The 246920-nt window shown below is 44.2% G+C and overlaps 7 protein-coding genes across 8 annotated transcripts; 5 read left to right on the top strand and 2 right to left on the bottom strand.

The window, feature by feature from the left end:
* The first annotated feature begins 25044 nt into the window (after positions 1-25044).
* Positions 25045-34758, top strand: LOC104309108 (transthyretin). The gene is made up of 4 exons (XM_009910373.2): positions 25045-25173; positions 25966-26105; positions 31896-32031; positions 34450-34758. Exons 1-4 carry the CDS (start codon positions 25105-25107, stop codon positions 34555-34557), a joined length of 453 nt encoding a protein of 150 aa, XP_009908675.1. The 5' UTR covers positions 25045-25104; the 3' UTR covers positions 34558-34758.
* A 2146-nt stretch (positions 34759-36904) lies between these two features.
* On the top strand, positions 36905-42221 carry LOC104309109 (transthyretin). The gene is made up of 4 exons (XM_009910374.2): positions 36905-37025; positions 39314-39444; positions 41507-41642; positions 42092-42221. Exons 1-4 carry the CDS (start codon positions 36957-36959, stop codon positions 42197-42199), a joined length of 444 nt encoding a protein of 147 aa, XP_009908676.1. The 5' UTR covers positions 36905-36956; the 3' UTR covers positions 42200-42221.
* Positions 42222-47089: 4868 nt separating this feature from the next.
* B4GALT6 (beta-1,4-galactosyltransferase 6) lies at positions 47090-78949 on the bottom strand. Its single transcript, XM_054179649.1, has 9 exons — positions 78246-78949; positions 65055-65171; positions 63919-64032; positions 58191-58315; positions 56595-56711; positions 55229-55416; positions 51031-51153; positions 50078-50179; positions 47090-48208 (listed from the first exon to the last, which is right to left on the bottom strand). Exons 1-9 carry the CDS (start codon positions 78358-78360, stop codon positions 48061-48063), a joined length of 1149 nt encoding a protein of 382 aa, XP_054035624.1. The 5' UTR covers positions 78361-78949; the 3' UTR covers positions 47090-48060.
* A 43519-nt stretch (positions 78950-122468) lies between these two features.
* TRAPPC8 (trafficking protein particle complex subunit 8) lies at positions 122469-180805 on the bottom strand. Its single transcript, XM_054179648.1, has 29 exons — positions 180551-180805; positions 173537-173731; positions 167785-167874; positions 166364-166538; positions 165391-165544; positions 164245-164332; positions 159700-159947; positions 157949-158064; positions 156497-156647; positions 154766-154866; positions 153531-153636; positions 151259-151390; positions 149727-149951; positions 147305-147413; positions 146409-146603; positions 145862-145992; positions 144720-144794; positions 143907-144033; positions 142698-142855; positions 141181-141623; positions 139473-139620; positions 138138-138234; positions 136889-136957; positions 136750-136790; positions 134154-134339; positions 133504-133605; positions 125809-125954; positions 124290-124379; positions 122469-123538 (listed from the first exon to the last, which is right to left on the bottom strand). The coding sequence occupies exons 1-29, from the start codon at positions 180705-180707 to the stop codon at positions 123304-123306; spliced, it is 4290 nt and encodes a 1429-aa protein (XP_054035623.1). The 5' UTR covers positions 180708-180805; the 3' UTR covers positions 122469-123303.
* A 934-nt stretch (positions 180806-181739) lies between these two features.
* RNF125 (ring finger protein 125) lies at positions 181740-196809 on the top strand. Its single transcript, XM_054180138.1, has 7 exons — positions 181740-181817; positions 185892-186202; positions 189923-190076; positions 192266-192360; positions 193127-193217; positions 195117-195224; positions 196625-196809. Exons 1-7 carry the CDS (start codon positions 181740-181742, stop codon positions 196715-196717), a joined length of 930 nt encoding a protein of 309 aa, XP_054036113.1. The 3' UTR covers positions 196718-196809.
* A 3540-nt stretch (positions 196810-200349) lies between these two features.
* Positions 200350-208693, top strand: RNF138 (ring finger protein 138). 2 transcript variants are annotated; one of them, XM_054179647.1, is made up of 7 exons: positions 200350-200717; positions 201674-201839; positions 203274-203389; positions 205513-205578; positions 206074-206179; positions 206724-206831; positions 208210-208693. In XM_054179647.1, exons 1-7 carry the CDS (start codon positions 200611-200613, stop codon positions 208276-208278), a joined length of 738 nt encoding a protein of 245 aa, XP_054035622.1. In that variant the 5' UTR covers positions 200350-200610; the 3' UTR covers positions 208279-208693. The 2 variants fall into 2 exon arrangements, with proteins under 2 accessions (XP_054035622.1, XP_054035621.1); XM_054179646.1 differs by having other exon boundaries at positions 205510-205578.
* A 9729-nt stretch (positions 208694-218422) lies between these two features.
* On the top strand, positions 218423-245236 carry MEP1B (meprin A subunit beta). The gene is made up of 15 exons (XM_054180199.1): positions 218423-218485; positions 224218-224236; positions 224424-224474; positions 225312-225355; positions 226421-226493; positions 227043-227160; positions 230669-230847; positions 232632-232850; positions 234761-234913; positions 235662-235877; positions 237430-237894; positions 240174-240356; positions 240842-241166; positions 243133-243334; positions 245124-245236. Exons 1-15 carry the CDS (start codon positions 218423-218425, stop codon positions 245142-245144), a joined length of 2331 nt encoding a protein of 776 aa, XP_054036174.1. The 3' UTR covers positions 245145-245236.
* Positions 245237-246920: the final 1684 nt, after the last annotated feature.

The raw sequence follows: 246920 nt of genomic DNA, 5'->3' as shown, positions 1-246920 counted from the left end.
ATTAAGTTTAAAGGTAGAAAGAGATGCAATAAAAGCTGATGTCCTGCTAACTTAGAGAGTCTGAAAAACATGTGAGTTCTGACTTGCTGATCTTTTGAGGTCTTTTCCAACCTTATTGAGTCTATGATTCTGCCTCCTGTGAATGTGATCCAAGACAGCAGCAGCTCCTTCAGAGGTTTATTGGGCTTGGAGTCAAAATTTTTCTAATCAGTTTATGCTTTCCAGCAACATGAACATTAAATAGTTCTCTAGTTATTAAAACAGGGTTGTTAACATCCAGAAAATTATGTAAGAGCCAAGACTGCCTCACAGCAATCCTGTGTACTGTTTATAGGTAAACTTTTATCTCATGAGCTTGTGCTGTAAAGAGTCTGGTTGAGGAGAGGCACAGAGAGTGAATCTCCCTTCTTTTGGCTTAGCTTCTGAAGCCTTGGTACAAGACTATCAGCATGTGACAGTGCTGGCAGAACATCCATCAGATTGTCACTTCTAATGGAGCTGTGTGTTTTAAGTGGGGGTGGCTGTGGGAGGAATGTACAGACCCAAACTAATGGAAATGCCTGGTTAGCATCTGACCACCAGATAACCCCCAGAGCAGGACCAGCCCTGGATGCTTATCTTGGGGAGTGATGCCTCACTCTGACTTCAGAAGGGAAAACAGTCTGTAATTGTCTTATCTAAAAATAACAGAGCACATTTATGCTGAAATACCAGAGGGACAGGGACTGTCTCCATGCTGCTGTGCTGTGATTTGTGTTTCCTGTGCATCCTCACCAACAACAGACTCCAGGAGCATGAACCAGCCTGACACAGCAAGGACATGGCTGTCCTCAGCAGGAGGGCAAGGGGAGTACCCTCAGTGCCCAAGAGAAGGTATTTCCTTTGTCATGCCTCAGCATATACTTGAAGCTGGGCTGTGCTTTGCAGGACAGGGTGAGCTCTTCAGACTCCATTCTTTCCTGGGAAAGCTTGAAGCTTGTGGGAGGCAGCAGCAGTAACTCAGATTTTAAAGAGTTCAATCAGCTGCTTTCTGCAGGAGACTGATGGTGTTTATGACCCTGAGGCATCCTAAAAATGCATCACTCCTTGTGCTTCTGGCTGTCACCTCTCCCTCCTGGGAGCTGAAATATAACAGCCATCTGCTGCTTCTACCTTGTGAGCAGGAAGGTTACCTCTGTCTGGTCCCAGTGCAGGCTGTCAGCTGCATTCCTCTAGCTGCACTAACTGGGGTGAAAATCTGAAGCGGGGGGCAAAACACACACCACCACCAATACTTCAGCAGATGAGAGCATGAGGCTGAGCTGAACAGGATCTTCAGGGTTAGGTGTAGGCTTTGAGCCCATCTTGCATAGCACACAAGCGAGGAGGCTCAGCTGCTGCAAATGATAGAGTGTGCATGGACTCCAGGTACCAGTGCATTAAGAGCAGCCTCTGGAGTTACTGTGTACACAAAAGGAGCTTCCAGCTCTGGGGAAAAGCTGATAGCTGAGCCTTGCTGTGAAAATCCAACTCCATAGCCATCCCCTTGGGGTGAGTGCTGCCTATGGTATGCTAGATATGGACTCAGCATGATGCAGGAGAGATTTGAGGGCAAGGGAGACCAGGACTGCAGCCCCCTGAGGCAAAGGGACAAGAGAGCAGGGAAGGACTGTCTGAGGAGAAACAGTGTGGTGTTTCCTTGCACACAGCAATCACTGAAACAAAAAACAACTGGGTTTTAAAATTACCCTGAAACTTGTTACCTGGAAATGCATAACAGAAAGTGTCTTCAGCTGGGCAGTGGCAATAGCTCCAGAAGGGGTTGTGGATGTGCTGGGGGAAAAGCACATGGCAACCAGCTTGTTCTGCAGGGTGCTGGGGGTGGGAGGGTTTGTAGCCCTCCCACATCAGCTCCAGGCTTATTTCTGACCCAAGATTTGGATGTTTCATCAGAGTGTTTCTCTTAGATCTCTTATCTCTAGCAAATAGAGCCCAGAGATGAGATACCACCTTGCACTGACTAAGCAACAGACTGCATCGATTCCTTGGCTAATGATTAGCTAAGCTCTAGAACGCCGGGATAAAGTTTAAACCCTGAGGGAGTGCAGGGGTTGGAGAGGAAAGTGCTGGTACCAACTGCTAGGTCCCCCTCAGGCCTTGAATCCAGCCTCCCAAAGCAGCCAGCTACCTGCTGGAGAGAGGATAGCTGGGAGCAGCTGTGGAACACAGGATGGTGGCACCCACAGAGCTGCTAGGAGTGGCAGTGACATGGCATTGGGCAGCAGGAGGGCAGGGGCTGTGATACCATCCTTGGGCAGGGCTGAGACAGCCTCCCTGGGTGACCCCCAGCATGGCTGTTGGCCTCTGCTGCCTTCCACCACCCATGCTAGACAAACAGGTCCATTCCTTGTTTCTCCTCCTCCTTCCCCTCATGAAAAACTCCCAGCACTGCCTGTCTGTCTAATCTTGGAGCATCACCAATTAGTCCTTTTATGCTTTTGTGAAAAGAAAACTAGAAGCAGAACTTCCAAGCAGAAGGAATTGCACACCTATGGCATGGGCTTTCAGGTGGAGCCAAATCACATCTCCCACTGATGCCTTGCACCTGATGTAACTCCATCTGACCCCTCAGCCAGTGCTGGCAGGGGCTTTGCTCTGTGTCCAACAGCACTCACCATTTTGCCCTTTACCATCCTGTCATCCACCAAATGCTGTCATCCTGCAGCCACCAAGCTTGACTTCTGCAGCAGCAGGTACAACAGAAAGCTGCTCCCACTCCTGTTGAACTGCTAAAGGAAAGGGTCCTGGTCATCCATCCTCCCTTTGTTTAGTTCATGTAAGCAAGAGAGGGGGAGAGCTGAGGTACAGGTCCCTATCAATATTTAGTTTTCCATAGTCCTGGTAACTTGGAGAGGGAATAAATACTTCTTCCCTAACACAATCCAACCAAACCATGTGGAGGTCTGGGTGAAGTATTTCAGGCATGTCTTAAAACAGACAGAGAATTATACTTAGTGTCAGAGGGCTAAGAGTGTGGCTGCCCTCTAAATGCCCCAAATACCTTTCTCCAGCTTGAATACCACCCTAAGGGATGGTGCTGGTGGAATTCCTAGCTGAGCTTACTGCACCTTGGCTGCCAGATGGGGCTGTTGAAGCCCAGAGCACAGCAGTGCTCACAGGAGTGACTGTCCAGGATGTGTGCTGAACAAGGGGTGGAGGATGATTCTGACACCTCTCTTCTTCAGATTAATGAGCATTTAAATATTTGATACCATGTGAAACAAGTCCAAGCAGAGTGACCTCAAAGCATCCTTGAAGCTTGTTAGGTGGGAATCCAAAGGGAATATAGAATGGGACTGCAGGTGTCTCATGGGAAGATTTCCCTTACAAACGTCATGGAGACAGCCATCCTTATAAACTCTGCTCCTATTACTTCATAAGGTGAGTTCAAAATATTTGTGAGACATTCAGAATCCAACTTATTTTGAAACATGGGGGGCAGGAGGGAGGGGAAAGATGCTTACCTTAAAAATCCTTGCCTTCTATCATGTCCAGTCCTGGGCCCCTCAATTTAAGAAGGACATTGAGACTCTTGAGTGTGTCCAGAGAAGGGCAACGAGGCTGGGGAGGGGTTTGGAACACAGCCCTGTGAGGAGAGGCTGAGGGAGCTGGGGTTGTTTAGCCTGGAGAAGAGGAGGCTCAGAGGAGACCTTATTGCTGTCTACAACTACCTGAAGGGAGGTTGTAGCCAGCTGGGGGTTGGTCTCTTCTCCCAGGCAACCAGCACCAGAACAAGAGGACACAGTCTCAAACTATGCCAGGGGAAATTTAGGCTAGAGGTGAGGAGAAAGTTCTTCACAGAGAGAGTGATTTGCCATTGGGATGTGCTGCCCAGGGATGTGGTGGAGTCCCCATCCCTGGAGGCGTTCAAGAGGGGACTGGATGTGGCACTTGGTGCCATGGTTTAGTAGTCATGAGGTCTTGGGTGACAGGTTGGGCTTGATGGTCTCTGAGGTCCTTTCCAACCTTATTGATTCTATGTTCTCCTCCTTCCAAGGAAAATCCTGCAAACTGGTTTAAAATTAAAAAGACAGAAAGGCTCTTGCACCTGTTGAGCACAACACAGGTGGGAGGAGCTGGGACAGAACCACACTACCACTGGACTCATAAATGAATCCAGTCAGCACAGAAGCATTAGCAAATCTAAAGGAGGCATTTAAGAAAACATTCTGCTAAAGAGCCCTGAGCACTCCAGCCTTCCCCCCACCCCCATCTTTATAAGAGCTATTTTAGTAAATAATACACCCAAGATGTGACACTTTGTTGTGATCCACTTCCTACGAATCCTGCTGGTAGAAGAGATTAGAATCCCAGTTCACAGGATCATAGCTTCCAGTTCACAGGATCACAGGATGTTAGGGGTTGGAAGAGACCTCCAGAGACAGCAAATCCAACCCCAGTGCAGCCTGGCATCCCTCTGTCCCAGCTCTGGCCAGGGCAGAGTTAATTTCCTTCATCGCAGCTCCCATGCTGCTGCATTTGGAGCTTGTGACCAAGCCAGTGCTGACAGCACAGGGATGTGTTAGGTACTGCTGAGCAGTGCTTGCACAGCATCCAGACCTTTTCTGCTCCTCACATTTGCCCTGCCAGCAAGTAGGCTGGGGGTGGGCAAGCAGTTGGGAGGGGACACAACCAGGACACAGTGCAAAAATCCTAAAGGAAGGGCAGGACATGGTGCCCTTCTTTAAGTAATGGCTCTTCTTTGCCTGTTTCTCAGACCTCCTCAGTGAAACACGTGAGCAGGATAAGTCTTCTGCCCTATGACAAAACAAAAAGCAAAACACTTTTGAAGTACCTGACTGGAATTCAGTGTGCAGTCCAGTGTGAATTCATAGAATCACTTCAGTGTGAATCCCAGGAATTCACCTGAATTATTCATGTGATCTGAAGCAAGGAAATCAGTTGAGGTAGAAAGCTCCAGAGCAGTGAGGTTCTTCTGCAAGCACAACTTTAGGCTCCTGAAAGCTGATTAGTTGCAACTTAGGTAAAGTTTGAGATTAGCAGCAAAGGACAATGTGACACAATAGGTGATGGCATGGAAGAAGGAGAGAAGCTGTTGGATAGAGAAGAATGTGTGGAGCATACTGCTCACTCTGAGCTTCAACTTATCTGCTGTATGCTGGAGAGGAATAATCTGTGAGGAATGCTTGCTGCACTGCAAGGAATTCCTACCACAAATAAATCAGCAGTTAGGAGCACCAGGGCTCACTTCAGAGAGAGCTGCTTTTGAAAAGCCCTGCCCCTCAGATAACCTCTCTGTTCTCCTCTCCCACATCCACCTTTTCCTGCTGTGCTCTGTAGCCAGATTAGGGGATCAGGAGGAATCAAAATTCTCCACTGTGCCACCTACTCACTCAGCAGACTCAGTGGGTCTGGTGCAGAAGAGTTGGACAATATCTGACCTGAGCGCATGAAGTTTGTTTGCAGAGCATTAGGAAATGAAAGCCAGGCTTTCAGAGGCAGGGGGAATCTGCCTGCAGCAATCCTGTGCTCTTTATTTACTTTGGTGACAGAATGAATTTTAGGTTTTTATGGCTGGCTCTGCCTGCCATAGCAGATAAGCTGCTGAATCACAGCAGGAGAGGAGTGGCAGTGTCATTGAAGAAAGACTTGTTTATTATCTTTATTGCCAACAGCTGGCCAGCTCCTTCCCTACAGGCACCTTGAAGCAGCACAATTTAATCTCCCCTTCTCTAGTGCACCCCAAACACTGGGTTCAGTTTGGGGCCTCTCACTACAGGAAAGACATTGAGGTGCTGGAAGAAAGCTGGTGAGAAATCTAGAGGGGTTATGAGAAGCAGCTGAGGGAAGTGGGGTTGTTTAGTCTGAAGAAAAGAAGGCTTAGGAGAGACCTTCTTGCACTCTGCAGCTACCTGAATGGAGGCTCTAATGAAATGGGTGTTGGTCTCTTCCACCCAATAACAAGCAATGAGACAAGAGGAACTGGCCTCAAGTTGCATCAGTAGAGGTTTAGGTTGAACATTAGGAGAAATGTCTTCCCCAAAAGGGTTGTCAAGCCCTGGAACAGGCTGCCCTGGGCAGTGGTGGAGTTACCAGCCCTGGAGGGGTTTCAGCGTCATGAAGATGTGGTGCTGAGGGACATGAGGCTGAGAGAGCTGAGCCTGTTCAGCCTTGGAGAACTTTCAGTGCTTAAAGGGGGCCTGGGGAAAGAAAGCTGGGGACAGACTTTTAGCAGGGCCTGTTGTGATATGACAAAGAGTGCTGGGTTTAAACTAAAGGGATATTCAGACAAGATAGAAGGAAGAAGTATTTTATCCTGAGGGTGGTCAGGCAGTGGCCCAGGCTGCCCAGAGAGGTGGAAGATGCCCATCCCTGGGTGGTTGGGGCTCTGAGCAACCTGCTCTAGTTGGGAATGTCCCTATTGACTGCAGAGGTTGGACTGGATGAGCTTTAGAGAACGATCTTAAAGGTCTCTTCCAACCAGAAGGAGCCCACGACTGTGATTCTGTTCCATAGAGAGCAGGATGCTGCTTTCCCTGCTGCCCCCTCCCGCAGCCGCTCCGGGGGCTGCAGGCAGCATCCTGGCAGCTCCCGCCCCGTCTCCTGGGAAAAAAAGGCTGTTTTCCTGGAGCTGGTGGAAAACATCCCGGGATCGGGCTGTGGAGGGCCGCGGGTGGCCGGGGCCAGCAGGTGGCGCTGCGGTCGCGCCGGTCCCCGCATCCCGGGACAGGGGATGCTGGGAGAGGCTCGGCCAGGACCGGGGGTACCCAAACCCTGCCCTCAGACACCTCTGAAGGGACGGGCAGCAGAGAGGCTGGGAAAGCAACACTCGCACCCAGCAGCGCCAGGAGACAGCCAGAGAGCCTTCTCCAGCTCCACTGCATCTGAAAGACCTTTGGTTTGCTTAGAGAGGCATCTTAGAATCACAGAACAGTTTTGGCTGGAAAAGACATCCAAGATCATCAAGTACAGCTGTCAAGCCAACACCACCAATGCCACTAAACCATGTGCCAAAGTGCCATGTCTACACCTTCGGGGCTGGTGACTCCACCACCTCCCTGGGCAGCCTGTTCACTGCCTGACCACTCCTGCAGCAAAGAAATTTTTCCTAATATCCAACCTGAACCTCCCTTGATGCAACCTGAGGCCATTTCCTCTGTCCTATCACCTGTAACCTGGGAGAAGAGACCAACCCCCACCGCACTGCAACTGTCTTCACTGGCATTATAATGTAACTCAGTAAAGCCCATGGGAACAAAGAGCCAGGTCTGCAGTGCAGCCTGCCTTTTCTAGTGGTTCCTTTCCTGGAGGTAACAAAACCCTTTCCAAAGAACAGCTATTCTTCCAGCATTGTCAGATCTCTTAAACAAGAAGGTCCTGGCAGCATACCAATCCTTCCCTCTTAGAACCATAGAATCATTTAGATTGGAAAAGACCTCTGAGATTATCAACTCCAACCATTCAACCTACTCTACCAAGTCCACCATAAAGGGGAGGAAAGTGCACCTTCAACCACTCAAGAATCACATCTACACAGCTTTTAAATTCATCCAGGGATGGTGACCCAGCCCCACCTGCCTGGGCAGCCTGTTCCAATGCCTGACAACCCTTTGAGCTGAAATTTTTTTCCTACTGCTCAGCCTAAACCTCCCCTGGTGCAGCTTGAGTCCATTCCCTCTTGTTGTATCACTACTTACTTGGGAGAAGAGACAGTATCTTCTTCATCCCAGTCCTGTATCAGGAAGGAGCAGAGGAGGGCATTTATTTGTTCCCCTCTCTCTCTTCCTCCTGGTGCTCTACCCCATCCAGGGAAGAATCTTCTGGCCCTGGCCACTGCATCCAGCCTCAGTTCTGAACTTCACTTGTCTCTGCTCAGCTCTCCAGGCCTGCAGAAGGGTTTCTTTCTCAAACTGAAGATCAGAAAACAGAGCTCAGCAAACAATCTGTAAAACTTCTCCCCAGGACATTGCTCCTCTGCAACTGGATGCACTTTTTTATCACCTTCTTTCAAGCTTGTTTTGATATCTGGCTCAGCCCAGAAGATTTCTTGTTCTGTCTTCTTGTGTGGTGTCTGGGCTGTGATGGATGTATTCTCCCACATCTCTCAAATATACAGATCCCTCAGGAAGCATTTAGGGCACTTTTCTTTCAGAAATGTTGACACCTTTTGTAATAAAAAGAAAAACAACTCTCAACCTGATTAACAGAACAAAAGGTGCCCCGGGGGGCGTGGGGGGTACAGGGGAGCAGTAAGTTTTCTTCCTGGTCTCACCATCGAGTAATGATAGAGCAGTCCCCAGCAGCATCTCTCCATCCTCCTCTCTTTCACTCTTCATCTTGTCATCGTGTGGTTTCAGCCTGAGGCAGCTCTGCTGGTGTGCTGGACTTTTACAGGTGAGCAGTCAAGCTACAGAGCAGGTAAAGAAAACATCTCAGCAGCCCAGTTCATTGTGTGGTGGCTTCTGCATGATTGTCAACCTAAGTCACAAGGAAATCTGGCCAGGGGCACCTTTGGAAAGGAGACCTAATAGGGAAGGATTTATTTTTTTAAACAGCAAAATTTAGAATCATAGAGTCAAAAAGGTTGGAAGAGACCTCAAAGATCATCAAGTCCAACCTGTCACCCAACACCTCATGACTACTAAACCACAGCACCAAGTGCCACATCCAATCCCCTTTTGAACACCTCCAGGGATGGTGACTCCACCACCTCCCTGGGCAGCACATTCCAATGGCTAACAACTCTCTCAGTGAAGAACTTTCTCCTCACCTTGAGCCTGAACTCCCCCTGGCACAGCTTGAGACTGTGTCCTCTTGTTCTGGTGCCGACTGCCTGGGAGAAGAGACCAAGCCCCTCTTGGCTACAACCACCCTTCAGGTAGCTGTAGACATCAAGAAGGTCTCCCCTGAGCCTCCTCTTCTCCAGGCTAAACAACCCCAGCTCCCTCAGCCTCTCCTCCTAGGGCTTGTGCTCAAGACCTCTCTCCAGCCTCATTGCCCTTCTCTGTACACATTCAAGAGTCTCAATGTCCTTAAACTGAGGGGCCCAAAACTGGACACAGTACTCAAGAAGAGCTTCACACACACACACAAAATACACAAGCCAGCACAGCCTGTCCCCTCCCTCAGAAAGCTAAAGTCTTGTTACATGCTACACAACATAAGACATCTTTTACCCTGCTCCTCGATCTCCACAGAAAGCAGCTTTCCTTCTGCTGGTGCTTATTTGTGTCCTGCCTCATCCTTTCCATCCCACCATGCTGAAAGAATCATAAAAGGAGACCAGAGTTGACCCAGGCAAGGCTAAGGCAAAGCTATAACAAAAGAATTACACAAGCTCTTCAGGAAAAAAGGACAGTGTATATCCATTCCCTCTAAAGTTTGAAGCTCCCCCCCCAAAAAACCCCAATGCCTCCTTTTCAAGGTGCTCCGTAGAGCAGGATGCCCACCAGACACAGGGCACATGGGGTAGCTCATGTTCAATGTCAGCTACAGCTTAAAACACAGAGACTGCCCCAGAAAACATTTCAGCCTTGGTTGTTTTGGAGGTTTTTTGAGTTCCTGTTTCGCTGGGAGACTCAGGCATAAAAGGCACTGAGAGCCCCAGGCCCTAGGAGAGGAGGCATGCAGAGCTGCCCACAGAGCTGCTTTCCTCTGCATTGCTACTTTGTGCATTATTCACATGACAGTCTGTGGCAATCACCTCCTGAGAGTGCATCCTTTTGCTTACCTCTCTCCCCTCCAGACATCCAGCCCTTCTGTTGGCTTTGCAGCTCTTGTTTCTCACCATCCCTCCATGTCAATCCTACCTTTTGCTTCCATTTTAACCAAGCAGTTCTCCTTCTCCCCTTCCTTGCTCCTGTGAAATATTTGGCTCTCATTTCTTCTTCCCCTTCAGTCCCAGGGATGGGTCCCTGCACAGCTCTGCCCTTTCTGTCTCCTCTTCCTCACATGGTTCTCCTGGGTGCAGCTTTTCTACTTCAACATCATCTCCACTTTTCTGTTTTTTCTTTTTGACTGCTCTCCTACACAAGGAGGCTTTTGCTCCTCAAGCTTCTGTGAATGCATATGCTGTGCATCACCATCCTCTCTCCCCAGATGACGAATTACATCTCCTCCTTTCCAGACTCCCTCTCTGCAGCCAGCTCTGCTCTTTCCTGACTTTCTGTGCCCTTTTCACTGGTTCCCTCTCAAACATCGCTCTAAGCAACTTCTGCCAGAGGTTCACCTTTAACATTTACTTTGACCACTCAGGTTTGTTTCTTCCTCCACTTTCTGAAGCGACTTGACCACTTTTGCTTGAGAGAGTGGAGCTGCATTAGCTGGGAAAAGAGAAGAGGAAAAAAGGGACATTTCTCAATGACAGAAGCAAATCATAAAGTCTAGAATGCATCAGGATGGAAGGGACCCTTCCAAGGTCACCTTGTCCAACCACCCCCACCTGCAGTGAGCAGGAACATCCTTAACTAGATCAGGTCACTCAGGGCCCCATCAAGCTTGACCTTGAATGTCTCCAGGGGTTTGGACTCTACCACCTCCCTGGGCAACCTGTTTGAGTATTTCACTACCCTCATTGTGAGGAACTTCCTCCTAATGTCCAGACAGATAAACTCTGTCAGACCTGAACCCTCAGGACTGCTTTATAGACCCCTTCCTGCTTCCCTCCCTGCCCAAAATCCCCAACATTCAGAAGGAGTAGGGTAGGACTTCAGCTTCTAAACAGGGACACTTGGGGTGCCCTAGGGTGCAGAGTGTGAGTGTGGTAAAGAAGGGGCAGTTGTTGTTCAGGAGCCTGATTGGCCCCTGAGGATAACAAACCCATGGAGGGCTGAGGGTGGAATAGGAACGCAGCAGCTACAAAAGCAGTTCCCAAGCAAGCAACAGAAATGTGTAGCTACACAAAAGCACTGAACAGAGGTTTCTGTTAATCTGTGATCCCACAATCTTCTTTTGTTGCCACTTAGCAACAGAATTGCAAACTGAGGATGGAAAGCCAGGGTGACTTAAAATTCCTCTCTTTGCTGAGCAGGGAGGAGAAATGATCCCTCTGTGGGCAGGCACAGCAGGATTTCCAGGGACTGGCACTGTTGTGCCTTTCAGCACTATTATGCAGACACCTGAACTTCAAATTGCCCAAAGTCCAGCTCAAAAGGGCAAATCAAGTTGTTTATAAGAATTAGCAAACTTTCCTCACAGAAACCCAGGAATATGCCAAACAAAGACATCCACGGACTGCATTAAGGTCATGTGCTGTAGGCAGGAGGAACGTAGAAGGGACTGGTGAGCCAAAACCACTTCTTCACTGGAGATTACCTTTAACTGGGGGATAAAAACAAGACATCAGAACTTTGATGTCATAGAGAAGCTCAGAGACTGGGGCAGAAGGGTGTGACCCTACTGCAGCCACCCCTACCTGAAGCTATTGGTCTTCGTCATCCTATCTTTGAGGGAAACCCAAGGCAGTACCAGCTGACCTCATCTCTCTCCTAGGTTCAGCTGCCTTCATGAACATCACAAAGTGTTGGATTTAACTGCCTACCACCATGCTCTTTACATCCCAGCCTCTTCTTTTTTCCATCTCTTCATCTTTTTTGCCTCCTCCTTACCTTTTTCTTACCCACCCACCCCACCCCTTCTGTCTTTTTAACCCAAGAGCCTGGAGCAGCCAGCCAAGGCATCATCTTCAGCAACGTTCCTGTGGTTCTGGGGGCAGAGGGAGTTAAAAGATGTGCTACAAGCTGCCTGACAGCCAGGCTCAGAGCAGGGGTAAAGCTGCATGAACTGCTTGCCATTCAGCTGATCCTGCCCCACGGTCCAGCTCAGATGCCTTTTTTCTTTGCATGTGCTGTGACCCTCAGAGATAAGACTCCAGCAACCACAGCTTCCTCCCACCTTAAGCACTTTGTTCCCTGTCCTGCGGAGGGGTTGGGCTCCCATCCCAGCAGTGCTGCCCAGCAGCCGAGGGGAGAGGGAGGTATTCCAGCCAAAGGGCAACAGACTCAAGGGTGCTGTTAAAATGGAAGCTGAATTTAATATTTACATTTTCAAAGGATTCATTTGTTTTGCTGCCTTTGTTTATCTTCAGCCCAAGGACATGGCCTTTTTTTTTTCCCTTTATTTTTACAGTGAGGTTTTGCTCTGAAACTCAACAGCCAAGACCTGCCTATGCCAGACCCATGAACCCTGTTTAACAGTCACTTTGTACCAAAACAGGACTCTGCTGCAGGCTGCTGGAGTTGTTTATTCCCCAGCCAGACCAACCACAGTGGGAAGGGCAGAAGGTTTCCACCTCTCTACATTTGTGGGGTGGTAGGGTGTCAGGTAATGATAGGACCAGAGGGAGTGGGGCAAAAATAGAAATGGGTAGATTCAGATTGGATGTTAGGAAGAAGTTCCTCACCATGAGGGTGGTGAGACACTGGCACAGGTAGCCCAGGGAGGTGGTGGAAATCTCATTCCTGGAGGTTTTGAAGGCCAGGCTGGATGTGGCTGTGAGCAACCTGATGTAGTGTGAGGTGTCCCTGCCCATGGCAGGGGAGTTGGAACTGGATGATCCTTGAGGTCCCTTCCAACCCTAACAATTCTATGAGAGGAACAGCTGGAGGAATTCTGTCTTTCCAAAGAGCCCAGGGGGTGTTTCCTCAAAGCAATCACATTGGTCTAACAGTTGTGTACAGGGACATGTTAGGTTATGCTTGGACTAGGTGACCTTGAGATGCTTTCCAACTAGGCAATTCTATGTGATATGTTACCAGAGTATTCATGGACCTCTGCAGGAAATAACTCACCATCCACAAGCCAGTCACTGAGGTGCATGTCACCTCAGGTAGAGGGAGGAAAAGCTCTGATAAGCCACATACACCCCAGCATGAAGGACATGGAAGCTGCTGGAGTGGGTCCAGAGGAGGCCATGAAGATGATCAAAGGGCTGGAGAACCTCCCCTGTAGGGGCAGAGAGAGAGTTGAGGCTGTTCAGCCTGGAGAAGAGAAGGCTCCAGGGAGACCATACAGCTGCTTTCCAGCATCTGAAGAAGCCTACAAGAAAGCCAGGAAGGGACTGTTTGCAAGGGCTTGTAGTGGTAGAATGAGAAGGAATGGATTGAAGCTTGGAGAGGGGAGATTTACACTAGAAATGAGGGAAATAATCTTTCTGGTGAGGGTGGTGAGACACTGGAACAGGTTACCCAGGGATGTCATGGATGCTCCCTCCCTGGTGGTGTTCAAGGCCAGGCTGGACAGGGCCTTGAGCATCCTGGGCTAGTGGAAGGCGCTCCTTGCCGATGGCAGGGGGTTGGAACTGGTTGATCTTCAAGATCCCTTCCAGCCTAAACCTTTCTATGACTCTCAGTGCTTCCATGCAAGCTTTCCCCAGATTCTGCATGCCAACCCTGGGCTAAAAATAGTAATTAAAAAAAAAAAATATATATATATATAAAAAGACAAATTGCTGAACAGAGGAGAGTGTGAGTAGCAATTACACACTTCTCTGCTATTTACAGCCTTCCCTACATAGCAGTACAAAGAAGGAGCAAAATTAGTACGTGTTCCTCTTTTTATGTGACTGTTTGTACTTTGCAGAGGAACTTCAAGAGGCTCATCAAGCTGCTGCTAATAAAAGCTCTACAATTCTGTCTGTAGTCAAATATTCCCCAGATGATAGTCGTGGGCTGGAGTTATTTGCTGGTTTTGCCCATTTTAGGCTATGCTTCTTTCATCATTTTTTAAAGGCTAAAGCACCCACTTGCTGAGCATCATCTTTAAAGGAACAGCTGAAGTTCACTTCTGCCCTGTCACCAGGAGTCTGAAAGCTGATGATGTCCAGCTCATGGGAAACCATCAGTATAAAGCAGTAGCTGGTAGTGTAGAGGAGTCCAATCCTGAGAACAGAAGGAATCTCTTAAATCACTTCAAGGAAAGTAGAACCAAGAAAATCATCTGGAGTGCCTTTTGTCCTCTGTTGGGGGAGAATGCTCGTTAACAAGGGTGGAGAAGGATTTTGAGCTGACGTTTCAGGCATTCTGGGGGATCCAACTATTCCTAAGGTCTTCTCTACACGGCCACATCTGAGTCAGTTAAGGCAGAATGCGAACACAGAGCAGTAACTGTTCTGCTAGGCGTGGACAAGCTGCTGGCCTCGGTGCCTTCTCTGGCCGGCAGGAAAGGGGATTAAAATTCCCTTGAAACACACTCTAAGGGAAAAGCAGAGAGATGAAGGGGATTAAACTCATTTAGTTTACCAGGACATATTTCTCTGAGCTCCAGTGGCTCAAACATTATGAGCTGTGTTGCAGTTCAAGGAGGACATGGGATGCTGTGCACAGCACCGTGCAGTAGCAAAGGGACCATGGTGATGCCCTAGAACAGGAGCCCCCAGATAGCTCTGCATGAACACTGGAGTGATGAGGAGCAGGAGTGCTCCATGAATTCTGGTCTGGGAAGTGCTGTTAGAAGGGACAGTACATCAATCACAGTTCATGTTACAGAGTCACAGAATCACCAAGGTTGGAAGAGACCTCAGAGATCAAGTCCAACCCATCCCCACAGACCACATGACTAAACCATGGCACCAAGTGCCACATCCAATCCCCTCTTGAACACCTCCAGGGATGGTGACTCCACCACCTCCCTGGGCAGCACATTCCAATGGCTAACAACTTTCTCTGGGAAGAACTTTCTCCTCACCTTGAGTCTAAACTTCCCCTGGTGCAGCTTGAGACTGTGTCCTCTTGTTCTGGTGCTGCTTGCCTGGGAGAAGAGACCAACCCCTTCCTGGCTACAACCTCCCTTCAGGTAGTTGTAGAGAGCAATAAGGTCTCCCCTGAGACTCCTCTTTTCCAGGCTAAACAATCCCAGCTCCCTCAGCCTCTCCTCCTAGGGCTTGTGCTCAAGACCTCTCCCCAGCCTCATTGCCCTTCTCTGGACACATTCAAGAGTCTCAATGTCCTCCTTATTATCATATTGTAAGGACTGAAGACCTTCTTGGATTCTTTTAGTCAGGCAACACTGAATTCCTCAGAGATTTGAAAACCCAAAACTCCACCTCTAGAGCAAAAAATGTCCCAGAAGTTAAAACACATCCTAGGCTTGTTTCACTGGTACATTCCACAGCATAACCTGCATTATATATAGGCATCACAGATTTTTAAAGCCAACCAAGGAGAAAGGTTTAGACTAATTGTCTGAATGTTAAAGACCTGTGGGGGCTTACATTGAATTAATTTGCATAATGGCATACAGTGGACTGACATCCAGCATCGAGGGACCCTTTGGACAGCTCTGCTACCGGCTTGAATGATGCAAGCAAGGAAACCCACAGAATATATCTGGTTGGAAGAGACCTCCAAAATCATCCAGACCAACCTTCAACCCAGTACTGCAGGGTCAACATTAAGCCACCTCCTTAAGTGCCAGGTGCACACACTGCTTAAACACCTCCAGAGATGGTGACTCCACCACTGTCCTGAACCTTCACAGAAGGTTGCTTGAGACTTCCACATCCCATGACAGCATGCAGCAGGAATTATTCACCTCACTTGCACACTGAGGTGTTTTGGGGCTTTTTTTACATGGCATTTAAAAAAATAAATGAATCACTGTGTGGGCTCCAGGTTTGTAAAACAAGCTGTTGGAGTCAGGAACTCAAATTTCCTCTCTCTCTGACTGGAGCAGAGAGATACATCTCTTTTCCTAACTGGACTGACTGGAAGCTGTAAGCCAGCTACTGTTTCACCCCCAAACTCTAAATACTGCATGACACATGGATCTCTTGGTTGCTGTCCTGCTTGAAGGACAACTACCTGAAGGGAGGTTGTAGCCAGGAGGGGATTGGTCTCTTCTCCCAGGCAACCAGCACCAGAACAAGAGGACACAGTCTCAAGCTGCACCAGGGGAAGCTTAGGCTTAAGGTGAGGAGAAAGTTCTTCCCAGAGAGAGTTGTTAGCCATTGGAATGTGCTGCCCAGGGAGGTGGTGGAGTCACCATCCCTGGAGGTGTTCAAGAGGGGATTGGATGTAGCTCTTGGTGTCATGGTTTAGTCATGAGGTCTGTGGTGACAGGTTGGACTTGATTATCTTTGAGGTCCCTTCCAACCTTGGTGATTCTGTGAGTTTGTCCTGAACTCACAACAGGTCCCTGCTTCATTATTGTTGTTGACAAAGCACCCTGGCATGCAGAACAAGTCCAGCAATGGTATGTGGTGACCCTATTATATGCAGATCAAGAAAGAGAAGTTGTATACTCCCTAGAAAGAGCAGCCACAGACACAGAGAAGGGGTAAAATCCATACTCCAACTGCAAAAAGCAGGTTTCATAACTGGAGGTGTTTAGGAAGAGACTGGATGGGGTGCTTGCTGCCATGGTTTAGTTGATTAAATGGTGTTGGGTGATAGGTTGGACTCGATGATCTCAAAGGTCTTTTCCAACCTGGTTAATTCTATTCTAGATCTAAAAGAGTGGCACAATGGCCAAACACACAGCTAAGCTGTAGCCTTAGCTGAGGTATATTTTATTTTTGTGCTGCAAGAGATGTTCTGAACCTAGCTCAGAGACAGTGAGCAAAGGAACTGCTATTTTTATCCTCAGCAAGTGTTGCACTGCACTCCTCAGAAGCTTGCACTCTATAAACCTGAGCATGTACCTGCCATGTGATTAGAATTCAGTCTTTCAGCCTGGCTGGCAGCAAGGAAAGGGAGTTCTAACCACAGAGGCTTCACCAGGGAAAAAAAAGATAATATAATTACAGAATCATTAAGGTTGAAGAAGATCTCTGAGATGATCAAGTCCAACCATCAACCCAACACCACCATGGCCACTAACCCATGTCCTGAAGTGCCATGTCCACCTGGTTTTTTAACAGCTTCAGGGATGGCAACCTCACCACCTCTCTGGGCAGCCTGTTCCAATGCCTGACCACTCTGTCAGGAAAGAAATCTTTCCTAATGTCCAACCTGAACCTCCCCTGGCACAAACACACATGTTGCCTGTGTTCATCCACTTCAAGCAGCAATCTGTGCATGCATTTTTGTAAGGCAGATGGCACTTCATGAGGAGTGCACCCTGGAGAGGTCCTGTGTTTATACACAGGAGAACATGCAGGAGCTGGATTTTCCCTGACAACATCCCAAGCCATGACTTCCACTTCATCTCCTCTTGACTCATGTAGCCCACAGCCTTTCAAAATGCACCTAGCACAGACCTAGCTCAATTTACTGGCAATGTGGCGAGAAGCATCAGGACCCTCAGAGCCACTCCTGTTTTTCATAGTATGCCTTCAGCAAATGTTTCCTACCTAGCTTTCACCCAGGTATAACCAGCAATAGCTTAGGCTCAGGTAAGCTTGTCTCAGAGCAGTGGCTGGTCTGCAATGGCTGTTAAGCTCTCTGTTTGCACATCTCAGTGTCTGCTGCTTCCCCAGCATGGAAGTGTCCAGCCCTTCTGCAAGGGTTTTTCTTCTTGCAGAATGACAGAATCATTTCAGTTTGAAGACATCTTTAAGATCATCCAGTCCAACCATTCCATAACTCTACCAAGACTGGTGCTAAACCATGTCCTTCAGCACCACATCTCTGCCCCTTTCAAACACCTCCAAGGATAGGGATTCAACCACTCCCTGGGGAGCCTGTTCCAGTGTTTGAATACCATTTCAGTGAGGAAGTTTCTTCTAATGCCCAACCAAAACCTCCCCTGGTGCAACTTGAGGTAATTTCCTCTTGTCCTATCACTTGTTACTTGGAGAAGAGACCAACAGCACCTTGCTCCAATGTACTTTCAGGAAGATGTAGAGAGCAAGAACATCTCCCCTCAGCCTCATTTTCTGCAGGCTATGTGCAGTCTTGAAATGCTGCAGTGTACTTCATTCTTGTTCTTAAAAGCTGAGGAAGGTAAAAAAGACCAAAAAATAATTCCAGATGTTATTGCTGTACTGCACACAAGGGTCAGAATGTGTCCTCTTCCTATCCCTTTTGAGATACCTCCTTTTTTCTGTCCTTCAAAAGATATCAGGTTGGTTGTTTCAGATCCATTTTCAGACATTCCAGGTACACATTTGGTTTTGCCAGACCAATGACACTGGCAAATATACTTAGGGTCTGATACAAAAGTTCCATGAAGCCTGCAGTAGATACAGGGACAAGGTTTAGGGGACTCAGCATTTCTTCAGAGCTTCTGGCAGGAAGCAGGCACCACTTCTATCCTTTTCTTTTGATTAACTGATGTGTGGCTGTCACTTGGTAGCTTCCCACTCAACAGCACTTTATTCCAGGATGGCAGTTGACATCCAAGCTGCATCCAGATGAATCCAAGTGGTGATGGCCACTAAAGAAAGAGCTGAGAATCTTGAGTGCCACTGTGGGATGATTAGCCCTTAACCAATGGCTGACTGGGCCCTGTGCAAATTTGAAGAAGCCTTTGGAGAGGTACCCAGGTGCCTGCTGGTTAAACAGGCATTTCCACACACCTGTTTGCATTGGGTACCAGAGTGAAGTGCCTTAGACTCAGCATTTTTACAATCTTGAACAGCAAGATGCTGAGCAAAGTGCAAAGCTGCAATACCTTTAGCAAATAGATATCTAACCTAAGAAAAGATTAAGAATTAACTCCACAGGCTCTTTTTAGGGGTTATTTTAAGCTAGAGAAGGGGAGATTTTGGTTGGACATTAGGAAGAAGCTCTTTGCTGAACTGAGGGTGGTGAGACACTGGGACAGGTTGCCCAGAGAAATTGTGGACACCTCGTCTCCGGGTGGACGAGGCTTTGAGCACCTTAGTCTGGTGTGAGGTGTCCCTGCCCTGGCACTTCAAAGGTTTCTTCTAACTCAAAGCATTCTGTGATACTATGATCACAGCTAGGCAAGATTTTCATTGTCATGTCTGATCCAATTATTCATTTAGCATCTACAGACAACTGAGAATAAATTGAGATCTCATGGAGATTCCCTTCAAAAATGCCAGGTCCTCCCCAAAGAGCCTAGCCAGGGCCCTAAGAACATAGTGGCTTCTGTTAGGGCTTTTTGCTATCAGAAACATTTGCATCACAGTGTAGGTTCATTGTGTACCTCTTGCAACATGAAAGGGACAAAAATAAGTTTATAAGCATCTAATGATTTTGCTAACAGAGAAACTGACCTTTAAAAACACTGATGTCAGAGCTAGCTCCAAGCATCTTTCAGCAAGAGGAAAGGTTAAGGTGTCAGGGCTAGCACAAGGTTATTCAATTAGCTTTGTGTTTAAATTGATCTGTTTTTGTCTAGACTGATGGCTTAGTGTGTAGAGGTGAATACAAGCTACAGCTGAAGAGCAGAAGTTTGATTTAGAGGGCTCACAAGGAATATAAGGGAAGCTAATGAAGAAGGACCTCACAGATATCCGTTCCCAGTGCCCTTGGACTTTCAACATTTCAAAGCCAAAGCCAGCTGAGATGAGCAGGTGCCAGGTGAATTCACACACTACAGATGCCCCAAAGCAACAATCACCTATTTAGATGCTTCTGGTTTTGGACTTTATGTCCCAGGGTGCTTATGGGACATAACCTTGAAACAATCAAAACCTGTGATAAATCCCCGAAGATCAGAACAACCAACTTGTCTCCTAGATGATTTGTCAACAGTTTGCACTTCCTTACTGTAAAACGAACTGCATTTGATATAGAATACAAAATAAGGCTGATTTCATTATTTTTCTCTTCAACCCCAGTAGTGTTTCCCTTAAAATAACCATTGTTAATGAACAAAGAAACCCGAGTATGGCCATTGAAGCCCTGAACACAGACATCCTCCTCAGAGAGAAGCAAAATGGGCAGCAGGCTGACAGCCATGCACACACCACACACACCTGAAAGGCCATTTTTCCTTAATGCTTTCCTTTGCAAATAGACTAGACTAGACTTAACCAGGTTGCAAAAGACTTTCGAGATCATGGAGTCCAACCTATCAGCCAACACTATCTAATCAACTAAACCATGGCACCAAGCACCCCATCCAGTCTCTTCCTAAACACCTCCAGTGATGGGGACTCCACCACCTCCCTGGGCAGCACATTCCAATGGCCAATCTCTCTTTCTGTGAGGAACTTCTTCCTAACAGCCAAACTAAACCACCCCTGGTGCAGCTTGAGGCTGTGTCCTCTTGTTCTGGTGCTGCTTGCCTGGGAGAAGAGGCTAACTCCCTCCCGGCTACAACCTCCCTTCAGGTAGTTGTAGACATCAAGAAGGTCTCCTCTTCTCCAGGCTAAGCCACCCCAGCTCCCTCAGCCTCTCCTCACAGGGCTGTGCTCCAGACCCCTCCCCAGCTTTGTTGCCCTTCTCTGGACGCGTTCCAGCAACTCAAGCTCGAACATGAACCTCCCTGAGCACAGCTTTTAATTAGAAAAGCATTATCCCTGGCTTTGCAGGGTGGGGGAAAGTTACTTAATGAGCAAATGGTGAAATCAACAGAAAAAATCTCTGGCTGGCTTCAGCAGGTAGCATACTGAGCACTTGCTGATCTGCCAGAGCTCTGCCCACAGCCACTCAGTGGCACAAAACTGAGGCAAAATTCAAAGAATCCTTGGCTCTAGTTCAGAAAATTCAGGCAAGCTTCTTGCAGAGGCAAATCTCGGGTTTTTTCCTGTAATCCCTTATGGAATGTTACTCCAGCAAAGCGAAAGAAGGTGTCACATTCAGCTCTCTATACCACAGAAAGGATTTTTTTCTTTCAGAGCGCAGGAATTCATTAATTCTTTGGGAAGTGCTAGGGAACTCTATCCAGATTACTGCAAGGCTTACCATCTATCAGTCCCTTTCACCCCAGTGTCACAGGAGCAGCTTACAGGGTTTTATGGCCCAAGTCAGGTATTCCAGCTTGTCTGAGCACTTTGTCTTGTAGAAGCAGGTGGCTCTCTCAGTCAAATGAAGGAGAAGGGAATGGAGCAGAGAGTAAGGAGCTTATCTGTGTAAAACAAGCCTGAGTGTGTGAGCCTGGATGGAAGAGGGAGACAGGCTCTGTAGGACATAAATGAGAGTATTAGCAGGATGTGTTTGTTCTTGACCCAAGCATTGTAATGCCTCCATGCAGGGAACATGCTTTCATTTAAAACAGGCATTCATTCTAATTCTTCAGAGCTGGACTTCAACTGATTTGGAATTCAGATAAGCCTTAGAGCATTTACATGTTAGAGGATTATCTAAATATTTCCATAACCTTGGGGGGTCTCATACTTCTTGGCTTCCATAAGCTGAGGTTGCTGTGCATACCAGGGGCTCTGCTTCTCTCTCCTCTGGCCCCCTAATCACTCTGTGTCTAGGTAATCACCCCTTCTTCTGGGGTGGCCCCTAGTCCCTGGATAGCTTTATGTATAGCTCTGCATTAGCTGTATAACCCTACTGTTTCCTCCACACCAGGAATCCTAAACATCTTGTTCTGAGAGGTTTTCAGTGTCTCCATTTGCTCTTTTCTTACAGAAGGGCTTTTGTGCTTCCCTCTGTGTTGCACCACTTTCCTGGTTGCATGCATCCTGCTGGCAGTCCCTGGGAGCTGCCCTGCTCCCTGTGCTTCACAGTGGCTTCCTCACTCCTTCAGATGGCTTAGAGTTTCGCAGCCACACTTCCTCCTCAGTGCTCAGCCTCTTCGAATTTCACTTCCACATGCATTATTTTTTGCTCTGGGGTAAGTTACTCACAGAATCACATCATTGCCTACAGTGGAAAAGATCTTCAAGATCGTTGAGTCCAATCATTAGCCTAACACTATGTCCTCAACTAAACCACATTCCTAAGCTCTACATCTACACAACTCTTAAATACCTCCAGGACTCCACTACCTCCTTGGGCAGCCTGTTCCAGCTCCTGAACACTCTTTCAATAAAGAATTTTTTTCCTAATACTCAACCTAAACATTCCCTGGTGCAACTTGAGGCCATTTCCTCTTGTTCTATCACTGATTAGACAGACCAATCTCTGCACCTCTACAACCTCCTTTCAGGTAGTTGTAGAGAGTGAGAATGTCTTTCCTGAGCCTTCTCTTCTCCAGACTAAACCACCCCCAGCTCTCTCAGCTGCTCCTCACCAGACCTGTTCTCCAGACCCATCGTTGTCCTTCTCTGTACACACTCCAGCACCTCAACATCCTTCTTGTAGTGAGTGCCCTAGAACTGAATACAGTATTCAAGGTGCAGCCCCTCCAGAGCTGAGCTCAGTTTATAAGCTTCAGACTCCAACTGCACAGAAAAGGTTTAACAACCACAGACAAGCAACAATCAGCACTCGTTGGATGCTCAGCAGTTTCCCATCCAGTTCCTTCCTTTTGCTTTCACAGTGGTGTGTTTGGATTCTCTTCCAAGGCAACAAAATTCAGCTCACCAAGCTTGGTACATTCTGTAAAATTTGAGAATTCAGCTGGGTGCAAACATAGAAAACTGCCAGTACCAAGCAAACACAATCAAGATGATGGTGGCTCTAGAACCACCACATCCTCCTCCATTTATAGATGCATGATTTGGGTTCAAAGGGACCTTAAAGATCATCCAGTTCCAACCCCCTGCCATGGGCAGGGACACCTTTCACTAGCCCAGGTTACTCAAGGCCCCATCCAGCCTGACCTTGAACACCTCCAGGGAGAGGGCATCCATGACCTCTCTGGGCAACCTGTTCCAGTATTTCACCACTCTCATTCTGAGGAGCTTCCTCCTGATGTCCAACCTAGATCTGTCCTGCTCCGGTTTCAAACCCTTGCCTGTAAAGGTCCTGGGAGTAGCAGCACTACAACAGAGCAAAGGTCTGAAGTGATGGCAGAGCAGTAGGAAGCTAAAATCCACAGCTCTGTTGCAGTGTTGGAACAAGGAAAATCCAGGAGCTCTTTTTCAGGGGAGGTGAGTGCTGGCCAAAGCAGGAAGGGTCTCCAGAACACAGAAATAATACAGACTGGTATTTTTTACCTTCTCACTAAATCCACTCAGAACATACAGCAATGATCTTGCAGTTACCTGCAAAATGGGTGAATGGACATTCATGAACACACAAAGGATGATTTCCCTTCAGAATGGTGCTCCTGCTAATAACAAAGGATCCCTGCCTGTCTTTTAGGACACAGTTTCAAGCTGTGCCAGGGGAGATTTAGGCTGAATGTTAGGAAGAAATTCTTCACAGAAAGAGTTATTGGCCATTGGAATGTGCTGCCCAGGGAGGTGGTGGAGTCACCATCCCTGGAGGTGTTTAAGAGAAGACTGGATGAGGCACTTGGTGTCATGGTTTAATTGATCCCTGATCAACTAAACCATGCAATCAAGTCACCATGCTATTAAGTCACCTCCAATGATGGTGACTCCACCACCTCCCTGGGCAGCCCATTCCAATGGGCAATCACTCTCTCTGTGAAGAACTTCTTCCTAGCATCCAGCCTAAACCTCCCCTAGTGCAGCTTGAGACTGTGTCCTCTTGTTCTAGCGCTGGTTGCCTGGGAGAAGAGACCAACCCCCACCTGGCTACAGCCTCCCTTCAGGTAGTTGTAGAAGGCAGTCTGCAGATTTCTGTTCCTGACATACAGAGCTTTACTGTGTCAGAGAAATATTTACAATGGGAGCAAAATAAGGAAGTAAACTGCCAAAGCACCGATCTAGGAGCAGTGTTTATGGCTCCAAGATCTGAACACATCCTACAAGCATGACTGTAGCATGAGTTGCTACTGCTGGGCACCTTGAACTGACTTTCACATGCATGCAAAATGAGCACAGGAGCTACCTGCATATTTGTCTGCCCTGCTGTAAGTACAAAGGGCAGTTTGATCTTGGATCAGGACACTACTGTAGATTTTTGTCAAAACCCAACTTTGCCTGAAGAGCACAACAGCATGAAGCAGCCTGAAGGCATAAAAACCACTGAAGAATACCATCCATGACTCCATCCCAAGATCCTCAGCATAATCCTATTCAAATTAAGAGGTAAAATTGGGTCTTGTTAGAATACTGTGAACTCTGCACCAGCTTCTGTGGGCTCAGAGTTGTTTAGGACATGGGGGAAAGGAAATGCCCCAGAAGGCTGTTTCTTTCTCTCTCAGCTAGCACAAGGTGCAATATGGACAATTTGTATGTGATGGAGCTGGAGAAAGCCATCTATACCACATCTATTCCCCCAGCTGGCATCCTCTCCCTTCCTACTTAGCTTGGGGCTGAGTTCACCCCTGAAAGCCTCTTCCCTAATGTACATTTCAGAGCACAACAGTGACATTTCCAGTACAACAGGAGTCTGGCAATAAGAACATTAGCTAGATGTTAACTTCAGCTGTGCTGGTTGCCTTGGCTCTTTCTGGAGGACACAGAGCGAAAACAAAGACTCATTTCAACTTTCTTAGACCTTTAAACTTCCCAAGGGGACAGACCCTTCTATGTCTCTTCCCAGTGACTAAGAGGAAACCTCAATGTCTATCTGAAGATTAGGCATGATGAATCACAGAATGCCAGGTTGAAAGGGACCCCAAGGATCATCTGGTCCAACTTTTCTAGGTGATAGTGCAGTTGAATCCTTACAAACATCTGATGAGAGGCATCCTGTTGTCAGACCCTATCTAAGTTAGAGTTCAAAAGAAACATTGCTCCTTTCAAACAAGGAAGGAAACTGCTTGGGAACTTGCCTCCCAGCACGAACACCGAGTTAGACAACAAACAAACTCCATCACCCCTAGGAGGCTGCATCTGCCTGGTCTTCAGTAGGCATTGAAGGCTTTGAGAAGAAACAGAGAGCAGGCACAAAAGCATTGAGGCACTATCATGCACAACCCAAGGGCAAGGTAAAGAAGATCTCCTAGAACTGGTTGGATTTCTGGGCAAACAAAGGTCATTTACATTATTGTGTGGAGAGCTTTCTACGAGTCTAATCTCCCCAGGCAAGGGTCATGTTTGTGTCCGTTACTTATTTTCTTTGCCCTAATGATCTTGCAGTCCCTCCATTGACTGCAATGGCAGGGCTTTACATGGGCTGCCTCGAGGATTGGCCAGTTTGCTAAGCAAATAATCAGAATCAGCAGATTTGGAGTCATATGGGCACCCAATAAGCAGCCTGTTTTGTTGTAGGGTCGGGTATAAAATCCCAAATCCTCGCAGCTCCTAGCTGCTGGCACCAAGGCTCTCTCACAGCAAACAGAATGGCCTCTCCCTCTGTGCTCCTCGCTTTCCTAGCTGGACTGGTATTTCTCTCTGAAGCTGCACCACTGGTGAGTCTCTCTATTCAAACTCAGTCCTTACAAGAATGATAATCTAGGTTTTCTAGGTGACTAGCATCCTCTTCAACCATGACATTCTGTAACCATTAAGGCTTTTGCTGGAGTGTTATTTTACAACCATTTCTTAAGCAGCTTCTTCGAGAATTCTGAATGTTAATGTTTTTTTTTTTTCTTGCCATCTATTCATTTATTTTAGGATATTATGAAAGGTTTGGGGATCCAGAAGGTGTGAGCTTCTCTGTCTTGTCAGTTTGTGATTTACATCCCATATCTGACTCTATAGAGAAGCAGTTTTACCCTCTTCAGCAAACAAGTGCTTTTCAAGGCACTAAGAAAAAAAAACCACAACAAACCAGTTTTAAAACATGACTAAGGACTCTGTACAGCACCTTGAAATCTAAGAACCAGATAGTCTTTCAGCCCCATGGGTATCACAGGCACTTTTGTGTTGAATTCCTAGGCTAACACTCTGCCTGCACTTCAAGCAAATTTTCCATCCTCTTATTTGTGAGCTCATTAGAAATGTGAATGTTATAACATTTGCCCACATCCAACCCTGAATATTGAATCAAGCAACCAGTTTTGTGTGGAAGAAAGTGACCACTGTGAAGCTCTAAGATACTCTGCTTTAAGAAGCAGAGCTTTGCAGCCTAGCTTCGAATAACCATTTGGCACAGAAACTGCTTTTAAGCCAAGATTAATTCTGCAGCAGGAATCCGTTCCTTCCTTGAGAGAAGGTTTCTGCTGAACAGCTCCTACCCGACCTCTCCTGCTTTCCCCAAGGTCTCCCATGGCGCTGTTGATTCCAAATGCCCTCTGATGGTGAAAGTGCTGGATGCAGTCAGAGGAAGCCCTGCAGTTAACGTAGCTGTCAAAGTCTTTAAACGGGCTGCAGATGGAAGCTGGGAGAACTTCGCTACTGGGTAAGTGATGTGGGTTTAGGGAGACTTTTGCAAGGTTCTTCGGGCAAACAATTGAGTAATAAAAGGAATGGAGCTCTGATTAAAAAAAAAAAATAATAAAAGGAAGAAAAGAAAAGGCATTGTCATAGAATTGTTAGGGTTGGAAGGGACATCAAGGATCATCTCGTTCCAACCCCCCTGCCATGGGCACAGACACCTCACACTAGAGGTGTTCCTCAGAGCCACATCCAGCCTGGCCTTAAAAACCTCCAGGGATGAGGCTTCTACCACCTTCCTGGGCAACCTGTGCCAGTCTCTCACCACCCTCATGGGGAAGAACTTCTTCCTAACATCCAATCTTAATCTGCCCACTTCTATTTCTTCCCATTCCCCCCAGTCCTATCACTCCCTGACACCCTAAATGGTCCCTCCCCAGCTTTCTTGTAGCCCCCTTAAGATACTGGAAGGCCACAATAAGGTCTCCTCAGAGCCTTCTCTTCTCCAGACTGAACAGCCCCAGCTCCCTCAGTCTGGCCTCACAGGACAATATCTAATAACACTATCATTGTTAACAGCACCTGAATTATGATTAAAAATCCATCACATTCAAATGGAACTCATCCATGACTGAAGCACATGCTAACTGCAAAACATATTGAGATGCTTCTCTTATCTTTGTTAGGACAAAGTTTAATGATTGGTTTTGTTCCTGCTACTTTCAGTGCAATCTTTCCTTTTTATAAAGAACTAAAAAACTAATAATATTTGAAGCTTGTTTACCAGAAGTGGGCAGGTAATCCAGACTAACTTACTATAGATTCATAGAATGCTTAGAAGGGAACTTAAAGATAGAATAGAATAGAATAGAATAGAATAGAATAGAATAGAATAGACCAGGTTGGAAGAGACCTCCAAGATCATCTGCTTCCAAGCCCCTTTCCCTGGGCAGGGACACCACTCCACTAGCCCAGGTTGCTGAAGGCATCATCCAACCTAGCCTTGAATACCTCCAGGGAGGCGGCATCCACAACCTCCCTGGGCATCCTGTTCCAGTGTCTCACCACCCTCACTGGTAGAATTTCTTCCTAATACCCAGTCTAAATCTTCCCTTCTCAAGTTTCAATCCATTCCTTCTCATCCTATCACTGCAAGCCCTTGTAAAATGTCCCTCCCTGGCTTTCTTGTAGGCATCTTCAGGTACTGGAAGGCAGCTGTATGGTCTCCCTGGAGCCTTTTTTTCTCTCCAGGCTCCACATGCAATGGATCTAGAACTTTATTTGCAGCAGGCAGACACAAAATTCTCTCTGTAAGCTTTGTGCACATGCTAACAATAAGTGCACTAGCTGTCTTCTTCTATGTGACAGATATGCTGGTTGGAAGAAAGTCCTGCACCAAAAAGTTTTAGAGCCCCATTGTAACAGCACACAGAAGCACCATGTCAGCATTAGTTTGTGGTCATCTCTACAGAATGAGAGCCTGAAATTCACAAAACATCCTCAGAACATCCCTGAGGAGCAGGCAGCAATAGTTATACCCCGACTGTGGGGAAGGTGTGGATACCCGAGGAGTACAGCTTACTAGAATTATCAGAGGTGAGGCACTTAGGTTTCATTGTAACGACTCATTGAAGCAGTGTTTAAGTCAAGAGAAGGTTCTAGTAACAGCAGGGTGTTCAAGCACAGAACAATAAGCACAAGCATGGGCAGGAGCCACCAGAGCATCCAACTGTCTTTCACTAGGATTTTTATAGCATGATTTACTGAAAAGCTGCAGAGGAGATGGCAAAGAGAGAGACACCTTCCTCTCCTTCTGAAAGGTTTCTTTTTATAAAGCTCAACCCCCCCAAAAGAATACTTCTCCCCACTGAAAAAAGAACAAGAGAGGTTAGGGGATTGAAGGAGAAACAAACACCCCCACTTGCCAAATGCTGAGTGTAGGAACAAAGGCCTCTCAGAATGGATTTCTATACTTCAACCAACAGAGAAACCTCACCCCCAAAAAAATGACATGGTGCTTTCAAAGGAAGGGAAGACAAGAGTAATGTTTTGTCCTTCAGGAGAGCTTCTGACCTGATTGAAACTCAGATTATTTAAAATGTTTCATCAAGTGCTCCTGAACAGGTCATACAAGTTACAGTTTACAGAGGAGTAAGAGCCATGCAAGATCAGTGTTAAGGGCACTCACGTTTGGGGCATGCCAGTGTTTTCCTGTCTAGTTTGCAATGTTACTCTCAACCAGCCCAAGGAGAGAGATCCTGCAGTTCCCCTTAGTCAGCCTTTGTTGACACTTAACATCCAGGGGGATGGGGTGGGGAGGGGAGATAAAATAATTTCTTAAATCTAAGTTGAGAAGATTAATCCAAGGCAAGTGAGAAGCACTTCACTGAGGGAAGGCAGTGGAGGAACACTGAGCCACAATTATTATTGCAGGTACAGCTTTTGACCTTTCCTTTGGGATGCATCTTACCCAAGGCTGCTTTCCAAGATGCCACTGACTTCAGCTGATGGCACTTGTTTGAACTGAGTTTTCACAGGTGCTTGTGTTTCGGGTAAAGCATCTCTGTTAAACCAGATGAAAAGCTGAATGTGATCAAGGAACACAATCTGTACCTGCTCCTGTTAGTCAGCAATATTTTGCTGCTACCTCACCTAGCAGATTGCATATGGAAGAGTTGCATTTTGCACAGCTATCTGTAAAACTGAGTCATTTGCCTTTGCATTTGCTTTGACTTTGCTAACACATTTCAGGGAATTAAGCAAATGCACCCAGCAAGCGCTGCTCTGAGAGTAATGGCACTTAAAGGCAGGATGAAGTTAGCATGGCAACAGCTGCCTTTATCAAGGGAGGTAATTTCTAAACTAGTCTAGCCAGAAGTATGCAAGAAGAGATAACTTGAGCCAAGAGGGACTCTAAGGAAGGCTTTAGGTCACAGTGACCTGGGAAACATTTAGATGTGGGTTCTAGATGAGCTCCTCCAATAACTAGCTTTGACATCCTCACTTCTCACATGTCTAAGTCTTATCATGTTGTTCAAGAGTTACATTCACCAAACAGTTCTCATGTGACCTAGATTAGAAATCATAAAACAAAGCAAACACAGCGCCCCCCCCCCCCGCCCCCAGCATATTTGAAGTGGTTCCACCCATACTCCTTAAAAAACAAAAAGGAAACAACCTCCAGAATAATAACTCCTGTCCCTGAGCTATTTCCTCAGCAGCCTCCATCTGAGGGCAGAGTTTATCCCACAGCAGTATGTGCCCCAAGATATCATAGATGTTATTTCACAGGCAGTGTAGATTTAACCTGGTCACAGTGTACAGCTAAGGCACAGACAGTGAAAAAGAGGATCAGGGTTGCATTCTAGGCTATAGCTGGAGGAACTTAACCAGGGGGTTGCAATTTTTTTGCTGGAAAACTATAGCTTTTTTTAATTTAACATCCCTCTTGGAGCAGATGCTGACAGTCCACTTCCAATTAAGAATAGGCAACCACACTGTACTCATTTCCCCATTCAGCCAGAAATACAAGTGCTGTTCAGAAAGAATCACTGAGAGCGTTTTGCTCATCAGGGCTGAATGTCCTCTGCCTTGTCCTAATCCCAGCCAGGCTCTGAACCACAGGCTGTCCCATGGGCTCTTGATGCTGAAGGCTTTGCTTGTGAGATCACTTGCACTGAATGGCCACCACTTAACAAGTCAAATGTAGAAAGTGCCCTTACCTCCTGGAAATTGGCGAGAGTCTTCAGCTGACCATCAGTTTCCCATCAGTTCTGGACAGTTAACATCTGCAGTCCTGGGTCAGCACCCATGATGGAAAGCACCATCCCAGCTGCATCCAACCTCTTCTCAAAGTAAAAATTAATGATTTGGCTGAACAAAGTTGTTGAGGCAAACACCATTTCTCTTCTTAATTCACTTCTGTCTGGACTATCCAGCTTATATCCAAGGAGGTGCCTGTGAATTGCCAGCTTGCGCTCTGAGCGCTTCTGCAGGACCTCAGCAATGCTATTCCATGGTTTCAAGGACACACACTGCTGCCTTTGTTGTCCTCTTGCCTTTTGTTAAGGCAGTTTAGGGTAAGCCAGGATGTATTAATTAAACCAAAAAGAAACCAGGTGTATACCCTTCACAAATTGCCTGTGAGCCTTGTTTCAGCCAGAGCTTGGCTTCTCTGCAGGTGTGGCCTACCCTGGACACAGCTGATTTCACTTGTGTGGCATCAGTGAGACCTTTGTCAGTCTCCAATGTGCTGAACATGAAATGTAAGAAAACATGAAAATTAGCAGGGGGACTTCAATCTTGTTACTTCTTGATTTAACCAATCAGACTCTTCATTCACCAGCATTAAGCAAAGATGACAAATAAGATAAAGTAGGAGGCAGCAGCTGGGAATGAAAAGCTGCAACAGTACAACTGTCTGTCAAGCAGCATGTCACTGCTTCCTCCTCTCCCCCTCTTCCTCCTCTCCCCCTCTCCCTCCTCTCCCTCCTCTCCCTCCTCTCCCTCCTCTCCCTCCTCTCCCTCCTCTCCCTCCTCTCCCCCTCTCCCTCCTCTCCCTCCTCTCCCTCCTCTCCCTCCTCTCCCTCCTCTCCCTCCTCTCCCTCCTCTCCCTCCTCTCCCTCCTCTCCCTCCTCTCCCTCCTCTCCCTCCTCTCCCCCCTCTCCCTCCTCTCCCCCCTCTCCCTCTCTTCCTCCCTTATTTTCTGCCCAGACAGTTACTCCTTGCCATAGGAAGGGAAAGTTCTAAAGCCAAGGCTTTCTTCAATTTATCTTCAACTACATCATGTGGTTATGAAGTTCTGTATGTACCAAATAAATACTTTCAGAAGGACAACAAACAAACAAAACCCTCTTTAAAAAAAAAAATAATCAGAAATAAAATGAAAGGAGGGAAAAGAGCTAACTGGGGTTTAAGATCCAAGTATGTAAACAGCTGTCATACAATGCTTGCAGCTTCTCAAACAAACAGGGTGCAGTGCCAGCTGTATTTCCTCCTTGCTTCTGAACTTCATTCACCCACAGGTTTTTTTGACAGGAGCTGAATATATCATCTCAGAGCTGGGAATCTCTATTGCTCATTTTGATGGCAGCCAGAGGAAGAGGCCCCTGCTCTTTGAGCAAGCCACTGTGATTCAAATTAATACAATCTTGTGATGCTAAATTGCTTTTCCAAGACAGGATCACTCAGGGTCATGTAAAACTGGACCAGTGTATAGGGGTAAAACCTGTAGCCTCAATGCTGATAACTAGAGAATAAAATCCTTTTCTACTAACATCTCCCCTCTTTCTGTAATTATTATTTGAGATTTGGCATCTTGCCTTTCATTATGGCAGTCCTTGCTCACATCTGGTTCCAGAGGGCACTTGGTACAAGTTAAACATAACATTTAAAGAGGGGCCTTAACTGCAACCTCTGAAGAGAAGTGCCCAAAAAGTCCAGCCAGCTTTCATTCCTGGTGTGTATGGATGAGTTGATATCAAGGACAGGCTCTGCTATTTAGAAACATGCACATGCAGCACCTCTGCTAGTTAATATTCCATCCTGCCTGTTTCTGCTTAACACTAGAAGAAACCTCTTCCCTGAGAGGGTTCTCAAACAGTGGAACAGGCTGCCTGGGGAGGTGGTTGAATCCCCACCCCTGGAGGTGTTTAAAAGAGGCAGAGATGTGGTGCTGAGGGACATGATTTAGCCCCAGCCTTGGCAGAGTTGGAGAATGGTTGGACTGGGTGATCTTAAAGGTCTTTTCCGAACAAAATGATTCTGTGACTCTATGACAGCATAAAATATTTATGTAGATTCTTTACCATTACAGGAAAACCACAGAGTATGGGGAGATCCACGAGCTCACCACAGAAGAGCAGTTTGTAGAAGGAGTGTACAGGGTTGAGTTTGACACCAGCTCTTACTGGAAAGGACTTGGGCTTTCTCCATTCCACGAGTACGCTGATGTAAGTACCTGCTTATACACCTGGCAACCTATATGCTGTGCAGTGGCATCAGCTGGAAAGAACAAATGCAGCCCTTTCATACTGCAGGAGCAGCAGCACTCACTCAGATGGTTCCCTGCCACAGAACATGGGGCAAATAAAGGCAGTAGATAGCTGACTAAGCCAAAGAGTGGTCAACTTCCCTGCAAAGACTGACACAGCTCTTCCAAAGTGGAACTGCTGCACCCATTCAGAAAGAGCTACAGTAGGGAAAACTGGAAAAAAAGAAAAAATAACTTTAAAAAATGGGGGGGAGGGGGAGGAAAGTAGAAAGAAAGAATGAAAGAAAAGCAAGAAAGAGAGAAAGTAAGAGAGAAAGAGAAGAAAGAAAGAGAAGAAAGATTCTGTGAGAAAGAGAAGAAAGAGAGAAAGAGAACAAAGAGAGAAAGAAAGAGAGAGAGAATGAAAGAAAGAAAGAGAATGAGAGAAAGAAAGGGAGAAAGAGAAAGGGAGAGAGAAAGAAAGAAAGGGAAGAAAGGGAGAAAGAAAGAAGGAAACAAAGAAAGCGAAGAAAGGGAGAAAGAAAGAAGGAAAGAAAGAAAGGGAAGAAAGGGAGAAGGAAAGAAAGGGAAGAAAGGGAGAAAGAAAGAAGGAAAGAAAGGGAAGAAAGGGAGAAAGAAGGAAAGAAAGGGAAGAAAGGGAGAAAGAAGGAAAGAAAGGGAAGAAAGGGAGAAAGAAAGAAAGGGAGAAAGAAAGAAGGAAAGAAAGAAAGGGAGGAAAGGGAGAAAGAAGGAAAGAAAGAAAGGGGAGAAAGGGAGAAAGAAAGAAGGAAAGAAAGAAAGGGGAGAAAGGGAGAAAGAAAGAAGGAAAGAAAGGGAAGAAAGGGAAAAAGAAGGAAGGAAAGGGAAGAAAGGGGAAAAGAAGGAAAGAAAGAAGGAAAGAAAGAAAAGGAGGAAAGAAAGAAAGGAAGAAAGAAAGAAAGACAATGAGAGAAGGAAAGAAAATGAGAGAAAGAGAGGGAGAGAGAAAGAAGGAAAGACGGGGGGGGGGGGAAAGAAAGAAAGAAGAAAAATTAAAACCAAGCTGCTTTTATTATTGCTGAAGGAATACAGAGCTTTGAAAGCCTTAATTTTAGAGGAAACAAGGCATACAATATGAAGAAATAACCATAGTGGGAAAAGAAAAGTTGACTGTTTCATCAGTACTCAAACTTCATAAGCAGGGCACTGAAAGAATCTTCTCTTGTGCCTTCCTTGCTTTCAGCCCTGCACTAACTCATTATGTGCTCTGCTCTATTGTATTTATTTAGCAGTTCCAACAACAACAGCAACAAAAATGCAACCAACCCTTGGTCTGAATTCTTCAGGTTTAATCTGCCACTACATTTAAGTTTCCCCAAAATTAAGTGGTCTGGAATGGCTGCAGGTCGTGTGTTGTGGAACATTTTCAGCCACAAGTTTATGAAGCTTTGTGGAAGACTAAAACAAATGACTGAGGTTCAGGTCCATAAAAGTCTGAGGGTATTTAGGTGAAATAAACAGTCCTCAAAAACATTCCCTAACAGTGTGGATGTCCAAAAGTTGCTGAGGCCCATGGAAGGACTTCACCTCTAAAGGTGGTTAAAAAGTGCCTGGTTGAGGCTGTTCCACCCAGGTTCTTGAGGAAGCTTTCCTTTGATGTAATAGCCTGCAGGTCAACAAATGAGCCTGAGAGGTGGGCAAAGTTCAATGGCTGTGCACAAGGTAACTGAAGGTTATGGTCCTCATGTCCCAGCAGCTGAGACTTTGGCAGGACCAGGATATAGAAGGGAACTCTTCAATCCTCTAATAAAATGTGCTTCATAGTTAGATCAAATATGAGGCTAAAGTGAGCCAAAGAAGTGGGAGGTTAACCCAGGTGCTGACACTCTCCTGGGAACTGGGTGTCCCAAGTTGCAGGGACTGATTAGAGAGCAGCATATTTGAATTAGGACAAAGATCTCTCCTTGCTCCAGCAAGTCTAGCCACCCACTTCATGATGCAAGAATTGGCCCATCACCAGCGGTGTTAAAACAGGAGCAAGGCACTGAAGAACACAAAGCAACTTTGGGCTCCAACTGCCTAGCCTTGCTTGGACAACTGACATTTGTGTTCACTAGATGGGGTTTCACCTCTTCCTTACTGGTTATTTGAGATACCTTCCCCCCACATTCCACATCACAAAGTAGTTTGCTTGACTCAGGTGCAGATATCTCTATCTAGCTTCACCCCAGCTGAGGCTCATTGTGGGTATCAGTCAAAATCACAAGGTGACTGGGAGCCTTACGCTTCAGAGGGGAAAATTTTTGCTGGGACAGCCTGGCAAAGCACTGTGCAGAGGAAATGGAGTGTGCTTCCTGACTCAGTAAGGTAGTTTTGAACATGTGTTGTTGATGGTGACCACAAGTCTTCTCTTTTCCAGGTGGTGTTCACTGCTAACGATTCTGGTCACCGCCACTACACCATTGCTGCTCTCCTCAGTCCTTTCTCTTACTCAACCACTGCTGTTGTCACCGATCCCCAGGAATAAGCATGTACTGCCCTTACACAGACACCCTCTTCCACTAGAACTATCTTAGGCTTTTAGGAGGAAGTTTTTTTCCTACTGCTAATGTGTAACTTTTTGCTCCATTAGGGTTTGTTTTTGTTTTGGGGTTTTTTTTTCCCCATTTTGTAACCTGGCAAACTTCAGGCAAGTCAATAAAATGTTACTTCTTTAAAAGAGTTTGGATTGTAGTAGTGAAGTTTTATTGTGGTCTAAGGTGTCGTGATTCTGAGCAACCTAATCTAGTGTGAGGTGTCCTTACCCATGGCAGAGGGATTGGAACTAGGTGCTCTTTGAGGTCTCTTCTAACCCTAACAATTCTATGATTCTATGTTGATTCTGTGTTCAAGTGCAGAGGGCATCTGGAAAGCAAGCATGGCATGGCACTGGATTTGATTCTGTTAGTCTTCCTCCACTGCCCTGAAAAAGTCTGACCAAATGCAGTGGCTTGAAATCTGAAAGTTATAGAAGTTGTGCTACCTTAAAAGTGTTGACCAAAACCATGCATTTAAAATCAGAAGGTCATCCATAGTTTACACACAGAAGAGACAGACCCACTGTCAACTAGGTCGGAGGGTAAAGAGGAAAAATTCATAGAATAGAATCATAGAATCAATAAGGTTGGAAAAGACCTCAAAGATCATCAAGTCCAACCTTTCACCCAAGACCAACTTGGTTGCCACATCCAATCCTCTCTTGAACACCTAGCCCCATCTTGAACACCTAATTCTGAATACCTAGCAGCAGAGCAAATAATGCAGTAAGGCTCTTGAACTATACATCTCCAGAGGGCTGAAAGAGTTCAAACCTCTGTAGTTTTTAACTTAGAACTTCAGGTAAACCTCAAGACTTTGTCACTTCAAGAGGAAACTTTGCTGCCCAGTCAAGCTAAGAAGTTGTGGAGCAATTTCAGTTCGCACCACTTTGACCACCTTTGATCCCCTAACTCAGCTGGCTGCTGTGTTCAGCTGCATTCCAGTTTTCTCTCTAATAAGCCAAGTCTCCAGCCACCATATTATTTTTTTTAAAGTCTTAAAATAGAAGTATTAACCTAATATTCTCTTTGTGTTTTTAGAAAGGAGAAAAGGTTAAGCCGTGGTGTGGCTGTGGTTCATGTCATGTTGTTGATAAACTGACCAAAGACTCTCAGAACTTCAGCAGGGATTTTAGACTGATGGCCTGGTGTATCCTGAAGCACAGAACTGGTTTCTAATGGGACTGCAGAAACTACAGAGGTAGTTACTGAAATCATGCCATTCAGGACCTATCAACCCTCATCTCCCACTGACCTTGGAGATTATCTCCACCCCCCAGGGCCTGCTGGGATGACTGCACACCAAGTGAATTCACAAGTTACAAAAGCTTGCCTTTCACATCTCACTGTCTGGTTACTTTTCCCTCTGATTTCTGGACAGCACCATGGTTACACAACTCTGGTAAAGCAGTGCAAACAGTTTCACAACTGCATCCACCTTAAAGCATGCACATTTCATGGGATCCTGCTACTACTGGGGCTTGAAAAACAGTAGGTTTGATGTGCAGTGGGCTATGCCCGGGGCTCAAAACAAGACATCAATAGGTTCATACAGGTATAGTCATTAAAAAACCGACAACAACAAAACCCAAAACCACTCCTCTGCTAGTAGCAGTCATCCACCCGATGACAGGGCAAACCTACTGAGAGAGTGTACATAAAAGTGTCTAACCAAAGGCTAAACATAGATGAATTTCAAGAAGCATCATTTCCCTGAAATGAAGCAGGTGCTACAGGTGGGAGCTGACTTGATGCTGTACTGAATCTAAGGGACAAGTAAAGCACTAAGACTGTGACTTGAAGCATTGTGCTTCACAAATGGGGGTGGTAAGTATCTGGTGATTGTGCTGGAAAACAAAAGGAAAGTCTTTTTCCTCCAGGGGAGTGCTTCAGATAACTACACAGCCCACACACTTAGCTTATATGGAGGTGGGGAGAAGGCCACCACAAAGAACCGTGGGTCAGGACAGTTATACCAAGCCATAACCACAGAGAAAAATCTCCCTGAAACTGTCGATTTGCCCACAGATATTCATTGCTCTCAACTACAGGAGATCCTCAACACAAAGAGCGAAATAAACCAGGGCAGACACTGTCTGCAATAAAACAGAACATGCAGCTGAGCTGTGAGAGAAGCAAAGCTAGAACCCCCTTATTGTAGCAAGCAAGGTTCATGTTTGTATGAGTTACTTATTTTCTCAGTGTTTACCAAGTAAACAGCATGAATCGGCAAGTTGAAAGTCATATGGCTCCTCTGATAAGTAGCCCCTCTTTAGAGGCTTTGATATAAAAATCACAGACCCCACCAATTCCTACTTGCTGACACTGAGACTTGCCAGTGGCAGGCAAGATGGCTTTTCCCTCAGGGTTCCTTCTCCTCTTAGCTGGCCTGGCACTTCTCTCTGAAGCTGCACCACCGGTAAGTGCCTCAGGATTGAGGGCCTCCATGCTGATGCAGTCCCAGCTTTCTGTTCTTGCACTTTAATTAGTCTTAAGTGAAAAACAGAATGCTCCACTTGGTTGCAATTACTTTGATTTTTCTTTGGCATGTATTGGCTCTAGCCCTCTCCTGCTGCTCTTTTTCTGGTGCTTCTTTCCCCTTCTCTAGTGGTCAGTTTTGAGGGCTTTATGGTTAGGGAAGCAGCACTTGTCTAATTAGACTCAGTGATGGTGTGAAAAACTATGCAAGAAAAGAGGAGGGGAAAAAGATCATATTCACTACACAAAAGCCTTAGGCCTTTTGGAAAGTAACTAACAGCCCTTGTAACACAACAAACAAGCTCCTGATAGGAGGGATTTCCTTTCCTGTTGGAGAAATGCCTTCTGCAGCACTCTCCTTTACTGCTGTACCCACCACAGCTCTATCCCATGCAAGAGGGAATCTCAGCACTCCCTGATGCAAGGAAAGAACAGAATCAAACCCAGATACTCTTTCCAGAAGGCTCACTTATTCCAGCAAAACAATTTGGAGGTGCAGATGCTTCAGCCTGATATTAGAATCATAGAATCAATAAGGTTGGAAAAGACCTCAAGGATCATCAAGTCCAACCTGTCACCCAACACCTCATGACTACTAAACCATGGCACCAAGTGCCACGTCCATTCCCTTTTTGAACACCTCCAGGGATGGTGACTCCACTACCTCCCTGGGCAGCACATTCCAATGGCTAACAACTCTCTCTGGGAAGAACTTTCTTCTCATCTCAAGCCTAATCTTCCCCTGGCACAGCTTGAGACTGTGTCCTCTTGTTCTGGTGCTGGTTGCCTGGGAGAAGAGACCAACCCCCACCTGGCTACAACCTCCCTTCAGGCAGTTGCAGAGAGCAATGAGGTCTCCCCTGAGCCTCCTCTTCTCCAGGCTAAGCAACCCCAGCTCCCTCAGGCTCTCTTCATAGGGCTTGTTCTCAAGGTCTCTCCCCAGCCTCGTTGCCCTTCTCTGGACACATTCAAGAGTCTCAAAGTCCTTCTTAAATTGAGGTGACCCAGAACTGGCCACATATTCTCCTAGAACAGTCCTGTCTTGCTCTCTCTCCTCCTGCTTATTCTTCCTCTCAAGCTCTGATCTTTGAGCAAATGAACACCTGACCAACTTTGGTGAGGAAGCAGACTTTTCCTGAGCTCCAGGAAAATAGGTGGTGGCACTAAAGTTCCTATTGCCAGTGCCTCCAAAGAAACATTAGCAAGGAGCCTGTTTGTTGCTGACAGGAGGGGGACTGAGGGGTCAGGGCACACAGGCAGCACAGATACTTTCTGGTTCACTGCTCTGATACAAGACAGAGCTCCTGCCCTGTGGGATGGTCACTACATCCCAGACTGGAAGAGAGTGTGTAAGAGTTTCTACCATGTTTTACCACAGGTTTACCACACTTAGCTCTTGATTTTTACCATCTACACCATGACTCATTTCGCAATGATTAAATGGAGATTGAATCACTGTTTTGAGATCATCCCTGACTAGCACTTTCCACAAAGCTCTGTTTTCTCACTTTTCATCTACAGAATTAGGCAGAAGAAGGTTAAAGCCCTGACTCAACTCTGCCTTTAAAGAGGTAAAATATCAGGGCATAACCACAGCTTGTGCTGAACGTATTGGGAGTGCAACTACAGCCACCCCATCTCTAAAGGAAGGTTGTCCTGTCCTGCCCCTGCACAGCTGTCAGGGGCTGATAAATCTGACCCAACACAGAGTTAGTTGAGAGTCCATATGCGGTGCTTATCAAGCTTACAGCAGAATTAAGATAACTCTGTGGCTACAAGACATCAGAGGCTCTCAAATCCAGAAAGCCACATCCGAATCACTACTCTGAAATACAGAGGGAGAGCTGCCAGAATTTTAACCTTTCCTCCTGCCTTTGAGGATTTAATCATTTGGTGCTGAGGTCACAATTCAGGTAGCACTTCATGCTGGCAGTGGTGTGTAGCAGGCCATGCAAAGAGAAAACAGAAGTGTGTTCTCACAGAGAGCAGCACAGCCTCCCCACAGCACATGGCTGCACTCCTCCTGACAGCTCCTGACATCTTCCTCCCTGGCTCCACAGTACCCAGCCCCCAGGAAGCCTGAGGCTACAGTTCTGCAGCACACAGTGCTCCTGCTGAGGGAAATATCATGCAGTCTGTAGATCTAAAGATGCAGTACACCTTCCTGCTTCCTGATGGACCACTGCTCACCTGCCTTGCAGCGTAACACTTCTCCCTTCCTGCCTCCAGGTCTCTGCTGACTCCAAGTATCCTCTTTTTATAAAAATTCTGGATTCAGTCCGAGGAAGTCCAGCTCCAAGTGTTCCAGTTAAGTTATATAAAGAAGCTGCAGATGGATCTTGGGAACTGTTAAATTCGAAGTAAGTCATACCAAAATAATGAGTGAAAGCAGGGGAAGGCAATGGGAAGAGGCCAAGGAGTTGCAAACGCAATTTCACATTCTCCAGCGGAAGATGTGATTCTTACTCAGAGGGAAGAGAAGGTCCTATTGGATCCATTTGCTGCAGACAGCCTTTTAACTGTAGCACAGTTCCAACCACCAGGATGGGTTTATAATGCTTTATAATCACCCTGAGCACGAGAAATTGTTTCAAACTCTCCTTTAACTCAATCCCTGGTTCTCTTCAATTTCATTACCGAGGATTATGTTACTTTTTAGTACCCAGCAATGAACTGCCGCGCTGTTACCAGAACAATCAGGCAGACTCTTCTAGGGTTTGGGGGTTTTTATGATGAGGAAGTTGTGATAAATCAACCTCTCCACTCTTGTTGATTTGTAAATAATTGGATGTTAGCAAGAGATGCTGAAACAACTGCTCTCAGATAAAAGATGTTTGGTTTTAGCTGAGAATGATTATTAGAGAAAGGAGGAGTTATCTAACAATTATCAGTCTACCAGAAAGTTGAAATAGAGACATCTGCATCAGTTTTGCTGCCCCACACACAAGATGGGTATCTAACTGCTGAAACAGGTCCAGGGGACGCCCCCAAAGATGATCAGAGGGCTGAAGAACCTCCCCTGTGGGGACAGGCTGCGAGAGTTGGGACTGTTCAGACTGGAGAAGGTTTTGGAAAGACTTGAGAGCAGCCTTCCAGTATCTGAAAAAGATGGGGAGGGGATTTTAACAGAGCCTGTAGCAATAGGATGAGGGGCAATGGATTAAAGGTAGAGGAGGGCAGATTTAGACTCAAGATTAGAAAGAAATTTTCTACAGTGTGGGTGGTGAGACACTGAAACAGGTTGCCCAGGGAGGTTGTGGATCCTCCCTCCCTGGAGGTGCTCAAGGCCAGGTTGAATGAGGCCTTGAGCAACCTGGGCTAGAGTGAGGTGTCCCCACCCATGGCAAGGGGGTTGGAACTAGGTGACCTTTAAGATCCCTTCCAGTCCAAACCATTCTGTGATTCTTTGAATCTGAATGGATTTGCAAACCTCTGGTAACTGACTACAGAGAATCTGGTCTGATATAAGCGGTGTTCTGTGACTTCATATTTCTATGCTTCATTAAAACACAAATCCCAAGTAATGCACTAGAGGATGACATAAAAAACATCCAGTTCTTCATTTGTCTCTGCATGCATTTTGGATAGAACATGTTCAGAGAAAGGTCTGGCAGCTAGACCCCAAACCAGTGGTTTGTGACTACTAAAATCAGCAGCACTATCGCTTGCAGGTAGCCGACCCGATCAAACCCCAATGTTATATAACTTAGTTCACAGAAATAGGCTTCAACCCAGACACATGTTTGAGAGACAGCATTCAATATTGGTTCTGGAGTCCTAAAGGGGCCAGTGTTCAAAGGTGTATGGTTTCATACCAGTGTTATGGCCTTGGATAGCACTGATAGCATCTTCAAACCAAACAAACCCATCCGTTTGTCGAGGATGGAAAACCAACTGATCAATACAGGCATGTTGGCTGACCTACAGCCATTTCAAATAGCAGATCTCAGTTTTCAAATAGCCAACTGCAATAAAAGCTATTTGCACTGATAAAACGACTCAAGATGCTTAAATAAGAAAACCATGGACAAATCAAGGGAGCTGACCCTACTGATTCGCAGAGTGAGGGCAACAGAGCTTCCACATTGCTTACAGCAGTGATGACGTCTTCTCTCTGAGTGAGTTCATTTAATTAGCTCCAAGACTCTGCCAAGAGCCCATGCACAATAACACCAGCTTTTGGCTCACCCCCAAACCATGCAGAGCAGTGATGTGGCAGGCAGCCATCTGCTGTGGCCATCATGGAAGCAGCAAATGCCAAGATAAGCTCTGAAGCGTCCCTAATACAGATGGACACAAGCCATTCCTGATCAATAGGGGCATTCATCGTGTTACTTAAGCTACACAACATCCCTCAAGTTCAGCTGCTAAGATCTACATCTTAACCAAAATATGAGAGTGCATTCTTCTGCCCTCACACAGACAAACCACTGACAACGGAGAGCTCCATGAGCTTGCAAGTAAAGAACAATTTGTAACCGGGCTGTACAAGATTGAGCTGGACACAGCCTCTTACTGGAAGAGATTGGGCTTGAATCCCTTCCATCACCATGCTGATGTGAGTACTCATCCCTTCCTGTACTTTAATTCCATAGAATGAAGGCACTTTATAGGGCTAGGCTTCAATTGCTGATTGCATGTGTTGCAATTTTCTTTTCACTTCACAATGTTTTCACATTAACACTTTAGATCCACAGTCTCAGTGGACAGGACAAAGGGTAGTGGCTTCCAACTGGAAGAAGCTGGGTTTAGACTGGACATTAGGATAAAATTCTTCTCTGTGAGGGTGGTGGGGAACTGGAAGAGGTTGCCCAGAGAAGCTGGGGAGGCTCCAAGCCTGGCAGTGTTCAGCACCAGGTTGGATGGGGCCTTGAGCAACCTGGTCTAGCGGGAGGTCTCCCTGCCTGTGGCATTGGGGTTGGAACTAGATGATCTTTAAGGTCCCTTCTAACATAAACCCTTCTATGCGTCTATGAATTGTCTGGTATTTGTTTTTTCTTTCTCCAGGTGGTGTTCACAGCTAACGACTCTGGCTATCGCCATCACTCCATCACTGTTTTCCTCAGTCCCTTTTCTTACTCAACTACAGCGGTAGTTAGTGAGCCAGTGGAATAGAAGCCGACATTAAGCATGAAAAGTTAGATGTACGAATTGAAATTCCCATAAATAATAAGACTTTTCTTTCTGACTTTAGCAACACTTAACTTCAGGAAGACCGTTTATTGAATTTGTTTTCCAATACTCTTCTGAATAAAAGCATCCTGTATTTCTGTGTTCCTTAATCACTGCTCTTCTGAGTAGAAGTTGAGGGCTTGAAAAAAACCCAAACCCAAACACATTAAGCTTAGACAAAGAAAGTGCATTGAAACTGCATTACTGGGCTTCTGTGAACAAATGGAAGCCTTTCATGAAGTTAATCACCCACATTCCTTCTTGCAAAGGAAGTGAACAAAGCACATCTGAAAGGCATCTCACAGAAAGTAAACACAGAGAAAATGCAATCCACCACCTACCATCATCTCTGCTGTATTCGTGAAGCCCGCTAGAGAGGAAGACACGTGGGACTGCTACCTAGGGCCCCACATACCACCAGCTAAACTCACCTCCCAGTACTGATTTTTAAGATGCAGAAGCCAAAGCAGCTTAAAAGTGAGGGCAAGGCAGAACAGCATTTAAGGATGCTGCCTGTACCTAAAATGCCTTTCCTGTTTTCCAATGTAACTGGTGAGACCTCCAAGGACAGCCCACATCCAGTGCTGCAGAGAAGTACAACCACCAAAGAGAGCTGAAGAAATTTAGTCATGTGTTTTCATAAAAGGCTGCAAATTCATAAAACTGCTTCAAGGCAGTTGAAGTACTCCCCAAAATTACCTCTAACCAACAGACACATGTGTAATAGTTATAAGAAACATGAGAATAGCGATTCCTGAGAAATGCAACTCCCTGTGTAATGCCAGAGGGTGAATCCTTCTATTTCACATACCTGTAAGCCACATGCAAGGAAGATTACCTCCTAAGCAGAAGAACAGAGAAAATCCATTAGGAGATTCCACAAGAACAAGCAACCCTGTCTTGGAAGAGTACACAAAAACATTGAGTCATTTAGCCCAAGACAACCAAAAGCTGAAATAATGTAAAGACCAATACAGGGATTTGTTAGCCTAAGGCTTGACCCCCATCACAGCCTAACCCCGTGTATTTACTGGGCAGGTGTCTCCTTTTGGTCTACAGAATAGAGCACTAGAAACATGAGTACCTGATCTACAAACAAAACACAAAGAGGGTATGTTCTGGTGTCTCCAGCAGAAGAAGGACATGGAGCTGCTGGAGCAGGTCCAGAGGAGGGCCATGAAGGCCAATGGCATCCAGGTCTGCATCAGGAATAGTGTGGCCATCAGAAGCAGGGAAGTCATTGTGCCCCTGTACTCAGCACCTTGAGTCCTATGTCCAGTTCTGGGCCACTCAATTTAGGAAGAACATTGAGACACTTGAACATGTCCAGAGAAGGGCAATGAGGCTGGGGAGAGGCCTTGAGCACAAGCCCTACAAGGAGAGGTTGAGGGAGCTGGGGTTGCTTAACCTGGAGAAGAGGAGGCTCAGGGGAGACCTTATTGCTGTCTACAAGTACCTGAAGGGATGTTGTAGCCAGGTGGGGGTTGGTCTCTTCTCCCAGGCAAGCAGCACCAGAACAAGAGGACACAGTCTCAAACTGCACCAGGGGAAGTTTAGGCTGGAGGCGAGGAGAAAGTTCTTCCCAGAGAGAGTTGTTAGCCATTGGAATGTGCTGCCCAGGGAGGTGGTGGAGTCACCATCCCTGAAAGTGTTCAAGAGGGGACTGGACATGGCACTTGGTGCCATGGTTTAGTAGTCATGAGGTGTTGGGTGACAGGTTGGACTTGATGATCCTTGAGGTGTTTTCCAACCTTATTGATTCTATTCTATTCTATGAAGATGATCCGAGAGCTGGAGCATATCACCTCTGGGGACAGGCTGAGAGTTGGGGCTGATCATCCTGGAGAAGAGAAGGCTGTGGAAAGACCTTATAGTGGCCTTGCAGTACCTGAAGGGGGTGACAAAAAAACTGGGGAAGGACTTTTTACAAGGGCTTGTTATGATAGGGTGAGAGGGAATGGATTGATGCTCGAGGAGGGCAGATTTAGACAGGAAATTGGGAAGAAATTCTTTACAGCGAGGGTGGTGAGACACTGCAACAGGGTGCCCAGGGAGGTCATGGATGCCCCCTCCCTGAAGGTGTTCAAGGCCAGGTTGGATGAGGCCTTGAGCAACCTGGGCTAGTGGAAGGTGTCCCTGTCCATGGCAGGGGTGTTGGAACACGATGACCTTTAAGATGCCTTCCCACCCAAACCATTCTATGAATCCATGTTCTCCACAGAGCCTCAGAATAACCAAGCCAACGCCATCTTTAGAACATTGTATTTCATAAAAGACAATGATAAAAAAGTACAAACATTTTCATGAACAACAAAAAAAAGGAAAAAGAAAGAAAGAAAAAGAAAATTATAACAATAATACTAAAAAAAAAAATAATATGATAGTACACAGGAAATTCCCAGCATTTGTTTCAGTGCAGTGTTCATTAAGCCTACCTTACATACCTCTAAGAAATAAAATCATCTTAAGTACACTTCCTCTTGCTGATAAGCAATGGATCCTTTTAGGTTTGTAAGTACCTGGCTCATTAGTAACCCACTACAACAGAGGCATTAGTAAACATAACAATAGAAAAATAGACTGGCAAGGTCCAAGGGAAAGGACATTTTGCACTGGCTTTTCAACATCCTGTCCATTGCAAAATGGATTCTCTCTTTTGTAGTCCCCTACTTCAATTGGAAATACAGCAAATGGCCTTAAGGGTATCTCGGCATGTCCCTCAGGCTCCGCTGTTAATATTTCTGTCATGTTCCTACTTGTTCATTTGCAAGACATTCAGAATCTTGGAAAACACTCCCTCTTTCTCCTCCCTCCGTGCTCACTCCTTGAAGAGAAGACAGCCTTAGTTTGCCTTGTCAGCAATGCACAGCTCAATGTGATTGCCTTCCCTCTGCGTTTTACCAGAGCCGCGAAAGTATCAAAAGGAATGTGGACAACTCTTAGTTCTGCATCACACTGATTTTGTTTGAAGGCACTGTCTATGTTAAACTCCACTACAGAAGAGTACTGAATTCAGGCGGGTAGCATATGAACACTATTCTGATGTCATTTCAGATGGCAACTTCTCCAAGTTCCCAACAAGGTGATAGAAAGGTACTGAGAGAAGGGCATTGGGTAACAATTCATAACCAAACACCCATCACTTTGGGGCACCAAAATGTAAACTTGAAGAACTCAGCTGTACGTCCAAATCCCTTCACAGACTGCTCTACATCACCTTTTTCTGAGACCCTCCATGATTAAATCACTTAAAGCTGCAAGGCTCTATTAGCCCAGCCACGGTCTATGTGTAATATTGTATGTATATACGCAAACATATGCCTCAAGAGTGTTTTGAATTGCACATCCATTTCACAGAATGCCTACCAAATGGGCACAAAAGCATGCTTCAGGAAACAGTGCAGACCTGGAGTACCAAAGGATGTTTCACAGCCATGGGTGTTGAATTGGAGTTGAACTTGTACTGAAAACCAGCAATCACTTCAAAACACATCAGGGCTTCAAAACAAAAGCCAAAAAATCCTCTATTCAACAAGAATTGTATTAGCCTGGTAGGAAATATATCTTCAAAATGAAAGTAGTCATACTTGCTCATACAGTGTATCAGTTATCCCCCCACTTTGTCCATATGCTTCAAAATATTCTATATACTCAGCTATAGAAAAATAGATCAGGAGGTGAGCAAACCGCTTAAGCATGCTTTTGAAGGAGGGTTTGTTCACTTTATGCTCACTTGCTGCTATTTGCATTGCTTGACATCACTGGATCAACTGCTAGATGTTAAGGTAATCCCAACACAGTTTAAAAACACCCCTTACAGTTGCTCTCAACCTCACTTAAATCACTACATTTCTACTAAATATTTAGGATGCCCACAACTAAGCTCCTAACTTTACTGAAGAATGGCTAGGGGCAAAATTGCTGCTGGGATGTCAAAGAAATTAAAGGTGTTTATGGCAAACTGAAATATACAAAGCACCACACCATCTGTGGCAGCAACTCAGGCAACCGACACACAGTAATGAGTTGAAGTTAGTATTCTCTGGCAACGCTCTTACAGTACACTCTGTGGATAAACAATCCTTATTATCTAGTGTTTTCCATTCTTTGTGGGAGCAGGAGTCAGTCTTTGGTTCCTAAAGAGTAACTGTGACAAACAAAATAAGCTTAGCAGATCTTGGTCAGTATCTTTGCATTAGCATAGAAAATAAACGATCCCGTCCTTTCGCTCAGTATTAACAAGGGGTGTAAAAAAATATTGGGAGAAGATAATGCTTGGCAGGGGGATACTTTTAGGTAGCATAACATTACAAGCCAACAGAAAATAAGTGTTTTTCGTAGTAAGCCAAGGAAAGAGGCTCGTTACTCATACATACAACACCACAAAAATAGAGAGGCAGGCAGGACCGATCCTCAGCGGGACTGTGCAACCTCAACGTCTCATCGAAAGTCATCGACTTGAGGATACTTAGTGCATCATAGAAGCACTCAGCACTCTACCAGAAAGGCCCTTAAAATAGCTTTATTGATTAATACATTAGGAGTGGAATTTTAAAAAGCACTTGGGATTGGCCTGCTTCAGTTCCACTTCCCCCATCAGCAGCGGAACAGCCTGACCGACATCCCCGGCTCTGAAAATCCCACGCTGCAAGCACTACGGCTAGTTAGAACTAGGTTTGCTTATTTGCATTAAAAAAAAATCTAACTTTAATATTCTTCCAATGAAGACACATGTATTTTTATTTTTTTTTTGGCTCTTCTGATTTTGGAGGAATAAAAGTGCTGTTTACTAAGATAGCTATATATATAGATATATAGATTTAACTGAAAAAAAAGACCAATACCAAAATACTGTACGCACCCAGACACATCGTTTTAGGCATTAAAGTCCCTGACACTGACACCAGTGGCACACTTGGAAACAGTGAAGAGCTCCTGTAGGTCACCATAATAGCAACAGCTGCAAGATTTGTTCAGTAATGCACATGCAATATGCATACCTAGAGGGTCTAGATGGCAGGCAGGGTATCATACAGTTTTGCTGGCAATAAATAAACCTCAAAGCTTTCTTTCTAGCAAGCTCTTCTAGGAAATTGATTTTTTTCTATAGGGATATGCAAAAAGGCCTAGAGCTCAAAACTAGTATAACAGTTTACAGTCATAGCTGGCCAACAATTAATATTTCCTTCATTTCACATAAGGTATAACCTTGTTTTAAGCATACTTACAGTTTACACTTGTTCTTTCATGCTAAGAAAAACATTCCTATAGAATTCAAACAAGAACACACTCAAATACATACTGGAGCATAAAATACTGAGCCATTTAAAAGGCATGTACACACAGTAATTTACATCACATATTTACAAAACCACATTTTAAAAAGAAACAGAAGCATTCATTTTAAATATGAGGAGGGTTAGGAGGGTGGGTTAGTACAAAAAGAACCCCACAACATTGCTGGAAGAAGTGGTTCCTTCTGTCCCTACTTCCAGAGAAGCTACAAGTCTCTGTTCTGCAGTTTCTTTAGCTGAGTGGTTAAGAACATGAAGAATGAAGGCTTGGACAGTAGTCTCATGCTGTAAACATCTGAGTGGTGCTGCTGAGTGGTAGCTGCTGGCTTGGCTTTGCTTTTCTTTTTCATGGTACATGCAGTCACCTCTCATCCCAAAATATGCAACAAAATGGTCACAAATCTCTAATTCTAAGCTGCTGTTTGTTGGGTTGGTTTTGGTTTACAGGGTCTTTTAGTAGCTTCCAGGGCTAAGTTTCTTCTGGTAGGGCAGTCTGTCATTCCACTTCCATCAATAGTCTCTAACAGGAGCGAGTTCTGGTATGAGATTAACAGTTATATTTTTATACAACCTACTGACAAGTATTTTGGGAGTATATACTAAATTGTTCAAGCCATCAATGTACTGACGTTCCCTGGAATACCTCAGAAGTTTGTACCTGCAGAGGGAGTTGGAAGAACAAAAGATGAGAAAGAATTGTGAGAAACAAGTCAGTTGATGTCAGACAAGATACCGTAACAGACATTTCCTTTGGAAACATGCTTTAAATCCTGGGACTTGGAAACTACCAAATTCCCTTCCCAAGCTTTAAAAGCAATCTGCTTGCTGGTTTTTAGTACACCTAGGATTTTATCTTCACTTCTGTAAGTGAACATTAAGACTAAATAACAAAGGTGGCGTTTATGAGGTATGCTTTTTATGGCCCCCAAACCAAACTGATTTAAAAAGAACATTCAATTTCTTCACATTCTTTGGCTACAAAACTCAACTATGGAGCTCAGAGAAGATTTGGGAACCTTCACTCCTCATCATCATATATTTAAAGGTCTGAATTGTTCTTCCTTCCATTCTTGAGACTACTCTATTTGCAGACATCTAACTTTGAGGTCATTAATAAACTCTCCACAGAGTACTGATTGATCATGGGAAAGCCCCCCTCCACAGAGTACTGATTGATCATGGGGAAAATCACCCTCCACAGAGTACTCATTGATCATGGGAAAAAAAACCCTCCACAGAGTACTCATTGATCATGGGGAAAAAAAACCCTCCACAGAGTACTCGTTGATCATGGGAAACCCCCCCTCCACAGAGTATACTGATTGATCATGGGAAAAACCCCCTCCACAGAGTACTGATTGATCATGGGGAAAAAAAACTCTCCACAGAGTACTGATTCATACTTTCTAGGCTCATATCATGTATTTACCCAAGTCTGCTCAACTTCTCTACTTAAAAATGATGAAACAGAAAAGAAAGATGTTCCCAGAATGAGACAGATGTTGATAACAGAATTGAGCAGTACTTCTAACTATCTGAAAACACACACCATAAACCCTTAGGTTGTGTTTCATATTCTGATCCTTAGGTGTAGCTCATCTCTGGTTGTTATTCCAGTCCAGGGAATATTCCAGAATCTACTGGCCAGTTAAAGTGTTCGGTATCTTTGCAGCAAACGAAAGGAACCCAGAAAGGAAAAGTTTAGCTCAGTGTAAGGAGGAAATGAGAAAAATCTGTATCTCAGGAAAGAACAAAATATGATGGAAGAAACCAATCACTGAACCACAACATTTTTTGATTGGAAAAGACCTCTAAGATCATCAATCCAACACCACCATGCCCACTAAACTATGTCCCAGAGTGTCATGGCCACAGGTTTCTTGAACACCTCCAGGGTCGGTGACTTCACCACCTCCCTGGGCAGCCTGTTCCAATGCCTGACCACTTTTGCAGAAAAGAAATTTTTCCTGATGTCCAACCTAAACCTACCCTGGCACAATTTCAGGCCACTTCTTCTCATTCTATTGCCTCTCATTCTATCACCCTGATACTAGGGAGAAGAGACCAACCCCCACCTCACTCCAACCTCCTTTCAGGGAGTTGTAGAGAGCAAGGAGGCCTCTTTTCAGCCTCCTCTTTAACCCCAGTTCCCTCAGCCAGTCTGTTTGCAGGCAGAAGTCATTTCCCCTAGCTGTACTGCTGCTTTTTTTTCCAGGACATCCAAATTAACCAACTAATGGAGCCCTGCCAGCACTAATGCCCAAACTATTAAGGAACAATAACATTCTGCATCAAAGATTATGATGATAATACCTCCTGACATGCCAACTCAGTCTCTCTCATGGTTGAATAAGAAATATCTGAACACTAAACATAATGTGTTTAAGAAAATAGGAAGTTTAGCACTAAAGTGGGAATAACACTGAGAAGCACTGACTGCTCATTTGAATATGGAGAAGGTCTGTATGGGTGGAAGAGAAATATATTAATGGCATCTTCAGCTCTAGTATTTGAACAGTGTTCTTACCGTCCTAAAAACTGGACTTCACCTCTGTGATGGTGAGGAATGGATTTGTACTTCCCTAAATCTCCCTCTGGTCTTGTCACATTATATCCAGCATAGTGAACCCTGCAGTACAAAAGCATTTGCATGAGGAATGTTAAAAAAGATGTTTTCACAGCAAAAAGGAAAAATGTGTCTCCCATCTGTTAAGGCTAAGTCTTTGCTTTCACTGATGGTCTCTCTGAAAACCCCAAAGCCCTCCTAACTGAACTGAAAGAGCTGTCAATGTGAAATAACAATTAACTGCAGAGTCCATCATGCTTTGTTCTTAGAGCACAACAGCATAAGAAGATGAAAATAGTAAGGAAAGAGAACCAAAACATATAATCCTTTGGGGGGAAAAAAAAAAGTAGCTCTTTAAATGCAAACTCCTGCAGACACTTTGTTTCAGCTGCTCAGCTGGAACATTTTACACCAGTATATTGTGAGCTGTTAGTAACACAGTGAGCATTGCTGTCCATTCTCCAACTTGTGACATTAATAGAGCTCCAAATTAAACTCCCAAATGCTGCTCCTGAAATATGAAAGTTACTTAAACTCATGCTGACTCCACATCTGTGGGATTATAATCCATAATGCTAGCAGCACGAGAGATGTAAAGGAAAATCAAAAAGCAACAGAAAAAGACAAGAAGGAATGAGACTAAATGTGCTTAATGTGTGTTGTTGTAGCTCTTATTTGTTACAAGACCTAAGTCTTAAAAGCCTGTTAACTGTCCCCAGGCCAAGAAAAAAGAACATCATACCTATGCCTTCAAACAGTTCTGCTCTGAGATTTCTGAAGTGAACTCTTTAAGAAAGGATAGAATTTGCTAACTTAAAGACTACAATGTGACAACTGTCAGAAAAAAACCCTCATCACTCTCAAAGGGTGGATACCACAGAACCATGAGGAAGGCAAAAACAATGAACACTCACCTGTTCCAAAGATCATCATCTTCTCCACCCCATCCCCAAAAGGCATTTGGAAACCCATTGATCTTCTTAAACTGTTCCACTGTCAGGCCGCTTACACCACCAAAGAACTCGTTGTACGGAAGACTGAAAACAAAAGGCAAATCCTGTGTTATTAGTGAACATAGGTAGGCAGCCCTGTCTTTGAACAATACCTCTCACAGATTGTTTCAGGTTGGAAGAGACCCTTAAAGGCCATCTTGCACTCAGCAGGGACACCTCCAACTAGATCAGGCTGCACAGGGCCACATCAAGGCTATCTTGAATGTCTCCAGGGATGTCTCAAGTGCATCCCTGAGCAGTCTGTTCCAGTATTTCACCACCCTCGTTGCAAAGAACTTCTTCCTGATGTCCAGCCCAAACCTACCCTGCTCCACTCCCAAACCATTGCCCCCTGTCCCTTCACCAAAGGCCCTTCCAGACATTCCTTTACCAGCCCCACCACAGGCCCCCCTCAGCTACTGAAACGCTGCTCCAAGGTCTCCCCAGAGTCCCCCCTTCTCCAGGCCGAACAGCCCCACCTCCCTCAGCCCATCCCCACAGGCAAGGTGCTCTCAGAAAAACAAGCAGCCCAAACCAAGGACATGAACAGATGCTGAATGTATTCACTGAGGGAAACTGGCTCACAGATCACTGGCATTAAGTAGCATCTACAGAAGATGAGCAACGTGTTTGAAGCAGCGTCTGAATTGCACAACAAGCACTCAAGCTGTAGCTCCAATTAGTATCACCACATGAAACAAAAGTCTGTCACCTATTTCAGATGGCTGATCTAGACCCACAGCTGAAGTGTTAAGTAAAACCTTCAAACTATTCTATTTTGACACTATTCAACTGAAAAAAAAAACCCAACAAAACACAAAGCCCTCTCTTTAACCAGCTGAGAAAAAAAGCTACAAGTCAGTGATGCATCCATTCAGTAATTTTAATTCACAACTAAATTCTGCAGAAGTGTTAAGACTTGGAACAGTCTTAACAGTACATGGTCACCCACAGTGGGAAACACAGTTGTTTAAACAAACAAACAAAAAAATAATCCCAAACCCCACCCTAGTTTAGAAGGTAAATTTTTGAATCAAAAAGACCTCCAGGCTCTGTTGTCAGCCAGCATACAGTAACTGCTAAAATACATTATTGAGATAAGCAGTTGGCCAACAGGAGCAGTGGCTGTAGCTAGATAGGAGAACATCCCATACCCAGGCAATGTGACTTCCAGTTTTCAAAATACTTTGCCAGCCTTTAACAAAATTATATTTAAGGATCTATATTTGCTACCTCCAGTACTGACTTGCATCCTGAAAGCAGAGGCTGCCACAGAAAAGCGTGTGCCTCTTTTAGAAAGAGCATACGGATTCAGCAAATGAAGCTAATCAAATTATACTGCTCAGGAGATGCTTCCAAATCTGGAACCTCCAAGGAGTTAGGGCTACCTACACAAAGATTTACCATGGCTTAGGACTAAACTGTCACACTGAAGGCCAAATGACCCCAGAATGCAAGGGAAAAGAAAAAGAAACACACAGGCATGGAATTTCTAATCTGTGGCAACACGGGGTTCAACCAAAAGCTGGGAAGGGACTTTTTGCAAGGGCTTGTAGTGATAGAATGAGAAGGAATGGATTGAAGCTTGAGGAAGGTAGACTTAGACTGGAGATTAGGAAGAAAGGACACAGAGGACACATAGAGGACACAGTCTCAAACTGCACCAGGGGAAGTTTAGGCTGGAGGTGAGGAGAAAGTTCTTCCCAGAGAGAGTTGTTAGCCATTGGAATGTGCTGCCCAGGGAGGTGGTGGAGTTGCCATCCCTGGAGGTGTTCAAAAAGGGATTGATGTGGTACTTGAAGCCATGGTTTAGTTAGTCATGAGGTGTTGGGTGACAGGTTGGACTTGATGATCCTTGAGGTCTTTTCCAACCTTATTGATTCTATGAAATTCTTTAGAATGAGGATGGTGAGACCCTTGAACAGGTTGCCCAGGGAGGTTGTGAATGCTCCCTCCCTGGAGGTGTTCAAGGCCAGGCTGGATAAGGTCTTGAGCAACCTGGGTTAGCATCAAGTGCCCCAGCCCAGAGCAGGAGAGCTGGAAGTAGATGATTTTCAGGATCTCTTTCCACCCAAACCATTCTATGAATCTTTGCATCTATGAAATCTTTTGGGGCAGGTTACTGTATCTCCCTTCTAGCATTTAACTGAAATAATTGGGGCTCTAAAAACATTTAAAAACAAACAAAAAAAAAACCCCAACCAAAATAATTAACAACCCCCCCCCCATAGGTCCTAGCAAAAACCAACAGAGAACTACCACCCATCCAAAAGCAATCCACCAAGCAAAACTAAAATCAATTGGGGTAAGAGAGCTCCTACAACTGTCTGAGGTTTTCATTCAGATGTTATGCATGAGTGTGTGCTGCACATGCACTTTTTGGTATACATAGCTAAATATATATTTAAAGGTATTTTCTAAATAGGTGTTTTTATAGACAGAGATACAGGTATCCCATAGCCATATTCTGTAAACATTTCTCTGCATTTAGACATTTGATAAATTAAATACACATAAAGATAGAAGAAATCTCTTTTGTGTATGTTCCTTTGTATTTGTTTTAAATATGTATAAAAATCTGTCAAGGTTTGACTGTGAATTGGCTGACAACCACAAGTCCATTGGATTAACTGGCCATTGGAATGGGCTGCCCAGGGAGGTGGTGGAGTCACCATCACTGGAGGGGTTTGGGAAGAGACTGGATGGGGTGCTTGGTGCCATGGTTTAGTTGATTAGATGGTGTTGGGTGATAGGTTGGACTTGATGATCTCAAAGGTCTTTTCCCAACCTGGTTAATCCTATTCCATTCCTATTCCTATTCCATTCCTGTTCCTATTCCAAACACAGAGTCATGCTTTCAATGCATTCCTTTTGATCTGTCAGGTTGACCGGGGTGCCAAGTTGAGTAACTGCACAAATAAGATCTCAGGCTGGCAAACACATACATGTAGCAAGCAATAAGCTCCAGCTTTATGTGAAGTGATTGGAAGAGTGTCATGAGACAGCAGAGTGTTAAAAAGCAAGTGAAACATCATTAATGTAAAGTGGCAGTGGGACAGGGGGTAACAAAACTGCAGGGCCCACTACATTCAAACGTCAACAGAGACTGAAAACAAGGCATGAAGGGAGCTTGCAGTAAGAAAAACCTCTTCAAAAGCAATGTAAAGCAGAAATAGATTGTACATCAATTAGAAAAATTCAGTGAGACATTTTTCCTGTGGTATTTTGCTGCAGAATCATAGAATCAACAAGGTTGGAAAAGACCTCAAAGATCATCATCAACTATCTGCTTATCTTCATTAAGAGCCACCACAAAAGCTTGCATTGCCACAGAAGATTCCTAATAAGCAATTTAAGTTTTCCCCTCTTGACACACAGACATTTGGGTTTGGTTTTACAGATTCACAGATTGCACTGGGTTGGGAGGAACTCTCAAAGGGCATCTTGTCCAACCCTGCTGCAGTCAGCAGGGACACCTCCAACAAGACCAGGCTGTCAAGGGTCACATCAAGGCTGATCCTGTATGTCTCCAGGGGGAGAGCCTCAACCACCTCCCTGGGCAACCTATTCCAGTATTTCACCACTCTCAAACCCTTCTAAACAGTCCCTTCCCAGCCTTCCTGTAGGTCCCCTTCAGATATTGAAACACAGTAGTAACATCTCTGAACTGCCTTCTCTTTCTCAGGCTGAACAGCCCCAATTCTTTCAGCCTGTCTTCCCAGGAGAGGTGCTCCAGCCCTCTGATCAGCCTTGTGGCTCTCTTCTGGACCTGCTCCAGAAGGATCATGTCTCTCTTGTGGTTTTGTTTTGTTGTTGTTGGGTTTTCTGTTTTGGGGGTGCTGGGTTGTTTCTTTTGGGGTTTGGTTTGTTTTAAGACCATCCTCACTTCAACAAGCTCAGCACTGAAAATCATAAATGACATCTGCCAATTACCAACACCTCAAATGCAGATACTAAAATTAAATCTTCCTTTTATCAACTCCTGTATGTAAACACCAGGGTCAGAGGGTGTTTGGTTGGCTTCACCTACCGTAAATACTGTCAAAAATTCCCCCAGACTTTAAGAAGGTTGCTGGGGCAGTAACAAATGAATCAAGCAATAACAACTAAAATCACTTACATGTACATGTATTTGTCCAGCTTTGCTGCAAAGTGCCGTGGCATTTCTCCACATCCATAGTAATTTCTGTCATTTTCAGGTAAGTGATCCACATCATGAAATATTATGCAGTCCCAGACAGCATCCTTCATGGCCTCTTTGAAGCCAACATTAAAGAGCATTGCACGATTAAAAGGTTGTGTACCTGCCTTCAAACAGGAAAACAAAGGAGACACTGTAAGTGTCCAGAGGACTGAAGGTACATCCTCTACCCCACAAAAAAGCATTGACAAAGATACTTGTTAGCCCTCTAGTTAAGCAGAAGAATAGCTCTAGTTAGCATCAATTACATCAACTGTATCCCATGATTTAAAGAGTCTAGATGGTCTCCCCTCTTAGACAAACCTTAGCAGCAAGTAGTAATGCTGAAAATATGGGTGGTTTGGATTAATACAGCATGAAGAGTCAAGGAAATAATGATACAAACTAAGACATAAACATAATGGGCTTTTTCCAAACTACAACAGAACAGACTGGACTGTTCCAGTTGGAAAGCCCTTGACTTGAGCCCTGAGGTACACCACTGGTGGCTAGTCATCAGCCAGATGTGGCTCCATTTTTGTTTTGTCCTTGCAAACTTCACAGAATCACAGAATGTTATGGGGTTGAAAGGGAACTCAAAAGCTCATCCAGTCCAACCCCCCTGCCAGAGCAGAATCACCTACACCAGATCACACAGGAATGCATCCAGGCAGGTTTTGAATATCTCCAGAGAGGGAGACTCCACAACCCCTCTGGGCAGCCTGTTTCAGTGTTCTATCACCCTCAAAGAAAAAAATTTCCTTAACATGACAATTTTTCCTTAACAGAGGCATCAAGAAGGCTGGGGAGGGACTTCTTAGGATATCAAGTAGTGATAGAACTAGGGGGAATGGAAAGAAGCTGGAGGTGGGGAGATTCAGGCTGGATGTGAGAAAGAAGTTCTTCACCGTGAGAGTGGGGAAGCCCTGGGATGGGTTGTCCAGGGAGGTTGTTGAGGCGTTGGAGATGTTTAAGACCAGGCTGGATGAGGCTCTGGCCAGCCTCATCTAGTGTGGGGTGTCCCTGCCCATGGCAGGGGGCTTGGAACTAGATGATCCTTGTGGTCCCTTCCAACCCTGACTGATTCTATGATCAGATTCAAAGAGGTGCTGTTATGATTCTTAAAGTATCAGCCTGTACTGGAAGGAAAGCAACACGGATCTGGCCACTGTTTCAAGCAGGGAATGAAGATGAACTTTCTCTTCTCATTCAAAGAATGAGAACAGCAGAGTAACAATATTGAAATTCTGCATTTATCCAAACCTTGGTAAGGTTACAGTGTCACTTGTCAAGTAAATGCTGTTACCTGTTCAACAACATAGAAGGCAAATTCCAGCCGCTGCTTCTGCAACACAGGGATCAGATGGCGGAAAAAAATGGGAAGATGCTCGTGGCGATTCCGGAAAGGAATAAGGATTGCCACCTTCAACAAATTAAAGAGTGATACATATACATGTATATATATGGAAAAAGGGAAGGAAAAAAAAATAAGAGAGAGAGAGAGATAGACTATATTAGCATTTTTCAATGTTAGTGTTTCAACCAGATCTAGTTTCCCCACAGCTTACGCAGGCTTTTCAACGTCTACATTTTACTTGCCTCGATGGTTTACACACTGGTTAGGCCACACCTTGAGTCCTGTGTCCAGTTCTGGGCCGCTCAGTTTAAGAAGGACATTGAGATACTTGAACGTGTCCAGAGAAGGGCAACAAGGCTGGGGAGAGGCCTCAAGGACAGCCCTATGAGGAGAGGCTGAGGGAGCTGGGGTTGCTTAGCCTGGAGAAGAGGAGGCTCAGGGGAGACCTTCTTGCTCTCTACAACTACCTGAAGGGAGGTTGTAGCCAAGTGGGAGTTGGTCTCTTCTCTCAGGCAATCAGCACCAGAACAAGAGGACACAGTCTCAAGTTGCACCAGGGGATGTTTAGGCTGGAGTGAGGAGAAAGTTCTTCACAGAGAGTTGTTAGCCATTGGAATGTGCTGCCCAGGGAGGTGGTGGAGTCACCATCCCTGGAGGTGTTCAAGAGGGGACTGGATGTGGCACTTGGTGCCATGGTTTAGTAGTCATGAGGTCTTGGGTGACAGGTTGGACTTGATGATCCTTGAGGTCTTTTCCAACCTTACTGATTCTATGATTCATCTCCTCTAGGAAATCCTGCTGGATTTTTGATCAAACAATTAAAAAAAAAAAAAGGTCTAAATTCTGGAGTAAAACAGAAATTAAGATTTTCCTTTTATGTTCACTTGCTCCTAATTAACAAACACACAGGACAGGGCTGCATCTGTATGCTAAAATATTTAGTAACAACAGCCAAGGAACCTTTAGAAGTTCTTAACAATCCATTTAGAATCACAGAACCATTAAGGTTGGAAAAGACCTCCAAGATCACTGAATCCAACCATTGATCTACCACTGTCAAGTCCACCACGAAGTCATTCTCCTAAGTGCCACATCTAAACATCTTTTAAATACCTCCAGGGATGATGATTCAACCAGCTCCCTGGGCAGCCTGTTCCAGGGAAGAAATTTTTCCTAATATCCAATCTAAACCTCACCTGGCACATCTTGAGGCTGTTTCCTCTAATCCTGTCCCTTGCTGCCTGGGAATAGAGACTGACCCCCACCTTGCTTCTTTCAGGCTGCTGTGAAGAGCAATGAGGTCTCCCCTCAGCCTCCTCTTCTCCAGATGAAGCTGCCCCAGGTCAATATTCTGACATACCGATCAACTTAGGAGCATTTCAAGTTTCTTGGCAAGCTTTATGCTGTCTGTGCTCAAGAAGAGACTAAGACAGACTAAGCTATTACATACTATATGGAACATAGTGCAGGAAGAGACCGAGAACTTGCAGTGGTGAGCTGTCCTTACACACCCACAGCAGAAAACCCATAAAAGCAGCACCTCACCTTCCATCGTGGCTTGCAGTCTTTTGGTTTCCAGTGTCCTCCTGGTTTAATGTCTAAATCTTTTGAAAACAGTTGCTGAATCTCATCAAAGCTGATTTCACTCATATTGACATCAATAAGGCCTCCTAAAAGAGGACAAAAAGTGTTTAATTTCAATTAAGACAGATTTACAGATTGCATTGGGCTGGAAGGAACCTCAAAGGTCATCTTGTCCAACCCTCAAGCAAGGTCTAACACCCCAGGGTACATCACAGATAAACAGCATCAGAACCTTGTTGTTACACTACCTACAGATAAGAACTATTTATGCTATCCTCTTAACATTCAGAGGTTTAAAAATGAATGTCAGTGTTTCCCAATATAAACATCCCTTCAATAAATCCTATAAGCAAAATACTCATTGCAGAGGTCACAGAACAAAGTAATTTGAATCTAGTAATTTGTATCTATTTCAGAAAGACAAAGTCACCTTTCATTTTAAGTACTCCTGTAAACAGTTCCACATCATCCGCACCACTGAATGAATACTCAAATTCTGGGTGTCTTCCTACCTCCACTTCCACAACAAAAGAAACAAAAGAGGAAAGTGCATCATCACTACACTCAACAAACCTCCTCAATTTAGATTCTGGACAATTAGGCACATCTTAGGCACAGCTTTCAGCCACTAATTCACCACTCTCAGCATCAAACCCACTTATAGCAAGTGGCTGGATTTGAGAATTACCACTTACAGAACTAATTAGCCCTGTGAGAAAAGCCTTTGCAAATGGCTACTGACAAGAGTGGAAGTCAGCAAGATGCTGCATAAAGAACACAATGTGGTAGCAACAATCAGGTTAATGCTTATTATGAGAAAATATTTACACTTGGCTGATAGCTAAAAGCTGGCAGTCATTAAATTATGGATGTGTGCAAGTCAAACCTGGTTTCGTAGTAAATACACTCAAAAGAGGAAGGAATAAAGAAAATGTAGGGAGAAGCGTAAGTTCTTCACAGAAAGAGAGCTTGGCCATTGGAATGTGCTGCCCAGGGAGGTGGTGGAGTCACCATCACTGGAGGTGTTTAGGAAGAGACTGCATGGGGCACTGGGTGCCATGGTTTAGTTGATTAGATGGTGTTGGGTGACAGATTGGACTCGATGATCTCAAAGGTCTTTTCCAACCTGGTCTGGTCTATTCTATTCTCAAGCTGCTCCTCAACAATTTCTATGCTAGACAAACAAAACACTTGCAATAACTATCTGACAGAAACAAGAAAATATTCTACCTAGTTTTGTCTAAAAACTTAAGTCTTTTGGTGAGGGGCTAGAATTTTAAGTCAATGAAAGAAATCGCTCCCATTTTGATTGCTCCCTGAGCTCATTCCCAAAAGATTCTCTTTCCAGAAGACTGCTTCAGATTGTAAGTCTGAACTGCCCAGCTATCTAAATCTTGGGGACAGACTGAAATTCTTGGAGCCTACTAGGAATAACTATTGCTTTCAGGAGAGAGCAGAAGATAATGCAAGAGCTATTTTAGTTTTGAGTATGATTAAATGTAGAACTACTTGTAAATGTAGAAGGCAACTTAAAAAAGAAATTAAAGGGAAATTATAGGGGGAAAAAAAAAAAGATCACGAACAGCATAATAAGGAGAAGACCTTTTAAGAACAGATTCAAACAAATCCATAGTTATTAATTTTAGAAGACAAGGGAAGCCAGGCAGTTGCCAAAAAAAGACTGGTGAAATATACACCAGAAGCAGCTAATCCTGAAGAGCTTCACAGAAAATGGATTATTATTGCTAAAATAATCAACATAATCAACATCATAATCTAATTTTGTTGTTGTTATTACTAATAACAATAATTGTTATTAAGTCATTGTTATAATTGTCATCATCATTATTATGGTTGTATCTGAAACTCCTCAGTAACCTGAAAAAAGAAACCTTGCAAAAAGCAGCAGCAAGGCTAATGGAAGGAGCAGTACACAGAGTATAACAATGTACAAATTAAATACATTAAAAAATAGATAAGTCACTAAATCAGTTTCAGCTGCCAAGAGACAGAGAAGGAACAAGAGCATCTCAGTTTATTTATAGAATCTAATAGGAAAAGAAAGCTAAATAAAGGTCAATTACTACACAGAAAAGGAAGTAAACAACACACGATGCAAAGGAGTCAGGTGCCTTGGTCTCCTGAGAAAAGTTTAAATGTGATCAGATACTTAGAGTTTAAATAAAGCTAAAACAACAACAAAAAAAAAGGAGGAATGGCAAATCAGTATTTATACAAGGCAGGTGATGCTAACTTGATGGGACATGAATTCCCCCCAGACTGTTTAAAAAGTCACTATAGTAAACCCTGAAATATTGGTACTATCAGAAGTACACAAGAGCAAGGTGAATAAAATCAGACTCCTGTAAATATCTGTGCTTAGTATTCACTGCTTCATTGCTGCCTAGCACACTGCAATAAAACACAGCTATAAAACACACACACACACAAAAAGCAAGCTGAGGAAGCAAAAAGCATTTTGAACAACAGAATCCAAACCCAAAACAATTTCAACAAATCAGATCCATACTGAAATCAGTAGAGTGAAATCAATTTTAACAAGGATGGATTGTTACTGAAGGAGAAATGAAGCACAGGCACACAGAGTAGGAAATACCTGGCTATGCTGCAGCATGCAGGAAGGTGTTTTGATGGTTTATAATGGATTGCCTATTAATATGAGACAATAAACTGTAATGCATTTGCACAAAAATGGCAAATCTCCTTCTGGAATGCATTAACTGCTGTTATGTGAAAGACAGAAGGTAATTACTAGTTTGTTTGTAACCAGGGTTTCAGTCAGTTATAATGCTTCGTGAGGAAATCAAATTAGAGGAAGTCTGCAGTACAAAAACCAAGCATGGCAAGGGCTGTAGAAAGTGTGTAGTCTGGAAAGGCTTGAAGTACTGGTTTAGCTACAAAGGAAGGGACTGACAATAACTTAAGTCTTTTCCAAGACAGAGTAGCCAGATTCATTCCAAGCATGAAGAAGGGCAAGTCCCTGCTCACTGCAAGGGAGGGGCTGGACAAGATGACCTTTGAGGGTCCCTTCCAACTCAATGCAATCTATGAAAGATCCATGTGACTTTGAAGCCAAAGCCTATTTCTGGAGACAGAGAGATTGAAATAAGGCTTATAATCACACCATGCCTAACTGCTACTTGGTTTTAAACAGTGTTCTATGTAACTGAAGTTCACAAGGAACTGAGCTGAACCATACTTCTGACTCCAGGTCTGTGCACTTACAATGCAAGAGACAAAGTTTAGAATTTGGAGATGTTGAATGAAACACAGACAACAGGCTCTGTTACTGTACTCTTCACTGAATAAACTTCTCTGCTGATATTAGAAAAGAAGCTGTAATGGATTCTAGACTACTCTAATCCACTTTTTTTTCTTTGAAGGAAAAAATTATCAGCAATTCAGTGTGGCTGTCAGCAGCACTGTTCGGTATGATTTGGATCTGAACTGCTATACTAAACACCTAATTACTTGCTGATGCTGAGTAACAGCCCACAGCTTAAAAGGTTAAAAATCCAGAAAGGCATCACAGATACCTGCAGAAACAATTCCATGTTTTCTCTTCTACAAATGAGTAGTTTACTTGTTTTACTTGATTTTAAATATAGCAAGTAAAACAAAGATGTTACCATAACAGATACTAAGGAACAGTCCCTTCCAGAAACAAAGTTAGACTTAGCTACAGAAAGCTGCTGATTCTTCTTTAGTTGCCACAGTCTAACACCAAATGAGACCTTTCAATTTAACTAATTAGCTCTGAGATCTACACCAATATTACCATTAATTCTTCTCTCAGAAATATTAAGGCTATCCAGAAAACATTCACTAGGACTGAAGTAATTCCACAGATTACTGATTCAAGTTACAGTTTCTTCCAAATGCAGAGCACAAAACACATTTATACTTCATCACCCCTTGTAACAGCAACTCCTAACAGAGAAAAAAAGCTAGCAGCATAAAGTGGTTTCTATGAATAACTCCAGTGTAGCCAAGGGATTGCAATTTTATAAAGGTTAAATGTAAGAACTATCTGCCATAGCAAACATTCAGTGGTGAAGGTCAAGGTAAGGCAATCACCACCAGAAGTGATTGGCCTCTTTCCTTTTCGTGTTCAAAACTGTCTCCTACCCAGCACTCCTTGATCTTTAGGGATTGCTTTTTCTACAAGCCAGAGGAGAACAAACAATGCCCAGAATTTTGTTTGAATCTGAATTATGGCATGAAAGGGGAATTCACATTGGAATTTACATTTCCTCATGAGAATTGCTAAGAATATTCCCCAAACGAAGCTACGCTGTCTACAGCAACTAGATCAAGACATGCCAACAGCCTTTCAGCCATGCTATTATATCAGGTTACAGACACAGTCTCTTCCCATCTCACTTTGTGTAACTGCTTTAATTGTGCAGTACCCTCTTATAAGGCCTCCTGCACACACTGGGATACTGCCACTTAGGACATCCGTGATGTGACAGGTTTGATCAAAACCCAGCAAACCAAAACTGCAGCAGTACCAAAGGAGTCAGATCTGGTTTTTATTTCTGCATGACACTCCTCCGCAACTAAACACTTTCAATGTGATTCAGAAGTTTAGATCCTAGGCTTAAAGACAAATAAAGTTAGGGTCACTTAATCAAGTTCTATTTAATAGCTTGGGATCTTCAACATCTGTGTTTAAAAAGCTTAACTGCAAAATGCCCTGAGGATTACAACTTTTCCCTTGTTATGCAAGTACTGCTTCCCCATGATGACAGGGCTTAAGCAGTTCCTTACCTCCATCAATTCTCACTTCACTACATCATCTTGCTCAGCTTCCTATAGCACCTCTCCTATGAGGACAGATTGAAGGAGTTGGAACTGTTCAGTCTGGAGAAGAGAAGGCTCTGAGGTGACCTTATTGTGGCCTTCCAGTATCTGAAGGGGGCTACAAGAAGGCTGGGGAGGGACTTCTCAGGGTATCAGGTAGTGATAGGACTAGGGGGAATGGAATGAAGCTGGAGGTGGGGAGATTCAGGCTGGAAGTAAGGAGGAAGTTCTTCACCATGAGAGTGGTGAAGTCCTGGAATGGGTTGTCCAGGGAGGTGGTTGGGGTGCTGTGCCTGGAGGTGTTTAATACCAGTCTGGATGAGGCTCTGGCCAGCCTGATCTAGTGTGGGGTGTCCCTGCCCATGGCAGGGGGGTTAGAGCTGGATGATCCTTGTGATCCCTTCCAACCCTGACTGATACTATGATACTATACATTGAGCTAACTGTGATTAGCTGATGGAGATTTAGTAACTTGATTTATGATTCACCCTATTAGGAACAGCACTTCTAAAAGAGAATTTTTACCCATTCTTCCAAATATGCAACTCTGGCTTCTGTTTATCAAGTTAAGAGTATCCCTTATATATTTACTAAAACACTTCATATTTAACTTGTAGAAAGTTATTGGCAAATAAAATTTAAAACAGGAGGTGATGAATGAGGAGAATAAAGCTTTAGTAACACAGTAATTACAGGCAAAAATCTGCAAGCATTATTCTCCACCCATGGAAGTCTTTTATTCATTATTTGCTGCTATGTGTTGCAACTCCTTGTCATTGCACTTTCATTTTAAAATAGTTGTACTTTGGTTTAAGTAAAATCCAACTTGCTGAAGGAAAGTTAAGGTCAATTTAAAACTTACTCATGTAAGGCAGCTTCTCTGGACAAGCCTGGTAAGGAGAGTAAGTGAAGTTTTCTGGAAGATACATTGTTGTTTGAGCAACACAGTCACTAGAGTTGTTTCCTTCAGGATAATCTATAAAGAAATAAATACATACATAAATAATTGATTTCTGTCAAAATCTGTGTTAACCATTTGTGACACATTATCATACAGGTGAGAGTGTTAACTTTGTAAGGAACAGACCCCCTAGCAAGTAAGACTATAAAAATCCTCAATGTTTTACTGCACTAAAGAAACATAGTTAAATTATGATATCTTTGTTAAAGCTATGACAAGTATTTCCTACTGAAGTGAACTGACAAACAGGAGCCTTTCTACCTAAACACAAGGAAAGACTTTCCTGGGAGATGCTGGAGCCCTGGAGCAGGTCGCCCAGAGAGGTTGTGGCATCAAGGTTGGTGAGGGGCTTGGAACACAAGCCCTACGGGGAGACGCTGAGGGAGCTGGGGTTGCTTAGCCTGGAGAGGAGGCGGCTCAGGGGAGACCTTATTGCTCTCTACAACTGCCTAAAGGGAGGTTGTGGACAGGCAGAGGTTGGTCTATTCTCCCAGGCAACCGGCACCAGAACAAGAGGACACAGTCTCAGGCTATGCCAGGGGAGGCTTAGGCTGGAGGTTAGGAAGAAATTCTACACAGAGGGAGTGATTGCCCATTGGAACGTGCTGCCCGGGGAGGTGGTGAAGTCACCATCATTGGAAGTGTTTAGGAGGAGACTTGATGGAGTGCTTGGTGCCATGGTATAGTTGATTAGGTGGTGTTGAATGATAGGTTGGACTCGATCTTGAAGGTCTCTTCCAACCTGGTTTATTCTATTCTATTCAATCTCCTTCTCTGAAAAGTTTCCTAACCTGCCTGGACATGATCCTGGACAAGCTGCTGTGGGTGACCCTACTTTAGCAGGCAGGTTGGACTAGACCTCCAGAGGTCCCTTCCAACCCCCACCATGCTGGGCTTCTATCTGGACTTTACTCCATTCACAGAGAAATAGGACTTGGGGCTAGGTTTTCATAGCCAAGTTATATCATTAAGATTCGGCTTGTTTGTTTTTCATGAAGCTCTTTTAAAAAGTTAGTTGAAAAAAGAAATATTCTTACCTGTGCCATTCAGTGTAGTATTTTTGTTAGTGTACAATCTGATCATGTGTCCTATTGTTTTCACATTTTCTCTCAACATTATACCACGAGCTTGCACCATGAAGAGATATGTGTTTGCTGGTAAAACAAAAAGCAAGACTGAGTTTCAATTAAAATAAGGCATTTCCAAATTATTCTAACATCCATTTAGCCCATGTTCAATATTTGTTACTATGAATGACTCCAGGGCTAGGGAACATCAATCATTTGAGATGAGGATCCTCAAAGAGTGAAACCTAACAGCAATGAAACAGAAGAATAAAACCAGATTCATTACCACAGGCCTCTGTAAGACCTCAACATTATGACATTTCAATAGACATTTTATGTGACACTTGAATTCCTCTTTAAACAGGAACTGACTGCCAAAAAAAACCCCAGTGATATTTACCACTAAAAAGGTTGTCAGATGCAGGTACACACCTCATGTATGTATCTACATATACATCATAGAAACACAGGACAAAAAACATCCAGAAAATCTTTTAGTCCCAGAGCATTTGGGACTTTGTACTCCCTAGTTAACACAACTTTCAGTCATCATCTACTGCTATTCTTTCACCCCAACAGCTGATTCATTATACAACTGCTACAAATCACTGCCAAGTTCCAGTATTACTGTTTGATAATTATATGTGAAATATTTATTACAGGCATCAGGGGTGAGTAAAACAACATTCTGAGTAATTAAGTGCCTCACAACAACAGCAGCATGAAATATTCCTCTGTCTCAGCCTTGCATTCAAAGCCTCGAATCTGATCTCAAGATAACTCTTTGTCCTAAACAGAAGATTTTAAGTTGGAAAAGCAGCTGTATGAGTAAGGAAAGATCTATCCAGGGCTCACAGAGCTCAAAAGAAAATAAAGGGAAGGACAAATTCCTTTTGCAGAACAGTTTTCACTGTGAGCAAAAAGGATCAAAGGGATCATCTGTCACTTCACCTATGTTAAGCACTTATTTGTCTGCCAGATATTTGACTCCCTCTAACTAGCAACCACTCTAACCAAAAAATGCTCTCAAGCTTTGAGGGCCAGAACTAAGTATTTCAGAAAACAGATTCATCTTAATCTGGCATAAAGAGATTAAAGTTAGGAAATTGTCTCAGGAGCTCCACTTCGTCTGATGACCCAGCAGCAGTAGCATGACACAACTCCAGATGGGTTGATATCTTCTTACAGCCCAAGACAGAGAGCAGAGCTACAGAGAACCGTTTATAAAGGCATTTCCAGAGGAAAACACAGTGACTAACTCCACATCACCAACACCCACAGAGATACAAATAGCAACAGAAACTTTTAAGGAAGATTATTTGCAAGCCCCACAATGATGTTTTGGTTTTAAAAGAATGAATGGAGGGACTCTCTTATTTTAATTCCTTATCAAAACAAGGAATATTATCACTGAAAAGACAGACTTTGGCCACATGGCTATGCATGTGGTTATGCATGGCACATAATTTTCAAGCTCTTGGCCAAAATTAGTTCTTTTGGTGAACTGGAGTTTACATGTGTGTCAAAGTCACTCAGCTGCCAGGATCCTGAAGTTGTCTCAACACCCTCCTCCCCTACTCCCCAGCCACTGGAACAGAGCAGCACCAAAAACCTACAACCTCAGTCTGATGACAGAGGTGGGAAATCCAACAGGAATGATTCTTACTGGGATCCAGGACAACAGGTAACATTCAAAACTTGCACAAAAACTTCTTGACATTTCAACTGCATTCACTGTAAAGCAGCACCTTGCATTTCCAATTATTTTCTTACATTTGTAGTTTCCCATTCAAATTCTGGGGTTTAGGATGTCCACAACAAACACTTGAGGGAATCCTGAGTCTGTATATGAAGTCAGGTACCAACTAACCCTTTTGTTTAGGAATTAACAGCCTCCTCACTGTGGGGGACAGAGTGGGAAACAGAAAAGCTTTGATGCTGTGCAAACACTCTGCAGCAAAAGCTAAAAGGTTTTCACAGGCACTGCTGGGGTCAGAAATACAAAGCACATGACTCCAGAGATCTATGCTTAGACCTCTTGCAGATAGCCCCTAAATCATTTCATTAGCTGCTGCTTGTTCATTTTTCTTCATAAACACTACAAGCCCCTATCCTCAAACTCCCTGAGAGCAATACCACCTTTCTAATGAGAAAGATCAGTGCTTTTTGTCCTACTTAAGCGTTTACCAGCCTTGGGAATTTCTTTCTGGCTGCTGTCAACTCACAAGGATTGCAAACACTTCAGCTGTTAGACAGATGTCACTTGGTACACACAAAGTGACAGAAATCATGGACGCTGTGCAGCCAGCAAGCACTCTGCAGCATTGCTCCTGACGTGCCTGAGATGAAAAATATGCTCCAGAAGTCACTGCAAGGAATATCAGAAAAAAAACCCTACTCAAACATGTTATTGTTGAAGCCTTAGGAACCTGATACAGTAGAGAGCTAAGATAGACCCTCAAACAAGTCCCCAAGAACATCAAGACGACCATATAACTGTTGTTCATTCCTGTGGGGAACTCTACTGCAGTCCAGATAACACAGACATAAACCTTGACAGAACACATTTCAAAAGCAGCTGTATCTCCCCTGAGGAAGGACAGCTTCCTTCCCCTGACAAAGATGAGAACACCCACAAACACATCAGACCTTTGTGAGAGACGAGGCTAGAGGAAGCATTTCTCTCAAGAGCAGGTATCATGAGAAGACAGAACTAAAATAAAAACCAACCAGGCAAAGTTTGCTGCCACCTTGGCCCAAGTATTGAAGAGCTGCTCTTGCTAATGGGAAGATCTAGCCCTGCTATATCTTCTTCAAACTATCCCTGTGGTCTATCCCAATCCAACACCTCCTCCTCCTGGCCGATCTTCCTGTCAGCTCACCATCCAGCTCTACTCAAATATGCAAACACGATAAAACACTTCCTGTCTGTGCAGTCTTTGTCCCAGCAACCTGGGAGTCCAGCACAATCATAGTCAGGAGTACAGATCGGAGCAGTTTATTCCACATTCATTCAACAGCTGCTTAGGTAGTGGCAAATGCTTAAGTAGCCAGTTAATTACCTCAAAAGCTAAAAGCATCAGGCAAAAAAGATGTTCATTTAATCCTAAAAATAAATCTACTGGCAGAGGTTTAACAGCAAAGACCTGTGAAAAAGAGCAGAGGTCACATCCCACACCAACCAGCAGGCGCAGCAACAAAGCACTCCAGAGACTCCACAGTAGCCAGAAGTGTAAGAGAGAAATCCATCTCTTCTGCTAGTGTGGTGAGGGAAGAAGACAGCAGAATACAGAGGGCTGGAGTTTGATGACTTCCACAGCAGTCCCATTTTCAGCTATCATTAGCACTTCAATACTGGTCATCTTCAAGTCTGGCACAGGTTTCCACAAACCTTACTTACGCTGTCAGGAATATGGCCCTGAAAAAAAACAGCCTCAACATTACAGGTCTTGGGTCTCAGGAAGCACTTCAACCATGCTGCTATCTGCTGGAAGAACAAGACCATTAGATAAAAGCAGCCTAAGAGGTTCCTGGAGTGCACTGATAGTAATTTCCTGACACTAGTAGTAAAGAAGCCAAGGAAGGAAGGTGCTGTGTTGGGCCTCATGCTTGCCAACAAGAAGGGGCTCACTGGCCATGCAAAGATCAAAGACAGCTTTGGCTGCAGTGACCAGAGAACAGTGGAGCTCAGATCTGAGATACTTCACAGAGAATCCTGGGTCACTGGAAAATTCCAGTTCCAACACAGCTCTACAAAATATGGGTCTTGCCAAACGACAGCTGCCCCTGAAGTTACTCATCTGCCCTTCAACACCTGTTTTCACAGGACTAAGGAGGAAGTTTTTTTACAACAAAGGCGGTGAAATACTGGAGCAGGTTGCCCAGGGATGTGGTTGAGGCCCTGTCCCTGAAGACATTAAAGATCACATTTGATGTGGCCCTGGGCAGCCTGATCCAGTTGGAGGTGTCCTTGCCAACTGCAGAGGAATTGGACAAGATGACCTTTGAGGGTCCCTTCCAACCTGATGCAATCTGTGAATCTGAAAAGCAGACTCAACACATTGCATAAAAATTGAGATGGATTCCAATGAGTTAACAGAAAGTTTTCCAGTAGTAATTGTAAATGGGGAATTATCTCCTGGGGACATTTCTAGAACAAGTCCCACATGGATTTCTTCTCATCTCAAGGTTATATGGCATTATTCTCAGCAAGACTAGAGTTATAAATACACCGCTGGCAGAGCTCACGCATGGCAAATTAACACAAAAGTGTTAATGTTACATTCTACAAACGAATCTGAATACACAGCAAGCAGAGCTCAGCTGAAGACTGCTGCTGACACATCCCAGTCACCATTCCAGCAGCTAGGAATGTTTTCCACCACTACAGGATAGGAATTCTAGTCTGTAAAACAGATTCTTTAATCAATTTTGCAGTGAAGGACGATGCCCAAAGTAATACAAGTCTGCTGTAAACTGGGTCCTGCTCAGAAACTGAACTTCACAGTGGCCATAGATAAATCCTACACTAATCCTTCAATTTCCATAGGATTGCATTTATTTTAACACATTTCCTGTTAATCAGAAGTTGGGCTTTAAAACAGATGCTACAACAACAAAGGAGGGCAAAAGTCTGTGTGTGTCTTAGAATAGAATTAACCGGGTTGGAAAAGACCTTTGAGACCGTCAAGTCCAACCTATCATCCAACACCATCTAATCAACTAAACCATGGCACCAAGTGCCCCATCCAGTCTCTTCCTAAACCCCGCCAGTGATGGTGACTCCACCATCTCCCAATGGCCAATCTCTCTTTCTGTGAAGAACTTTTTTCCTAACATCCAGCCTAAGCCTCCCCTGGTGCAGCTTGAGACTGTGTCCTCTTGTTCTGGTGCTGGCCACCCAGAGAAGAGACCAACCCCCACCTGGCTACAACCTCCCTTCAGGTAGCTGTAGACAGCAATAAGGTCTCCCCTGAGCCTCCTCTTCTCCAGGCTAGACAACCCCAGCTCCCTCAGCCTCTCCTCATAGGGCTTGTGCTCCATACCCCTCATCAGCTTTGTTGCCCTTCTCTGGACACCTTCCAGCAAGTCAACATCTGTCCTAAACTGAGGGACCCAGAACTCAGAAGCTGGGCTTTAAAACAGATGCTGCTACAACAACAAAGAAGGGCAAAAGTCTGTGTGTGTCTTGAACAATTTTAAACCTGATTTGTTGCTGAATGTTTAGTGCCAGCTTTGCAGTATTTGTAATTCAACAACAAATCCAAACTCCTTTCATACAGATGGTGAGGCTGCATGTTTGTGTCTCCTTCAAAGAAAATCTATCAGGAAGATACAGATCACCTCAACCTACTAAAAATACCAACCACTAGTGGCGTTTCTGGAGGCTAAGATGGAACATTCATACAGTGCAGATGGACAAATCTGTACCAGCTACAAAAGAGAGGCCTCAAAATTGTCATATGGGCAGTGTGTTTCCAGCACTCCAGACAATCCCTGCCACAAAGGACATGCCAAGTGTAGGAGGCTTCTGACTGCAAGTCTGAGGAACTGAACAAATGTCAGTTCACTGTTTATTTGAGCCACTAAGGAAACCTCATTGATCATGGCTATGTTTACAGGTTATGAGAAAAAAAATAATTAACCAAGCTTCCTTTCTCCAGCAATATTTTTTAGCATGATAAATGATGCAATATTCAATACCATTCCTAGCACATCTGATACTATTTTATGCTCCAATCTCACGCTATTACTCGATTATACAGCAAGTCAGAAATCATTCCACAGCTAATTCTGAAACAGAATCCTGCAGGAATTTACAAACCAGCATTGCTGTGACCATCACCAAGACAATTTATAGATTTACTTGGTTGTTTTTTTTTTTCTTCCACTCCAAGCAGATTCAATCAGAAACATAAATATTTTTCTTCCATTTCCATTGCAGCAGAATTTCAGCTCCAGCTTCAAAATACATACTTATATTTCATACAGATATTTGGTCAGTGAGGACTGTTCTAGGCATGCTGACTTTGGGCATCAACAATTAAATAGTTTTATAGTGACATTTTAAGTCTTGCTAGTTCTTCCAGACTTCTGATTTCCTGTGATCAATTACTGAGAAAAATGGAAAACTGAGGTACCTGTAAACTGCATGCTCCTGGTACCTGTGAACTGCATACTCCTGGGGTCATCCTAAATTAAATTTTGAAAGAATAGATGCACAGTAAGGGTCAAGAAAGCTGCAAATTTGAGATCAACTAAGCACTGGGGACACCTTGCAAAAAAAGCCTCTTTTGTACCTGAAAGTCCTGACACCAATCTCTGCACTGTATCCATATGAATCTACCACTGCATCCCACACGATGCACAGTCATTCCATGCTGCTCCCCACAATGTCACTGCATCATTAGAATACAAAAGATTGCCCAGAACAGGCTTAAAGCTGCAGAGAAGCAAGCACAGATAATCACTTACAGCCTTATTAATGAAGAAAACAATAAACAAGCTACCTTTCACCACAGACTGATGTGGAAATATAGAATAGAATAGACCAGACCAGGTTGGAAAAGATCTTTGAGACCATCAAGTCCAACCTACCACCATCTAATCAACTAAACCATGGCACAAAGAGCCTCAGCCAGCCTCTTCTTAAACACTTCCAGTGATGGTGACTCCACCACTTCCCTGGGCAGCATATTCCAATGACCAATCACTCTTTCTGTGAAGAACTTCTTCCTAACACCCAGTCTAAACCTCCCCTGGCACAGCTCAACACTGTATCCTCTTTTTCTGGTGCTGGTTGCCTGGGAGAAGAGGCCAACACCCACCTGGCTACAACCTCCCTTCAGGTAGTTGTAGACACCAATACGGTCTGCCCTGAGCCTCCTCTTCTCCAGGCTAAAGCTGATTAGAGCTTTGGCCATGTCAATGAAGCACCACAGCTTGAAACAAATGTTTCCAGGGCATATAGTTTCCACTCCTTGAGGGATGAGAAGAACACATTCAAATAACTAGCTGGCTTAAGTGCAAACTCATTTCACATAAGGCCTCACAATTACTTTGTCCTTGTGACAAAGTGCTGCACGCTGTGCCTGTATTTTTCCCCCTTTTCTGACTAAGAGGAACACCACATGATGAATTCTCCATGAAATCTTATGCAGGCAAGATCCCTGACTAATAACTAGAGTGTACCTAAGGGCTTTAGAAAAACTATCAGATAAAGATGCAAAACAACTGATTCAGAAAGAAATACTCATTTAGTCAAAGCTTATCTGTTGGTAAAAGTGACAGTCATGAATGACGGAACTGCAATAACTTACTCAGCAGCAGGTGTTAGGAATGACTGTGCTGGGCCAACATCAAGAAACATCTTTGCATATCCAAGATAAATAGAAGCAGAAAACTTACCCATAAAACTGCCCAGGTTCATGATAAGCCTCAGTCAGAATGTCAAGGAATTCCTGATCACTGGAAATTAGTGATCAGGCAGAAGAATGTGTAAGCCTTAGACTGCTGTTTTCACAGGAATGAAAAAAAAAGGTAAGACCTTATTCATCAGAACCACACAGAATCACTATTGTTGGAAAAGACCTTTCAGTTTCAAGTCCAACCACTATCTAACTCTACCAGAAAACTGACTAAAATTCTTCTGTTAAAGGGTGTGGTTGTGAAAAATTAGCAATTAAAAAGGCCAGCTCAAGATAATGAAATTAGTCCTGCCTTCAAATGAAGCTTTTAATAACAGGTGAAACTTAACCAAAGCATGTATCTGAATAGCTCCCAAACAGCTATGGCTGTAGTGCAGACATATCCCTGCAGAAATCAGGAAACAAAGGGACAGACAAGCTTCATTCACTCAAGAAACTTGTAAGAGATTCATGAGAACATCTGGCTAGAAAGGAGTGAAAGGAGGAGATAGCAGCTGGGAAAAAAAAGGAACAGGACATCTAGCATGTCCAGCAAAACCCATCAGCCTTTTCCACACAGCACCAAAGGAGGAGAGTAACAAAGGATTTGTTTTAAGCAGAGTAGCTATATTATTTCTGCTTCAGTGCAGACCTGGAGCTGCATAAAACCTGCTCCCTTAAAATCAGGCCCTACTATAAACCCCTCAGACAAGATAGTACCACCCATGTATCACTATATGCTGCCCTGTATTAGCAACAGCATAACCAGCAGGAGCCTTTATTTAGCAACTTGAGAAACTGCATTTGAGGTACTGCTCAGTTTGGGGATCCCAGTAGGAGACAGGCATTAGCACACCAGAGCAAGCCCAAGGGGAAAGCTCCCAAAATAGAGTATATGATATATGAGTGGAAACTGAGAGAAAAAGGTTTGTTCAGTCTTGACTAGAAGTGGCTAAGGGGAGGATGATTTTTTTTCCCCCCACTATCTTCAGCTGTGCAGCAGAAACACAGTATAGAGATGACAGAACTAAACACTGAGACACAAGGCAATGGACAGAAGGGATGGAGGAGAAATTATGATCACATATCACAGCCCTTACAGTTCTCAGACACTGGAACAGGTCTTCCTGAGGGACTGCAGAGTCTCCATCCCTGGAGTCACTCAAAACTCAACTGGACACAGCCCTGAGCGATTTGATCTAGTAGGATCTGCTTTCAGCCGGAGGTTGGATCAGATGACTTCCAGAGATCCCTGCCAATCTAAATTATTCTATGATCAAACAGCAAGTCTTTAGAAACCCAGGAACAAAGAATATTAGCACAAAGGCTGTACCCATATCTATGTGCTCAGCACCTGGAAGTGCTGGCAAACATTAATCTTGCTGATAGCATTTTCAGGTCTTTCCTCTACTTCTGTACAAGGAAAGATAGCTCCATTTCCTATTTGGAAAATTACTTCCTAATAACAGAATAGAAAATAGATTGATATCAAATTGCAAGCTAAAACCAATGGAAAACTTTCCAAGTTCCATCCAGCCTGCACAGCTGCACTTTGGTTTGGACTGCCAGAGTAGTGAAGTTTTAATAAGAGAAGCAGAAGACCAGAAGAGAGTAGCTGGTTTTCCTCTATTTCATCACACACTCATGACTTCTAGTTACTGATGCCAAAGGCAGACTCATCTTCCCTGATCACTGCACTGTTCCATAACCAGTTCTTAAGAGAACTACTGAAGTTATCTTGTCCAAGCTAGCCAAGTTAGACTGCAACAACACTGGGAGCTCTAAGGTATTCTTCCACCCAATCTGGAAAAGGTTCTCTGCTGAAGTCAGACAGAAAGGAATAATCCAGACACGAGTAAGAGGTAATTTTATGAGATCAGTTATGTTGTCCAATGCCATTTCAGTTAGGACACTAATCACAGGAAACAAAACCATACAAACAAACAGGGAAAAAAAAAAAACCCAAAGAAAAAATCCTCTGGCAATACTCTGATGGACTTGGCAGTGAAAAAAAGATCAGCAAATGTTGTCTCTTGGTCATCAGTCCTTGCTGTTCTGCCTTATTCTCCTCATCCTTTCCATGATGCAAGCTTGAACCTAAATACATGTTCTGAATAGCTGTCAGCATCAGACATTGGCAGTTCAAGTGCCTTTTATCAGTACTGTTATCCACAACATCAAAACAAAAAAAGTATTGGTGCCAAGATCCCTGCTCTCACCCAGCTTCTTTGGTCTTTTGGGTATTTATAACTTGCAGTGAGTTTCAGAATCACAGGCCACCTTCATCCATTAATTCAAACCCAGAATTGGTATCTTTACATTTCAGGTACCAGAGAAGGAGCTCCAGATGAAGTACTGACAGACAGGATTCCTTTCTGGAGAAGGAGAGTCTGTTACCTGCTTCCATCTAATTCTTGAGACTATCACATTTAAAGGTTTCTATGAGGTTTTTAAATATTCAAAAAGTTTTCTACCATTTTATACCTTGCCATCCTATCCCTCTAGGTTTTGCTTCAAAACACCCACTCAAACAGGGTTCCTCTGGCTATCAAAAGACCACCAGGATGCTGAGGTAGGTTTGCAACCATCTCTACCTCATCCCATCACCTGTCCATAGAATCAACCAGGCTGGAAAAGACTTCAGAGATCATCAAGTCCAACCTATTACCCAATACCTAACACCTCATGACAACTAAACCATGACTCCAAGTGCCACATCCAAGCCTTTATTGAACACCTCCAGGGACAGGGACCCCACCAGCTCCCTGGGCAGCACATTCCCCTGGCCAATTACTCTTTCTGTGAAGAACTTTCTCCTCACCTGAAGCCTAAATTTCCCTTGGCACAGCTTGAGACTGTGTCCTCTGGTGCTGGTTGCCTGGGAGAAGAGACCAACCCCCACCTGGCTACAACCTCCTTTCAGGTAGCTGTTCTGAATATCTCAGCCTCAAAAAACAGAACAGTCTCTGAAAACCTGAAATTGAAATACTTTTCCTCTCCTCATATTCTGAATGGGATATCTAAAGTTTCTCTTCCTCAAAGAGGCCTCTACATAGCAGTAATTATTGTACAAATTGAAATATTTCAATCTAAAATGTAAATACTTGAAGTAATTAAGACTTTCCCCTCTAAACAAACTGTCAGCATTCCAGACTGACCCCAACTGCATTTGCCACAAAATTTGCAATGTTGTTTAAAAAAAATAAAAATGCAGTAATACTGTTTTCTGGTTAGCATGAAGGACAGAGGGAATGTGGTAATAACCTTTTTAGGAATTCTCCCAGTGCTAAGGTCTTGTGAAGACATCACCTCCCTTTGGTAAGCCATGAACTGCTTGCAAGGAGAGAATTCCATTCTATTATCCCATCAGAATTCAAATTTTCCCTCAGCTTCGCTATCTCTCAACCCACTTACTTTTCTCCTCCCACCTTCCTGTACACTGCTGCTCCATAAAACACTGGGGAGTCCAGCTTCTCCCTCTCTTCGCTTCCTCTCATCAGCAGGAAGAGAAACCAGCCAGGGAGCAGCCCCAGTTCCCTAGAACACAATTAGAACTTTCCTCCACACTGCTACTGCACCTTGTAGCTTGTCAAGGAAGAACATGTTCTGATGAACCAAAATGTCTTCACTAAAACATAGCTGGACATAAAAATTAGGACAGTTTACAGTTTAGCTGCAGGATATACTTCATGAAAAGCTGCTAACAAATAAGGTGGCTGAACTTCCATGGAGCAAATTCCCAGGAAATCAGCATCACATCTGCAAGATGACAGAATGAGGGGAACAGTATAAAACTTCCCTATTGCCCTTTACCACTTTCTAGAATCCCTCCCCCAGTAAAATCAGCACAACATAGCAACATTTTGGCAGGATCCAAAATGTGCCCTCACTCTAATATAGGTTGGGTTTTGATTTGCTTCAGCTGGACAAGTTCACAACACAACTTCATCCAGAATTAGGGCTGTACAAGACTGAACAATAGTGGAAAGAACTGTAATCTCACAAACTGAGTACCTGCTGAAGAGCTTTGTATCATGAAACCAGAGCTTGAAGGGGCCTACTGCAGTATGTCTGAGATAGCAAGAGAGACCAGTTCAACTGTGATATTTTTTTTCCTGGAGTTTGACCAGGCCTAAATAACCTACACTGAAAACACTTTTGGTGCATACAGATTTCATTATACTCCTGGCAGAAAACAGACTGAAGAGAGACATAAACCCTGATAGCTGAGCAGCAAGATGAAGACAGGGAAGTAAGTCTCTTCACTAGAGGCTCTGGCTCTGAAGCAGCACTGCATAAGCCTGGTTTAGTAAGAAGAGGATGTACGTCTAAGAAGATACCTGTTGGAAGAAGAAACATTTAACTAACAGGGTAAATCTCCATCAGCACACATGATGTAAGATGTTAATAATTTCACTTACAAAAGATGCAGAAACTGCACTTTTGCTTTCCACATCACATACCAACTGCCTGCAGTTAAAAAGTCTACTCTGATACTCTGCTGGTGTCTCATAGGACTAAGGTGTCTAAATGGACCCCAGCAGCATCATTCACTCACATATAACACTAAATTACATCTCTTTCAGCAGGGAGACAATGACAGACAAGAAACTCAGGAACTCCAACCTATGACATATTCCTTAATATTAGTTTTATATTTATTCAAAGTGTAAGAATCATTGATGTGTCATTATGCTAGTATGAAGTAAATATGGGAGAAGCAATTGCACCTTGAAAGAGTTTGCAAGCTGAATAGAAGACTGTGAACAAGAGGAAACCAAATGGGATGAAGACACCAGTCAATGGGAAACAATGCCTGCAGGTTCAGCGGTCAAATCAATGTGGACATTTAGTAGTAATGTCTGCAGAGAGGCATTTTATGCACCAAAACCAGAAACTGAGATGATTTTACAGCTATTTAGGCAGCACCTGATAAGCAAGAAGTGCAGGAGACAGTGTCAGCATTCCCTGGAAAAAAAAAAACAACGGGAAATATTGCCGAGGCAATAAACATTCAACACAGTGAAACTCTGCAGAGCAGCACAGAGGACATTGCTTTTGTTAGCTTAGGGGTAAAGGCAGGCAGTGCTGAAAAGTTTACCCAGTGAGAAAAAAGCCTGTGGTCCCAGAAACTGCCTGAGAGTGAACCATGGAAAACAGCTTATTTTGTTTTGTCAGACTCAGACCTTCGCCATTACTTCACATAGTGGAAGTTACCAGTCTGTAAAACCTGTGATAAAGATCCCACTGACACAAGTAACAACAAATACTCAAATAGGTTCTTAGTTTCTGTCCACACGTGCATTCTTATTAACAAAGTTACTAATGATCTAAAAGATGAATCCATTCAAGCGACTCCGGCAGGCAGTTTCGCAGTTCTTTCCTGCCTTCGACCATTCAGTTATAACACGACGCAACGGTGAGCTGCTTTTTTTGACTGACTTTTCCAGCCTGGAAAGGAAGAACAGCATGTACCTACCTTGCGATGGCAGCTGAATCTTCTAGAGCATTTGAAACCGATAGAACAAAGATGTGAGATTAACACACGTTACGGGCGCCGTGACGGCCCCGCCAGCACAGGGACTGCTCTTTCGGCACCCCCTGCCCGGTGCCGCCCGTGCCCTCCCCGCCGCGGAGTCCGGTGGGTGCACACTGCCGAGGCCGCCCCGCAGCGCCCGCCGCCGCCCCCCGCCCGCTGGGCCGCGGCGCCCACCTCCGCCCTTACCCCTCTGCGGGGGTGCAGCTCCCGACTCACCGATCCCGGGGGCCACATAAATGAAGTAGAGACAGGAGGAGGAGAAGGAGAAAAAGAAGATGAAGGCGAGCATGGAGCGATTGGAGACCCGCAGCACCTTCCGGAGCACTGGCATCCTCCCTCCGCGCCGGCTGCCGGCCGCTCCGCTCAATCCCGGCGAGCCGCGGCGGCGCTTCCCAGAGGGAGACGACCCGCTCCTCCCATGGATCGGGCAGTGAGGGGCTAACGAGGGGGCTCCGCTCGCCCCCTCCCTCCTTCCCGCCGCCTCCCCGGCAGCGGGCGGGCCGGTGGGGGCCGGCAGGGGCAGCGCGGTGGCTCAAGGAGGAGGGAGGGCGGCGGCGCTTTGTGGCTGGCCCGGCTGTCCCCCGTGTCGGGCGGCTGGAGGGGGCCCGCCTTGCTTCGCGCTGCGCCTCCGGGCGGGCTGAAGCCGCCGCCGCGGGCTCGCAGGTGGCGGCCGGAGCGGGGAAGGGGGGCCCCTAGCGCTGCCGCGGGGCTCGGGACACCTTCCCGCCGCTGCTCATGCCGCCGTGCGCCGCGGCCGCCCGCTCCCCCGCCTGCTGCCCCCTCACAGGCGGCGGCGGTGGTAGTGGCGGCAACAGCAGCATCCCCGCTGCCGGCGGGCAATCACCTCCGCGCTCGGCCCCGCCGCTCCCACCTCCCGGCGTTCTGACGGGGAGCGCGCTACAGCCGCCCGGCCCGGCCCAGCCCAGCCCAGCCCTGCCCAGCCCCGCCCCGCCAAGCCGCGGCAACTGCGGTGGAGGGAGCGTGCGCGAGCCCCGGCGGCAGCGGAGGACTGCAGAGCTGCCGCGGGAGCGCGCCCGCCCGGCGGAGGGGACCGAAGAGAGGGGGGCGCTCCCGCCGGTGGTGCCGCGCTGCGCTCCGGACCAATGGGCGACCAGGGAGAAGCGAGCCCTCTCCTTTGATTGGCTGGTGCGTGGACGAGCGTTTGTATCGGCGGGGCTGTGCGGGGTTGTGAGGCGGGATGGGTTGGGGGGTGTCGGGGTCCCGGCGGCCGTCAGGGCGGGGTGAGAAGGGAAGAGCCGCTGCGGGGAGGACGGGAGAGCAGACGCCTCTCTCCAGGTGCCCCGGTTGTGCCTGGGCGTCATTCGAGGGATACCTTTTCTCTGCCTCGCCACCTCGGCCTTCTCCGGGACAGGGTGGGGAAGGGCCGGGTCTCGCAGGAGGTTGAGGGGGCACCGCTGGGGTCTCTCGGAGACTCGGCCTACCCGAGCCGTGCCCGCATTTCGGCTTTGGTGCTGTCCTACTCCGTTCCCGTCACAGTCGGCGCTGACAAGTGCGGCCACGGGCGGATGGGGTTTTGTTAGGAACGAGAGTGTGCGCAGACAGAGCCGGCAGCCCTCCGCTGGGCAGATTAAAAAGCATTTCCTAAAGCTCTGGCCGAACTTGTGCTGTCTTTTGTTTGCGGATTTCATACGTGGTAGCCCACACAAGCCGTTAGCAGTTTGCACTCGAGCCCTTTGCAGAACAAAATGCAGTGTTTCAGAAGTCGGAAACGTGAGCTTCGCATCCAGCGGCTGCTCTTTGGCGCTTCGGCAGCTAGCCATAGCCGCCACGAGTTGCTAGGTGATGGGGTCAAGCCTGCGATCTCCGGGCTCCTCTGCAGCGTGCTGCCACGGATGGGAGCTGCGGGCCCAGGGGCTGGCAGCGGGCCGTGCTGTGCCTGAGTGCATTTGAGATGGCAGAAGGACCTGGCTGTGTAAGAATCCAGGTCTGCGTTGTTAACCTGTGTTGAGACGTGCACCCCTCCAGTACATCTTCACCTCAGACACTACACTGGAACTAAGGCTTTTATGCAATAGGTGTTATTGATGACTTCATTTTGGTTTACCCAGCACAGCTCATGGCAGAGTTTTTTACGCTGAGGGGATGTGCCTTTCTCTGCCTTCACTTCAGTCACAGCAAACAGTGTCCAAATACTCTGCAGGTTCTGTGTAATTTTTATTATCTTAAAGTCACTTGACTTTTTTTTTTTTTTTTGCCTGTGCTAAAAATACAAAAATATTGGTTAATCAGAGAAGGGGTGATGCAAGTGAGTGATAGTAAGACCTTGTACTGACAGTCATCTTACTAGATGTTGAACAGGAACATTTCTATTTGCGGTACAATACAGAACAGACAGTAACAATCCATAGCTACATTGTGGAATTTCCTGCCACTGATGCAGAGCATAAACAAGACATCAGGGTTTCCCAGTAAGGGTATCACAGTATATCTTTGGTTGGAAGAGATTTTCGAGATCATCTAGTCCAACCTGTGGCCCAGGCTCACCACTAAACCATGTCCCTAAGGACCATGTCCCTAAGCACCATGTACCTAAGCATCAGTCCACACAATATTTAAATACCTGCAGGGAGGGTGACTCTACCACTGCTCTGAGCAGACTATTCCAAAGCCTGATAACCTTTAAGTGAAGAAATATTTCCAAATAACCATAGGAGAGAGAGAAATTCTGCTCTGAAAGGGGTTTGTCAGTAATACTTAGACAGATGTCATTGCAGTGGGTGTTAGATGGATGCACTGAGGGATGTTTCTGAGTTGCCAGGAGTAGCTGTGTGACTTGACCTAGATATTTTATTTTATTGAGTAGTGTAAAACTAGACATAAAAACACATCATTGAGCTATCATCTACTATTATATATTAAATTGGAAGCTTCAGCTGACTACTATGGTCCTTCTGCACATGAACTTGGGTTTATGGAGCAAAGAATGCAAAAAATGTATCTTAGTGTCTTGTTACTATCTCACATTAAAATGAAATTTATTTTATGTGTGATGGAGTGTTATTGCTGATTTATTTTTACATGTTATAGCTACTGATTTACTGTGTTAACTGGAATAACTGGGTATTTATTGACATATGCTTCTTTGGTATTCCACTTTTATTAGTGGTTTTCATACTGTTTTAGAAGATTTTACTCGATGCTGTAAACATAGAGAAGGACATCAAATCATATCATAGAATCCTAGAATGGTTTGGGTTGGAAGTGACCTCAAAGATATCCAGTTCCAACCCCCTGCCATAGGCAGAGACATCTTCTACTAGACTAGCTTGCTCAAGGCCCCATCCAGCCTGGTTTTGAACACCTCCAGGCTTGGAGCCTCCACAGCTTCTCTGGGTAACCTGTTCCTGTGGCTCACCACTGTCATGGAGAAGAATTTCTTCCTGAAGTCCAATCTAAGTCCAGCTTCTTCCAGCTTGAAGCCATTACCCCTTGCCCTGTCACTCCATACTTTGTCAAAAGTCCCTTTCCAGCTCTCCTGTAGCCTCTTTCCAATACTGAAAGGGTGCTCTAAGGCCTCAATGGAGTTTTTTCTTCCCTAGGCTGAACAACCCCAAATCTCTCAGCTTGTCTTCATAAGAGAGGTGCTCCAGCCCTCAGATTATCTTTGTGACCTCTTGTGGACCTTCTGTAACATTTGGAAGATCAATGCAGTGATGACTTGCAGAATCTTGTCAAGACTACAAGTGAGATCCATGGCACACCAAATCCTAAGACTGGCTCTAATTTTTGTGTGGAGGAACACTAAGTGATGCTATACACATCACTGGTCTCTACATAACTAAAAGTAAGTGCCATGCCTGCAGCTCAGCAGATTAAGATGAAATTAATACTTAGACTGTTAGGTGCACTTTTGTAAGGCTTTAAATGCTACTGTGATGAGCATGGAAAAAAACCCCAGTGGAATAATATCTTCTATATATTAAGGCATTTGTGGAAGAATATCAAAATGGAATTTCAGAAGATAGGTGTGTCATGGTTAATTGAATCTCCAGCAGCAGGATACTGCAGAAGCAGCAGCATGACTCACACATAGTTGTGGCAGACAGCTAGGCCAAAGTACCTGCCCTGAAAAGAATGCTTAAACCACCCTCCATCTTCTTTAAATACTATTTTCTTCAGTAAAAAGATTACTGCACAGTAAGTAGATTACTTCTTGGAATAAGGCAAAGTGTTGCAATTTACTTGTTGGTGTAGGAAAAGGAAATTCCAAAAAGAAATTGCATTGCTGTCTGCTGTGTTTCATCCTGCAATGGAATTCACACAGAAAAGTTCTTAAACAACTATAGCTTACTCTGGAAGAAGATGGTATTTCCAAAAACCTCATTCCTGTTTTCAAGCTAGCCATCCAAAAACGACTTTTTTTTTATGGATCAGCAAACATGAAACCAAAACCAGCTGCAGAACCAGCAACCTCTTCAAAGCTGCAATAGTCAGTGCCCTCTTCAACACATCTATCGGGGAAGAGGAGGCTCAGGGGAGACCTTATTGCTGTCTACAACTACCTGAAGGGAGGTTGTAGACAGGTGGGGGTTGGTCTCTTCTCCCAGGCAGCCAGCACCAGAACAAGAGGACACAGTCTCAAGCTGTGCCAGGGGAGGTTCAGGCTAGGTATTAGGAAGAGGTTCTTCACAGAGAGAGTGATTTGCCATTGGAATGTGCTGCCCAGGGAGGTGGCGGAGTCGCTGTCCCTGGAGGTGTTTAGGAAGAGACTGGATGAGGCACTTAGTGATTGGATAGGGCTGGGTGATAGGTTGGACTGGATGATCTTGGAGGTCTCTTCCAACCTGGTTGATTCTATGATTCTATGACTTGTTCCAAAAGGTCACATATTTCATCAAGTCTAGCAAGTGCTGCTGTGGGAGGTACCTGCATGAAACTGAACTAGCATGCCCCAGACTGCATTGGCATCATTGTGGATGATCACAGAATCATAGAATGCTTTGGGTTGGAAGGGACCTTAAAGATCATCTAGTTTCCACCCCCTGCCATGGGCAGGGACACTTTCCACTAGCCCAGGTTGCTTAAGGCCTCATACAATGTGGCCTGAATCTTTAAAAATCTTACACAGCCTGTGCATTTTCTTGGAACTGTCACTGGATTTAGCAGCTTGGGTTTTACTGATAGCACTTCATTATTTAGGGCAGCAGCATTTGGGGGCAAATACCAGTTATTTATATATCAATTATTTATCAATGTGTATCTATTATATTGATATAAAGTGATAACTGGTAATTCTTCTTGCAAGGCCAAGAAGGAGTTAAAAGGCCTTGAGTTAAAAAGCTCAGGGTGAGAAGCACAAGAACAAGCCTGACAGTTCCAAGAAAATGCACAGCCTGTGTAAGAATTTTAAAGGTTAGGATTTTTAAAGATTAAGATAAAGCTTAATTATGACTAAAGATCAAATCAAGCTGTGTCAGGGCCATCTAGACTTGTATTTAGCAAGGGAAGTTAGTGTCCTTCAGCGTGGCACACGAATGCATAAAACTCACACCAATGAATGCTGAGAACCAGAGGCTGGACTTGATGATCACAGTATCACAGTATAACCAAGGTTGGAAGAGACCCCAAGGATCATCAAGTCCAACCTGTCCCAACAGATCTCATGACTAGACCATGGCACCAAGTGCCACGTCCAATCTCCCCTTGAACACCTCCAGGGACGGCGACTCCACCACCTCCCTGGACAGCCCATTCCAATGACGAACGACTCGCTCAGTGAAGAACTTTTTCCTCACCTCGAGTCTAAACCTCCCCTGGCACAGCTTGAGACTGTGTCCCCTTGTTCTGGTGCTGGTTGCCTGGGAGAAGAGACCAACCCCTTCCTGTCTACAACCACCTTTCAGGTAGTTGTAGAGGGCAATGAGGTCACCCCTGATCCTTCTCTTCTCCAGGCTAAACAACCCCAGCTCCCTCAGCCTCTCCTCACAGGGCTTGTGCTCAAGGCCTCTCCCCAGCCTTGTTGCCCTTCTCTGGACATGTTCAAGTGTTAATGCCCTTCTTAAACTGAGGGGCCCAGAACTGGACACAGTACTCAAGGTGTGGCCTAACCAATGCAGAGTACAGGGGCACAATGACCTCTTTGAGGTCTTTTCCAACCTTATTGATTCTATAATGTATTTAAGTTTGGGGTCCTGTGACCTAACCTCATTACAACAGGTATAATCCCATTAGTAGATTAAATCCCAGACTGAAAGTATTTTGAGAATGTTTGGGATTTTTTGGATAGCACAACTTTGGACATGAAACTTCTTTTTTAATAACTGCAGCCTCTTGAGCTCTACCTTCAAACCCAAGTTTGTAAGTGTGTTGCAGTTGCTACAATAAGAGTATTACCCAGCAATAAGGGCTGTGAACCTACTTTCTTTCACAGATGGAATGAAAAGAATGAAACCTAAGGCAAAGCCTTGTGTTCCTTGCTTCCAGCATTCCTCCCCTGTGTTTCCTAGGCTGTGATAGTTTGCAAAATCTTTCTCTTTTATCTTCCACTAAGTTAATAGATAACAACTAGGTTCATATTTCACTCATATGTAAGTTTTCTAGCTGATATTGCCTTCTTGGGGGGAATTGTTTGTTTGGAGTAAATCCAGATTAATTCCTTATGAAAAGCTTCAATTACTACTTTGGGAAAGATTACCTCCACGAAAAGAAAGGCAACTGTTTCTAATGCTAATCTCAAATCTATAGATCACAAGCCCTGTTCTAGAGCTAGCCAGGGCAGCATACAGGGAGGGAAAGAGGGAGGAAAGCTGTTAGCTTTCAGGAAGAGGCTCACCCTAGAATCTCATTTTAACCCTGCAGGTAACCCAAAATAAAGTAATTTCTCTCAGTAACAGTTAAAACAGTTAAAATTCGGGGGGGGGGGGGGGGGGGGGGGGGGGGGAGGGAATAAAAGTGTTTTCAAAAGGGGAATTGTTCCTGGAATGTTTATATTAAATATCAGAAAGAAAGTTTCTCCCATTAAAATAATTTACCAAAATCACTAGGAGCAGAGGACTGACATTTCAGGGTATCCCATGATCAGATAAACCACTGTCACACCAGCAAACCCCTTGACTGAGGATGCCTCTCTCATTTTCCCCCACAGATCAGAGCCACAGAACCCCTGTTCCAGTGCAGCCTTTTAGTGAGAGAGACCTGTGCAATTAGATAGAGGGGATAATCCCATCAGTAACTTTAGGCTTTTCCCACATAATCAACCAAGAGAAAGAAGCACCTAATCTACATTTTACAGACCCTGCTGTTGGCAGAAGGAGCCCCAGTTAACCAGGCTGTGTCACCATGTGTTCACCACGTTATCAGAGGTACAAGAGATATCCAGAATCACAAATAATCAGTCAGCACTGTGGGAAAATGTTTGTTGTCTTAACCAGCTCTGTCATGTGTCTTAGAAAGAGTGAATCTGATAAGGATTGTCTTGAGATAAGGCAATTTTTAATTTTTTTCTGTCATGCATGCAACTATTTGTTATGCCACAACCTGGAGGAGAGAGCATCTTGCATTAAATCATATATAGATTCCTTCAAAATAGTGTGTGCATAGTTGCTTGAAATCCATAGAGCAAAGAGAATGTGCCAGTAAAAAAAAAATGTTTTGACCCCTGTGGAAATGCAGTATGAAGAGAGGCTGATAAAGAATCATAGAATCAATAAGGTTGGAAAAGACCTCAGAGATCATCAAGTCCAACCTGTCACCCAAGACCTCATGAAAGAGCAGATTTGCTATCTGGTTATCATGAGAGTTATTTCAGTGCAGCTTGTACGAGTGAGAAATGAATGCAAAAGGAGACATATTCACCACTAACTAACATAAAATACTATTTTTTACAGAAACCAGCATTTAAATGGCCTGAATTACTGACATGAGAATTAGTCTGAAGCCTCTGTTTGCTCCATTTGGAGTAATAGCCATTCCTTAAAACGTTTCTGGAAGAGGAGTGTGACTAAGAAGAGCAGAGTGCAGGCTAAGCTCATGCTCTTGGACTGCTTCCCTAACCTCACTTTTAAAGATGTCATGCAAGCCTTAAAAATCAGAGTACAAAACTAAATCATGCAGTTGGGCTGGTAATCGCTTCAGTGGTGAAATAAATTACTAGAAGATTTTGTGCAAGGCTCGAGGACTTTTGCTTTGCTTTGTTTTTCCTGGCTACAATCTTATCCTCAGAGAGGCAATTCCTTTGCATGTATAAATAGAAACAATCTGCTCCCACTCTTGCTGCTGCAATTAGGAAGAAAAGAAAAAGAAGGGGGGAAAAAAGCAATCAGAATTTGTTAAACAGACTTCAGAGGGAGTAGATTCTTGCATCTCAGAAGACAGATGTTTTCTGATTAAGCTTTCTGTCAGGGTCTCATTTAGAAATTGCACAAGTCACAGAGAGCTTCAGCAAGGGTTACAGTGGGTTCAATCCCACTGCTTTGCTCAGCTCTCAATACCTGCTTGATTGAGTTTGGGAGACAGTGTTTAGTTTGAACACTATCCACTGTCCTCAAAAAAAAACCACCCCACTTTGGTGTACTGAAAACCCAAATGCTAAAGTCTAAAGTTTTCCCACAGCTACTTTCCTGACTGTGCTGTGCAAAAAGGGAGTGCTAAAAAGGAACAAATGGATTTTGATTTCTACAGTTCTCCTTGTGTGGCTGATGCTGACCATAACTCTTGTTGCTTGTACTCCTACTGCAAAAACCTCCATTTATTCCTTCATACTTTAAGTAACCTTTAATTTGTTATGACAAAAATATTCTGTGTAAAGTATCTTTCCTGGCTTGAATATTTCTCATTCCAAAGGGGGAAAAATGTTTTATGCAGAAAAAAAAAAATCAGAAAGCAAAAATCCCCCAGACTCTTAATCTCTCTTGTTCCCCAAGAGGAAAACCAGCAAGACCATTTGGTCATAATTTAAGTTATCTCTAATTTGGAAGAGAAATGGTAGCTCATTCCACCATCTGTTTGCTCAGTCATGGGCATGAAAAATCTTCCCAAATGTTGCCAAATAGTAAGCCTTTGGGGAAAAATGCAGCTGATTGCTTAGAACAAGTGACATTCTAAAGCTTCTCCCCCCACCAAGGGTCTGCCAACCTCTCAGAGTTTCAAAAACTGACAATAAAAGTATGTTTGCTAAGCAGATTAAAGGTTACAACAAGTATTGCAGTGTCTGCTCGGGCAAGTGAGACATTCTGGCAGGAAAGGACACTATATATATTCTACCTGATACAACGCACACCCAGCCTTTGACATCCTAGAAACAGTTACAAATACCACTGAATGTTCCAGACACTGTAAGAATACCAAACTGGACAGGGATCTCCTTTTAAATCATATTCAGCTCTAGATCATCTAGATTCAGCCCCCCTAATCATCTGCCTGGCCCTCCTCTGGACCTTCTCTATCAGGTCCATGCCCTTCCTATGTTGAGGGTTCCAGAGCTGGATGCAGCACTCCCGATGGAGTCTTACAGAACAGAGCAGAACAGAGCAGAGCAGAGCAGAACAGAACAGAGCAGACCAGGTTGGAAGAGACCTTCAAGATCATCGTGTCCAACCTATCATCCAACACTACCTAATCAACTAAACCATGCAACCAAGCACCCTATCAAGTCTCCTCCTAAATACCTCCAATGATGGTGACTCCACCAAACAGACCAAGGAATGGGTATGAAATTATGATTCAAACTGAGATTTATTGCCACAGCACCAAATGCACATGCAATTAGATACAAGCAATCTGGAAGATATGTTTCATGATAGAAAGAGGAAGTCTTTTCAATCCTAATGCCTTCCACACAGAAATGTAAATGTTCTCTCTAGTTTACTCAGCATCCATTTTCCATGGATAACACACCCCTTTAAAAGAATTCCAAGCTTTAGTGATGATAGAGAGCAGGACTTGAGAGCATAGGAAGGCAGAGATTAGTTAACTAAGTTACCACAGCTCTTCTAGAACACTATCATCCTTCTGTTCTGCTTTTGTGTGTGTGTGCATTATATGTAGGGTAGCATGGGCATTTGATTTACTTTGGAGCTAACACTTTCTTTCTCTCCTTGTCATGAGGTTTTTCTGCAGCTACCCTTTTCATAACACCAGGTACCCTCCCTATAGTTTTGCAGGTGATTCCCTAAAGTTCCAAATCAATTCTCCCAAGGCAGGGAAAAAACATACAACTTCTGTGAAAAGCAAACAAAAGGTCACAAGAAATATTGTACAATGCAGAGACTGCACAGAGCAACCAGCTAACACTGACACAGTTACCAAACATCTCTGTGGGCTGCTAGTTCAAGTTTCTAGTCATTTCCTTTGCTTGTCCTACTTTTGCTACTAAGGTGGTTTTCAGTGTGCTTGCTGTGACATTTGTGCTTTCCCTGCTTGTTTTTTGATTGCCTTACTTTCTTTCCATGACCTCTGTTTGTCCCTTCATTTCTTGTCTCTTTTTCCTCTATTGTCGTTCCAGTAAACACAGAAGCTTGCACATAAATGTGCCAACAGATGCATTTGAAAACAAGTAGTCTTATAACATAAAATTATATATATAGTATTTGTGGTTCAGTGATGATGGAAATGCTTTCTAGCTTTAATTTCCTGAAAATCATATCTTCATTTTAGTTATTCCTGTATTCGGTGTGGCTTAGTTCAAAATCCTTAGCTGATGATTTTAGAGCTCCTTATGTTCAGCTAAGTCTAGAAAGAGTTTAAATGACCCAAATGCTCTAAGAGGCAACACTAAACTATCAAATTTCCAGGGCTGTTCTCATTATCCTGCATGCATGGGGGATTTGCAGAAAGGTGGAGATGAAATTATCCGGAAAATATGATGTCAGAGCGCTGCAAGGACCTTTGTGATATTTGTGTCCACACAGGTTTCATTGGTGGATCAGGAATTCAGTAGGAAACTTTTTGTTCAGTTGGGGTTTTTTTAAGTATTGTGTAAAAGAAACTTCTCACAGTATCACTAAGGTTGGAAGAGACCTCGAGGATCATCGAGTCCAACCTGTCACCACAGACCTCATGACTAGACCATAGCACCAAGTGCCACATCCAATCTCCTCTTGAGCACCTCCAGGGATGGTGACTCCACCACCTCCCTGGGCAGCACATTCCAATAACGAATGACTTGCTTGGTGAAGAACTTTCTCCTCACCTCGAGTCTAAACCTCCCCTGGTGCAGCTTGAGACTGTGTCCCCTTGTTCTGGTGCTGGTTGCCTGGGAGAAGAGACCAACCCCTTCCTCTTTATGTATTGATGAATTCTTCGTTGAAGTTCTGTTCACTGCACCTCCAAAAAGTATCATTTAAAAGGGTACTAGTAGAAGAGAGAAAAAGAGAAACAGAGCTGTGGGTGGCTTTTGTACAAAGGAAACTAAATGGACACTTCCATTTGGAATCTGACAGCTAGAAAAAGGAGAATAGTATGGAATGGAATGGAATGGAATGGAATGGAATGGAATGCAATGGAATGGAATGGAATGGAATGGAATGGAATGGAATGGAATGGAATGGAATGGAATGGAATGGAATGGAATTAACCAGGTTGGAAAAGACCTCAGAGATCATCAAGTCCAACCTATCATCCAACACCATCTAATCAACTGAACCATGGCACCAAGTGCCCCATCCAGGCTCTTCCTAAACACCTCCAGTGATGGTGACTCCACCACATCCCTGGACAGCACATTCCAATGGCAAATCACTCTTTCTATGAAGAACTTCTTCCCAACATCCAGCCTAAACCTCCCCTGGTGCAGCTTGAGACTGTGTCCTCTTGTTCTGGTGCTGGTTGCCTGGGAGAAGAGACCAGCCCCCACCTGGCTACAACCTCCCTTCAGGTAGTTGTAGAGAGCAATAAGGTCTCCCCTGAGCCTCCTCTTCTCCAGGCTAAGCAACCCCAGCTCCCTCAGCCTCTCCTCACAGGGCTGTGCTCCAGACCCCTCCCCAGCTTTGTTGCCCTTCTCTGGACATGTTCCACCATCTCAACATCTTTCCTAAACTGAGGAGCCCAGAACTGGACACAGGACTCAAGGTGTGGCCTAACCAATGCTGAATGACCTCCCTGCTCCTGCTGACCACACTTCCTGATACAGGCCAGAAGCTGGGGATTTTGTGTCATACAGAAGCAAATTTATCCATCCTCTTCTTTGACATAGTCCTGTCAGGGACAGCACAGTGAGTTAAACAAATCCCAACCATTATGAACACGTAAAAATTTTGCAGAACTAATAAAAGCTATGGATTTCTCTTGATTAATTTAATTACCACCCCATTATTTTATTATAGTTGTTATAATAAATTCCAGCCTTAACTCAGAAGTGCTTTTTTCTGCAGGGGGGTGGGGAGGAGGAAGGGAAGGAACCTGGATTTGTGTTCCTTATAAGGCAGCATAAAGTGCCTGTGAAGGTAAACACCAAACTGAGTTACAATTGTCACATCTTTACAGACAGTAATTGTAGGGTAATTAGGTAATCCTTGAGTGGATAGTTCAGCCTCGACTGGCTCCTTTTGCAGCCCACTAGCTTCTGACCTGTAAAATGGACATCATGGCACTGCTATAGTGCCCATGGAAATCATCAGATGGAGAAGCACATAAGCTTACATGCCTAAATCAGGGGTTGGAAAGGACCACCAGAGATCATCTAGTCCAACCTCCCTGCTAAAGAAAATTCACCTAGGATCACCCAGGATGGTGCCCAGACAGGTTTGGAATCTCTCCAGAGAAGGAGGCTCCACAACATAGAATACATAGAATAAACCAGGTTGGAAGAGACCTTCAAGATCATCGCGTCCAACCCATCAACCAATCCAACACCACCCAAACAACTAACCCACGGCACCAAGCACCCCATCAAGTCTTCTCCTGAAAACCTCCAATGATGGCGACTCCACCACCTCCCCAGGCAGCCCATTCCAATGGGTAATCACTCTTTCTGTATAGAACTTTTTCCTAACATCCAGCCTGAACCTGCCCTGGTGCAGCCTGAGACTGTGTCCTCTTGTTCTGGTACTGGCCGCCTGGGAGAAGAGACCAACATCCGTCTGTCTACAACCTCCCTTCAGGTAGTTGTAGAGAGTAATAAGGTCACCCCTGAGTCTCCTCTTCTCCAGGCTAAGCAACCCCAGCTCCCTCAGCCTCTCCTCATAGGGCTTATGTTCCAAGCCCCTCACCAACTTTGTTGCTCTTCTCTGGACTCGTTCCAGCAAGTCAACCTCTTTCCTAAACTGAGGGGCCCAGAACTGGACACAGGGCTCCAGCATCCTCAAAGTTCTTCCTATGTGTTTTATTGGGTGATGTTTACTAGCAACTTCCTTAATTATATAGTAAATGCTGAATTATTTTCTACAGATGCTGCATTTGGGGGCATTTCCTAGGCATGGCATTAGCTGTTCTGACAAGAAACCCGAAATCAGACTCAAGACTCTCAGCTGCTGTAAAGTGTCACAGTTCCAGTAAGCCCAAGATCAATCAGCCTATTCAGCACATTACAGAAGACAAACAGAAACCCACTCTTTAGCAAGAGTCAATATTTGCTGCTGCCTCATTTCATAAAACAATAAAATGTCAGTGTCTGGATGGAAGGGAATAACCTTTTACAATGAGAAGGAGGGAGAGAAACAGACCATCTTTATCAGAGAATGCTTCCCAGTGAGAAAGGGGGAAAAATTCTGCAGAGACAGAACACACATTAGGCAGAAAACAAAATAGCACAAGGGAAAAAGAAAAGGTACAGTATGGCAAAAAGAAGGTGGATTCTTTAGTGGTATCATTGTGGGGATTTCAGAGCTGGAGAGGACCTCAAAAGCTCATCCAGTCCAACCCTCCTGCCAGAGCAGGATCACCTAGAGCAGGTCACACAGGAATGCATCCAGGCAGTTCTTGAAAGTCTCCAGAAAGCAAGACTCCACAACCCCCCTGGGCAGCCTGTTCCAGTGTTCTGTCACCCTCACAGGGAAAACTTTTTCCTTGGGTTTCCTGCTGTAGTTCCTAGCAGGGATAAATAAGAGTCTTTTTCTGCAAAGCATCAGGGTAAATATGACACCCATCTTTCAATCTGTGGAAATACACTGGGTTCTTAAAATATTGCCTGAATAGTGCATAACCAGCACAAAAAAAAAAAGAAACAGGGAAAAAACCCTTTGGGTACTAGAGAGCTGAAGGAAAGAACTTAATTCCTCCAGGATGCCAGAAGCTAGACATTTAATAGTAAATAATCAATATAAACCCATCAGCCTGACTCCATTACCTTATATCATGTAAGTCAACAGGAAACACAGAGAGCAGAGACAAATATTTACTTTCATGATGATTTTCACTCAGCTTGCAGCAATGTAAATTATACCTGTGTTATTTGCCTCTTCCAGGAACAAAGTTGGGAAGTTCCACATTTCTGGCCTCAGGATTCTGTAATACTTTCAATATGCAACTCAGAACGAGATAAATAGCCTTCAGGAAATGTTTGGAGCCTTTTCTCTCTGTCTTTCTACTCACTGTAGAGCCTAGACAACTTGTTTAAACATTAGCAGTTTAATCCCATCTTCAGAATTTAGAATTTTTACAGCTCTCAGTTTTAGACTTCTCTAATAGACAAGCAGGGAATATCAGACTCTGTGGAAAGACTGAGGCAAGGATGAAAGAAAACTAAGATCAGCCAAAGTAAATTCCCAGATTCACAGACTGCATCAGGTTGGAAGGGACCTTTGAAGGTCATCTTGTCCCCTTGGAGTGGGCAGGGACATCTCCAACTAGATCAGGCTGCCTGGGGACACACTGAGTCTGATCTTGAATGCTTCCAGGGACAGGGTCTCAACCACATCCCTGGGCAACCGGATCCAGTATTTCACCACTTGTATTGGGAAGAACTTCCTTCTTATCTCCAACTAAAATCTGCCCTGCTCTAGTTCTAAACCATTGGCCCTTGTCCTGTATGTCTGTAGCTGAGAATTACTTTGTGTTGGCTGAGGTGAAGTCTAGGTCCAGTCCTATCAATGAAATAGGACCAGTCCTATCAACAAAATGAGGGCTTTCTTTCATGGCATTATGATCCCATTACCTCCACTGGCTGCTTTCAGCTGGCCTTTCTCACCTACCATTACCATGCTGCAATGCCATTTCTTAAAGAGTGTTTTATTTGCCACCTATATTTTGTTGCCTTGCAATTTAATGTTGCAGAGATCCTGTGAAAGAACATTGAATTCATGGTCATAGGTCACACTTCATAACCTCAAGACGCTCTTTAATAGACTACAAGGTGACTAAAGCGTAAAAGACACTCTAAAAAGCGCTTTATGAGAGTTATTTGAAGCAAGCACCAGTTCTTAATGACCCAACACAAAATGTCATCCAGATTCCACACATTAATGGTGCCTTGTAACCTAGGTAACTCATTTTAATTACATTCCCAAGAACAGAAATGCCAGCTTTTGAAAATTAACTACGGAGGTGTTGTCCTTAGTAATAAGCCAGCCTAAAAATTAACTAGCAAACACCCCCCCACCTTTATACTGAGAATGATGCTGATGGCCTGGGACACACCTGTAGCCAACTCCAGTCAGCTGTCCTGGCTGACCCAGAGCTGCTGATGGCCAGCAGCCCATGGCTGGCCTGGGATTGTGTCCCAGCAAAACCAGGACAGTTATTTAAATAGAAGTTAATCAGTATTACACATCCCCTACTTTTCACCTATTTGTTATATTTGTCTGAAAGACGAGACCATTTTCTTTCTGGAAAAGCTGCTGTGTGCTTGGGCTTGCCAAGGATGAGTTCATTTCAGCTGCAAAGAGGTAATCAATTAAACTGAGAGTGGATAAGCCGTTTGGTCAGATGCGGACAGCATGGTGACAAGCTCTGGACAGGCTGGTTGGCAGGTTAAGTCTGGGGAAGCATTTGAAGTGTGGCACCGGGGCTATGGATGGAGCAAAACATTGGTGCAAGCAGCTGCAGCATATTTTCTGGACTTCTGTTGTTAAGTGAAGTTAATGGAAGGCAGTTTGAGCACAGTAGTTAACCTAAGCCCCAGCACTTCCGAAGTGTGGAACCAAATGGCTGCACCAGAGAAGACTGCAAATTGGCACAAAAGCTTTGATGGCCAAGTTAATGGACAGCACAAACACTGGAAGTGGAAGATGCAATGTGTGTTCCAGTGGCACAGAACAATTCTAGTAATTAAGAAAATCCGTCTGTGACTTTAAGGCATAGTGCCAGATGTATTAATACCTTCCTTTTCTAGAAACTTAATCTGGGCTGTTGCTTGTATGTTGTCCAAAACTTGGCTAGTAGGCACTGAAAACTTCTGATTTAGACTACCTGGGTTCCCCAGTGGTGTTGTTTTGAGTCTTGTTTGCTCTAAAAGTGGAGAGTTTGTACAGAAACAACAGTCCTCCAAAATGAACCAGCAAAGTCCTTCAGGTTCAGGTTTCCCAGTGTTGCCCCAAACAGGAGGGAGGGGGAAAACCTGTGAAGAGTTCACAACACCACTTAGGTGATAAACCTATTTCTCACTCAACTAAGCCAGCTACCCTGGTTAATGCTGTAATGAAAATGTTAACACTGACATTTCCAGCATTTCCCAAATGAGAAAGGGATCAGACAACTTTTCACTCCCCACCCCTGAAAGCTGAGAGGAGAGAAGCAATAGCAGTTCTCAGTCACGTGTGTTTGATTTGGTTACCCTCTCTGTAAATTCAGGCAGAACAATAAAATCATTCTGCCTGCTAAGGAGATTAAGCATTACTCATAAAGGACTTTGTCAGCTAGGACTTCAAAACATTTTTGTGAAGGTACTGCACATCATAAAAGATGCTGCCCTGGTTACACAACTGGGGTATTGTCAACGTTAGCTCCAGTTTAATAAGCTTGCTTGAGCATATTTCCAAAAGTGCTGAAATAGGCATAAAATTAGGCTCTGTGGGGAAAAAAAAAGTACATCCCTGCCCTTTTCTCATTTCCAAGTGTAAAGCAGCAAGAGGAACTAGGGAGACATGCTAAAAGCCACCCCCAAGTGAAGTGGATATATTTAACCTCTGCTGATTTTTGCAGAGGGAACCAGGTTTTGTTATCCCGTTTGCACAACGCTGCGCCTCGCTGCAGTTTGTACCCAGTGAGCAATTAGGCCACAGACACAACCAAGTGGAAGTCTTGCACAAGCTGACTGCTATATGAACAAGCACATGCTCCAATGTTATGAAGAGAAAAAAATCAGTTCACATCAAAGGCTAATCAACTGTAGCCTCCAAATGCAGCAGGAAATAACGACAGGTTTTTGGCTGGCGAAAGGGATAGCACAGATTTTAAGACAGTTGAACAGTTCAAGCTTTTCAAGGTAGTTATATATGGACAGCTATTTAAAACTCAGAATTGCAGTGTCTCCTGGGCATACCATTGCTGTGACCAAGTCACTGAGGAACAGTATATCCTCTAGGAACCAACCCACAATAGCAGTGAACAGGAAAAAAGATGAAGTTCGACTACAACTACCTGAAGGGGGGTTGTAGCCAGGAGGGGGTTGGTCTCTTCTCCCAGGCAACCAGCACCAGAACAAGAGGACACAGTCTCAAGCTGTGCCAGGGGAGGTTCAGGCTGGATGTTAGGAAGAAGTTCATCCCAGAAAGAGAGACTGGCCATGGGAATGTGCTGCCCAGGGAGGTGGTGGAGTCCCAATCCCTGGAGGTGTTCAAAAAAGGATTGGATGTGGTACTTGGAGCCATGGTTTAGTTGTCAGGAGGTGTCAGAGATCAGGTAATAGGTTGGACTTGATGATCTCTGAGGTCTTTTCCAACCTGGTTGATTCTATGATTCTAAATACCTGGCTGTAACAAGGAACATTCCTCAGCTGTTTGCTTTTCTATCAGAGGATAGCAGCAGTCCACTGCAGAGAAAATTTTCAATGAAAAAATCAATCCCAGCTACAGAAACTTTGTGGCTTTCTGGATTTTTCTATGTCTTTCTAGGTTTACACAGCTTGTCTTACCGTCGCAATGCAATGAAATTAGCAGGGAGCACTTCTTTTAATGCAGGCAAGAAAGAATGTAGAAAAGGTGGGCTGGTTTTTGCAGCTGCTCCTTTCCTCCACTCATCTACTTCTCCCTTGTTCTCATCCTTTTCAACCTTATATATATATATATATATATATATATATATATATATATATATATATATATATATTTTGTTGAGGAGGAAGGAGGTGGCCAAGGCTATTTTCAGAATTACTGATTCACAGCCTTTTATGCTTCCCTGTTCCCATCAGACTGAGATGAGTACTGGTTATTAGGGGAGTGCAACACCTGACACACACCACAACAATACAGTTACAGAATCACCCCAGACTACCTCAGGAATTTGCCAAAACAGAAAAAAAAACCAACAATAACCCCCACACTTACTTAGAATATTGTGGTTTCCTTTTAATGAGTTAGATTCAGAGTGTATATCAAATAAATCCTTAGCATGTTCTTTCCTTCTAGGTTCAGGGCTATTATCATTTCTATCTGAAGGGGTTAATGACTTGCAGGAGAATGGAAATGAAATCAGTTAGGTTTGCCAATAACCTCAACCAGTATGAAAGTAGCAGAAGAAGAGGCAGGAAGAGGCACTGAAGCAGAAGTTATTTCTTAGTCGGCAGTACTCATTAATTTTTTGATTCATTTTTGTTCTCAGCCAGTCAAATAGAATACATTTTATTTTTATATAGCTTCTTACTGCACAAATCTCTCTCTCTCTCTCTCTCTCTCTCTGAATTTCACTTATCCTTAATTTATAACCTCTGGGCCAGGCTCTTCTTTCACATCCATCTTGTGCCAGGGAGCTCCATTAATTTCTGTGGAATTACTCCCAATTTCAAATGAAAAAAAAAAGAATGCATCTTCCCTTCTTTCCCACTCCATTAGAGCAGGGAGTGAGCAGCAGCAGCTGTGCTCCTGCTTCTGCACTGCAGGGAAATACCTTCTGATCCTGTCTAGGTAGATAGAAGACAGCAGCAAAAGTGTTACTCAGTCCAAACAGGAATTACAGAACTATTAGAAAGAGACAGCAGTGCAAGGTGCTGCTTGTTTCAGTAATTGTACATTCCTCTTTGCCAAGGAAAGCAGGAGCACTGCATTCAGAACAGTTCATCCCACTTTCCAAAGCAGAGGGATCTAGTTTTATCTCCATTATACCCACAGCACACAACAGAATCAATACCCCTGAGCTGAAGTTTTCTCATTTGGTGCCCATCATCAGTCAAAGGCAGCACAAGAGCTGATTTCACAATCAGATTTAAGGGAAGATGCCAGCTGCCATGATTGTCTTCAAGTAGCTAGCTCATGGATCTTGATTACATCTAAATGCTGCAATCTTGCACCAAGATTGCTCTCAGTCATTACATTGCAATAAAACATGTTCAATTCCCAGTCACTGGGGACCTCACTGCTTTTCAATAAAACCAATCTGACTTCAATATCAGATGGGGAGAGCTGACCACTGCTCAAGGAGAGTGACATGCCATCCATCTGGACTTCAGTTAAGCAATCCCACAGCGTTATACCTGGACAGACTGAAGGAGGAAAGAAAAAAATATGGAGGAGAGAAGTTTAACTCCCTCTTACACATTTGCTGTGCACCCAGGCACAAGCACACTGAGAAACCCTGAATTACACTCACAGAGAACCTGTTCTTGGGCATGTCTCAAGAGCCCAAAATGAGGAAGCTCGAGCAGCAACTCAATGGAAGAGCTGCTTACAGCATAGCTGCAGTTAACTGACATGCTGAACTTGATAAAGACAGATGTTTGCTAAAGAGTTTCAGTTAGAGTATTTTTCTTTGACATGGGGACTTGCAAGTCACATAGTCCAGGGAGAACTGATAGCAGCCTTCCAGTACCTACAAGAAAGCTGGAGAGGGACTTTTTGAGAGGGCTTGTATTGACAGGGTGAGAGAGAATGGATTGAAGCTGGAAGAGGGTAGATTTAGACTGGTTCTTGCTTGGTGCCATGGTTCAGTTGATTAGATGGTGTTGGATGATGGGTTGGACGTGATGATCTTGAACATCTCTTCCAACCTGGTCTATTCTATTCTATTCTACTCTATTCTGGATATTAGAAAAAAAGTCTTTACAGTGAGGGTGGTGAGACACTGGAACAGGTTGCCCAGGGAAGCTGTGGATGCTTCCTCCCTGGAGGTGTTCAAGGCCACGTTGGATGAGGCCTCGAGCAACTTGGGCTCGTGGAGGGTGTCCTTGCCCATGGCAGGGGATTGGAACTCGGTGATCTTTAATATCCATTTCAGCTCAAGCCATTTTATGAATCTCTGAATGAATATTAATTGCTTCAAACTGCTTGAGATGCTGAACATCCTGCACAGCTTAGTGTGTGATGCCTGTTACAGGATTTGTTCTTGCTAACTTCACTGAAAGTTTTTGCCTGGCTCTCACCTGAGCAAAGCAAATGGAAATCCATGATTTAAGGCAGCTGCAGCCAGGCAGCTTGCCTGCCGGTCAAGCAGAATAGCTTTGCAGTACTGCAGCACTGTGGAACTCATCTTGTTCTCCTCTTAGAGAGATGAAAAATATGTAAATGTCTTTAATATATATGATAAGCCCAGCATATTAGCAATATTTTACTTTAGTCCAATGTTCTTGCAATAAATGTGTTCCATGCTCACTGAATAAAAATGGTCCAGGCCATTAATTTCCTTTCAGCTTATTAAAGAAAAAAATAAAGAACAGAAAAACCCTGGCAATGCAAGGAGATCCAAATATACAGCAAAACAATGTTTGACCTGAACTGCCAGGAAGTGTAGAGAGAGGAGGTTTGCCCCAGATTCTGGGTAAAGGAAATGCGTATCAAGAACTGGCTGGAGGTAACTGGGACAAACCCACCCACTCATTTGCTCTTTGTGACAGTCAAAGCCCCCTAATTTTAGCTTTGTGCACCCACACAGAGTCCAGCTGATTTCAGCAGGGCACTGCAGAGAGTAGAGACCCACCCCTTATGCCATTGCCAGACTGCCAACAGCATTTATGAACATCAACCTTCTGGATATATTCTGCTCTCTCTGGATCCCAGTAACTCAGTGATTTGTGTCTGAGAAAAACCAACCAAACCAACCAACCAAACCTACCAGCCAAACCACCAAAAAACCTCAACCAGCCAACCAAACCAACCCAACCAGCCAAACCACCCAAAAAACCCCAACCAGTCCAACCAAACCAAACAAGCCAACAAATGAACCAACCCAACCAAACCATAAACCCCAAACTAGTCAATTTAGAATAATGAAAGAAAATAGCCTGTGAGCCTCTCTTCTCTCAGTCACATTGTCCCCTGTGCAGAATCTGTTTTGACAGTGTGCATTAACCACAGTACTCTTTCCTAAAGAAGGGATGATGACTAACATAAAGGCTCAGTTTTCTCTTTGTCAGGGCACACAAGCTTAAAGGCACATTCACTTTATGGAACCATAGAATGCACTGGGTTGGACCTTTAGAAGTCATCTAAGTCCAACTCCCCCACAGTCAGCAGGGACATCTTCAGCTTGATCAGGTTGCTCTTTTCAGTGGTGCCTGGTGACAGATCAGGGGGCAATGGGTTCAAAGTAGAGCACAGGAAGTTTCACTTGAGCTTAAGGAGAAACTTCTTTACTTTGAGGGTGTCAGAGCAGGCTGCCCAGAGAGGCTGTGGAGTCTCCTCTGAAGATTTTCAAAACCCACCTAGACATGTTCCCGTGCTACCTACTCTGGGTGACCCTGCTTCAGCAGTGGGGTTGGACTAGATGATCTCCAGAGGTCCCTTCCAACCTCTACCATTCCTGAGCAGCATTGTTTTTTGCTGCAGTAATTATAGACAGTGATTAGCTGGAGGTCAATTCCTCAAAAGACTTTATACTGATTGCACATATTTCCAGATTTCACTTTGATTTGAAAGAGTTCTTACTGTAAAAGGGAGTGTGAGACAATGTTGGATTTGGTATCACTGCAACGCTGAGCACTGCAGTGAGCTGAAGGACCAGCCTGGCCAGAAATTAGCTAGGTGAATAAACAGACTCATAGAATCATGAAGGTTGGGAGAAACATCTAACATCAAGTCCAGGCATAAGTGCCATCCTCGGGTTCAGCATGGTGTCCTTTTGTCTCTATATTCTCATAGTCTGGCTCTACATCATTTCTTTGTGGTTTCTGTCCTAATGACAGCCCTACAGAAGCCATCCCCTGCATGCAAACACCCAGCTGAACAGGCCGTTTAGAATTTGTGTAGGCTAATTAGGCTTTTGGAGAATGAAATGTCTGGCAATCAGTGTGTAGTAAGCATTAAAAAGTGCTTGAAGAAAACTCTTGATTCCCTGTCAGTATCTGTATCATCAGTTTTCAATCTCCCATGGCTAACAAATTCCACCTCTGCTCCAGTGAAGTTCAGCTTTAGATTTGCAGAGTGGAAACCTATCCCAGGATGTTTTAACTGAAAATTCGAGGGGTTTTCTGCCCACAACCCTAACACAGAATACAGTTTTTCCTCTGAAAGCCTGTCAGACCAGACCCATACTATCTGACACTGACATTTTCTGACCTTTTCTCTGGCTGGTTCTCTTGTAAGCAATGCCCACACTGAGTGAATCAAACCAAACATCAAAATACAGACAATCCCCAATATATTCCTTCCAGGCTTCCAGTTCAGATCTCATTTTCTCTGTTCCTGCCTATTCACTTGTAAATTCTTTGTCTCTCTTACATTGCAGTGTTCATTGCTGTCACTTAGGAAATGAATAAGGATGAAAAAAAGGTTTTGTGTGCACTGATTATGCAGAATGCCTTCCCTCTGAAGCACATGTTGGCTCTCCAGCCTTGCTGCATCTAAGTGTACCGTGATAATGAATATATTTATGCTCAATACCCCTGCATTTCACAGCTCCCTCCACTCTGCAGATGGGAATTTGAGGTACAGAATTAGTAAGGATTAGGTCTGCCAAAGGAACTTACTATCAACCTGTTCTAGCAGCTATATCAGAGTGTAGACACCCATTTGCTCACACACTGCCTAGCCCTAAGACTGCATAAAGACAGTCACTAGATACCTGAGTCTTCCTAAGGATGCCCCAAACCATCCAAGCCTTTCCAGTGTCAGGCAGCTAGGACCTTGAGACAAAATGGAACTCCCAAAACTGCATGTTTCCCCAAGAACTTCCAAAAAGTATTCTTAGATAAATCTAGCCAGAAAGTGCTGAGCAGACAAGGCGGTGATGGTAGCACTGACCACTGACCAACCTCAGATCCGAAGCTGAAGGTGTGCCAGTACCAACGCCAGTTACCAGATGGGTAATATCCCTACAGGTTAAACTAATAGCAAGAGATTAAAGTGAGGTTTATCACATGACCTGAATGCTTCAAAGTTTGAGGGTTAATATAACACTACCTGAAATAATGAGAAACTGGGGAATACAAACCCAATCCTCACAATCTTCAAACTCCAGCCTATTTTCCTGTGCCTTACATATTTAGCCCCAAGATATTTTCACTGCAGCTCAAGTGCTCTAGGCACAGGTATCAGAAAATAGAATCACAGAATAGTTTGAGTTGGAAAGGACCCTTAAGATCAAGTCCAACCATTCTGTAATTACCAAGGCTGGTGCTAAACCATGTCCCTCAGCACCACATCTCTGCCTCTTTTAAACACCTCCAGGGACCGGGATTGAACCACCACCCTGGGGAGCCTGTTGCAGCCTTTGAGAACCCTTTCAGTGAAGAAGTTTCTTCTAATATCCAGCCTAAACCTCTCAAAAGTCACCTCCCTCAAATATTCTTTCCCTCCCTGCTTTAATGAGCACTGAAACACTAAACTGTGAACTTCAGCTTCTTGTGACTGATGTTTGTCCTCACTATTATTGTTTCAATCCTTTATAGACTCAGGTAGATAAACATGTAATGATTACCTGTCCATCCTATTCTCACTATTTGCTTTTAAACACTCTAATTAGAGAGTCAGCTTTTTGTGTTAAAAAGAAGCTGAGCATCAGCAGAATTAATCTGTGGCTCAGTGCAGGTGCCCTGTCCTAGAAAGGAATAACTCTCGTTATTTAGAATCAGAGAATTGTTAGGGTTGGAAGTGACCTCAAGAGTCATCCAGTTCCCACCCCACCCCTCACCATGGGCAGGGACTCCTCACACTAGATCAGGTTGCTCACAGCCACATCCAGGCTGGTCTTAAAAACCTCCAGGGATGGGACTTCTACCACTGGTTTGGTTTGTGTTCAGAGGAAGAAACATGACTGGAAAAAAATCTTTCATGTGATGAATGTATTTGCAGCTTCTAGTGAGAAAAGCACAGTTCAATCCTTTTCAGCCAAATGTGAAATAATAGATTAATGAAGCTTCAGGCAGATTAAAAATTATTTTTAGTCTCTACTTTTAGAGATAGAAATTACTTTTTATCTCGCTACCATCCCATTTCTCCCTCAAATGTCCACTCTCAAGAATGTGTAGCTCTGTCTCCAGTATTAGACTGGGGGGGAGAGGGATTTAAAATTAAATGCTTGCATCTTGTTAGCATTGACTAAATACAGATGTTCTCCTCTTAATGTGCAATGTGCACGGAATATCTCATGAACTCTTTCCATGTTGCCCCCTGCTCAGTGAGTCAGTGCCTGATTATGTTGAATGGAAAAGGACTGTTGAGAATAGAATAGAATAGAATAGACCAGACCAGACAGGTTGGAAGAGACCTTCAAGATCATAGCATCCAACCCATCATCCAACACCACCTAATCAACCAAACCATGGCACCAAGCACCCTATCAAGTCTCCTCCTAAACACCTCCAATGATAGTGACTCCACCACCTCCCCAGGCAGCCCATTCCAATGGCCAATCACTCTCTCTGTGTAGAACTTCTTCCTAACCTCCAGCCTAAACCTCCCCTGGCACAGCCTGAGACTGTGTCCTCTTGTTCTAGTGCTGGTTGCCTGGGAGAAGAGGCCAGCCCCCACCTGGCTACAACCTCCCTTCAGGGAGTTGTAGTGAGTGATAAGGTCTCCCCTGAGCCTCCTCTTCTCCAGGCTAAGCAACCCCAGCTCCTTCAGCCATATCTCATGACCTCTTTCCATGTTGCCCTCTGCTCAGTGAGTCAGTGCCTGATTATGTTGAATGGAAAAGGACTGCTGATTATCATTAAAAAAAAAAAAGAGGCTTTGGACCTGTGTCAAACTCTGTTGTCACAATGCAGGTGAATTTCCATTCCTGATCAGGAGTCTATTTTAAGGGACCTTTAACAATTATTTTTCCCCTGGGTATATTCTATATATAAAAAAAGAGAAATGGCAGAATATTTCCTGACCAAGAAAATCATTTTGGAGAGTGGGATGCAATCCTAATTTCAAATTCCCAAGGTCTTAGAAACACAAAGTATTTTATTGCTTTCCCCCCCTTACACCAATTCACTGTTTGCATTTAAACCTAATTTGGCTCGATTTTCTTCCAGGATTTTTTGTCTCTGGGTATGGTTTGTGGTTCTCTGACTTTATGCCTTTCATTAGGGGGCAGCAAAGAAAGTACCAGAAGAATAAAGGAGGGTTTTTTGAGTCTAGTTTTATAACTCAGCATTAGAACCTGAACTAGTCACTAGATGTCATTCTAACACACCAAATAATTTCTTTGAAATTAGGCAGTTTTCTACCTTAAATGTTACCTATCTGTCTCCTGAGTTTCCATTTAAAACCAAATTGTTACTCTGCTGCAATCTCTACTCACTGCAGCTGCAGCTCATTCCATGTTCCAATCTTCTGTCAGAAAAGAAATGTTGGAGCTGAGTGATGAAGAGCTAAAGCAATTCATACATCACATTGTCTGCTGAGTGTTGCTAAATGATCAGCCACTCTGAATTCACAGAATTTCAAAGATTTCATACATTCTAGCTATGAAAATCCATGCTGGAAAATGTATTATTCATCATGCACCAGAACAAGAGGACAGAGGCTCAAACGGCGCCAGGGGAAGTTTAGGCTGGAGGTGAGGAGAAAGTTCTTCCCAGAGAGAGTTGTTGGCCATTGGGATGTGCTGCCCAGGGAGGTGGTGGAGTCACCATCCCTGGAGGTGTTCCAAAAAGGGTTGGATGTGGCACTTGGTGCCATGGTTTAGCAGTCATGAGGTCTTGGGTGACAGGTTGGACTTGATGATCTCTGAGGTCTTTTCCAGCCTTATTGATTCTACAATTTCATTCTGTCAGGCATCCCAGGAAAGCACAAGGGCAATACCATGCAACTTTGGTGGCCATTACACTACTCAGTGAGCAGTCACAGCAAGCAACACTCTACAGAAGTTTCTTGGTAGAAATAAGAGTTCAAAGTCTTTTCAAGTTATGCATGTCAGAGCAACTAAACATCAGTACATGGTGCCACCAGTGGAGGAGGATTGGGCACTGCCAAGGGCACAACAGGATGGAATTTGGAGTTCTGACTCACTGGAGGTGGATTGTCTTCTCATGGCCTCCTTGTTCTCTTGATCCTTGGAGTTCTATTTCTGCTTGTTAGTGTTTTGATGCGAGTGTGGTAGCCTAGAACACACACTTGACAGTAGAACAGCAGGTACCCAGGTGCAAAATTGAAGAGGATGAAGACAGGGACAAAATCATCTCATTGCCATAATCTTTTCCTTGGATATTTTCTGCTTTTTCCTCTTACTTTCAATCCTTATTCATTTCACTCTGAAGTCCCCATGGTACAAGATGAATATTTTCCAGTCAAATCTGCTCAGTATTGCAATCATTAAGTTCCCCAAGCTCTCCTCCTCTAGAAGTGTTACCTCAAGCTGGTAATGTGTGAGTGGAGACTCAAAATGGGGGTTTGATATGGCTGCTAAAACACATCAACATCAAGTTCCTTTGGTAGATCTAACTAACCCTTACTATTTCTATACCTCAAACTGCCATCTGCAGAGCAGAGGGAGCTGTAGAATGCAGGGCTGTTGAGGATAAATACATTCATTAGCATGATGCATTTGGATGCAGCAAGGCTGGAGAGCCAACATGTGCTTCAGAGGGAAGGCATTCTGCACAGTCATGGAACACATGGCAGGAAGAGTGACAGAACTGAGATTCCAATCCATAAAAATTGTTTCTCATGCCATTTGCAAAGTGGACAAAGGAACAGCAAGTCTGAATACAGGAAAGAAAAAGCAGTCCTCCACGTACAGAGAACTGGTTTTGCCTCCCAGCCTTTCAATGAGGCAAGACAGTGCCTAACCTGACAGACTCACACCAATGCAGCTGGAGACCAGCAAAGTTAATTGGCTTAAATTCTTCTTCTTCAAGCCATAGCTTCTCTTTGATACAGCATTCATAATGCTACTGAAAAATTCCTGGGATTAAATTATCCTCCTAGCAGCAGTTACCAGAAGCTAAATGAGAATCAGAGAGATGAATTACATCATTTTCCTATGAAAGATAGCAGAATTGTTGCACAGTTTTATGCTTTCCTTTGTCACCCTTTTGTCAATTTAATGTTGGCAGCAAAATAATTACACCCCAGACACTTCAGTCTCAGCAATATCACACTTTGAATTTACAAAAGCCATTAGAGTGGAGCTGTTTAAAAGGACAATCATTATCTCAAGCAATAATCACGAGCCATAGGCAGACAAAAGGTTCATTCTTTTCTGGAAGAGAAACTCTCTGTTAGTGTAATTCAGGGCTTTATCTAATAATTGTAGGAGCCTACAAAATATTGGGTTTTTCCCCTTTTCATCTACACATAATTAAAGCTAAGGGTTTATATAGGATTCTGATACACATGGGTTCCTTCAGTGCATCCAGATTGCTCTGATTTTAACATTTTAACACCCCCTGTTACAGAGATGCTTCTGATATAGCTGTACCAACACATTTGTGTTGGGGGGATGGGGGGGGCAATATTTCCAGAAAAATGGATTTTTCATGCATTTAGCTCTTCTGCCTCTACAAGATCTCCAAGAGTGCTCAGCCTTGTTATAAGCACAGTGGGCAGAAGCATTATTTTGCTGGCAGGCTGACACGAGCTCAGGGTTTAGGCCGACACCATCCAGTCTGAGCACTGCAGACAGCAGCGGTGTTTCTCACCGTTCCTGGCAGACACAGCTGTGTCACCGGAAGCCACAGCCTGAGATCAGAAATCTGGGTCTTGAGCACAGCAGGAATTTCCCATGTCATCAATGCTAGCCAGATAAAGTGAGAGGTTTTCAGTGCAGGGTGATTTAAAGGCTTGAGCAAGAGCTTGAGGGAGGCTCCAGAGTATAAATCAGTTTTCCCTGGTTTATTTTACATAAAGTGTATGTGAGGGCACATGTGTGAAAGCTTTATGGCCTTTCATCTTCCTCCTGTGCAAGTGAGCCCCAGTCAAGTGTCTTGGGCTGCACATATAATTGCCAAATTTGTTATTACTTGCAGTTAATGAGCACATGAAAAGGTGGCTGGTTCTAATGACTCACCTGGGAGCACTCTCTTCTGTTGTTAAACTGAGCCCTATTGTACGTGATCATTATGCAACTGCTGCAGCCCAAGGGACTGGGGCTCACTCAAGTATTAGGAACCCAAACCAGGCTAAGAGTAGGTCTCCTCCACTTAGTTGACTCCTAGTGGTAAATGCACCGTGGTTGGACAGGGGGAGACTGAGAAAACAAGCCATCTAAGAGGACATGGAAAGATGGCACTAAATAGCAAGGACAGGGAGGAAGTTTAGCTCATACTTTGGCTTCACCATTAAGATCGTGTTAATTGAGTTGCTAGATACCATTAAACTGCCACCTGGGCAGCCACACTGGTTTTTTTTTAAGGAACTAAAGACTACAGCTCATGCCACTCCTTTGCAGCCCACTGGAACTGCATTATTTCTCCCTCCCTCCACTCCTTTGCATCCTTCCTTAACTTATGGCTTATACAAAGAGCTTTGAGTGTCATCTTGTCTCTCTGGATAATTAATCTCAACCTCCCCAGCTCCATCAGATGCATATGCCCCCTATACATACACTAGGCAGCCCATACACACTCTTTCCTCCTTCTGCACTTCTGTTCTGCTTCTGGCAGTGTAGCAGTTCTCTGATGACTTTCAAGTGATTAGTTGTAGCAGCTCACTGAAAGAAGGCATAGAGTAGCTATGCAGTGGCTTTTCTTTTCCCTGGGACAGCAGGGAAGAAACAATGTGGATTATTCCTAGTGGAGCTGAGTGCTGCTCAGGGTTCTGCAGCCATGAAGGTTGTCAAGCTGGATCAGATGAAAGTGTGAGCAGCTTTGCTAAAAATGATAACTCTTTGGATTAAGTCAAAGACACAATGTGCTAGGAAGGACCTGGAAACATCACAACAGGAAAGTGGTTAGAAGGTGATATTCACTCTGGGAGTGTGCTGGTACAGGCTATATGACAAATGGAAGAAGAGTTATAGAACAAAATACAACATTTGTTAGCTGGACAAAGGCAAACTTACCTGAGAGCCATGGAAGCACCTCTAAAACCATCACACATGTGGCTTCTGCATCTGTAAAGGTTACCCCTATCATAACAACAGGAAAGAAAGAGCCCTCTTAGTGCAGCTGCTCTTCTTTGCTAAGCACTTGTCTTCTATTTCCCTAGAAACTTGCATGAGAAGCTGGTTTGACCACTCACAGAAGGAAAAGGAAGTAGTTTGCCCAGTGGCAATCTCAAGCCATCTAAATACCTCAGCTGTTGTTATTTGGCACTAAATTGGCTCTGCCAAGAGACATCAATCAGCCTTGTTTGTTTTAAAAGCATAGCTGTCCACTACTTCAGCTGCAGGAAAGCATTTGCTGCCTGGCACTAGGTTGTGTTGTGCCACTGAGCAGCTTGATTTCACCCAACTGAAGGCACCCTGGTGCACATAGGCTGAAGCACAGCATCTCTTTCCAGACTGAACAAGCCATCAATACTGCAGCTACAACCCATAGCTTCAGCCTGGTGGCACCCACAGAGAACCAAAGTGTTCAACTCTGTAGGCCAAAAGTGTTTTAAATCTATCTGGACTTGGCACTGAAACTGGCCCAAGGAACTTCCAGACGAAAAAGCCCCTCTCTACCTTTGGCAGAGAGCTGCCTTTGGCAGAGAGCTGCTTTCCAGCTGAGAGCAACACCTGACAAATGGGGCAGACTCAGTGTTTCCCAAAGGTTATATCTAGTGCATTAAGAAGCTTTCTGTTTCCTAAAGGTTATATCTAGTGCATTAAGAAGCTATCCATAGAGGAAGTCTCAACCGCCTTGAGGTTGTAGAGAAGTGGGTGTTGGTGTCCTCCCCAGTAATGCTAGGATGAGAGGAACTGGCTTCAAGTTGCACCAGGGGAGGTTCAGCTTGGATATTAGAAGAAACTTCTTCACTGAAAGGGTTCTCAAACACTGCAAAATACTGCCCAGGGAGGTGGTTGAATCCCCAGTCCCTGGAGGCGCTTAAAAGAAGCTGCAGAGATGTGGTGCTGAGGAACATGGTTTAGCACCAGACTTTGTAGAGTGAGTACGGCTGAACTCCATGTTCCTAAAAGTCTTTTCCAACCAAAGCAATCCTGTGATCCTGTGGGTCTCCTTAGAGTCAGGCAGAGAGGCTGGAAGACAGAACCAAGCCTGCAGCACCTGAGTGCAAAGGAATTGCTTCAGGCGTTGGGCCATTTGTCTTCTATTTAACTGAGAGTGGGGAAAGAGTGAAAAATATACATTTATTCTGCAAAAACTGATTTAAATTCTTAAAAATCCAGAAAGCTGAAAACTGAAGGCCTTGGTTCATGGAGCTGTAGCTCAGAATTAATTGCTAAAACTGCTACCACAATGAGATCAGTTAATTAGGGCTCTCTGGTTCCTTGAGCTCCGGAGGACATGATCATCTGACTTTGCTGTTTGTATGCTGCAATGTACTGAAAATAGAAAAGAAAAGCTACACATGACAAAGTGTTGATTGATTGTCTCCCAAAAAAACAACCACAACCCACAAAAAGACAAAACAGCATTAACCAATTATACAAATCTTTTAAAGACAAACTCAGGGAAACAACATTTCCTTCTGTTGCAGTCTCCTTTGGAACAGCAGGCTGTGCTCCTGAATTAATTTTACAGCTGAGACACAGCTAATCCACAAATAAGCCTGTTGCAGCTGGTGGGCACTACAACAGCAACACTTGCCAGTAGGCACACATGGCAGCTGGAGCTTGAAGACATTTTCATGAGGAAGAGTATGCTTGGTAATGTATTAAAACTTCAGGAGCAGGGCTCCACAGAAATATGTATCCAAGAAAACTCTGTGCCTACTGTGGATGTCTATAGAATCAGAATGATAGGGGTTGGAAGGAACCTCTGGAGAGCAGCTAGTCCAATCCCCCTGCCAAAGCAGGATCACCTAGGGCAGGTCACACCAAAACACATCCAGGTAGGTCTTGAAGTCTCCAGAGGAGACTCCACAACCCTTCTGGTCAGCAGGCTCCAGGGCATCCATCCTGTTTGCTCCATCCACAAAGATGACTAGGGTACTTGAGCATCTCCCCTATGAAGAGAGACTGAGATCCCTGGGGCTGTTTAGTCTTGAGAAGAGAAGACTGAGAAGGGATCTCATCAATTTGTGTAAGTATATAAGGGGTTGGGGTCAGGTGGAGGGGGCCAAGCTCTTTTCAGTAGTACACACTAATAAGACAGGAAAAAACAGGTTCAAGCTTGAACATAGAAGAGGAGCAACTTCTTTACAGTGAGGGTGATGGAGCACTGGAACAGGCTGCCCAGAGAGGTTGTGGAGTCATCTCCTCTGGAGACTTTCAAACCCACCTGGATTCATTACTGTGCAGACTACCCTGGGTGATGCTGCTTTGGCAGGGAGGGTGGGACTTGATCTCTGGAGGTCACTTCCAACCTTTAATGTCCTGTGATACTGTGATTCACATCCTCTCCCTGTCTGGTAGACATGATGTCAAGCAGGAGAGCAAGCTCACTGTGTGTTTGATTTTATTACACCCAGGCAATGCCAGATGTGTTCAACAGCCACAGGCCAGTTCAAAGCTCTGCCTGTAGTGGAGCTGAGGAAGAGCTGAGATGCAACCAGCATCTGTGTGTGCTGCTCTGCTAATTAAGATGACATTCAGAGCAAGCTCTTGGGCACGTGCTAATTGAGGTGTTGGCTTGAATGGAATGATTCTCATGTTTAAACATTGACTGCACGATGAAGTGCTTTGAGAAATAAATCTGTCATGCAAAGAAAGGTGATTTCAAAGAGCTGCTGGTAGTAGTTTCTCTAGCAAAACAAAAGATTCCTGTGTTGGTCAGGCTGCAGAGCATTGCACATTGGTAGAAAAGATTCGTTCTCACTATATATGACTGAATTCAAGCCATGTGAGAGTGGCTAATTATAGTCCCATTAAAGCTATGTGTTCCACACCATTTGAGGGGAAATATAAAAGGGTACCAGTAACGTGAAATTTAATGACAAGAAGGAAATTCCTGCTTTATATGGGAATGAATTGCTAATAAGGGCTTTAATGTGAGTAAATTGATGTTTTAGTGCTAATTATTTAATTCCATTGTGTATTATTAAACTTAACTGCATGCAAAGGAGTAACTATAACTTGAAACGTGCTGGCCTTTGCCTAGTGGTCCAGAAAATACACTGCAGAGTCAGAACCACGAGCCAGCTCTGCAAAACATTTTGCCACACCTTGAGTATTGTGTCCAGTTCTGGGCTCCTCAATTTAAGAAGGACATTGAAACACTTGAACATGTCCAGAGAAGGGCAATGAGGCTGGGGAGAGGTCTGGAGCACAGCCCTGTGAGGAGAGCCTGAGGGAGCTGGCGTTGTTTAGCCTGGAGAAGAGGAGGCTCAAGGAAGACCTTATTGCTCTCTGAAACTACCTGAAAGGAGGTTGTAGACAGGTGGGGGTTGGTCTCTTCTCCCAGGCAATCAGTGGCAGAACAAGAGGACACAGTTTCAAGCTGTGCCAGGGGAAGTTTAGGCTGGAGGTGAGGAGAAAGTTCTTCACAGAAAGAGTTGTTAGCCATTGGAGTGTGCTGCCCAGGGAGGTGTTGGAGTTACTGTCTCTGGAAGTGTTCAATAAAGGGTTGGATGTGGCACTTGAAGCCATGGTTTAGTTGTGAGGAGGTGTTGGGTAATAGGTTGGACTTGATGATCTCTGAAGTCTTTTCCAACCTGGTTGATTCTCTGATTCTATGGGCTGAACTGTATGACTGCTGTTAAAACCAGTGGCAGGGCTTGGTATCACATTTGCATTGCTCTAACACTGCAGCATTTCTAGTAAGGTCAGATTTTACAAATCCAGTCCTGAATGCTCATGGAGAATTTTGTGTTAGATTTGCAGCTGCTCTGCCAATAGCACTTATGCAATAAAATGTTTCCAATGGTGCTAAAACAATCGCTCATGGCTCAAGAAATTAGCAAGTTCAATTTTGGTGTAGTTGACTGCTTTCTACCTTTATGGATTTCCAACAGAGATGGATCCAAGCTGTTTCAGCTTCTGGAGTAATAGAACAGCCAGTCAAGTCCCTGATGTCTCCCAGAGAAGGGTTTGTTTATCAAAGACATGTCAAAATAGGAGTTATAAGAAAGAGTTGTGCCAGTTCTGGGTCTTCCTTGTGCCAAACCTGCTGTGAGAGCTTTGCAAAAGAAGTCACACATTCTGTTGTTCTTGCTTTGAGGCTGGCTATGATATAGTGGGTTTGAGTCTCAGTATTGTCTCAGGAGAACATAAATTGTTCCCTGGGCTGCACTAACAGTTTGCAACAACCATGCAGCAAGAGGATTGTAATTGTGAACAAACATGCCATTGGGACAGCTCCTCAATGTCTTTAATCTTCTGAGGTTTGCTGTCTGCCTAACACAAGAACTGCACACAGCATAAAATAACCTGAATTAGTGGTGTGACTGGAAGTTGCCTAGGAAGCAGCAATTGCATTCCATGTGGCCAGCCTGAGGTGAATGCAAGGTGTGGGCTGCTAGAAGAGTTAATTTCTCAAAGCTGTTGGAAGCTTTTCTTCCACACTTCTGGTGGTCATGTAGTCAAACAAAGATGGGAGTGGATGTACAGACAGTACACACAGTACAGACACTGGTTAGGCCCTCATATGGTGTTGAAATCCTAAAGCAAGAAAAGCTTTGCAGCAAAAGAGACTCTTTGACCAAAGAAACTCTCTCATCCTTTCCATGAAGCTCTTTTCATCCCTAAGCAGGCTCTAGGTTTAAAGTAGTTTTCTCCTTTGCTCTGTCAAGGAAGGTGAAGATCATGATTCCCTTTGTGAACTCTCTGAGCTGTCTCCCTAGCATCAAGATGAAGAGGTCATCTGTGCTATAGAAGCATGTCTTTCAACCTCTAGTTAGAGAGAGCTTCCCAAGCAGGGAAGAAGCCAAAAACCCTCTTCTTGGGAAGCTTTTTAAGATAGTCTTTGTAAGTTGATTCACAGATCCAGCTTTTAGTGCTGAGAAAACACAGTGCAGTGCAGCCCAGAGTGGCTCTGTGCAGTCAGTAACTGTAAGATACTTTTCTTGTGGTTAGATCTCCCAGCAATCCCATGACTAGTCACTGAACCTCTCTGAATATGCCCCAGCAGGCCATGATGCCAGCAAGGATTAATATGGATTCTTGATTTTCAAAGCCAGGATAATAGAGTCCAAATATTTCTAAGAGCCCACGTGTACCATACGCTGGGGTGAGCTCAGCCTGTTCTGGCAGCAATCTTACAGTGTAAAATAAGCTGAAGAACAGTTTCTCTACCTATCTCTATCTCTATCAGCTCTATCTCTATCTCTATCATCTCTATCTCTATCTCTATCATCTCTATCTCCATCTCTTTATCATCTCTATCTCCACCATCTATCTCTATCATCTCTCTATCATATCTCCATCTCTATCTCTATCTCTATATCTCTAGCTCTATCATCTAGCTCTATCTCTATCATCTCTATCTCATCTATCACAATCTGTCATCTCTATCTCTATCATCTCTCCATCTCTATCTCCATTATCTGTATCTCTCTCTATCATCTCTCTCTATATCATCTATCTCTATGTCATCTCTATCATTTCTCTCTTCTCTGTGTCTCTATCTCTTTCTCTCTAAAACATAAAAGTAAAGTAGTAAAACATACCAGCAGGTACTGGGCTCAATCCACATTTAGCTTTGGCCACCACTGAGACACGTTCATAATAAACACAAGTTTGATTATTCGCCTGCAAGATGTTCTCTTTCCTGCTAGTCAGTGTGACAAGTGCTCTCCAGCAAGAGTGATTATTTTCCTTCCAGAGCCTTGTATTTTGTTTAGGATTGTGACACAGTTTATGTTTGAATTCTGCATCTTGTCACCTGTCAAAAAGTGTGCAACAGGTGCTAGAAAAAATGGAGGGTCAACATCTCACTTTCTGTTCAACCACAGTGTCACTGCCTGCGTAGACACCCTCAAGAGGGATCATTCTATGGTTTCCTTGTCTTAAACTAAGTTATGGTTGTGCATAACAGTAGTTTAATTAGTGTAATTGCCAGTAAGTCAAACAGCTGTAACGGGTAATTATGCCATTACACATAATTACTTCACTGAGATGAGTTACTAATGCAAGATTGAAAGCGCTGTGTACAAGCATAGCTCTGGTATTAGCCAGCCATAAGAAGCCACCACAGCCATGAATCAAGTATCAATGAGTTGCATCCATACATGGAGACAGAGCAGAGCAAGGTTTCTTGCCAGACAGGTCAACAGCTTTTAATGCACTTTGTACAACATGCATTGCAAATTTGTAGCCATCTTGACATGAAAATGACTTGCATGTGAAGGAAGAAGATGTTACTTAACCAGAAATTAACCTCCCTGTGCTGCAGTTGGCTTTATTGTGGCCAGTGTCTGACATTTGACTGATAATGATCAGTTAAGCTGCCAGGGAATAATAAAAAAAAAAAAAATAATAAAGAGACTGTTTTAGATGAGGAAGAGACATAAAACCATTAGATAAAGGCTTCTTGGCTGACTTGGTGTCTAGTCCACTGAAGTCAATTCAAACTGACCTTTGGGTAAGGTCCATTTGGGATCCTAATGAGTTGGTTCATTTTAATGTAACAGAGTCCTAGATAAAAAGCCTCTCTATCTGGCTGATAACTAAACCAGCAGAATCAAACTAATCCTTGGCTTTGGATGAAAGTGAAAGGTACAGATCTGTGGTGTGAGCCCTACTGATCTGTGGTGTGAGCCCTGTTCTCATTATATATTTTGCTAATGGCCAAAGCCAAGCATAGCTGAACAGCTTTCCCTGATGGTCCTTTGGATGAGATGCATCTCCTGGATGGCGTTTGCTTTCCATCTGAGCATGTGTGCAGTGCATGAGCACAATGTAGCAGAAGGCAAAGGGCACCAGCAGAACTGTGGTCTAAGCTGGAAGCACATTTTGCAGCACAAGTGGTGAAAGCATGAACTAATTAACCTAACTATACCTCTCTTAGGACCTGTGATGATATGTCCATATGGCATCACACAGTGTGGCCATTCCAGCAAACTCAAGCTCTTGGAGCTAGCTGAACAAATCTGCACTGCCCAAAGCACCTCAGTGTCGCCTCCAAGCAAACCCAAAAACTTTCCTCATTAAATTGAATCAAGATTAAAAGATTTACCAGGAGATTAACATAAAGGGTGGAATTTGAAATTGTATTTCTTTGCCTAGCCTTCCAACCAGCTTCCACTGGGGTCTCCAGTTCTTTTCCAGGTGTGTTGATGCAGGCCACCTTTTCTGAGGGGTTTGGAGCAGAAGCCCTATGAGGAGAGGCTGAGGGAAGAAGAGGCTCAGGGGACGCCTTTTTGTTCTCTACAACTACCTGAAGGGAGGTTGTAGCCAGGTGGGGTCTGGTCTCTTCTCCCAGGCAACCAGCACCAGAACAAGAGGACACAGTCTCAAGCTGCACCATGGGAGGTTTAGGCTGGATGTTAGGAAGAAGTTCTTCATAGAGAGAGAGAGATTGGCCATTGGAATGTGCTGCCCAGGGAGGTGGTGGAGTCACCATCACTGGAGGTGTTTAGGAAGAGCCTGGATGGGGTGCTTGGTGCCATGGTTTAGTTGATTAGATGGTGTTGGGTGATAGGTTGGACTTGATAACCTCAAAGGTCTCTTCCAACCTGGTTAATTCTATTCTATTCTATTCCATTCCATTCCATTCCATTCCATTCCATTCCATTCTACCTCAGCCTGGAGGCATTCATAGATTTCATGTGGCTTCTGTACAAATTCAGAAGGTAGTATGTGATGATTTGTAACCATACAAAGCCCTGCCCTTTGAAAGTGCTGCTCATTGAATGCCACCCTGACTGGCAAAGCAGTGTTAATTACAACAGCTAAAATCAGCCATTGCTCCCCTGGTGATGATCACATTTCTCAAGCACATCCCTATTGTAATATACATGCCTGGGACTCCAGAAGAACCATTGGAGCAACTCCAGTTCTGGTGTGACTGGGCATAACACACATGTACTAAGAAATGTTAGAGAAAGAAATCTTGTTCAATATACACTATCAATTACCCCCCAAAAAGCCACAGTGGGAGTGCAGTGTAGAAGAAGCCATCTTGGCTAAAAAGAGTCGTGGAAGCAGAAAAACCCAGCTTGAGGTAATCAAGGTAAACCTTGGATGGAGTTAGCAGCTCAGCCTCAGTACCAGGGTATCACAACCACCTGCATTATGGCTTAAAGCTGGTTATGTCCTGGTGGTGCAGTCTGCAGGCTCTCTGGTCAGCAAAGCTGCAAGGACACTACTGAGGTTCCAAGGAACACTTAATCCAGTGGCACTCACTAGAACAGAGCACAGTAATAACTAGTTTTACCAGCTGAGCAGCATTAGCAGGGGGTTAGAGCCTAAGCTGTTGGAACTGAGCCCAGACATTCAGCTCCAGTAGCACTGCTTTAGTTTAAAAAGAATCTGCCTTGAATCTTCATAGCACTGGAGAAAAGAAAGAAACTACTATTGCTATTAAAATGGGTCTGTATTCCTACAGACCCCCTCATTTTAGGTAAAGAGCAAACATTTGGTCCCTGGTCAAACACCTTGCAAGTATTGTTTAGTCTAAAAGATATTGTTATAAATGAGAAAGGGGAAAAACCACAGCCATGAGTTAATCTTCCTTGAAGAGAAAGGTCAACACATTCTAACATACAGAAAGTGATTATAAAACATGTTACTGATTCCCAAACTGACCTGCTGGGGTCTGTTTTTACTGCTTAAGAAAAAGGTCATCATGGCTCCCCTTTTACTTTGCCCTGGTGAGGCTGCATCTGAAATATTGTGTCCAGTTTTGGGCCTCTCAATTCAAGAAGGACCTCAGGGAACTGCTTGAAAGGGTCCAATACAGAGCCACAAAGATGCTGAATGGAGTGGAACATCTTGCTGAGGAAAGGCTGAGGGAGCTGGGGCTCTTGAGCTTGGAGCAGAGGAGCCTGAGGGGTGACCTCATTCATGTTTATACAGATGTAAAGGATAAGTGCCAAGAGGATGTAGCCTGGCTCTGGTTGATGTCCAATGAGAGGACAAAGGGGCAAAGGGTGCAAGCTGGAGCAGAGGAGGTTCCATGTGCACCTAAGGAAAAACCTTTTCACTGTGAGGGTGACAGAGCCCTGGAGCAGGCAGTCCAGAGTGGTTGTGGAGTCTCTTTCCCTGGAGACCTTCAAAACCCCTTTGGATGCATTCCTGTGTGACCTGCCCTGGGTGATCCTGCTCTGGCAGGAGGCTGGACTCAATGATCCAACCCCTAGCATGCTGTGATTCTGTGATTCTCTGCCCCAGAGAATTTAGTCTCTCCTATTTCCTTACACCACCCACCACAGACCTGTGGCAGTTTATCCCATCCTGACATCAGAAGTTCTGCTGGAGAAGAAAAAAGAGCTAGGCACTACCCATTTCTATCCATTTCTCTACAATTCACCCTCATTTAGTTTGCAAAGCCTTTGCCTGTGAAAGGCTGACTTCTACTCCTGACTTTTTGCACTCGTGTCTGTTCACTGTGTCTGCTTATTGTGCTTCCAGGAGAGTCTGAGTCCTAGATCTCCTCACCTCTGGAAAAGGGCAGTGGGACTTTAAGATGAATTGATGATCTCTTCACTTCAGCGTACAAGTCAGAAGGCTCAGACAAAGGTGTAGTGCAAGGAACCCAATGGAAATGAGAGCATTTCCTCTCCCTTGCCAGCTACCGCTCTTGAAAAATCTCCATTAGATATTCCCCAGCTGTAGATTTTGAAATCAAAGTGCCTCATGGAGGACTGTCAACTTCCATTAACTTCAAGGTTAAAAGTTAGGCAGGTTACCAGTGAAAAAGTGATTTCCAGACATCTTTAGGATTCTACTTCCTCCCTGCCAACACACTTGGCAGAGGAATGAATTGTTGAGCCTGGAAGCTTTCCCATGTTTTATTTCCAGGTAAACCAACCATTCAAACTTTGATCTGAAGCCTTCATCATTTTCTAGTCCCCAGCTCCAGGAAAAAAATGAGCGATTTTTATTCCCCTGAGAATCACACAGTTACTGGAAATGCATTCTCAAAACCCACCACAAAGGGAAACTCACATCCTGTTTGCCCCCATCTTTCACTTCCATCTCTGATATGAATGTCTGGGCTTGAATAAGCTCTCTGTAGGCCTAAGTATTGGGTTTGCTGGCAGGGTTTTGATGGCAGGGAAGCTCCAGAGCTGGCTTCTATGAGAAGCTGCTAGAAGCTTTCCCTGTGTCCAACAGAGCCAATGCCAGTCAGCTCCACCATGGACCCACTGCTGTCCAAGGTTAAGCCCAGCAGCAGGGGTGGTAGCACCTGTGGCAAAATGTGTTTAGGAAAGGGGGGGAGAAATCCCCAAACCAAAGCAAACTAAACAAGCCACCACTACCAAACAAACACACACACCCCACACCCAACACCAAAGCCAACAACAACCACAGCAACAAATAAATAAACCCCACATAAAACCCAAACCAACACTGCTGTGGAACAGAAGCAGGAGAGATGAATATGTGAGAGAAACACTTCAGCAGACAGTAAGGTCTGTGAAGGAGGAGGAGGAGCTGCTCCAGGCGCTGGATTCCCCAGCAGCCCATGGTGTAGCCAGTGGTGAGGGCAGGCTGTCGCCTGCAGTTCATGGAGGTCCATAGTGCAGCAGACACCCACCTGCAGCTGGTGGAGAACTCCACACAGAGCAGGGGGATGCACCTGAAGGAGGCTGTGACATTGTGGGAAGCCCGTGCTGGAACAGGCTACTGGCAAGACCTGTGGACCTATGGAAAGACAAGAGTCCATGCCTGAGCAGGTTGGCTGACAGGACTGCTGATGCTGTGGGGAACCCACACTGGAGTCCTTCCTTACTGAAGGTCTGCACCCCATGGAGGGCACCCACTCGGGAGCAGTTTGTGAAGAACTGCAGCCCATGGGAAGGACTCCAGCTGGAGAAGTTTATGGAGGACTGTCTCCTGTGGAAGGGTGCCCATGCTGGAGCAGTGTATGCTCTGGGAGATCACTCTGCCTTGTGGTTTGAACACCTCACTTCCATTGGCAGGGTCACAGCTGGTTGAGCTGCAGTGCTGTTTATTCCAATCTGCTGGGCAGGCAGCACTGTGGTGCTGGCAGCATGGGGGCATAAAGCTGCTGCAGGATTCTCTCTGCCTCACAAAGCAGCCAGCTGGCAAGGCAGGTGAAATTCACCTGGAAAGTCCACATTCAGAGCAGATGCTGCAATGACACTGCTTCATGCAAACTGAGAAGAGCCCTGCATGGCAAAACTGTCCAGATATCCTGACACAGGGTTGACAACTACCTGAAGGGAGGTTGGAGCCAGGTGGGGGTTCATCTCTTCTCCCAGGCAATCAGCACCAGAACAAGAGGACACAGCCTCAAGCTGTGCCAGGGGAAGTTTAGACTGGAGGTGAGGAGAAAGTTCTTCACAGAAAGAGTTGTTGGTCATTGGGATGTGCTGCCCAGGGAGGTGGTGAAGTCACTGCCCCTGCAGGTGTTCAAGAGGGTACTGGATGTGGCACTTGGTGCCGTGGTTTAGTAGTCATGAGGTGTTGGGTGACAGGTTGGACTTGATGATCTCTGAGGACTTTTCCAACCTTATTGATTCTATAGGGTTTTGTAGTTCCACTCCCACTTGCAATTGGGAGTGGAACTTAATACAGGTAAGAAGTGAAAAGAATACTCTTTTGGGAGGGCAAATCACCTGCATTAAGCTGTGCAGAATACTTCATGCTACCTTGGAGGTGGACCAAACTTTCCCTGCAAAAGTATTTAGATCTGTTTTTGTCTTTCAGCTTCCTGTCTCTCTCCACTGGAGACACAGCCAGGGTATATGGAACCCCCTTGCCAAGCAATTAGGGCTGTTTGGGGTTGGCCTGATGTAGAAAGATGTTTAAAACCCAGCTGTTGTGAGCTGCAGTGCAGGAACCATGGATTGGAGAGTGAACGAAAAGCGTTTTTAAGGTGTGGACTTAGCTAGTGTTTTAAAACAGCTTAGTCACTCCTGTACATCAGAGAGGACACTGACTGTGGCCACAGTCCATGGAGAAGCTGTGTTCATGCATGCAGAAGTGGAAAAATTACCCCTATAAACCCCATCATTTTCCCTGAGCAGCAGGGCATCAGCATTCAGCACCAGCCTCATCTCAGCATGCAGCCTGCTGGGAAGCAGAGTGTCATAGCAGAGAAATGGGATAATTGAAAAGGAAAATGTTTCAGCACTCAGGACAACTTCTGCCAGTCTCTCTGAACTAAATCTCAACCACTGACTGCCAGCCAGTGTCTGCCAGTGTCTCTCTGTCAATGGTAGAGGTTGGCCCTGACCCTCTTCAGCGAGTGAGACACATCAGACAAAAGACAACAAGGCTCATCCTCATTTCAGCTCACAGCTATTAATTTTATGGTGTGACTCCTCCAAAGAACAGATGCGTAGCCAAAGCTGTTCCCAGATTCCAAGTGATGGGAGAGCAATTTCCAGCACCTTGACTCCTCTAATTACAGTGACAAGTCTCCTGGAATCTCTGCTGTGGGCCTCCATCTGAAACAGAAATGCAGATGATCCTCAATAGTGTCTGTTGAGCTGAGAGGAACGAGAGGATTAATTAGTTGCAGTTCATAAAACAATAAGATTAAAATCCATGAGTACCTACAGAGTGTAATTGGCAATAACGATGCAGTCACTGCAGTGCAGGGAGCACAGGATTGGTCCCAGATATTTTACATCTGGAACAGAATATATTGATTACAGTAAGGCTCTGGTCCAGGGAGAAGCCCAGATCACCAGCTGGTGACCACCCTTTCAGGAGAGAAGTCTTTCCTAATATCCCATGTAAACCTTCCCTGGTGCAACCTGAGGCTATTGCCTCTTATTCTATCCCTCATTACTAGGAAGAAAAGACTAACACCCACCTTACTACAACCTCCTTTCAGGTAGTTGGAGAGAGCGATGTGGCACCTGGTTGCCCTGCACATGCTGCAGAATGGTACTCAAGATGATCTGCTCCTGAAGATGCTAAGGCTGTTGGGTTGGTCCCACAGCTGGCTCTAAGATTGTTCCATGTGATCAGTGGAAGGGCAGATGCTTGCACCATTCTCTCATCTACAAGATCTGGTGCTAAACCATGCCCATCAGCACCACACCTCTGCCTCTTTAAAACCCCTCCAGAGATGGGGATTCAACCTGCCTGTTCTAATATTTGAGAACCCTTTCAGTGAAGAAGTTTCTTTTAACATCCAACCTAGAATAGAATACAATAAACCAGGTTGGAAGAGATCTTCAAGATCATCACATCCAACCTATCATCCAGCACCATCTAATCAACTAAACCATGGCACCAAGCACCCCATCAAGTCTCCTCCTAAACACCTCCAGCGACGGTGACTCCACCACCTCCCCGGGCAGCACATTCCAATGGGCAATCACTCCCTCTATGAAGAACTTCTTCCTAACATCCAGCCCAAACCTCCCCTGGTGCAGCTTGAGACTGTGTCCTCTTGTTCTGGTGCTGGGTGCCTGGGAGAAGAGACCAACCCCCTCCTGGCTACAGCCTCCCTTTAGGCAGTTATAGAGAGCAATGAGGTCTCCCCTGAGCCTGCTCTTCTCCAGGCTAAGCAACCCCAGCTCCCTCAACCTCTCCTCATAGGGCTTGTGTTCCAAACCCCTCACCAACTTTGTTGCCCTTCTCTGGACACGTTCCAGCAAGTCAACCATCCTGGTGCAAATTGAGGCCACTTCCCCTTGTCCTGGCACTTGTTACTAGGGACCAGAGACCAACCCCACCTCCTCCAACCTCCTTTCAGAGTTGTTTCCTTCAGCAAGTAGAAATCTGTAGCGACAGGGCGGAGGAACCACGCCACAACTATCAGGAGGAGAACCCCACATCTACTCTAACTTAAAAAGAGGCAAACCCAAAGGAATAACATTTGCAAGCATCCAGCTGAATTGATTCATAAGCTGCTCCATTCTGTAAGCAACATTTCAAAAAGCATGCTGATTTTTTTACTTTTTCAGCTACCACTAAAGCAATTAGCAGAACTCATTAGGCTGAGTGACATTTTACATTCTGCTAGAAATGCAGAGTCAATAAATCTTGATTAAAATGGCAACAGGAAGTCACTCACTCCTGGAACACATTTAGAGCAGCATTCGTGGGGTTTCAAAACAGAAGTGTGGAGAAAATGATTACCTCCTGTTCCAGGCTGCTCTTCACTCTCTGCAATGTTGGTCATGCAATTATCCAGGGGTAAGTTTAAAAAGGACAGCAAGCATTAAGAGTTCAAGTGACTGAAATCATGGCAATGTGCATATGAAGAAAGGCTGAAGTGGATTGCTATGACTGCAGATAGCGTTATACTCAGAAATAAAGCCTGGTCTCCCCAGAGGAAGAGTAGAGTAAGTTAAAAGCATTGAGGAGTCTACTGTATCCAGTGCAATTCAGGGACCTGACTTTTGATGCCTAGGCTGGATGACACTTGGGTGTAAGACAACTGCATCTCAGTAGATACTGAAGACAGCTTTTGAGGGCATTTACTCAATGTTTATAAATATCTGAGGGCTGGGTGTCAAGGAGGAAGGGACAGCCTCTGCTCACTTGGACAAGAGGCAATGGCTGTAAACTACAGCACAGGAAGTTGCACTCCAACATGAGGAACTTCTTTACTGCGAGGTCAGAGAGCACTGCAACAGGCTGGCCAGAGAGGCTGTGGAGTTTCCTTCTCTGGAGACTTCCAAGACCTCTCTGGCTGCACGCTTGTGGGACCTGCACTAGATTATATGGTCCTGCTCTAGCAGAGTGTCCCCTAACATCCTGTGAATGGTTGGGATTGAAGGGGACCTTAAAGATCATTTAGTTCCAACCCCCGCGGCCATGGGCAGGGACTCCTTCCACTAGCCCAGGTTGCTCAAGGCCTCAGTCCAGAATGTATCTACACCTGGAGATCACCACAGCTGCATAAAAAGGAAGGGGAGGGGAAAAACCAGGCCCCAAGTCCATCATGAATATGGTGTCTGTTTTATTCTATTTACAGTACATTTGTTATAAATATAATACATTTCCTGAAAATCTGGAGTAGATTTGTTTTGCTTTTTAAAACAGATCAATTGTTATAGTTACATAACAAAGCAAGTGACAATTTCAATGACAATCCCATGGTTGTGTAATAGTGCATTCTGTGGTGAGATGAAGGAGGACAAAACAAAAAAAAGAAAGACTCAAAACTGGTTGAAGAAATTTTTGCAACACCTCAGGTGGGGCTTGTATGTAAACCTTGAGAGGCTTCCATGAACCTGAAAACTCAAAACAAAGAGCTTCGAACTGCAGAGCCGAGAAACAGAAGTGGGCTTGAGACACCTTATCGAACTTCACATTAGGGCTGGGATTTACCACGATTAAATGGCTTCAGACAGGAAGAAGCCAGTGAGGGTTTCCTCTTCCTGAACCACATCCTAATAGAGCCACAATATATTAACACACCATGCTGGAAGTTGTAACAGCAGCCACGTCGTCGTTTCGCCAGGGCACAGGACACTGAAACGTGTTGGGATTGGGAGTTAAGGAGCATTGTGTGTTATGGAGACCCTTAATTACCAGAGAGAAGAAATACATTATAAAAGGAGAAACTTATTTTCAGTCCAACGTGCGTTGCATGGAGAAAAACTGACAAAGGAGTCTGAGGAGTTTAATATTTGCTTTCCTACACAACCTTTAGTAACAAGTTAGGTGCTGGAGGTGCTATTCCCAAACACTGCAGCAAAATGTCAACCAGCAACAGAAGAAAAGAATCCCATTTATTGTTGTCATTTAGTTTGTGATCTTTTTTTTTCCCCCCTGCAGGAAGTGGTCAGATATTATTGATGATGATCAGTGCAGGCATGGAGTTCTGCTGACTCGTTTCAAAGAGAGTCGCTTGGTCCGCTAGCTTGGCAAATACTCTGGGGGTTCCCAGATTGTAGACACCTGTGTGGACGAAGCAAGCTTTCAGCTGCAGGCTGTACACCTCCTGGCTTTTCAGTTGGAGCCTGTACTGTGTCTGCCCAAGCCATGTGAAAGACCCATGGATTTCTAGTGCTTCTGGGCTGAAAGAGAGGACAATGGATTTATTGCTCTGTGTTAGCAGCTCACGCAATTCCCTCGGCATCACGTTTTCCCAAGCAGCCAGAAGGCACCGTGTCCATCACTGCCCCTTACAAAGAGATGCTTGTTAATGCTTGCCAAAAGCTTCTTTCCAAAAGCCAGGAACTGGAAGCTTAAGTTACTGTTCTGGCCATTTTGGATGGGACAGTGCCTATCCTCAGTTGTCTTTGATGACAGCTTGGAAGCTGCTGAGTCTTTTTTAATGACTGCAGTAATCAAGTCACTGCCCTCCCCAAATGCATTGTGCTTGCTTTGTTTCCCACACCACCACTCTGCTCTTTAAGGGATTCAGGTTTTTCTAGCAAGACAAAGCTTGAAAGGGTACCCCTTGAAAGGGTAACAGTTGCAATCTATATAGACAGAGATGTACTTAGGTAAGGTGGCTGAAGCTCAGGTTTCACTGGTTCAAAAGCACTTCCACTTTCCTAGAAAAGATCTGCAGACTTTAACCACTTGCAAGTCACAATTCAAGGTCTTGCCTCAGCAATAGTCAGAAGCAAAACAGAGCACCGACTGAAGACTCCCATTTGACCACATCAAGCTTTTATCTTCCTTTTTTTTCCCAAAGAAGCTACTGCTGGAGAAAATAAACTATTCTAGGTCTTTGATACAGTTCAAGCATTACAAGACTCCCCAAAACTAAGAAAGGTTCTGAAAAAAGATCTGTATTGTTTATTACCATTCCCACATTACCTTGTGGTTTTATGCCTCAAATCGATCATTACATCTACAACAGCCTGGGAACAATTGGAAAGCAGGAGAGTGACAGGTACCAGACACAGGCTGCAAAGATAAATAATTCCACAGTAAAGCAAAAAAAAGTCTTACTCTGGATAAGCTTAATTATACTCTTCAACAGGTAAATTCCAAGCAACATAAAACTGACATGCAGTCATCTATTATGCACCAGTCAGAGTACACAGCAATAACATCACTTACACTGACCAGAGCTTTTGTAACAAAAGCTGTTACAATTAGAATCAACAAGGTTGGAAAAGACCTCAAAGATCATCAAGTCCAACCTGTCACCCAACACCTCATGACTACTAGACCATGGCACCAAGTGCCACATCCAATCCCGTCTTGAACTCCTCCAGGGATGGTGACTCCACCACCTCTCTGGACAGCCCATTCCAATGGCTAACAACTCTCTCTTTGTTGAAGCAAAGGGCAGTGGCTCAGCTGAGGCGAATGAAGTTAGCACTTCCCTTTGTCCAGTTGAGAAAGAACAGTGAGAGCATGAATAGTACCTTAGTTCAGAATGGGATAACATACTCTGAAGCACTGGTCAGCATGCTTTGTGTAGGTGCTTTCCTTCTGCACTGCCCTGGGGAGAAGCTGCTGGCATCCATCTGAAAGTTTTAGCCAGTACAGTGCCCAAACAGTTGCACATACAAGTTTGGTGTTAACTTAAGCCTTTACCCTATACAAAGCTAAAACAGTTCTAGTAGATATTCTGCTTGTGCACAATGACCAGGATTGTTTTCATAAATAATGCTGTAGCAAGAAAGACTTCAAGATATTCACAGGCAGGAACACAAACTACTGCATCTGAAACAGTTCTATGCAGGCAACAAGTGATTTGCATCAAATTACGAATGGAGGTGTTCAAGGCTAGGCTGGATGAGGCCTTGGGCAACCAAGTCTAGTTAAGAGGTGTCCCAGCCCATGGCAGGGGGCTTGGAGTAGATGATCTCTGAGGTCCCTTCCCAGCTAAGCCATTCTGTGATTCAAGGAACGTGTCCAGAGAAGGGCAACAAAGTTGGTGAAGGGTTTGGAGCACAAGCCCTATGAGGAGAGGCTGAGGGAGCTGGGGTTGCTTAGCCTGGAGAAGAGCAGGCTCAGGGGAGACCTTATTGCTGTCTACAACTACCTGAAGGGAGGTTGTAGCCAGGTGGGGGCTGGTCTCTTCTCCCAGGTAACCAGCACCAGAACAAGAGGACACAGTCTCATGCTGTGCCAGGGGAGGCTTAGGCTGGATGTTAGGAAGAAGTTCTTCATAGAAAGAGTGATTGGCCATTGGAATGTGGTGCCCAGGGAGGTGGTGGAGTCACCATCACTGGAGGTATTTAGGAAGAGCCTGGATGGGGTGCTTGGTGCCATGGTTTAGTTGATTAGATGGTGTTGGGTGATAGGCTGGACTTGATGACCTCAAAGGTCTCTTCCAACCTGGTTAATTCTATTCTAGTCGACAGCAAAATGTTTCACGAACCTTTTTTGATGAAAAGAATGATTGAAAGACTCTGGATAATGAAGACTTGTCTTGATAAGATTGGAAAGCTGTTCTGGTGTCGGCCTTGCAGGTGCTGGTGTGCTTTCTGGCCGAAAAAACTTCAGGAGAACCATTTCTGGCAATTCCTGAAACACAAATTCAGAATGACATTTAAAATGGCATAAGGTACTGTGCAACACCACAACCCAAGAAATTCAGTCACAGAAGCTACAATTTTCCATACATCGAAGGAAATTGAGCCTAAGACATCACAAAACTTAAGTTTTATTCCAGTATGTTTTGTGTTTGTGTGTTACTGAAGGAACTCAGGCGACCTATTTGTCTGTCTCAAAAGATGGTAACACCTCAAAGCTGCTTATGAAAACACTGTGCAAGTTTCACAAAAGCATGCTGTTGTGGCTGTGGTTTGCAAGTGCTTGGGTTTGGTTTGCTTCTAAGAATTCAGGGACAGCTTTACACAGTTCCCTATTCAGCAGCTGTGCCTAAGTCAAAATCCATCACCTGCCCTGAGAAGTTCACAACAGGAAAGCCAGCAGCCAAGTCTCCCAAAATAGATCCAAAGTAAAGAACGCAGAAGTTTCTAGGAACATGCTAAGGATGACAGAAGGATTTATCAATGCAGAGTATCTTAAAAACTGTCTAGCAAGCTCTTGCAGGTATCAGTTACCTTTGCCCCTTGCTGAAAGCCCAAGTCACAGACTGCCACACTACTTGGGATTCATCCTAATCAATCTCTGAAGAGGAATAAATCAGATACAGAAAGATACACCAACAGATGAGGCAAGCAGGCTGCATTTGGGCCAGCTCTGTCCTACAGCATCTAATCTGCTTTGCAAACAGCACTTTTTTTGCCTTTATTCCCTCTTGAACCTATTCTGCAAAAAGTCCACCTTTAAAATAAAGACTTTGAGTAGTCAGTGTGACAACTGCTAAAAGCAAGAGAAAGAAGATTTGTAAAAGCCACCAGTAAGTCAGTACAGGGTAGCAAAGTAAATATCTTTTGCTTAAGGGTGATGGATTGTACCTTTGGGGTTGAAAAGAAATGCTACAGGCACCAAAATCTGACTCAAAATAAGAGAGACACTGAGCATTCTGCAACAGGTCTGAACATCTCAGTCAGTGTTGGTCTGTGCTGGTAATACTAGCAAAACTTCCAATGTTTTAAGCTTGTAGTTCTTCCCTCTTGGAAGGAAGAGAAGGGTGCTTTTAAAAAGTGAGGAAAAAACCCAAAGACATTTCAGAGCAACACAGAAATACATTGCAGCTGATGAATTTATTTGCTATTTCCACCCTACCCTGTGTGTACCTAACGTGATGAAACTTGACAGCACGAGACACACTGGCCTCCAGAGATGAGGTTACAGGTTTTCATTTTAAAGTGAGCTCTCCCCTCCCAATTTCAGTCCAACCATTTCTTCAGTGCCTCTTCAGCCACAGATCAGTGTCCTACACACTGCAGTTTGCCCTAGAGTCCATTACCTGTTCCAAGTCCTCCCAATCAGAACTCCCGAGTACTTTTTTAAATCCCTACAAAAGACAAACACGAAGGATTATCTCTACAAACAGACAAAGGACATCATGAAATGCAGCAGGCACATTTACTGGTGAAGGTGCAGAGTGGTGTTAATATTTCAAAACTTTAGTTCTGATATTACACCTCTACAGAAGGACTGGAAAGCAGAAAGCTTACCCAGTTACCATCACAGAGCTAAGCATTAATTGCAGCCAGCCTCTGGGTCTCAGATTCAGAACAGATGTCTGGGTGTCTCCAAGTTCAGCTGCTCAAAGTCTAGGGCTTTTGTAACTCTGGACCTAGAACAAAGGCTCAGACATAGCATTTAGTAGAAGGGCCTCTCATCTAATGCTTATGGGGAGAACTAAGCGTTTCTGAATGGTAACCAAGCTGTGCATGGCTCAGGGGGCTAATAGGAAATGCTAACTTCAAAGATGCATTAAACTCCTGCCCTTCTCCAGAACTTGGGAAATAGATCAAGACTCCAAACAAAACAAAGATGCCCATAGCTGCTTGGGCACCTTCACCCTCCCTTCAAAATACACACCAAGTAAAACAAACCCAAGAATTAATACTTAGTTGCTGAACTCCTAGCATTCCAGCTCAAACAGAGCATTGCCTTTTTAAAGGCAAAGCTCAAAGTTGTGACAGCTGAAGTCTCTGCTTGTTGACTCACTATGGTTCCTTGCAAAGCCTCCTGAAGTGCCATGGGCTCCAATAGACAAGAAGCATCATGTACCATACACATGAAGGCCACAACAAACAGTGGCCAAGACACTGCCTTCAAAAAATGGTGATGCTGCAAATTGAAGGTCTCATCCCCACATACTGCTAGAGAGACAGATGATGCTTTGATCATTCCATGCATCTTTTGCATTATGTGTCAGAGGTCATAGACACATTCCTTAATCTCTCAGAACACTTTCACAGTACCACAGTATAACTAAGGCTGGAAGAGACCCCAAGGATCATCGAGTCCAATCTGTCTCAACATACCTCATGACTAGACCATGGCACCAAGTGCCACGTCCAATCTCCTCTTAAACACCTCCAGGGACGGCGACTCCACCACCTCCCTAGGCAGCACATTCCAATGACAAAGGACTCGCTCAGTGAAGAACTTTCTCCTCACCTCCAGCATAAACCTCCCCTGGTGCAGCTTGAGACTGTGTCCTCTTGTTCTGGTGCTGGTTGCCTGGGAGAAGAGACCAACCCCTTCCTGGCTACAACCTCCCTTCAGGTAGTTGTAGAGAGCAATGAGGTCACCCCCCTGAGCCTTCTCCTCTCCAGGCTAAGCAATCCCAGCTCCCTCAGCCTCTCCTCATAGGGCTTGTGCTCAAGGCCTCTCCCCAGCCTTGTTGCCCTTCTCTGGACACGTTCAAGTATCTCAATGTCCTTCTTAAACTGAGGGGCCCAGAACTGGACACAGGACTCAAAGTGTGGCCTAACCAATGCAGAGTACAGGGGCACAATGACCTCTCTGCTCCTGCTGGCCTCACTATTCCTAATGCAGGCCAGGATGCCATTGGCCCTCTTGGCCACTTGGGCACACTGCTGCCTCATGTTTAGGCGGGTGTCAATCAGTAACCCCAGGTCCCTCTCTGTTTGGCAGCTCTCAGCCACTCTGACCCCAGCCTGTAGCTCTGCATGGGGTTGCCATGGCCAAAGTGCAGCACCCGGCACTTGGACTTGTTAAATGCCATCCCATAGGACTCTGCCCATCTGTCCAGTCGGTCGAGGTCCCTCTGCAAGGGAACTTCACCAAGAAGTTCTCTCTCTCCATCAGATGGATGGAGATGATGGCATCTTCTCACTATCAATTTAAAGGATTTTTCTACCTAATATTAGACAACTAAAAGTCTGCAATTTCAAAACTGATCTTGTCAATGACCGTCTCAAGGTGCTCTTACACCAGAAACAAACAAAAGCACCCCACAGTTTGATTCCCAAGCACATTTCCCCCACATCCACACATCCAAAAGGATTGTTAAGATGCTCAGTCAGGAACGAGGGACCAATGTGTATAGCACAGAAGGGAACCTAAACAGGAAACCCTTGAGCAACACCAAGCATGAGCAAAAGCAGAACACAGGAAAGACACTGAGTAAGAGTGAACCATACAGAACCTGAGTGATGTGTCTTTCTCCCTTTCCCATTTTCAATCAGAGAACTTCCCTTTTAAAACCTCAGTTTTAAGTTGGTTTCCTTCACCATGTGACTGATCTATATTCATTCTAGGTCCTAACTACAGAAATGACTCCAGGATTCACTCAATAAAATACTCCTGGAGTATTCCTGAAGGCCTCTAGCCACACTGTATGGATTGTATGGATTTTGCTTTGGGCTAGCACTGCTCTAATCCACAGGACTGAAGGAGCAACACAGAAGCACAGAGGAAGTCCTGAAGTACACTAATTCTGCGTGGGAGGTATCCACTTCATATGTTATGAGAGTGCCATGAAAACAGGAAGAATGGGGACAGCATCTTAAAAAAGCCCTGCTGACCACAGTCATGGAACCTCTATCTCATCTAGACTTCAGTCAAAGCAATGTGTACACTCACAAGGTTTCAGAAGTATGGATATTCTCAACATGCCAGCACACCTCTAGCAGGCTGCTTCTCACCCTCCGGTAGTGTGGAGTCTTTGCCCATCAGAAGTGTGGCAAATGTCCTAGCCTCAAGCTACCACCTCCATCCCATCATACTGCATTGTGCTTTTCCTTTGGGATCTTTTGGATTGAATTCATAGAATAATTCTGATTGGAAGAGACCTTTAAGATTAGAAGAACATGGGAGACAGCAATAAGAACCAAGACTGATCAACAGTCCTGACTGCAAATGGATGTTTAAAGTATTTGATGATTTTGCCCTTTTGCTAAGACAAGGCAAAGGGGTCAAGAACAGGAGATTGAACAGCTGCACTTTGGATGCAATCAAGCTGACCTTCAATTAAAACAAAATAGTTCCTGAAAGCAAGCTTCAGGAGAGAACCAGAACCCACAGCACTGCCAAAGAAGAACAGCCATTAGTTACAAATACCCAGCTGATTTTCATCAGGGAGGCTTTTACTGCTTGCACTCCAGCAGCTCTTGCTGGCACATCTGTTCACTTTAACACCTTGTGTGATTTATTCATCACATGGCTGCTGATGACTATAATGCATCACTATATAGAACCTTTTATGCCTCTGAGTCAAGGAAATAAACTACTTGGCTTCCCCTCCACCCCCAAGAAATGGCCAAAAGGCCATTTTGTCAAAAATACCAGGGAAAGAAGACAGGAAGATAAATGTTTTCCATATTATTCAGATAGCTTTCTAAATAAAACAAATAAATGCTTTAACAGAGTCAATATCAAGTCTTTTTTCAACATATTGTGTGTCACAGTTACAAACTTCTAGGACATAAAAGATGTCAGTAGTTCACACATCACCTGCTAAGCCTGTGTCCAGTAAACCTAAGCTCAAAAGCAGTTTAGTTAAATAAAAAAAGCTTGTAGTGTAAACAGGAACGAATAATCCTGTACTCCATGACAGGAAAACCAATAAACTTCCAAGTTGCAGTTAGCATTGTCTTGGGGAGCATAAAAAAGCCTAGAATTCAGCATTCTACTCTGAAGAGTCAAGAGAAGGAAAGGCTGCACCTGCATTTGAGCATCCAAGTAAAGGTTGTATGGAATTTTATGGTAATTTTCCTCCTTTTTGTGTGGATACATAGAGAAATTTTACCTAGAGAGAGATTTTAAGCCTCCCCTATGCCCCACTAGTTTGTGTGTAGAAAACCAGAGGTTTTAACCTTGATTATATCAGTTACAAGTTACACTCCTGTGATACAGGAATAATTGCATCCTGCTGTCTGTCCACATCCCTGTTGAGTGCACTACATGATCCACAATGAGCCAAGCACAGAAGTAACCACCTGTCCTTGTATCTCAAGCAGCAGTCCAACATCTCAGACATACGATAAAGATGACTGTCTATCAGTGCATTTAACTACCAATCTACCAGCAACTGCTGGAAGAACCTGAGAAGCACCATGAATACAGATCTGCTCCTCTACTATAGGGCTTCACTCCAGCTTTATTTTCCTAAACAGTTCTACAAGCTTCTACAAATCCAAACCAAATCCTTAAAACCCTGCAAAGAATTAGTCTGAGATAGTAGTGACAAAGCAGAAGCCAATCAGTACACAGAATGTAACCAAAATAGAATCACAGAATCAACAAGGGTGAAAAAGACCTCAAGGATCATCAAGTTCAACCTGTTACCCAAGACCTCATGCCTACTAGACCATGGCACCAAGTGCCGCATTCAATCCCCTCTTGAACACCTCCAAGGAGGGTGACTCCACCACCTCCCTGGGCTAACAACCCTCTCAGTGAAGAACCTTCTCCTCACCTTGAGTCTAAACTTCCCCTGACACAGCTTGTAAGCTACCTTGATTTGCTTTGTGTAATTATTTGATGAATTCCACTAAGATTTGAGTCTTTTTCTCAGACCACACACACAAAAAAGTGCAGACATTATGTTGTTTGTGTTTCCCCTTGTGCACTGTGAGATTGCTCTTGGTTGAGGATGGCTGTATTGCCAGAGTCACAAACATTCCTTTGCTGTCTGCAACAGCATGAAGCAGAAGCAGTTCAAGTCAAGAAGAAAGAAGTTGAAGGAGGGAAACAGAATACAACAAAGGAGCTGGCTCTTATCCCTCTTCAGAGTCTGCAAGCAAACTTAGTTTTTCAGATCTGAGCAGCCCTTTATCATCTAAGAACTGATAAGCAACATGTGTTGGTAAAAAGCATGCATCTCCATCTCCCTCTGCTGTCTGGACCACAGAAAACAAGTGCTACACTGGCAGCATCAGACATTCGGGACCAGTCTGGAGTTTCCAGCCCTATTCATGACCTAGAGAATAAATAGAGATTTCCAGGACAAATCACTTCAAAGTTATAGGAAGTCTCAAAAGTATTTATTGAAAATGTTCAGTCAGAAGTTATGTTTTGGGTTAAGATTTTCTGCCCCTTCAGCTTTTCACTGTTGGTGGAACTTTAATGCAAGAGACAACTACACAGAATCACCAAGGTTGGAAGAGACCTCAAAAATCATCAAGTCCAACCTGTCAACAAAGACAACATGCAATCCTGAATAGATGATGTGTGGTATTTTCTCTACCTAGCCTTATTTCATCTTATCTGGGGGATCCTTTTAAATGTTCAATGTGGAATGAATGAAGTAAACTGCTGCAAAGTCTCAGATGGTTTCATTTCTTACACCATACCTCATGCTGTACATGGCCACCTGGGATTTCTCAATCCTCAGCAGTCCTGAGGTTAGAGGCTTTTAAAATCCAAGTTAAATCTGGGCTTTGGTTATCATGAGGACACAGACTTCATAGATTTATTATAAACAACCACCATTGTCCTTACAGCAGATTTCAACTGCACCACAATGCAGATGCCTTTCTGCTTCCAACAAAATGCTTCAAAGGAATGTTCCTTACACTGAAGAAAGTGAGTACAATAATCAATGCAGCATCTTTCTCATCAATTAATACTACTACAGCTGCATTCAAGTAGATTATAGACAGAGAAGGTTAATACTCCTCAAAACAAACTGAGGGTGCATTGGGATCCTCCATGCTGCTGGTGGCTGGATTCATTCTTTTATTCTTCCATTCATTTAAGTTTAAGCTTAAAACTGAATTTAATGCAGATCACCAGAGTTCCAGACAGAAAGCAATACAAGTATCTACCCCTAGCATGTTCACTCATTTATTTTAGGATGCAGATGTCACTCACCCTTATCTCATCTCTTCCCACACATTTGCTAGAACCAGACCTCAGAAGTCCACTGTTCTCCCACCTAACTTTTGATGCCTACAGTGTGATCTGCTGTTCCACATACACCTTAAGACATTAAAGATAATACCAGAGGGAGCAGCTGTCATTAGATCAACACAGTCTAGTATTGTTCAGCACAGCTTAAGCCCACATGTCCAAAAGCTTTTTTTATGGTGTGTGGTGTGAAAAAGTCATCTTCAGATGTCAGATCTTAAGCTTTCCTGGTTTTCAGTACCAGTGAACACCAGACAGAAAATACAAGAAAATACATCAAATCTCTTTTGGGAAAGAGGCAGTTGTAAAGGAAAACATCACACTGGATTACCTGCTTCTGAGGAAAGGATAGAGCCTCCTTCCCAACTGTGTTAAGGGCAACATGATGCTGGCCCTCCAAAATAAGCTGTTTGTTGTCTTCCACCACATAGGCCTACACAATACAAAATAAAGACATTAGCAGAGCAGAAAATATGAGCTTCAAACCACAGAACTGCTGACTTTCCTCATAACTGATGTGGAAGATGATGTACTGTTCAAAATCTACAGGCTAGCATGACTTAGGTGCATGCTTTTCATTTTGCAAGCAGGGGCAACGGCTGAAGTTTAGCCTGCCAGTTTCCACTACTTCAGATTTGCATTCTGATAAATCAGATCCTCTTCTGCAAAACAGACTGAGTCACTCTTACAGTTCTATGATAAAAGTAAGCATTAGCAGAGCTCTTGGTTTAGGATTTCAGGTTTTCCTCTTTTGAAAGGAGACCTTATAAGAACTGGGTGCATACAGAGTAATGTAAAGCCACTTCAGCCTACTTATTACAGTGATAGCTATTAAGATGGTGACTTTTGGACACAATTTTAGTTCATTCACCACCTTTCAAAAAAGCAATCTATACAAATGTTCATGATCCCACATGAAATTATTTTCTAACAGCCATATTTCATGGCCAAATGACCACAAAGGCACCCAGCCATACTTACCTTCCACAGCACCACGACGTTCAAATCGACCTCATTGCATCTTTGTATCAATCTGACTGTCTCGTCAAATGATTGCTTGGCAGCCCTTTGAGATGCATGAGGAGGAGATTGCACATGTGTTCTTTTAAACTCAGAGAACAAGCTTTGAAAGAAAAAGTCTGCACAGGGACTGGCTGAACTTATTATCTGCAAGAAAATAAGAAAAGGCAAGAAAGGGCTCTGAGAAGAGGATGCAAGCTGACTTCACTTGCTCTAACACAGCCCTGCACCACAGTGCTGCAGCTCCATCATCTTGCTCTGTTTCCCCTTACAAACGTACACAATGTCACCTCTTGGTTTCTGTGCTTGCCCTATTAGAGGTCACTCCTGACTAATGAGATGTCTAAGGTAGAGAAATAGTTTCTTCAGTATGAGGGGGCTGAGACTCTAGAAAAGGTTGTCCAGTGAGGCTGTGGCTGCCTCTTTTCTGGGAGTGTTCAAGGCCATGTTGAATGAGGCCTTGAGTGGCTGAGTCTAGTTGAGAGGTGACCCTGCCCATGGCAGAGAGAGATTGGAGTAGGTGATCTCTGAGGTGCCTTCCAACCTAAGCCATTCTATGAGTCCATAACTTGCCTAAAACTAGAAATACCAAGCTTTAGGATTTGGTTATTGCCACCAGAAAGCCTACTGTGATACATCAAGTGTAGTGGAGAGAGCTGAAGCATCCAACTTGCTCACAAACGAGTCATTATTGCTTACAAGTATTTTCCTCAAGACAGCTAGAATTATTTATCCAACTCAGGAACATACATTTTGCTAGCCATAGCAGAGCACAGACTGCACATGATAAATGCCACAGCCAGAACTGTGCTGTTTGTCACAAATCTCATCCTTTGTGTTGAGCTTTACCAACACCAAAAGCAACCTGGTTTATTCTAGTCTAATAATACTCAACGACAGCAGGTGAAGTAAGAAACTTTAGCTTTCTAATCCCTCCCCTTCAAAAAATGTTAACTTTCCCAGAATATACTGTTGCAGAGCTGCTAATCATTGCATTAGTTATTCCAAAAGTATTCTGCTATTTACAATAAAGAATACAGAATTAACCAGGTTGGAAAAGACCTTCGAGATCATCAAGTCCAACCCATCACCCAACATCATCTAATCAACTAAACCATGGCACTGAGTGCCTCATCCAGTCTCTTTCTAAACACCTCCAAGGGTAGTGACTCCACCACCTCCCTGGGCAGCACATTCCAATGGCCAATCACTCTTTCTATGAAGAATTTCTTCCTAACATCCAGGCTAAACCTCCCCTGGTACAACTTGAGACTGTGTCCTCTTGTTCTGTCCAGGTTGCCTGGGAGAAGAAACTAACCCCATCCTGGCTACAACCTCCCTTCAGACAGTTGTAGAGAGCAGTAAGGTCTCCCTTGAGCCTTCTCTTCTCCCAGCTAAGCAACCCCAGCTCCCCCAGCCTCTCCTTACAGGGCTGTGCTCCAACCCCCTCCCCCAGCTTTGTTGCCCTTCTCTGGACACATTCCAGCAACTCAACATCTTTCCTAAACTGAGAGGCCCAGAAGTGGACACAGAAGGGAGGCCATCTCCACATCCCTGCACTGGAGGCTATTTTCTTACAAGAAAGATGAAGTTCATGCAGCTCACCCAACTTTTCACTTTTAAAGAGGAATCATTTACCTCAATTTATAGTCCTAATAAAATTTTTTATTCCTATCAAATGAGATGGCAGTGAGTAGGTCTTCCTTGGCTTTTAAAAGCTGTATACACATGTGGAAAATGTGCACTTGGCATAAAATAAGCATCCTGACATCCAGCAAACTAAATCTACTGTGGTAATGTGGATTACTGACATGAGTGGCCTACTTTCCTTCAGGGGTTGGGAAAGCATTCCCTGGGCCAAGGTTGTTTGCCAAAAGGATTCTTCTTCAAAAAGCAAGTGTATGCTTAAAAAAAGATTAAGAGAGCATGGTAGTAGTCCAGAATCTTCAAGAAAATGCATAGAAACAGACTCCTTGAACTGGCTGCAACCTATAGCAGTACTTTGAAATTCCAGATTATTTTCAGATGAGCTGTAATTAGAGTTTTTAACTTGAAAATGTAATTAGGAAGAAAAAATAATCCCCAGATCTCTGGTAGAGAAGCTGGGGGAACCCCCCCCCCGTCCCCAGATCTCTGGTAGAGAAGCTGGGGGAACCACCCCCGTCCCCAGATCTCTGGTAGAGAAGCTGGGGGAACCACCCCCCCCCAGATCTCTGCTAGAGAATACTCAAAACAACTGCTCTGAAGAGGTGGAAAGGAAGGAAAAACATTGGCAAAATAGTCAGCATCACAATGCACTCCCAAAGTAATTCAGCTGTGGAGCTGGGGCCTTAAAATTCCAGACTATCCCCTAGCTTACACTACCTCACCTTCTCTCTGTAAATAAAGCAAGCTGACCTAGAACACCAGTAGTTTTTGATGTGCAAAAGTCAACTTCCCAACTATGGAAGCACTGCTCCTGTATTTCAGTTCTACAAAGGCATTCCAGCTGGGACACTTGCATGTGGCAGGGCTACCTTGCACAAAGCAAAGCATGCAGCCACTCCAGCCCACCTACCTGCTCGTTTCCAAAGACAATGTCTGCAAACGTGTAATTTTCTAAGGGATTAAAAGAGAAGACAATGTTTCAGCATCATGAGAAGTCACAGCTTCAGCACACAGCATCCAAACACTACTTTCTTCAGCAGAAAACTCACCTTCTGAGTTTTTGCATCTCACTGCTTTAAAGCACAACTTTGCTCGCTCTCTGCTAGCAAGTTTAGTATCTGAAAGAAAAAGGTTGTAAGAGTTTGTTTTCCTCCCTCCTCATGAGCCAGAAGTCAGCCTTTACCCTTCACAAATAAACACTCTGGATGATACTCAAGAAGCACAACTAATCAAGCAGGGAAACTGCATGGTAGTAAAGAAGGTAGAACTTCTGTTGACCTTTTCCACCTACACCTAGGGCAGTAAGTGAGCTTTAATACATAAAGATGACACAGAGAAAGGAGGAAAGAAAAGACGACAAAAATTCAGTTTATCCACTTCATCCTCAGTATTAATACCAGAGGAATGTACATCTAGGATAATTTTTAAGTACATAAAATGCCAGCATACAAGTAAAGACCACATTTGTCAGTTAAAATAATAGCACATTTTTGCCTTTTCCAAGAGAGGCCTCGAGCACAAGCCCTACAAGGAGAGGCTGAGGGAGCTGGGGTTGTTTACCCTGGAGAAGGGGAGGCTCAGGGGAGACCTTATTGCTCTCTACAACTACCTGAAGGGAGGTTGTAGCCAGGTGGGGCTTGGTCTCTTCTCCCAGGCAAGCATCACCAGAAGACACAGTCTCAAGCTGTGCTAGGGGAAGTCTAGGCTCAAGGTGAGGAGAAAGCTCTTCCCAGAGAGAGTTGTTAGCCATTGGAATGGGCTGCCCAGCGAGCTGGCACTTGAAGCCATGGTTTAGTGGTCCTGAGGTCTTGGGTGACAGGCTGGACTTGATGATCTTTGAGGTCTTTTCCAACCTTATTGATTCTACGACCAGCAGCTTGTATCAGCTAAGGCTGGACACAGCAAGAGCCATTTTGATGTTTTTCTAATAACTGAATGGAGCACTTGTCAGATATTCTGTCCACCAATTAAATTTAACACTGATACACATTAACTAGAATTAAAGGAATATTGAAATGTAATTCTCATGAGGCAAATTGTTAGTCAACCCAGTCACAGATTTCTCTACATCACAGAAATAATTTACCTCTAAGAGAAGCCCATTTGTAAATCTAGTCTAAAAGTCAGATGTAAATACATTTTTCTTGAAGCACTAAGAGAGGAAGGGCTGCAGACTGTCTGAAAGGGACAAAGTGTTTAGAAATTAAATTGTTCTGAAAACCAAATTCAGCTCCTTGTAAGGCTCTTTCATCTGCTCACCAGTCAGAAGCTAGGCCTTTGGGTGATAAAGACACACACCTTTGTCTTCAGAGACATTAACAGACTTCTGAAGCCTCCAGTGCTTGCTATTACTTGAAACTTGCACTATATGGAATTCTTTCACACCAGTTTCACTCTATGGAAGAAGCAAAAGTTATGTCAGACAAGAACACTCACAGCTGTGATGTTCAACATTGCACAGGATGTGCTGACTACAAGCTAGCCCTGTTAGAATCTTCTTTCAACTCATTATTCTCATCATCCATAACAGAGTACTAAGGAGATTTAAGACCCACTCTAACACAAACCAGTCCCTGTTCACAGCAACTTCCAATTCCAGTAAACAGAGCCACATGAAGCTGAAACAGGAAAATATCCCCAAGGTAGTATTTTGAATTAGGACAGCCAGGCTTGTAACTCCACTCAGAACACAGCCTGCAAGGCAACCTAGGTTAAGAATATTTTAGGATCATTGCTAGGTCATTCATATGCCAGGACTTTGTGTGGTGTTTGATATTTTGTTGTCAATGTGTATGTATGTAAAAAAGAAAGTAGCTTATGAGGTTGGTTTTCCTTCTTGAAAAGAGTGAGGGGGTGGTGGTGGAAAGTTACATCTCACACCATGTTCTCTGTTAACTTGGTAAGCACTTTTATAAAACATTCCTTCCTCCTCAGAGGAGTGGACAATATTCACTTCACTATCTGAAGGAAAAACAGTGTACCTTTAAATAAAGGGGACAAATCAGCTCAGTGATTCCACTAGCAGCTAAGCATCTATAAAACAGAGGATCTCACTACCTTGCTTTCTGGCTGCAAACAACAGGAGCAGCTTTATGAACAACAGGAGGAAATTTCAATTAGCATGGTATGAAAACCTGAAATGTTTTCACCTAACTCACTAACCCACAGCAGGCATATCTGTATTTGTATTGTATTTTCAAAATTGTCTTTTTCAGTTAGTTAGAAACCACAGAAGCCTCCTTCAAGCTGCAGTTTAAATGTTAACTTCACATTACCACACCAGGGGTTTCATTGGAAGGCTGTGAGAGGCACAAGTTGTCTCAGGTTCTCTGCCTTGAAAGTTATCAAAAACACTCAGGACTTTGGAGTAAATCTTCCTCCAAGGAGAAACACTCTGAACTACAGTGCTGGACTTTGCTTAGGAGTGAGACAGTTACAGAAGACTTCCAGGGAGATAAGATATCATTTCATGTTGGTACTCTTTCCAACAGTAAGTGGAGTGATTAAATACACAAGGTTTAATCACTGCATGCAAAGTAGTTTTAAAAGGCCTTTTACTTAAGTTCTAGCTCTACTGGTGACACACATCTGCTGAGCTTTAGAAGAGTATCAGAATTTAAAACAAGTACTTACAGTATTGATATTTTCTACATCCACAAACACCAACATGTTGTCCCCTCTGCCTTCTTCATCTTCAAGTGCATTACTTCTGCAGACAGTTGCTCGAATATGCAGAGACCGGCTAGTGCAAATAACTGCAGTGTGCCTTAATACTCTGTGACTAGGAAGGAGGAGAAAAGGAAGAAAGAAAGGAAAAGAAAAAGACATCCTGAACAACCAGCACTCTGTCCAGAATCTGTCATCAAAAGCAAGCTTGCTACCTTTCAAGCACAGTTCAAAGAAAGCACTACTTGTTAGCCTGTGGTATCAAACTTGACTGTCCACTGTCTCAAAATAGTCCAAAAAGAAACTCAACAACAAGTCAAACTTGGCATTTAATTCCTCCACTGAACAGCCTTCATCATAGTACAAGTACTGACCATATTTTAACTAAGAACAAAAGCTTCTGTTCAAAGTAGACAATATTTTGTTTTATAGGGCGCAGAAACAATTTTAAGTCAAGCTTTTTCCACCCCTGTGCCTCAAAGATGTGCCAAGTACAAACAGCTTGTATTAACAGCACTCTTCTATTCATTTATTTTAATAATTGCCACTTTGATGGAAGCAGTGTAGACTGTATAGATCAGATCAGAGAGTACATTAAAATTCTTGCTTAGAGTAGCAGATAACTAAACACTTCAATATCATCACTTTAACATCTTCATTGATGATATGGATGAGGGGGTTGAGTCAGTCATCAGCAAGTTTGCAGATGACACCAAGTTGGGAACAGATGTTAGTCAGTCAGAGGGTGGAAAGGCTCTGCAGAGGGACCTTGACCAACTGGACAGATGGGCAGAGTTCAATGGCATGGCATTTAACAAGTCCAAGCGCCGGGTGCTGCACTTTGGCCACGGCAACCCCATACAGAGCTACAGGCTGGGGTCAGAGTGGCTGGAGAGCTGCCAAACAGAGAGGGACCTGGGGGTGCTGATTGACATCCGCCTAAACATGAGCCAGCAGTGTGCCCAGGTGGCCAAGAGGGCCAATGGCATCCTGGCCTGCATTAGGAATAGTGAGGCCAGCAGGAGCAGGGAGGCCATTGTGCCCCTGTACTCTGCATTGGTTAGGCCACACCTTGAGTCCTGTGTCCAGTTCTGGGCCCCTCAATTTAGGAAGGACATTGAGACACTTCGAGGTATCCAGAGAAGGGCAACAAGGCTGGTGAGAGGCCTTGAACACAGCCCTATGAGGAGAGGCTGAGGGAGCTGGGGTTGTTTAGCCTGGAGAAGAGAAGGATCAGAGGTGACCTCATTGCCCTCTACAACTACCTGAAAGGTGGTTGTAGACAGGAAGGGGTTGGTCTCTTCTCCCAGGCAACCAGCACCAGAACAAGGGGACACAGTCTCAAGCTGTGCCAGGGGAGGTTTAGACTCGAGGTGAGGAAAAAGTTCTTCACTGAGCGAGTCATTCGTCATTGGAATGTGCTGCCCAGGGAGGTGGTGGAGTCGCCGTCCCTGGAGGTGTTCAAGGGGAGATTGGACATGGCACTTGGTGCCATGGTCTAGTTATGAGGTCTGTTGGGACAGGTTGGACTTGATGATCCTTGGGGTCTCTTCCAACCTTAGTTATACTGTGATACTGTGATCACAGCAATGAGAAGAAATTGGGTAGGAGTTTATGCTGACATTGTTTGTAGTGTCTACTATGTATGGCAGAATAAAAGCAGATAGAAACTTACCACATTTTTGAGTGTCTTTTAATACTTTCATAGTAAAACAAGAAGTTAATTTCATGAACCCCTTCTTCATCTGGTCCCCGTAACCACATTGGCAGCTGCACTGAAGCCCCGGGCAGAAGAACAGCGTCGGGAAGTGGGACGTTTATTACTTCAGGCTGAGCTCCTGTGCCGAGCCCAAAGTCTAAGGAAGAAGCTGAAGACAACAGTGCTGTACGCACAGAGGTAGGATCTGTCACAACAGTCTTGTAAGCACTACAGTTCTCAGAAGCTGAAGGACTCAGTGGTGTTAGGACAGCAGTGTTTCCACCAAAGGTAAAAAACTCTGGATGCTTGGACACGACCTTCAACGCGGTCAGAGGACACTTGCTTACGTTCACAAACTCTACATAGGCCTTTCTGATTTCTCCACAGAGAAGTCCTGTAGGAAAATTGATAAAGAACACCTGTATGGGAGAGAACAGGAGAAAAGCTTGAGCACTGGGCCAAGTCACAAATGTGCACTAAAACCACCACCAATATATTTAAACCGTATGGCTCTCCATAGCTTCCTGAGGAGGGGATGTGGAGAGGAAAGCGCTGATCTCTTCTCCCTGGTATCCAGTGATAGGACTCATGGGAATCATAGAATCACACAATGCCAGGGGTCGGAAGGGACCTCTAAAGATCAAGTCCAATAGCCCTGCAAAGCATGACCACTTAAGACAGGTCACACAGGAATGCATCCAGATGGGTTTTGAAGATCTCCAGAGAAGGAGACTCCACAAGCTCTGTGGGCAGCCTGTTCCAGAGCTCCATCACTTGGTGATTCTGATTCTCACAGTAATTCTCACAGATTCCGATTCCCTCACAGTAAAAGAATTCTCAGGTTGAGATAGAATTTGCTGTGATTAAGTCCATTGCCCTATCCTATCATTAGGTATCATCAAAAAGAGCTTGGAATGGTTCAAAGCTGTGCCAGAGGAGACAAACTGAACACTAGAAAGCATTTCTTTACTGAGAGGGTGGTCAAACACTGGAACAGGCTTCCTTGAGAGGTGGTTGATGTCCCAGGCTTATCAGTGTTTAAGAGGCATTTGGACAAATTTAAACTCAGCCAGCCCTAAACTTCTGGCTGATCACTGTAGGTCCCTTCCACCTGAAATAATCTATAGAGGGTTGGTACTAACCAGTTAGATCACTTTAGTAAGGAAAATCACTGAGTTAACCAACTTGAAGATGAACATCAAGCAAACAGGGAAAAAATTCCTTGCCTGTTCTCCCTCAGCTTGATATCTGGCTACAAAAGCTGTTGCCAACTGAAACTCTAAAGGGAATATTAAAAACTTCAGAAGGATATTCATTTGGAAGCTTCAAGTTTCACTTGACTCAAACCCCACCCAAGTTCGGCAGTAACACATCAGAAATTAATGGAAAGATTCAGGCATTAACAAAGTCTAAGACTTCATTGTCACAATGCCACTGATGAGCTCTAAATTCAGCTATTTGCTTAAAACCACCAGTAGAAAGTAGCTACATACCTCCAACAAAGGCATTTCTTCTGTAATAATGGGGTCTAAACGCCGATCAGGTCCATATTTAATAGAGGTTTTTTCCTCCTTTGTGTTATTAAGTCGAGGCCCTTGGATTTCTAAGTCTTGTCTTCCTCTTACAGATAAGCCATTGGCAACAAACTTCCCTGAAACAATTGTTAAAATTGTTTAAATATTTTTTTTCCCCCCCTGAGCCATGATCTGCAGCTGCCTGCTCAATCTCATAAACCATCTCGATTCTCCAGTTACGGCACACGTGCAGTGTTCATTGATCAAGCTGCAGGACTGACAAAGGACTACTCATAGCTTACTGTGACACAAGGCAGTATGAGTTCAACCAGCCAGTTATCCATTGTGATGGACTTTACCCTTTAATAGTTTGATTACAAGAGAGGAGAAGGCAGAGCATGAAGGTGATGTATTTATTTCCTTTCCCAATTTCTGGCAAGCTGGAAAAGTCACCCAAACCAATTTTATTTCCTTTAACGACCACTACTCTCCAAAGTGCTCTTATTCTACAGGTTTCCATTTCATAGACAGCTAAGCAAGGTTTGGTTTTTTGAGACAATTTCAAATCCCTCATTTCCTCAACTAAATTTTCCTTGAGGTTCAGATTAATGACTCAAACCAGATCAACATGCAATTAACACGCAATCAATAAGTCATTTAGATGTTAAGACAAAGAAAAGAGAATGAATGAAGACAGAAGTTGCTGGGGGGGGAGGGGGGGTGGAAAAATCCCAAAACACAAGTATAGGAGCCAAATTTAAATTTGGGAATCTATGCAAAGAACTTCAGTGAGACTTTCAGGTGAAATTTAAAAGCTAACAAGGTGAAAAAACACAGCAGAAAAAGGAATGTCAAAAGAGTCAAAGTTGTCATAAATCAATATAGCACACAGAGAGCATTTAAATTTGAGGGGCATTTAAAAAATGGTTTCAGACTTTCTACAGATTTAAAAGGATCAGTAAGTAAGGGTTTGGCAGAGGTTACTTCCTCTCTCATGGAATTGCTAGAGATGCCAATCCATCATTTTCCTGTCCCAGTTGTTTCCCTTGTTTCCACATCCTTACCTGAAGGAGGGCCTTGCTCTATGATAATCAACTGTTAAATACTAGAATCCAGTTCTACTCTGCAGAAGCTGTGTCTGTCCCTTCCAGAGACACAAGATTTAAGGGAATAACACCACTCACTTACCTGTCTGTAATCCAACAGAAGGATCTATCCCATCTAATGTCACAGCACCCTGAACAGTGCCAAGATTATAAACGACTCCCAGAATATGTAGCTCCCCTGTTTGATGGGGAAAGAGCTTTAGTCTTGCCTGTGGAGATATGTTAAATTTTTGTTGTTGTTGCTACTAGGAAAAAAGGAGTATTACATTTAAATATCCAATTGCTAAAGACACTCACAGCTACATGTACCTCATAGTTATGTCAGATGTAACTGGGTACAACTAGTAGGCCTCTACTGGATTCCAAATTTTACAAAGACAGAATCTATCAAAACAGTCCCACTTGAGACATGCTCATTACATCACAACAGAATCCTAAACTGTAACAAAATTAAACTAACAAAGGCAGAATCACAGAATGGTTGAAGGTGGAAAGGCCCTCTGGAAGTCATCCTGCCCAACCCGCCTGCTCAGTGAGGGCCACTTGAGCAAGCTGCCCAGGACCAGCTCCAAATGGCTTCTCATCTCTTCAAGGATAACTACAGAATTTCTCTGGGCAGACTGTGCCATCCCAGCAAAGAAAACCCAAAAACCCCAACAACAAACAACTGTATCCTGCTGTTCAGATGAAGCCTCGTGTGTGTTGGTGCCCACTGCCTCCTGTCCTGTCACATCCTCCCTTCATACACACTGATGAGATTCCAAAGTTCCAGTACTTCATGTACCAGTAATGTCTTTTGTAACTTCAGTATTAAGTTCAGATCATAACAAGTCTGAACTCCACCCTAAAGATCAACACCAAAGAGACTATTTTGAGAACAAAGTGCAGTACTTACCACTTTTGTCTCCTCACTGTTAATTAAAAACTCTGCTATTGCTTCAGTTCCTATCATATCATCATTGCATGCTCCCTGAAAATAAGAAACAGCTTTTAAATGCTATTAATCCTAGGCAGAAAGGGTGCTATAAATACTACTGCCTACACCTTGCCAGGAACAAAAACCAACAACAAAAACCACACAAATTTCAAATTGCAGACAGTTAGGACCAGCAGGTGCTATATGCCCAGCTTCTCAGGCCTTCTGAATTAAAGCAGCAGCTAGAGAGCTCAATAACCATTTCCTTCAGAGAGAAATTCAAGGTTTACTACTACAAACAGGAACAATTCCAAGTCAGTTTCACTGATACAGAAATATTTATTCTATCATTGAAGTAGGAGTTTGGAGCAGAACATAAGGGAAAGTGTTTCACATAACTAAGCCTATAGTAACCATACATTTATAACTATGGCAAACATTTACAACACCTTTAGAGATCAAAGAATCACAGAATGTTACGGGTTGGAAGGGACCTTGTAAGATCATCCAGTCCAACCCCTCTGCCAAAGCAGGGTCACCTAGATTAAGGCACAGGAATGCATCCAGGAAGGTTTTGAATGTCTCCAGAGAAAGAGACAGTACAATCACTCTGGGCAGCCTGCTAAAGGGCTCTGTCACCCACACAGTGAAAAAGTTTTTCCTTATGTTCATGTGGAACCTCCTCTGCTCCAGACTGCACCCTTTGCCCCTTGTCCTGTCATTGGACATCACTGAGCAGAGCCTGGCTCCATCCTCCCAACACTACCCTTCACATCTTTATAAACATGAATGAGGTCATCCCTTGGTCTCCTCTTCTCCAAGCTAAGATGACCCACCTCCCTCAGTCTTTCTTCAGAGAGGAGATGTTCCACCTCATATTTGGTCAGGAAACCAAATTATTAGAGAATTTACTTTAGTATTCAGTATTAGAACATACTCAAACCTTGAAAACATCAATGTGAGAACAGTCCTTTGGAGGGAAGTTTTGGCAGTATTAGTTGAAGTCTTAAATTAAAGAGCAGTAAGTAGTTTCTCAAAGGTATCCAAAACACTGTATTTCTATCACAGTTAATTATGTTTCCTTCTTTGTTTTGGTTGAAAAAGGATGAAACTTTCCTTACCAGCTCTTTTGTTTCTCCACCATGCTTTGCATTGAAGTCTTTAGGTTGAAACTTCCACAGCAACGAGAGGTCAGTTAGAAGAAGTGGAACTTTCAGAGGGTTTCGGAAGGACACTTCTACAGTTATTGGCTCTGTTCAAAAAGGGCAAGAAAAGAGAATCATGGAATGCAGTGGCTTGGAAGGGACCTTTAAAGGTCATCTAGTCCAACACTCCTGCACTGAGTAGGGACATCCCCAACTAGATCAGCCTGCTCAGAGCCCCATCAAGCCTGACCTTGAATGCATTCCAGGGATGAGGCTTCCACCATCTCCATGGGCAACCTGTTCCAGTGTCCCACCACCCTCACAGTAAAGAACCTCTTCCTAATGCCTGAACCTTCAATGTCACCAGGTTATCCCTCCCACAATTTAAAGGCTCACCTAACTCAAAGCATTCAAATGCAAGCAAATTGCTCAGGAATGTTGGTTTCAATCTACACCACCACAAAGTTTTATACAGATTCACCTAACTCACTTGATTTCTGAAGTGTTTAAATCTTCACTTTACCTTCTATCACAGCAAGCGGAAATCTGGAGTTATCCGAGTAGCGACTTAGGCAGAATTGTGTTGGTTGAAAGTTTGAAGGTATTGTCCCTTTGTTTACCACAGAAACAACCTGCTCCTCAAGCTCTTTCCACTGTTGGGATGACTCAGAGTCATACTCCTGATCCAGACTTACATGAGTAGCTGCCTGCTTTTCACCTAGGTGGAGTAAGGCAGTCTTAGAAGATGAGAAAAGCAGCAGCCGGGGGCTGCACCGGACATTTAAGTATGGTTAAAATATGTTAAGTTCTCAAATGTAACTAAAAATGAGAGTCACTAAGTCAGTGAATTGCAAGACATTTTGGAAAGCACACCAGACAGACAACACTGAGCAGAATTGGAGTATCCTTCCTTCTGCAAACTGTGGAATTCCCGGATTTTCTCAGGCCACACGGTATGCTCAGCTTAGAGGTTTTTACTTTATGGCAGACTACAGCCCCACAGTACAGCCCTGGTTTATGCATGAGTTTCCACTCAGCTACTTCACATGCAGGAAATCAGTGTTTCAAACATTTCATCCAGGAGAAAGATAGCTTTATAGTTCATTTTATCACAGGCACTAGTGTCCAGCATTTGCTAAAGCATTAAAGATCCCTTTCACTTGCACTGCAGCTTTCTAGCTGGAATGCAACCTGGAAATCAACACTCCTGCACAGGCAGACCTCATATTTACAGAGAAAGCCTAAAACCATCTAGCAAGTAGGTACTAAGCTTAAGCTTTTCTTTTGATGTCTTATTTAAGCAGCTACCTTGTCACAGCAGTTTTACATTTGATATATTTTTTTCATGTCACCAACTCCTGCAGGTGTTTTGGCTCCATAAATAAAGCACTTCAGTGCCTTTACATAGAATTTTCTAACCTTCTGCTGGTCTTCTATCATGCCCAAAGAAAACACGGGTTGCGGAGCTGTTGATGTATGGTAAAGGAAGCTGTGGTAAGGGACCATCAGGTGACAGCTGGGTTACGTTCTGGAGGAGAGGAAGAAAACAGAGGGTCATGTCAGTGTGCAAATACACAGTGCCCATGCTGCACACTACCAGTGAACAGGTAGTATTTTTAAGATGGAATGCATCATTTCAACTAACTGTTTTGACAGTTTCTTCTGCTTTGACAGTGTGATGTAATATTTCTCCAAGAAAGTTTGAAGTTCATGAAATCTTTATGGAAGAGGAAAAATAATCGTTATAACCCAGCCCTTTAATCATAGAATCAATAAGGCTGGGAAAGACCTCAAAGATCAAAGTCCAACCTGTCACCCAACACCTCATGACTACTAAACCATGGCACCAAGTGCCACGTCCAATCCCCTCTTGAACACCTCCAGGGACAGTAACTCCACCACCTCCCCAGGCAGCACATTCCAATGGCTAACAACTCTCTCTGGGAAGAACTTTCTCCTCACCTCCAGCCTAAACTTCCCCTGGTGCTGTTTGAGACTGTGTCCTCTTGTTCTGGTGCTGGCTGCCCCCTCCTGGCTACAACCTCCCTTCAGGTAGTTATAGACAGCAATAAGGTCTCCCCTGAACCTCCTCTTCTCCAGGCTAAACAATCCCAGCTCCCTCAGCCTCTCCTCGTAGGGCTTGTGCTCGAGGCCTCTCTCCAGCATCGTTGCCCTTCTCTGGACATGTTCAAGAGTCTCAATGTCCTTCTACAGGCTGGGGTCAGAGTGGCTGGAGAGCAGCCAAACAGAAAGGGACCTAGGGGTACTGATTGACAGCTGGCAGAACATGAGCCAGCAGTGTGCCCAGGTGGCCAAGAAAGCCCATGGCATCCTGGCCTGCATCAAGAATTGTGTGGCCAGCAGGAGCAGGGAGCTCATTCTGCCTCTGTACTCAGCACTGGTTAGGCCACACCTTGAGCACTGCGTCCAGTCCTGGGCCCGTCAATTTAATTGTGGCTGCATGGCTGGTACAAGCTTTATTTGATTCAAAGCTTGACTAACTCAGAATTTGATAATCTCTTTACTACACCACTACCATTACACAAGACTCACCACTGCTGAGCTGTGGACTCAAACTTGTGTAGCATCTACCATAAATTAGCAAACACCACAGAAATGGTTTACAAGATTTGGAAGACAGTGAATAACTACATGGCTGCAAGTTGTGTGATGCTACCAGCACTGAACACCCTATAATGTGCTACAATACTATAATCCAGTATCACTCATGAACTTACAGCCCACTGAGTCACATCATCTATGAAAACACATATTAAAGAACGAAATTCACTACAACATAGATAGAGGGCACTTCAAAGTACCAGAAGAGCTGACAGACTACCTAGCCTTTATGAAACATTTATTATCAAAAGCCTCAAAAATCATTATGAATTGATCAAAACAAAACACTTCCCCTAACAGAAACTGAACTACCACAAGCTGCAGTCCAGCCATGACGCTCATTTTGTTGCAATAAAAACATACATGAAAGAGTCACACTAATACCCACCAGTGAGAATATACTTAATACATGAGATACAGCAAATCTGGGTTGTTTTGAAGACTGAAGTAAAAAAAATGAACACATCACCTACATAAAAACCATCCCTGGAACAAAGCAGGGTATGACAGAAAATCATTTGATGACTTCACAGGAAATTACTGGTAATAAAATTAGTGCTTAGAATAGAATTAACCAGGTTGGAAAAGATCTTTGAGATCACTGAGTCCAATCTACCACCCAACACCATGTAATCAACTAAACCATGGCACCAAGCACCCCATCCAGGCTCTTCCTAAACACCTCTAGTGATGGGGACTCCACCACCTCCCTGGGCAGCACATTCCAATGGACAATCTCTCTTTCTATGAAGAACTTCTTCCTAACATCCAGTCTAAACTTCCCCTGGTGCAGCTTGAGACTATGTCCTCTTGTCCTGGTGCTGGTTGCCTGGGAGAAGAGACCAACCCCCTCCTGGCTACAACCGCCCTTCAGGTAGCTGTAGAGAGCAAGAAGGTCTCCCCTGAGCCTCCTCTTCTCCAGGCTAAGCAGCCCCAGCTCCCTCAAGCCTCTTCTCATAGGGCTGTGCTCCAAACCCCTCCCCAGCTTTGTTGCCCTTCTCTGGACACATTCCAGCAAGTCAACATCCTTCTTAAACTGAGGGGCCCAGAACTGGACACAGGACTCAAGGTGTGGCCTAACCAGGGCAGTGTACAGGGGCAGAATGACCTCCCTGCTCCTGCTGGCCACACTGTTCCCGATACAGGCCAGGATGCCATTGGCCTTCTTGGCCACCTGGGCAAACTACTCAAGGAATAAAAACAATTAAGAGTCATTTACCTTATAAACATAAAGATATTCTCTTAAGAAAGCCCCTTGTTGTGCTGGGGGCTGTTTGCTGTCATTGATCAAGATATGCCTGAAGGCAGACACGGCATTGTCAAGCTGACAGAGTGTGTAGGACTGGCGCCCAATGGTGAAGTTAATGTGGTCTTCAGCGAGGGACCAGCCTTTCCCTTTGTAAACCTGCATGGCTTGGCAGTAGCAACGTAAGGCATGTCTTTTCTGCAAGAAACAAGAAGCCACTTAGTTTCTCAAACAATCCCATTCACCACTCATTGTCACTGCAGCATCAGGAAGACTGAAGTCAGAAAGGTTTTACCAGCCCTCTCCACTATGCCAAAAGCAATGTTTGCAGAACTACACCTCTGAGCATCCCAGTCAACCCCAAGTGAAGCACAGAAGTGCTGGTTCAGACAGTACAGAGCCAAGCCTGCAGATACAGTTCATGCTTTCCAAGACTAGTGTAACAGGCAGTAAGTTCAAAGCACAAATAAGAGAAGACGACTACTTTTGCCATAGTGCTCTGTGTTGCTCTACAAGAATTAGACACAAGCAAGAGACCTGTCACATGAACACAAAGTCAAAGCTTTACAAAATGCATGCAAAGGAGTGAAATATAGAAGAGCAAAGGGAAAAAAAAAAAAACCTCTGACCAATAGTTCCCTGTCAGTATTGTCCTGTCATAAAACCAGACAGGGAAACTACTGCAGATAGCTCCTTTTAGTAGTTTCTATGAAGAAAACCAAGAAGGAGGGGAAAATCCTCCTCCTATCCTTCACATCTGAGACTCATATAGAAGGCAAGAATACAAGATTTGCTTTGATCCTTACAGAAGAAAACCCAGAAAAACCTTATCAAATAAAAATTAGATTGGGTGGGGTGGGAGAACAGCCCCCTGAAACACAGGGCATCTATCCCACCACTGAGGCAGAAATCACTTGTGCGCTTTATGTTCAACAAACCTTGAGTTCATTTACCAGAGTTAAACCTGCCTGCCCAGGAATTTGAATGAAAGTAAAAGTCTGATCTGTATTGGTTTAATTGCTACTTAAGCCTAAGCAGTCATAAAGAGATGCTTTAGTCTGTCTTGCAGTAACTATTCAGACACCTGCAACTCCACTGAAAAAGCATGTGGTTCAGGCAACAGGAAAAATATGCCTACATTTTGCCATTATTCTATGAAATTAAGAATTTAACACACCCTTAACTCCTGCAGCTCACTCTTAGAGCTCAGGAATAAGAATACTTCTTTACCCAAATAAAAAGCCTTGTATTTCACTGTGTATGAAACTGAAACCCAGAACTGAAAACACATGTCACTGAAGTTTCAAGCCAAAGATCTTCAGCATTATTTCAGACAGAAGACAAAGCTGATCAACACAGAGGGCATATTCAGAAGAATCACACAGCTGCACACTTCTGACTAACACAAAAGTGTCAGAATCAATCATCTTTTTCCAGACTAATGACATATTTGAAGTGGTTTTCAAACACCAAGCATACTTCTCATGCTGAAAGACAATACTTACCTGGCCTGCTTTACTAAACCTATGGCCAGCCAGTATCATATGAAATGCAAACTTCCTAACCATGGGGCTTTTCATGTTTATAAAGCAATGGGCTGCCTGCTCCAACAGAAGTGCACTGCGAAGGTCTGAATCCTGTTTAAAAGCAAAAAGGAAAATCAGCCTCAAAGTTAAATACAAAGGTAACAGTGGCCTTAATTGAATGCTAACAGGGACAGTAAGCTGTGACACTCCTGTGAAGGTGAAGATGTACACATTTTATGTATGTGTGTATGTAAAAGAGAAGACTAGAAGTGCTTTTCTCTCTGTTACATACCAAATACACTGACAGTTTTTTTCCAGGGGAGAGCTTTTATGTATCAACCTATTTGAGTCTGAGTGACAAAATAACTATTTTCTGCTTTTTAAATTACCCAGGCTACAGTTTCTAACACCATTACCTCTAAAGCACTTTTGCTATCTTTTCCCCTTCCACTCCCCTGCAGGTATTAAGGCTAGAAACAGAAAATAAGAGCTTTAAAATAATGAAGGAATAATAGAAGGAACCTGTTGAGTTTGTATCACAAGAACCAGGATGATTTCTTAACAAGGTAAAATTACTTATCATCACACTCTTCATGCCCAGACACAGCCATATTGCTTTAACCAATCTGAACAAAATCTACTTGACTTTACCACAGGTGATCCCCATCCAGTCAGTGATGGACTCCACAAATACACTGAGACACCTCCACAGTATCCTGTGAAGATTTTCCTTGCAACTGCCCAGAGACACCACAAGCATACTACATGTAATTGTAAGTTGTAAAACATTTGCACAGAGCAAATAATCCTTGCTTAAAATCATCCACACTGCTCATGCAAATTCTAGTAGCAAGTTTAATTTGAAAGAGCAAGAATGAAGCTACAAAGACACTTGAGAAAGAAACTTACACAACTAAGCAAATTCATTCCATGCTTAATCTCTCCCAGGAAAATTCTCAGAAGCATCACATTTGGTGCAGCTGACCACAAAGCCAGAACTAACTGCCAGTTACTTTCCTCCAAGCTACACAGAAGATGCTATACTACTACTGGTATTACATTTATTTCACTCCTTTTCAAGCAAGACACTTTCTGGGCTGTTAGAAGCTAATTCTATGCTTAATTTCCACCAATTAATATTAGAGAAGTGTTCAGACTAGCTTTCACTTACACAGTATGATTCTAATGATTCATAACAGCTGAGCTCCACTGATGCCTTAGTTACTTAAACTATAGAGAACTTCTGATTATATGTAGGCTAGTATCCATTATGGCTCTGGCAAGCCATGCTAATGCTTTTAACCCATGAGTTCTTAAATTGAAAGTATGACAGAATCACCAAGGTTGGAAGAGACCTCAAAGATCATCAAGTCCAACCTGTCACTACAGACCCCATGACTAAACCATGGTTGTTGTGGCCAAAGTGCAGCACCCGGCACTTGGATTTGTTGAACGCCATCATGTTGGACTCTGCCCATCTGTCCAGTCGGTCGAGGTCCCTCTGCAGAGCCCTTCTGCCCTCTAACAGATCAACATCTGCTCCCAACTTGGTGTCATCTGCAAATTTGCTGATGACTGACTCAATCCCCTCATCCAGATCACCAGTGAAGATAGTATAAGAGGATGGGGCCCAGCACTGATCCATGGGGGACGCCACTGGTGACTGGCCACCAGCTGGATGTGGCACCATTCACCACCACTCTCTGGGCTCGGCCCTCCAGCCAGTTCCTAACCCAGCACAGAGTGTTGCTGTCCAAGCCACGAGCTGACAGCTTAGCCAGCAGTTTGCTGTGGGGGATGGTGTCAAAGGCCTTGCTGAAGTCCAGATAGACTACATCCACAGGCCTCCCCACATCCACCAGATGGGTCACCTGATCATAGAAGGAGATCAGGTTGGAGAGGCAGGACCTGCCCTTCCTAAATCCATGTTGGCTGGACCTGAGCCCTTGGCCATCCTTCAGGTGAGCATATGTATGTCATACAAGAGCTAAGCAGATGTCAAGGAAATTCTTTATAAAGCCAAAGATAACAAATGCATATTTAGGACATTTAAAGAAGTCAAGCAAGTCACTTGATTATTAAAGTACTAGTTCATTTTCATTTGCAGTGTAAACAGTTTTCTTCATGCTTTAAACCAGCTCATTTGCTATCTTTGGCTAGAAAATATAGGCCAAGGAGTAGAAGAGTAACCCCCAAGTGCTTGGATAAGTAAACACAGGGCAGGAGTGGAAGAAGCTACCAAGTGTTTTACCTCACTGGTCAAACGGATCAGAAGAGCAGCTGCCTCTGAGTATTTGCTTTGGCTTTTTAAGATTTCAGCACTCAGCAGCACGCAGCGTTCAGCCAGGACCATGTTCCTAAAACCAAAACCAAAAAGGTGTTAGTAAATATTTATCAAAAGAAACCACTGAAGACTTTTCACCTCAAATCTGACAAGTTATCTCCGTCTCTTAACAGGCTGATGTTCTGTTTTCTAGCCTTCTTCAAGTCAAAAACAGGAAAGTTCATTCCCTGCAAAACAACCACATGCAGCCTGGCACATTAAGTGTTCTGACCTACAGAACAGAAGCTTCCAAAAATCAAAGCTTGAGTGCACTTGGGAGGACAGCATCCTATTTAGAAGAACAGTAGCTAAAATGATCCAATCAACTAAATGCTCTGATAAACAAGAAGTCCAAGAGTCCAGCAGTAAATCCAACACAAGTTTAATCAGCACTCTATGAAGAATGGCACAGTTCCCTTTCCAGGTACCTTAGATAAACTAACAATGCAGCCCAGAAAGGAAATCACATCCTAGGCTGCATTGAGAGGAATGTGGCCAGCCGGTCAAGAGAGGCGGTTCTGCCCTTTTACTCTGCTCTTGTGAGACCTCCACCTCACATGCTGCATCCAGTTCTGGTGTCCCCAGCGTAAGGAGGACAGAGCTGTTGGAGTGAGTCCAGAGGAGGGTCACAAAGATGATCAGAGTGCTGAAGCACCTCTGCTATGAGGATAGGCTGAGAGAGCTAGGGTGGATCAACCTAGGAAAGAGAAGGGGGACCTTATGGCTGCCTTCCAATACCTGAAGGGATCCTACAGGAAGGCTGCAGAGGGACTTTTCGTAAGGGTGTCTAGCAATAGAACAAGGGAGAACGGTGTTAAGCTGAGGGGGAGTAGGTTTAGACTGGATCTTAGGAAGAAGTTCTTCAGTATGAGGTGGTGAAACTCTGGAATAGGTTGCCCAGGATGTTGTGGATGCTTCCTCCCTGGAGGTGTTCAAGGCCAAGCTGGATGAGGCCTTGAGCAGCCGAGTCTAGTTGGGAGGCATTCCTGCCCATGGCAGGGAGCAGACAATGTCTGAGGTCTCTTCCAACCTAAGCCATTCTATGATACTCTTCAAAAAGGTCACCATCATTCTGTGATCTTTGTCTGGCATGTGCAGAGGAAGACATTAAACCACCAGGTCTTCCAACTTTGACTGGATCAGTATGAAAGTAACCAACATACTTGCAGATGTCTCGATAGGTCTGAATCGCTGTTTCCATATAATGAGCAGGATACGGTCTGGGAGCTCCAGGCTGAAGAAAAGCTGACACTGCTGCCATTTCCTACAAGAGAAATCAGTACTGTCACTGCAGGTTCTCAGCAAATACTGGGGACAGGTTGCAACAGCTACTACTTCAAGATCTTCATCTAACCAGTTACTGGCACATAAAAGCATACCCAACACATTGCAGCTGATAAGAGCTTTAACACAATAGCCTACTTATGAATTTGCTTGCAATTAACCAGGCAGCAGGGAAGAGAGCTACACATACTGAAGTGTTTTCAGTTGATTGTATGCTAGGCAGAAGCAGTGATTCAGTACTGCTGATAATTTCCTTTTGCAGGAACAAACTTCCTGGTAAAGTAGCATCACCATCTCTTTTGAGATGAGAACTCTTTTCTGAGTGTTGCTTAAATGAAGTTACAGTCTCAGATTCCAAGGAAATTTTAGTACATGTACTCTAAAATCTTATTTCTTTATGGGATAGCAAAGCTTTTCTGCAGTAATGACTAAGACTTGTAGGCTGTAAAGCAATTCATAATCAAGACCTCTACAAACCTCTCCGGGCAACCTGTTTCAGCGTCTCACCACCCTGATGGTACTTCATAACATCCAATCTGAATCTACCCATTTCTATTTTTTCCCCATTCCCCCTAGTCCTATCATTACCTGACACCCTAGAAGTCCCTCACCCACCCCATTTTCCCCCTTTTTCCCCTCAAATCCCAGAGCACCCGGGCTCTATTGGGAGTCTCCTCCCACCCCAGGTGTGGCTACTTGGCCCTCCCCACCCACTCCCCTATTTAACCCCCACCAGGAAAGGCAGAAGCCCCAAGGTGAGCCCATCTGGGCTGAGAGATCCTCCTCTCATCACTGGTGAGTGCCCATAGGTGATGGTGGTGGTGACAACAAAGAAATTAATCATATGATTAAGAAATTAAGGCAACTTTTTCAGGCTCTCCAAATGCAGAGCAACTGTCTGTGCTGCAATTACACACTTCTGTAATTTACATCAAGATGGCACAGCCTACAAGAATGCTTCCACTGCTCTACAAAGTCAAGTTTCAAATTTTCTTAACTCAACTAGGCTAAAGTCTACAAAACACCATCCAAAAACTTTTAAAACAAGCCTCTGAATTTTCCCAAGTGTTCCCACTACCATGTTGAAAATTATTTTAGTGACAGAGCTGTTCAATCTTAGGAGAAATTAATGAATGTGTTGACAGTGAAGTTCAGCGGTGACATACTCAAACCATATCCTTCAAGAGTCTTAAAAACACATGGTACAATACTATATTTAGTGAAAGTCTTGACTTTCTGGCAAGCAAGTATTTTGCCAAAGTCTAGAAGAGAAACTATAAAATAATTTCACACTGGATTTTGAGTTCTGAAGACTACAAATGTAAAGATCTACTCTGCTGGAGGTTGCATTCTAGGTATTCTCCTTACCATACTGCACATTTTAAGAGCCATCCCCTCCATTTTTAGTCACTTTTTTCCCCCTACTTGATGAAACAAGAGCCAACAGATTTGAGAACACTTCAGGATTTGCTAGATATACGCAGCAGATTTGGGAAGACCCTTATAAATTTGAAGGTGGAAAGAAGAGATTGCATTTTGTTACCTTCAGACAAATATTAGAGATTACAAGGAAAAGTTCACAGAATGTTTACGTTATATGAAGTACCAACCAGTGCTCCAGCTGCATAAAGCATTGCCTGATCATTTAAGAAGTCTTTCTTTGCTGTATGGTAACAGCTGTATGCAAGCTCATAGTGTTGCACCAAAAAGCACAAGTCTGCCATTTTCCGGATTTGAAGCTCTGGTGCTTCTGGTGGATACCTGTAAATACAAATAGTTCAATTCAATGTCATAATTTGACTAAACAGAGCAAGGCAAGCTCTTGTAAAGTCATCCCCTCTCATTTGAATTTCTAGTCACAAAGTAGGAATGAAAACTGCATTGCTTCAGCCCTACCTAAAAACCACCTAGGACAAAGCAAAGCTGTTTCCCCTCTGCCACATGGAACTGGTTTCACACCAGTTCTGGTTAACAAGATTCACTGTTCCACTGACATTCAAAACAAGCATTCCTCTTAGCCAAGAAATACTGAAAAAAGCATGCAGCTCTCACTGAAACTGCTCAGGAAGATTAACTGTTAGTGCTGAACAGAGCTGCATGAGAAGGAAACAGTAAGATTAACTGTTCACCGAGCTGTAGTTATCTCTTCTCCTGTCTCCTGAAAGGAAAAAATCCACTGAATAACTCTGCTTTTAAGCCAAAGCAGCGGGCAAGTTCCTGTCCTCTGCAAGAATCACTTCATAAATATTTTCACAAACACTTTTTAGTCAGACTTTGTGGGGAGAAAGCCATGTTGACAAATACAGGAAGTTGAAATTCACAACCTCTTTGCTTGGGAGACAACACACAAATTTAAAGCCGTATGGAAATGTCAGGGACATTCACTCTGGGTGGGTAATGTCCAAGAGGTAATGAGACTTCTGTGGTTAAAATATGACAGTGGAACAAAATGCTTTTCATGACTAAATATCCTTGGTCACAGGGGGAAATTACAAAGCATACAGGAGGAATATTTTGGTAAAACTTGAAATCCAGTTTCAGTGTAAAATAGAGGTGCCAAAAGTATGAAATTCCCCTTGATTTAGCACTGAAACACCCTTGCAAAGGAAATATACTTAACTGCAGTAAATGAATTACAGTTCCTATTAGTTCTAGCTACATAAACAATGGGGATTGGCTTAAATGAGAAAAGAAAAAGCCTGTAGTAATTTTAAACCATTCCCATGGCAGATCACAGCTTCTTTTTATTACTATCACTCTTAAAAACATGCAGTCTAACTTAAACTTCACTATAAATATCACAGGAAGATACACTTTATCCACTTTCCCTTTAAGTTCTTCTATTCTACTTGATGATCTCTGAGGTCTCTTCCAACCTGGTTAATTCTAGTCTATTCTTGTACACATTTAGCCATAGCATTTCTCATTACCTCTCCAATTAAAGGCTTTTACAGTATTGGTGATTTAGTTTACTTTGCAGAACATCATCAAATAAAAGTAAGTTCATATAGAAAGGACATATATAAAGTTCATATATAAAGGACAGGACTGCAATTACTTACAGCAAACCAGAAGTATTCTTCAGTTCATTTATGCTTTTCTCTGGAACCTTGCTGCCACTAAACCATTTTTTAGTAGCAGAAAACAGCGATCGACTCAATCCTTTCCTGGATATCAACTGCAAAAAGACACTAAATTAGAGCACTACCAGGGGCACACCAGCAGAAGCTAAACTAACACAAAAATCCAAGCTTCAGTAAGGCTTCCTAAACTCTGGTTGTTTCCATAAAACAGAAATAAACAACAACAATTAAATAACCAAGAGCACATTCCTACAAGTGGCAATTCATGTATTCATTCCATTTCAGGCAGCTGAGGTTCACTATTGCTGCTGTAAACTGCAGATAGCTCCATCCTAAGAACCAAAACATTTGGTGTCTGTTTGAAATCTAACAGAACATCTAATTTCTGGCATTAGTTCAACCTAAAATCTGGACAAAGATGATACTTGAAGGAAGAACTAACCATCACCACCCACATAAAGCATTACTACGTGGTATCAATTCCAAGGGCACTAGTCATACCTGCAAGCAAGGTTACACAGCTTTGTTCTTTTAGGTAATTCCCACTGACATGGAAACTTCCACAAGGAATTACCATTCTCAAGCCCTAAGGCAAACTAAAGCTCTTTCTGAAGCTAATTTTTAGACCTTAACATATTGGGTTTTTACCATGACTAAGAATCCTTCTTACATCCCCAACGTAAGGCTGTTTCCTGCATTGGAAAGGTGTAGGCACCTTTTCCATCTTTCTCCATGAAACATTCCAAGTGCAAATGTGGCCAGCATGTACAAACTCCCAAAAGTGAAGTCCAGGAGAGTGTTCGTTGCAGTAGATGACATTTGATATCAAAACTCCTACTTAAAACTATAACCTGGATGGAAAACTCAATCAAAATACAGAATTCAGCTAACAGACTAATGCTGGGTACAAGTCTAATGCTAAATACATTTGATTGGACTAATCCAATGGATTAATTCTACTAAGACAATGATTGATTGCCAATCCATCTCTCCAGCTGCTTACAATCATGCAAAAGTAAAATAAAAGAAAAGATCTTCTTATGATGGAAAGAACTTTACAGCACACCCTGAACTCACCATAGGCACACCTGAAGGCATTCAAAGTCAAGCATGATGGTGCTCTCGGCAACCTGATCTAGTTGGAGATGTCCCTCCTTGGACTGGATGACCTTTAAAAGGTCCTTTCCAACCCAGTGTGTTCTATCATGTTAATTATCACATTCCCAAAAGCCCTCATTGGCAAGAAGAACATTCAGTTGCAGAAACTGCAGAGGTCAAAACAGACCTGCATGATTTGGGGTGTCCATGCATTTCTGCCCCTGCCAAGAAGCAGCAGTTGAATATGCAGCCCTTTTGCAGACAACTGTTGATGAAAACGCCTTTTCTTAACTTTAGTTCTGCATTCTAATGCTGCACTTTTTGTTCCCCATGCCAGAATCATCCAGAAGCACACAATATTGTGATGACAGGAGTAAAGGCCAGATATTCCTGGTAATAGTTCAGACAGGCTTTCACCAAGAAGCCACCTTGCACTGAAGCTCTGCCAATACAGATCAAGCCAGAAAACTTCAGCTAGTTCTCTTAAAACTTACTTCCAGTTTGCAACAGGGCTGCTGAATCACAAGATGAAGAAGGAAGTCATAATTTCAAGAGAGATTTTGGGGTAAATGGATTTGCACCCCAACTGTTTTTAACTCTTATGGCACAAAGGGTTTGAAGAGTCAACTGACCTGATCGTTGAGCTGCCGAATTGTCTTCTCAATATGGGGCAGAAGTCCTCTAAAGGTGAATTCCTGTATGAACTGCCTAATCCGATCGTGGTCAGTGAGTGTTAAACAAGCCCCATGAGGTGTCCCAGAATTGGATTTCTTGGAGTCCTGCAGTGATGCAGCAGCCTTTGTGCAATCAGTGCTATCCAAACTGGCGCTGGGAAGATCCAGTTGAAGGGGGTGAGTCTTAAAGTTATTTGACAGGCCATCTGTTGAAAGAGTGAACAAAAACCCCAGGAAGTATAAAGTTCTTTAAACATTTTGGGTTTAAAATGTCTTTATTAACCCACTTTTAAATTTTCCTTACATAGTACTCAACAAATATATTCACCCTTTAACCTCCACTTCAGACTAATGCTGAGGACAACAACAGCAGAGCACAACCTGAGAATTACATCATTCCTGAAACTGTTCAGAAAGCTCAGAGAATCTCAGGAACTACAATAGGGCTAAATAGAAGAGAATAGAATTAACCAGGTTGGAAAAGACCTTTGAGATCACCGAGTCAAATCTATCATCCAACACCATCCAATCAACTAAACCATGGCACCAAGCACCCCATCCAGGCTCTTCCTAAACACCTCCAGTGATGGTGACTCCACCACATCCCTGGGCAGCACATTCCAATGGCCAATCTCTCTTTCTACGAAGAACTTTCTCCTAAACCTCCCCTGGCACAGCTTGAGACTGTGTCCTCTTGTTCTGGTGCTGCTTGCCTGGGAGAAGAGACAAACCCCCTCCTGGCTACAACTTCTCTTCAGGTAGCTGTAAGATAGCAATAAGGTCTCCCCTGAGCCTCCTCTTCTCCAGGCTAAGCAGCCCCAGCTCCCTCAGCCTTTCCTCATAGGGCTGTGTTCCAAACCCCTCACCAACTTTGTTGCCCTTCTCTGGACACATTCCAGCAGCTCAACATCCTTCTTAAACTGAGGGGCCCGGAACTGGACACAGTACTCAAGGTGTGGCCTAACCAGTGCTGAGCACAGGGCAGAATGACCTCCCTGCTCCTGCTGGCCGCACTATTCTTAAAGCAAATTTCATTTTTCTTCCATCTTTCTCCTCAAATCCTAACCTCTTTGTGGTAGGTTGAGAGAGGGCTTAGCTCTCCCTCCTCCACAGAGTAAGAAACCACAGCTAACTCAGTCGAAGAGCAAAAGCTATATATTTACAAGCATATATGGAAAGCAGGTTATATATAACACAATATATACAGGTATTTACAATATATACACAGAAATACACAGCAAAGACAAATAACACAACAAAAATCCCTCCCTCAGGGAGGGATCCCCTCTTTGGATCCCCCTCTCTCCCCCCCTTACCTCCCTTTTTCCCCAAAAAGGGGTTAGAGAGAGAGAAAGGCAAGTTACTAAGGAAAAGAGTTGTTAGCAAGCTTCAAAAGCCCATGCAGGATTAGTGTTTGCTTATCTGAAGGCCAAGTCCAGCAGTTCGCAGAAGAAGCAGGCAGGGAGAACAGGCTGAAACACCAAACTCCCCCAACTCCCAAACCGAACTGAACTGAGGAAAAAATTTTCCAACCGCTTCACAATCTAAAGCTGAATTTTTGTTTATCAACCAATGAAATTCGTTTAGAATATCAGAATGTTTTGGTTCTAGTACCAAAAACATTAGCCAGTGTGTTCCAGCAGTGTTTGTTCTTAAAGGCACAGCCTCAAACGACCACACTCTTATACATAGAATAGAATACATAGAATAAACCAGGTTGGAAGAGACCTTCAAGATCATCGCGTCCAACCCATCAACCAATCCAACACCGCCCAAACAACTAACCCACGGCACCAAGCACCCCATCAAGTCTCCTCCTGAATGGCGACTCCACCACCTCCCCAGGCAGCCCGTTCCAATGGGCAATCACTCTTTCTGTATAGAACTTTTTCCTAACATCTAGCCTGAACTTCCCCTGGCGCAGCCTGAGACTGTGTCCTCTTGTTCTGGTACTGGCTGCCTGGGAGAAGAGACCAACATCCGTCTGTCTACAACCTCCCTTCAGGTAGTTGTAGAGAGCAATAAGGTCACCCCTGAGTCTCCTCTTCTCCAGGCTAAGCAACCCCAGCTCCCTCAGCCTCTCCTCGTAGGGCTTATGTTCCAAACCCCTCACCAACTTTGTTGCTCTTCTCTGGACTCGTTCCAGCAAGTCAACATCCTTCCTAAACTGAGGAGCCCAGAACTGGACACAGTACTCGAGGTGCGGCCTAACCAGTGCAGTGTACAGGGGCAGAATGACCTCCCTGCTCCTGCTGGCCACACTGTTCCTGATGCAGGCCAGGATGCCATTGGCCCTCTTAGCTGCCTGGGCACACTGCAGGCTCATGTTCAGTCTACCGTCGACCAGCACCCCCAGGTCCCTCTCAGCCTGACTGCTCTCCAGCCACTCTGACCCCAGCCTGTAGCTCTGCATGGGGTTGCTGTGGCCAATGTGCAGAACCCGGCACTTGGATGTGTTCAATCTCATGCCGTTGGACTCTGCCCATCTGCCCAGCCTGTCGAGGTCCCTCTGCAGAGCCTCTCTACCCTCCAGCAGATCAACTCCTGCGCCCAGCTTGGTGTCGTCAGCAAATTTACTGATGATGGACTCGATGCCCTCGTCCAGATCATCAATAAAGATGTTAAAGAGCATGGGGCCCAGTACTGATCCCTGGGGCACACCACTGGTGACTGGCTGCCAGCTGGATGTGGCACCATTCACTACCACTCTCTGGGCTCGGCCCTCCAGCCAGTTCCTAACCCATCGCAGTGTGCTCCCATCCAAGCCATGGGCTGACAGCTTGGCCAGGAGTTTGCTATGGGGAACGGTGTCAAAGGCCTTGCTGAGGTCCAGGTAGACTACATCCACAGGCTTCCCCACATCCACCAGGTGGGTCACCTGATCATAAAAGGAGATCAGGTTGGTCAGGCAGGACCTGCCCTTCCTAAACCCATGCTGGCTGGGCCTGATCCCTTGGCCATCCTCTAAGTGTTGCGTGATTGCACTCAGGATGACCTGCTCCATAATCTTTCCTGGCACTGAGGTCAGGCTGACAGGCCTGTAATTCCCTGGCTCATCCAACCGGCCCTTCTTGTGGATGGGTACCACGTTGGCCAGCTTCCAGTCAGCTGGGATCTCTCCAGTGAGCCAGGACTGATGAAAAATCATGGAGAGTGGCTTGGCCAGCTCATCTGCCAGCTCTCTCAGCACCCTAGGATGGATCCCATCTGGTCCCATGGACTTGTGGGGGTCTAAGCTGCTGAGGAGAGCTCCTATCACTTGCTCTTGGAACACAGGGAAACTATGCAACTCCCTAGCTCCTTCTGCCATCTCTCTTGATGCAGGCCAGGATGCCATTGGCCTTCTTGGCCACTTGGGCACACTGCTGGCTCATGTTCAGCCTGCCATCAACCAGTACCCCCAGGTCCCTCTCTACCAGGCCACTCTCCAGCCACTCTGACCCCAGCCTGTAGCACTGCATGGGGTTGCTGTGGCCAATGTGCAGAACCTGGCACATGTGTTAAATGTGTTAAATCTCATGCTCTTGGACTCTGCCCATATCCTTCCAGGCAATCATGATGTAAACCAACCTCATTTGAGGTCCTCTTAGTTCAGTAAGAAGGGCTGCTGACCACTACTGAATCTAGCTAGCTCAACCAGACCAAGACACCATTTTGTGCTAAGACTTAAAAATCTTCCTTCTTTATTATTTCCTTCCTATAGAAAAATCAGCTTGCTGCATCCAGCTCCACCTAGCACTGAGCACAGCTGAACTGTGAAAGCAGACCCTCAATGCATTTGATTCATGAAATGTAAAGCTGGGTATGTAAAGTTCACACAGGAGCTTGCAGACTACATCCAGCCTGTGAAGCCCTAGAAAGCTCTTTTACAGGCAGCTGCAGGCTCTCCTGCAGGCTCTTCATGCCTTTCAAGTCAGGTATGAAAAATCTGAGCTGAGTCAGGCCATTTCTTTCCCATTTCATGATGTGTCTGATCTAAACCCTACAGAGCTGCCTTACAAGAAGGTTTAAAATTGCCATGCATTAATTTGCACTCCATTTCAGTTCCTGTCCTCTGCCATCCACAAGCTCAACTGCAAGGCAAGCTCTTCCAGCCAACTTGGCAAGTCACTACTCTGCCATTCCCAGACATAAAACCAAAAGCAAGGAAAACAAACCAACAACCTCAGCTTCTAAGCTACATGAGAGCAACTAACCAGAACTTTTATTATGATTACTCCTTATTAATTGTCAGTTAGCTGACAATAACCTTACTTTTACAACAGGCAAGCCCCATACCTCAGTAGTCATCTCATTACAGATGCATCTGCTAATTACCACCAATTCTGGAGATCATCAGCACAGTGTTTTAACTTGTGGACACAAGTTTGCATTATCTTTGTGCATTTAAAAAGTTATTTCTTTGAATTTCCTAACAAATCACTCAAATGGTTACTGTCCAAGACATGAGACAGCTGTATAAATGCTGTCACATCAATGTTTTGATCCAAGTCATAAAAGTACCTTTAATTTCACTGTCTAAACCATCTGGTATCAAATGATCAGTGCTTTTGTTTGAAATGACAGTATAAGGACCATCTTCACAGCAATCCTGCCAGGAAAAAAAAAAAAGACAAAAAGAGAAGTTACAACTTTAAGAGTACTAAAGTGCACAGACAAAAGTAAATCAACAATAGCTGTCAACTCTAGTAACAGTGTATGCTCTCACATGTCCATTTCTTAAGTAGTTTTGGGGCTCTAAGAACCTGTCCTGTTTAAGGGTGAAAATTAATAGTCATTAAATAAAGCAACAATCTTCTGGCTTGCTCAAACAGCTTCACTGTCAACTAAAAGCAGGCAATTCCAACTCCTACACTGCATTGCCTACAATAGTAAAAATAGCTCCCTAAAGCAATTCTTGAGCAACAAACTAGAATCATCCAGGCTGGACAGTTGACATGGGACAGACACATTCAGTTAGTCTATGGTGGGACATTATTTACTGGCGCTTACAGAATTAGGGAAGTTTTGACTCTCCAGTGTCAGCTAGATTTGGTACAGAACTATGATTTCACAAACCAACCTTTTAATCAGATGTGGTTAACCCTGCAGGCCAGTCAAAAGCAAACTCAAGGAAGAATATTTTGGGGCCTGACATGGCAAATTGAACTCAGGAGTCTGAGCTAACACACACTATCATTTCCCATCACAGCAGATGACAGACCAGACTGGCCTGCAAAGAAGTTAGCAGAAAAACCACACAGACTTCCACAAAACAACATCCTCCCCCCCATCACTCTGTTCAGTGGAATACAGAGATCTGGGAAAAAAGTAATTTTAAGACTAAAGAAAATGTATCAAAAAATTAAGGTAGAAAGTTACTATGAATAGGGTATTTCTGAGGTTACTTGCTCTTGTCAAGGCACAAAGCACAAGTCAATTAGCATTCCTGACAGTATCCAGTGCTCCTCACTGTCAATTACAGTAGCACAGAGAACAGCTCTTTGAGAGAGTTACTTTATGCCCTCACAAAAAGCTTTGTTAGAAGCATCCTGCCTGCCTATTAGCCCATTCTGTAGAAACACACACATAACACTAAGGCAAAATTTAACACAGCTAAATTGAGCTTTGGTATGCAACTTACAAATGATTTTCAGAATACCACAATACCTGATTCTGAATAGTGTTTTTCTGAAGGTACTGACTCCAAGGATCTGGTATCTGTTCATCTGTTCCTCTGTTGGACACCCGAGAATTAATTTTCAGTAAATAGCAGCCCTGAGTTCCATACCTCTGCTTCATCTCTTCATAAATGGAGTCAGCTCTGGAAAAACAAAACACTATTTACCCTCTCTTAATAGCAAATCAATTCTGGTTTAAATAGTACTGCAACAAACTCTTATAAGCTATTATCCACAGGGATTAGAAGGGAAATTCTCCTGTGTTTCAAAGCACTCCTCTATGCAAGAGTGAAAGGGAGAATCTTTGAGAATCAGATAGAATAGAATTAACCAGGTTGGAAAAGACCTTCGAGATCAAGTCCAACCTATCACCCACACCATCTGATCAACTAAATCATGGCACTAAGTGCCCCATCCAGTCTCCTCTTAAACACTTCCAGTGATGGAGACTCCACCACCTCCCCAGGCAGCACATGCCAATGGCCAATGCCTCTTTCTGTGAAGAACTTCTTCCTAACATCCAGCCTAAACCTCCCCTGGCACAGCTTGAGACTGTGTCCTCTTGTTGTGTCCCGGTTGCCTGGGAGAAGAGACCAACCCCCACTTGGCTACAACCATCCTTCAGGTAGTTGTAGAGAGCAAGGAGGTCTCCCCTGAGCCTCCTCTTCTCCAAGCTAAGCAACTCCAGCTCCCTCAGCCTCTCCTCATAGGGCTTGTGCTCCAAACCCCTCCCCAGCTCTGCTCAGCAAACTAGCAAAGAAAGCCTCCATCCTAAGAAGCTAGGATTGATTCTTTCACATGAATAAATGAAATAGATCTAGAAATAACACTTAAGCAAATTTGCCTTGATAGTCAGCACACTAATTAAGGGATTCTTGCTGTATGTCTAATCTCAATAGACTTTATAAACACAAATATTTCAAAGAGTTAACCTGTAAGTTCACTGAAGGCTGACAACCCACCTTTGCTCTTCTCCTGTGCTCACATCATGCAGCAACACGTAATATTTGAGCGTGTTTGGTATAAACCACTTGGGATACAAATATTCATTGCTATGCTGAATTCGATGTTGCTCTTGAGACAGCTTCAGAAATTGCTCCACAGGCTCTGGTTCACTAGAAGATACTACAAGCATACCTAAATTCCAGTTAAGGACTTGCACCACAAGAACTCAGCAACAACCACTGATCACATAATACAATGGCAAGCGTACAAAATAAGAGGGATGAGTACAAGGTTTAAGCCTGACAAACACACCACCACAGAAGTATTTGGCCTGAAGTCTTGGTGAAGAAACAGAATGATCAGTTAACCAACATCTGTAACATGAGATGAAACAGGAGTTCACTCCAATTGTGACACTGGATCCAAGTTTAAGCCAATATATAATAGCTAAGAGCTCATTTAAGATTTTAGACACAACTGTTCAGTTCCCAGCAAACATAAGCTGGGAATTCAGCCCCAGTTTCCTTTAGTTTTCATCTCTGAAGTTGGGACTTCATCACCTGAGGAACAATAATGGCCAATATTCATGAAGACAGCAACATCTGAGCAAAAAGCAGAAGGGTTCAGATTTACCTCAATGCAACTACACAACCATTAATAAGGAACATTCTCCTCTGTGACAGCTGTTCACAAAATCAAAGATACTAACTCATAGCAGCCAGTAAGCAAGTTGTAACTTTGACTTCTGAATTTCAGTAACATTCTAAGGCCAGGACTAATATTTTGCCAAGTTAGCTCTGCACAAAGATCTCTCTCTAATGGCTACCAACACACCTGTTCCACCACACTCAAGTGATAAAGTACAGCAAAGAGTTAGGAATGGAACAGGTAACATGAAACCTCATGAAACAGTGCATGGTTTTGTTTTCCCAGTAGACTAATACATTTTGCTTAAGTCTGGGGGGGAAGTTACAGCATTTAGGCCTCTTTCCAGACTTTTTGGTCCAAAAATCACTCAAAGTTCACCAATTTTCCAAAACAACTGGATCCAACTTGCCCCTTCCATCTGCTAGAAAAAGCTAGAGGAAGCAGCAGGTTCACCCCAAACACCTGAGTCTCTGCTGTACATAAGGCCCAGTCAACCTAAAGAGCCAGAGCAGAAAGCTGTTTAGGATGAGGAAGTTCAGTTTACAGGTGTTAGCTTGCAGTTAGTTCAGTCTGACACCAAGTGTGTCTTTAATCAAAATCACAAAGGCACAAAGAAAACCTTCCCCCCACCCTTATGAGTCTGTACAGCTAAACATATTGAAAAAAAGATACATTTCAAATCATAAAGGCAAAAAGAGTTATTGCAGAACTTCAAAGCCTCCTACATTATGTTTCTGCAGCCAGTTGTATCGTCAGCCTTCACCAGGGATCTGCAACACCCAAAGGATACATGCAACATAGTGGTTCAAGAACTCATGATCCGATGCAGGCATGGACTGAAGAAAGCACTCTCTGTAAGACTCAAACCAAGGAGTAGTAGCTGGAATACACAATGACATAGGATCAATCTCCAGCAAAACTTCTGTTTACTCACTTATGAAAAGGAAATGTGAAAGACTACACCTAGAAGTGAGGCTTGCAAACTCTGAGGAGGTTTGCATGGCAGGGAGAAGAAGAGGGAACAGTCTAAGGAGAAAGCATCTGAAAAACACACGAGTGGGAGGAACAGGAATACTCTGAATCAAATTCTGTGAAATTGAATAGTATCTGAAGCACCAAATTCCTCAATATTGTAGGCTCACATGTATTCTGTCTTTGTATTCTGTCTCTGTACCTACTCCTTACCAGAGCTTTATGTACATGCACTTGGGGAAAAAAAAAACAACCAACCAAATGAAAATCCTTCTAACAGTCACTGACTTTGCCTCAGCTGGGGATGCAAGAACTGACTGAGAAGCAAAATTAGTTTTTGAGTATGTGGAGGAGCTAAGGATTAACAAACCCCTACCCTGCCAGTTTTTCTAAAGCTTTCTGCAAGTGTGACTTGGCTTGACAGTAGTCCCCTTCCTCTGCCCTGCCAAAACAAACAGTTCAGCTGTCAGCTGGCAAAGCAGAGGCCCAGAAAGCTAAAAGCTCTGATCAGAGCTGTGCTACTAATGCCTTATAATGTGAACCTGCCATCTTCAAATGCCCCTTTACAATAGGGCTTTCATTTGTCCAAGAGAATCAAATCAAGGGAAACTAAGTTTGGGACATCCATGGAATATGTGAAAGTAAAAATCTTGCTTGCTGCTTTCCACTCCAACTATCAGTCAGCAATGAAGCATTATTTCTTCTTTCAGGCTTGTTTTATGCCATCTCAATTCTGCAACTCCTTTGACTGGAAAAAAGGCCCCACAGCAAAATCAGCCCACTTCCAATAGCCTGATTTCACACTGAAGCTAGCTGGAATTCAGTGTAAACTCACCTGAAACCTAGAAAACAGTAAGTAGTACAGGGGAAAAAAAGCATTAATAAGAAATGCTGAAGGCATGTATTTGCTTTATATGACCCCAAGGAAACACATTCCTTGATTTAGCTTACAGAATTTCTAATGCTTTGCAGGTTTGCACCCCCCAACCCTATCCCCTCCCCAAAAAATCCACCAAAAACCCAAAACAAAACCCCAAACTTCTCCATCTTGATTTCTCAGGTGACTTTAAGAACCTGACTTCATTTTTATGTTGGAATTGTCTCCTAGTGTTATGTTAAATGCATTTTGTTTAATCTTACATTGGCAGATCATCTTAATCCAGCTTCCTCCACACTTAAGTCAGATATAGACACACTTTGAAACTGAGCTCAGCCTAGCATCCAGTATATCTCACATGGAAAAGATTGATGGGAGGCAAAATTCCAGCTTTGGATGACAGCCTTTCTAGCAACTACTGTCTGAGCACTCAGCTGGGGTATAAAGACCTCTTGGCTTTGCTAAGTCCTCCATGTGAATGAGACAGCTATTTAAATTAAGGAAAATACAGCTTGTTGTTACAACAAACCATGAGAACATTACTCATAAGGATATTTTTCACAAGTGGAGCAAAGCCTTGGAGTAACTCAGGTTCAAACCAAACTACATTAAACCACTTAAGCTAGAAATTTCAACTGCATTTTAGTGTCAAGCTCAGATTTCAGTTTTCCATTTCTGTTTTACAGCTGAATCATGGCCAAAAAAATAGTTAAGATCTCACAGCCACTAGCAGAGAAGTACTGCTTTGTTTTGTTGGGTGTTGTTGGGTTTGGGTTTTTCCCCCCCAGCTCTCCTTTCTCATTCAGCCTTATTAAGAACCTTGGAAGTGGCTACAAAGGCAACTGGATTCCCTTTACACAATACAGCATATCAGGATTCACTCCAGAACGTTTACAGGGCTGTAAATCATTGATAGTAGACACTTAGAATAATAAACATGCACCAGTCAGTATTTGAAAGCATTTTTACAGAGGTAGTAACTCATATTACAGCAGTGCACAGCAACTGTGTCATTCAGGTACACAAACCTGTATGGTTTGTATTTCTCCTGCAGGACATTTCCAGCACAGTAAACAAGTAGAACTGAAGCTTAAGCAAATTTGTTAATGCATTCAGAAACTAAAAAAGCTCCCTAAAGACCTTACATCAGCCTTCCAGTACCTGAAGAGGGCCTACATGAAAGCTAGGGAGAGATTTTTTACAAGGGCTTGTAAAGCTAGGATGAGGGACAATGGCTTTAAACTTGAGGATTTAGAGTGGGTATGAGGAAGAAATTCTTACAGGGAGAGTGGAGAGAGACTGGAACAGGTTGCCCAGGGATGTCGTGGAAACTCCCTCCCTGGAGATGTTCAAGGCCAGAATGAATGAAGCCTTGAGCAACCTGGGCTAGTGGAAGTTGTCCCTGATCACAGCAGGAGGATTGGAACTAGGTGTCTTAAGGTCCCTTGCAACCTAAACCATACTATGAAACTACATATCTATGACTGACCAAGATGAATTTCACTGATTGCAGTACTCCAGCACACTCAGGTAGGAAGGCATCTAGCAGCATCTGAACAGGCATTGCTAAAAGGTTGGCTGTGACTAACCAAAGGCGTAACATCAACTTGTTAACACAAAACCCATCAAAGTCTAGCTCAACACAAAGCATCCCTGTAAACTGAGAGGTCAATAACCAATGCATTTTGGCAGAAACAGAATTCTTAAAAACTAGATGAAAAACTTATTAGAAAGGTTTTGAAGAGAATCATACTCCAGAAAATGTCAATACAGCAGAGAGACATGTGCTTTACGTACAGTCAGCATATCAGCTCCAGTTTGAAAAGCACCACTACCTCCCAAGAAGGAAGTTTTACAGAGAAACAGAAAGTATTTACACTTGAGATACAGAACAGTGACATTACACAGCTCCATAGGATCAAACAAGACAGAGCTTTTATAGCATCAGGTCATCTCCCACCACCACTCTGCACTTATTGACCAAATGATTTACATTAAGAGGAGTAGAAATGCAACTAGAAGGAAAAAATCAAATGACCATCACCAACAATTTTTCATTTGGGGGTGGGGAGGAGGAGGAAATTAATAAATGGAGGAACACACATCTACACCAGGAGAAGTGCTAAACAGTTGGAGCAGATGGTAAGGAAAGGTGGATGGAGCACATGGAAAAGGAATCAAGGGCAATTTGGTAAATTGGCACCAACCACAAAAAAAAAAATACCTGAATAAAAGGTGGATGTGTTGAGTTCCATCAGAGTCTCTTTCCAATTATTGTACCAAGGAACACTAGCTTTAACTGAGCGATCTGATAGAAAAAACATGATATTATTACACTAAAAGGCAAACAAACTATTGGCTTTTATGCTCTGGTACCATGAGCTAGAAAATCCATACCGTGCAGGCCCACCAGGGACTGAAGACATTTGATTCCAGCTAACCTTAATCATCAACATGTCAGACTCCTCAACATTTGACAGCATACTTTAACAGGATTCAATACTAATTTCGGGTTCAGCCCAAATTCTGGGCTTGAATCAAAATGGAAATCTATCAAGTAGTAAAAAATTGAGTTATGTTTAGATATGTCTACTTTTTTCATTGGAAAAATACTGTAATGTAGCAATTTCTGAGATTTCTCAGCCTACAGTACTACAGTTAAAATAATTGAAGACATTAGCTGCTGAAACTGGTTTTCCCAACACTCTCCCTTATCTCCATTCACATTCCTGCACTGCTGCATGCCAGCAGCAGAATTATGCAGCCCTGAACAAATAGTCAAGGAAGTGATCCTGCTGAAAACTTATTTGAGAAAAGAAACAACAACAGCAGCAACAAAGTCTTTAATGGGAGAAGCAGGCATGGCTGAACATAAGCACCCTTTCAGCAACCAACTAGGTCTCTCAGCAGAAGATTATGGAAAACTGTGAGACTAATTAAAACAACAGCTGCAACAAAGAAGGATTACAAACAATTAAACAATTCACCACAGCAGTTCCAAAACGTTTCTAACAAATGAGCAGGATCGTGATCCCAGTGTTGGAAACACTTATTCATGAGCTTCTTAAACAATGTTTGTGTCCTCCTTCAAAACAGACTGCACTTCATCATCATTAAAGACTAAGTGAATACATCCTAAAACACTAATTCACCAAAAGATAAAGGAGCAAACTAAAGAGCCGATTAGAGTGGTTTATATTCATGTGCCAAAAGATTTGCTTTGTTGCCAGGAATGAATTCTTCCACGGGTTTCAAATAAAATGCTCTAAAAGTTGAAAAGAAAAAGCCAGTTTTCTAAGCAGAAAAGGAACTCTACCTGACAAGCTAAGGACTTCCTCACACCCTCCTATGATGTAATGGGATCCAAGCCTCATTACCAAGAAACACTGAGCCAGTGTTGTGTGCAAAAGCCCCAAAACAAGGCACCACAGAACTACAAAGTTGTTAGATGACTTTGTCCTGTATGAACCTACTCACAGAGACAGGAGAATCAAGCATAATTTGTACATCTACGGCTCCAGCAGCAAGCAAAACAAAAGGAGACTTACTAACTTCCACAACTACAAAGCATGGCTTGATCCAGCCTCTATTACTCTTCCCTCCTTGCAAAACTTCACTTCTAAATGGAGATCATTAGAAATGTTATGGGAAAATCTCTTCACTGAATCCACGGCAATTCACCAATCTCAAAGACAAATGAAAATGTTGCAATTTCCAATAGCTCTCAAAAAAAAATCACAATTTCCAGGCTCAAGCTGAGGATGTGGCTTTTAAATTAGGTATCAAAGATGCAGAATAATGCTATTTTTCATCATCAACATAGAAACCATCAACAAACTACAACAACATCAACTACTAATCCGCATGAAGTTTCAACTCATGTTTAAATAGGGCAATGCATACATAGTTTGAATTAAGCATGTACTCAAAGGCTTTGATGGATTAGGGTCTTAATTGGGAAGAGTTTAATCTTCTCAGCTCTCAAGATAAGGTCTCGATTAGTGTTATTCACAATGCCTTATCCCTTGGAGATCTGAAGAAACATTTTTAGAATACTCTATAGCCAGTTTGACACTGAGTTTCATGGCAAAAAAAACACCCCATAACAAAACAACCCACAAGGAAGCACACACACACACCTTGCCTCAAAACATCTTTTCCTCAAACTTTTTAATGACAACTTTATGAAGTCTGTGTGTTAAGCAACAAGTAGAAGGAAACACAAAAGACACCAGGAGGACTAACTTCAACACAGAGCTGTACATTAATGTCACCATTATAAATGAGTTCTGATATTTATGCAGCCAAGTGTAACAAGTCAGTGTGTCAGTTCTATAAAATTTCTCCCCTGATGACATGACATTGACCAAAGCACAAACATTTTCTAAAGTATCATGATGATTTAACCCAAGTTAAGGCCATCTTTAAGGCTCCTTCCAACCCAAACCATTCTATGATTCTCTAAGTTCAGGAGACTCACAATGCTCAGAAATAATTAAGAATTGAGTTCAACCATTCTTCTAGCCTAACATAAAACCAACACTCTGGTAAAGCTGGAAGTGCAGTAAAAACAATGACTCAGCTGATCAGCTCTCAGAGTAATTTTAACACCTGCCAAGAACTGAAACCACGGTTAGAAACCCTATAGTAAAATTCCAGTTTAAGTGATGAAAGTTACAAAAACATTACATACCACTAATGTTGAGGTCATAATCTCCAGCTGTGATCACATTAGCTACTAGTCCTTCAGCAGGCTGAGTGAAAAACACAACATCACTGAGGAGTTTTCGAATGGCACCGGGCTGAGGAGGGCGAGTAACAATGTTGTTGACAGCAATCTTCAGATTCTTAATTATGTGAAGCTGATTATTAGGATCTCTCATGTGAACTACAAAAGAAAAAAGAAACAGCTTTTGTTGAGGAGCCCAACAGAGTCAAAACAGTTACCCATGAACTAGCAGTTCTCCCAGATTCTTCCTTTTCCTTAAAGATTACTTGCTTTACGATCATCAATTTTAGGTCACAGTCCCACAGTAATACTTGAGTATAAAAATAGAGGGGGGTGGGGGGATAAGGCAAGAAGGAAAAATTACTTTATGCTCAACACTGGGCTCACCAAGGCAGGTTGAGAAAATGTAGCACAGTATTGTAGCTTATAAAAATATCCAGAGTAACAAAGTACTGGAACACCTCTCCTATGAGGACAGGCTGAGGGAGCTGGGGTTGTTCAGCCTGAAGAGAAGGCTCCAGAGAGCCCTAATAGCAGCCTTCCAGTACCTGAAGGAGGCTTACAAGAAAGCTGCAGAAGGACTGTTTATAAAGGCCTGCAGTGACAGGATGAGAGGCAATGGTTTGAAATTACCGTTTGACATTAGGAAGAAGTTCTTTACCACGAGGGTGGTGGAACACTGCAACAGGTTGCCCAGGGAGGTAGTTGTGGCCCCATGCCTGGAGATACTCAAGGTCAGGCTTGACAAGGCTCTGAGCAACCACATCTCATGGAGGATGTCCCTGCTCACTGCAGGGCAGTTGGACTACATGACCTCTGGAGGTCTCTTCCAACCCAAACCATTCTATGATCTTCTAGGTTTTAAAAATTCCATTGCAGGCAAATTCCATTATTTTCTTTAATGATACAGATTTGCTTTTATTCCCCGAGTCCCTGCTTTTGCTTTGGTGGCTCTGTTGGGTTTATTAAAAAAGTCTCAGTCTCCTGAAAAGTAAAACTAACTACAAGAAAGCTAAAGGGTTGGGTAGGTGTTGTTGGGTTTTGGTTTGGTTGTTGGGTCTTTTTTCTTGTTATTGGTTGGTTGGTCTGGGTTTTGTGCTTTTGGGGTTGATGTTTCCTTTGTTTTTTTTTGTTTTGTTGGGGGTTGTTGGGTTTTTTTGGTGGTGGGGTTTAGTTGGTTGGGGTTTTTCCCTCCTTTTGTTTGTCTGTTTGGTGTATACATATAAATTTGCATGTCCTGTCCCATCTTTCAACCTAAGGTCTATCTCTGTGTAATCTTGTCACTACAATTTGATAGGACTGCAATCTCCTCTGTATTTTACAAAGTCACATTCTACCATAAGCAATAATTAGAGCTTCATGTGACTGGGAAGCACAGAGCTCCCTTTGTAGAACCTTTGTGAAACTTGCTCCCTCAAGCCATCTGTTTCTTTTAAAAAGTATTCAAGCCATTTTCAACAGGCACTGCAGTTCATTTTTCATGTCATTTTCTCCTCTTTCAAACCACAAGCACCACCAAGCAAGCCAGACCCTAAGTGCAGGCAGGACACACTGAGTATTGCTACTAAAGACACTGGGTGCTACCCAGTGCCCCTGTCACAGCACAGCCCTCAGCTCTCATTAGTTGAGCTTCATCTTGGGAGGTCTCAGCTAACCTGGTAGATTCTGTGATTCCTTTCACAAATCATTGTGTAGCTCATAAAGGGCAGCAGAATGGAAAATTGTTGTTGTTCTCATCTTGCAACTAAACACAAGATTCACACTGTGAAGGTTTAAAACTGAGCCTTCTGTCCCACTCTGGCCTGGAGACCACTCCACATCTTTTCAGAAGTAACAACTGCACAGCCTGAGGCAGATCACACTAGATGTGCTCACTGTCCACTTTATCTGTTAAAGCAGGAATAGAATAGACTAGACTAGAAAAGACCTTTGAGATCATCTGAGTCCAATCTATCATCCAAAACCATCTAATCAACTAAACCATGGCACCAAGCACCCCATCCAGGCTCTTCCTAAACACCTCCAGTGATGGTGACTCCACCACCTCCCTGGGCAGCACATTCCAATGGCAAATCTCTCTTTCTATGAAGAACTTCTTCCTAACATCCAGCCTAAATCTCCCCTGGTGCAGCTTGAGACTTGTGCTGGTGTCCTCTTGTTCTGGTGCTGGCTGCCTGGGAGAAGAGACCAACACCCCTCTGGCTACAACCTCCCTTCAGGTAGTTGTAGACAGCAATAAGGTCTCCTCTGAGCCTCCTCTTCTCCAGGCTAAGCAACCACAGCTCCCTCAGCCTCTCCTCATAAGGCTTGTGAGCCCAGACTGGCACAGTTTTACCCTCCTCAGTCAAACATTCACTCACAGCCTTCAGCCGGCTCATGGGAAAACACAGTGAAGCAGTTTAGAGAACTGATCCTATATAAAACAACCTCAAGATCTGTTGGATTTTTCAGCTGTAAGTTTCAGACTGACCACAATAGTGAACTAGAGAACTAAACTGAATTCATCCAGTTCAGCATTTCCACTAGAAAGCTTAAGGGGATAAGGTTTTTTTTTCCATCTTATCATGTAGGTTATCAACCCTACTGTCACATGATTACTGAAAAGATCAGGTGTAAGGGAAGTGTAAAGGAAGAACAACTGAGACACCAGTTGGCCTTTTACCAGTGCAGCTATAGCACTAAAGTTCATTCTTGATGTCTCTCCTCAAACACTAGCCATGACAATGTAGAGCAAACACTCTTCCATATAGAATGCAGGTGACATTTCTGGCCCCTGTGCAATGCTGCCACAAAGGACATATTTAGAACCCCACAAAGCTCTTGCTTTAATCCCTAATAAAAAAAAATAATTCTAGTGTTACACATTTCCTTCTAGTGCTCATGAGATCATTTCAGAAAGTACTCTGCCGAATGTGGGAGTAGTAGCATATATTAGAGCAAGGTCTTTCTCATCAGAAGTTGAAAACATTCAGATGTTGACTAAAAATACTCATGAACAAGGAACTCATAACAGCAAACTAAGCTCAAATAAATGCAGAGCTGCCATCATAGCTCCTTACTTCCAGCATATATTTAAGGCTTAGAGTAAGTTATCAAAAACTCTTCCCTTTTTAAAAATATCATAGAATGGTTTGAGTTGGAAGGGACCTTAAAGATCATCTAGTTCCAAACCCCCTGCCATGGGCAGGCCCATCTCCCACCAGGCCAGGCTGCTCAAAGCCTCATCCAGCCTGGTCTTAAACACTTCAGGGATGAGGCATCCACAACTTCTCTGGGCAACCTGTTCCAGTATAATAAAGAACTTCTTAATGGCCCATCTAAATCTACCCTGCTCTAGTTTAAGACCATTGCCCCTTGCCCTATCACCACATACCCTTACCAGTAGTCCCTCTGCAGCTTTCCTGCAGCACCCTTCAGGTTTTAGGATATAAACCAGAGTAACCAAAGCTACCTTAAAGTGACAGTTGCTAGTTGAAGTGTGCTTTGTCATCCTCCCCTCCCACCAAGGCAGTATTAGTTCAGACAACACTTTTAAAGATTCTTTAAATCAGGATGCAATTGCCAAGAAAACCTACCTACACAATGTATACCTTTGTTAAACTGGGCATCAGTAGCTACCACCAAACACAACAGTTACATTGTCACTTTGAGAATAGGAATGAATGTATCAAAGCTACAATATCCTTTTGGATTCCTTTATTAAAGAAAAAGAAATGTGTAAGGTTGGGAGTGCTTTTGATTTCCTCTAAAGTCATGATTTAACATGACAATAAAGTTGTGCTCTCAACTTTTTTTCTCCTTCAAAAACATAAGTCACCTACACAAGCAAAGATGTTAAAAGTTACAGTACAGAGCACTCTGAACCTATGCTCAGGATTTTCCTACCATCAACAATTTGTTGTACTCCAAGGGTTTCTTTGGCCACACCAACTTTAGCAAGTTGCTGAAAGGTTGATGATGATGAAGAGAATAATGCTCATTAGTGCAGAGGCCTCTCCTTATATCGAAACTATGTATCTTTGTGGGGTTCTATTTTAAATTGGCTATAACCTGGTCTCCCTGCACCAAGAAACCAAAAGCAGCACATGGTCTAACACTACTTGGAAGAATGCAGCAGTGTTCTGTGTTTTCAGATAGGTTAAGGAATGAAGGACAACTAATACAGACACAGTAGAAAGCTCAGCTTAGTTTCTGTGTCTCAGCACTGTTTTGTACATAAATCAGGAGTTTCATTTCCTAACAGCACTACTTCTCTAAGCAAGAACAGCGATGAACACAGAGCCTTCAGGAGGCTCCTAAATTATGTAAATCCTGAACTTGAGAGAACAATCTGTATTTTAACAGGACTCCAAAAATGCAGTAGCAAACCAGTGATCAAGCTCTTAAAATTATAGAGGAGTGGAGGAAATAACAGATGTAACTAAGTTTTGCACAAGGGACAGCTTATTTCTAAAGAGATTAAATACCAATCAACCCAATTTTACATTACAAATTGAATGAAAGACCCAGTGAAGACAGGAGTATTAATAAGAAGACAGCACTTCATGTTCCCTTAAGAAAAACTGCTTAAAAGCAAAGTCATCAAAATATGAGCAGTGAAACTCCCAGTTGTGGAGGCATGTGCATGTACATACATTCTGCTGTACCATGACCAGATCATTGATCAGGCCTCTTTCCCTCTTAAGTGGACATGAAAAACACCATGGGGAAAAAAAATGGTCAAACCAGAAGACAGAACATTTTAATAACTTATCCTGTGCTTCCAGGGCTTCTGCACAGGATACAGCTAACAGCGTCACTGTGCAGCAGTGTGTACAGACTCCAACAAGCACGTTTCCCTGCCACAGAGCTCCACAACTTCTGGAGCTAGATAAACTGCTTACTGCTACACAAAACTCCTGGCAGATTTTACTGCCCTGAACTACTCTTCTGCCTGAAGAAAATGCCCAGCGCTGCTTTCCCTACCCCCATGCATGCTGGCTTTCACCACAAGAGGTTACGTATGGCATCCAGTGATGGCTTTTTCCATGAAGCTAGAAGAGGAAGTCACACTTGAAGAACTGCAGTCAGGCTTGCAGCCTGTTGGAATACAAAGAAAATGGTGCAGTAACAAAACCCCACTGTAGAAGCTTCAGCTTATTCCTTCTCTGACCTTCAGTTCAGGTTATGAACAGGACGGCTCAGACTGTCAGAGGTAGGCAGCCTACACAGAACAGCAAGGACATCCCTTCTCAAAGCTACATCACACTGCTGACAGCTGCAAAATCAGGAATTTAAAACTATCACGGGGATTTAGATGCAGTTCATGTGGGTGTTCATTTATAAGTGACAGAGCCTGGAGAAGATCAATTAAGAAACATCAAAAATTACTCTGAAATTATGAAAATCAATGAGGGGAGCTTTCCATCAAAAGTTGTTAATAGGATGTAGAAACTGAGTCAGCACCAGGCTCTCAAGAAATTACATTATATCAAGGGAGGGAATCTAATCTTTAGCCATAACTAACCTCTTCAGTAGAAGATGGTGAAGACTAGTTTAGTTCCTAAGCCTCAACATGCTGCTGAGGTCTGCACTTACAAGGGCAACACCGAGGATAACTCAGGTTTGCAAGTTCCATAGCTGTTAACAATAGTTGCAACAAAACCAGCTACAACTAAGCCACAACAGAACTCAGCATTCTCCAGATTTTAAACAGCCTGTCTGGTTTTGTTTGCTAGATGCACGTTGAAAGCCTTTCACCCAAGAACCCAGAGATATTTAAGTAACTTCAGCACTCCAAGGATGTGAGCCTTCTGCGTTTATTATTTTTATCCCTGCTGTATTCTCACACAGCTCCTAAGTGTTTCTAAACATTTATAAACAAATTATGTTAATAAGCTATTAAGAATCACCACAGAATTAAGGCAGATTTTTAACACATACTAGCTTTTAAATTGGTGGCATTTTTTTAAGCAGCAGCGCATAAATCTAGCTCGAGGGACAGCGTAAGCTTCATTTTCTTGCATTTTCCTCAACACATGATATGAGGAGATGGAAGTCTGAGCCAGGTGTCTGCCAGAAACCAAATGTGACAAATGTCACTGCAATGCAACTCTGATGAACAGTTCTATTCCAGCTGCTGTCCTGCACAATATTCTGATGAACTGTGGCTTGGAAAACATGGGGGGAAGGCGGGGGCAGGAAAGGCAAACAGCTTTTTCTTAAGTTTCAAATAGTAAGTTAAAGCACTACAGTTAAAGAACCCTATTGTTTCTCTTCTGTGGTACATTTCCAGCTTGGCTCCACGGTCACTTCACCTATGCCACATAACCCACTCAGCTATACTCTTCTCTCTGCACAGGTCTTACTCATAGAAACATCAACCCAAAAAAGAAGTATATCAGATAAAAACACAGGTGAGAGAAAGTCAAACTTGCAACTGCCATTACAATTCATATTTCTGAAAGACTGACCATGTTTTCAACACCTGGGTACTTCACTAACAGCTTTACCACAAGAATGAGATTCAGCAGTCAGATACAAGTATTAGTCAGGTAGCAGTAAAGTCATATTAAAGAAAGAAAAAAATATGTCTGGAAGAGGTAGGGTTGCTGACACTTCTCCCTTCAGCAGTGTGCTCAGTTTCCAGGAGAAGCCTAACTTCCGAAGTCCCACAGAGACTAACAGAGTGAGTAAAATTAAGCAGGCTTAGCAGCCACCTGGGGTAACCCCGGCAAACGGGTGCCTCCGCAAAGGCTGTCACAGCTCCAGAGCACCGACTCAGCGGCCGCCGCCACGGCCCCAGGGAACGCGTCTCGCCTCCCGGATCCGCTCAGCTCAGCTTCACCGGGCAGCAGGGCTGAGAAGGAGCTGCGACAGTGACTCTAGCAGGCCGGGCCGGACCCCTCGCCCCCACGGCTGGGTGAAAGGGAACGGCGGCACCGCCTTCCCCGCGCCGTGTAAACAAGCCGCCCGCCCCACTCCGCTCCCGGCACCGACCTTCCGAAGTGAGGCGGCAGAAAGGCTTCACCAGCTCGGCGAAGCTCAGGTTGTTCTTGCGGGTGAGCTTCTCCGCCTCTTCGCTGCACAGCGCGGCCACCAAGGGCACGAACGAGTCCTGGATGAACTCCTGCACCGACTGCACGCACTGGGCCATCGCCTCCGCCGTCCTGGGGCCCCAGCTGGCCCCGCCACCTTCTTCCGCTCTTCTCCGCCTGGCCCGGCCGGCTTCCCCCTTCCCCGGCCGCCTGCCGCTGCCTCCCTATGACTCCCGCTTCGGCAGCTCACCCCGACGCCGCAGCCACCGAGCGTTCAGCAACCGGCCCGCGCCGCCATGTTGCGCCTGAGCCCCTCGGGTAGCGCCCGCTCCCGGCAGCCCCCGCGCTCGCTCATGTGATTGGCCGAACGGGGCGGGCCGCGCACGGCCGGAAGCCGTTGTGAGGAGGTGGCCAGGTGCGGTCCGGGTGGCTGCGGGGTCCCCCTGTGTTGCGTGGGTTAACGCGGGGAGCTGTCACCAGTGGCTTCCGCCTGGCTGGCGTGGTGGGCAGCTGTCTCTGGGGGTCCTTTGGACGCGGGGAAGTTGTTCTGCAGTGGTGTTTTGGGCACGGTGCTCGCCCTGCAGGCACCGTGGCTCAGTGCCCGGGGTGGCAGCCGCAGTGCCGGGCAGGCCGCTCGCCGCACCGTACACGCCCATACTGGGGCCGGCGTTTCGTCCGGCGGAAGCACTTCACGCACTGCTCCAGTTTGGGTCCCTTTCATAGAGTGGAATACGTGAGGAACAGGCTGCTGCTGCAATGTGGATCGTCTACAGGGTCGAGAGGTCACACTCCTGCCAGCAAACCATCTCCAGCGCTGGCTTCTCTCGCCATGGCTCTGCAGGTCCTGCCAGGAGCCTGCTCCAGCGTGGACTTCCCGTGGGGTCATAGCATCCTTCAGGTATCACTCCTGTTCCATTGTGGGGTCCGCTAAGGGCTGGATACCTGATCCGCTGTGGACCTCTATGGGCTGCAGGGAGACAAAAGTGCTTCACCGTGGTCATTGCCATGGGCTTCAGAGGAATCGCTGCTCCATTGCCCGGAGCATCTTCCTTCCTCACTGACCTTGGTGTCTTCAGAGTTCTCTCACATACTGTCAATCCTCTCTCCAGCTGTAATTGCACTTTCACAGTAACTTTTCCCCCTTTGTAAGTATGGTACTACTGTCACTGATGAGCTTGGCCTTGGCCTGCAGCAGGTCCATCTTGGAGCTAGCTGGCATTGGTTCTGTTGTATGTAGGGGAAAGCTTCTAGCAGCTTCTCACAGAAGCCACCTCTGTAGCTCCCACACCACACACTCCAAAACCTGGCCACACAAGCCAAACAGAATCTTGGAAATAATATCTGATTGTCTTCACTAACAAATTCTGTAATTCAGAAATTAGTGTTCACTCATTCATCTACATCAGCTGGGTCAGCAATTTCCTGTATGAATGAAAAATTAGTTATTAATTCAATGTAGGCAGATAGGAAAAAGTCTTAATATGCCATGCAGCTTGCTATTTTTCAGGAGTGAGTCCTGGAAATGTGATCCAAGGGCTACTAAATATTGCAGAGGAAAAAAAATGTATTTTTTGCTTTGATAGATGTTTAGAACTAGGCAAATGCCACAAACTCAGGCCTGCTAGTCCCTTTCTGGGGGAAGTTTCTTCAGGGGAAAATGCAGTGTGGGTTCACAGAAAACTGCAAATTCACACAAGCATAAACCAATTTATTTCTTACAAATAATTTCCTCTTCAAATTGATCAGGAAAGCAGTGAGTGCTACTGGTCAGGCAATAGTACATGGAAAAGTAATAGAAAAATCTAGGAAGTTAAGTCAGCAGGCAGGGCTTCTGGCTGGCAAAGAAACACTGTAGGGAACAATCACACAAAGCTGGAGATGAAAGGGCAATGCTGCAAGGAAAAAGATCCAAATCTCACTTAACAGGGACAGAGCTTTAATAGTTAGAGGGTAAGTGAAGGGCAGGCAGAAGGGAGGGCTGCAGGGGAATGGTTGATGAATCTTTGGACACCACTGCTACAGATAGGATCAGAACTGAGGCAAACATGAGGAACAGGAAAATCTAAACACCAAAGGAAGTGTTTTAAGTTATTTGGCTTTAGACAGATCATTTTCATACAAGTTGATAACAAAAAATGAATTCCGTGCATTGGTTTTTCTCATTGCCACTTTTCCATCAAAGGAGCATGGAAGCAAAGTAATTTCATAAATTGACAAAAATGTTTTAAACCTGCTCTTAAAATTCTAACCAGTAAAGGTATCTCTGCTTGTATGGCCTGTCTTTTTAACTGAGTTTTCCCTGGGGGAACATCTTTAGTTCCTCAAGGTACAAGCAGGAGTTAGAGATTACACATTGATTTTATAAAACCAGCTTCTTGGCAACACATGCTGTCACCAGGCAGGATGTTTCTACTTCAATTAACCTTACCCAATTACTTAATTTTGTGACTCACTCTAACAAAGGTTAAGACATTAAGGTTCTAGAAAGCTGTACTGAATTAATATCGTTGTCAGAGTTTACTATCCCATCTAACAGCTTTGTTGAAAGCAGGCAAATAGGTGAAGACATTAAGGGAGCTCACTGAAACTGAAATTCACATCTCAGGGCCACTGCAGTGCAGCCTGACAAACGTGCAGGCTCTGGTGTCTCCCTTTTGAGAGTGGGAAACCATGTCAGTGAGCATCAATTTACTTTTATTAACTGGACTTCATCTTTTACATTTTACAACTGATGAGGCCAAGCAGGTCATTTCAGCCCAGCATTGAAGGACTTCCATTGTATGCTCGATAGTTATTAACAATTATTGATAGTAGGACAGAAAACTCAGCCAACCCTTCTAGGAATATTGAGTGAAAGTTCTTTCTGCCTTCCTTTTAGCATATTTATTCCTACTTAATTTGGCTTAATACCTGCATTGTTGTTTTGTGCTGGTGAATAATCCAGAACCCTGATCAGATGTAAACATCCTTTTGCTTCTTGCCAAATACTGTAGCTGAGTGTTGAGCCCTTGTCTGCACCATTAGCACTCCCCTGTCAGTCTAGTACTGAGTTTTAGCTGCTGTTTCACCTTCTTTTGTTTAAACTGTAGATTTCCTTCTATTGTCTCTGCTTTTACTAGGCTTGGATTTTCTTTGGCTTTGTTTGGTAATTGTTGTTGACATATTTGTGATTGCTATCTGCTTCTAACTATTGTCTTTCCTTCCTTTTCCAGAAAGGGGTTTTAATATTTACAATACCGTGGAACACTTACCATGTGATGAAGTCTTCTGACACACTCTGGTTTTTATTAACCCTGTTAAGTTTCTCCTCTAATACATTCTTAGATATTTTTATGTCTTAGTTATTTTTAACCCCCCCCGGAAACTAATCAAGCAGATGTGGACAGTGTATCTGTATATGTGTACCTAAGTATATACACATCTGTAAATGCCTGCTCAGCCCTGAATTTGTGCACATGTAACAGATCCTGGCTGAGCCTGTACTCTGTCTACTCAGTGTCGTTGGTTGTGAGCACCAATCTTCACATCACCACAAGCTTCCAGCCTTGTGAGCATTCTAATCCTTCCCACCACAACCAGGTCTCTGTGTGTGCCATCTACTCAGTACTGGCACATTATTAGTAGTATTTCCTAAGATCTCTAATGCACTTTTAGTGCTGTCTTCATGAGACACCCATTCTCCATACATCAATGATGACAGTGCTGGGTTTATTTTCCCATATTATTGACAGGCACTTAAGGGCTTATGTGGGGGCTTTTATGCCTTTTTAAAAACGCATTTTACTTTTTATCTTCCATGATTTAACGTTTTCCATACATTAGTCATACTTGCATTAAATCAGATTTTAAATGAGTGTGTGATTTACCAGAAAAACCCTGCAGTTTTAGGCCCTGATTGATTTTTTTCTTTTACAACCTTTGCATTTAATTATCTTACAGTGGCAAATGACATTTTATCACATTATGTTATTAATGCAATGATATGCAAAGAAATTAAAACTGGGTACAACTGTGATCTAAATCTCAACCGAGTGACACCAAACATAAGACAGCAGCAGACAAAATTAGAGTTCAGCCAGGGCCATGGGTTTAATATTTCCCTTGTGATTTACTACAAGGAATAACTGACAGAGGAAATTAATTCATTTGATTCTGACTGGCAAGATTTCACATATGCCAGAACACACTTTGTGGTAGTTTCTGTAAGGATGCATATGATTGTCCTGATTTTTGTGGGGGTTTACCTATGATGAGGTACAATTCTTCTTAAATCTGCTTTTATTATTCATTAGTGGAGTAGCATGAGTAAAATAGTCAGCACAGGAAATATCACTGTCCTTCTGTTGTCATTACACATTTGATTTGGCAAGTTAATAACATGACTGTCAAAGCTGTTTGTATGAGATAATCATCACTGTGGAATTTGGGTCCAGAAACTGGTGGTATTTTCCTCCAAAGCCAAGCCTGTGATGGAAATTTCCAAGAAAAGCACTTTGACAGAAGGTTACTAGTTCTACTGCAGGCCAGATGCAAACTGAAAGATGTCAAACTTGCTGATGCTTACATCTTGGAGCTGCCAAATCTACTGCATTTCCCTTTTTACTTCCTACTCAGAAATGGGTGATATTTGAATCACAGAATCATTTTAGATGGAAAATACCTTTAAGATCATCAAGCCCAACCATTCTCTTAACTCTGCCAAGTCTGGTGCTAAACCATGTCCCTCAGCACTGCATCTCTGCCTCTTTTAAACATCCCCAGGGATGGTGACTCCACCACCTTCCTGGGCAGCCTATTCCAGTCCATGACCACTCCTTCACCAAAGAAATATTTTCTAGTATCCACTTAAACCTCCCTTGGTGCAAGCTGAGGCGATTTCCTCCTGTTCCATTACTAGTGGTTAGGGAGAAGAGACCAACGCCCACCTCACCACAACCTCCCTTCGGGTTGCCTAGAGAGCAACAAGGTTGCTCGGCCTCGCCAGAGTAAGGCTAAACAATCCAGAGACATTTCTAGCGTAACATTTCTTACAGAAACACGTTTTGTTGCTTTTTAACAACATCTGAGTTCCTCAAGGCTAGCCCACCTCTCTTGAAGATGCTAGCGTTTCGCGGGTGCGCATTTCAGGGAGCCACCAACAAATCACGCTGCGTTTGTTTGACGTTTTGGGGGCTTAAAAATATTCAGGGTCACGCCTACCTCCTGGAGACCCCCAGCCCCTTCCCCACCCCACCGCCCCCTGCTTTTAGGGAAGTGAACTCCTGTTAAAAAACAGTGTGTGTGTGTTTCTGCCGCTTTCCCAGCCCGGGGGAGACTGGCCAGCCGCTTCCCGGGAGCTCTGCCCCGCCGGTGAGGCAGGGCCAGGTGGGGGCGCCGCGGGCTCCCCTCCCGAGTCGGGGCGGTGGCGGTCGGTGCTCGGCGAGGGTTTCCCTGTGGCTCAGTTCGGCTCGGCTCCACTTCACTCCGTTCGGCTTGGCTCGGCTCGGCTCCGCTCTGCCATGGGCTCGGTGCTGTCCCGTACGGCGGCCCCGGTCTCGCCGTCTGCCCTTTCCTTCGAGTGCGCCGTGTGCCTGGAGGTGCTGCACCGGCCCGTCCGCACACCCTGCGGACACCTGTAAGTGCCCGGGGCCGGCGGGACTGCCACCAGCCCGGCCCCACTCAGCCTAGCCCAGGCCCCCCGGGGCTTTTCCCGGGGGAGGCAGGTGGGAAGTCGGGATGTGGGGTCTGGCAATGGGAGAAGTTTGTGGCGCGGACACCAGGGGCTAGGAAAATCCGCCATGAACTGACTGAAAACGATGGGAAATGATCGTGTTTAGTCGGTGCTTTAGGTGTAGATGAGGGTGGAGCCGCAGTCCTGCGTCTGCACGGGGCGATGGACATGGGTAAAGCAGCTCTGGAGCCGCCCGTTTAGCAGTCAGTTACCTCAAGTTGTGTCTGTTTCTCTCCTGAGAAGCGGAGAAGCTGTGACATCTGTGCTCTAGTTTTATTTTACTGTTAAATACTGAGAAATACATCTCGATTCATCCCAGCTAAATTTGTTTGAGGTTAGGATATGCCAGAAGGCCAATCTTGGGATAGCTGCTTTGGGAGAAGGCCATAGCAACTTTAAAGGACAGCAGTTTTAGGGTAAGGTCAGTTATTCTGGACCACTTAAAAGCTCAGTGCATAAACCAGTGGTTCTAGAGTAAGTGTGTGCTTCTGGCTCACATCCCAAGTGAGTAATAGTTGCCTTCACCACAAATTTAACATGAGCCACGACAGAAGTATTGCCCCTAATCTGAATCTTCTCAGATGCTAGCACAGCATAGAAGTCCCACCTGAAATCAGCACAGTGCAATGGATACAGGCGGGAAATGGAGGAACAAATGTGAACCATCTGCTAGTGACTCCCTTTATAAACATGGCACCTGGCACCTGCATCCTCCAAGTGATAACAGCAGTCAGAAGTGTGGTTAAACCACTGTTTAGGATAATTCTAGAAAAAAAGAAAGCCCTAAAAATCTTCCCTTCCTAGCATGTTTCTGAGTCCCTTCTTAGTTTCCAGGACCACTTGTTGGCCCTTGAAGCAACAGTCAACTTTGTCTTTTGTTCCTTTTAAACAGAAATCCAGCTAAGCAGCTGTGCCTTTCCTGCTATTCACCTGGGGAGATTTATATTAATTCCAGGTCACAGATCATGGGAAATGGTGTGCACATATACATGTGTATCTGAAACTGCAGCTGTTCACAGCACCCTGGGTATCTTCAAGAACGCATGTGTCAGCTTTTGTTCGACGTGAGAAGTGTTACACAGCTTCTGACTAGAGATGAAGAGGGGAAAAAACTTTAGCAGTGTTCAGGGTCAATATGCTGAGATGCTCAGGCTTTATTTCATCTGCCTGAACTGCTGTATTTGTTTGTTTGTTTGCCCTGTTTAGATATGGACTGAGCAAATAAAGCAGCGATAGATTGAGTCAAGGGCAGGGCGGTGGTGGTTGTTGAACCTGAAATTCTTGTAAATCATTTTTATAGTCAATAGAACAAATCCCTAACAGCCAAAGGCCCTGTGTGTATGTGCGTGAGTGTAGTTGTTCTTGCCAGACCTTGTATCCTTTATGTTGCCTCTTTTTCCTGCAACTGACAGTTTGAGGGAGAAGGTGAACAAACTGGCAAAGGATGATCTGGTTATTTTGCTCTGTGACATTACAAGGGGAAGGCTGTGGGACAGCACGTGTGACCCTTGGACAGGGTTATTTATAGAAGTCTCTTCCGTTTGTCAAGGAAACAAAGGAACCTTTTCAACCCTGTCTAAAGTACAGGAATAATCCAAGTTAAAACCTGCCTGAGGGCAAACTCTGTGAGTTTATCTTTGGACGGGGAGACGCTGGGTCTTGGCTGTAGTCACTTTGCACTTTGTGTGATGATTTTTACTTCTGTGAAGTACCTGCAAAACATCACCTTCTGTCTGATTTAGGCTTTGATTGTATTTTACATGGCTCTGTGGACCTCTGTATTGAAAAGGTTCCAAAGAAGAGATTACATCTGAAATCCTCCTACAGATCGATCACAGGCTGCTAAGTATGTTAGAAATGGTTCAGAGTGCAGTGGTGGGCTTGGCAAGTTGTTTTATAGTGGCTTTAAGGTTTTGCCTCAGTTTCTACCTCCACTTCTCTGCTGGAGATGCTGTCTACAGAGCAGAGCTGGCAGGGGCAATGTGGACTCATGAGTTAGTCTCTCTGGTGCAAAGGTTAGCATTTTAGCAAGTGGCAAAGCTGGTAGATTTGCACTAAAATGACAGACTAAGTAGAAGCATCTGAGAGATAAGCATGTGATACCTTCTGCTGGGCTGGAGGGTTGGGAGCGGAAGCAGAAGGAAAGGTGGGTAACATTTAGTGTATGGCAGGACTCGATGATTTTAAAGGTCTTTTCCAACCTAAACGATTGTGTGGTTCAACAGCACGGTGTGAGTAGCAGCATCCTAAACTGGCAACAGCATGACCACCAGTTTTTACTGGCGTGAGTGATCTGCCAGCCATGACTCCAGTGATTCGTGGGTTTAGGTGCCTCTTTCCTGGAAGCCACTGCATTTAAATCTCCAGGCAGAACTGGCAAACCAGATGTCCCTGCTCCTTGCCCGTTGGAGTGCAAAGTCAGCAATTTACTTAAGTGATGTTTTCCATTCATGATGTTTTCCATTCATGCAGCTGGGGCTTCAGACATGATTTTGCTCCTGCTGCTTCTGCTGAAAGGCTGAGAGGCTTGGCAGTGGGGCACAAGTGGAAATTTATTGCAGAGGGGCAAAGGCTTTTGCTACCTCCTCGCCTTTATGTCTTTGCCGTCTGTGCACCAGGCTGCACAACGTGCTCACTGCGAGCTGCAGTCTGGCATAACAGTTTCTGCTAGCTCCTCCAAAGCCAGAGGGGCTGTCAGTCAGTCTGCAGCCTTTCCTTTCTCCTTCCTTGCAGCCCCAGGCTCTCCCTCTGCCCTTCAGATCCCTATCTGAACTCGATGGGGAGCCGTAATTTACTCCAAAGGCCATCTCCTGTCCCATTAACACTGGGACTTTGCGGTGGTCTCAGATAGTGAAAGGCAGTAATGTTTTACATCTCTACAGGAAGATTTACCAAAGCTTATCTGTCCTTAACTGACAAAAAACTTTCAAAAGCAGCTGCAGTGACCACTAATTCAATCAGCTTTTATTAGTAAGCGCAGAGAAGTGAAGTGGCTAAGACGTTCCCAGAGGTAGGTGTGCCTTTGCCCAGCCCAAACCCCGAGGTGGCTGGATCAGAGAGCCACTTATCGCACAACAGCCTTGCACTTTTCAGACTGCTGACTTCATCTCGTACTGGAGAATTCTCCTCTTCACAACCGGGATAGTTGTCTCTCATAGGAGTGGCATGGAGTATTCTCCAGTTAATGTGCTCAGGAAGGCTTGCACTAAATTATCAGTATGCATATCTGTGATATCGTCCAGCAGCAATCCTGCAGGAATTAAAGAATCTTTGCTGTGATGGCCGGTTTTCAAATCAAGGACTGGAGGAGGCTTTGCCTGGCCCATGGGAGACGAGTTCCTCGTTTCTTGCTTCTGCTCTGGTATGTTCTCACAGCCATGTGCTTCAGTGCTACCAGGAAGCTCAGCTCGTCTGTTTTCAGATCTCTGCTTAACACAAGTGGGGCTGCAGGACCAACACCCACACTCTTCTGAACAATATATCCTAAGAACAAACATCCTGCAGTGTTACCCTTGGGATGTCATGTGGTGCAAAGTTCTGCTTAATTTATTTTATACCCTGCCTTATTTGAAGCAGGGAGGGGGGAGGATTGTCACATTTGGTTTTGTTTCTTTCTCTGTGTAGATTCTGTCATTCCTGTATTTCTGCAAGTTTAAAGAATAATGCGTGGACATGCCCTTACTGCCGTGCTTATCTGCCTTCTGAAGGAATTCCAGCCACTGATATTGCCAAGAAGATGGAGAGCACATTCCAGAATTGCACAGAATGTGAAACACAGGTTTGCAGCCTTGAACACAAGCTACTAAATAATTCCTCTATCCACACACAAGAGTAACTCAATATATTAAGATCCCTTTTTTAAAGGCATGTCTAAACAGAGAAACTCCAGCAGCATGATGATGGAAAGATAGGGTTTTGTGATTTATCAGGTTCCCTACCTAAAAGAGCTCTAAAACACCTTGCCAGTGCCAGAGAAAACATTAAGCTCAAGCCTAAACCTATGGGAGCTGAATCTTCTCAATTCCCTACCTTGGCTTTGGTGAGAGAACAGGGTGGTGTTCTCTTGTGGTGGAGAGCAGGGCATGTAGGAATAGGAAAAGAGGTTAACCAAGAGTGAATTTAAATATTGAATTTAAATACTTGACTATGAAAACTTGTGTAAACCCAAGCATTTTCTCCTGTGTTTGTGAGATTTACTCTGTGCCTCTTTCTGTATAATGAGCATTCTTCAGTCCTGCTCTCCCCTCATATTTCATACCTGTGTTGTTTTGTGGGAGGAAATTGTACAGTTTAGATCTGGCTCCCTCTTATTTTTTCCTCTGAATAGATTCACATCTAGCTTTTATAATTTCTCCTGTCTTGCTAACTGTAAAGCAATACCCTTAAATCTTTCTTGCCTAGCAGCAGCAGTGTTACAATAAAATAAGGACAAGCAAGTGTATATGTGAACTTTAGAAAGACTGTTATTTGCAGCCTTGTGGGGAATTACAGAGAACATAAAATAACAGCAGGAAAAAAAAGAAGTTTATTTGTGGTTAACACTATTAGTTCTTTACCTTTTTACTGTTTGGAAAAGATGTGCTTAAAAGCAATAATGAAACACATGAACTGCACCACCTTGATATTAACAGCAGCTAAATACTGAATTTAAAGTCTGGGTTGATTTTTAAATAAGGTTCTGCAGAAGGAACCCAACTGTACCAGGGGTGCTCAGAAGTGCTGAGCTACATGTGGCTTAGCTAGGTTTCTCAGAACTTGGCAGAGCTGAAGTAGTGCTTTTTGCTGTCCAGTGGCAGTGACCTGGTTATGGCTATCTGCAGGGGTTTGTCATCTCTCTTATGGCCACAGAGAGTGTTGGCTGTGTTTCTGGAGTAAAGCCATCCGTGAGGCCTCTAAGATAGGTTGAGAAGGAGAGTGGTTTTAAAGCATTCTAGCATCAAGATACTTTTGTATGTTGTATGTGGTACCTGGCAGACTACCCCGACAGGTGCTCCTGTGTTGTCTCAGTCACGCCACTGCATGGATTGCTTTGTTAGGATAAACTTCACTTCATCTGCAGTTTTGACTTGAGAAGCAGAAATTGCAATTAAGAGACTGCAGCCTGAGCATTTTCATTCTGCTGCATCTGCAGTCAGGGTGATCGTTGCAGTGGAGCCATAGCACAGACAGCTGAGACAGGATAGCATTAAATCTCTTCCCAGGATTCACCAGAACCAGTCAACAATGTTTAAAGGTTAAGAATATAGAACAAACTACAAGTAATATTAATGTATCTGCACTGTTTCTGTGCAAATATGTGTGCAAATATTCCTTCTTAGTGGGGGAGGGAAAGCTTGGGCCTTTCTCTCTCAACCCACCACAAAATAATATTTTAATATCTCAACATGGTGGCTTCATATCATTTCAATTCTTTCTTGTCATAAAAATTCCTCATGATTGTACTTCATCAGGTTTGTGATATGGAGGTTCTGACCTGGAGGAAATGGTGTGGCCAGTAGCAGCAATATAAACCCCAAATTTTATCTTTAATGAATCTGTGAAAAAGTTTTGCTGATGACTTCACTGAGCCCTCCCATTGGATCATTTTGGTTTTTAACAGAGTTGCTCTAGGTCTTCACTATTAAAAACAGAGCAAGGTGTGAACTGGCAGGGTCTCCCTCCCCAAACTAGAAATGTTTCCCTTTTGCCTCCCAGATTTCATTCCAAAATATTAAAAGCCAGCATAAGGGACAAATAAAATAACCATGAACCAGGAATCATTTCACTCCAATTGGCTTTGTTTTCATAAGTTGAATGTTGTTATAGAATGCATTAGAGCAATACTGAGCCAGTAACAAGGAACTGAGCTGGTAGTAGGAGATGCACCTGTTTCCCTGGGTATAGCCATGAAGTTGTAATAAGGCTTTGAAGTGAGCATGAATGTGTCATTGTGTAAAACATATCAAGCTGCTCCTTCTTATTCCTTAGGTTTGCTTGAGTCAAATGAGAGCTCACTTAAGAACATGTGAGAAATACATAGAAAACTATGGACCTATACAGGAGCCTGGAGATGCTGCAACAAGGTAGACCTTGGTGATTATGACATTGCAAAAGCACTTTTGAGTTTGTTATCCTGACAGAGTGAAGTCAAACTGATAGAAGAATTTTCTGACTTCCCCCCCACCACCACCCCCTTTTCAGTTGACACTTGTTTCTGTCTCAGAATTCAGCATGAATCCTTTACTGAGCAGATTGCTTGCTCAGAAGACCTTTCTCCTTCTCAGCCATTCTTCTTTTCATGCTCAGAAAAACATGAACATTTACACAGGCACATTTGAAAGCTGCACTAACCTTGAGAGCAGAGTTTCCACTGTGCAACAAGAGCATGCTCTGTGCTGAAAACTAAATAGGAATCCTCTGCAAGAAAGTGTCGATGCTTAATGAGGGCTCCTGAGAATTGGTAGTTTGGTCACGCATGCTCCAAGTGAATCAGAGCATTTAAATGATGCTTTTATCAAATGCCTGTAGTGATTGTGTTCAGTATTTTCATCCATTCTTCTCTAAGGTCATGGTTATGTTAAGAGTGCTTTTCTGGATCAATATCCTGACGTGCTGGCACGGTTCCATGCGGTGCTTGCTGTATCCATTAGCAAGGTGACCTTTTGCCAGCACAGCATAGATCACACACAGGTACATGTCATACACCCATGCTGCATATTAGCTGTGGCAAAAGAAGTTCCTAATGACATCTGGCCAGAGAAATCCAAATACTCCTTTTATTGCTTGTAGTACTAAAGATGTATCTGTTCTATCTGCACCCACTAACTATATGCTGCCTTCTATTCCCAGGTATTCCTGTCCTTACTGCCAGTGCCAAGTAGCTGAGGATGAGCTAATGGATCACTGTCTAACTTACCACAGATTGGAAAGGAGAGCAGTGGTATTGTACATAAGTATACATTTTACTTAATTCATATGTTAAACTGATGAATTTTAGCAGGCATTACTGACAGGAGATAACAAAGACAAAATACCTTAAGTGATTGGTTTTAACAGTGGAGAAAGAAGGTGCCCATAGCCACATCTTATCCCCATGTGTATATATGCACAAAATATTTAAAATCTTAGCTCTCCTGCCATTGTGGGTGCTGGCAGAAGCACTGAAAATGGTATATATTGTGATGGATACAAGAAGTTACTTACCAGCCAAGACACTGAGCACTTTCAGCTTCAATGACTTGCTTGCTTTTAAATCCCACACGTTATTTCTACTGCCATAACTCAGATTTATGTGCAGTGTTTGCAGTGTATTCTCCTCTGGGGCTTGAGGTTATAATTTGAGAACTGCTTATGTGGCCTTATAGGAGTCTGTCACTGAGGGGGTTAATTATTTCCTTTACGTTAACACCACATAAATGGCTTCATTCTGGAGGTCCACAGAGGCTACAAAGTCTTGCTGTGACCCTATTTATAGGTCTGAGGTCCATAGGTTGTAGACTCAGATCTCAACAAGCATAATTTACTTGCCTGCTTGTTCTTTGCTGAGGCATTTAACATGATTCCCACATCTCACAGAAGAGATGTTTTTGAGAGATGATGGACTGAAGGACTTGTAGGCAAATCAGCCAACACTCCTCCTTTCTGCAGCAGGTAGGATGGGGAAAACTCAGCACTCCATTCCCTTTTACACTGCAGGTTAGTGTTAGTTTTCACCACTTTAACCATGCTTGGGTCAGTTACTGTGGAGCCAGAGCTGTGAATAAATGCAAGGAAGCATTCACTGCTGTCTTCACTCTGAGTTAATGCTTTAACCTGCAACATTTTCCCCACACCTTAGATATATATTTTTTTTGAGATTAGAGTCTGAATTTATTTTGGTGAACTAAAATAATTGTCAGTAATTTTAATCACACCCATCAGTCCATCAGCTCTTATTTTCTCCACTTGAGTCAAATTAATAACCAGCTGTGTTGTGTAGTTGTAGGGCAGAATTAAACCCAAAAACTTAGAAAATCATTAAATCCTTTGCTCAATTCAGAGCTGATCCTGGGAGGCTTGTGAGCAATGTGCATTATCCAGACTCTGTTGCACATTTCTTTGAAACCTAATGTTAAAAAAAAAAGGCGGGGGGGAGGATATTCAGAGCTACATTTGCCTACCAATAATGTAAAAAATATAAGGAGGAACAATGAGAATGTAATTTTTGAAAGTCATCCTGGTTTCATAACTGGTTTAGTTGGTTTGTAAATTGTGCACACTACATCATTAACACAGAGCAAAGAGAGGGAATACGCTGAGAGGTGTGGTTTGTGGTTTAGCTACCGACACTCTGACCCTTCCCTTTAATTCTGAAATGCTTTGGGTAACTGTTTCAGGATTTCAGGAGTATCTGTGATTTGGCATGGGTGTTTCAGCCTTTTCATTTCACACTTAGAATGAACACACAGCCTTTTAGTTCCAAGAAAGACAGAGGATTTACTATGCTGTTCATTGCCCTAAAGTGTCATAAAGCTGGTTTTTAGTCTACACATAGTATAGTTACACATGGTGTAGTCCATAATAATTATCTTTTAGCATACACAGTGTTCTCATGCTGTTGCTTGAAGAAATAAATGTTGCAGCAAGTGCAACTTTTATATTAGAGAACACAGGAAGTAATTAAGCTTTTCTTTTGATGACACTTGTGTTGTAAGCACATAGGGAATTCTTACAAGTTTCTTGTGGCACTTTATTACCCAAATGGTGGCTTCAATGACAGCCAAGTGGCTTATCTGTTATTAGTTTATTATTTGAATGATAACCAAATGGATACTGAGTACATCCTTCCATTTATTTATAGTGTTGTCCAATTTGTTGTTTAACACCTGGGAGAGATCCAAGCTATTTCAGCAGCAATTTTATGAGGCATCTTCAAGTCAGACATATGCTCCATTATGAAGACCACATAGTGAGTAGTGCTACTTGTGAAGTATTTGACTAGTGTTCTTTATGTGTATCTTCTTCAACACGTTTGTCCATCAAGGAGTCATGAAAAGAATTGAGCAGGTAACTGCACCAGAGTCATGAAGAGTGGTAGATGTATACAGAAAGTGCACTGTATGGTACTCAGAGGCATCAACTTATGGTTTCTATCCTCATTTCTGTTGTTGTCCCATGGTGGGACCAGGGAAAGGTCCTCCACTATGTCATTTCTGAATAGGAAGAGGACTGCAGATTTAAACTGGATATTAGAAAGGAATTCTTCACAGTGAGGGTGGTGAGACACTGGAACAGGTTGCACAGGGAGGTTGTGGAGGCCCCCTCCCTGGATGTGTTGAAGTCCAGGTTGGATGAGGCCTTGAGTAATCTGGTCTGGTGGAAGGTGTCCCTGTCAATGCCAGAGACGTTGGAACTGGATGATCTTCAAGGTCCCTTGCAGCCCAAACCATTATACAAATCTATGAACCTGACTCATGTTAATAGATGACGATCCTCAAATGGAAACTTAGGTACTTTAAAAGTTTCAACAACCTCTTTTTATTCTGTGAGAACCCAAGAAGACACAGTTGTACCTCTGAAAGATGCTGCAGCTGTTTGCTAAGTGAACTATACAACAGAAAATGCAGCACAAGCATTAGCATCCTTCTCAAGAATATTAGCTAGTGCTTTCCTGTGTTGATGTTTGGAACCCATCCTGACAAGATGCCAAAGATATAAAACATTTTTGTTTTCAAATGGTGTAAAACTACTGAAGAAAATGATGTCCAAATGGTGGCCAGGGGTGAAGAGCCATCTTAGTCATCTGAACCTATAATTCATGCACATAGAATCAATAAGGTTGGAAGAGACCTCAAGGATCGTCAAGTTCAACCTGTCACCCAACACCTCATGACTACTAAACCATGGCACCAAGTGCCACATCCAATCCCCTCTTGAACACCTCCAGGGACACATGGCAGAAGCAGACCTCTGTATGATAGCACTTTAATGATAGCTGGCATATACAGCTTCAGAAAGCATAGCTAGGACTTCAGTATTTACTTCTATACATGGTGACAGGACATGCATCACCAAATCTGGTTCTCTAACGAAGAACATTAGCATTGTTGGGGTTTGCATATTCACTGAATTGAGCATTTGCCACCCTCATTTATTTCAGGTTTCAGACTGATTTACCTTCCTTTGTGGTACAATGTTTACCACTAAAGAACAGAAAGTTAGGCAGTGAAATTGTTAAACTTTACATAGATGTAAACCCACTGAAACCAGTATTTTGTTCACTGGTAACTGAAGCAGTCAAAATCAGATCTTTAAATTGTTAATTACTACCTTGATAGTCAGTATAATACTCTCCTTTTTTCCTTTCAGGACATAAACAGTGTTGGAGAAGTTCTTGTTGAAAGTGTTCTAGGTGGGTCATTCTTAGACTATGTCCATGTGAATCATCCAAACAGCTCATAAGGACTGCTGCAGAAGAGTGGAGGAACTTTTCCTGCGGATAAACGTGGTCATGAAAATGTTGACTTTTGCACTTAATAACAGTGTGCTAATAGCCTGCTTCTAAGTTTTTGTAAGCATTGTTTTGATTTAAAATTATTAATTTTTTAAAAAATTAAATTTCAGTGTCATTGAAAATACATCATTTTGGGTTGGTTTGGGGTTTTTTTTGTGAGGATAACAGGAAATATTCAGATTCTCCACCAGTCAACAGTCCTGAACTTGCTGCTGGTTCAGCATATACAGATACACTGACTTCAACAGAAGCCTGTTCTGCTTCCTTGCAGCTCTGTTCTGTCTTGTGTAGAAGTCATTGATGATGACAATGCAGTGCTTCAGATCAATAACAAACAACAGCATTTCAGCTGCTACAGCACTAAATAAATTGGAAGCCATTTCTTCCAATTCCCCCTCAAAACAGTCTCAGGCATGCTACCTACTGTCAGAGACTGCAGCAAAGTTTCCATTTGCAAGATAAGACTGGAAATTAGCAAAGCAGGCAAGTGAAAGCTGTCTTGAAAAGACAGCAAGTAGTGAATGTTGTGTTTATTGTAAAAGAGAAACAAAGAAACCTGCCCTCTTGACAGTGTCTTGTGAGCGAACTTGTATCCTTCTACAGCCCTTACAAAAAGTATCTGCAGTTTGGTAGCGTGCAGTGTAACACGGTGTCTTTCCAAGATGCAGTTGGATCTGCAAGAAATGAAAATTCATGGTCATACATAGAGGAAGTGATTAAAGTAGCTTTAGTCCCATGGTAACATGTTAATTAGAAGGACATTGAGGGGCTGGAACTGGTCCAGGGAAGGGCAACAAAGTTGGTAAAGGGTCTGGAAAACGGGAGGAGCGGCTGAGGGAATGGGGTTGTCTAGTTTGGACAAGAGGAGGCTGAAGGGAGACCTCATTGCTCTCTACAGCTCCCTGAAAGGAGGTTGGGGCCAGGTGGGGGTCAGTCTCTTCTCCTTTGTAACAAGAGGAAATGGCCTCAAGTTGTACCAGTGAAGGGTTTGGATATTACAGGAAACCTTTTCACTGAAAAGGTTTTCAAACACTGGAACAGGCTGCCTAGAGAGGTGGCTGAATCCCCATCACTGGAGTGGTTTAAGAGGCAGAGATGTAGTGCTGAGGAGCTTCACCAGACTGGCTAGAGTTAGATAATGGTTGACTAGATGATCTTAAATATATTTTTCAACTAAGATAGTTCTATGATCTAACAAAAGACTTTAGATCCTTACTATTTTTTCATGGAATCAGAAAGTGTCTCCTTCTGGGGCAGAGAAAGATTCACTGTTTCATGTGGCTGAGAAAGTTGTTTCCCTCTTTGACATCTGTCCTTGGGAATGACAACTCCTCAGTCAGAAAAAAAATGGATGCTGCTGCTGGGAGTTGTGGGAGCATTTGAGTGACTGAAAAAAACACACCCCACCCTAGTCTGCCAGAAGAAAGTAGTAAAAAAATGTAGGAAAAGAAAAAAAGCTCCTGGTTTTATGGCTTCCGGCACACCTAAAAAATGGATAGAGAACATTTTGTATGTATGAAATAAGCCTTGTTGGTAATGATACAGCTGGCAAGAACAAAGGATGTCTTTCCCTTCTTACAGGGCACCTTCTGAACCTCCTGCAATTAAATGGCCTACTCTTGTTCCTCTTCTGTTCACATCCGTCTTTGACTGCTCAGACAGAACAAACCCCTGCTCTTTTCACACTGGCAAGGAGCTGTGCTGTTCTTGCAGCAGCAGCCTTGTCAAGAAAGTGACTAAAATAATAGTTATACAGAAAGTAGTTTGGGTGCAAAGTTGTACAATAGCTGTGCAAAGATGACCTAAACTGTGCCTCCCCAGCAGCAGCTGCCCCCTGCAAATGGTCAGATTTTATGAGCAGTTCCACAGGTTTTCACTGCTGAGATCTCTTTTCACAAACGCGTTTATATCACAAGGAATAAAAAGTTGGCAGGGCCCTTGGTTTCATTTAATCTAAAAAGTCTGATTTAAAATGTTTTCCTTCTAATAAAAGTGTTTCATAAACTCCAGCTGCTTGATTTCTCTTTACATACTGCCTGTGGCAATGGCAAGAACTACTGAAGATTTACAAGGCTGGTGCCATGCTATATATTGCTCTGTGGCATACTAGTTGTCAACTCCAAGGTCACAGCTTTATTAAAGGATCAAGATTTACAATAAGGTTGCCAAGAACATGAATGGCTGCACACACACCTTCCTGTAGTTTACCTCCCTGAGGTCACCTGTGCAATTTCTCCCCCTGCCAAAAGCTATCAATCGATAAATACTGTGGTCTCCAAAACAAAGTTCAAATGGACCGCTAATGGTCCTTTAGTGATAATCTTTGCTTTTCTTTAACTTCTGCCTTCAAAAGACGTTACCCTCTTTATCTGCAGTTCTTAAACTTCACAGCAGCCTTATTTAGTGATTAAAAACTGCTCTCCTTTTACAGATTGAGAAGTGGAGGCATAAGGACATGCTTTGCTGAAAGCATACAGGAAGATGTGGGAGCTTATTTCTTCCAGTCTCTCATGTGCTAAGGCTGAAGGTCATGCTGCCTCTCTCCAGCGATTATCACAGGGTGGTTGAGCAGCATCTGAACTGAGGCTTTTGTAATTCTTCCTTTTAGCATACTGCCAACAGTATGGAGAGGGCAGGAAGGAGGACCCAGGGGACCACAGGCTGGTTAGCCTCGCCTCCATCCCTGGAAAGGTGATGGAACAGCTCATCCTGGAGGGCATCTCTAGGCATATGGAGGAAAAGGTTATTAGGAGTGGTCAGCATGGGTTCATCAAGGGGAAATCACGCTTGCCCAATCTGATAGCCATCTATGATGGCACGACTGGCTGGGTAGACAAGAAAGCAGTGGATGTTGGCTACCTTGACTTCAGCAAGGCTTTGGACACTGTCTCCAGTAACATCCTCATAGGGAAGCTTACAAAGTGCAGGTTAGACAAGAGGACAGTGAGGTGGATTGAGAACTGGCTAAATGATGGCGCTCAGAGGGTTGTGATAAGCAGCACAGTTGGAGGCCTGTAGCTCACAGTGTTGCCCAGGAGTCAGTATGGGGTCCAGACTTGTTCCAAGATCTTCATCAATGACCTGGATGACTGCACAGCAAGGTTGCTGGTGCTGAGGAGCCTGGAACCCTCTCCTCCTGGGCCGGAGGCCAACGCCGGACGCCCCGGGCCGGGTTCCCGACCCCAGGAGCCCGGCCTTGGCCTTGGCCTTGGCCTTGGCAGGCAGCCGTCGGCCGCCACAGCAGGCCCTGAGCCCTACCCGCCCCAGGCTCCTACGGAAGAGGAGGCACCAGGCCCCGCAAACCTCCGGAGAGGCGGAGCGGGGAAACCTCCTGGGCAGGGCGGAGCGGAGGCCGCCTTTCTGTGTCGTAGCAGTCCCGCCGGGCCGGGAGGCGATCGCCATGGAAACGCAGGCCCCGGTCCCGCCCCTGCCTTCCCCCAGGAGAGCGACGGCGACGGCAGCAGGGGGGTGGGTGCCGCCGGGAGCCCGGCCGGAGCTGCGGCTGGGCCGCTGCTGGCTGCGTTTCCCAGGCGCTGGCAGGTAGAGCTCGGGGCGGGAGCGCTTCCCGGCCCGGGGAAGGAAGGAGGGAGGAGGGAAGGAGGGAGGAGAGGGGCGGGACGTGCGGTGCTCAGGCCGGGCCCGCTCCCCCGCTGCCTTCGCCGCAGTCCCGGCCTCCCACCTGTGCCAGGTGCCCACCCGCCATCTTCTGCCGGCTCCCCGGCGCCCTCAGCCCCTCGCCGTGTCCCGCGGCGGGCCCGCGGGAGTTGAGCGGGGCTCAGCTCGTCAGGGCGGAGCTTGCTTCTCGTCCTCGATCCTCACGGAGAGGCCCTGACGTGTTGCCATGGCCGAAGGAGCGGCGGCGGCGTGCTTCAGCGAGGATGATTTTTACTGCCCGGTTTGCCAGGAGGTGTTCAAAACGCCCGTGAGGACCGCCAACTGCCAGCACGTGTGGGTATTTCAGCCCCCCGCGCCCCCAGCCCCCTGACCTCGCCTCCGCCGCCTCCCTGCCTTTGACTTCTCTGCCCGCCCCCCCCCCACCTTCCATGGCTCACAGACCCTCGGCCTGCAGCCGGCCGCAGCGGGACCCGCGGAGCCCGGTACCAGCCCCCGCCCCGGGGACTTAGCGGGGAGCTGGCTGTGGGGCTGGATGCAAGCTGCTGCCCGCAGCCTTCCCTCGCCTCTTTCTTTTGTAGGACCGGTCTGTTAGGAAAGCCACCTCTTGGAGCCAGCCCCCCCGGTCGGCTGATCGGTGGAGGCCGAGTTTCACAGGCGGTGAAAACATCCTGCACGTCTAACCCAAGTCTGCTCTTCGCTCTGTAGTTTCCTGTCGGGACCGTCGTTTAGCTCTGTGTTTTTGGTTTTGTTTTTTTTTTCCAGCGCAGCTGCTCTGCGTTTGTCAGAGGAACATTGGTTCTACTTTGTAGGAAAAGCAAAGTAGCTTTGGCACTTGGCACATGAGGGAAGTGAGCGAGGAGAAGTGCAAAAGCTGCTGAGCTTTGGGAAGGCAAAGCTAAGTGAAGCTTTGCAGTATTTTTGGCTCTGCTTAAGGACAATAAACAGGAATTACTCTGATAAGCTTTTCCCCTATCACGTGCCTGCTGCAGCATTTAATATCTCATTAATGATCAATCCAGTGTACAGCTCAGCAATACTGCTCAGTAAATAGCAAGATTTTTACCTAAACTGCCTTGCCAAATTCCCCTAATTTCCATATTCCTCTTTGAAAGCAGCATGTTTTCATTTTGCTGATATTTGTTTGTATTTAATAGACTATTAGCCTGATTATATGGTGTTTGGTTTGGGTTTGGTTTTTTTTTCTAATAATTACCCATCTCTCTTCCAGGACAAAGCATCCAACTCTCTTCACTTTGCTAACCTGTGTTTGTGGTAACTTTTTAATTTAGGTTTTGCAGGAAGTGCTTCTTGACAGCTATCAGAGAAAGTGGAACACATTGTCCTCTCTGCCGGGGGAGCGTGACTAAAAAAGAAAGAACATATCCCAAAAGGGCTCTAGATGTTGAAAACAGTATGAAGAAAGCTTCTGGGGGCTGTAGATGCTGTGAGAAGCAGGTAGAGTAAAACTTTACCAAAAGTTCCATGCTTTTTTTTTTTTTTTTCCTTCTTTTTGACCAGACACACTTGCAGTGTGTGTGTCATCCTTGTTTTGAGGCTAAAGAGCCTATAGTGAACTTGGCTTTATATGGCACATGCATATACTAGGCCTGCAGTCTCTGCTAGATATGCCTAACAGGTGTAAACTAAAAGAGGATCTTGTATTGTCTGTAAGGACTTTTTGAGTGGAGAGCTGTCAAACTGGGAAAAATAGGCAACTGACAAAAGTTGAAGATCAATGGAAAACCTCAGAAACTTTCTCTAAGTAAATTGACGTTCTTGGAGCTAGTGTAAAGTTTAATTTTAAACCAAAAGGATCCATTTTGATTACCTCAAGTGTACAGCCAATCATATCTAATATCTTCCTGCCCCATTACTCTGTTACCATTCCCTTTTTAAAGGAGTCATTATTTTCACAACATTGGAGGAAATTTTGACCCCACTGAAACCAAGAGGAATCCTTCTTCTTTTGTTGTAATTTTGTTTAGCTGGATTTGATGCAATTTGATCTAGTCTCCATGTTTGTTTCCTTCCATTTGGGACTTAGGTCAGCCAGTGTGAAGTTGAGCACTAGTGGAAAGCCAAGCTGCTTACTTTGTTCCACATGATTCACTAGGATGAAAAGCAGGGAAAAGGAAATGGTAGCAAGCTGGTAACTGGAAGGAAGAACCAAACAAATCCCCAGAAGAATTTTAATGCAATGTAGGCACAGATGTGTGAGATGTAATCTTTTTCAATCTGTGAGCACTTTCTGACAGTGCTGTTGGACCTGAAATTCTGATCTGGGGCATGTCCAGCACAGCTGTCTTCTGATAAAGCAACAAGCAACTCACTGTCTCTGCATTTAAGGTGGACAGACAACCTTAAGGTGGTGTTCATTCACCCTTCCCTCCCCCCACCTTTTTTTGCTCCTCCCCTCTCAAAGAGAAGTTAAATAGTCTCAGAACACACCTAATCCAAAAAGGTTTTGCCCTGCACAAGGTAACTGCAAGCCAGAGAAGACTGAAGGAGCAGTGGTGCTTATCCCATCCTCATGGCTCTTCTCTGTTGTAGCTCATCAGTTATTGATCCTGGATGTGGGAGGTGTAGTACCTGTGACTTTGTTTCAGTTAAATGAAGCTTACTCACTTGTTTTCAGCCCTGAGCAAGCCCTAAGGTGCCTGGCTGTTGAGGTTTTGGGGAGTGGGAATGTTCTTCAGTCTCACAGTGTGACAGAGGCTCTCTGAAGAAAGGAAGTGAAGATTTCTGTTGGGGAGGGGAGACACAAGTTCTGGTTTCTGCTGCATATGATGTCTGTATAATTCCTGCATGCCTTGCTTTCTGTTGGCAGAATGAGCTCTTCCTTCTGTCCCTGGACTGTATCGTTTCAGTAATTTGGCCTTTCATTTACAGGTTAGATTTTCCTGGATGAGACAGCATTATAAAACCTGTAAGAAGTATCAGGATGAATATGGTGTTTCTTCTGTTATTCCAAACTTACAGATTTCCCAAGATTCAACAGGGAACAGGTAATCAGGGTGCTTTATGTATAAACAGTGCATCATCTTCTTTCCCCACCCTACTCCAGGAGAGGATTTGGTTTTTTTTCCAGGGCATGCTTTCTTTTTGCAGTAATTGCTGTTCAATTTTTTTAGTGCTTCCAAAAAGCAACAGTTTTTCCAGGTCCTTCCCTTTACTCTTTAGCAAACAGAAGGAAACCTTTCTGCTTGGTGGTTTGAAGTGTCTTCTAGGGACTCTCTTTAAGAAAGTGTGCAGTATTTGTCGCTCACTTTTCTTGCCTCAACAGCATTTGAGCAGCTCATTTTGTAACATATTTCGTAACATTTGGCCCCAGGGAAGTTCCCTTGGCTTTTTATTTCCCTCCCTCTTTTTATTCCCCCTCTCCTTTCCCAAGTCTGTTTTAGTGGGTGTCCTGTTTGAAATCATTTCTGTACAAGTTTTTGCTTTCTGATTGAATTTGTTTTGAACTGCTCTCCCATACAAGGAACTCCATTATACTTCACACCATAACGTAAAAATGACACTCTCCATTTGTTTTTCAGGCAGTAAAGCTAAAGAACTTTGTTTTTCATGCCTTCTCACTGCTCTAGTTGGTTTGGGTGGGGATTTTTGCTTATTTCTGAAGACCTTTATTCACACATAAGGCTTTATTATATATAGCCTGACCTGTATTTACTTTCTTTTGACATCTTTTTTTTTTTTTCCAATGTTTTTTTTTTTTTTCTTTTCTGGTTTTAGCAGTCTGAACTTCTCTGTGTTTGGTTTCCAACCTCCTCTGTGTTTGGTTTCCAACCCATCAAAATGCTGAACGTGGAAATTCAAGCTGTTACCACAACTCGCTGCAGCAGCGATTTTCCACCAAAGTGGTCTGGATATTGTTATATCACTATTTATTGGCTATGCCACAGTAGAAACCTGTGATGCCACAGTAGGAACCTGTGCTTAAATATTGCAGAAGTATAAAAAAAAAACCAGTACTGTGACCATATTTGGGAGTGTAAATGTTCAAGCTCTTAGGATGGTCAGCATGTCTGAGCAGCAGCTTCTGGCTTAGCTAGAGGTGCCTGTATAGTAAAGTTTACTTTCTAAAGTGTTCCTGTCTGTCATTTAGGAAATAGTTTATTTTCTGCTCAGCATAAGGAAATGTATAAAATCATAGAATTGTTTATGTTGGAAAAGACCATTAAGATCAAATCCAGCCATACTCTTAACTCTACCAAGTCTGGTGCTAAGCCATGTCCTTCAGCACCACATCTCTGCCTCTTTTAAACACCTCCAGGGATGGGGATTCAACTACCTCCATGGGCAGCCTGTTCCAGGGATTAAGAACCCTTTCAGGGAAGAAGTTTGTTCTAATAGCCACCCTAAACCTCTTCTAGTGCAACTTGAGGCTATTTCCTCTTGTCCTATCACTTGTTACTAGGGAGAAGAGACCAACACCATCTGGCTCCAAACTCCTTTCATGGTGTTGTAGAGAGTCTCCCCCTCAGCCTCCACTTCTCCAGACTAAAAACCCCCAGTTCCCTCAGCTGCTCCTCACCAGTCCTGCTCTCCAGACCCTTCACTAGCTTTGTTGCCCTTCTCTGGACACACTTCAGCACCTCAATTTCTTTCTTGTAGTGAAGGCCCCAAAACTGAAAACAGTAGTTAAGTGTGGCCTCAGCAGTGTTTGGTATAGGGGGATAATGACTTCCCTGGTCATACTAAATCTTATCTTGCTATAGTTGTGTAAACATATGATAGTGAAATGCCTGCTTGCACAGTTCTAGGTCAAAACACATGATGTGAGACAAGTAGCACTTTCCAAGTAATTCCTGATGCATTTTGAGCTGCTTGGCTGTCATCTCTCCTACCATGCTTGTTGGCTGTATTAAGTACCACCTTCCTATAAAGTGGTGTAGTATTGGCCGAGCGTCACCATGGTAACTAACTACTGAGACATACCTTGATCCAAAGGAAGAGTTGTGAGAGTCAAGATGTGTCTTTGTATGTTTTGCTTTGAAATTCATAGGCCTTAATGGATTTCCTCCCCCTCTCCTCCTCCTCCTGTTAAATGTTTAAAAATACTGCTAGTGTACTAAAATAAAACCAATTGTAACTCTTTTTTTTCCCCCCCCTTCATTTAAAGTAGCAGGAGCGATGCAATATCTGGCAGTGGAGAGATGGCCAATAATCAAATCCTTCAAGGAGAAACAAGGTAGGCTGCTAATTATTTTTATATACAATTATTATTCAAATGAATCCACACAGTCATAGTATAAGCTTTTACTAACTTAGAAAGACCCCAGATGAACACCTGCAACAAGCTGTATTAAACCCCCCACCCCTGTAGTTTCTTCTGTTTGTATCTGTACATCAGAATTTGGTTTTATTTCAGTACTTTCCTCAAGAATTTGCACTAAATGATGTTACCAGTAAGTAAGAACAGGATGCAGCTGCAGTTGGAACAGAAGACTTTCCTAAATCCCAAGTCTCAGAAGGGTGCATTTAGGTGTGCAGATGATAAATGTGCTTTCAAATTGCAGCTTGGAGTAGCACTGGAAGAGCATTTAGATCCACTGCTGTGTCAGTGAGGGTTCTTTTGTTACTTAAAAGAAAGGAAAACAATGACAAGGTAACAGATGAATGAAGCTTTCTGTAACACTGCTTCTGAAACTCTGTTCTATTCAATGTTGTGTATTTCTCTTTGCAGTGGACACCCAACCTTCAAATGCCCTCTGTGTCAGGAAGCCAATTTTACCAGACAGCGCTTGCTGGATCACTGTAACAACAGACATCTTTACCACATAGTTCCTGTAGTAAGTAGAGTCACTTATGTGTGCTACTTCCATTACAATTATGTGAACAATTCTCAATGTAGCTACTCTTTATCTACAACAATCACTGCAGGCTGAGAAAGGCAACATAGTTAATACATCACATTAAACTTGAGGAGTGACTTCCATGTGAAAGTGTTTCCTGTCCGATTTCTTGTTGGTTCTAAGGCATTTCAGATGTAGCTGTTACATTTATCTGGATGTGAACCAAGCTCAGGTTTGGAGCCTGGCACTCTTCTTCATTTAGTAAATCAGATCTGCAGAGATTGACAGAAAGAATGCCAGGCATGCTAACCCTCCACACCTGAGAGAAACACTTAAATAAAATTGGCAAGTTGCAATGTAATTCTGAATGTTGCACAACTGAGGAGAGGAACACTTAGAACTATGGTTTTATATGAACAGCTCCACTGTAGTTTGGTAGCTGTTGAGTAGTAGACCAGTTATTCCTGCAGACCATGTCTTTAATGTATCCTGTATTGCCAATAACCATTTAATTCTCTCTCTCTTTCCCTTCCAAATTCAGATCTGTCCCATTTGTGTATCTCTTCCTTGGGCAGACACTAACCAGGTTACTAGAAATCTTGTTAGCCATCTAAACCTAAGACACCGGTTTGACTACGGAGAATTCGTGGTAAGCTTTTCCTTCTTTGAAGGGGTGAGGGGGATAAATGGTAACATAGTCTATAAAGACCAATGGCAAATAAAAAACCTATACCAAACTTGTTGTGCTCTGTACATGCTGTGTTCCTGCCCTGTACAGAACTCAGAAGTAAAGCTGTCTGCTCTTAAACTTTCTGCTGTCAACATAAAGTGCTACAGGAAATAGGTGGTGTCAACAGTTAAGTCATCAGTTTGGACTAGAGCTTAAGTTTAGGGTTCTTAGTCTGAGCTATTTGTTCCTCCAGAACAGTTTATTACTGCTGCTTCTGGGGGAAATAAAATCCATGCTCCTCTGCTTTATTGACATTTTTGACCTTTTGTGGCAGAAAGGGTGAAATCATCATTCTCAGGACTCAAAAGTGCAGCTTGACTAGCTGGTATTGCTGCTACAGCTTCTCTTCCAGTACACTGAGAGAGAAGTTGCAGTGTGAAATAGAGGTGTGGCTTTAAATCATTGTTCTGGTTGCCTTCTTTCAGGCTCACTTTGAGTAAATGACCTTGGAGTAGGTGCAGAGCTGCATAAACAGGTGTAGGCAGGGGGTGAATTGTAAGTCAAGCCAGCCAATGGAGATCTGCCTGTGGGATCAGAGCTTGTGTAGTAGTTTCCACAGTTTGCCAGACTGCTTGAGCTTTGTGTGGGACCAACACAGTATCTGAGACATAGGCAACCTCACTGCTTAAAGATGGCAAAGATGCTGCATGTTGTAGTTTGTGTTGGGTGATCTGTGACAAGGGCTTGATGAGCTAGGTGACTGATACAGATGATTGAGCTCTTCAACACGGGTGCATCTTGCTTGTTTGAGGGTGTAAAGCTGATGATTGGAATTCTGATTTGGGGAAACTTCCAGAGGTGTATTGCTCTGCCATGTTAACAACTTGGAGATAGCTCTTCAAAAGTAGCAGGGTTCAACCACCCCTCTTCTGGGATGTGTTTGCTTCCTCGTTTGAAGCAGTATGTTCTCAGCAATCTGTGATGACTGTTGTCTGAGGATCAGTTTGGTGTTATTAATGGAGGATGTTATGGCTGGCTGAAGCCCTGTGACAAGAAAGGCATGACACAGTCAGCTCCCTGAGCTGGCTCTTCTGTAATGTAATTGAGCCAGGGAGAGGAGGTGGACCCTCCTGCTTAATGAGCCTTGTCCCACTCATCTGCTGCTTCTGTCTCACGTATCTCTTGGTACTTGCTTAAATAAAATACGCTGTGCAACATAAACAAGCAGCTGGCACACAGAAAGATGCAAAGCCTTCATCTTGGGTGCCAATTCCTATGTAAAGATGTGGGAAATGAATAATTAAGGTAAGGACTGTGCTGCATTTGTCCATCTTGATGTTGTTTTCATTTTGTTTAGAATCTTCAGCTCGATGAAGAAGCCCAGTACCAAAATGCAGTTCAAGAATCCTGTCATGTGAACTTCTAAAGTGTAGCCCCCCCTTCATCTTACTGATTACCTGAGAGAAAAGTTGCATGAATTCTGGTGGTGATCTGAAGTTGTCTGTTGATAGAAATGTATTCAGCGACCACTTTGCAGGCTTGCCTTTTCTCTGTTCTCCTAAGGACTGTTCACAAATGATTTTGCTGAAACTCAAACTTGACATCTTTACTGAGAGCTCTCCCTGTGGAATTAGGGACCTTTTTGGAACATCTCACTGTTGTCTTGACAGACTTAACTTTTACTACTCTGTAATGATACCATTTCTTTTATTAACCACATTTTAATTCACCAACACCAGCTTTGAAAGTATCTTTAGAAAGACATGCAGAGATGCTCTGTTGCACTGTTGAGTTCCTTCAAGTTCAGCTGTCATCTGCAAAGATACCTCTGAAATGGTGATAGGTTTCCCCCTCCCCCCCCACTCTTCCAGCCTAAGGATGAAGTTTTGTTTTGTTGTGATTTGGTTTTTACCATTACAATCACATGAATGAAAATAACAACTCCAGAGACAAACATCTTTGCTTCCTATAGATCAGCCTGCAGTGCAGGGGTCGTTTCTGTTCATTTTGCATTGAGCAAGAACAATGCTATTGCCTAGCAGTAATTACATCAATTTTCCACCCCTCCTTTAGAGCATAACTGAAATAGGATGCTTGCTTGCTAAAGTGATGGGTGAGGAGCTTTCCCTGTGCTCCCAACTACTAAGGAAGATGAGATACGTTCTGAGCAGTCCCAGATGACATGCTAAAGGGATGCTTTTTTTCCCCTTTGTGTGACACCATCTAGTTTTTCCTTTTGTTGGAGCTTTTTGAAAGCTTCTGTTCTTGCATTTGGAATCCAAGTTTCCATCTGTCCTGTTTTTCCTGGAAGGCTGGCTAACTAGAGAACTAATTGGTTTCAAACCTACTGACACTCAGAAATGATCTTGTTTTGTAAGACTCTTTATAACCTTGGACATCTCCTGCACCCAAAGGCTTGAAAAAACACCTGAGAGGAAAAGCTTGCTCTGAAATAGTTGAGAGCATATTCTAAGAGCTTCTGTTCTAGATTTCAACATGCCCAAGAAGACCATCATTAAAATCAGAGAAAACAGAGCAATAATGCAATTTGCCTTGAAATGGAAAACCTGCCTGTAAAAACCAGAAGTAAAAACTCTAAGGGTTTTATTTACTTAAATCCTAATGGAGATGAGCTGCATGGCTTCCTCATTGCACAGCAGTGGATAAAGCTTGCATTTTGGAGGTTTAAAGAGAGACTGTTCTGAATGTATGCATTTTAGGACTGATTCCTCATCAAATGTCACTCGTCTCCCGTTGTCAGATGCTGGGTCTTGCATACACGGTGGAAAACATTTCCAGTAATTTTAGACCTGCTTGATAATTTGTGTGTGGTAACATCAGTTGTGCAGCTGAAGTACAATCTACTTCTTCTGCCCTGGCTCCCATTTGCTCTCCAAAGAGAAGTTCTTCTTTCAATGCTGGGATGTTCCATAGTCCCAAACTGGTGAGGTTGAAGTGCCTCATTCTGCAGTGCAATGGGAGTCAGAACTGAGTCCTGGTTCTGCACATCAGGTGTTGGAACTAAACCACTCTACACTGTAACTTGACATTTCTATCTTTTAAGAGTGTAAGGATTTTAAGAGTGTAAGACATGCCTGAAGGCACAGCTGGCTGAAATGCAGAACAAGCTGGCTATTGCAGAAATGTCTAAGGATTTTCTCCTTTTCATAACAACTTCCCATCTTGCATTTTGTTCCTGGCTAAACACAGCATTTTAACAACAGGCCACGCTTTCGTCTTGTACTCCAGCTTCCCCCTCTGCCCCCAGGTTTTGTCTGTGTGTTCTCACTCCTGTGTCAGCTCTAGTGCTTGTGTGACCACAAACTGATGGGAGTGGTCCACTGATCCAACTGAAAGGCTTCTTTGGAGTTTGACTTTTTGCTCTCTAAAGCAAACTATGAAATGGTGCCCTTAGAAAGGAATTCCAAGGTAGCCCCATGCTGAAGTTTTAGCTTTTTCAACTGAAACCACATGCCATGGTGACTTTCTGACTGCATTACCTTTCCTGAAGGATTTAATAGCTAGATGTGAGTTTAGTTAACTCTTCCCCCCCCCCCCCACCTAGATTCAATAAAATATTTATATGATCTGGGCAATAAATGCTTACAGCCAATACAGATTCAAAACACCTCATGGACACTGGAAGTAGTTCTTTCTATTACTTGAACCTGTCTGTCTGGAGAGTTGCAAATGAAATGACATCTCTTTTAAAGCTCTGGGAAACAGATTTTTTTTCTATAGCAATAATTAGTCACCACTTGATGTGTAGTTGCTGAGCATTTTTGTCCTGTTTAAACGTTGGGAGACTTGAATACGCGTTTCAAAGCGACAGATGTGTGCGGCTGCAATGGCAACAACAAAAAGAACCCCAAGCCCTTGCAAAATGTTTATCCTCCTTATTTCCATATGTTACAATCTGTATTGGCAGGTGCTGCCTTGCTTAAGATTTTTGTTTCCCCCCCCCTGCCTTTCATACAAAACTTTTTGCATTCAGGAGGTGAGCGTTGACTGAAAAGGAAACATTCTGTTTAAAGATGCTGCTGCTGCTGGTCGTGATCTTTCTCACTGAAGCTGAGACATGCACAACAAGCTGTGTACTTGTGGTGGGTGATGCTTGTACTGGAAAGGTGCAATCACCACCAGGGGATGGCTGTTCCACTGTCTTTTCGTGTTCACGTTGCGTTGTGTTTGGTTTCAATGTTCTGTTTGAATTGTACCTTCTATTTTTCCCTCCCCCTCCTATTAAAGTATTTTATTTTCTGTTTGTCTTTGTTGCATAATAAAGAGATCAGTCTCCTGGATGCCACTTCTTCCTTTCCAGATGCTTTCTAAACTTCAGTGCATGCTCAGTTTGAATGCTTAGAGTGGTGTGTGTGTGTGTGTGTGCTGCTGGAGCCCTTGACTGGTGGCTCATGCTCCATTCATGAGCTGAAAAAAGTCACCTTATGTCATGTTTTCAGATCTTCCCATGAAGCAGGAAAGATGAGGGGTTGGCCAAAACTTCTTTGTCTTCTTTTCTCCCTTCCATGTTCATGTTTCTGTCCCATGCAACAGTAGAGAAACAGCATCCTCTTGTCAGTAAGCTGGGGCTGGTTGCACTATTGGACCAGCAGGGTGAGCTTAGTGACAGGATATTGGAGTTCATGAAAATGCTTCAGGTTGTGAGGGCACCTGCTCACTGGGGAAGGTGCTCCTCACTGTTACTTTGCATTCCTTCTCTACTCTTGTGTTTCTATGTCTCTCTTTCCATAGAATTACAGAATGGTTTGGCTTGGAAGGGGCTTTAAAAATCGTGTAGTCCAACCACCCTGCCATGGGCAGGAACATCTTTCACTAGCCCAGGTTGCTCAAAACCCCATCCACCTGGCACTGATGGCTTCAAACAGTGAGGCATCCACAGCCTCCCTGGGCAATCTGTTCCAGTACCTAACCTCCCGTTTTCCTCCGGATGTTTTTCCTTATAGCAATGGTCATGTGTTTACTCTCTGTTTCCCTTCCACTCCCCTTTTGTCCTTTAAAGTAATTACTTAATTAGCTAAGATTATATTTCTTGGCTACCAAGTACTGATTCATACTCTGGCTGTTTTGTAAGCTCCTCTGGCTGTGCCCTCAATATCTCAGGACTGATGTATGCCTTGAGGGTAAATATTTAATCATTTGTGCAAGGTTTGGCCCCTGGGTTGGGACAATCCCTATTATCAGCACAGGCTGGGGGGTCATGAGATGGAGAGCAGCCCTGCAGTAAAGGACTTGGGGGTACTGATGGACAAAAAGCTGGACATGAGCCAGCAACATGCTCTTAGAGCTCAGAAGGCAAATGGCATGCTGGGCTACAACAAAGCGTGGCCAGCTCTGGTGAGACCTCACCTGGAATACCGTGTGCAGCTCTGGAGCCCTTGACACAAGAAGGACACAGACATGTTTGAGAGAGTCCAGAGGAGGGCTACAAAAATGATCAAAGGGCTGGAGCACTTCTGCTGTGAAGACAGGCTGAGAGAGTTGGGGCTGTTCAGCCTGGAGAAGGTAAGGTTCCAGGGTGAGAGAGCAGCCTTCTAGCTCTTGAAGGAGGCTTACAAGAAAGCTTAGGAGAGACTGTTTACAAGGGCTTGTAGCAATAGGACAAGGGGCACTGGTTTGAAACTAGAGCAGGGTAGATTTAGATTTGACAGTAGGAAGAAGTTCTTTACCACGAGGGTGGTGGAACACTGGAACAAGGTTGCCCAGGGAGGTGGTGGAGGCCCCATCCCTGGAGACTTCCAGGGTCAGGCTTGATGGGGTTCTGAGCAACTTGATCTAGTTGGGGAGGTCCCTGCTTACTGCAGGGGGGCTGGACTAGAAGACCCCTAGAGGTCCCTTCCAACCCAGGGCATGATACGATTCTATGATTTCCAGAGGTGGGCTGCCACGTTCACTTCTCTGGAGGAGTTTTTATTTCTCAGAATGTTTTACAGTTGGAGAGACTTTTGAACTCTTAAGTGCTTTTTAAAGCTTTTGCTTTATTGTTTTCTTTAGGGGGAGACAAGGTCTTTGTTTGGGTTGGAGTGATTAGGATGATGTTTGCACTCAAGAACATCCCATGCAGACCGGTTCTTTAATGGCAACAGGGATTTGTTTCTCAGGAAGCCTTGCATTTAGGGTCTCTGTTTTTTGCAAGTATGGACAGAAGACAGTAGGAAGGTGGTGGCTTTTTTTTTCCCCTCTCCAAGGTGACTGCTGTGGCACTAGTGTCACGCAGGGTGTGGTTTATGTGCCACCTGAGTTTTGAGGCAGTCCAAACCGCAGCAGTTTCTTTGATGGGTTTTTCTTCTTTCCCAAGGGAAGCCACAAGAGGGCGCTGAACGTCGCGGGGTTAGCTCTGAGGTCTCCCAGGCTGCTGCTGCGCTGAGCAGCTGCGCTCCCAGGCACTGTCAGGTGTGGGATTTCGATCCAGATGGTTCATAAAGCGGGATAAATCTTAAGTATGCTTTAGGGGTTAACATATTGACTGGGGTCACTCTAATCTGCAGAAAGAATGTTTCTTGCTTCCTTTAAAACCGCAAACTTCCAAATCTGCTGCTGTGCTTTATCATCTGGCTTGTCCCAGGACTCCACTCTAGGAAGAGCCGAGTGCTCCCCAGTTCATGAGTGACCATAAAATGTGACAGGTTCATGCAAACTCCATTTGCATGAAGACCTTTCCCTCCCCAAACACATCCTTAGAGGTCGTCTGTAATTGCAAGGCGCTGTAGTGCACACGGGAGTCACAGGAGGGCATCTGAGGACTGTTGCATTCTGCGGTAAGGAGCAGTGGGGTTATCGCCGGGTTTGGACTTCCTTTCTGAAGCTGCACACATCAACGACCTGCCTAATCCAACCCACAATGAGGTCCACGAGGTACCAATACAGGTATGCTTCAATGTCCCTTTGTATTCTTAGGTGTTTTAAGTTGTTCTCTGGCAGCACACACAATAGTTTGGAGTTGCTGCAGGCTTCTGGAATGAAGACATTGCCATAGAATCAATAAGGTTGGAAAAGACCTCAAAGATCATCAAGTCCATCCTGTCACCCAAAACCTTATGACTACTAAACCATGGCACCAAGTGCCACATCCAGTCCATCACCTCCCTGGGCAGCCCATTCCAATGGCTAACAACTCTCTCTGGGAAGAACTTTCTCCTCACCTCCAGCCTAAACTTCCCCTGGCACAGCTTGAGACTGTGTCCTCTTGTTCTGGTGCTGCTTGCCTAGGAGAAGAGACCAACCCGCTCCTGGCTACAACTTCCTTTCAGGTATTGTAGACAGCAATAAGGTCTCCCCTGAGCCTCCTCTTCTCCAGGCTAAACAATCCCAGCTCCCTCAGCCTCTCCTCGAAGGGCTTGTGCTCGAGGCCTCTCCCCAGCTTTGTTCCCCTTCTCTGGACACGTTCAAGAGTCTCAATGTCCTTCTTAAATTGAGGGGCCCAGAACTGGACACAGGACTCAAGGCGTCCCAGCTAAGGCTCATGCTCCATCATCTGAGAGAACCAACTATCCCTGTGGTATGGTTTTGTAGTGGTGTGAGTCTTAGTGGCCAGCTTCAGCTGCTTTGGTAGCCACATAGCAGCCGCAGTGTGTTTTACACTGCAATCTGATTCATAGTTACCATTTCAACTACACTATCATCTAGAAAGGTTGGACCTGATGATCCTTGGGGCCCCTTCCAACCTGGCATTCTATGATAATGGTAGTAGCAGTTCACACATGAAGTGACAGTGGGTAGGAAGGGCTGGGATGTTACACACCCAAGCTTCTGCTCTTTGCTTTTTATTTTACCTGTAGCTAAGCAGTGAGAGGAAACTGAAGATGTGTTGTCATTTTCACTTTCCATATGACTCCTGCTCAGTTTGTAAACATTGGTGTTTCCTAACTTGAAACATTTGTTCAACTCAAAATATTTTGGGTTCGATTGAGGGCTTCTTATCTTGCAGGTTTGCCTGGCAGCCCTTATCCTCACTGGTGCTTTCTGTCTCCTTAGCCAAGGACACACTATTGCAGTGTTTTCCCCAGCTAAGAGATAACTGAAACTAATTTGTGCAAGACAATGCAGGAAGTCTGAGACACAGGAACAATGTGCTGAGGATAATGGAGCATTTGAATATCCTCCTACTCCTTAACATTTGCTCTATGAGCACTGCTAAGTGAGCTACGTAATGCTCTACAAGCCAGCACTGCTCAAGATTAGTGAATGAACTCATACCACTTGCAGTTGACACTGGAACTCCTCATTAGTCAGATTCACCCAAATGTCAACTAGCAACCATGAATCAGAGTTGTTCATTGAGCACTCTGTGATCTCCACATTATCAAAGCATCTGTGCTGAGATACAGGAGATCAACAAACCCATCCAAACAGGAAACTACCTACCAAAAATGCCGGATAAGGTCTGTCTGCATAGGGCTATTTTTAACTGCTTCTGTGGTTCTCGGGAGTGAGCTGGCATTGCATTTTGAAATTGAGATCCTCTGGCTTTAGAAAAGAGCATTCCTGCTCTCCTGTACTTCATTCATTTGTCCCAGTCTCTTTCTTCCCATTACTGTCTCTTTTCCAGCCAAAACAGTTCTATGACTCTGTGACTGTTGTTCACAGATCTGTCTTTATGCAGAAGAGCAGAGCAGGTGTTGCTTCCCATCTGCATTGGACAACTCCTGATGAATATTCCTAGCTCTGCAGCAAGGCAGGGGATAAGCACTGCAGTGTTGCTACTCTCTGTGCTGCAGCTGTGCCCACGGGTAGTGGTGACACTGGGCAGACAAAAGGCACGGTGCCTGCCCCAGGGAACACACAGTCTGCTCCATGGTGCTCCCCATCTGTCTGGAGTGCCAAGTGGTCACTGCAATAGACCTGCAGCAAGCTCCACAGCAGCTTCTCCTGTCTTTCCTTTCCATTGCTTCCACTAACAGTATGGGAGCATGTGGTTCTGTGGGGAAAGAAACAGAACTAACTGGCAAAAGCTCAGATTTTGCAGGTGTCCCTTATAGTTACTCAGGGATCATTGGATAACTTTGTACCCATAAAAGTTGTGGCACATGTTCAAGGGAAAGAACTGTAAGGAAGGAAGGAGCAATCAACCAGCCAAAGACCTGCTCCTTCTGTTTCTACTTTTCCTCAAACACAGACCTTGTAGGCAGGCCACAGGTGGACTGTACCCACAGATCAAAACAGCAATGGAAGTAAGATCTGTGAATCCCACAGGCCCCTGACTGTGCCAGGAAAGGGTGTGAGTTACTTTTGGCTGCTTTATGCCCTGGTAATTGTAGAATAAAAATATAATCTAAGAAGGCCATTAGAATCATAGAATTGTCAGGGTTGGAAGGGACCTCAAGGATCATCTGGTTCCAACCCCGCTGCCATGGCAGGGACACCTCACACTACAACAGGTTGCTCAGAGCCACATCCAGCCTGGCCTTAAAAACCTCCAGGCATGAGGCTTCCACCACCTCCCTGGGCAACCTGTTCCAGTGCCTCACCACTCTCTGGTGGTGCCCACCATCTCCCAGGCATCCTGGCCTGTATCAGAAGTAGTGTGGCCAGCAGGAGCAGGGAAATCATTCTGCCCCTGTACTCAGCACTGGTTAAGCCACAGCTTGTGTCCTGTATCCAGTTCTGGGCTCCTCAATTTAAGAAGGACATTGAGACACTTGATTGTATCCAGAGAAGGGCAATGAGGCTGGGGAGGGGTCTGGAGCACAGCCCTGTGAGGAGAGGCTGAGGGAGCTGGGGTTGCTTAGCCTGGAGAAGAGGAGGCTCAGGAGAGACCTTATTGCTGTCTACAACTCCCTGAAGGGTGGTTGTAGCCAGGCAGGGGTTGGTCTCTTCTTCCGGGCAAGCAGCACCAGAACAAGAGGACACAGTCTCAAGCTGCACCAGGGGAAGTTTAGGCTGGATGCAAGGAGAAAGTTCTTTGCAGAGAGAAGATTTGGCCATTGGAATGTGCTGCCCAGGGAGGTGCTGGAGTCACTGTCCCTGGAGGTGTTCAACAAAGGATTGGATGTGAAACTTGGAGCCATGGTTTAGTTGTCAGGAGGTGTTGGGTAATAGGTTGGACTTGATGACCTCTGAAGTCTTTTCCAACCTGGTTGATTCTATGATTCTATGACCGTTATTGGTGGAAGAGGGTTACAACATTCACTGTTACTTTTGTGAGAAAGCCCCAGCACTCTAAGACCAACACCATCTACAACTGCCACTTCTGAATGGATCAGCAATCAAACAAGTAGCAGGAAATAGATCAGGCATCCTCATTACTTAGGATCAGCCTGTTCTTTCTTATCAGCTCTAATACCTGAAATAGTATGGCAAATGTTATTAATCCTGATCTAATATTTACCATGCAGAATCTAAATGCCATTTCTAGTCTTTTTATGGCATCCTAATCAGGTAATTGCTCTAGGAAAGGGAAATGTTAGTCAAGTGTGATCATGCAGTTGCCAGAATTAGCTTCACTTTAAGAAGAAACTGTGGCACTTTCAGCACTCTGGCAACTCATAGGTAGAAGAGGAGGACACTGAAGTGTCACAGGTGGTGACAGCACCATGGTCAGTACATTAAAAAAGTGATCCTATATAGAATTTTTAAATAGTCCAGAAGGATCCTATTGCATCAGTCACAGACAAATGGAAATGACATGGCCTCTTCTGAAAGCAAGAGACTGAAAAGATGATGCTGACAGATTTGGGGTTTTATTTAGGTACACACATTTCTCACTTCCACATGCTGCCTATTAATACATATTCATTAATATATTGTCTTGCCAAGTCAGGTGTTCAAAAAGGGAGAAGGAGGACACAGTCTCAAGCTGCACCAGGGGAGGTTTAGGCTGGAGGTTAGGAAGAAGTTCTTCCCAGAAAGAGAGATTGGCCATTGGAATGTGCTGCCCGGGGAGGTGGTGGAGTCACCATCACTGGAGGTGTTTAGAAAGACTGGATGAGGCACTTAGTGCCATGGGTTAGTTGATTAGATGGTGTTGGGTGATAGGCTGGACTTGATGATCTCAAAGGTCTTTTCCAACCTGGTTAATTCTGTATTCTCTATTCTCTTTTATTCACTGAATCACAGGATGGCTGAGGTGGGAGGGCACCTCTGGAGCTTGTCTAGTTAGAGTAAATGAAAAGTTTTCTTAGTTAAAATGGAATTTCCTGCATTTCAATTTATCTGTTTCCTCTGTATCCCTGTTTTCTTGTGTCCATTGCATCCTGTGTCAGCCTGTGTCCAGTGTTGCTGCTTCTCACAGCAATGCTTAAACATAAAGAAGAGGGGTATTGGACGTGGCACTTGGTGCCATGGTTTGGTCCTGAGGTCTGTGGTGAGAGGTTGGACTTGATGATCTTTGAGGTCTCTTCCAACCTTGGTGATGCTGTGATTCTGTGAATATGTTAGTCATCATAACACAGCAATGATGGACTTCGCTTACTGGGTGGTAAGGCAGGTAAGAAGGTGAGGTAGGGAAGTTAATAGTTGATGAAAGGACAAAGGTTTTGCTTTATGATCTTTACTGCCTTAAATACCAAGTTGATCTCAAATTCTCTCCATGCCACTCCTGTCAGGGTAACAACATGGGCTGGTTTTCTGTGCCTGCTCTCCTAACTTGGCTTCTTCTGCAGGTGGTCTGGAGTCAGGTAAGAAAACAAAGCCTTTGTCTTCTTTAGATAATAGGGGAAGAAATGCAGCTAAAGATGAGGTTGAGAGGAAAAGATTTCAGTATGTTTACTTTTGCAGTTGGCATCTGCATGAAGGAGAGGGAAAGATTTCTGTTTCCTTGGGGTGCTGCTAATTTTAGCAGGCTTGGGTATGGATGGGGAGAGCTTTTCTTGCATTCCCCATCTGAGCAAAATGTCCAGTAGCATTCAAAGTACCATTACCAGAAGAGCAGGTTTGGGTTTAGAACCAAGATAAGTATTACAATTAGTTTTGCTACTCCATATTTAAATGGAAGTATGGGGGTTGGTTGGTTTGTTTATTCATGGTTTTGATATTGAAATCGATAACCTCTTAGCCACTGGATGTGTTTGGGAAGCAGAGAGGGACCTGGCGGTGCTGATTGATGGTAGGCTGAACATGAGCCTGCAGTGTGCCCAGGTGGCCAAGAGGGTCAATAGCAGCGTGGCCTGGATCAGGAACAGTATGGCCAGCAGGAGCAGGGAGGTAATTTTGCCCCTGTACCCTGCACTGGTCAGGCCACACCCTGAGTCCTGTGTCCAGTTCTGGGCCTCTCAGTTTAGGAAAGATGTTGAGTTGCTGGAAAGTGTCCAGAGAAGGGCAACAAAGCTGGGGAGGGGTTTGGAGCACAGCCCTGTGAGGAGAGGCTGAGGGAGCTGGGGTTGCTTAGCCTGAAGAAGAGAAGGCTCAGAGGAGACCTTCTTGCTCTCTACATCTACCTGAAGTGAGGTTGTAGCCAGGAGGGGGTTGGTCTCTTCTCCCAGGCAACCAGCACCAGAACAAGAGGACACAATCTCAAGCTGTGCCAGGGGAGGTTTAGACTGGATGTTAGGAAGAAATTCTTCATAGAGAGGGTTGATTGGCCATTGGAATGGGCTGCCTGGGGAGGTAGTGGAGTCACCATCACTGGAGGTGTGTAAGAAGAGACTGGATGGTGTGCTTAGTGCCATGGCTTAGTTGATTAGATGGTGTTGCATGATAGGTTGGACATGATGATCTTGAAGGTCTCTTGCAACCTGGTTTGGTTTGGTCTGGTCTATTCTGTTCTGTTCTGTTCTGTTCTATTCTATTCTATTCTGTTCTGTTCTGTTCTGTTCTCTGTTCCTTCAATCCAGCTGAACTATTTAAACCAAGAGGTTTCAGTTGAGATTTTGTATTTTGTGTCTTTTTGTAGTGAAGTCTGGCATTTTGTGATGGTTTATTGTAGAGGGCAGGAATTTTACTGATACACAATAAATATGTTTTGAAGGGAAAAAATCCCCAATAGGTTGTTGAAAGTTCATTTCAGCTGTTCACAGCTTCAGGGCAATCTAAGAGTAAGTTATTACCTACTGTGACATTACTGCAGGGGAATAACATTGTCTGTTTTAAGGAATGCAACCAAACTGTCTGGTTCTATGGGTCCAGCTCTAATATCTCACTGTGGCAGTCTTATCCTCTTGCTCACCACTGACACACACTCAATGCATCCTCCTAAGCCAAGAGCTCAACCTCACATTTTCAACTTTCCCCTAGTTCTCCAGTGTCCCCTGGTTACCTCAATCCCTCCCTTGTATTTCCACTGCCTGTCATAACTACCTGTTCCTCTATTCCCAGCTATTTGGAAACTCAACTCTCAGCCTTGTTTAGGTTCCTCTAAATGATGCAGGCTGCTACTAATATCTACAAGCTATCACACATCAAATTGACATGCAATAACCAGCTCCTCTGTGAGAGTGACTTCTGATCACCAGGGCTAATTATTCCATTCCCATGTGTCTCACTGCCAAGAAGAGTTGCTTTCCTATTTCTGGATGCCAGCACTGAGAGTTATTTATAGCCTGGAGAAAACACTGATAAGTTAGGCTGTCTTATCTAAACTGGTTGGCTCTGCTCCACCTGAAAGTCCATGGTGAGGCAGGGAAATTTTCATCTGGTGCTTTATCACATCTTTGAATAGGTATCCAAGACAGGTGAGGTAGACCACCTTCTAGAGATGTCAGGGCATCATGGTGGTGCCATACCTATTTTAGGGACAGATGAATTAGGTATGCAATTTACTCATTTGTTTCTCCACTGCTTACTGAATGAGTCTACTTAGCTTTTATGTGACTAAAACAGGTGAGATGTTTCTCACCTATTCAAGGCACATTTGAATTGATTGCCAGTTGAATGTGCTCATAAGCCATGGTTTGGTCAGCCTTTAACTCAATCCACATAAACCACGTTGTTTGCCAAAGTTAGGGGCTAATGTTATTAACTGTTCAGAATTATGTGTGTGTGTGTTGATACAGGTTGTAGCCAGGTGGGGGTTGGTCTCTTCTCCTAGGCAACCAGCACCCGAACAAGAGGACACAGTCTCAAGCTGCACCAGGGGAGGTTTAGGCTGGAGGTTAGGAAGAAGTTCTTCATAGAAAGAGTGATTGCCCATTGGAATGTGCTGCCCAGGGAGGTGGTGGAGTCACTATCACTGGAGGTGTTTAAGAAGAGACTGGATGGGGCGCTTGGTGCCATGGTTTAATTGATTACATAGTGTTGGATGGTAGGTTGGACTTGATGATCTCAAAGGTCCTTTCCAACCTGGTTAATTCAATTCAATTCAATTCTATTCTATTCTATTCTATTCTATTCTATTCTATTCTAGTAGCATTGGTTAGACTAAATTAAATCCCTTTTTGGTACACCCCAGGTAATATAACCACCTTCTGTATGTGCTTCTGAATTGTGGAACTGTTGCTAATTTACAGAACTTTCAGAGACTCAGAAATGCAGCACATAGCTCTCAGCTCTCAGGCTGGGATTGAGGTGAAAGCTGTGGCTACTCAAGCAAGTAATACTCATCCACAGAGATACTCCTTTTGCCACATATTGTTATGATTCACAGGATTGAAGACCTAGTTTTGTTGAGAGGAATGCGTAAAAGAGTGATTCCTTCAGCATAAAGCATTCAGTGACATCATTCAGACACTGAGGACCAGCCTGGACTTCAGTCAATTGCTGACTTTGCTGTTCAGTTGTGGACTCACGTTTTGGTTTACACACTGGACTTAGCCACATTGATTTCAGTTTGTGAGCTTTTGCTGCTGATAGGGGAGCTTTCCCATAAGCTAACCAGTTTGTACCTTTAGCACAGTTCTGCTTTCTGATTAGTCAATAGAGGCGTGTTGTAGCTTGTAATCATTGGAACTGTAGAAGGATTTTATTCTCCATTAATGGTTAGAAGAGGATTCAACACATACAGGTGTGATTCCTCTCTGCCAACCACAGTCTTTAACAGAAAAGGTGGTAACATGATTTTAATTTCTGAACACTGCAAGCTTTGCTTGGAATGGTTTTTTTCCCCCTCCTCATTAAAAACTGTGTGAGAGTGGGAATGAAGTAAGCCAAACATTGCTGCACACTGCCCATGTACTTTCAGCTTGTTTTACAAGCTGCACGTTCATTTTGATATTTGGACATGTGGACTGGATAGTGATAGTGAAATGCAATGAGAGGCTATAAAACTTGAGATTGTAAGAGGAATCTGATGGATGGTTTGGATAGGATAATTTGGTTTATTAAACTGTATCTATATACACTTATATGATTGTTCTTCTCTTCTCTTCTCTTCTCTTCTCTTCTCTTCTCTTCTCTTCTCTTCTCTTCTCTTCTCTTCTCTTCTCTTCTCTTCTCTTCTCTTCTCTTCTCGTCTCTTCTCTTCTCTTCTCTTCTCTTCTCTTCTCTTCTCTTCTCTTCTCGTCTCTTCTCTTCTCTTCTCTTCTCTTCTCTTCTCTTCACTTTTCTTTTTTTCCCTTCCCCTCCCTTCCCCTCCCTTCCCCTCCCTTCCCCTCCCTTCCCCTCCCTTCCCCTCCCTTCCCCTCCCTTCCCCTCCCTTCCCCTCCCTTCCCCTCCCTTCCCCTCCCTTCCCCTCCCTTCCCCTCCCTTCTCCTCCCTTCCCCTCCCTCTTTTCTTTGCATTTTTTTTCTCATCTCTATTTCTCATGCATCAGCATAAAACTAAATAGTCCCCAGTTAAATGTGACATCACAATCAATTCTTCAGCATTTCCATCTGCCCGAGTCTGGAAACAGTTTCTCAGTGGACTTGGTCACTTTCCCACAATGACATTGGACTTTTAAGAGTCAGGTATCTTAAAATCTACCAAATCTTGAAATGACCTAAAACCATAAAGTACTGAAACAGGGCTGTTTGGGGGGAAATTGGGTCAGGAAACAGATTCTACTCAATGTTTTTTGTTATGGCACTTCACGGTCAGTATTTTCCCTTTGAACTGGACAAGGACATATGTGGGTGATAGTTTTCATTAAGAAAATGAAGAAGCAGAAGTTGTTGGTTGAAAACATTGCCTATTTGTATAACATTTAGATGTACAAATAATGGTGCCAGCTCATATCAGCTAGCTGTGCATTATCTCTCTTAAATCTATAAATCGGAGCCTCTACTTGGCTGGGCAAAAAATGGTTTTCCCCTCTTAGGCAATCAGAATAAATTACCAAAATCTGACAAAAACTGTGAAGCAGCAGTTGGAATTCATTTTAGTTTAGGAGAATCCAAAAGGATAAAATGGGAGTTCAGGCTTTGGTGTTCACAATAATTTTTTTTTCTGTCATTAGCTAAAGTTTTCAGAAGGCACTCATTTCAGATTGGAAATTAATCTTTCATGAAAAAGCTAAAGTTGGACATTCTGACAATTTCAAAGCTTTCTTCCTGAATCTTTTCCAAATAAAGAAACTTCATTAAAGTTATTTTACCTTCCACACGCTCCCCCCCCCCCCATTTGGTTAGAGTGTTTATATGAATGCCTTTGGATTTTGGGGCCTCAGTTATATGCACCCTCAAAATTGTTCCCTCCTCTGGACCTACTCCATAGATCATAGAATTGTTAGGGTTGGAAGGGATCTTAAAGATCATCTAGTTCCAATCCCCCTGCCATGGGCAGGGACACCTCACACTAGATCAGGTTGCTCACAGCCACATCCAGCCTGGTCTTAAAAACCACCAGGATGAGGCTTCCACCACTTCCCTGGGCAACCTGTTCCAGTGTCTCACCACCCTCATGTGGAAGAACTTCCTGACATCCGATCTGAATCTACTCCAGCAGGTTTATGTCTCATATATCTCATTGTATCTCATTATGATCTATGGGCTTTGTATGTTGCAGAAAGAGCCTTTGAGTTGCTATTATTTAGGTAACTGGAGTCCACCTAAGGCACTGGGCTGAGGTGACCTAGCCTCTGTACCTGGTCCTTCCAAGACTTCATGATGCCAGAACACCTATTCTACTCCCCCATCTTCAGCTTTATGATGGAAAGTTAGGCACAACTTCCACAGGTTGTGTAAGCTCCTCACTTGCACCAATACCTGATTTTACAGAACTCATAGGCTCTTTTCCCCTCTTTGTGAAGGACCACTCAGCACTGCCTGAGCCGTGAAAGCAAAACACTTGTGAGAACAAAACATTTGTGAGAACAGAGGCACTACTGGGAGACATTCTTGGGGAAGTGAGGGGGAGGACTCAAAGCTGACACAGGGGAAAAGAAACCTTTCCAGTCAGATGAGGAGGCAGTGGGTCCAGTCAATGCAATACAAAGCCATGCACTAAGTGCTGTCAGTTGAGCTCGAATCTCGTCTCTAATACTGCTGAGAGAGTAACGTGAGCTGCATTTCATTATCTGCCTTTCTAATAATATCTTGTTTTTTTCTTTCCTCCCCAGCCTGCTCCAGAGACAATTGGTGAGTTCTGTTTAGAGATCTATTTGTATGCACAGGAGGCAGTCAACAAAAGCAGCTGCTCATAACCATCACTAGGACAGACACAGATTTATAATTACTGTTATTGTTATTGCATTAATTTTCACACTTCATAAAGATAACAGCAAGGGCTAATGTCCTGCCTCACTTGTCTCTTTATATTTTCCAGAAATTGATGTAGATGGAGGAATTGATCAAGACATCTTTGACATCAATGAAGGTTTTTAAAAATTCAATTGCTCTTTCAGATTTTTTGGGGGGTGGTTTTCATTACGGTAGCCCCAGATCAATAAAACAGGATCAGAGGATCTTAGGGGTCGGAAGGGACCTCTGGAGATCATCGAGTCCAACCCCCCTGCCAAAGTAGCATCACCTAGGGCAGGTCACACAAGAAGGTATCCAGATGGGTCTTGAATCTCCCCAGAGATCACAGAATCACCGAGGTTGGAAGAGACCTCAAAGACCATCAAGTCCAACCTGTCACCACAGACCTCATGACTAAACCACGGCACCAAGTGCCATGTACAATCCCCTCTTGAACAGCACCAGGGATGGTGACTCCACCACCTCCCTGGGCAGCCCATTCCAACAGCTAACAACTCTCTCTGTGAAGAACTTTCTCCTCACCTTAAGCCTAAACCTCCCCTGGTGCAGCTTGAGACTGTGTCCTCTTGTTCTGGTGCTGCTTGCCTGGGAGAAGAGATCAACCCCCTTCTGGCTACAACCTCCCTTCAGGTAGTTGTAGAGAGCAAGAAGGTCTCCCCTGAGCCTCCTCTTCTCCAGGCTAAACAACCCCTGCTCCCTCAGCCTCTCCTCATAGGGCTGTGCTCAAGGCAACTCACCAGCCTCCATGAGCTCTCTGGGCAGCCTGCTTCAGGGCTGTCATCCTTACTGTAAAGAAGTTTTTCCTCATACTGAAGTGGAACCTCCTGTGTTCCAGTTTGTATCCATTGCCCCTTGTCCTATCACAGGACACCACGGAAAAGAGACTGAAACCTTCTTGGCACCCACCCTTCAGGTCTTTATAATTGAATGTTCCTCTCCTCTTTGTCTTCAGCTTTAGGACTAGACCTTTTTGAGGGAGACATCAAGCTTGATGGGGTGAGTTCAAATATAAAACATCACACCAGAAATGTCCCTCTGACTTATGCAAAGTAAAATGCTGCTGGTATGGAAACGCTCCTGCTTTCACTAACTATAAATGCTGTTTATGTAACAATACACTGACAATGTTTGGGGGTGGATTTCTCCAGAATGTCCTGGGTAATGAAGGAGTTGGGTGCATTTGCAGAAACATTATCCAGAATTAGATTGGTTTAGCCATTAGATCAATATTATTTGCTTCTTGTTTCCCTTAGTGTGGTTTTTGTATTTGAACTTGTAAGAGGTTCAGCACCGCTGACAATCATAGAATAGAATACATAGAATACATAGAATCCAGACAGGTTTATAGAAATCCAGACAGGTTTATAGAAATGATTCTTCATTTCCCTGTATTTATTATGAGCCAATTCAACCTGCAGGCCAGTGCTGCAAAACCTTCACCATGTGGAGCAGGTTCACTAAAACCAAAGAAAGAACATTAAAGCTGTAATACCACTTTTGAATCTGTCCACTATCCCTACCTGAGCAGTTAAGAATAGTAATATTTACATAGCAAGTTAACATCTCAAAAAGACCTAATAGAAACCCCCAAAGTGTCTTGTAGCCCTGAAAGTCAATAGTGTTTTACTCTGCCTTTTGGTGAACTGCTTTGGCCTGAGCATAGCACAGTGGAAGCAAGGACAGCACTTGCTAAGGACACAGGAACAAACCCTTGCAGTATTCAGAAATCACAACATTATTAAGCACTGTATGGTTTTCAGAATTTAGGTGTTAGTATTTCCCATGGGAGCTGAAGCTCTCCTCACACATGCATCAAAATCTCAGGTCAGTTCTATGGAGGAAACGTTGCAGAAGCTGGAGGCACTGGTAGAAGGGAGTGAAGGGGTTTCAAACCCAGACCTTAGACCTCTGAGTGATCTCCCAAAGCTTTTGAGCTCTTTGATCCTTATATGTCTTACATGGACTTGCAGGAGACATGCTTTCCTTTAAGACTGTTGTAGTCCCTGGTCCTGGATCACTTTTTCTTGAGCACTGCATACTTGTTTCGTCTCTCTGGTACAGGAACGGAGCTCCATCATTGGTGACAACTATCGGTGGCCCCACGTTATCCCTTATGTCCTGGAAGATAGCCTGGGTACAGTATCTGCTCTTTACAATGTCTGCATGTTGTGTTGATTGGGATGCTCTCTGCAGGTTGGTAAAGATACCATGGCATCCTTTCTTCTTGTAAGTCTAGAGCATTCCATTTCCCACAGCAGGGTTGGACCTGGGAATGGACAAGCTGGGTGCATCACCTAGGTGTTGGTGCTGGTTCCTCACATCCTTTCTTGGGCGGTTCTTATCCTGTCGTTGTTGTGGCCCAGCATATGGATTTAGTTTTAAAAGCATATGTCTGAGACATGCAACTTCTGAGCAGAAGTAAAAACCAGGGCATTCATGTACTCATCACATTTCATACATAAGTACCAAGGAAAAATTACACCAAAGCAAATCAAGAGGAAGGGACAATGTCACAACAGCCTGATTTATGGGTTTTAGGTCCCTACTCAGGCCTTAATCTAGGAAAGAGGCAGCTTGTTTTGTTCAAAGATTGGCAGACCAAGAGTCACCCTCTTGTCCTATGGAACAATTGTTCCATACAAGTACAAACCTGTGGGCTCAGCACTGCCTTTTCGCTTTGCAGAAATGAATGCCAAGGCACTCATCCTCAAGGCATTTGAACAGTATCGGCTGAAGACCTGCATTGACTTCAAACCTTGGGAAGGGGAGAAGAATTACATCTCTGTGTTCAAGGGAAGTGGGTAAGAGCAGTCACGTAACACAACTGCCATCCTGTTTGGATTCAGGCTACTTTCATGGCCAGCATTCACTCATATATCTGACTATAACTTTGTATTTTGCTTTTTGTTGTGTCTGGTTTCCCATCTTGTTTTCAGCTGGAATTTGTTTCCAAAAGAGATATTGCCTTGGTAGTAATCACCAATTTCTTGCTGATGCTTATTTCTAACTAGAAGAGGAAATCAAGTCATAGGTTCATAGAATGGTTTGGTTTGGAAGGAACCTTAAACATCATCTAGTTCCAACCCCCCTGCACTGGCTGGGGTACCTTCCACTAGAGCAGGTTGCTCAAGGCCTCATCCACCGTAGCTTGAACACCTCCAGGGAGGAGGCAAAGTCTTTTAAGAGGTAATTTTTCTGGTGGTAAAAGGCACCAGAAACAAACCAGTTATTTTCTTGACTGACCTTTGGATATGTGAAGCATCACTTGCAAATGGTCAGTATTAGATAACCTTAGTTTAAATAAAACCCCAAATTATATTTCTTAATGCGGGACAATGGCTATGTTTGACTGTAACAAATCATAGAATCACAGAATCAACAAGGTTGGAAAAGACCTCAAAGATCATCAAGTCCAACCTGTCACCCATGACTACTCATGACTACTAAACCATTTCACCAAGTGCCACATCCAATCCCTTCTTGAACTCCTCCAGGGATGGTGACTCCACCACCTCCCTGGGCAGCACATTCCAATGGCTAATAACTCTTTCTGGGAAGAACTTTCTCCTCACCTCCAGCCTAAACTTCCCCTGGCACAGCTTGAGACTGTGTCCTCTTGTTCTGGTGCTGCTTGCCTGGGAGAAGAGACCAACCCCCTCCTGGCTACAACCTCCTTGCAGGTAGTTGTAGACAGCAGTAAGGGCTCCCCTGCACCTTCTCTTCTCCAGGCTAAACAACCCCAGCTCCCTCAGCCTCTCCTCACAGGGCTCTGCTCCAGACCCCTCCCCAGCCTCGTTGCCCTTCTCTGGACACGTTCAAGAGTCTCAATGTCCTTCTTAAATTGAGTGGCCCAGAACTGGACATAGGACTCAAGGTGTGGCCTGACCAGTACTGAGTACAGGGGCACAATGACTTCCCTGCTCCTGCTGGCCACACTCTTCTTGATGCCTGGATGCCATTGGCCTTCTTGACCCCCTGGGCACACTGCTGGCTCATGTTCAGCTGGCTGGAATGGAATTTGCATCTGGGCAATGTCACATCAGCATATTTTTTTAAATGCTGCACAACACTGAAATATCTTACAGAGGTTTAACCCCTCTTGATGACTAGTTGTGCTTATTCCACCTTACATTTTGCAACATAAGACTCCAATAGAGAAGTCAAAACTGCCTCAGCTGCTTCCCTTTCTAAGACAGCCTTTGTCAAAACAGTGCAGCAAGAACAAGTACATTTTCCACACTACACTGAGCCATTTCTCTTTCAGAAAAGGAGCTCAGGGAAAGCTTTGATAGCCTGGTGAGGAAATTTACTTTCAGAAAATCATTTCCTGATATGAGAATGCATTCATAAGTGGGAAAAGATTTTCTGACAATGAAAATGGTTCCCTTTCCCTCCAGGCTTGTTCTGAGATATTTGCAGCAGATAATTATTTTGAAATCTCTTTGGTCTCTGGCTCTTTTTAGTCTCAACTCTTCATGCTGTACATGTGACACTGACCCTCATCCCTAAAAGATGTCTAAATGGAGGCTTAGGGAGCACAGTATTTTCCTGTGCTGAAGACTCATCTTTTGGAGCCAAATGGAAAACTCATGTAGCTAAATTTTTTCAGTCCTTCATCACATAAAGTATGCAATGAATTTGCTGATAATTGTGCCTGGAAAAGAACCACAGTCTTTAGCCTATGGCAAGTAAGAGGCCTCTGCACCACGTTTCATTTCTATGTCCATTAAAAAGACATGTCACATGATGAAGAAGGCAAGTCCCTCTAGCTGGATGCTGAGTCTCACCCTCACTGCCTGGTGTGTTGCTGTGCACTATGCAGCAGATGTGGCTCTGAAACTGCTGCTTTGGTATGAGGTGGATCCAGAACTGTGGTCCTTGGGTGGTTCTAGCTACGTGAGGGTTGGTCTCTTCTCCCAGGCAACCAGCACCAGAACAAGAGGACACAGTCTCAAGCTGCACCAGGGGAGCTTTAGACTGGATGTTAGGAAGAAGTCCTTCATAGAAAGAGAGATTTGTCATTGGAATGTGCTGCCCAGAGAGGTGGAGGAGTCACCATCACTGGAGGTGTTTAAGAAGAGGCTGGATGGAGTGCTTGGTTGATTAGATGGTGTTGGGTTATAGGTTGGACTTGATGATCTCGAGGGTCTTTTCCAACCTGGCTACCTGGTTAATTCTGTATGCTGTAAATGTCCTGACTTCTGCAGAACACACAGACCCACAAAAAGGAGCTGCACAATCAATATGGGGACACGATCAGCAGAAGCCTGTGAAATTATGGATGCCACATGTGCGTCTTCCTAGGTCTGATGCTGTGATTTGGATGAGTAATCAATAGCCAAGGCCTGTGCTCTTCTGTGGAAAGAGAAATGCTGGGAATAAGTTGCACTAATAAGTGTGTGGTGTGCTTGTGGTTTTACATTTCTGGGGTGACAGGACTGCGAATTCTACAGCATATTTTGTGCCTGATTAATTTTATGGACCTCACTGGGCAAGTGTTGATTTGCTTGCTGCGTAAAACATCCATTTAAATGAAACTCTCTGTGCTTGCTACTTTTGGGACATGGGGTGCCATTTTATTGGCTTGTGCAGATAGTTCTCTGAAGTTTTTTATCCTGCAGTAAAAACTTCCAGCACAACTGCAGTTTTGCTCTTTCTCATGAGCGTGTGTCAGCAGCAAGTGCTCCACTGCAGCAGCTCACAGAGGGCTGGGAAGAAAGGAGCTTTTGCAAAGCACTGTTAGATGCACCACCTTTACAAAGGCAAAAGCAGCTGTGTAGGGCCAAACCCTGCCTGACAGCCACAGCCCCTCACCAAGCAAAAGGCCAAAACAGTAAAGAGAGCAGCAGCTGCAGTGGGAGAGGTGAGGACGTGCACGAACCTGGTTCCTCACCATCAGGACAGGCTCAAGGTGTGCTCACAGTCACGTACTGTGCTCCAGCTAAAAACTGCTAATCTGCAGTAACTTAATTGCACTACATTATGTGTCCATAGTCTTTGATGTTTCCTGGAGTACCAAGGAATTCCTCATCAGCTTTCATCTGTCACAGCTCAGCATTTTTTGTGTTAAAGAAAACCCATCGAAACCAGCAGAGCCCGAGCTGGGGAGGTGTTTCTTTATCAAAACAGGGCTACATGTGAGAGGAAAGGATCTGGTAAGGAACAGATCAATGAAGAAGCTCTGTCTGGAGCAAAATGTAACCTCAACACTCAAGCTAAAAATGTAGCTGCTGAACAGACTGATTTTGGGGCTGGCATGGCATGGGGACGCTGTGTCTCAGAGAGTCCTCTCTTGTGTTTCAATGCTAGATGCTGGTCCTTAGTGGGAAACCACCAACAGGGGCTACAGCAGCTCTCCATTGGAGCCAACTGTGACAGGATTGGGACAATCCAGCATGAGTTCCTTCATGCCCTGGGATTCTGGCATGAGCAGTCACGATCTGACCGGGATGACTATGTGTCCATCGTCTGGGACAGGATTCAGACTGGTCAGTCTCTCCCATGCCTTTCTTTTCAGGCTCTGGTGTTAGTGGGTTTAGCTGTGGAACATCCCTTCCAGCCACCCTTCAATGGTCACACTGTTCTCTTACCTGGACTTACTTTTCAAAGCAAGTGTATAAATAAATTTTAGATATAAAAATGATAGATAAATGAGTAAATAAAGACAAGAAAAAATCTGGGGTAGAAAGCCTTGTTTGTCATTGCTGTGGTTTTTCCCCTCATGCCACAGCAGTGCCCACAACCCTAACTAGAGGTCTGAGTTGTGTTGTGCAGCAGAAAAGCAGAAGTGAATAACTGAGTTTGGTTAAATGAATACTCTGCTACCAGCAGTGTTACTCTGGGGCTCGTGGCAAAAGAAAAGTAATTGGAAAAACCCCAAATGCCACACTGAGCAAAGCAGTGTGAGTGAAGCCAGTAGAAAATCTCCAGTGAAAACTCTGGTTGGCCTCTTTGTCCCTGGCCACTACACCTGGCTTGGGCAGCAGAGCTGAGACAGCAGAGTGTCTGCAGACAAGAGAGACCCCTTTCAGCATCTGCATCACACAAGTGGTTACTTCAGTGATGCCCCTTCTGAATGTGAGTGTATCTGGTGTATTTGGCAGATGCCTGAGAGCTGGCACTGGGTTCCTTGGGATCTGCTCAGTCTCTGCCTCTTCAGCTTGCCTTCATCCTCTGTGACTTTCATGCAATTCAGATACAAAGTTGTATACACAGAATTGGTGCTGTCCTAACAGGTACTCACAGAAGACTGAAAACAATAGATAATGATTAAATATAATGCATTCTTATTTAATCATGATCAATAGTCTGGTGCATATGCAAGTGTATTGTACAGACAGTTACTTAGACTGTGTTATTTGATTTCCATTGTACTTTGCTGACTCTTTAATGTTGCTTGTTTGAAACTGCTGCAGCTTTTTTACCCTGACCAGAATACAGTTGCTAATGTTACCTTCCTTGGGTAGTTAGGAATATAGCTTTTAGGAGTATTTGTTTTGCTCACACTCCAGAAAATATCTGCAAAGGTAAGTTCTGAAAGATTATCTGATGACAACTTGTTTATTGTGAGCTAAAACGACCAGCAACTGAACAGCAGAGAAGACAGATTAGAAACAGAGAAGCATTACAGTTGCAAATTGCATTAATCTGAGCACTGAAACAGTATCTTCACTTTTGGGGATACTCCACAAGCCCATCAAATTTCACAGGTAGTTTCAGGGGGGAAAGCTTTCTGGTAAGGGAGGAGGGGGACAGCCTCTTCTCCTTGATGACTGACCACAGGACTAGAGGAAATGGTTACAAGCTGCACCAGGGGAGGTTCACAATGGATATTAGGAGATATTTCTTCACTGAGGGGGTTCTCAGGCATTAGAAATCAGTCCATGACAAATGGTCTGCCCAGGGCAGTGGTGGAGTCACCATCCCTAGGGGTGTTCAAGCGCCATGTGGACCTGGTGCTTAGGGACATGGTTTGGTGCTGACCCTTCAGTGCTGGGCTGAAGTTTGGACTGGATGATCTGTGAGGTGTCTTCCAACCAGACATATTCTGTGGTAGCAGAAATTGTCCTACATCCAGCAGAAATCATCATGCTATGTTCCAGTGGCTAAAAGAGGAAAGTAAATAACTCTAGGCAAGAAATAAAATAGTTTCAGGCTACAAAAAAATAATCCTTGAGGAGGTGATGGATTCCTTGGCACTCTAAGTGTGAAGATCAAAACTTGTTCCTCTTGGGCAGCAAGCAGTCTTCCTTTTTATTTCTTCCCCATTCAGGTAAAGAACACAATTTTGCAAAATACAATGACTCAACCTCAGACTTCCTGAACGTTCCCTATGACTACACTTCTGTGATGCACTACAGCCAAAACGCATTCAAGAACGGAACTGAGCCCACCATTGTCACCAACATACCAGACTTCATGGATGTCATAGGACAGAGGATGGATTTCAGTGATTATGATCTCCAGAAGCTGAACAGGCTGTACAACTGCAGTAAGTGTCTCCATTTCTTTTAATATTTGAGTGGTTTTGTTGCTTCTGGCATTTGAAATCAAGGAGGGCGATGCATGCACGCTGAACTCACCCAGGCACAAGTGAAAGAGCTGCTAACGTTATCTGGAGAAGTGAATTGGGTTAAACCCACCCAAAATAATGGTGGAGCTAGAAATATCACAGCCCTCCTGCAGAAACACTGCTGTGCAGCAGTTTTGTGTGCAATTTTATCTGACCTTTAGTTGAAAAACAGCCTCACTCAGCAGCTGAGTTTTGTTCATCCCTTGGGTGGTTGTTTAAAACCTGCACTTCTGTTCCCATTAATTCCATCCTGAAATTTTCTATGTGATGAGATATTCACTGCTCCCAAATGTTGGGGATTTTTTTTTCCATTCCAGTTCAGCACTTTGGAAAACAAAGTTTGCTTATAGCAGTGAAAATAAGCACTCCAGCTGATACACTGGTGAACTTCTACCAGAATCTCTGGCCATGCTTGGACTGGCCCAGTAAGGCAGAGGAATGAATGGGAAGGCTCAGGCCCTTTTGGCTATGTGAAGGTTGGTGGGTTGGGGTTGGTGGTAGTGTTCCTTTTATAAATTTAAGCTGTATCTAAAGGGTGGAGGTAAAAGAGTGAAGCTGGGCTCTTTTCAGCAGTGCCCAGTGATAGGATAAGGGGCAACAGGCACAAATCAGAACCCAGAATGTCTCACTTGAACATCAGGGGAAAATTTACAATGAGGGTGATGGATCACTGGAGCAGGCTGCCCAGAGAACTTGTTGAGTCTCCTTCTCTGGAGACGTTCCAAACCAACCTGGACATGTACCCGTGCAACCTGCTCTAGGTGACCGTGTTTTAGCAGGGTGGTTGGACTAGATGATCTCCAGAGGTCCCTTTCAACTCCAACCATTCTGTGATTCTGTGATAAGAAGCTGACATGCTCCTGTGCTTACTAACTGCCCAGAGTGGTCCTGAGGACATCTTATTAATGTCAGTGTTAATGGTCAGCTGCTTTGAATTCCTGAACATTATACTGTGCATGTTAATGCTATCAAAACCACTGATTGCTGGGGTCAGAGTGGCTGGAGAGTAGACAAGCAGAAAGGGACCTTGGGGATCCTGGTTGATAGTAGGCTGAATGTGAGCCAGCAGTGTGCCCAAGTGGCCAAGAAGGCCAATGGCATCCTGGCCTGTATCAGGAATAGTGTGGCCAGCAGGAGCAGGGAGGTCATTCTGCCCTGTGCTCAGCACTGGTTAAGCCACACCTTGAGTACTGTGTCCAGTTCTGGGCCCCTCAATTTAAGAAGGACATTGAGATACTTGAATGTGTCCAGAGAAGGGGAACAAGGCTGGGGAGAGGCCTCGAGCACAAGTCCTATGAGGAGAGGCTGAGGGAGCTGGGGTTGTTTAGCCTGGAGAAGAGGAGGCTCAGGGGAGACCTTATTGCTCTCTACAACTACCTGAAGCAAGTTGTAGCCAGGTGGGGGTTGGTCTCTTCTCCCAGGCAAGCAGCACCAGGACAAGAGGACACAGTCTCAAGCTGCACCAGGGGAGGTTTAGGCTGGAGGTTAGGAAGAAGTTCTTCTCAGAAAGAGAGATTGGCCATTGGAATGTGCTGCTCAGGGAGGTGGTGGAGTCACCATCACTGGAGGTGTTTAGGAAGCGACTGGATGGGGTGCTTGGTGCCATGGTTTAGTTGATTAGATGGTGTTGGGTGATAGGTTGGACTTGATAATCTCAAAGGTCTTTTCCAGCCTGGCTGTTCCATTCTGTTCCGTTCCGTTCCGTTCTTTTGTGCTTGCATTTAGTCTTTCTCTGCTGTTGGCTTTGCAGCCTCAGCAGCCAAATGTGTGTTGTGTAATGGAGATTCAAAACTTGGTGGATCTTTATTTTTATTTTTCTGCTGTTCCAGCCTCCTCCCTCAGTTTCATGGACACATGCAGTTTTGAACTTGAAAATGTGTGTGGCATGATTCAAAGTTCAGATGATAACAGTGACTGGCAGCGTTTGTCTCGGGTTCCCGCTGGGCCAACTGCTGATCACACTAATATGGGGGAATGTGAAGGTATGAGAATAAAACCCTGTCCTTATCTCTCTGGGAGGGATTTTCTGCAGAGGCATGGGAGCTGACTTGGATCTTGGCCTTGTTCTCTGTTTATTTGTTGACAAAAAATTATTTTTTAACCAAGCAACATAAATGTATGTGCTTGGGGACATCATGTGGCCTGTTAGATTTTCTGCTTATCTGAGAAGATTCAGTGTCCTTATCTCTGTGGAGCTGTTTCCTTGTCTAAGTGTCACATCCTGACAGGAGAACTTCATAGAATATTCTAACCTGTGGTTCAGGCACACCAGAAAGGCTGCTAATTTTCTGAATAATTGCTCTGTAAGTCTTTGGAAAGGATTGGGATTTAGGAATGAATGTATGTTATCAGGAGAATAATTAATTGAGAGTGTAGCCAGTTGTTTCTGAGCCTGTCAGAGAAAACGTCATGGGTTCAGGAGCTTAAATCAGTCCTCCAGAGAGAATCAAGTGTGAATTGCTGGCACTGGGTAAAGAGTAAAAGGCAGTGCTTTTGGGTACAAATTGCTAGGGACAGGCAAATGAGGGAAAAAAGTTGCAAGGAGAATGTTTTGGCCTCTGGAGAATGTGAACAGGTCCTTAGTCTGAAGATCTCTAGAGGGTCTGCCATACCCTCACCCTGACTCAACCACATCTTCCTGCTTCTTTACATCACAGCGTTGATACAGCTGCGCCAGGAAAAGCCTTTTATTCTGCTCTCTGCCATTCATTTCTCATTGACTTTTGACAGATTCTGGCTACTTCATGCATTTCAACACCAGTGCCGGAGCAGAGGGGAGCACTGCTCTCCTGGAGAGCCGTATTCTGTATCCCAAAAGGGGCTTCCAGTGCTTGCAGTTCTATTTCTACAACAGCGGTCAGGAAAGCGACCGGCTGTACGTTTGGGTCAGGGAGTACACTTCAGCCCATCCAAATGGCACTTTGAGACTCATTGAAGAGATAAAAGGTAAGGAATAAAATTGCATTTTGTTTTTATCTATACTCAGTATCCTTTCCAAAGTACTGGGGGTGAAATGTTGTGGCAAAGTGACTCACCTCCTAGCGTTAGTCTTTGGCTTCTCTGTGTAATTGATTCTCCTCTCGTGAAATTGCAGTTGATGGATCCTCAGTCAGCTGCTTTCCTGTAACGTGATCAATTACCACAGATTACAAACTCTTGCAGTATCATTACAGTTTCTTCACCAAAATAGCTCAAATTCCATGAGTAGTCATTTCAGATGCTCCTGAATTGCTGGTATCAATAGCAACCAATGAAGCTGGCAATTAGAGTAAATGACAACGAATAAGAAAGGAGTAATAAAAAAATGGGAGGTGTAAGTGCCTTAAAATATCTAACATACCAATTTAGAAAAGGTTAAATAAACTGTAAGGGATTTTTTATTTCTAAAACCAAGGTTTGAAAAGACTTAAGTGAAATACATGGGCCACAGATCATGACTCGAGTTGCAGCTTGAAGAAAATTCAGTTGTCGTGGTTTAGGGAGCCTATGGCCAATAGAATGAGCTGGTGATGGACAAGATCTCTTTAAGCTAGAACTGCCAAATTCACCTCAGGACTAAATCATTTTCTCCAATATTTAACTGTTAGTTGATCTTCCACCGAAAAAGTAACACCTGCAGGATAAATATTTCAACATCTCTGTGCCAGTAGAGCAGAGATGTTCTTACACAGTGCTGGTGCTGGGTCTGTAGACCTGTGCACTGTTTGGCTGTCCTCCTCACTGAGAAATCCTTGCTGCTGCAAGCACTTTGGTCACAACAACCCCATGCAGCGCTACAGGCTGGGGTCAGAGTGGCTGGAGAGCAGCCAGGCAGAAAGGGACCTGGGGGTACTGATTGACAGCTGGCTGAACATGAGCCAGCAGTGTGCCCAGGTGGCCAAGAAGGCCAATGGCATCCTGGCCTGCATCAAGAATAGTGTGGCCAGCAGGAGCAGGGAGGTCATTCTGCCCTGTGCTTAGCACTGGTTAAGCCACACCTTGAGTGCTGTGTCCAGTTCTGGGTCGGTCAATTTAAGAAGGACATTGAGATTCTTGAATGTGTCCAGAGAAGGGCAACGAGGCTGGGAAGAGGCCTCGAGCACAAGTCCTATGAGGAGAGGCTGAGGGAGCTGGGGTTGTTTAGCCTGGAGAAGAGGAGGCTCAGGGGAGACCTTATTGCTGTCTACAACTACCTGAAGGGAGGCTGTAGCCAGGAGGAGGTTGGTCTCTTCTCCCAGGCAACCAGCACCAGAACAAGAGGACACAGTCTCAAGCTGTACCAGGGGAAGTTTAGGCTGGAGGTGAGGAGAAAGTTCTTCACAGAGAGAGTTGTTAGCTGTTGGGATGTGCTGCCCAGGGTGGTGGTGGAGTCACCATCCCTGGAGGCATTCAAGAGGGGATTGGATGTGGCACTTGGTGCCATGGTTCAGTAGTCATGAGGTGTTGGGTGACAGGTTGGACTTGATGATCTTTGAGGTCTTTTCCAACCTTATTGATTCTATGATGCTCTGTTTCTCAGGTTCACCTGCAGATTTCTGGCAGCTCCATCACGTTTCCTTGAACGTCACAAGTAAATTCCGGGTTGTGTTTGAAGGTGTGAAAGGAAGTGGCTTATCAAATGGAGGCCTTTCCATTGATGACATCAACTTGTCTGAAACTCAGTGTCCCCACCATGTCTGGCACATCAGAAATTTCACACATCTCCTCAACACAAGCCCAGCAGGGCAAGAGGGAAGAATATACAGCCCACCTTTTTATTCTAGTCAAGGATATGCTTTTCAGGTCAGCTTGTATGTAAATGGGACTGCTGATAGCCCATTTAATTTGGCAATATATTTGCACTTGATTTCTGGAGCAAATGATGATCATCTGCAATGGCCCTGTGCGTGGCAGCAAGGTACCATGATCCTGCTTGACCAGCATCCTGATATTCGTCAAAGGATGTCAAACCAAAGGAGTATAACAACAGACCCCCAGAAATTAGGTGAGTTAAAATCAGAGGTGCTACTCAGTACATTTAAACATAGCCAAAAGATGAGGAGTCAGATTTTTCTCCTTGTGCAAATTAGTGCAGTTTGTTTAGAATAGAATAGAATAGAATAGAATAGAGCAGGTTGGAAGAGACCTTCGAGATCATCGCATCCAACCCATCAACTAATCCAACCCACCTAATCAACTAAACCATGGCACCAAGCACCCTATCAAGTCTCCTCCTGAACACCTCCAACGATGGTGACTCTACCACCTCCCTGGGCAGCCCATTCCAATGGGCAATTAGCTTCTGGAATGTTTCATTTGTATGCAGCAACGAGAAACTGACCCACAGACAAGAAAAAAACTGGACATACAAGTAGGTTAAACTGGGACATTCGACCTCAGAGTTGATTTGCATAAGAAACAGGTGGATGATCCACTCCTAAAATGTCTTTCCTATGCTCTGTGAAGATTCATTAATGTCTGCTTTATGAGAACTGAAGTTTTACAGAAGGCTTGACAGGCAAAACACTGAATTAGCAAGGCACACAGTTCAGAGCAGATAAAAGAGCAGCTATTAGCCAAATCTCCACCCTCCACATAAAAGGTGCAGCGGTGTCAGCACAAATCTCCACATGGACAAAGTACTGATTCATGTTACATAATCTGTACTCATTCAAGGTGTGAGAAGATAAGGAGCAGTTGTCCACAATAGCTTGGAAAGGAGGCAGCTGAGCAGGAGATGTAGCTCTGAGATATGATAGGAATCTCTATACAAAGAGATATTAAAGAAACACATCCCCCACCCTCCCACCCCCTCCAAATTCATCATTGGATAAAGATTGGACTTAAGGCAAAATATACTTTCTTTACCAGTGCAAGGGTTTTGCCAAAACAAACCCCCCTCAGCACTGCTTTCAAACAATGGAAGCGAAGGAAGAAGGCACCAAAAAAAATCAAATTCACAGTATTAGTTTAAAGATTTTATTATTTAGACTCATTTTTCTATGGCATTGTCTCTATGTGGACAGAACCAAACCAACAACAACAAAACACACCCCAACAAAGAAAACCCCAACCCAGGTAGAACCAGTCTAGAAAGACTGGATTTCCTCCCTGTAAATGAGAGCTGCACCATGCCAAGTGCTCCATAGATGGCTGGTGTTCTCCCTGTGCTCTTTGCTGTTATGGTCACAGGGCTCAGCCCTTCTCCTTCCCTGACCCTGTGGACTTGCAGCCTGTTTGCACTCTGCTCCTTCTCCTTTGTTTGCTCATACATTGCTACTCACCCCAGATTCCCAGGAGAAGCCTTGTAACTGCTTTCTCTAACCAGCAGAGATGCTGAAGCAGGCACTTTCTTCTCCCTCTATCAGATACTTTCATAGACAACCAGGCTCAGCTCTGAGATGCAGAAGAGTTTGATGGAGGAGTCATCAGTGGCCTGTGACCATTCAGATTGTCCCAGTACCCCTTGCTCCACGTCCACATCAGGAGTTGCTCTTTTTAGAGAAGCACTGTGTTAATTCTTTTCACAGTGAAGTTTTGTGCTGCTCATCTTCGTGTGCTGTTCATCCTCTTGCCCACTTCACTTCAAGTATAAACCAACAGGTTTTCAACTGTCTCTCCAATAATGTCCTCTCCAACAGGTTCTTTCTCAACACCTCAGGCTAAACCAAATGCTCGAAGAGCTCCTTTGTCTTCTGCATCTCATCAGTGTGGACTCAAGAAAAAAAATCTGCAAATATTGTAGGCAGGTTCAGCATAGTTCCTATTCCCTGAGTTTCAGATGAGTTGTTGTTTTCTCCTACAACAAAGCTGGGGAGAGACTTTCTAGGATGTTAGGTAATGATGGGACTGGGGGGAATGGAGCAAGACTAGACGTGGGTAGACTCAGAGTGGATGTTAGGAAGAAGTTCTTTCCCATGAGGGTGGGGAGACACTGGCACAGGCTGCCCAGGGAGGCAGTGGAAGCCTCATCCCTGGAGGTTTTTAAGGCCAGGCTGGATGTGGCTGTGAGCAACCTGATCTAAGCGTGAGGGGTCCCTGCCCATGGCAGGGGGTTGGAACTAGGTGATCCTTGAGGTCCCTCCCAACCCTGACAATTCTATGATTCTATATTCATGATATCCACAAGCAACTAAGCAGGAGCAGGCAAAGTGTGTCTTGATTGTTGGGAGAGGCCTCGGAAGTACTTTGCAGCAGAGGTTATCTGAGAAGGAAGGGACACTGTTGAGATGGAAATCCAGAGTGGTCCCATACTCACATTCACTTAATTATTTTTCTTTCCAGATTCCTCATCAAAGTATTTTTGGGGTAGGCCAGATGAAGTGGGATCCACAGCAACTTTCCCCAATGGAACTACTTTCATGAGAGGCCCAGGGAGTGGAACAAGTGCATTTTTAACCCATCAGAGACTTCAAAGGCGTGACTTTATTAAAGAAGACAGTATTTACATTCTTCTAACAATGGAAGGTAGGTAACCACAGTTGCTGTGCTTTGCAATACAATACACACAGAATGTCACAATACTTACTGGATCACTAGAGCTGCAGAACTAATACACATGAAGTACTTTGCACATGAGCAGTGAGGGAGCTACACCTGTATCTAAAATCAAAACCTATGTTTGAATGAATGTATGGAGAGGTACCTGCACTGCACAGTTCCTTTATGTATGGAAAGGAATATAAGACAATGCTAAGGTGGATAAAATAATGCTGATTCTGTGGAAATTACTTAGAGTACTTTGAATAAATTTGTCTGGTTATGAAAGAATCTAGAGGACACTTCCAAAATAAACCATGCTCCTTAAAGGTGAAAAAAAACCCCTACTTGTTTATCCATTATACATGGACAGCCTCTTTGCTCTTTGCAGTTAGAACTTAGCATTAGAATGAGGGGGGGAGTGGTGGGGGGAAATGAAGTAAAGCTCCAATGTTTGTGTTTTTGTTGTGCAGATATATCACATCTACTATCAACTCAGCCAAGTGTTTCACCAACTGTTGTTACAAACACATCCAGTGCCAGCACCAAGCCCACCACCACCACTGAGCCTAGCACTACTACCATCAAGACTGCCACCACTAAGCCTGTCACCACCACCACCACTAAGCCTGCCACCACCACCACCACTAAGCCTGCCACCACCACCACTAAGCCTACCACCACAGCCTTTGTCAAGCCAACTGATAAGCCAGAGGTGGAGGGTCCAGATGTCTGTCCAGAAAACCCTTGTGAAAATGACGGTGTCTGCATTGTTGTAGACAGAGCACCAGTGTGCAGGTGACTGCCTGTATTCACTCTCAGAGGAGAGGATGAGGAATGCAAGCTTCTAGTAGCACACACCTTTGTTCCTAATGAAAGACAAACTATAGCTGATTAGGGCAAATATTTCCAACTGCTCCTGTGAGACTAATCTTGTGATCAGTGTGGGCAACAAAGCTCCTAACCTCAGCATTGGACCAGCATAAAATCATTAAGGTTGGAAAAGCCCTCTAAGATCATCAAGTCCAACCATCAGCCCAACACTACTATGTCCCCCAAGCTGTGGTACTCTGCTTGACTTCCCTCTAAGTTGTATTTCAAATGTGTCTATCATTTTCAGTGATCTGTTAGTCCAAAGTTATAAAATGAACTGTGCATCTTCCTGAAAGTCCCTACAGCAAGCTGTAGAAGACTTAAATATAAATGCAGTTGCAACAGAAGAGCATTTCTATCAGGAGAAAAGATGTCTCATTCTTCCCAGGCAGAAAGCAGCACAGACATCATTTCAGAATTTGATTCAGAAATGTCATGCAGTACAAATTACAGCCAGGAGTTACCAAAGTGGAGTTGCTTGCACTTGAAAGCAGCAAGGAAGGCTAAGGACTAAGAAGGTTTTTTGCCTTGCAAGAGAAACAAGTTTTCTTTGATTCTCTGTGGGTGCATTTCTGTAAGCCACCTGGCTGGTGAGGGCTGTTAAAGCTCTCAGATGAGCTCTAATGCTGAAGATAGGAACTTTGTGTGATGCTTTGCCAGGGCAGGTAGGCTGGGGGAGTGCTGGGAGGCACACAGCTAAAGGCCAAGAGGGACAGGAGTCAGGATGACTCATTAAGTGTTATGTCTCCCCATTTAGAAACCTTTTAAAAACCAATCCATGTGCAACCCATCAGAAGCAGGGTAGGAATGAGTAAATGTCAAGAAGCAATTCCAAGAAGAGAGAGTTTTACTGAATATTATAGCTGATGTCAAATGTATGGAAAGACAACATCTATTTTCTGACACCTCTGGATGGTTTGAAGGTCTAGTGCCTATGTGACCTACTTTCTGTCCTCAGGAAGTAGGTGACAGCAGTTGGTCTCAGCTCCAATTTTCTGCTGGGAAAGGAGGGGGGATTGTGATATGTAGCTGTTTAAGCTGGATCACATGTAGCCCCCTGACAATCAGTATCCTCCAGTGCACTGCAAATAGACTCATTTGCAGGGTTGAATGTATAGTTCTGAATAAAGGGCTTAGGCAGGAATGAGAAAAGCAGTAACAGTAGGAACAACCAGGGTTAGCAAGACAGGGGCAGGTGTCCACTCAACAGTACTGCACAGCTATCTTTTTCCCAGTCAGGTAATTGGGACCTTCATATGCTCACTGTACAATGTTTCAGAGCTGATAGTGATGCTGGATAAGGTGAAGGAATCAAATCTTGGAGCTTGTTGTTAGTCCTAATATCAGATGACTGCTAGGACATGAATTAATTTTTTCTTACCTTCTTTGGAGGAGGGCAGAGATAGTTCATTCAAACTCTTTAAAACTGAAACTAAGCCTCTTCTGGCAATGTAAAGGGTGAAGGGAATGTGGTGGGAAACTCTTCAGCAGGATCAGTCTGGAAGTAGGGGATCCCTGCACCTAAGCCTTGGTCCAGCTGCTATCTGGTCAGCAATGCTGTAAGAGTCCAGCCCATGGTCCCCACCTCATCTATCTCATGGGTTCAAATTATTGCACAAGGTGAGCTGAGAGTTAAAAAAGCAATGATTTTGTGAGGAAACAAGTGGATGAAGTTTTCTGGAGGGTGGTAAATGCAGCTGGATTGGCTAAAAATAGCAGTGTAAAGGTTCTGGACCAGTTGCTGTAGGGATCTTATTCAACTCCTTCCTGTAAAGGCTGTTTAAAATTGACTGAATGAAGCAGGCAGAAGGGCTTTGTGTAAAAGCTGAGCATGACAAAAGGCAGAACTGCATCAGAACATGAAGGTAACGTTTGTTCTTTTACTTTCTAGATGTCCAGCAGGTGACAGCTGGTGGTACATGGGTGAAAAGTGTGAAAGGAAAGGCTCAACTCAAGAAAACACTGTAATAGCTGTTTCTTCAACCATAGCTGTGTTTGTTGTAATGCTCATTGTCACTATCACAACTGCAGTGTGCCTTAAGAAGAAATACAGGAAAGAAAAAGGACGTGGGGAGACACTAGCTCTAGAAGAGGTAAGTATTTTGCTTCTTCCAACAAGTATCTCTATACACACAGGTACATGTACATACACACACTGCACACACAGGTACATGTACATACACACACTGCACACACAGCTACATGTACATACACACACTATACACATAGGTACATGTACATACACACACTATACACAGAGGTACATGTACATACATACACTGCACACACAGGTACATGTACATACACACACTGCACACACTACACACACAGGTACATGTACATATACACACTATACACATAGGTACATGTACATACATACACTATACACATAGGTACATGTACATACACACACTATACACAGAGGTACATGTACATACATACACTGCACACACAGGTACATGTACATACACACACTGTACACACAGGTACATGTACATACATACACTATCACACAGGTAGATGTACATACACACACTATCACACAGGTACCTGTACATACACACAATATACACAGAGGTGCATGTACATACACACAGGCACATGTACATACACACACTATACACAGAGGTACATGTATATACACACACTATACATACAGGTACATGTACATACACACACTATACACACAGGTACATGTACATACATACACTATGCACACAGGTACATGTACATACATACACTATGCACACAGGTACATGTACATACACACAATATACACAGAGGCGCATGTACATACACACAGGCACATGTACATACACACACTATACACAGAGGTACATGTATATACACACACTATACATGCAGGTACATGTACATACACACACTGCACACACTACACACACAGATACATGTACATATACACACTACACATACAGGTACATGTACATACACACACTACACACACAGGTACATGTACATATACACACTATACACACAGGTACATGTACATACATACACTATACACATAGGTACATGTACATATACACACTATACACAGAGGTACATATACATACACACACTATACACACAGGTACATGTACATACATACACTATGCACACAGGTACATGTACATACACACAATATACACAGAGGTGCATGTACATAAACACGCTATACACACAGGCACATGTACATACACACACTATACACAGAGGTACATGTATATACACACACTATACACACAGGTACATATACATACACACAGGTCCATGTACATACATTATGCACACATAATGTATAATGTATAATACACATTATGCATAGTGTGTATATATGCACACTATATACAGAGGTACACATACATACTTACACTATACACATGGGTACATGTATATACATACACTGAAAAGTAAAGTAAATCAGTCAGAAGTACATTGAAGTTGTCACATTTTTGAAGTCTGGAGTCTCCAGCTTAGGAATTAAAGAGGTCATTTATCTGAACACCAGAAAGCCACTTCATTCAAACCCTCCTCTCTTCCACCACCGCTACTCCAGAGAAGGAGATTCCACCACCTCTCTGGGCAGCCTGATCCAGTGCACTGTCATTCTCACAGTAAAGAAGTTTCTCCTCATGCTGAGGTGGAACCTCCTGTGTTCCAGCTTGTAACCATTGCTCATTGTCCATACATTAATAAGATAGAATAGAATTAACCAGGTTGGAAGAGATCTTTGTGATCACCAAGTCCAACCTATCATCCAATACTATCTAATCAGCTAAACCAAGATGATCCCCTTTCAGCCTTCTCTCCTCAAGACTAAACTTCCCCAGTTCCCTTCCCTACACCCTTTTAAAATGCAGGTTTATTTCTCCCCCCACCCAGGTTAATAAAACATCCTTCTGAAGACAACGCCAGCAAGCATCAAAGGCACAAGATGAACATCACTGGAGAACCACAACTGGGTCATCATTCTTTCTGTTATTTTTATCTCAAGCATCATGATAAAGGTTTGTAAAGTCTGGCAAATAATTCCTCATCTGGATAAAGTACTGTGCTAAAGTCAGTGAAGTGTCTGGCAGTGTTGTGTATTGCCATGCAGTGGAGATAAACGGAAAGCTGTTGTGTGCCGTGCCTGCCCTGTCCTTTAGGTCCACCTGAACATGAAGAATAGATGTTGACCTGCATCTTGGCTTCCAATCAGCACAGCAGAGTCTAGGTTTGCTATCTCCTCATGACATGGATGTCTATAATAAAAGGGAGTTAGACCCTGTAATCGCAGGGCGCCCAGCAGTTCTGAGTCCTGCAACAGCTGCCAGTGAGTAGTGAGGGTGCATGGAGTGTGGGAGCCTCTGGTTCACTAGGTGATTTGGTTGTGGTCTGCTCACTATAAAAGAAATAACAGGTAATAAAGAAAGTGATAAATTAACCAAACAGACACACAAACATTAATGAGGAAGTCACACCAGAGACAATAATGAGGATGCAGAATGCTTCAGCTCCTGATTGATGGTCCATTAAAGGAATTACTCAGGCAGAGCCTTCAAGAATGTCAACCCCAACGTCAATTTTTAACTGATAGCAAGGGGGAAACATGATTAACATGAGTATTATGGGAAACATGAGGCTGCTGGGGATATGGGCTGTCAGAAGAGGCTTGTGGACTTGTGTGAAAATGACCAGGGAATGTTTTGTCCAAAAATCAAAGGATCCAGATAAAATGGGAATGATGGTGGTGGATCAGAGAGGAACCAGTGCAGGGAAATAGTGCCAGCAACTGGAGAGAGCACCCTGCAAAAGAGAGCTGGGTGTCATTAACCAGAAGAGACCACAGGTCTTAGGGCTGGTAGGTATAGGTGGTAGCACACAGAGGGGCTGGAGTGCAAGAGTCTGTGTGATAGTAAATAGAGGGACTGTGGGTCATGGGGCTTGCACTTCTAAACACCAGCTAAACTGGAGGGACTGGAGTGTGTATTGTATGTGTGTTGAAAGGTCCAAGTGCCAGAAACTGGAGAATAGCCATTCAGGGTGTCAGCAACTGGATGGACTGGGTTGTCTGTGGGTGTGTAAAACATCTAAGTGCTGGCAAGGGGAGAGACCTGGGGGTGTTTAGAGATCTTCAGTGACTTAATCCTCTCTGTGTGGATGAAAATTCACTGGCAAACTTCAAGCTGGATTAACTGGTGAGTTGGAGGAAACATTTCCACATCTGGAGGACTCAATCTGACGCAGTGGTTGAGGTAAGGGAACCTACCCACGGTCCAGGAATAGCTACCAGGAAGACTGAGAGCCCCTGCTGATATTCAGGGGATCTGTGATTGTGGGAATGCTTGTGTGCTGAGTCTGTGAGGGGTGCAGATGTTTAGTAGCAAACATCACATTGCTGTTAAGGAGAAAGTGACTTGCACACCAGTTACACATCCCTATGTTCATGGATATCAAACAGGTTTAGAGGCTGTACCAGCACAGAAGGGGGCTGTGAATGTGGATGTGTGGTCTCACCAGAGAACTTCTATCTCTATTCTGATTGACTGGAAGAGGGGAAAAGACTGGAACTGTCTGCACTTGTGGGAACTTGGCTAGCATTATAAGTGGTGTCTGTGTGTCTCAGATGATACACACTCAACCTTACTACAGGCCAGATCTGCAAGCATGAAGAGAAGCAGCTGCATTCTGGACTTG

The sequence above is a fragment of the Dryobates pubescens genome, chromosome 3 (assembly GCF_014839835.1).
Source record: "Dryobates pubescens isolate bDryPub1 chromosome 3, bDryPub1.pri, whole genome shotgun sequence".
NCBI classification, from domain to species: Eukaryota; Metazoa; Chordata; class Aves; order Piciformes; family Picidae; genus Dryobates; species Dryobates pubescens.
This window is presented reverse-complemented; position numbering and strand designations above follow the sequence as displayed.

Bases quoted from the DNA above. Each gene is read 5' to 3' on its own strand.
- LOC104309108 (XM_009910373.2), top strand. From the start codon at position 25,105: ATGGCCTCTCCCTCTGTGCTCCTCGCTTTCCTAGCTGGACTGGTATTT. The intron at 25,174-25,965 runs GTGAGTCTCTCT...GCTTTCCCCAAG, and splicing joins TCTCTGAAGCTGCACCACTG to GTCTCCCATGGCGCTGTTGA. The intron at 26,106-31,895 runs GTAAGTGATGTG...TTACCATTACAG, and splicing joins TGGGAGAACTTCGCTACTGG to GAAAACCACAGAGTATGGGG.
- LOC104309109 (XM_009910374.2), top strand. From the start codon at position 36,957: ATGGCTTTTCCCTCAGGGTTCCTTCTCCTCTTAGCTGGCCTGGCACTT. The intron at 39,445-41,506 runs GTAAGTCATACC...GCCCTCACACAG, and splicing joins TGGGAACTGTTAAATTCGAA to ACAAACCACTGACAACGGAG. The intron at 41,643-42,091 runs GTGAGTACTCAT...TTCTTTCTCCAG, and splicing joins CCTTCCATCACCATGCTGAT to GTGGTGTTCACAGCTAACGA.
- B4GALT6 (XM_054179649.1), bottom strand. From the start codon at position 78,360: ATGCCAGTGCTCCGGAAGGTGCTGCGGGTCTCCAATCGCTCCATGCTC. The intron at 58,316-63,918 runs GTAAGTTTTAAA...GTCCTCTTTTAG, and splicing joins AGAGAAGCTGCCTTACATGA to GAGGCCTTATTGATGTCAAT. The intron at 48,209-50,077 runs GTAAGAACACTG...CTCCCTCTGCAG, and splicing joins GAAGTCCAGTTTTTAGGACG to GTACAAACTTCTGAGGTATT.
- TRAPPC8 (XM_054179648.1), bottom strand. From the start codon at position 180,707: ATGGCCCAGTGCGTGCAGTCGGTGCAGGAGTTCATCCAGGACTCGTTC. The intron at 164,333-165,390 runs GTATTGTGGTAT...TTTTCCTGGCAG, and splicing joins AAAACACTATTCAGAATCAG to GATTGCTGTGAAGATGGTCC. The intron at 147,414-149,726 runs GTAAATGACTCT...CCTCTCCTCCAG, and splicing joins AATATCTTTATGTTTATAAG to AACGTAACCCAGCTGTCACC.
- RNF125 (XM_054180138.1), top strand. From the start codon at position 181,740: ATGGTACTACTGTCACTGATGAGCTTGGCCTTGGCCTGCAGCAGGTCC. The intron at 181,818-185,891 runs GTATGTAGGGGA...CCGCTTTCCCAG, and splicing joins TAGCTGGCATTGGTTCTGTT to CCCGGGGGAGACTGGCCAGC. The intron at 192,361-193,126 runs GTAGACCTTGGT...TTCTATTCCCAG, and splicing joins CCTGGAGATGCTGCAACAAG to GTATTCCTGTCCTTACTGCC.
- RNF138 (XM_054179646.1), top strand. From the start codon at position 200,611: ATGGCCGAAGGAGCGGCGGCGGCGTGCTTCAGCGAGGATGATTTTTAC. The intron at 201,840-203,273 runs GTAGAGTAAAAC...TTTCATTTACAG, and splicing joins GTAGATGCTGTGAGAAGCAG to GTTAGATTTTCCTGGATGAG. The intron at 203,390-205,509 runs GTAATCAGGGTG...CTTCATTTAAAG, and splicing joins CAAGATTCAACAGGGAACAG to TAGCAGGAGCGATGCAATAT.
- MEP1B (XM_054180199.1), top strand. From the start codon at position 218,423: ATGGGCTGGTTTTCTGTGCCTGCTCTCCTAACTTGGCTTCTTCTGCAG. The intron at 227,161-230,668 runs GTAAGAGCAGTC...TTTCAATGCTAG, and splicing joins TCTGTGTTCAAGGGAAGTGG to ATGCTGGTCCTTAGTGGGAA. The intron at 237,895-240,173 runs GTGAGTTAAAAT...TTTTCTTTCCAG, and splicing joins AACAGACCCCCAGAAATTAG to ATTCCTCATCAAAGTATTTT.